The 288,358-nt window shown below is 40.9% G+C and overlaps 6 protein-coding genes and 3 non-coding genes across 15 annotated transcripts; 2 read left to right on the forward strand and 7 right to left on the reverse strand.

The window, feature by feature from the left end:
- Positions 1 to 16,096: 16,096 nt before the first annotated feature.
- PSMG1 (proteasome assembly chaperone 1) lies at positions 16,097 to 28,469 on the reverse strand. 2 transcript variants are annotated; one of them, XM_043474439.1, is made up of 7 exons: positions 28,288 to 28,469; positions 26,923 to 27,029; positions 25,730 to 25,881; positions 23,469 to 23,531; positions 20,827 to 21,025; positions 19,634 to 19,770; positions 16,097 to 16,303 (listed from the first exon to the last, which is right to left on the reverse strand). In XM_043474439.1, exons 1-7 carry the CDS (start codon positions 28,419 to 28,421, stop codon positions 16,229 to 16,231), a joined length of 867 nt encoding a protein of 288 aa, XP_043330374.1. In that variant the 5' UTR covers positions 28,422 to 28,469; the 3' UTR covers positions 16,097 to 16,228. The 2 variants fall into 2 exon arrangements, with proteins under 2 accessions (XP_043330374.1, XP_043330375.1); XM_043474440.1 differs by lacking the exon at positions 28,288 to 28,469 and adding an exon at positions 27,745 to 28,254.
- Positions 28,470 to 28,951: 482 nt separating this feature from the next.
- BRWD1 (bromodomain and WD repeat domain containing 1) lies at positions 28,952 to 152,611 on the reverse strand. The gene is made up of 42 exons (XM_043474437.1): positions 152,418 to 152,611; positions 152,248 to 152,306; positions 152,082 to 152,111; positions 151,864 to 151,923; positions 133,546 to 133,696; positions 131,396 to 131,494; positions 130,900 to 131,060; positions 129,610 to 129,831; positions 124,447 to 124,547; positions 117,120 to 117,190; positions 115,255 to 115,355; positions 114,406 to 114,446; positions 113,298 to 113,396; positions 110,138 to 110,288; positions 109,777 to 109,911; positions 105,506 to 105,634; positions 105,106 to 105,331; positions 101,354 to 101,539; positions 96,474 to 96,657; positions 93,237 to 93,330; positions 88,581 to 88,712; positions 83,629 to 83,723; positions 80,832 to 81,021; positions 79,082 to 79,207; positions 78,880 to 78,987; positions 76,405 to 76,529; positions 75,671 to 75,753; positions 74,172 to 74,283; positions 73,146 to 73,207; positions 68,964 to 69,119; positions 68,623 to 68,743; positions 66,626 to 66,751; positions 64,133 to 64,205; positions 63,041 to 63,082; positions 61,152 to 61,298; positions 60,051 to 60,203; positions 54,000 to 54,166; positions 49,595 to 49,821; positions 47,407 to 47,574; positions 43,563 to 44,456; positions 41,672 to 42,595; positions 28,952 to 32,171 (listed from the first exon to the last, which is right to left on the reverse strand). Exons 1-42 carry the CDS (start codon positions 152,464 to 152,466, stop codon positions 31,780 to 31,782), a joined length of 6,972 nt encoding a protein of 2,323 aa, XP_043330372.1. The 5' UTR covers positions 152,467 to 152,611; the 3' UTR covers positions 28,952 to 31,779.
- LOC122445670 lies at positions 88,935 to 89,068 on the forward strand. Its single transcript, XR_006270626.1, has one exon. It is a non-coding gene; the product is annotated as a small nucleolar RNA SNORA41 (small nucleolar RNA).
- Positions 152,612 to 185,517: 32,906 nt separating the features above from the next.
- On the reverse strand, positions 185,518 to 192,121 carry HMGN1 (high mobility group nucleosome binding domain 1). Of its 2 annotated transcripts, none has more exons than XM_043474443.1 (7): positions 192,008 to 192,121; positions 191,713 to 191,836; positions 191,350 to 191,382; positions 191,235 to 191,264; positions 191,102 to 191,152; positions 188,010 to 188,138; positions 185,518 to 186,372 (listed from the first exon to the last, which is right to left on the reverse strand). In XM_043474443.1, the coding sequence occupies exons 2-7, from the start codon at positions 191,725 to 191,727 to the stop codon at positions 186,325 to 186,327; spliced, it is 306 nt and encodes a 101-aa protein (XP_043330378.1). In that variant the 5' UTR covers positions 191,728 to 191,836; positions 192,008 to 192,121; the 3' UTR covers positions 185,518 to 186,324. The 2 variants fall into 2 exon arrangements, with proteins under 2 accessions (XP_043330378.1, XP_043330377.1); XM_043474442.1 differs by having other exon boundaries at positions 191,713 to 191,833; positions 192,008 to 192,116.
- An 8,100-nt stretch (positions 192,122 to 200,221) lies between these two features.
- On the reverse strand, positions 200,222 to 211,511 carry LOC122445163 (histone-lysine N-methyltransferase SETMAR-like). The gene is made up of 5 exons (XM_043474128.1): positions 211,370 to 211,511; positions 210,373 to 210,727; positions 210,146 to 210,329; positions 209,859 to 209,891; positions 200,222 to 201,336 (listed from the first exon to the last, which is right to left on the reverse strand). The coding sequence occupies exons 1-5, from the start codon at positions 211,509 to 211,511 to the stop codon at positions 200,320 to 200,322; spliced, it is 1,731 nt and encodes a 576-aa protein (XP_043330063.1). The 3' UTR covers positions 200,222 to 200,319.
- Positions 211,512 to 218,375: 6,864 nt separating this feature from the next.
- Positions 218,376 to 244,099, forward strand: LOC122445349 (guided entry of tail-anchored proteins factor 1). Of its 4 annotated transcripts, none has more exons than XM_043474449.1 (5): positions 218,376 to 218,562; positions 226,155 to 226,320; positions 227,296 to 227,391; positions 230,418 to 230,532; positions 232,545 to 233,449. In XM_043474449.1, exons 1-5 carry the CDS (start codon positions 218,461 to 218,463, stop codon positions 232,579 to 232,581), a joined length of 516 nt encoding a protein of 171 aa, XP_043330384.1. In that variant the 5' UTR covers positions 218,376 to 218,460; the 3' UTR covers positions 232,582 to 233,449. The 4 variants fall into 4 exon arrangements, with proteins under 4 accessions (XP_043330384.1, XP_043330386.1, XP_043330385.1 ...); XM_043474450.1 differs by having other exon boundaries at positions 218,377 to 218,562; positions 227,324 to 227,391; positions 230,405 to 230,532; XM_043474448.1 differs by having other exon boundaries at positions 218,380 to 218,562; positions 227,324 to 227,391.
- Positions 244,100 to 246,345: 2,246 nt separating this feature from the next.
- LCA5L (lebercilin LCA5 like) lies at positions 246,346 to 280,951 on the reverse strand. 2 transcript variants are annotated; one of them, XM_043474445.1, is made up of 8 exons: positions 280,871 to 280,951; positions 267,481 to 267,809; positions 261,082 to 261,596; positions 258,035 to 258,172; positions 254,412 to 254,496; positions 251,045 to 251,151; positions 250,761 to 250,878; positions 246,346 to 247,099 (listed from the first exon to the last, which is right to left on the reverse strand). In XM_043474445.1, the coding sequence occupies exons 2-8, from the start codon at positions 267,797 to 267,799 to the stop codon at positions 246,369 to 246,371; spliced, it is 2,013 nt and encodes a 670-aa protein (XP_043330380.1). In that variant the 5' UTR covers positions 267,800 to 267,809; positions 280,871 to 280,951; the 3' UTR covers positions 246,346 to 246,368. The 2 variants fall into 2 exon arrangements, with proteins under 2 accessions (XP_043330380.1, XP_043330379.1); XM_043474444.1 differs by lacking the exon at positions 246,346 to 247,099 and having other exon boundaries at positions 249,926 to 251,151; positions 280,684 to 280,886.
- On the reverse strand, positions 264,244 to 264,313 carry LOC122445679. The gene has a single exon (XR_006270634.1). It is a non-coding gene; the product is annotated as a small nucleolar RNA U2-30 (small nucleolar RNA).
- On the reverse strand, positions 264,443 to 264,522 carry LOC122445681. The gene has a single exon (XR_006270636.1). It is a non-coding gene; the product is annotated as a small nucleolar RNA U2-19 (small nucleolar RNA).
- Positions 280,952 to 288,358: the final 7,407 nt, after the last annotated feature.

The following is a 288,358-nucleotide window of genomic DNA, read 5'->3' on the forward strand; positions in this document are numbered from 1 at the left end:
TGCAAAACCTCACACACTCAGCACTTTGATATCCCAGCCTCCTTCTCCATCTGCTGTTCTGCTGGTGGCCAAGGCTGTTGAAAGGGCAGGGAGCTGGGGTCCTGAAAACTCCAACCGGGCTCCCCAAGAAAAGCTGGGGAGGGTGTGTTTGCTCTGCCTCCTCCTTCAACCCCAGCACCTGCACCACCTTCCAAGACTGGCCTGGGGCAGAAGGTGCTTCCTGGGAATCAGAGTAACTACAATAAATAGATCTCTAACTTATTTCCATTGTCATCAAAGAAAATACTATATTTAATGCAGTTTAGTTGCTAAGTCGTGTCTTACTCTTTGTGACCCCTGTGGACTGTAGCCCACAAGAATCCTCTGTCCATGGTATTTCCCAGGCATGACTGCTGGAGTGGGTTGCCATTTCCTTCTCCAGGGGATCTTCCTGACCCAGTTATCGAACCTGCGTCTCCTGCTTGACCAGCTTTACCACAAAGTCATCTGGGAAGCCCATGATAGTAATCATTTATTTTGTAAACATACCCTGTACATTTGAAAACAAAGAGTATTCTGCTGTTGTTAGATGAAGGGTTCTACAGGTGTCAATTAGGTCAAGTTTTTTGAGAGTGCTGTTCACGTTTTCTATTCTTGCTGATTTTACGCCTACTTGTTCTATTACTGAAAGAAGAGTATTAAAATTTTCAACTTTAATTATTGGTATTTCTATTTCTCATTTCAATTCTGTCAGTTTTTACTTTATGTATTTTGGAGCTCTCTTTTAGGTACAAATAGATTAATAATATTTCATTTATTTCTGCTATATGATACTTCCATCATTACGATATAGTCCTCTTTGTCTCTAGTAATATATGTTTTCTTAAAGACTCTTTTATCTGGCATTAATAAAAATCACTCATCTTCCTTATGATTATTGTTTACACGTTTGCATGAGATATATTTTGTCATCCTCTTACTTCAACCTTTTGGTGTCTTTGAACTTAAAGTGATCTCTTGCAGACAACATCTCTCTCTTTTTCCCAGTCTGACAATTTCTGTCTTTTGCCTGGAATTTTTGGTTCATCCCCATGGTTATGTCTGCCTTTTGCTATTTTTTTTTTTCCCTATTGGTCTCATCTTTCTCTCTCTTCTTTATTTATTTATTTGTCTGTGCTAGGTTTTGGTTGCAGCTCGTGGGATCTTTGATCTTTGTTTCAGCATGCAGGTTCTTTAGTTTCGGCATGTGGGCTCCAGTTCTCCAACCAGGGATCAAACCTGGGTTCCCTGCATTGGGAGCATAGAGCCTCAGCCACTGGACCACTGGGGAAGTCTTCTCTCTCTTTTTAATGCCTGTTACTGTTGCACTATTAAGTTAAACAAATATGTTTTAGTATTTCGTTTTAATTCTTATACTGACTTTTTAGCTGTATTTCTTTGCATTGTTTTGTATTTTATGTAAGCTTTACAGTATACATTTTTGATTATCACAATCTATTTCAAGTTAATACTGACTTACTTCAAATACAATACATATAGAAATTTTACATTTTTGTAGCTTTATTCCTTTTGTGCTGTTTCTGTGCTATTGAGTGTATATATATATATCTCTTTTTATATGTTAAAGTCCAACAAAGTGGAATTAGAGTTTTTGCTTTAGATATTTCTTCTTTTAAAGTGAGAGGGAAAAAAGAAAATCTTTACATATACATATATTCTCCACATTTCCATTTTGAGTATTCTGTCCTTCTCATATCTATGTTACTATCCAGGTTCCCATCTGATATTTCTCTTTAGCAGTTCTTTTAGCACAGGCCTGCTAGCAACAAATTCTCTCAGTTTCAATTTTAAAGTGATTCTCTCTCTCTTAATCTAAAAATGACTTTATTTTTTGTCTTCAGTCTTGGAAGATAGTTTTGTTGGTTAGAGCTTTTTATTTTCTTTTAGCACTTTGAAAACGTCATTAAATGGAATAGGAAACCACCGAAAAGAATAGGAAGCCACTGTTCTTTCACAGAAAATGCAGTAAATCCACAAAGTATGTTAGGCTGTCAGTGTCTTTTAGATTTTATTATTTCTATGAAAAGTTAACAATAAATCATATTGTTCCTCGTGTATGATGTAAATTTTTCTTTTCCTCTCTTAAAGATTACTTTTTTACTTCTGGCTTTTGGCAGTTTGATCATGAAGTGTTTTCTTTTTGTTCTTTGGGTCAAATCATTTCTATCATTCTATCAAATTCAGGGATTCTTTCTTCTCACATTTCAAATAAATTCATGCCATGAATTTTTCATTTCAGTTTAGGGGCTTCCCAGGTGGCACTAGCGGTAAAGAACCTGTATGCCAATACAGAAGATACAAGAGATGAGGGTTCAATCCTTAGGTCAGGAAGATTCCTTGGAAGTGGGCATGGCAACGCACTCCGGTATTCTTGCCTGGAGAATCCCATGGACAGAGGAACCTGGCAGGCTACAGTCCATAGGGTCACAAAGAGTCAGACTCGACCAAAGCAACTTACCACAGCACACAGTGAATTTTTAAGTTCTAGAACTTCCATTTTCTTCTTTTTTCTATTTCTCTGTTGAGATTCCTCATTTGTTTATTCATTGTTAGCACAGTTTACTTGAATATATTGAATATATTTTTTAATAGCTTCCTTGAACACTTTTTCTGCTAGATGTACTGTCCGAGCTGACTCCGAGTCAGTTTTGATTAAATTATTTCCCTCCTTCCTTTTGTCCCTGGGGATGCAAACAATTTTACTGTTTCTAAGCACGTCTAGTGCATCTTTATTTAAGACCAGACATCATAGGCAATATGTTGCAGCAATTCTGGATTCTGTTTCACTCTTCTGAGGGCTCTTGGTTTTAGTTGACAAGCAACTTGCCTGGATTCAACCTACAAGTCTATCTCACTTTCAGTGGACAGCCACTGATATCTCTGCTCATTTCTCTTTCTGAAGGGAGGAGGGCTCTGATTCTTAGAGGTTCCCCTTTCACCTGCATACTTTTGTAGCCAGGCAATGGTTTAGTCAGAGATTATGCTCAGACACCTCAAGCCAGTAAGTCACCCACTCTCTGATACCTAAGCTGTGTGTGGACTGAGGGATGTTCTCAAAAGTGCGGTAAATCCACACATCTCTCAGGCTTCCAATTTTTGCCAGATCCCCTGAGTTTCCTGAGTGCCTGTGTAGTTGAGCAGTCAACCAGGGATCCGTAGAAAGATTTCTATCTGCTCTTCCTTGGCTCTCTCACTCCCAAATCTCACCCTTAAGTTTCTAGCTGCTCTGTCAACTTCCTGAATCAAACCTGCCAAACCTAGCTGACAAAAGTTGTGTTTTCACCACCCAAGTTGGGTGAGATGGGAAAGCCTCCAGAAAAGAAGGCCACAGACTTACCATTCTTACCCAGTGCTATAGCAATGTTCATGGGTAAATTCTGCTTAACTTATTGCCTATCTTTAATCATTTTCCAGTGACCTGAAATGATTGTCTTTAATAATCTTGCCAGTTTTGTACTTATTTTTTTTTTGTACTTATTTTCTACAGAGGAAAGTCACTTGATTTTCTTTCACCATCATTACCAGAAATAGCCCCGAGATTTTATCCTAAATGGAACAGGAAGTTACTAAAAGGACTCAAGCTACAAAATGATAGAAATCAGTTTTGTATTCTCTAGTGCACATTCTGACTGTTGTATGGGAAATTCACTGGTGGAAGCGAGTTCCAATTAGGATGTATTTAGGAACAAGTCACAAGAAACACAACACATTCAGCTAAAACAATGAAAGTAATTTTGTTGTTATTGTTCAATCGCTAAGTTATGTCTAACTCTTTGCGACCCCATGGGCTGTAGCAAGTCAGCTTTCCTGTCCCTCACCATATCCTGGAGTTTGCTCAAATTCATGTCCATTGAGTCGGTGATGCCATCCAACCATCTCATCCTCTCACCTCCTCCTCCTGCCCTTCATCTTTCCCAACATCAGGGTCTGTTCCAGTGAGTCATCTCTTCGCATCAGGTGGCCACAGTATTGAAAGCTTCAGCATCAGTCCTTTCAATGAATATTCAGGGTTGATTTTTCTTTAGGATAGACTTGGTTGGTCTCCTTGCAGTCCAAGGGACTCTCAAGAGTCTTCTCCAGCACCACAGTTCAGAAGCATCAGTTGTTCAACACTCAGTCTTCTTTATGGTCCAACTCTCACAACCGTACATGACTAAAGGAAAAACCATAGCTTTGACTATACAGAACTTTGTTGGCAACAGAGTGATTTGTTGGCACATAACTAGAAGTAGGACAATGCAGTTGGAGCCAGATATTCATGATGTCTTTAGAATGGTAGTTCTGTTTCTCTGCGATGCCCCCCTGGTCTGTCTCAAGCAGTCACGGCAGTGAGGTATGTGTCAGGAGCCTCCAGGGTCATGTTTCTCCATTTATATCCAAGAAGAAGAATCTTCTCTTTCCTCAGTCATTGAGCCAGAGCACTGGGCTTTTCTCTGGCTGGGTCCATATGCTCACTGCTGGACTAATGACCGTGACCAAAGAATTCAATGTGCAAATGGCTCTGACTGATCAGGATGGATCCCACCCAGACCACGTACCTGGGAATTTCTGGACCTCAGTAGAAAGGTGGGGGGGGGGGGTTAGGTGTAGGCTGAGGAGGCTCCAGGGCACCAGAGGGGAGAAGCCCTGATCCTGTCCTCCATCACCAGTGTGTTCGTCGGTGTGTACCAGCGCTGTCGTTGTTGTTCAGTCACTGTTGTTCCAACTGTTGTTTAGTCACAGTCACACAAACGGTGTCCGACTGTTTGCGACCCCGTGGACTATAGAGCCCGCCAGGCTCCTCTGTCCATGAGATTATCTTGGCAGGAATGCTGGAGTGGGTTGCCATTTCCTTCTCCAGGGGCTCTTCCTGACCCAGAGATCAAACCCCCATTACAAAATCCTGCATTACAGGCAGATTCTTTACCACTGAACCACCAAGGAAGCCCCATTAGTCAGCGCGGGCTGCTGCTGCTGCTGCTGCTAAGTCGCTTCAGTTGTGTCTGACTCTGTGCGACCCCATAGACGGCAGCCCACCAGGCTCCGCCGTCCCTGGGATTCTCCAGGCAAGGACACTGGAGTGGGTTGCCATTTCCTTCTCCAATGCAGGAAAGTGAAAAGTGAAAGTGAAGTCGCTCAGTCGTGTCCGACTCTTTGCGACCCCATGGACTGCAGCCTACCAGGCTCCTCTGTCCATGGGGTTTTCCAGGCAAGAGTACTGGAGTGGGGTGCCATTGCCTTCTCCAAGTCAGCTTGGGCAGTTATAACACAATACCACAGACTGGGAGACTTAATAAAAAGTTTATTTTCTCACACCTCTGGAGACCGGAAGTCCAAGATCAAGGCATCAGCAGGGTGGGTTTCTGTGTGATGAGTCTCCTCAGCTTGTAGATGGCCACCTTCTCCCTATGTTTGTACACAGCATTTCTCTGTGCACATGTGGAAAGAAAGAGAGACCTCTAGTGTCTCTTCTTCTTCTCCCAAGGATACCAGTCTTTGTGGGTTAGAGCCCACTTCTATGACCTTATTTAACCTTAATTATCTTCAAACACTCAATCTTCAAATACAGTCACATTGAGGGTTAGGGCTTCAATGTACGAATTCAGGGTTGGTGGTGGGGGGACACAATTCAGTTGATAACATCAGGCAAGGAGCAAGGCTTTGGACCACCACTGCTCTCCTCTGTTCTGGCCAGTATCACTGCAGAAGATTCCACATGCCGTGGAGCAACTAAGCTGAGTGCAGCAACTACTGAAGCCATGGGGTCATAAAGAAGGGACACGATAGGGCTTGCATCCGCTCTCTCTGTGCCATACAAGGATTCAAGGAGCAGATAGCCATCTTCAAGCCAGAAAAAGAGTCTTACCAGAAACCGAGTCAACCAGCAAAATGACCTCAGACTTCCCAGACTCTAGAACTTTAAGAAATAAACGTGTGGGTTTTGCTACCATGTGACCCAGCAATATCACTTCTAGGCATACACCATGAGGAAACCAAAACTGAAAAAGACTCATGTTCCCCAATATTCATTGCAGCACTATTTACAACATCTATGACATGGAAGCAACCTAGATGTTCATCAACAGATGAATGGATAAAGAAGCTGTGATACATATATACAATGGAATACTACTCAGCCATACAAATGCATTGGAGTCAATTCATTAGATGAACCCAGAGCCCAGTATACAGAGTGAAGTCAGTCAGAAAGAGAAAAGCAAATATCATATATTACCGCATATATATGGGATTTAGAGAGATGGTACTGATGAGCCTATCTGCAGGGCAGCATTGGAGACACAGACATAGAGAACAGATGTGTGGACAAGGAGGGGTGAGGGGGAGGAGGGAGAGGGTGAGATGAATGGAGAGAGCAGCATGGATGCATATACAGTAACCTATGTAGGTAGATAGCCAATGGAAATTTGCTGAAATTAGGGAACTCAGCCTGGGGCTCTGTAAGAACCTAGAGTGGGAAAAGGTGGGAGGTGGGAGGGAGGCTCAAGAGGGAGGGGACATATGTACACCTGTGGCCAATTCATGCTGATGTATGGCAGAAATCAAACCAACATTGTAAAGCAATCATCCTTCAATTAAAAATAAATAAATTTTTAAAAAAAGAAATAAAATAGTGGTTTTTAAACCACTCGGTCTGTGGTAATTTGTTGTGCAGTCTGAGCTAAGACACTCCTCAACACTCCTCCTGCTTTCCCACACAAACCCAGTCCTCAGGGGACAGAAGTGTGTCCCCCCTGACAGCCGTCCGCCTCTCAGGAGCTTCTCTGGCTGGAGACCTCTAAACCCCATGGAGCCCATGCTCATTACTCGTGTTACTAATCCACAAACACGGAGTCATGAGTGCTGAGCCACTCCCCTAGGGGAGACATGGGCACACACACTGTAGATAGGCATCTCACACGAATCACAGCCTTTCATCCTTAAAACAACCCATCCAGGCAGATCCGACTTTCTTTATCTTACAAAAGAGAAAACAAACAAGGTTCAGAAGCTTAAAGTGAGTTGCCTGACACAACAGAGCTCAGAGAATAGGAGTCAAACTGTGGCATTCTGAGTTCTCAAATGTGAAGGTGTGAGTCGCTCAGTCGTGTCCGAGTCTTTGCAACCCCACGGACTGTAGCCTGCCAGGCTCCTGTGTCCATGGGATCTCCAGGCAAGAATACTGGAGTGGGTTGCTATTTCCTTCTCCAGAATAAATAATGTGGAGGACCATAAAAAATGTGGAAAATTCTTAAAGAGATGTGAATACCAGACCATCTTACCTGCCTCCTGAAAAATCTGTATGCAGGTCAAGAAGCATTAGTTAGAACCAGACACAGAACCACAGACTGGTTCCAAATTGGGCAAGGAGTATGTCAAGGCTGTATATTGTCACCCTACTTATTTAACTTATATGCAGAGTACATCATGAGAAATGCTGGACTGGATGAAGCACAAGCTGGAATCAAGATTGCCGGGAGAAATATTAGTAACCTCAGATATGCAGATGACACCACCCTTATGGCAGAAAGTGAAGAGGAACTAAAGAGCCACTTGATGAAAGTGAAAGAGGAGAGTGAAAATGTTGGCTTAAAACTTAACATTCAAAAATGAAGATCATGGCATCCGGTCCCATCACTTCATGGCAAATAGATGGGGAACCAATGGCAACAGTGACAGACTTTATTTTCTTTTTTTTTTTTTTTTTTTAGACTTTATTTTCTTGAGCTCCATTTCTTGAGTCAGATGGTGACTGCAGCCATGAAATTAAAAGATGATTGCTCCTTGGAAGAAAAGCTATGACCAACATAGACAGCATATTAAAAAGCAGAGACATTACTTTGCCCAAAAAAGGTCCATCTAGTCAAAGCTATGGTTTTTCCAGTAGTCAGCTATGGATGTGAGAACTGAACCATAAGGAAGGCTGAACACTCAAGAATTGATGCGTTTGAACTGTGGTGTTGGAGACTCTTGAGAGTCCTTTGGACTGCAAGGAGTTCAAACCAGCCCATCCTAAAGGAAATCAATCCTGAATATTCATTGGAAGGACTGATGCTGAAGCTGAAACTCCAACACTTTGGCCACCTGATGTGAAGAACTGACTCATTGGAAAAGACCCGAATGCTGGGAAAGACTGAATCAGGCAGCGGCGAAGGAGACGACAGAGGACAAGATGGTTGGATGGCATCACTGACTCAATGGACATGAGTTTAAGCAAGCTCTGGGAGAAGGTGAAGGACAGGGAAGCCTGGCGTGCTGCAGTCCACGGGGTCACAAAGAGTCGGACATGACTGAGGGACTGAACAACAAGAAGTCATATAAATAGATAAATATTTTTTAAAAAACATCTAAGCTGGGACTTCCTTGGTGGCTCAGTGGCACCTCCCAAAGGTGGAGGCATCCTGGGACCCCTTCCACCTCTCCATGGACAAGCCCAGAAGCCAGCCTGGCTGGGCAGCCCTGAAGGCAGGCTTGGTCTTGGCTGGCCGGCTGGCACACAGCACTAGCGGTCAGGTCTACGGCCTGGCCTAGTGGGTGATGCTGTCTGGATCAGGAGTCAAGGCAGCAGGTGGATGAGCTCTGCGACAGTCCCCTTAGCACTTCAGCAGCGCCTGGCTGGGCCCCACCAGGCTTGTTGGAGGAGCCAAGTGCCCAGCAGACAGACTTCCAAATCCCGCGTTGCCGTCCGCAGCCCAGTTCAGCTGCCAGGTCTCTGGCTGGCCATGTAGCTTGTAGTTTGCCCTTCACAAAACACCTGCAGACATCCTCAGCCTGACTGTCTCTGAGCCACGGCCTGCATGGCCTCTAACTCCCTTTCCTCCAGGACTTGAGTCTCAGACCCTTGCTCTGTCGGCCCAGCCGCCAGCCTGTGGTTTCCAAACCTGCCCAGCAGGAAACGGGTGCCTGCAGAGGCTGCCGAGTTCAGATCTAGGAGGAGCATCAGGGGAACCGGGTCCGGAGCTAAGAGGCACAGCGCATGAGAGCCTGTGATGGAAACCCTGGGGCAGAGCTGAGAGAGACGAGACTCCACAGCCTGGCCGCATGTCACCCTGGCCTGGCCAAAGGCTGCCACTCCGTGTCCAGGTGCCCCAGCTGTGGCCAAGATGGAGCCGTTGAGGCCAGGAACCGGTTCTTCTGGAATGTTTCCCTCCCAACAAGGCTGAATCCACTCTCCAGTGGGTGCACTTTTCCCTGTCTGCTGGTGGTTCCAGCCGTGAGGCCCAGAACCTCATATCCCCAGCCCTGGGCAGGGCAGGATGGGCAAAACTAAATCTGCTCCTTAGCAGAGTGAAGTTCTCAACGCATCTGTATCATAAAACAGGCTCTCCCTAGGCCTGCTTCAAGGATATGAAATCGGGGAGGGATGAATTACAAGTTTGACTAACATATGCTCTTTTTCAGTCGCTAAGTCCTATCTGACTCTTTGTAACTCTATGGACCACAGTGCACCAGGGTCCCCTGTCCTCCACCATCTCCCAGAGCTTGCTCAAACTCATGTCCATTGAGTTGAAAATGACATCTAACCATCTCATCCTCTGTTGGCCCCTTCTGCCCTCAATCTTTCCCAGCATCAGAGTCTTTTCCAATGAGTCAGCTCCTTCGGGTGGTCAAAATATCAGAGCTTCCCCTTCAGCATCAGTTATTCCAATGAATATTCAGAGTTGATCTCCCTTAGGATGGACTGGTTGGATCTCCTTGCCGTCCAAGGGACTCTCGAGAGTCTTCTCCAGCACCACACTTAAAAAAAGCATCAATTCTTCAGGGCTTAGCCTTCTTTATGTAGACACTACTATCTATAAAATAGACAACCAACAAGACCTTACTGTATAGCACAGGGAACTAGCTCAATGTCTTATAATAACATATATTAGAAAAGAATCTGGAAAAGAAAGGATATACATATACATATAATTGAATCACTTTGCTGCATACCTGAAACTAACACGACAGTTGTAAATCACCTATATTTCAATTTTTAAAATAAAGAAAACAAAGCAGTGACTTCCCTGGTGGTCCAGTGGTTAAGAATCCACCTTCCAATGCAGGGGCCTGGGTTTGATCACTGGTGGAGGAACTAAGGTCCCGTGTGCTGTAGGCTGTGTCCAAAAATTTTTTAAAAAGGAGACACACATAAAACAAAAGAAGGGGACATGAAATGACAAATGTGACCGTGTCTAGGCAGCGCCACGCACGCTATGAGGATTTAAGGAGCCTTTGTCCCTGCTCCTCTGGTTAATCACAGTAGCTTCTTTTTAGGGTGGAATTCAGGTGAAAGGGGAGTGAATGCATTTCCAATGGCCCTGAGGATGGAGAAAGGAGAGGGAGGTTTTAGTTCATTTTGTTTGTCCTTTTCCTAAATAAGCAAGTCTGACGTTCCTGGCTGGAAGTTATCTTTTCCTGAAAGAAACAACACTGACTGAGTAATATTCCATGGGGTAAACCACTACAATATTGTAAAGTAATTAGCCTCAAACTAATAAAAATAAATGGAAAAAAAAATTACACATATCAAAAGAAACAACACTGATCTGGCTTCTTCGGAACCCATCCGTTCCCTCCCTCTCTCTCGGCTCTGCTGGTGTGAAAGCCGGGAGGACTCAGATCAACCAGCAGAGATGTGTTAACAGTAGTCAGCCAGCTTTGCCTTTCATCTCCCTTCCTTTGCTCTTCTGAGGCGCTAATGAAGAGCGACATTGCCATGGGGTTTCATGAATTATAAAATGTCACTTGCAGATTATGCTGAGACAAGGCTTCTATTTGTGGTCATACTGGAGATTATTTAAGCAGCGTTAGATTGTGCTTTATTAAATACATCACCAGATAGGGGCTAGAGATGGTTTTCATGTTCCAAAATCATTGTGGCGGCTGTATTTAATGGGAGGGGGTGGACCACAGACTGGACCACCAGCAACGAGATAGACTGACATCAGATGATTATTTCAAAGAACTCCACAGACGTGGGTGACGTGTGTATGTGTGTGTGTGTGTGTGTGTGTGTGTGTGTGTGTGTGTATGTGTCTGCACATGTGTACTCGTCATGTCTGACTCTTTCCAATTCCACGGACTGTAGCCCGCCAGGCTCCCCTTTCCATGGGATTTCCCAGGCAAGACTACTGGAGTGGGTTGATATTTCCTTCTGCAGGGGATCTTCCTGACCCGGGGATTGAACCTGAGTCTCCTGCATCTCTTGCATTAGCAGGCAGATTCTTTTTTTTTTTTTTTTTTAATTTATTTTTTTTTTTAGCAGGCAGATTCTTTACCACTGAGCCAACTGAAGTGTGCAGAATGAGTTCCTCCTCTCATCGGAGGCTCTTGGCCAAGCTGAATTCAGTCTGAGTTTTTCTTGAACTCTGATTTATCTGGAGAGTCCCAAGGGGAATCCAAGCTGCATCATACATCCTGCTTCCCTAAAAAAACAGGAATACCAGGCTGCTCTAGAAGCAGTCAGTACCCCTCTCTATTTTCATCTTCTCACACTTTCTTCTCTCTGCCCCCTTCAAGGCCCCAATGAAGGTCACGAGACTTGACTACAACACTGAGAGAAGTCTCCGTTGCGTTGGAAAAGAGAAATCAGAAGAAGTCATCTGTGTACATTACACTGTTTACTTTCCTCCAGAAACCACCGCCATACACATTCATGATCCACTGGCATGAATAAAATCACAAATCCTAAACCTTGAAATAATTACTGATCTGTTGTGTGCATGCTAAGTTGCTTTGGTCATGTCTGACTCTTTGGACCCTATAGACTCTAGCCCACCAGGCTCTTCTGTCCATGGGGATTCTCCAGGCAAGAATACTGGAGTGGGCTGCCATGCCCTCCTCCAGGGGATCCTCCTGACCCAGGGATCGAACCTGCATCCCTTATGTCTCTTGCATTGGCGGGTGGGTTCTTTACCACTAATGCCAACTGAGAAGCCCCACTGATCAGTTACTCTTTAATCTCTGTGCAAAGTGAGGGAATTCAACCAACCACCACACTGAGAAATCCAACCTCATTTTCCTTGATGTATCAGCAGCATGAAAGTCAAATAAACAATCCTTCCTGCTGCAAGCACCTTCTTGGAAGGCTTGCAGGAAACCATGGTCTCCCAGCTCCATTCTACTTTATTGGGGGCCCTTCTGGGTCTCCTAGGGTTTCCCTGACCGGTGACATTGCCAGGCCCCAGGGCTTGTCCCTTGGCCCCTTGTACTCATTGCCTGGTGATCTCATCCCACCCCAAAGCACTAAAATGGTCCCTTTGCAGCCAACTCCCATCTTTAGCCGCCAGCCAGGACCTGTCTTCCAAGCCCCAGGCTGTGTGTCCAACTCAACATCTCCACCTGAGCATCTAGTTGACACCTCAGACTGACACCCAGAGCCACCTGGACTTCTCTCCTTAACCTACAGGCTCTCTGCCTTGCCTGACATCCCTGTTTTTTTAACTGTTCACACACAGACCTGCAGTGCATCCTGGCTTCTAGAGCCAAGCTTTTAGCAAATACTACTGGTCAGATTGCTCAGTGGCTGCTGGGGCAGTGTAGATACGAGGAGTGAATTCTACTGGGAGAGAAGTGTCACATTTCTGCACTTGTTAAGAGCAGAGATGCTAATTCAAGGCTGTTTGTGGGGCAAATGATCTTGGAAAATGGAGATTGGGTCTCCTGGAGCAAAGCGCAGATCTGTTTCTTGTCCAAAGAAGTAACATTTCCTGCAGAGAAAAAGCAGGGCTTCCCCAGTGGCTCAGAGGGTAAAGAATATGCCTGCAATGTAGGAGATACAGGAGACGTGGGTTCCATCCCTGGGTTGGGAAGATCCCCTGGAGGAGGAAATGGCAACCCACTCCAATATTCTTGCCTGAAAAATCCCATGGACCGAGAAGCCTGGTGGGCTACAGCCCAAAGGGTTGCAAAGAGTTGAACACAACTGAGCGACAAAGCATGCACACAGAGAAATGGTAGGCTTGCTTATCATTCATCATGGAAGTCCCAGGTTCCTTAAACACAAGTCTTCATCTCTGACGCAGACCCACTGTGAGCAAGTATCTACCTGGATAGTTCTGCCTCACCCTATTGAGACTTGGGGGACGGAGGGCAGGTGAAACTGACACAAACATGAAGCACAGGCTCCTTGTTACGCTGCAATGAAGTCCTTTGTCTCTAGCCTGGAGTCTCATGTCTATACCAGGCCTAGATTGTGGCAGACTTACCTGTAAGTTTGCAAGTCAGCAAAATTACTGACCCTTCACGGTTCTTGACACTGTGATGTTTCACAGAGTGGACTATGATTAGATATATAGAAACAACACAATGTTTTTAACGGTGTTGTATTTCAGGCCATCATCTTTCTACTAACCAGAAAGCTACAAAGCTGCTAACAAAGGTCATTTCTTTGAGAGTATGCAAGGAAGCAATGAAAAAGAACGTTTTAGGACAGGATGGAGAATAAGGTGGGAGAAGCTCTGCCAGAGAAGAGAAACAGCCTTGTCATGGAACACTTCCCTTGAGTAGGGGGCGGACGCCAGGACTGGTATAACCAGTGCCTACTATCTGTGTTGGGTTTCCCGGTGGCGCTAGTGGTAAAGAACCCACCTGCCAATGCAGGCAACATAAGACACAGGTTTGATCCCCTGGAGGAGAGCACGGCAACCCACTCCAGTACTCTTGCCTGGGGAATCCCATGGACAGAGGAGCCTAGCAAGCTGCAGCCCACAGGGTCACACAGAGTAGGACACAACTGAAGTGACTTAGCTCGCATGCATTATCTGTGTTTTAGTCTTTGCGTTTTCAAATAGAAGCCTTTCTTGCATATGGACTGCCCCTGTCTCACCCTCGTGCACCAGGTGTGTTGAGAACAGACAACTTGTCTTTTTCGTTTGTTGGTGTCTGTAGAGGGTGCATCTTGACCTGATCTAGGTCACAAGATTCTGGACTTTGAGCCCGATACAGTACCTAGATGAAACAATGGGTGTCCAAGGGCTGGGATGCATGTATGTTGCACATGGGAGAGGCATGAGTAACTGCGATCAGAGGGCAGACCCAGGCACATCGATTCTATTGACGGCCCCGGTTTCACATACTCCCCTGCCCCTGCCCCTATACCTGTTGGTGGCCCCCCGCCCCACATACTCTCTCTGGATGCGACCATGGGGATTACAGCAAACTTGATACAATGACTTGAAAAAGCCCTTGCTAGTTTGTCCCCTCTCTTGCTCCTCTGTAATCAGTGAGAAATGCTGAGGCAGGTCTCAGCACATATCCTGGCTCCTATTGAGTCAATTCCTAGGCAGGTTGATAAGAAGTTCGGGGTCCCCGAGGAGGAGAAAGGGGTCTGGAATTCTCAAGGAGGAGATAGGGGTCTGGAATTCTCAAGGAGGAAAGGACAAATTTTTTTTTCTACATTCCTTAGGAAGGATTACATAACAATAATGTATCCCACTTGAGGACATGTTTCTTCTTCCTAAAAACCTTCTGACTAATTGTTATCTTAAAATGTATATTATGGGAGTCGGTCTAGTAAGATCTTTACAACCTTGAGACATTCTTTTGATTTATTGTAATAACCAATTAAAAAGTATATAATTCCCTTGCCAAGACTAGGGATTGGGGCACTCTCCATCCCCCTTCTGATGTCTGTATCAGCTTTTTCTGTCCCTTTTTGTACTTTAATAAAACTTTGCTCCACAAAAGCTCTTGAGTGATCAAGACCAGTCCCTGGTCCCAAGGCTAAATCTTCTTCAGAGATCACGAATCGGACATCATTCACTGTAAGCCATCACTGTGCTGGGGGAACAGGAGTGATGGGTGGAAGAAAGCTGAACCACACCAACCGAGGCCGTCGCAGGATCAGCCAGGCCCCGGCAACTCATGTCACACACCCGACTGTGGATGTGGGAGCCGAGAGACCAGCTGGTCGGGGACACCTGCCCAACCTGCAGACTCAAGATTGACAGAGAATGCATTAGGTCTCCAAGTTCAAGTGTGGGTATTAGGTAGTAGTATTATGGCTAGTATACAGGTTAAGTTACAATTTTGTTCTCAACTGCATGGCACTTCTGCTTAAAATTCAATAATCTAGCTTTTTATGTCTTCATTCTTAGTATTGATGGGGCTCTTTCAATTTACAGAAAGTCTTTCAAAGTCTGTCTTCATATTGGAAGAAATTGTTGTCATTAATTACTGTCTCTGGTCTGGTCCCTTCTCCAGGAACAGGCTGTCTTGCATCATCTTCTGCTACCTTTCCATTCCTGTCCTTCTGCATCTAAGGACACCACCTCAGCTTAATTCCCAACATAACAACTTTGTTTGTATTAAATACTGTAATATACATGCAATAAATAGTACATGTGCTTACGTGACATACTGCATACCACTGCCTCACAATCCCGATTTTAATTCTAAGGGTAAATTTTGGTTTCTTTCCACATCTCTTACACAGTTCTTAAATTTTCCTTTCAGCTAGCTTCTTTAGCTCATACATTCTCAATCTCTCAGAAAAATCCAAAGTCCCTGAATTTAAAAACAGCCTGACAGGCATGGTTCTGTCAACTTCACCATTTTAAAATTTATCTTTGTGGATGCAGGTTACAGTTTAACGAGTGGTTCTGCGCAGCAGTGCGGCTCCTTGGAGCTCATCACCTCCTCACATTCTAATGAGAACACTCCCGCAATGGAGCTGGGGACATCAGAACAATAGCAACACTGCAAACAGCCCAGAAAATCTGGGGAAGGAAGTTACCATTAAGAGATTACTGAAAGTCATGAAAATACAAATTTTCTGGTTTCATTTTGAGCAAGTATATAACTTTGATTTTTATCCATAAAACAAAAAAACTGAAGAACTCACAATATAGAACCTTTTCGCATATTAAGACTCATCAATACCAGATCAGCAGCTTTCAGATATCACATAGAATTTTTGCACCGAAGTATATATTTTGCCATATTAGTAACACTTGTTAACTGTAGCTTTTTAAGAATTTAACTATCTTACCTTAACATAGTCAAATAAGACAAAACCCCCACCTTATGGATAAAGAGAACCATCTGGCTTATTTCAGGTGTGACTAGAACCACCATAAACAAGGAACAGAAACTATAATGAATTTAAAATAAGTTTATTCTGTTAACACCCTCATAATACCCCCGTGGAAAAAAGTAATTACAAAACAGGGTACGCTGCTGCCCTTAAAGGAATGGATGGGTGATACACTGTACAAAACGATCTTGGGAATCACGTGTAAATGTTACTCTGAATCTCATTTGTTGTCATCAATTTCTTCAGTATCTCTGTGCTCTGGGGAATATTCTGGAAGGAGAGAAGAAGTTGTTATCATGGTGAGAATGTAGTCAGAACAAGGCACACGTGCCCAGCCCTACTACTGACACAGAAGCAGAGAGGACACCGAAAGGACAGGCCCCGCCTCTCACCTCCGCACCTGATGGACGGGACCTCTGAGTTGGTCCTCTTCAACCCTGCCCGAAGCTCTCTGCCAGGACCCCAGGCCTCCAGAGGAGTCTCGAGCCCGTGGACGACACTCTCCTCGGTCACCTCCCCCACACGTGCTCACTCGTCCCTGCACCCCGACCGAGGGTCCTCCCAGTCTCCTCAAACGCACCTGAGCCCGCCCGCTTCACGCCACCCTGCCTCCCTGGGCATGTCCCCTCCGCCGGGACCCGCCCGCCCCTTGGGTCCCGCTGAAAGGCCCTTCCCATGGAGCCTCTCCTCGGCTGACCTCACCCCCCGCCCACCCTGGCTGGCAGCTGGCACTGGGCACCTGTGCCCCCTCCAGGCCGTGGGCACCCGGCACCATGGCATCCACTGCAGGGACGTAAGGGAATTCCATCTTGTTCCCAACTTGAACTCCATCCTGTTGACCAAATAGCACTTCAAGAAGAACAGAAGCTCTGACCTAAGCCAGGACGACTGTGCTCAGTCACTAAGAGGACAGTGCTCTTCAAAAAGCCCTTTCACCCTCCCACAAGTCATGTTCACAGCAAGAAATGAAAAAGTAAAAAGAAGTTAACTATATTTCCCCTACAAAGGATGTCACCTGAAAGCTGACTTAAAACTCTACATGACAAACGGTTTCCAAGACTCAGAACAAGTACAGAATATTCTGGGTCACTGGTGCCCTGAGCACTGACTACGCCATCAACAGAGCCCTTTCACGGAAGCATCCGGACAGCTCTGCTTCCCGCCCTTCACCACTCTCACCGTGGAGCTGACGGCTGCCAGGCAATTTGCCATAAAAGATGAAATAACTGGCTGACAGTCTGGACTCTGCCGCCGCCGAAGGACTCTCATTTCTTTGTCACTAAGTCTCAGCCCTCACAATGGTATGCACGGTGACAAGGAGACCTGGTGTCTTAAAACAGGGGACTGTGACAACTACGGACACCAACATGATAGAAAACATGGTGACAAAACCCAGGGGACCATATGCAAAACAGACAGCCAACAGGACTTTGCTGTTTGGTTCAGGAGACTCAATCAGGGGCTCTGTATCAACCTGGGGGGGGGGGATGGGGAGGGAGGTGGGAGGGAGGTTCAAAAGGAGGGGATGTATGTACACCTATGGCTGATCCATGTTGAGGTTGGACAGAAAACAAAATTCTGTAAAGCAATTATCCTTCAATAAACAAATAAAATTAAAAAAAACAAACAAACAAAACAAAAAAAAAACCCAGGGGAAGTGTGAAACACGGGAGCATGAAGCCAGATTGCGTGCTATACAGAAAAGAGCACATCCACGCAAAGGCTTCGGTGATCTTCAGGCGCAGAGTCAGGTTCACGTTTCCCACAGAATTTAGAACGTCCACCAACGGACATGTGAGAAGGAGCCAAGAACAGACAGTGCAGAACAGGCTTCACAAGATAACAGCAGGCTCAGGCCAGACATCCACATCCCAGGCCTGGAAACTGATACTTCTCTTAATAAAGGGAGAAACTCTGGTGAAAAAGACGAGGTGTGATGCTGAAAAAGGAGACAAATCAACAAGCCTGTACGTCTATATATACACACACACACGTATGCTCACATGGACGTGCAACCTAGAAGACTAGTGCTTAAGTACAACCCACAGAACCCGTTCTTTGCACAGCACTGCCAGGATGTAGATACATTTTAAATGTATTCAAATATTTTGTGCTTCACAATAAAGTCTAAGTTTGTTATTCATTTCTCTTGTTTCACTATGTCCTTTTTAATGTCCCTCTTTTATTTTTTCATTATTTTATCTCTCAAGACAAAACTGCCCCTCAGATAATTAGGTAGGTGGTGACAACGTCTGCAGTGAGCGAGCTTGTGGCCGTGACGTCTGTGGTGAAGATGCTTGGGGGGCAGCACCCAGAGTGAAGACAGCGGCCACGGCCCCTGCTCTTGAAGAGGTGGGAAAAGTCGATCAGGTAATCACAGACGCAGGCAATGCCACTAGTTACCACATCCTCAGAAAGGGATGCTAAATACAAAATAGCTTGTCTGAGACGTTATCCATGACTCCAGCTAAGCTGAAAGATAGACTTGAATTATACCAAGTTAGGACTTCACTCTTGCTAATTCAGTAAATGCCCGAGAGCCTTTGACATGTCAGACTCATGATGAACTGGGGGCTACCACAAGAGAAAACACTCCCGTGTAGGTGACAGTCTAATTTATGAAACCTATGAAATCAGCTGACGCCACCAGAAATTACAAGGAAAGGTGCCCTACTACTAATGGCCATCCTAGAATAAAACAAGGCTTCCAACCTGGAACAACGCTGTTATAATCTTGTCCCCTTAAGGAAGAAGTTCTTCAACCAGGAGTCCATACTGTCAGCGAATCTCTTAGGGAGAAGAGCGGAGTCCCTGGACTACCTGAAATTACTGGCAAAACCTTTCTGTACATGCTCTGATACGTATTTTTCTGGGAAAAGAGCCCACAGGTACATCCAAACTGAGAACAGGGGACAGATTTAGCCTATCTAGTCCCATGCAAAATTAAGTCAATAAACGCTATGATAATTTGACCCTTACTATGCTCAAAAATGCCTTCTCAAAAATTATACTTTCTAGGAACTTCCCTGGTGGCACAGTGGATAAAAATCCACCTGTTAACGCATGGGACATGGGCTCAATCCCTGGTCGGGGAAGACCCAACATGCCACGGAGCAAGGAAGCCTGTGCCCCACAACTATGGAGCCTGCACTCTAGAGCCCATGCTCCACGACAAGAGAAGCCTCCGCAGTGAGAAGCCTGAGCACTGGAACAAACAGCAGGTTCAACTCGCCGCAAGCAGACAAAGCCCATGAACGGCAACAAAAACCCAGCGCAGCTGAAAATTAATGTAAAAAAAAAATTACACCTTCCAAATTAATGAGTTACAGAAACTTCTTGAAGAGTGAAACCATCTTCCCTCATAGACATCTGGGATTTAGAGCACTGGCCTATCCTGACAAACGTGAACAAAATATTGTCCCAGTTTCAGAAGTGTATCTATAAGAACATGTGACAATCACGTGGAAACTGCCAGACCAGCAGCTTTCTCTTTACTTGGGGTGAAAAGGACCTCTATTTATTACTTAGGTTTCACATTCAATACCACACATTTATGTTCGCTACTGAGTTCATTATTAAGTCAATAAGATAAAGCCTTACCTTAACCAAACACTTTAAGCTTCTAGAAGAAAGTACAGGCTTAAAAGCTTCGACTGTGATCAGGTCTAACTTCATCACATCAGTGTAACACAAGTACAGAACTGCAGGGATTCTCCATACTTGACAGTAACTCAGAACTGTGAACAGACAAGAACAAAATCACTTAGGTTTTCTGTTATACAATTTTAAAGTGCAACACCTCTACCTCAAAAAGGCTGCTTTTAAAAATAGTCATCTCTGTTGCCTCTTTTAATCATTTACAGCCATTCTGAATCAATTATAATGCATATTTTCTTTCAAAGACAATTTACTTCCCTAAGTTATCTTTTGCTTTACAAATAAGATACAAGATTATAATTTTGTTGACTGCACTGAAGTAAATTAAATGCAAATAATAAATATATAATGCATAGTATAAAACATTTAGCCATTTGTTCTAGTAAACTTAACATTTAAAGTTTAAAAAAAACTTTTATTTATGAACAAATATGTGAATTATATACTATAACATATTAACCACTAAAAAGTGAGAATCAAAATTTGATATGTTAGGGTATAATTGGTAATATGAATAAAAAATAAACTATTAAAGTAACTACCAAAATTCAATATCTGAAGCTTCTATTCTGACAATTAAAACACACTTTGCCAACTTTTCATGCACAAACAAATGACATCTAATACTGGCTTGCATGATAAGTCATCAATGCTAGAAAGAAATGGCAGCTCTGAGTTAAGAGCTAAGAACTCTGACCTGCTCTCATACAATGAATGTGTGTCTACAAAGTTTAAACAGTCAAACCAAATATAACATGCATGCGTGCTCAGCTGCTCAGTCACGTCTGACTCTTTGTGACCCCAGGTACTGCAATGCAGTCTGCCAGGCTCCTCTGTCCATGGGGACTCTAAAGGCAAGAATACTGGAGTGGGCTGCCATGCCCTCCTCCAGAAGATCTTCCCCACCCAGGGATCAAACCCACTTCTGCATTAGCAGGCAGGTTCTTTACTGCTGAGCCACCAGGAAAGCTACAAAATATAACATACCAGCAACTACGGATACTGAGGACTAACACCAACACACTGGTACTGATCACCATTAACAAACACCTCAAAAAGATCTCTACTTGTCCCAGTAACAACTATGAAAAAAGCAGTAACAAGATAGAAGTGAATGTCATGCACAGCAATACTACCTGCTGCAGGAAGGTCGTGGACAATATTTGGTTGCTCCAGCAGTGAACAGGAGGGCGGCTCTTTGAAATTCTGAGTTTTTAGAGCTTTCAGGAAAGGAGTATGAAGGCTGCTGGTAGATTCTGAAGTTTTATAGTCAGTAACATGGCGACATGTGAGAACAGTGACTTGCATATTCTTCCTTGGACAAGAGCCAAAAACCTAACACAAAATTGATTTCAAATTAAAATAGATACAGAACAGAAACATCCCTCAAGCTATTTACCTAACACCATTCATATAACAGTGTATACATATGCTCTGAAGGGCTGGACGTGTCAATGGAAAACAGAGCCCCCGCTCTGCTGTCCCCTCACTGGGGTGGGACTGATCTTAATTCTGTCACTTTCTAGCCAGGTGACCTTCTCCAAGCCACTTCCCCCACCTGCGAACTAAGGACAGAGGGAGGTATGATCTGAAGTCAGAGAAGTCAGGAACAAAGGAGGCAGAGCAGCTGCTCTAACAGCCGGGGACGCCATCACAGGTAAGGGAGCCACTCAACTACAAGCACCTGTTCACTTACACCCTCCCCCGTCCACCGCCGATGCCTGTAGGTGATTCTTTTTGTTTTGTTCCACTGTTTGTTCAGTTTCTAAGAGCACTACTTGCCATCAGTGTTGAGAACAGTGTTACACTGACTGGAAGCGGCACCCATTCTTTACTGGAGAAAGTGACATAATTAAGATCCTACCTCTAAGAACGCTCCATTTAGACTAGTGTTGTATTACCAACAGGAAGTGGTCCTCTCCTTAAGGCATGGAGTGATGGGTTTAAGAGCACTGCACTGAGGATGCTTCTAAGAACATCACCTGCAAGTTGCACTCGTAACAGTATTACATCAGTGAAAATGATTCTGAAATTGACTTTTAACTGTATTTCCTTTATAAATCAAGTTTCAACTGCTCAAGGCCTCAATGTCCACCTAAGTTGGTATTTCATGGATTTCTAAGGACTCTTCCAGCTTTTAAAATCTTTGGTGACATAAGAAAAAGGAAGAAGCTATCTTCAAGGGGGAAAAAAAGAGTGGATTTTAGATCTCTGCACCTCTTCTGAAAATATTTTATGAAGAAAGAAAATGGCTATTTCAAATAGCAAGAGGACAGAAGATTTTAGATCATGTACTGTAAATGATCTGTAAGACTATTTTAATTATAGCATAGCTTTATAAATAAACACAGAACTTAACATCATATACATTTATAAGCAATGTTCCATTTAAGAGATATAACATCATTCACAAGGCCTGATTTATCATCCTCCCTGAATACTTATGTTTTGGAATACTTTGTTTTGGAAATGCATAACTTTACACTTTCTCAAGTCTGAGAGAGGAAAGTTATTCCACAGTACAAAACATCATACATAAATTAATAATACAAATTAATACAGCTGTTTTCTATTCTTCTGAGATCTATTTGAAGTTATGGAGTCTCTCCCTACAAAATACACATAGGGACATAAAGTAAAATCACATATACAGCCATCAGAACATTCATAGACCTTATCAGAGAATTCCTCCTTTAATCAAAACTACCACCAAAAATTATAAAGTGTATTTTAAGTATGCCAATCTGGTTTAAAACAGGTGTGCACGAAACTTATTTCTAATGAACTTAATTATATCTATATTTAACTGACATTAAATATATATAAAAAATAAATTAATTAAATATATATAAATACATATCTATATTTAGCCTAACATTTAAACTGAAACACTTATAAGATGTATTGAAAAGGTTTATTTCATTAAAAAATAATGCACAACTAAGAAAATTATGATCATTCCCTAAAATTGTTCAGTTCAGTTCAGCCGCTCAATCGTGTCTGACTCTTTGCGACCCCATGAACTGCAGCATGCCAGACCTCCCTGTTCATCACCAACTCCCAGAGTTTATTCAAACCCACATCCATTGAGTCGGTGACACCATCCAACCATCTCATCCTCTGTCAGCCCCTTCTCCTCCCACCTTCAATCTTTACCAGCATCAGGATCTTTTCCAATGAGTCAGTTTTTCGCATCAGGTAGCCAAAGTATTGGAGTTTCAGCTTCAGCATCAGTCCTTCCAATGAATATTCAGGACTGACTTCCTTTAGGATGGACTGGTTGGATCTCCTAGTTAAATTCTTCACTGGAAAATTTTTTACTGGGCACATACAATTGCTCTATTCTCCCACAAAATGAAGACTCAATCGATCCATCCTAATGCTGAGAACCATGGCTGCAGCTCTGGTGTGAGTGGCGGCTTGGCGCCAGCCCCGTGAACCCAGGTTGTGAGCCCAGCTCACAGGGGCTTCCCACCTTGCGGGCCCAGTTTCCAGGCAGCCTGGGCACCATGGCCGGTTCTCACCCGTGGCGGTGCCCTGCTCTGCCTCTGCTCTGTGGGCAACTTGTTTGCAAATGTGTTACATTTTCATGACCCAGGATCTTCAGCACACGCTGGTTACATGTGCCCATGTTCTTTTATTCTTTATGTTCTAAAACTCCTATAATATGTCTAAGGGAAAAAGCAAAAACTTGCCCTACATCAACATCTGACTACGCAGGCTTTCGTGTAAAGACAATGAACCCCGCTACGGCAGCAACCCCAGATGAAACTCTCACCTTTTCCAGCCACTGATACTGCTGATCTTCGGCCACGTAGCAACTGCACTGGCAGAGCATGACCTGAAATCAAATTCCGTGTTTCCTGTCAGGTCAAGCAAACGTTACACACACCCCACGCTGTCATCACTTATGTATCATGTGAATCCCAACACAACCCCTGGATAACATTTGGTTTGCTTAATCTGCTACCGGCTTATTCGTTTTTCTTTAAAGTTTAAAATTTTAAGAACCAAGCCACGACTGGCAAGTAGTGTCAGAAGACAGTGCACAGTGACACCACCGCGAGGGCTGGCATAGGAGATTCTGAAGACGCTGTCAGTAAACACTACCAGCGTCCTCTTTACAAAACAGGGCTTAACGCCAGGCCTGCTGCCCTTCTCGGGGTCACACACTGTGAAGACCAAACTCAAAAAAAAAAAAACCCAAAACACAGAAACATCAAGTGCTACGAGAGTCAAGGGCAACAGTCCAGCCACATCTCAGGCCAGCCGTACCCAAGGACGGGGTTGATGTCTGGAAGGTGGTGGTAGTCTAGAAGCCACGTGCTCAAACTGAAAACCTGCCACACAGAGGCATCAGAGGGTAAGATCATCAGTGCTCGTGGAACGACAGCATCCATAAAGATCAACCATGTCCAAATATTGGCAGAAACAGTCACACCTGATGATGCAAGCGGGAAAACATGAAGCACAGGGCCCTTGCCAGCAGCCCAGCGGTTAGGACCCCGCACTTCGACTGCAGGAGCCGCGGGTTCAATCCCTGGCTGGGGAACTGAGATCCCACAGGTAGCATGGCACAGCCAAAAAAAAAAAATTAAGCACAAGAGGAAAAAAAGGGTCCCAGGGTTAGGGAGAAGAACAAGACTAGATATGTAATTAGTTACACACACAGGGTCTGAATAGTCAAGACACCCAACAAACCAATGGTAAAACTAAACACAGTAACCGAAAGTTCTCCTGCTTGACCTCTAAGACACTTTCTACAGCGAAAATTTTCCACTAAGGACCAGAAGAAGAACGTGCTTAATTCCCTTACTATTTATTCCCCATAAATACTGGATGCTTACAAAAATCCTTATGTAAATTTTAATAATGTTGGATTACATGTTACAGAAACAAACTGTAAATATTACAAAATCAAATTTTATCATTTTCAAGGCTAACATTACATTATTACAGAGTTACTGACATCTTCCACTGTCTGAGCCCCTGCCCCTGGCCTCCGTTCAAGCGTCCAGCAGCAGTGGAAGAGCACTCTGTCAACAAGCAGGTGCAGACAGGCATCACTTGCAGGGCTGCCTCACCAGCCTAACGTGTGTCCCCAACCGTGCTGCTTTCTCTGAATGGTCCCAAGGACAGAAGATGTGCTCAGTTGCTCAGTCGTGTCCGACTCTCCGTGACCCTACAGGCTGTAGCCCACCAGGCTCCTCTGTCCATGGGATTACCCAGACAAGAAGACTGGAGTGGGTAGCCATTTCCTCTTCCAGGGCCTCTTCTTGACCCAGGGATCCAACCTACGTCTCCTGCCTTGTTTCCTATGGAGCCACCTGGGAAGCCCAGGACCCAACAACAGGACTAGGATAAATGAGATCCAATGGAATCACTAGGCGTCAGCTGCAGAGCATGTTTTACAGCTTAACAAATCAGGATGAATTAGGAATTCCCTAGGGGTCCAGCAGTTAAGACTTCACACTTCCACACCAGGTTCCATCCCCAGTCAGGGGGAACCAAGATCCCTCAGGCCATGCAGCAGCACAGCAAAAAAAAAAACAAAAAACAAAAATCAGGATGAATCAGGTAAGAATGAAAGCTCAATGTCAACAGAATTGCATTCAGAGTGCATAAAGCACTCATCGGCTCAGTGTTAACTGAGTGTCCAGTCTACAGGAATGGGTTTAGAGCTGAATGCCAGGTGGGTTTAGGGCAACAAAGCAGAACCCCTGCTTCCACAGCATGTACGCATTTTCCCACATTTAGATCTGCCAGCTTAAATCATTTTCTGAATGAGGGCAAGGTTTAAGTATCTAATGTTATGGTTTGTTTCTAAAAAAGTTACTTCAGAATTTCTTCAGAAGTTTACCAACACAACGTATTTGCCACATTGATACTATATAAGCAGAAAAATGATTACTACCACTGCCAACAGGCAGAATCCCTCAGCCCAAAAGTAGATATAAAGGAACGTGGAATTCAAATGAACACTACATAAGTGATGCCTAAATAACTCCCACTTATACACACAAGCCAGGCCCCACGTACTGAGGGATTCGATTTCAGGTGATAAAACACACAAAAAGCCTCTGCGGGGGACAGGTGCGCGGTGTCCGTTGTCCTACACCATTCATTCCAGAGTTTAGCACAACCAACTTCTTCCCAGGCTCCCGAATTCATGACAAATGACGACAAAAACGCTGTGAAAAACAACGCACATCAGTTAGTGTTCGGCTCCACAAGTTGTGTTTTCTATTCAATAAAAAACAAATTCAGTATCTATGGCTGATTCGTATTGTTGTTTGGCAGAAACCAATGCAACACCGTAAAGCAATTATCCTCCAATTTAAAATAAACGAATTTTAAAAAATTGTAAAAAGTAAATAAACTCAACTTGAGAATCCTAATGCTAAAACAGCCATTGAGAGCATCAACTTTACACACATCATCATTGTACAGAAAAAGAAACTGAGGCCTCAAGAAGTTAGAGGCCATGCCCTGAGTTTAGATGATACTGGAGCCAGGAATCAGGAAGACAGGTTTACTGACAGATCCCGCCAAACTCTCACACTATAACAGCCTTCTGGAAAATTTTAGGCCAGGAGAACTGTAAATAAGTGAGTCAGCAATTATTTACCATATACTGTTTACCATGTACAGTGGCACTAGGGGTACCTTACAGGGCAAGGAATCTTCACTGGAGTTCCCCCAGGCTCTCCTCTGAGCCTGTGAACTCCCTAAAATGATACAGGTTTGTGTACTTGTGTGTACATTCATTGTTCCAGCTGAACTCTGCACTGTTCCGACTTTAATCTATCAAATGAATTTATATATATATAAAAACCTTATACTGCTTAGTTCTCCTCATGGTTTTAAAGGAGTCAGTTAACTCACAAGCATACAAGGACCCACTGTGACAAGGGGCCGTGTGCACACGCCACCTCTGCCCCTGCTGAGTTGGGCCACAGCAGGTCCAGAAGCCCAAGAAAACCTGGGTACTAGAAACGGTGTTTCCTTGACTTCGTAAGTTCCTAAAGCCAAGGATATTGTCCCTAAATCTTATTTTTCAAGTTTCTCAAAAAGCGCCACATAAGCAGGGACAGATTTCATTCAGACACAGTTATTCTGCTATGACTTCTTCTAAAAAAGTAATATACCTCTGAAATCTGTTATGATGGGAAGAAGCAACTTCAGCTTCTGTCCTTTCAACAAAGCATGTAATCTAATGCACTTCCACTTACCTACTGCATTATTTCCTACCGCAATTATAAACTTGGAGCAAGGATGTTTTTCCAGCAGAGAAACTTCCAAAGTTGTTTTTGTCTGTCTTCGAAAGAGCCGCACCTCCCTAATAAGAGAAACAGAAAAATGAAAGAAAAGCCATTTAAATGTTGTTGTTCAGTCACTCAGTTGTGTCTGACTCTTTGTGACCCTATGAACTGCAGCACTCCACTCTTTCCTGTCCTCCACACAATTTAAATGCAATTAGTATCATACTGTGACAAAAAGGTTCCCACAGGTATGATTCTGTATTAAGCAGAACGCAAACTTTAATTCTATAAAGAACATAATTAGCATTTTAAGGAAGCAACGGATTCAGGCAACAATAATTCATAGGTAAAACCGTTTGTTGCCCAGTTCATGGAGAACTGTACAAGAGAGATCAGGCTGTCCAGTTGATCCACAGATCAATCTATCTTAGCAACCAAAACAGGGGATCCCTTTACTGGAAATGCAGGTGACAGACACACACCTGAATAAAGGACACCAAGAGGAAGCAATCAGGCCAATCCAGAGGGTGGGACATCCTACAGGACACTCGGTCTCTCAAAGGGGGTGAGAAAGTTGGGGGGCCGGGGCGGGGGGAGGGGGGGCTGCTCTAAATACATGGAAGTTCAAGAGATAAAACCTATGAATCTTAAGGTGTGTGCCTTGCCAGGGTTCTGACTTCCTCAAACGCACTGTAAAATGGGTCTGAGACAACTGGATAAATCTGACCATGGACTGGCTATATTACACAACATCCAAAAAGTATTATCAATTGTTAATATGTAAGAAAATACCTGTATCGTTTGATACGCGTTCTGAAAGCTGTAGAAGTGAAAGGCCACGGAGACTGGGACCCACCAAAGGGTGGAGAGAGAGAAAATGTAGCAAAATCTTCCTAACTGTTGAATTTATGTGACTGGAGGGGCTTAACGCGCCATTTTACTGTTTTCTCTAATGTCTGTGTTTGGAAATAACACTTTTTAAAAAAAAAAAAAAGGACATATCCATCTGCTGCTGACACACGATGCTAACCAAAAAGTGAGGCGGAGAATACAGTTTTAAAGAGTTGTCTTATATCCATGAACCAAACGCACGACAAACTTGGGGGAGGAAAACAGCCCCGCACCGTTGGAAAATGGATCACGCCGGCAGGAAACCACCAGCACCAATGCTGAAGGAAGCCTTGAAAGACGGCAGGAGCCGACGTCCCACCGAGCCGTCAGCAGGCCCGCGGGCCGCCTCCAACCAGCAGCCCAGCAAGGCCGGAGGCCTGGGGGAGGGCGGAGCAGCCGCAAGCTCAGGGCCGGCGCGTCCGCTCCGATGCCCCAGGACCTCACCTCTTCCGCGCCAGCTGCCGCCGGACCTCCCTATCCTCGGGAGTCTCCCTCCTCCCCTCCTCTTCCTCCTCCTCGTCCTCCGTCCCGGCTCGGCACGGCGTCCGCACCACCTCTCCGAAGAACGTAGCCGCCATGCCGTCCCTCACGCTCTCCCAGCCTAACTGCGGTTCCACTGAACCGCGCACGCGCCCCGCGCACGCGCCCGAGAGCACAGCCACGCCCCCTGCACCACCCCCGCGCACGCGCCCAGAGTCCTTGCGGCGGTGCAAACCCAGAGCCTTTTTCTTTCGCAGCCCGAGCCGGGTGGGGCCGCGGAAAAATCAGGTGACTGCGGGCTAGAGAGGGGAGAGGCGAGAGACGAGAGGCGAGCCGGGAGGGTGGGGCCTCCCGTCCCCGCAGGTAACGAACCGGGCCGACCTGGGGCTCGACCGCCCGCGGCCCAATCCGTACAGCTCCGGGCAGAGGCCAGCCCAGTTACCCTTCCTTCCTTAACTCCGTTTCCGTTTTCTTCTCCGTTAGGAGTGACAGGGTGAGCTTTGGTTTATTAAGCACCCGGCTTCAAACCGCGACCGCCCCAGGTAGGTGCCGGCCCGGCCCGGCGCGTCCTCGGGACAGTGGACAGAGGGCGGATGGACGGGCAGGAAAAAAATACAGTGCTTCGCGGTGTTGTAAAAATGAGCCTTTACTCTGGCAATAGGAATTCACATTTCAAAAGCTGATGATCTGAAAGATTTCATGAGAATGCAAAAATAGTTGCTTCTTTTTAAAAACTTGGCCATCTCTGGTACAAAATTTCGTTTTAAATAGCCTTTCATTAATAAGAAACGTTATGTAATTATTTTTGAATTGGTTCTTTTCTAACAGAGCACTAATCCATGCAGGAGAGAAAAGTGACACTATACCATAGCTTAAGTGAAAATATACAATATTGCAACGGAAAAAAAATCCCTTTACCTACATTCAGTTGTGCTGAAACTAGAGGGCATTTGCTTACATCCTGGAACCCTATCAATAAATAAGTCACAAAGTTAAGTTCTAATATGGGGTCGGGGGAGCCTCTTGAGATTAGAAAAAATCGCAAATCTGTTGCTAGAAACATCTTGCTTTTAGATGTGGAGAAACTGTCAACAAAAGCATTAACATAAAATCAGTTCTTTAGCAATTTTACACATTACTGCAAAATAATATATTGGGTTTTGAAGCAAAATATGAACATTAAAGTATAAACAATAAGACTAGCTATCTAGTTCGCGCTTAGGAAACTCTGGCTATTGTTAGCACGCTAGAATAGACAAGATTACCAGTGTAATATTTTAAAATTGCATTAACACTCCTGGGCTACAGTTTGGGCACAACTTTGTCTTAGTCCTTTTGTTGAATAAAATAACATCACTTTTACCAGTAAGATCTTCAATATGATTTCAGTTACATTATGAAGAAGTCACTTGTGGAAAGCTGATTAAAAATCATAAATAGGGTAATGATAGTACATTTAGTCATGATTAAAATTCTGCATACATTTCAGAGAGATTTTTACAAGAATATTCAATTTTAAACAAATGCTTATTTCATGCAGTTACAATAAATTTAGGCCAAGCACTTAAAAAAAGGCAAGTATATGTTCAAATCAAATACTCAACCAGAAAAGGGATTCTATTATGAAAGAAGGCTAATGGTACAATCTCAAGTGCTAACAGAAATTAACACCACCACAGAAAATTATAACTTCAAAATGAAATCTTCACGACACTAAAACGGTCAAAAAACTGCATAAAATACTCTTAACTGAGATTTTTAACATTTTCATTTTACGGCATTTGTTGAGGACATAGCATATCCCAATAAGAAATTTCTGTGAAATTAAGTGCAAATATGGGACTGGAAATAGGTTTCAACATTTCATTAAAGATCAAAAATAAAACCCCATGCACCTAAAAATATTCGCAGTTTATTAGGAATTCTTCCCTTTCTCACCTGTACTAGTAACAAGTTACTGGTATCAGTATTTCAGATGAAAATATACTACAAACAGAGCAAATACAGACTCTGGCTTTTACTAAGAAAAAGAAAGTGACAACAAAAAGCCTTTTTTTAAAGCAGACATGCAACCACAAGTAGATTTCTCAATAAGACACTTAAGTTGATCTGTGTAACAAAAGAAATGCATTACATTGTCTTTTAATGAAAAAGGAACAGAAACCCTTAGATTGCTGTATTTTACTTGTTTAGATTTACACATGCAAATCATATATTAATATTCACAGATACTTTTAAATGGGAAAACAACTTGCTTGTAACAGTTCATTTTTCCAATAGCATGTTACTATGTTAAAAAGATTTGACAGTGCGATCATTTAATCTGGTGATTTTAATATCAACAAATACCTACTCACAAACCTCATTGCAGATAAATTCTTTATATTATCAAGACCAGATTTTCTAATCCTAATGAAGGATTGATATAGCCCAGACATGCTGCCTTTAAGTCTGTTGTGATGAGACTCTAATAAATTTGCTCAAAATATTCATAAAGTTCTAACTTTTAAGGTGCTATAAAGAAACATAAGATGTGACAGTATCATCTAAAAATATGAGTTTCGATCTTTAAACTTTTTACTTTCTAACTCATTAAGACTAAGACCTGCCTCATAGTGAGACACATTTTTGGCATTTCTATAAATGCTGCTACATGAAAGTAAAAATGAGAAAAAGTTGTGATAGTCACATTCATAGCTTTCATATAAAAATATATATTCCCTGAATTCATCATATCAAGTGGTCATTCTGTATGAATTGCAGTATTATAAACAAAATAAGAACATCAATGGACTTTTTCTATTTCCAACACTACTTCAGAACTCATTTATTAACATTCCCATCATGGAATCCCCAGGCCCTTCTAATTTATGACTTTTGGGGTTGTGAATTATAGGGCGTGGATCTTAGTGAAGTATTTGCTTCACTCAAATGTCAAATAGGCTCAGTGGCACTCCCTCTTGAAATGTGCCTGTTTTTTCCCTTATTTCAGTAATGACACCACAGTCATGGTGGCCTGAAATGTTATACTCTTAACATAGAACCCTGAAAATTAGCATCAGGTTGAGATTTTGAAATGTTTTCAGTCCTTGAAGTTTTTGCTACCGACCCTGTACACTTCCCGTTTTCTTCTTCTACAGAATCAAGAGATTTCTTCAAGGCCCTTCCTTTCAGAAAAGGAATAATCTCATGACAGGGCCATTTGTCTTTCCACCTCTCCAACTACAGGCTCCACAATCTATTTCCTCCTCAGAATTCTCTTGTCATGTGCATCTGTACAAGGGCTGACTAGGAGGAAGCCCTCCTCCCCCTTTGCCCCACTGGGTTATGGCTTTTAGAAAATCCCTCAGAAGGTGCCAACAAGGGGTTAACAAGGTTAGAGCTAGGAGCGGAATGCAACTGCCAGTCTACTTGTGGCCCCTGGTTTTCAATTCCACTTCTACATTTTCATGGTCACTACTGTGCTTTTTCTTTCCAGGATCTGAACCGCCTTAAAAGGGGCATTTTTCTATTAATATCTTCTAGCTCCTTTTCACTTTCAGAATTTATGGTTGTATCATCCTCTTTATAAACATTGAGTAATTTTTTCTTAGCCGCAGCAGAAGCATTTCGATGGGGCAGTTTTCTGCTGCTCTTCCTAATCCACACATTTTCTGGTCCTGAAATGGTTTCCTTTAGATTACTCATTATCTTTATTTTATTTGCAGCAACAGTAGCACATCTGCGGGGAACTTTCCCAGGTACCATTTTTGCTCTCAGAGTCTCACTAGGCATTGGCACTGCGTCCTTCTGATTATGCACACATGTTCTCATTTTTGTATTGGGTTCTCTGTCTCTAGGAACAGATTCTGAAAAATGAAAGTTCATGTAAATGCAAAAATCTTGTACCACAAGATTTTACTACTACTTACATTCCTCAATACATTCCTCAACAGTGTTACAAATACTCAAATTGCTAAATGAAAAACCAATGATCATCAATGACACTACACGTTTTCGACGTTGATATAACCTTCCGCTTCCTTGTCTCCAAATGAAAGTCTTGGACAGAAGTTACAGCCCATTGCACACTTCACTGTCTCTAAGGATAACTGTCCCTTAAAGCAGCAGACTTGTAAGAATAAGGTTAAGTACCCTCAGGATCATAAAGTGAAGTCACTCAGTCGTGTCCGACTCTGCGACCCCATGGACTACAGCCTGCCAGTCTCCTCCATCATAAAGCAACTCACTAAAAGCACTTTTTAAAAATCTTAATTTTTACAGTAGAGCTTTGTAGGTTTTAAATTTTTGGTGTCATTTCTAATACTCTATGTTGAATTACTTTAAAATATTCAACAGGATTTCTGAAATAATTTTCCTAGAACCTAAACAAGAAGGAAATGCCATCATGACTATGACGACACAGCATCAGCCCTACTTCAAGATCCTTAAGGTTTTAGTTCCAACACTGATATTTCCTTTAATCAAAAAAAGTTAACATGGTTCACTAGTAGATAAAAAGGAACTGTATATTGGTTTTATACAACCGAAATGTGGTTTTAATCCTAGATTTGTCTTTTTCAATTTCAGGATTTTATATAACTGAAATGATTAAATCCTAGTTTCACTGCTATTCAGATAGTTTCTGAGCTGGTGTATGTGGGGCACAGACAGGATCAGGCTGAAGCTTCTAAAAGAAACGAACTCTACACACACAAGCAGTCGCTGTAAGGAACTAAGGAAGTAGCGCAGGCCGCTGTCAGAACTTGTTCTAGAAACGGACCCTTCCTAAGGGGCAAGGAGAACCTCTTTCAAGTGTTATTGTAGCTGAGAGCCAGAAACTAGGATAGGATCCAGCAGCGAAAAGGCAGGACGGAAAGCACTCTGCAGAGGCTAGTCCTTCCCTCGGCCTGAGCCAGCCAAGGCCGTTTCGATGGAGCACAGTGGGGCCGGGCAGAGGCCCCACGTGGTGCTTACTCAGATGGGCGCAAATCATTTTCATTTTGCCAACATCTGAAAGCCAGATATTCAAATTTCAAATACAAACTTAACTAGCACTGTTCTTGGGCACTAGTATTTCTTGATAAAAATGCACCTGAAGTTCATTAGCCCCTGAATGTCAGGCCTTATCTGTTGGCACTCTAGTCTTGCTGCCATTAAGAGCCAAACTATAAGACTGTCTTCACGGGGCACAAGTCTTGCTGGGGGTGAGCGTGTAGGACGCTGCCTCAGGTTTCCAGACATTCAGCATTTGCTAAGGACAGTCTGCAGCCACTGAAATAACCATACATCATCTGGGACTCACTTCCTTTTCACTGCTAAGGATAGAATATAAGGGTTTTCCCAGTCGTTAGGACAGTTACTCTGTAGCAGTGAAACTACAAACTACCAGCCTTCTTCGTTTTTCCTTTTGTGAAGGGAGACATTTACCTGTGATCAAGGGCAAATGAGTACAGGTGAAAATGACTTCTGTGGGTTGACAAGTTGGTTAGCAACAGAGAGTGATGAGCAAAGCCTTAAAACCTCAAAATTAACTCTTCAGAGTTCACCTTAAATCTGTGACACGCATTTCAAAGATGTGCTTGTGTTTTCTCCAAGACCCACTAAAGATTTTCCCATAGTTGGCTAGGAACTACTTCGCTAAAAGTAATTCTCCACAAATGCTTCCGTCCTTTTTACCAAAATCACATTATTCACTTGTTTTTTTCCAGTGAAAATTCCATTTCTAAAGACATGTTTTGCTCAGTGTAAGTCACAAAGCATTGCAAAAATGGCATTTTAGCAGGCTGAGCTGCTCAGCGGGGGCCCCCCATCAAGCCCCCCAACCTTGCCTTATTTGGGCTCTGGAGTCGCTGCACAGGAAGTTGGGGAGTGAACGGAGGAGAGGCTTAAAAGTGGTGTTATTATCATTTCAAAAAATATTTTCTTAGGAATTTTAAAATTATAAACTACTGTCTGCAAACCACTCCTAGATTCAGAGTGAATCTTCAGCACATTAAATCAGTGTTAAGCAAATGCTAGAATATAAATATGCAACAACAGATTAATAGTTTTTAAAAATACATGGTAAAATTAAGGTGAAATTTGTACTTTACAGTAAAATGAGGATATGCTATTATCAGTCAACAAACTGCATCCATTTGCATGTTGGAAAAATATTAAAAATATACAATTGGTTCATTCCCAACATATCCAGTGGATTTGTATATATAAAATCCTACTACACTAAATTTCTGTGAGACAAAATGATTGAACTTGCAACTAACTCCTTTTCAGTGTTGTGATGAAAGTACTTATACTGACACCTTAGAAACCTAGTAAGTACCAACTCTTAAGACATTTGTAATCCAAAGTAAGGGGAAAGATTCTACAGAAGAAATGGTAACTAGTCTTTTTAAAATGCTCTAAGGAAACATGAACTATTAGAGCAGAGAGGATACAGGATTAAGTTATATCGTATAAGGTATCTCCAACTTGATTAAGCTGAATCTCTAAAGGTTTAAACCATAAAATGGGAATGTCATCAAGCTAAAAACAATCTGAGGAACACAGAATGACAGTGTGGGGAATTTTTAAAACTGTAACACATGTCAGTCAGTGTCAATTTTATTACCGAGAACTTGGTAAATTATCAAGTGCTTTATTCTGAGAAAACTAGTTTTTAGAAATATATATACAGACTGATTCAGGGTTAGAAGTTCAATATATATATATTAGGGTATAAGGTTACAATTTTTTGGAGGATACTGCTCTAAGGATCATTTATGAGAGTGCCATTTAATGCTGACTAACCAGCACAACCCCACAAGTCCGCCTATCCCAGGTGGTCTTGGGTCAGCCATGGGTGTTGGAATGGTCATTGAGTGCTTGAGGCATTGTTGCTCTTCATTAAATGACTCCTTATTTGGGTATAATAAAAACTTCATTAGTACAGTGACAATTTACATCTTTAGTAGGGCTCGGTCATAGTTTACTGAGATGACCACTTTAAAATATAACTCACAGATCACTATGTATTCTAATACGGTCTGTAGTGAATAGAAATCTGGATGTAGACATTCTAGTTTTGAATCAAAGCAACAATCTCTAGTTTCTGAAGGATTATTCATATTCCAATTATGATACTTCATAATACAAAACTGTATTCCTAAATCTGAAGTAAACTTCACATCATTGCTATAGAAGCATAAACAATTGTATTCTTATCAGCATTTAAACAGAGAATTAGAAACAAATTTGAGAATGGAAAAATATAAGAAAATGTCTGAGTCAAAGTAAAAATAATATACTGGTCTATTTCATACACTTTAAGTACAGACAACTACTGGTCACTATGATCACAGGTAAATCAAACTCCTGTAAAGGGAAAACATTTTAGTTGCAAATCATAACCTCTCTCCAGCAAGCCTCTTATCAGAGCAGACTTTGAGATGGCCTTTCTTTTCTTCATTGTCTGACTTTCACTGATAGGCAATGACCAAAACTCTGGAAGCAAATAGCATTTACTGATATTCCCCACAGTATAAGTCTCCAAATATCCCATAACCTCAAAGTCTCACTAGAGATGGGCTGTAGAAGAGGGTTTTCTGTAACTCGCAGGGTTTAATATTTTTCTCAGAGGAGCTGGTAACACTGAGAAGTCAATGACTATAAGTATGGCAATGTCAGGTCAAGAGACTGTTAAATAATTCTGTAACCTAGGGTTGTTCTCCAGTAGTTTGGTCACTTCTGTGGTTGAATAAATGGCCTTCAATCTTCAGTTCACTCAATGATGGGTACACAGAACCTTGATGTGTTTTGCATCTACAGCTAATCTAGCTCCCTATAATTTTATCTCTACAATTAATTGATAACAATCATTTTTAATGCTTTTCACAAGAGTTGTGATGGATACTGCAACTTTTTCTAAAAATCTAATTTAAAAAAATATGAAGTATGAATTCAGGGATCCTAATCTGCTTAACAAATCTGTTAGGAGATGGATCATTTCAGAATAATGCAGGCAGGATAAGATGATATCAGAAGTAAATACTGGGTTTTTCAATCTGCTTTATTAGTTTCCAAATGAAAAGCAATGGAGCCACCGACAGCTGGAAGGCAGCCCCCTTTCAAGCACGATTGACTCCCGCCAGGCTCTGACTCACACCAAATGTGGGAGTCCTGCTTTCTGCCTGCAGGAGAAGAGATCACAGATGGACACAGGGTGGAGAGCTGCTTAAATCCAGAGGTGAAAGAGTTACAAGGAGAACTGGATGGTGCAGCCCTCACAGAATCAACCAGCTAGAAGGCTTGTAGTAGTTTTAAAAAAAAAGCCTTGTAATTATAATGACTATTAAATTTATTATATTTTACTACTTCAGTTAGTTGAATAAAAAACTGGTTCCTAGTTGACAATGCAGATTCTAACGTGGTAATGAGCTCATTTAAAAAGTTAAAAGTACAGATCTCATATGAAGGTAGAAAACTAAAGATTTGCCTTTTTGACAAGCTCCAGTTAAATGGTTAGAATTTTACAGGTGAACCAAATATGTCCATACACTCCTAGAACTAAGTATGGATCAAAACTTAGAAAATAAACTTTAACCTATTAAAAACTGAAGATTTCTTTAACATGTAATCACTAATAGAAAAAGGTTAACAATTTCTAAATAATTTTCCTTGTGGAACCAAGGGTAGGCTGGCTGCTGCAGTCCACATAGTCTGTGCCATCTCATTTCAATTGTCAGACTGCCTCTTTACAGTCTGAACTTCCACTGAAGATTTTAATAAATGATAAAACTTACCTTAAAATTAACTTAAAAAACTAAAGTATGACCAGACAATATGCTGTGGCACTGATAACTCAATTCAGTGAGCCCATCAGTCTTGACAAACAGTCTGAAGTTACTTACATGCTGCCAGAGACAGAGCCTGCAGTCTGCAGGACTCCAACGCTGAGCACCCCCACCCGCCTCCCTCCATCAAATCCCCACACACAATCCTTGAACAGACACCAAGTAAGAGCCTTGATTTTTTTTTAACCAAATTAGCAATGTATTAGAAACCAGTCTGGCTTATGAGTGATCGGTGAAAATTTCTCTTAAACTTGAGAACTCCCGTGTATCCTTAGGCAACATCTATAATTTTTAGAAAGTTATAAGATTCTCCTTAAACTGGGAGAAAAGACAACACAGCCCTCATCAATATACTTTTTACATTTCAATCCTTTCCATTAAATTCACAATTTGATACTACTACTATAAGTAGTATTTACTAATGTAGTTGGACTAGATTTTTCCACAATGCTTCATTTTCTCCCTGGCTTTGACAAACATATTTGGTCTGGTCTGTATGTTCCCAAATACTAGAATAAGAGACAAGTCTTATTCTGTTAGGTTGCAATTTTCTTAGGGTTTCTGCTTTATTATTCCCTGATAACCCACAGCAGAAGTTGAGAGATATAACTTAAATAATTAACACACAAAAAGTTCTTCTACAATGAAGGTGCTTTGTTACACTCCATCATACTAGAATAATTGAACTGTAATTTCCATACAATGTATGAACTAAAGGATTTGGTGACAACTACAAGATACCTGATAAAGTAAGTATACTGACTTAATACCAATGAGAAGAATGCAGATGGCATTTCAGCTATAAAAAGGCAAGGCAAAAAGACCTTTTCTAGCCATTTAAATATTACTCAAAAAACAAATACAATTGAGTAGAAAGGAAAACCAAAAATACTGTATGTACCTTTAACAATGTTCTTGCAATCTGATATACAAAATCTCTCATTTTTTTTTCCAGGTAACACAAATTAAATTTGTACTGACAGAAGAGATTAATAAAGTCCTTCCATTTCAGTTCTTAATACCATACAGTGAACTTAATAAATTCTGTGTTCTGATTATTCTAAAGAAAAAAGGCTAGAAGAGGGACAAGGGAACATAGTTATGGACCCAACGTTACTCTAAATAAGAATTTTACTTAAGAGGTCATCAGCCAGTGGAGTATGAAGGATTTAGTGATGTATTTTATTCTTACTTTTGGACAGTAGTACCTTCAGGTGGTAAGTTTATTGGTTTATGTCTCCTTTTCCATTTACCTAAAACATAAGTTCTTTCACCCCATTTCTTATTATAAAACTAATTTTCCTTTTAGGTACAACTCTTAACTATTCTTGGAAGAAACTTTTATGTTGTAACATAGAAGTTGGGAGTAAATAAATGTTTTATCATTCTTTTGAGGATTATTAAACTGACAAAGGATCTAATCCCCTAAAATTAAAAAAAAAGGGAGGGCAAGGGAGAATGATTACCCTAGGAATTATCTGAAAATGGGATAAATGTTTCCTTTTATTCAGAAGTTACTATACATTGTCAATATACCCTTTTTAAATAAGGAGGAAATGGGTGGGGGAAGCTTTTTAAACTTCACCTATTTTTATGTTTGAAATCTTTTTGTCTTAATATGCTTGGTAAAATTAGGAATCAAAACTCCAATCTAAATAACCTCAAACCTTTTTTTAACCCATAAATGAATAAAATCACAGGACTCTGGACATACACAACCACAGTAGTCTTTTCTTCTTCATATACATCATTCAGTTACTTCAAGTGCAATGGAAAGCTCTAGCACTTACTTCTGGATCAGTTCACATTCCACTTGTAACCTTTTGTCTTTTTTCACAGGAAAAATACAAACTGATCCCAAACTTATTAAAGTACATCTGTGCATTAAATCCCTGCTCATTTTGCATAAAGAGAAATAGAAAAAAAAAGTCAAACATGTTCTAGTGCTCAATGTAAACATTTTGAACTATTAATTATTTATTAATTTTCCTTAAGGGTACTTAGAAGTGTGTGTCACATATTCAAAGTTAACCTTAGGAATAGCACCGTGACCAAAAAAATCCATAAAAATGATTCTCTCTATAATCCCTTAGTTTTACTCCAGAACTTGAGAAGCTACCATTGTCAACCATGTTTTCAAAGTCACCAGGCCAATTCTTACTTGTTGTGTTTTTTGTTTTTGTTTTTTTTTCTTCAGATGAAACCAAAATACTGCTTCTACACACAAGGGTCTAACCATTTTGGACAAAAGGAAAAATTAGCAACTGGTTGACCAGCCAATCAATTCAGTCCAAAAGTTAAGAACAGTTCTACTGATGAAGCCTAAATGGTTTAAGTATCATTTTACCAAAAGAACTGATGTATTTATGAGTATATTCCATATGAGTTTATGGATTTTTTTGGTACCTTTTTGCAGATGATGGTAAACATGGAGTTATAACCCTGAGAATAGATATAAAACAGAGAAGTTTAAGAAGAGTTAAAATAAATTAATGGATATGACATCTATCACCAGTTCTCAAAATTAAGGAAGTAAAAAGCATTCCATTAATTTTTTTCAGGTCACTAGTCAAGGACAATTATCCTGACTCAATCTGTCAACAATATAGTTAACACGAACTTTGAGAAGGAAAGCATCATAGTTTTGAAGTGGTGATAGCTCTCTCAACAACCAGAGAGGCAGGCAGACCACCTATCTCACTTGGTAATATCCAAGAATATCCTTCCCCTTACACCAGAGCAGAAAGAGAAAGAACCCTCTACCATGTCAACTGGAATAGAGAACCAAGAAATACCAACACTTGAGAACATTCTAACACTGATATCAGCCTGATGCTTTCCCATGTCTGCCACCTTAAGGATACACAGGAGAAAAGGGTTAATTTTGTCTGAAACCAAACACAGTTAGGGCCAATAAATAACAAAGGGTGGGGGTACTGTAACACACCCTTTAGCTACAAAATATGTAAACCACTTGAGTCAAGTCCATCTTCAGGCACAAACAAGCTAGGAATGGCCACCTACACTGTTTGGAGTAGCACAGCCTATCAAGTAAAAATATTTGGCTCGAAAATAAGTGTACTATGGTATTTGATGATGTGGCAAAAGTCACGCTGTAAGTGAATTTCAAAATTATTTTCCCACAACAGTTTCTTAGATTTATACTAGAGGTCACTAATAAAGATACTTAGTTGCACCAGCAAAGAATGCTTGGGATTGCACATGGCAGCAGTAGAGTAAAAGAGATGGAGAATAACAGCTAACTATTTTCCTATATAAATGACATTTGCAATTGCACTCTTATCAAAACTCAACTCTACAATTTAAGAGATGGGGGAAAACTACATATAATTTAAATACTCTTTTAGCCCTGTACACTCTATTAAAGAACACACTTTATCTAAATCTAAGGCACACAAACTCTATTTCACAGAGTAAGACTATGGAAGACCAAGATTTTGGTTAAATTCCATAAATGGAAAACAGGAGATCTTGGAAAGACAAATTATATAATATTTTGTTAGTGCACAATTTAAAAGAAAATGCTAGCTATGGTCTGGCCTTAGAGATTTAAAATATACAATCAAACATTAAAAAAAATAATAATTTACCAGCACTTTATGAATTCAAGTTTATAAAATAAAGTGGATGATATTTTCCTTAAAAATAAAGAGAAAAAGACGACCCACCAGGACTTGGAAAGAAAAACTGGAAACCATTTCAATGAAAATGATAAAATCTGGTAAAATGCAAACTACTCAAGTAGCCAGGGAAAGAAAAAAGTGGCAGGTACCTTGCCTACTAATCGTGGTTACCACCCACTCCCCAATTGTTATGTCAGTATGAACATAATATTTATGAAGAATCTGTAAACAAAGGTCATGTGAAATTTATACTACAATAGGACTGGAATTAGAAACTACCATCTCTTGAAGAATTCTGAAAATAACTGTATGACACTTGCTACCATAAAAGTAATGCTTATTGGTTCTGATAACCAGAATGTATAGTGTTTAACATATTTCAAACTTTTGCTATGTGTAGTTAAATACTGTCAAAAGTAGATTAGATCTGCCCCCAAAATGAAGCATATTTTGGCACCTGTGCTGAATGCTGCTACAAAGGCAAGCAAGTGCAAATAAAAATAACAGTCATGATTTAGTCACATTCATAACTTTTCATAGAAAAATATAAATATATTCCCTGAATTGTAGGACAAAAAATAATTTCAACAGCCAGCTTTCACTATAAATTCCAGTCCATTCCCTCTTTAAGTGAACTGGTTTTCCCTCAAGGTCATAAGGTGCAATCATCAAAATCTAACACATTTTCTAAGCTCCTATCATCATCCCCATCATGGTATCTCACGGTCCTTCTACCCTGATTTCTCGTCTTTATTTTTGAACGTCGAAGAACTCTTTTAGATTTTGCATAGTCCACATCCTCCCAGTCATTATCATCCACATTTAACCTAGGACGTTTGCTCTGTCTTGGTCGTCTCATGGTTTTAGATACATTAGCTGTAAAAGTTTTACCTTTTCTAACTACTTTTGCTTTCCCTTTCGTTTTCCTCTTTTTGGTTTTTGAATCATCCGTACAGTCAGCATCTGATTCAGTGGCAGATCCCAAATCTGAGTCAGATCTGGGGCTAGTATCTGGTCCACACTTTGAACTCCCTGTTGTTTCAGAAGCTTTCACATTTTCCAATTCAGTTTGCAGTCTCTTCCTTTTTACTTCTGTCTCGGCAGCTTCCTGCGAATCCCGCACCACTTTCGTCTTACTGAAAGGAGCCTTCCCATAGGTCCGGAGCCTCCTGCCGTTCCACCTACGTAGCCCATAGTTCAGTTCCTCTTCAAAGTTATTCTCTGCAGTAGCTTTGTGCACCAAAGTTGACTCAGAAGAACATTTTCTACCTATCTCACCCCCTGGAATATGGCTTTTTGAATCTTCCTCCAAAGACCCAATCAAGGCATTCTTTGTTTTAGAAGGTGCAACACTGGTTTTGAGACTCCTGGTACGCCTGTTCTTGTGTCCTGAATCCAACACACCTTCAGAGTCTGAGTCTTCATTTAAAGACTGACTGATACTTTTTGTACTACCTTCTGAGTCGGCTTCAGGTGGCTGCCCTTCACAGCCACTCTGTTCGTTTGGCACTTCACAATTTACATCCCCCTCAGAATCGCTGTCTATCTTCTGAGCTGTGGCACATGCAATATGGAGGGGCTTTTTCCTCGCATTTTTGCTCCCAGTGGACACATGGTCTACATGGCCATCTTCTGCGTCACTCATCAGCTTGATCCGGCTGGCAGCAGTGGTGGCACACCTCCGAGGCACTCTCAGAAGGCCTGGTCTGGCTCTGGATGCTTTCTTAACCACCTTCGAATTGCTGTCTGAGTCACTGGAACAGACCCTTTTCCTGGCAGCTTTCCTGCTCTGTCCATGATTTTGTGATGCAGAATCTAAAAATCAAGCATACTCTTTTAATCTTTACTAGAAGAGTAAGTCTAAAGGAATTAAATGTTCAACATTTTAAACAACTTAAGTCCGGGATTCCTTCTAACTTCAAAGGAGGATGGCAGTGAATGGGTTTGGCTTTTACTACTTTCGAACAGTGACTTTTTCAGCCTCAGCACCATTCACAAGTGTAACATACGCCCATCAGTAACACCCCATGCCTTTCTATCTATATACACAAGACACTCAACACTACAATATTTTATTTACCTGAATACAAACTAAAGTCTCTTCACCATTGCACTAAGGTATGCAAACTAACCACTCAGCCTCCCTGAAACTTAACAAGTTCCATCACACACTACGTTTAATCTTAGCTTTATATGGCTCCTGATCTAGTATTTTTCTCCATTTACCAAGACAATCTCAATTCAGCAATTTAGCTTAACTCTCCATACTCCAGAGTTATTATCAATAAAATGGACTTAATAATAATAGTACTTATCTCATAAAAGATATGAAGATTAAACTGGTTCATAAATAAATGTAAAGCTTTTAGAAAAAAATCCTGATGACAAATAGCTTTCTGGGAACTGTTCTGTGAGCTGCTATTATTATTACTACCTACCACATTCCTTTCAATCACCCTTTTCTTTCCTTTTCTCAAACTATTATCACTAACAGCTTATAAATGCTGGCCTCTGCTTTTCTTGAACCCATAGCTGATACAATATCCCCATTATCAATATAAGAAGTGAAATCTCTATTAAAAATAGCTATGGCTAAGGCTGCCTGTCACATGAGCAACACTAAATGTACTCAACAACCAGTAACAGTACACAGAGAGAGAAAAAATGAATGGAGAATGCATGACATGGAAAGAAAGCAGGTGGCAAAGAAAAATTTCATGGGGAAAAAAAATGCTATAATAAAAAAGATAGCAGTGAACCAAGGTTAAATGTTTTGAATTACCTTTTATAAAACTATTTGGTTTTTCTTTTGCTTTCTTGTCATCATCTGAATCCAAATCAGTTTCAGATACATGATCTGAAAAACACTGGGATCTGGCAACAGGTTCACATTTCGCATTCCCTGAACTCGGGTTCATTTCCATCTTATGACATCTGTCTTGTCCATCTTCTTGGTCAGACTCAGAGTCCTCTGAATCACTGAAGATCTTTGCTTTTTTAAGGAAAGGAGCATTCTTGCGACCTGTGCTGTATTTCCTACTGCTGTATTTTCTTGTTTCAGAACTTGCTTTCTCCTCTTCCTCTGAGATGCCTTCTGCCTTAAGTTTTGGCAAAGATGTTGATGGGCCAGCAGTTCTGTTATGTCCATTATCTGAATCATGACTTTTAGAGTCTTCCTCAGAAGACGCTATTTTAAGGAATTTTGTTTTAGAAGTTGCTGGAATTTGGGACTTGTAACCATTAGCATGCCAATTTTTCCGGGCTACCCGTAAATCACTTTCTGACTCTGAATCTCCATTTTCAGTATTCTGGGCAGCAAGAGAGTTGGACAATGGTGACAGTTGATCTTTTTGCTCCTCTTCTTCAAGTTCTGACTTCAAGCTCTGGTCATCCTCAGAATTATGTAATAATTTTTTTCTAGCTACAGCAGAAGCATTGCGGTGGGGTAGCTTACGGCCAGAACAGACACTTTCAGAGGTAGAATTCTCCTCTACGTCACTCATTAACTTGATTTTATTGGCAGCCACAGCAGCACACTTTCGTAGCACTTTCCGGTTATTTCCAGCTCTCGCTTTTACACTTTCACCAGTCGCCAAAGAATTGTTATCTGAGTCACTTAAATAGACTCTCTTTCTAGTGGCTTTTCTGCCACATCCATTTTCTAAAGAAACTGGACCTAAAAATAAAGTAACAGTTAGATTAGAAAGGGCTTCCTTATTCCAACGTTTTTAAACAACTTCATTATTTTAGTACTAATGTTCCTTATTCTTTTAATGTCAAAACAGATTACACCTTTCTAAATTTAAAAAGTTTAAAGGGTAGAACATAACAGAGAATCCAGAAATAACCCAAGCACAGATGGTCAATTAATTTATGACAAAGGAGCCAAGAATATAAAATGGAAAAGGACAATCTTGTCAATAAATAGTGTTGGGAAACTAGACAGTCACATGCAAAAGAATGAATAAGACTACTATCTTATACTGTAAGATATACTGTATTTTATATCTTATAATACACAAAATTAACTCAAAGTGGATTAAAGAATATAAGACCTGAAACCACAAAACTAGAAGAAAATATAGGCAGAAAGATCCTTGACATTGGTCTTGGCAATGATTTTTTAGATCTGACTTCAAAAGCAAAAGAAATGAAAACAAAAATAAACAAGCAGGACTACATCAAACAGCTTCTGCACAGTAAAGGAAATCATCAACAAAATGAAATGGCAACCCACTGAAAAGGAGAAAATATTTGCAAAAACATCTATCTGATCGGGGGTTAATATCCAGAATACATAGAGAACTCATTCAACTCAAACCCCACCCCCCCAAAAAAAAATCAATTTAACAATGGGCAGAGAATCTGAATAGGCACTTTTCCATAGAAGACATACAGATGGCCAACAGGCACATGAAAAGACACTCAACATCACTGATCATCAGGAAAATTCAAGTCAAAACCAGAATGAGGTACCACCTCACATCTGTTTGAACAGCTATTATCAGAAAGATAAAAAATAACAAGTGTTGGTGAGGATTTGTGCCAGGAGCCAACACACGAGATCCTACCCATGACCAGATCATGAGGGAGAAAACCTGACAGGCAAGGCGGATCAGGTTTTCAGGGATTCCGAAAAGCTGCCCCCGGCAATCACCTTAAAGATGATATCTGTCTTTCTGATGCTTGCTTCAATAGACTACTCCCTAATTTCTGTGACACAGGCAGAAGGCCTTCCCTGATCTCTTTCCAAATAAGACATCAATTTAGAACTTTAATCAATAAGTTTCCCGGGTGGTGGTATTTTATGAAATTATCCAGGGTGAAAGGAGTGTTTTAATTTAAACTCCTTTGCTGATATTTTAGTTTGTTTGGCAAATGCGTTTATGCCCTTGGTACTAATATGCATGACTGCTTATAATACCCTAATCATAAAACAGCATAAAGAACCTGATCATATAAAGACCCTAACAGACATAGAGCCCTTCGGGGAGTAAGGAAGCCCTATTAGAAAACACAAGAAAAATTATTCTAAAAGTGGTTATTGGGTTAACATTTGCTTGCTGTGTTTTTGCTCTTAATGTGCTAAGGTTGTGCATTGGAAGCCACTGTTAATATAGTTATAGATCTAGAAAAATAAGAGCTTAGCCCTAGTGTGGTTAACAATGAGACGGTTGTTAATTATTAGCCAGGAGTGCTAGGCAAGGGCTGCCTCACTGAAGCCGCAGAGTCTGTGTGGGATAAACCTCTTAGATAAATTCAAGTGACAACTTCTGCAAAAGAACTGACTTTTGTGTTAACAAGGTTATACTTCTACTATGTTGTGACATGCTGTACTGTTGCCCTAAGAGATTGCAACTTTTCTGTTAAAATCACCACAGAAACAGAAAATAGGTTTACATTCACCTGACTTGCATAAAACGTTAATAGGCCCCAAGGCCAGAAGACAATGTACAAGACCCTCATAAACAGAAGAAGTATGCAGAAAACACCCTGGTTTCGTGAAGGACAAGCTGATGTAATGTTAAACTATCTTCCCCTCAGAAATGTACTAACTTAGGGTATAAAAGATACGGTAAAAAATAAAGCATTGCCAGACCCTGCTGCAAACACCCCCGTCTGATCACTCTCTCTCTCTCTCTCTCTCGCCAACGCCGTTCATCCTGAGGGTACCCCTGGATCCTGCCGGGGCTGGACCCCAGCAGATTTGAAAGAAAAGAAAACCCTTGTGCACTGTTGTTGGGAAAACTGGTGTAGCCACTATAGAAAACAGTATGGTTGGTCCTCAAAAAAATTACATGATCCAACAATTCCAATTCTGGCTATTTATGCAAAGAAAACAAAAACATGAATTTGAAAAGATACATGCAACCCTCATGCTCACTGCAGCATTATTTACAACAGCCAAGATACAGACACAGCCTAAGTGTTGTTTCCATAGGGATGGATGGATAAAGAAGATAACAAACACACATCTACACAAACAGGAATACTGTTCAGACACAAAAAAGAATGGATTCTTGCCATTTGCGACAACATGGACAGACCTTGAGGGCACTATGCAAAGTGAAATAAGTCAGACAGAAAAACAAATACCCTATGTTAAAGTGGAATCTATACTTCTATGTGGAATCTACAAAAACAAAACAAAACATCCTCCACCAGAAAACAGACTGATGGTTGCCAGGGGGAGGGTGGATAGGGAGTGGGTAAAATGGGTGAATGGAGTCTAAAGGTACAAACTTCCAGTTATAAAATAAATAAATCATGGAGACACAATGTACAACATGGCAAGCAGAGTTAATATGGCACTGCATATTTGAAAGTTGCTAAGACTGTGTCTTAAAAAGTCTTCATCACAAGAAAAAAGAACATTTTCTGACTATGCATGGTGACACATGGTAACTAAACTTACTGTGGTAATCATTCTGTCAAGTACACAAATGTCAAGTCAATTACACAGTACACCTGAAATTAATATACTTTATGTCAATTATGTCTCAAGGGAAAAAAGCATAAAGGACATGTAATCGTGTGCAGATGCGTCAGGTGAGTAAAGCATTCACTGTTTACTTGGCTCTGGGCCCCCCGACACACGCGTCCCCGCACGCTGAGCCGCCTCTCACCAGCGTTTCTCTGCGCGGCTCTGGTCCTGGTCCCCCTGAGGCCGCAGCTCCTGGCCGGCCCACCGCGGGAGGGCGGGTCTCGAGCTCTCGGACTCTCTTTGCTTTCCTCAGAACTATTTGAAGCTGAAGATGATGAAGAGGTACCTAAAGAATCTTCCATTTCACTTTCTAAGAAAAATGAAGCAGTAACAGTTCATTACATATACACTCCTATCTTTACACAGGAAGCAGTTATTTTGTAAAAACAGACTAAAGGCAGATTCTTAAAATACTTAGAAGCGAGTATATTTTTTAAAATGGTTTCAAAGAATAGCTGATAATACTAAAAGGTACATAATCAGCATTGGAAATCAAGTTTGTTCTCTTATTTCTGAAAGTAACATATTAATACTGATTTAGATTCAGAAAATAAGAGTTTATATACTGATATTTTATAAACAAGCTTTCATTAAAATTTTAACAAGCCCCACGATAGTGGGGCTTCTTCCTGCTTCTGTTTTGAAGTATTTCCTATAGAAAAGACAGTCACTTCAAGTCCAATATTTCAGCAGGCTTTCCAGGTGTCTCTCCAGCAGTTGTTCCTAACAGCATCTTTGTACCACACATGCTTCCAAACTCAAGAAAGAGCATTTCAACATGTGACACACATATATATACACACACACACACATACACACAAAGGTAGAAAAGGTGTGAGATGAGTAAGATAGGAAACCAAATTTCCTGTTCCTTCAGCCAGGCATGTCTATCACAAAACAAATATTCCACCAAAATGAGTGGGGACATATTGTTAAAGGACAAAATCGTGCTCCATAATACAACCCAATTCTATGTCAAAGAACAAAGTGGCTGATAGAGGAATGTGTATGTGCCATCTCCTGCATTCCACGTCCCATCATTCTGACTGTGTTTCCAGATTCTTCTCCTTCCCCATGTATCACTGTCAAACTGATTCATCCTCCTGAGACAGAATTCATCATGTGATTCCCTCAAAACAAGGGACCCTATTAAGTAATCCAAACTTCTCTGTAAGGCTTGCCATTCTCTAAACTGAGGCTGCATTCTACCTGCCTGATCTTACTGTTTTAAATCACAACAGTAAAGCAACCTAGATGCCCATCAGCAGATGAATGGATAAGGAAGCTGTTGTACATATACACCATGGAATATTACTCAGCCGTTAAAAAGAATTCATTTGAATCAGTTCTAATGAGATGGATGAAACTGGAGCCCATTATACAGAGTGAAGTAAGCCAGAAAGATAAAGAACATTACAGCATACTAACACATATATATGGAATCTAGAAAGATGGTAACGATAACCCTATATGCAAAACAGAAAAGAGACACAGAAGTACAGAACAGACTTTTGAACTCTGTGGGAGAAGGTGAGGGTGGGATGTTGTGAAAGAACAGCATGTATATTATCTATGGTGAAACAGATCACCAGCCCAGGTGGGATGCATGAGACAAGTGCTCGGGCCTGGTGCACTGGGAAGACCCAGAGGAATCGGGTGGAGAGGGAGGTGGGAGGGGGGATCGGGATGGGGAATACGTGTAACTCTATGGCTGATTCATATCAATGTATGACAAAACCCACTGAAATGTTGTGAAGTAATTAGCCTCTAACTAATAAAAAAAAAAAAAAAAATCACAACAGTAATCACTATACTATCATGACAAGTCACCAAAATCACTCAGAACAAACTCAAGGATGTACATAACACAACATCATTCACAGGATGTTCACAGTCTGTGTCAGCTTCAGTTAAACTGAAGTTTAGTAATAACTTCAGTTATTACCAAATGGTAATAAAATAAACAGTATTTTTTATTTTCCATGTCATCAAGCCTTAAACTTACATGATTTAAAGAAATTTTTCCATGTCAAATTTTGCACACAAAGTATGATATTCATACCACATTATTTAAAACCTGAAGGATTCAAATTTGCTTAAAATGTGGCTGCACCATTTGCAAAGAACAGCATTTATCAAATATAATTAATTATTCCATGTGTTACTTATGTCTCTTCTGTTAAATTTTACGTTCCTTGAATATCAAGACCATGTCTTACTTCTTTATTCTTTCCTCAAAATCCATAGTAACTAGCAGTGTTATAAACTGTCATAACTATTATAAAGCAGTGTTACAAAATGTTGTGAACACACAACATTCCATTTCTCACCAGATAATGTAGAACCATTTGTCAGAGTGACAGGTCTATTTCTTCTCCTTCTTTCTGATGATGCTGCTGAATCTGAAGAGTCACCAGAAGAAACACCTGAAGAGACACTAGCAGTTGTCTTGCGGCTTGTGGAATAAGCTGTCCTACTTGAGGTAGGCTGGATAGGAGAACCTATGAACTCAGAAATTACTTTTGTCTGAGATTTTAAACGCTTCTGCTTGGTATTTCTGGTCAAAGATAGGAAAAATAAAACAACACTGAGCAAAACAGAGGATGTCTAAATAACAGTGTATTATTAAAGAAAAACTTTATGATCAAGACACTGAAATATTCATTATTAACATCTTACTCTAGCTTGGGTTACTATTCTTTCACTTTAAATTTGACATTGTTTTATTCCAAATTTGAGTAATAAACAGATGATCTAAGTAACAGTATTATAGAAAATCATACTGAATACCTTAGATTCTTTGGATTAAATGCTAAGAAGAGCCAACATTTATGTTAATACAGGCATTCATTTATATGATATATTTTTTAAAGTTGTATGTGTAATGAAATTTGTGATTTTTTATTTATTTATTATTTTTGGCCACATAACTGCCTGTGGGATCTCAGTGTCCTGACTAGTGATTGAACCCAGACCATGGCCGTGAAAGCCTGGAGTCCTAACCACTTGGCCACCAGGGAATTCCCTATATTAAGAATGAGATTCTCAATATGACAATATTCCCTCTAGGCTCATTTTTATATATTCCTAAAGACAGTATAGACTTCCCTGTATTTCAAACGGTAAAGAATCTGCCTACGATGCAGGAGACCAGGGTTTGATCCCTGGGTTGGGAAGTTCCTCTGGAGAAGGGAATGGCTACCCACTCCAGTACTCTTGCCTGGAGAATTCCATGACAGAGAAGCCTGGCAGGCTACAGTCCATGGGGTCACAAAGAGTTGGAGACGACTGAGTGACTCACACACACACAAAGACAGTATAAAATCAGGAGAAATCAACAAAACCTGAACAGAAAGAACAGAGAGGCAAAAGACAGATCAAGCTAGCTTTTTTCTGAGACTAATATGTTTACATCTAAGTGCCAATTCACCGTATTGATTCCTGAGCCATGTATTATGGTGAAAAAAAGATGGAAGTTTAAGACAATCTGAGTTTAAATTACAGATCTGACTAATATTCATGTTTTTTAAAGATAATCCTTTAAAACAAAAGATTTGGTTTTGTTTTCCCTTAAAACAAAAACATAAAGGTGCTTTTCCTTTTAGGAGTATCTAAGGCATCTGAGCTTAAAGATAACCACACTCAACTATACTGCAATTTTTTGAAGGAAAAAAAAACAGTAATTCTTTTAAGCAGTAACTTTATCATAATTAAGAAAATTCAAGTTTTCAAATGTAAATAGACCGTTTTTAAAGGCAAGCAGTTTTCTAGTTTCCATGTGTTAAATGCAATCTGTCAGTTACAAATGGGAGAAGGACAGATGGCTGCAAAATGTATTATCTTGATTTCCTTCCTTTATTAAAAAAACGAAAGGATTTAAAAAGAAAACTCAAGTTTATTATGTCAAAAATTTAACTTCCATTAATATCAAACATGGGCTTCCCCAGAGGCTCAGTGGTAAAGAATCTACCTACCAACGCAGGATGCATGGGGTTAGATTCCTAGGTCGGAAAGATCCCCTGGAGAAGGAAATGGCAACCCATTCCAGCATTTTTGCCTGGGAAATCCCAGGGACAGAAGAGCCTGGCAGGCTACAATCCATGGGGTCGCAAAGAGTCAGACATGACTGAATGACTAAACAACAACATCAACTAGAGAGTAATATAAGAAGAAATAATTACATGCTTACTGCTGCTGCTGCTGCTGCTAAGTCGCTTGAGTCGTGTCTGACTCTGTGCGACCCCACAGATGGCAGCCCACCAGGCTCCGCCGTCCCTGGGATTCTCCAGGCAAGAACACTGGAGTGGGTTGCCATTTCCTTCTCCAGTGCATGAAAGTGAAACGTGAAAGTGAAGTCGCTCAGTCGTGTCCGACTCTTCGCGACCCCATGGACTGCAGCCAACCAGGCTGCTCCGTCCATGGGATTCTCCAGGCAAGAGTACTGGAGTGGGGTGCCATTGCCTTCTCCGAATTACATGCTTATACCTATCATAAACTTGACTTTTAACAGTAGACAAGGTGTAGTAGCTCAAAATGAACACATTCTCTTTGTATCCTATCCTTTATGAATAAAAAATGAAGGAAGCCTCAGAAACCATTGGGAGACAATTACACACACCAGCATATGTATAATGGGAGCCCCAAAGGGCTTCCCTTGTGGTTCAGTTGGTAAAGAATCCACCTGCAATGCAGGAGGACCTGGGTTTGATCCCTGGGTTGGGAAGATTCCCTGGAGAAGGGAAAGACAACCCACCCCAGTATTCTGGTCTGGAGAATTCCATGGACTGTAAAGTCCATGAGGTCACCAAAAGTCGGAGACGACTGAGCAACTTTCACAGGAGACAAAAGGAGCAGAACAAAAATATTTGAAAACATAATGGCTGAAAATCACCCAAATCTGATGAAAACAGTACATATCCATAAAGTTGCACAAATTTCAAGAAGGATAAATTCAAATCCACACTTACAGTCAGCTGCAAGATGAAGACAAAAAAAAAAATCTTGAAAGCAGCAGGAGAAAAACTGCCTGTGTACAATGGAAGGAACCTCAATAAGATTAATAGCTGACTTCTCATCAGAAACACTGGAGGTCAGCAGGCAGAAAGATGACATAGTCAAACTGCTAAAAAAGAAACACCGCCAACTGAGAATTCTATATACAGCAAAACTAGTCTTGATAAAAGTGAAATTAAGACATTCCCAGATGAACAAAGATTAAGGGAATTCACAGCTAACATGTCTGCCTTATAAGAAATAGTAAAGGACTTCATAGACTTCCCTGGTGGTCTGGTGGTTAAGAATCTGCCTGCCAATGCAGGGGACATGGGTTCAATTCCTAGTCCCAGGGAAGATCCCAACATGCCTCAGAGCAACTAAGTCAATGTACCACAACTATGGAGCCCACATGCTGCCCACACACTGCAACTGCCGAAGCCCACATGTTCGAGGGCCTATGCTGCACAACAAGAAGCCACAGCTGTGAGAGGTATGCACCTCACACAGCCCCGTCAGCTGTGAGAAGCTCGTGCACCACAAGAGAGTAGCCACCCCTTGCTGCAACTAGAGGAAGCCACATGCAACAGTGAAGACAGAGCACAGCTCAAAAAATAAATAGGGAACCCCTGCTGGTCCAGTGGCTAGACTCCATGCTCCCAATGCAGGGGGCCAGTTTGATCCCTGGTCAGAGAACTAGATCCCAAGTACCTCAATTAGAACCCAAACTAGCACAGCCAAATAAAGAAACATAAATAAGTAATTTTTTAAAGAAACATTAAAGGATTTTAGGTTGAAAAGAAATAAAACCAGAGGGTAACTCAAATCCACAAAAAGAAATAAATGACCACTGGGAAAGGTAATTACATAGGTAAATATATTGGGTTGACCAAAAAGTTTGTTCTGGTTTATCCATTAAGATGTTACAGAAAATCCTGAATGCGTCTTTTGGCCAACCCAATCTAATAGTATAAATAATTTGTTTCTTCTTTTCTTAACTGATTTGAAAGGCAACTGTATAAAACATATAAAAGTATAAACTGTATGAGAGTTAAGGGCACAAATAAGAAGGGGAAAAGAGCTAAACTGAAACAAAATTCTTAAATCTGTGAGAATTAAATAGTATTAACCTGAAATAGATTGTTTTCAATTTAGATGCATGATGTAATCCCCAAAACAACCATGAGGAAATCCATCAAGGTAACAGTGCACATTCTAAATGTACATGAAAACAACTAAACACTGAAAAACTCAATCTCCACATTTCAACACTTTAAACATCTATAAATGTGATATTAATGCAAGCTACAGTCATAAATGACAGAATAATTTACTATAAAAAAAGAGTAACTCCTGCATTTTATATTTCTTCTCTACAAGTAATCTCCAGTGAAAACATATACATTACATCAAACTGGCACTTTACCTTACACAATCAAATGCTCAGTAGCCATATCTAGTAATCATTTTACTCTCTGCATTAAAAAAAAATTCTTATGCGAAACATAAATAATATTTTGAATAACCCTTAGTAAGACTTAATTGATGTTTCATTAAATGCTTACAAATTTATGTCATTAAAAATCACCACAATAGCTCTATATGCAGAGAATGCCTTCAACCTATGAAAAGTGACTATTCCTTTCTGTTCTCTAAAATGATTAAGCATTTCTAACATAACAGAAATCAAGTATCACAACCTGATTTAAAAACTGCATACAGAGACTACAATAACCAATTCACCTGATATTTTTGTTAGCCTGATTGACACGGTTACAATTTTGTCGTCTCTTAAACCTCTGGCTTCTTCGAAGTTTTTCACTGAATTTTTGACCAATTTTAAAATCAGAGGAGATTTTCTTCATTTTTTCTTCAAATAAGGCAGACAATCTCAATGTCATACTGTAAATCTGCAAGGACATGAAAGCAAAACTGAACTATAAAATCTTATATTTTTACAAATAAATTTGTAATAATCACTGAGGTACTTGTAATCTTGTAATCTATTATATCACTGTTCTAGATAATGGCTGGTCCTTATTTTATCTATTTCCCATCCCTTCCCTTCAAGGACACTGAAGTACCAAATACACACCTCTCTGATAAAAAGGAAGTAATTTTAAATCAATTAACCCTCTACAATCTTGGGTTTAGATCTGTATGTTTTCAGTGGTTTTCAGTTGATTTTTCCCACATCTACATGTACAAACCTCCAAAATGCCTCCTTCTCCTAAAGTTGTATAGGAAATTGATTGGTTTTATGGTTGCTATTTAGGCAGCAAAAGGGCAGTGTCTCCTTGGGACAAGGGAACAAAAGCACTTCCACACCAGTCTCTACTTGAAATCTGAATGCCTCTTATGCCACTTAAGATCTAAATTATTGTTAGAAAAAGAGATGGCTTGCATCCAGAAGAAGACATTATGCCCTATAACCTTAATTATGTAAGAAAGATTATGTTATAATAACTTTTATAATTAAAAACATCAAATTTTTAAAAGGACAGCAATGCTACTATAAATAACTTTTGGCATAGCTATGTATTTACAGGAAGTACTATGCATTCATCCACAATCATTCCTGAAAATAAAATGTAAAAATATTTAACAAAGTTAAATATCAATCACTCTGGTGCATGGTGGAGGAAAGTGAAGAGACTAACACTGGAGAACCTTTAAAAAGTATGTAAAATATGTGACTTTCTCATATTTATATATATACACACACGTATATAGGTATCCCCCACTTTTAAGAAAGGTTTACTTTCTGCCACTTCATTTTTATAAAAGACCTACTTTATTAGTATCTCTTTTCACTAACTCAAAGAAATCCAAAGATTTTCCCTTTTATGAAAAAAGGTGAAAAGAGAGTCCAGCATCTGTTTGCAACAAGCCATTACAGAGGCACAGCGAACCGCAAACAGCAAGAGCAGCGCCACCAAGCTTCTTCCCCAGCAGCTACTCTCGCCATCTCAGCAATGTGTCACCACAGTTGTGATTTTAGTTTTTAAAGTGACATCCCAAACCAGAGAGAAACATTTATTGTGGTTGCTGAGGCTGCACTGACACATCATCACCCACAGTCCATTGACAACATTAGGGTTCATTCTTGGTGCTGAATATTCTATGGGCTTTGACAAATTTTCCCTTTCAACAGCCTTCTAGTCAGCGAAGTTTTGGCAGGGAGATCAGCTGATACCCCTTTATGGGGGAATCCCTTACTTATGATTCTCTTTTTCTCTCTTGTTGTCTTTAAAATTCTCTATGCTTGACTTTTACCATTTCAACTATGCTATGTCTTGGTATGCATCTATCTGTTTGTGATTCATTTTGTTTAGGCAGGTCGCCATAGTTCTGAACTGTGTCTGAGAGCATCTGAGTTTTATCTTGGTGTATTCTGTGCATCTGTCATTAAGATGTGTCCTAAGGTAACTGGTTCTTCACCTCACACCATTTCACCTAAAAAAAGATTTCAAAGGAATGTTCTACCTTCAAATACAGGAGGAAACCTATACACACAGACACACACATACATATATATACACACACACTCAATGAGTATATGTGAAATCTGTAATCCCTCTTATCTTTGAAATGATGTTTAACAGTTATTTCTAGTATTTTGTATACATATTCAATTTACTCTTTTTCTTCAAACCTGAACTCTAGCATAAGTCACCAATTTTAATAAAAGTGATTCTGTTCCTTAATTGTATTAAGTTTGAAACCCCTGAGAATCTTGAATTATCAATATATATGAAAATTTTATGAAAATATATATGAGATTTTTCATATATATGAAAAATCATCTAACAAGTGCTAAAATTATCAGTTCAACATGAATATGGGCATGTCTCAAAAACACCCAATTATCACTATGCACAGTGGTAAATCGTAAAAGACTGGTCAGCAATGTACAAGGATACCTGGTTTCAGCACCACACTGTACTTTATAAATTTCACCAGAGCAATTAGAAAAGAAATAAAAATAACTCAGGTTGGAAAGGTAGAAGTAAAACTATATCTATTTGCAGATGAAGTGATCCTATGTAAAGAAAAAATCCAAGATTCTACAAGAAAGCTATCAGTGCTAATAAATTAATCCAACAAAATTACAAGGTATGAGAACACCACACAAGAATCTGCCACCAACAATGAACAAGCACAAAAGGAAATTAAGAAAGCAACTGCATTTCAAATAGCATCTAAAACAATAAAATATCTGGGAATACATTTCACCAAGGAGTGGAAAGTCTCCACTGAAAATTACAAAACCTTGCTGGAAGAAATTAGACCTAAATAAATGGAAAGGCACCTGGCATTAAGAGACAGAAAGACTTAGTGATGTCAAGACACCAATACAGTCCAAAGCCATCTACACACTGAATGCAATCCCTATCAAAAATTCAACTTTTTTTAAACAGAAATGGAAAAAGTCAATCCTCACATTAATAATGAATTGCACCCCTGCATTGCCAAAATGATCCTAAAACAGATCAAAGCAAGAAGACCAAAATTTCCTTTGTTCCAAAACATACTACTAAAGGTACAGTAAGCAAAACATTTTAGTACTGACATACCAGACAGACAGAGATAAGAGACAGACAGAGACTCATATGTACAAACCAATGACCAGAACTGAGCTCAGATACAAACCAATCTAACTATCTACTAGCAAATTGATTTTCAAAAAGGGTACTAGGCCATTTAATAGGGAAAGAACAGTCTCTTCAACTGATTGTGCTGTAATACCCAGATTTCTACACACAGAATAAACTGGACCTCTGTCTCACTCCATACACAAACAGTAACTCAAAATGGATCAATAGCTTAAATATAAGAACTAAACCATAAGAACACATGAGGTCAATCTTTATGATGCTCAACTTGGCAATGGATTTATTTTTTTAACTCTTTTGACCACTATTTCCAAACACTTGCCTCTATAAATTATTCCTTAATATACATGTATTCTCCAAGTATTCTTTTCCACAGTTAATTCTGTCTATAAAAAATAATTAAAATTGGAATTAATGAGTCAAATGGCACTTATTTTTCAAATTGCTCCATAACAGTGTCACATACTTATAGGCTCTGTGACCCTAAGCAGCAATGCGTTCTTAAATATGAAACCAAAAGCACAGAAACCAAAGGGGGAAAAAAAAGTTGATTAATTAATAATTTTAATTTTATCAAAATTAAAAACTTCTGTGCATCAAAGGACATTATCAACAAATAAAAAGACAACCTACAGAATGAGAGAAAATAACTGGAAAACACTTATCTGATAAGGACTTAATATCCAAAATATATTTTAAAATTCTTACAACAACAAAAAGACAAAATTCAAATTAAAAACTGGGAAAAGCTCTTGTAATATATATTTTTCCAAAGAAGATAAACAAGTAGTCAATACGCACATGAAAAGATCATCAACATCATTAGCGTAGTGACTATATTTTGTTTTTTGTATTCTTGATGCTCTGGCATTTGAAGTCTTGATCCTGGAGAGACTGCCCCTCCCAGGGATAACTGATAGCAAATGACTCTTTCACAGGTACACCTCTGATACAGAAATCAATCAATCCAGAGCTCACATACCTAACCATCTTCTTTATCAAATTCTCATACACCAAGCAAATAATATTCCCGCTACCCAAATCACCCCAGATTTGGGTAACAGTCAGATATCTAGAGACCACACCTACAAACCAAAGCTCCAATTATTGGTACCAGCCAGTACTAGACTGTTTGCTCCATTCTGTCTTGCCTTCCTGTGAAAATCCCAACGTAGGCTCTGTATCATGCTCTTCCCATCCCTTCCCTCTGCCAACTCTGCCTACTGATCAACTTTGATCCATCCCCATGTGGCCTGAATGTTGTATCACACTTCTGGTCCTAGGGATCTGTAAGCATAAACTTCTTTCTTCATGACAATTCATATCTGCATGTCTTCTCATATCTGATAAATATAAATTCCAGGTACAATTTTTAATAAGTCATAACAAATACAAATCAAAACTACAATGAGATAATACTTCACACTCACTATGATGTCTATAATTTTTTTTACAAACAGAAAATAACAAATTTTGGCAAGTATGCGGAGAAACTGGAATCCTTGGACATTGCCAATGGGAATGCAAAATGGTCTAGTCATTATGGAATATAGTTTGGTGGCTGCTGAAAAACACAGAATTACCCTATGAACCAGAAATTCCACTCTCAGATATATACGTAAGAAAATTGAGGACAAGAACTCTTACAGATTCTTGCATTCCCATATTCACTGCAGCATCAGTTACAACCACCAAAAAGTAGAAAACAATTCAAGTGTCCATCCACAGATTAATGAGCCAAATGTCATACACCCATATGGTGGCATATTATTCACCCCACAAAATGGAACAAAGTTCCAAAACAGGCAACAACATGGATGAACCTTTAAGATAATATGCTAAGTGAAATAAGCCAGACACCAAAGACAAATTCTGTATGTTCAATTTGTATGAAATATCTAGAATAGGCAAATTGACAGAGATACAAAATGAATGAGAAGCTATCAAGGGCTGAGGAAGGAAAGAATGTGGAATTGGTTGCTTACTGGTTATAGAGTTTCTGTTTGGGGTTATGAAAGAGTTTTGAAAATAACAGTGATGGCTGCTCAACACTATGAATGTAATTTATGTCACTGAATTGTATACTTAAAAGTGGTTAAAATGATAAATTTAATGTTATGTATACGTAACCACAATTTTGAAAATTTGGTCACATAATACACCAAAACCCATTAATTGTGCACTTTAAATGGGTAAGCTATATGATGAATCCTCAAACACGTATTTTAAACAAAACGGAAAAAAAGACATGAATGAAATTTATTTTCTCTCTGGAAGGAAGTCTCACAAATGGTGAATATTGATGAAAACACAAACTGAGAAAAATGTTAAGACTTGCATGTCAAATTGATCCAATAAGCAACCTGGATATTGAATGTGAAGGTTCTTAAATTAAGATAAGAATTAACAATATGGGTGGAGTCTGATAAGTAATGAAGGGGAAGTGAAATTAAGATAAAACAATTAATTAGCAGTAACAGTCACCGATGGCAGAGAAAATGCTATAGCATCAAGCAAGTATTTTAATTTTAAAATCTTACTCTCAAAGCATTGCTGTTTTTTTCTAATGATCCAGCACACTGACTGTAAGGGTTTATGAATACTCACTGAGAATATATATACAACTTTGTGTACTTATTATGCTTCAACAGATTTTGAAAAACTATCCAACATGTAACATTTTAACAAAAATTTAGGAGTGTCCACAATGCTGTTCCTAACTAATCAGATGGCTCACATGTTTCTTCTTCGGATCCAAATTATTAGCATGCATTAGTAGTCCCATCCCCATCTCAGATTTTCCCTTTCTTACTTGCAATATTTGTCCAACCTCTATAACTAAGTTCCCGAAGTTCCCAATCCACTTTTCAAGATTCCTGTATGTAAGAGAACAGACTTTTCTCACTATACATCCAACACAAATCTGTTCATTTTTCACAGGTCTCCTCACTGGTACCAATCTTCTGTTTATAAAACCTTAGGAAAGACAAACACTGTCGCCAGGAAACAATGCTTCCACAACAGATACTTGGGCTGTGGTGAAAGCTCTATTCTTAAGAGCAGTCTTATTATACTCACTGTTCTTTCATGTTTCCACCTCTACCAAACAATAGAAAATCATCATCTACACAGATCACACATACTTTTTTTTTTTTTAATAAACCACTCTTAAAATTACCTTTGATCTTTTGTTTGGTGTATATGCTTTTGCATTGCTAAATATCAAACGGATGTCTTTGCAAAATTCCAAAGGGCTGTCATAGTTTCCTGCTTCTAAAGTTTCCCTTACTGTTCCAAAATCCATTGGAGTATCTATAATGTCCCGGTAATCCTAGATTTTAAAAACAATAATTAGTTCAAAAATTCAATTCCTGTTTTCAGAAATGCAAAAGTGCATCAAATCTCTAAAACATTCAAAATGACAGAAGAGAAAAAGGTTATAAGGATCTTAAAAATCATTAATAATTTTAAAAAAGACATTCAAACAGACAAGAAATGGAACAAAATTATATAGTTGGAATCAGGATATGAAATTGTTTTTATTTCCTTCTGTATACTCTACTATATAATTTCTAAGCTTCCTACAGCAAATTTGTGCTTTCTATCTTTTAAAAAGGTCATTTTTTATTTCCCTGTTACAAAGTGGAGAGTGACACTTTTTAAAAAAAAATCTTTATTTGGCTAAGTCAGGTCTTAGTTGCAGCATGCTGGACCTAGTTCCCTGACCAGGGATTGAACCCTGGCCCCCTGCACTGGGAACAGGGAGTATTAGCCACTGCACCACCAGGGAGGTCCCAAAGAGAGACACTTTTAACCAATTCCTAGTTTTCCCAGGGTTAGGCCTACTAACCCTCCGATAATGACGGGTAACATTGGTAACTAAGTCTTACCCAAGGTACAAGGTACAATTTCTTAAATTCTATTAATTCAAGAAACTGTAAAACAACTCTTCCACTGCTGTCTTAGTGGTAAGAGACAAAGTTAACATTAAGCCTAGACATCTCACTTTTTGGTTGCTGGGTTGCAAGAAGCGGGGGTGGGGGGCAGGCGGGCGGCTACGGTTGTTTTTCTTTTTTTTTGTGACTATGCCTTGAGGCTTGTGAGATCTCTCTAAGTATCCCAACCAGGGACTAACCTGGGCCACAGCAGTGAAAGCCTGGAATCCTAAGCATTAGGCCACCAGGTAATTCTAGACATCTTACTTTTTCATTTAAACACCCCTACCCTAATCTCCACACCAATAAGAAAAGCACCAAACATTCAAATAATGACAACTTACTGGATATTCAACCAAATCAACAGGTTGTCTAAATGGTTCAGAATCTTCACATTGAAAAATTAAGTTCACTAGTTCTTTACACTGTTTCTTCCAGTTGTTTTCAACATAATTGGTTGTTTTGATGCTCCTTTTTTTCCAATCATGAACCTAAAAATACATTTACAATATTAAAAGTTTTCTCAGCCTTGGAAAAGCTGCACTGTGGTATGGTATGGTACAGTAATGGTAAAAATCTAACTGAACTGTTGTCTTCTGTACTATGTCAAATATGTCATTATATGATTTTCTATCTACTTGTGAAAAAGTCCACGTAAAAAAACAAACCAATAATGTCATATCTGTTACTCCAAAAGCACATTTTCATTCTACCACTTATCTCCTAAGTTTAAGAAATGTTTTCACAGAATATGAAGTACCCACACTGGATAGCATAGTAGGCAGAATAATATCTACACCTTGGTCCCAAAAACCTGCGACTGTGGCCAAAGGGACTCCACAGATATGATTAAAGGAGTGGATTTTGAGATAGGGAAGTGGACCTGGATTATCAGGGTGGGCCCAATGTAATCACAAGAATCCTCATACAAGGGAGGCAGAATGGTCAGAGGCATACTGGGAGATGCTATGCTGCTGAGTTGGAAGATGAAAGAAGGGGGCGATGAGACTCCAGAAGCTGGAAAATGCAAGGAAATTACTTCTACCCCAGTTCCAGAAAGGAACACAGCTATGCTGATACCCTGACTTCAGTCCAGTGAGACCCACGCCAAACTTCTAATCTATAGAACTACAAGCTATTTTTATTGCTTAAGCCACTGAATTTGTAATTTGCTACAGCAATCATAACAAACACTAAACAGATAACTAAATCCTTAAGTCTGTTTAAAAGTGAAATTATATGAAAATGACTATTCAAGTCTTAACTTTTCAATGTTATTTGAGGCAACATATTATGAAAATTGATGTGACAGAAAGCTTAAATTTAAGCAGCATTCGAATGAAATTTAAAATAAGCTAACATTATTAAGCATTTTCAATTAATAACCTTCACTTTTAATTAACATGTTACATTAGAACTTTTTAAGAACTGCTGATGACACAATTTTAACTCATCCAAAACTTTCTCACTTTATTCTCCCCTACCCCTCCAACAAATTCTCATGTTTTTAAAAGGTCCAGTCACCAAATCCTAGTTTTTCCACTGAAGTTCTCATCTTTTTCCCTTCCCCTCTGTTCCTAGCCAGCACTACGTTTTTGTTTTTTTTTCAAATGGCCACATGGCAGAGTGGCTTGTGGCATCTTGGTTCTCTAACCACAGATTGAATCTGAGCCCTCAGCAGTGAAAGCAAGAGTCCTAACCACTGGACAACCAGGGAATTCCCAGCCAAAACTATTCTTGACTAGGTTTCCCAACTTTTACTTAAGATTCTTGCAATGAACTCCTAACTTTAATATATTTAGTACCTATTCTCTTATCCTTCAGAATCTACCATTTTGGCTATGAAAAGTAACTCTACTAAAAATTTAAATGAAATCCTTGGTTTTTAATATCATAATCTGCTCCCAACATAAAGGCTAGATACAACCACTTGGCTTGCTCCAAAATTCAACCCCTACACTATCCAGGCCAGTGTTCTCAGTACCCACTGACATGCCATACTTTCCTACTTTCTTAAACCCTATACTATTTGAATTTCCTCTTCTTACTCTCTCTCATTCTGAGAACACAGAGCAAATCCCAACTCTTCCACTAACCTTACCTAGCCATCCACCTTCCAGTGATTTCTCCCATTTCTCTTATAATATTCAATATACCTTTTCAAAGACAACACCTAAAATCTTACATTGATATTAAATCAGACAACTAAGGTTAATCACACAGATTAACTTACTCTCCTTCTTCCAGAAGATGTTTTAGGAAGATCACTATCATCCTAGGAATAAAAATCAGAGCACTTTAAGTGGTAAGATTGTCATTAGGCATGCAATAATCTTAACATAAAGCCTATCAAAAACTTTTTAAATCCTACAAGGGTTGTAACTTGATAACAGAACCTCAAAAGACAGACTATCACATGATCTTCATGGCACTTGAAGAAACCGACCCTTATTCTTAATAATCCTTTACATTCCCTAATATAAATATGCACTAATTCCAAAATATAGCTATAACAAGTTGCTCTGTGCACATTCACAGAAAACATGCACAGGACAAAACTTAGAAACAACAGTCTCCCACAGATGCTTACATTATGTAAACTACACGTTTTATCGCCTAAATCACATATTAGCATACTCATTTATATTCCAATATTAAATTAGCATGAAAATCAGTGAACCACGATAATAGTTTGTGTGGAAACTGACACCACAGAGTATCCTTCCTCCAACTACATACAACAACCTGATTTTGTATGAAGTGAAATTACACAATACCATGGATATCTGCTTTGTACTTACACTTCAACACCCATCTTGAGTGAAGGACTTTAGGGTACTTAAAACATAGTAATGTTTACTGATTTTTAATTACAATTAAATCCAACTCTCAGATACTGACTTTTTTTTTGGCCGCACTATGTGGTTTGCAGGATCTGAACCCGACCAGGGACTGAACCCAGGCCACGGCAGTAAAAGCGCACAGTCCAACCACTGGACTGCCAGGAAATTTGCTCAAATACTGATTTTACCAAAAATATTTCCAAGGTAGTTCTTATACCACATCTTTCTCTACCTAAACTTTGGAAAGAGAACATGTTCCAAACCTAAATTACTTCTCTAGACTTTACTTGTTTATTTAGTATCAATTATTGTCTATTACCTCATTGACCATCTAGATAATTTTAAACTGTAGTTTTATCAAGTGCCCTATTTTCATAGTTCACTGAACTGATACAGGTAACCAACGTTTTCTACTTCATTCTTCATTCGAAGTCATCATTTGAAATAAACAAAAGCCATTATAAAATTCACAAACTTCATACCAAATCCTCGGCATTTTGCTCATCATTTTCGGAACTGTTAGAAAGTTCTGAGATATTTATACAGTCTTGATTCCTAAAAGACAATTTTTTACTTTAATAGTATGCAAATGTAGTTCTTGTTTCTGAATATTTAAGCTACCTTAAGATATAGCTCCCCAACTATGCAAACAGCTCCCCATCTATGCACACACAATTAAAAGCAGCAGAATATCAGGTTTTCACTCTATCCTCTGTGGAAACAATTAATCGTACTAGAATACTGAAAGTAATTTTTTTCAATTAAGTATGTTATGCAGGTCAGGAAGCAATAGTTAGAACTGGACATGGAACAACAGACTGGTTCCAAATAGGAAAAGGAGTACATCAAGGCTGTATATTGTCACCCTGCTTATTTAACTTATATGCAGAATACATCATGAGAAATGCTGGGCTGGAAGAAGCACAAGCTGGAATCAAGATTGCCGGGAGAAATATCAGTAACCTCAAATATGCAGATGACACCACCCTTATGGCAGAAAGTGAAGAGAACTAAAAAGCCTCTTAATGAAAGTGAAAGAGGAGAGTGAAAAAGCTGGCTTAAAGCTCAACATTCAGAAAACTAAGATCATGGCATCTGCTCCCATCACTTCATGGGAAATAGATGGGGAAAGAGTGGAAACAGTGGCTGACTTTATTTTTCTGGGCTCCAAAATCACTGCAGATGGTGACTGCAGTCATGAAATTAAAAGACGCTTACTCCTTGGAAGGAAAGTTATGACCAACCTAGAGACAGCATATTAAAAAGCAGAGACATTACTTTGCCAACAAAGGTCCATCTGGTCAAGGCTATGATTTTTCCAGTGGTCATGTATGGATGTGAGAGTTGGACTGTGAAGAAAGCTGAGCACCAAAAAATTGATGCTTTTGAAGTGTGGTGTTGGAGAAGACTCTTGAGAGTCCCCTTTGGACTGCAAGGAGATCCAACTAGACCATCCTAAAGGAGATCAGTCCTGGGTGTTCATTGGAAGGACTGATGCAGAAGCTGAAACTCCAGTACTTTGGCCACCTGATGAGAAGAGTTGACTCATTGGAAAACACCCCGATGCTGGGAGGGATTGGGGGCAGGAGGAGAAGGGGACGACAGAGGATGAGATGGTTGGATGGCATCACCGACCCAATGGACATGAGTTTGAGTAATCTCCGGGAGTTGGCAATGGAGAGGGAGGCTTGGCATGCTGCCATCTATGGGGTCACAAAGAGTTGGACACGACTGAGCGACTGAACTGAAGAACTGAAGTATGTATGGAAATTAAGCTGGTAATCCAGAAGTACTGTAAGTATGGTCTCAACTACATGAATACACAGATGAGTTTTTCTAAGTTATCACCACTGGTAATATTTGTACAGTAAGTATCAGGAAAATGGCTGATTTGAGATAAAAGAGAATAGAAAAAAAAAAAAAGGAAGTAGAAACTGAAGCAAATTACATCTTGACCTCACTGTAAACACAGCAGAAGAAAGAATGTTAAACAGGGCTATCTAGACATGACGGGGATGAAAATGGGCATGAGAATTTGGGGGAAAAGGCAACAAGCTTGAGTCCTCCAGACAATGGACAGATTCCACCCAGGAGGGTGAAAAAGACTGGAATTATTTATTCACCAGTTTGGAGCCAGATGTTTAAAATAATGCCAGAATTTAAAAATTATCTTCTCTAATACATAATTCTTTCAAAGAATTTTTATAACTGTGGGGGAAAGGCATATAAGATCATACAGCAAAATCATGTAACATTTTAAAGGAAAGAGGCTGAGTAATGTGTCCAAAGTCATCCAGAAAGTTGACTAGAAAGGATTATGTTGGGACTAGGATCTCAATTTGCAGGTCAGTTTTAATCCTACTATTTGAAACTGATTTCCAAATGCCAGAAAGTGTGGACTATTCATACATACACACTTTCACAGGATACAATCTAAAACAGATTAAAACTCAATCTAATCATGAGAAAATATCAGAGGACCCAAATTAAACTACATGCTACTAAATAAGGGTACAACATTCATTAAAAAATGATGAGGTAATTAAAGAAAGAAAAGACTAGATTAAAGGAGACTATGAAAACCAAAGAGCGAATGCAGTGGGAATTCTGGATTGGATCCTGCACCAGAAAAAGACACTGATGTAAAAACTGATGAAATCTATATAAATTCTGTACTTCAGTCAATAGTATTGTACCAAGGATAGTTTCTTAACACTTCATAAGGACACCACAGCTGTGTAAGATGTCAACCTAAGGGGAAAACAGGGCAACTCTCTGTAGTATAAAATTATTTCAAAATTTTAAAGAAACAAAAAATTTGAGTGTTCAACTTCTTATTCCTTTAACTAACTTATAACCACAGGAAGAGAAATTTAAAGAAATGTCCTTTAACATAACACATTAAAATGCAACAGATTAAAAACACAATATGCAAAGTAACGTTTCCACAACATCTATAACATGAGGTCACTTACTTGATAAATTTTAAAAGCTGGTCTGTTATCTTCTTAGCTGATCTTGCAATTACACTCTCAGGTTCATTAAATGTTCTGGCATTGTGTTCTATATATCTGACTTCCCAAACTAACGCAGATAGCCTCCTTCAAAGTAAACAACAAGGAAGTTAGGGTTTAAAAAAGAAAATACAGAAACCAAGTTTAAAAATCCTGCATGTTAAGCCCGTATGATACAGTAAAATAATGCTGTCAACTTCATCACAGTCATAGCAGTTGTATTAGAAGCTGAACTGCAGAGAATACATTTAAGGACTGAAAATCTTAACAGATCACTTAATCACATCCAGAAAACCAAAAAGGCAACTCTTCCTTTTCACACTGCCTTTAGGCATGTTTGAAGCTATACACTCAATGAATGAAATGTGTTAAATACCATCAATCCTAATAAACTCAATCTGACTACAGACTGACAAAGTAGTTTCTGACTAAACCCATGTTTGCAACACTGCAGGGGTAAATTAACACCAACAATATGAACAAGAAGTCAGTATTTTGTGAAGATAATTTCTCAAAGTTGCTGAATCATACAGAATAAAATACCATCACCTACTTAAAAAAAAAAATCATTGAGATTGGGAAATTTTATGGTTTTTCAGCACTATAAAAGCCAGAGACAAAAAGTTGATTCCAGGAAATTAATTTTCAAAGGTCAAAGTCCAATTATTAACTCAGTTCAGCTGCTCAGTCGTGTCTGACTCTGTGACCCCATGGACTGTAGCACGCCAGGCTTCCCTATCCATCACCAACTCCTGAAGCTTGCTCAAACTCATGTCCATCGAGTTTTATGGTGATGCCATAAAACCATCTCATCCTCTGTCGTCCCCTTCGCCTCCTGTCTTCAATCTTTTCCCAGCATCAGGGTCTTTTCCAAGGAATCAGTTCTTCACATCAGGTGTCCAAAGGATTAGAGTTTCAGCTTCAACATCAGTCCTTCCAGTGAATATTCAGGACTGATTTCCTTGAGGATTGACCGGTTTGATCTCCTTGCATTCCAAGGAACTCTCAAGAGTCTTCTCTAACAGCACAGTTCAAAAGCATCAATTCTTCGATACTTAGCTTTCTTTATGGTCCAACTCTCACATCCATACATGATTACTTTCCAGTAATTACTTTCCATACTTTTGACTGATATGGTTTGTCAGCAAAGTAATGTCTCTGCTTTTCAATATGCTGTCTAGGTTGGTCATAGCTTTTCTTCCAAGGAGCAAGCGTCCTTTAATTTCATGGCTGAAGTCACTATCTGCGGTGATTTTGGAGCCCAAGAAAAATTATTAACTAAATTTTATATTTAAATGGAGCAGCTTTTGAAAGATAGAGACCAATACAGTATACAAACGCATATATATGGAATTTAAAAAGATGGTAACGATAACCCTATATGTAAAACAGAAAGAGACACAGATGTATAGAACAGACTTTGGGGCTCTGTGGGAGAAGGCGAGGGTGGGATGTTCTGAGAGAACAGCATTGAAACAAGTATATAATCAAGGGTGAAACAGATCACCAGCCCAGGCTGGATGCATGAGACAAGTGCTCGGGCCTGGTGCACTGCGAAGACCCAGAGGGATCGGATGGGGAGGGAGGCGGGAGGGGGGATCGGGATGGGGAACACATGTAAATCCATGGCTGATTCATATCAATGTATGGCAAAAACCACTACAGTATTATAAAGTAATTAGCCTCCAACTAACAAAAATAAATGAAAAAAAAAAGAAAAACAGAATACTAAAGACTAAAGAATGAAATGTGTCACTTTCCTTGCCCAGGTTCTATCCATACCTACCCACAGGCATCTAACCCTGTCTTACACACAGGACCAAGAAATGACTATAATGAAAGAAGAGAATGAAATGGAAAATAATGTGAATCAGCCCCCACTCCAGAACTGTCAACCACTACTACCTCTTTTCACTCTAACTGGTACAGCCCAAATTATCTTTAAAGTTTCTACTCACCTGTAAAATCGATTCACAAGTCTCATTCGAATGGTGTACAGATCAGTTGGGTAAGCCACTACAGTACAGTACTTCGGGTATGTACACAAATCAACCGGACCTGCAAAAGCTGCTGCGATATCTGTAACGGCAGAAGGAAGAAACTTCATCTAAGTTCACGACCTCTACGGGACATTTCTCAACAAATCATTCATAAAACAGAGCTACCATCAACACTGCAGGCTTACCACAAAAGTAACAAATGGAAATTGTAATAAAAGAACATGATCACATTACTGTTTTAAAATACCTCTGTGGAAAAGAAATCATGAAAATCAAACTTTTCCCCATAAAAAACTTACCAAGATTCAAAAGTTGATCTATACCACTAATAATTCGTTCACATTCTTCATCTCTTGATTTCTGACCCCATTCACCATCTTGGGGTTTGTAGAGCAATTTCTCTAGCTCATCTGAAGTGACAGAAATACTAGCGCCTAATTCTTCAGGTGGATCAACTATGATTTCAGCAAAAAAAAAAACAAAAGAAAAAAAAAAATCAAACGAGAAACCAAATATACACTATATTTTAAATTCAGCTGCCCAAGTTCATAAACAGGATACTAACCAAAGGAAAAAGAAGCTAATTTGTAGCGGACAAACCTGGCCGACTCCACTTAAATCAAATGATTAAAGTTAACATTCCCAGTAATAGGACAAACTATTATCAGATGCCTCCTATAGGATGTACTGGGAAAGCCACAACATCACTTCTCTGACACGACTGCCAAACATGCAAACTCCAGAATTAATCATGGGGGACATCAGACAAACCCAAACTGAGGGAGATTCTACAAAGTGGCCAGTGCTCTTCAAAGGTATCATGGGTGTGAAAGATAATGAGAAAATTCAGGGACCACAGACTAAAGGAAATGGAGAAGACATGGCAATGAAACCCAGTTCAGTTCAGTCGCTCAGTCATGTCCGACTCGTTGTGACTCCATGAACTGCAGCACACCAGGCCTCCCTGTCCATCACCAACTCCCGGAGTCCACCCAAACCCATGTCCATTGAGTCGGTGATGCCATCCAACCATCTCATCCCCTGTCATTCCCTTCTCCTCCTGCCCTCAATCTTTCCCAGCATCAGGGTCTTTTCAAATGAGTCAGCTCTTTGCATCAGGTGGCCAAAGTACTGGAGTTTCTGCTTCAACATCAGTCCTTCCAAAGAACACCCAGGACTGATCTCCTTTAGGATGGACTGGTTGGATCTCCTTGCAGTCCAAGGGACTCTCAAGAGTCTTCTCCAACACCACACTTCAAAAGCATCAATTCTTCAGTGCTCAGCATTCTTTATAGTCCAACTATCACATCCATACATGACCACTGGAAAAATCATAGCCTTGACTAGATGGACCTTTGTTGACAAAGTAATATCTCTGCTTTTTAATATGCTGTCTCTAGGTTGGTCATAACTTTCCTTCCAAGGAGTAAATGTCTTTTAATTTCATGACTGCAGTCACCATCTGCAGTGATTTTGGAGCCCAAAAATATAAAGTCAGACACTGTTTCCACTGTTTCCCCATCTATCTGCCATGAAGTGATGGCACCAGATGCCATGATCTTGGTTTTCTGAATGTTGAGCTTGAAGCCAACTTTTTCATTCTCCTCTTTCACTGTCATCAGGAGGCTCTTTAGTTCTTCACTTTCTGCCGTAAAGGTGGCATCATCTGCATATCTGAGGTTATTGATATTTCTCCCAGCAATCTTGATTCCAGCTTGTGCTTCTTCCAGCCCAGCGTTTTTCATGATGTACACTGCATGTAAGTTAAATAAGCAGGGTGACAATATACAACCTTGACGTACTCCTTTTCCTATTTGGAACCAGTCTGTTGTTCCATGTCCAGTTCTAACTTGCTTCCTGACCTGCATACAGATTTCTCAGGAGGCAGGTCAGGTGGTCTGTTATTCCCATCTCTTTAAGAATTTTCCACAGTTTAAAAAAAAAAAAGAATTTTCCACAGTTTATTGTGATCCACACAGTCAAAGGCTTTGGCATAGTCAATAAAGCAGAAATAGATCTTTTTCTGGAACTCTCTTGCTTTTAAGATAATCCAGCGGATGTTGGCAATTTGATCTCTGGTTCCTCTGCCTTTTCTAAAACCAGCTTGAACATCTGGAAGTTCACAGTTCATGTATTGCTGAAGCCTGGCTTGGAGAATTTTAAGCATTACTTTACTAGCACGTGAGATGAGTGCAATTGTGTGGTAGTTTGAGCATTCTTTGGCATTGCCTTTCTTTGCGATTGGAATGAAAACTGACCTTTTCCAGTCCTGTGGCCACTGCTGAGTTTTCCATATTTGCTGGCATATTGAGTGCAGCACTTTCACAGCGTCATCTTTCAGGATTTGAAATAGCTCAACTGGAATTCCATCACTTCCACTAGCTTTGTTTGTAGTGATGCTTCCTAAGGCCCACTTGACTTCACATTCCAGGATGTCTGGCTCTAGGTGAGTGATCTCAGCGTCGTGATTATCTGGGTCGTGAAGATCTTTTTTGTACAGTTCTTCTGTGTATTCTTGCCACCTCATCTTAATAATCTTCTGCTTCTGTTAGGTCCCTACCATTTCTGTCCTTTATTGAGCCCATCTTTGCATGAAATGTTCCCTTCGTATCTCCAATCTTGAAGAGATCTCTAGTCTTTCCCATTCTGTTGTTTATCCAAGCTATAAAAAAACATTAGGACTATGGCAAAAACCTGGAAAAGGCTGGGAGGATTATAATTGTTATTAAGGGTATTTCCTGATTTTGATGACTGCATTGCACTACGGAAGATGCTAACATTTGAGAAAGCTGGGCGTTCAGAAATTCTTTGTACTTTCCATTGTCAATTTTTACTGTACTTTTTAAACATTTCATTTTGAAATAATTTCAAGCTCAAGAATACTACAAAACATTGTTTTAAAAGAGCATGCGCATTTTAAAAAAGAACAAGAGGCAATGTAAATATTCAGAGAATAGTTTCTTAAAAATTATTTAAAAAGGAGAAAAATGTCAGCAAGTCTGGAAGACAAATGTATCACTCTAACAATCTGATATGTAAAACAATATTTTATTATTACTTAATGCACATTTCCAAGACTGATAATGCAAATGAGCATTTCTTCATACACCTCCAAATTTATCTTTCTGCCTATTCATGATGTTTGACAACTCTTCCAAGGACTTCATGGCCTCATAAACATGTAAAATCTTTCTATGTGAGTGCTTTCACTAATTTGGCATTGTTTAGACAGAAGCATCTACAACTGGCTGTTAAAAACACGGGCTGATGCCAGACAGCTTAGAATCCTAATCCTATCCTTTTCAGAGCTGTGCAACTCAGAACCAGCTACTGGAGACTCTCCTGAGTCTGCATTCCTTCACCTGTGAAATTAATAACAGAGCATCACCTCAGAGAAAGATTAAATGAAATGATACACATGAAGTCCTTAGCAACAAAGTAAGACCTCAAAAAGTGTTGATTTTCACTTATCTATATATGCATTATACAATGCAAAATTTCATTTCACATTTCTAAGTATTATTTATTAAGATACTAAGCTCAAAAGAAGATTTAATGACAAAGTCACTGGTGACTGTCAAGAATGGTAGTTGTTTTTTCAAATATTTCTGGAAAAACTCATTTCCAAAGTAAAGCAAGACAACAGTTGATGGAGATATGTCAGTGAATAACACATGAAGGAAAAGGGCTTGACCCCTAAGGTGGACATAGGAACACCACACAGAGCAAAAGTTTCATGTGTCAATAAGTGGAGGTAGAAGGAAAAAAGTTTTTGCATGTTTTTATGTTCAATCCACACTAATATAAAAGAAAAGCCTGACAGAGGAGAGATGGAGACAAGAGATACAGGGCACTCCTTCAAAAAGTTTAACAGGAGTGAAGTTAATTCAGTAGCTAAAATGTTGAAGAAAATGTAATGAGAGCTGTTTTAAAGGTACAAGACACAAATTTAAACTTGAATGGAGATGGGAAAGTTTCATTGTTGAAGGCAATGAACTCAGTGTCAATACCGGGTCTGAGAGAAGCTCAAAGCAGGGGACAGCAGGCACTGCAGAAGAGGCTGCTGCTGGAACAGACACTTACCTCTAACAGGAAAGGAACAGACAAACCCTAGTAAGACCGGCAAGCTGACATAACGCAAGAGACAGACAGAAGTCAAATTAGACTTTTCTTTGAAGAAACAAACAGGGTACTAAAATAAGGATGAGGAAAAGGAAATGGAGGGTTCATGAACGAGGTCAAGAAGAGATAAATACATAGTTACATGAGAAATGATAGCTGGTGACTAAGATATAGTCAGAAACAGGCTGGAAACAGGATAAGAATTAAGGAGCCAGATACACATAATTCTGTTCACTTATTTTACTGAAGCTCAGTTACCATAATAATTTTAATGTTTCTCAAAGACCACAAATGCACTCTATGTACATGAATAAGATTAAATACTGAAAACATATTTTCATCATTTAAAAACTACATACCATTGTCAGGTATTGGTTCCATATCCCATGGGCTAAGTTTTTCAATTTCAGTATTGTCCCACCTGTTAAGACCGAAAAGGTTTGGTTAGCCTTCCACAAAGGCAATTTCTGGCTAGTAACTAGGTATCCACTATTAGAGTAAACAAAAAGATAGAAAATGCAAAAATTAACCTCACTGTAGCAATGAAAGTTTAAGTATTAACAGTGAGAGTTTTTCAGGATACATGATAAAGCATGCATGCATGCTAAATTGCTTCAGTCATGTCCGACTCTGTGCGACCCTATGGACGGCAGCCCACCAGGCTCCTCCGTCCACAGAATTCTCCAGGCAAGAATACTGGAGTGGGTTGCTATTTCCTTCTTCATATAAAGAAGTATAAAAATGTATGGCACGTTCAAAAACAGAACCAAAAATCTTGTGTGGCCTGTACCCAGGGTAAGTGAAGAAAGACTGTGTGAAAGCCTTGAATGCCATGCTTCAGAATGTGGACTTTGTTTCCACAGCCAATGGAAAGACAGCAAAGACTTTTTCTGAACAAGGCAAATGGAGTAATATGTGCTCCTGAACAATGAAATGATCCTGCAACACCAGGCTGAGGAAATGCCGTGCTCAGTCACTCAATCATGTCTGACTCTTTGCAACCCCATGGACTGTAGTCTGCCAGGCTCCTCTATCCACGGGGATTCTCTAGGCAACAATACTGGAGTGGATTGCCATGACCTTCTCCAGGGGATCTTCCCAACCTAGGGATCAAACCCACATCTCCTATGTCTCCTGCATTGGCAGGTAGATATTTTACACTGAGTCAGAGCTACACAAAAGGCCCCTGGGAAGCAAGGGGAACCTATACCAACGAAGGGACTAGCAACAGAGGCATGCTAGAAAGACTCTACAAGTGTGAGACTGACATAATAACAAATTAGATGGTGTTATTTTTATTAACCTGAAACACATTAGTGATCTATATTACAACCTGTCACAGTGAACAAATGTTGGCAGAGGACCATTTTCATTGACATACAAACCTCACAATGTAACACTGGAAATGACTATCAGGGTACTGTGGCTGATATGGCTCTTGACGTAGCACCGTTCCAAACCACCAAGCATCGTCAATGATAGAACGGAACCTGTCACCTATAAGAGACAACCAAATCTGATATATCAATTTGCTAATAACATTAACAATTTAAATTTATACAACTCCTATGACACAGATAAATCAAATAATATCTTATCTTAAAATTAGTCATTCTTCTTGTAGAGAATCAAAGTTAAAATTCTTTTTTAAATGGGCACCTTATTGAAACAGAATGAGAGCTTATAATTTACACATTATGGGGGTTGAAAAACAGGAATAGCTAAGAAACTATCAAGTTCTTTGGGACTTGGCTGTACAATGTTAACTTCCATATATTCCAGTTGTCTGGTTTTTGTTTTCTTTTTGGTGGCTAGATGTTCTTCTTCAAGAAAACTTTCATCTCCTCAGTCCCCAAAATAACCCTGATTACCTGAGTGGACATTAACATTAAACTAGTATACCAAGAGAAGTCATATTCTCTGAAAAGATTTCATTCCAAATAGGGACTCAGGGAATTTATCTAAAATTTACCTATTTGTATTGCCTGTAGAAAAAGGTAACAGAAATTAGAAAAATTAATGAGGTCTTAGCATCATTTATGAATGTGTACATGAGCTGACACAGTGGAGGTAGAACAGAGTACTTCACTAAAACTGATAAATGGAGAATGAGCTGTTCTAGGTGCCTGCAGTCAGCTTAATACATGAGCTCCCCAGACAGCACTGCATGCTCAACAGCAACACATGCGGAACTGGGAAACAGCTATGACAGGCGCCGGCCTCATGACAGCCGTCAATTATATCCTGAGGAAATTAACGACCACACAAGCCTAAGCAAGCCAGCCCACTGGCCTGCTCTAAACAGTCACCACAAAAACAACATTCAAACCACATTCAAATGCCCACATTAAAAATTAGTGCCTACATTTAGGTGATTTTATTTTTTCTGTCCACCTATATAATTCATGGTTATAAAATGTCAATTTTATACAAATTTTTAATTTATTAAAGGAATAGTTTTCTCAAGTCATTCTATTTACGTCTAGGTTGATATAGTATCAAAGGCAAGATATTCTGATAGACCAGAACACTATCAGTGTAACATCTGCATCATTTTTCAACCTTCTGATTGTTTTATATCAGAGGTAATTTTATGGATTATACCAGTGTCACATAGTAGATGGAGATAATGCAGTGTAGACCAGTCTGAAAGGAAATAAAAGATGTACTCTAGCCTATAATCAAGGAGTAAGAAATCATTCTTCCGAAATGTCACATATCATACTAAGCCCTAAGCAAAATATACTTAGCAGTCACTTATATTTCTTTCCAGAATTTACATGTTTCCATCCTCCATAATAAGCAGCACCACAACCAAAAAATTCAGATCAATGAGAGATTAATTTCTCAGGGTATTCATAAAATCCAATAAGAACAGACTTACAAGACTGCCAATTCCTCTGTCTTGCTTCATCATAAAACTGACGCAATACAAGAAAGTCAATAACATCTGGCATATCATGGTATCTAAACAAAAATAAAAGATCGTTAAATTTCCTTCATAGCAGGTTATAGTCCAGAACAACAATGTCCAAAGAAACTACAATGGGGCCCATATATGTAGTTTTTAATTTTCGACTAGCCTTATTAAAGTAAAAAGAAACCAGTGAAATTAATTTTAAGTGTATTTTATTTAACCCAATATAGCCTAAATATTGTTTTACCAAATAATTAATACAAAATAATGAAATATTTTACATTATCCAAGCCTTCAAAATCCAGTGTGTAAACTTACATCACACTCAATTCAAATTAGCAACAGTTCAAGTTCCTGGCAGCCACATCTGGCTGACAGCTACCACACTGGACGGCACAGGTTTAGAAAATTATTCTAACGTTTTCTGAAAAACAAATGTAGATGCCATCTCCACTACAGGCCAGAATTCTCTACACATTTAAGTGGCATGGAAAATGTTAATTGACACAATCCTGCCTAACTGTCACTGCAGACCCAGGATTTTTACTTATGTGGGTCTCCTCTATCTGACCTGCAGCTCACACCTGTGCTGTCCACAGTGCTCTACTATTTACCCTGCAGCTGAATGGAAAGGACATACTAACCAGGCAGGAGGGAAAATCTAAATTTAAGTAACTCCATTTAAAAAATACAACATGTACCTAATAGAGAAAGATTTGTCCATAAGTTTTCCAGTTGCAGGATCTATAAATGCTAGTTTGAGGCAACAAAGTGTAGGGGGTCCAACCTCATATCGTATTCCAACTATTTTGACCAATTCTTGATCCTGTAACAGATATTTTAAAAAGGATATATGGTTAAAATAAAGCAATTCCTCAAGATGATTAATTCTCCCCATATTCCCAAATTAAGTCAACTCACAATTCAGGATTTCAAACCAGAGGAGGGATTTAATTTACCACTAATTACAGTCATTTTTTGCTAAATATTCACATCTTTTTGAAGGTGTATTTAAACATTTTCTAATGTAAGCAATATACTAAAATTAGGAAAAAACACAACAAAAGGAGGAGGACACAAATCACCCATCAGCTCAGTATCTAAAGACAACCACTGTATACAATTGGAACTTCCTTCTGACATTCTTCTCTTTCTAGAGATACATTTTCATTTACATAATTTTGTATTATGCAAATAAAAATATATAAGCATTTGGCTTACTATTCTTCAAAAATTTGATATTAAATTTCAACCTGATACATTGCCATAAATACTTGTTTATATGAAAATCTACTGTGTGTTGTGACCTACTCCAGGCAGTTGGGGTAAGTAAGGCAACAGGAGAGGTTCCTATTGTCAGAGAGCATCCTACTCATTAATGAGACTTCTCCCAATATCTGCTTCCTTAACGCTAACAGTAGGAGATCATTCATCCACTTATTCACTGCACAAAACGTTATAGTTATAATATGCCAAAATGCTGAAAGTGCAGTTGATTCTCATTATCTGCAGCATTCTTATTATTCTACAGGGCCACCTAAAACAGGACATCAGTGAGTTCACAGTAAATACTGAACCACTGCTTCTGAAGGAAAAACAAGCTCAGGTTGCTACAAGTCACAACATTTCAGTCACCTAATTAATATAGTATCTTGTGTAATATGAATCTCGGTGTTAAAAAACCTCCTTTAATATATGTGCTGAGTCATTAACACTGGACTCAAAGCCAACAGCACACTATGACTCATGTCTCAGTGAAGCTAATCTAACACAGACCTTCTACATAAGGTACATCATCACTTTCTTGTTTTTAGTAACACAAGACAGTACTTGAGCACTATGTTTGGGGACCATTTTAAACAGCAAGTCACCAACAAAAAAGCACAAAAATGTGAAAAAATTTAATGTGGCAATGAATAAAATGAAAAGAACACTTATTTACAACATGAGAGCTCAAAAGCAGCTCATCTTGTTCAACCCCAGCTAAGAAAAACGTTAAGAGGGCAAATCAAATTTTTGCCAAGCTATGCATGTCTCCAAAATGACTAGAAAGTATGTTGAATATTGATTCTGGTGTTACAAATGGTATACAGTGAATAGGCAAGCTGCAAAGAAAAATTCATGAAAAATGAGAATCAACTGTCCTCAGGTACACAGTAGTAAGTAAAAGAGACATACATCTCAATGTATCTAAAGCTAATTGCACAGAAGCAGTTTTTTCACCTTCCACAGTTAATCAAAGTATTCAAAAATATGAAGCATAAAAAATAAAAATTACCTATAAAACTATTCTACATTTAATCACCACTGACATTTGTATTTATTTTGGTTGACCCCATGCCTTTAAAATTTTTTTGTAACTAAAACTGTAATTTCACATCCCCTTTTTCCTCATACTGGTACATTATGAAAATGCAACATTCATTTAACAAATACTTTACAACTTTCAGTTACATGGTGGGCTCTACATAGTAACCAAATATAGAAACATATCATGATTTGGTTCATTGGGTATTGTGGGATATTTGGATTTTTTACTAATTTTTGGTTTTTATAAACAGTGATATGGAATTACCTTGCTCATAAATTTGTATGCACTTTTGGTTGTTTCCTAAATTACCAAAAGTAAAATCACTATTTTAAAGATGTAAATATTTTCAGTTTTAATTCTAATTACCAAGATATCCTCTAGGGAGCCTGGACTTGTTTCTTGCACCTTTATCACCAAGTTGAATAACTATTAATAAACCAAAACCTTTGCTGCTACTTGTTAGAACATGGTATTTTTCTTTAAATGTTAAAAATATGTATACAAAGTACAGGGAAGCTAAAGTTTTTCCTGTACTTTATGTGTGTCATTGAAACTTTTTTACGAATTTTTTTGTTTGCTTTTTGGAGACTTGCACGTCTTTTCAAAATCTGTCCTGGGTACAAGCATTTTAAAATTAATGGTAATATAGTCAAGATGCCTTCTAGCAGTATACAGAGTGTCCACCAATAAGCATGTCTTCTGACTAGACCTTAATGCTTAGCAGGTTAACAGCAAAAATGTTAAGGTGGAAATTAATGGAAAGATAGTAATATGGCATGCCTCCAGAGTGTCTCTTAAATGGATTTATAAATAACTACATATGAACGTGCTAAATGTTTAAGATTTCATAATGCCATCATCTTACCCTAAGATCCATTTTTCTCCATGGCTCCTTGTTAGGGTTCAGTTCATAAATGTTATTTCTTCTGACAGCCTCAATATAAGCTTCATGACCCTGTCGAAAATATATTACCTACAAAAGGGAAATAGACATTTAAAAATAAAAACCTAAGAGTAATATTAATTTTATGATCCATATTCATATTTTTAAACTCTTTAACTCTCACCTCATCACCCATTTGAGGAACAAAAGGAGATTTTCGAAGTGTGGTGTCAGTTATCCAAACTGGAGGATGAAATTCATATAAATGTTCCACGTCTGCAAGCTCTGTCTGAGTCATCCTCCGCAAATTCTGCCAAGGGGAAGAGTACAAAGTTTCATAGGCTAGAAAGTGGCAGCATGCACTGTTTAATTGAAAACAAAATACTTTGGCTGTTTTATAAGCATGTCACCTAATGATTACTTTCTAATAGCATATATATTTGGTTCATACACACACAGGAACATTATCAGTTGTATAAGCATTGTAAATCTACTGAGCACTTTCTCCTGAATTTCTAACAGATTCTTCATAGCACTCACCTTACATCCTATGAAGTGGGGCTTATTTCCAAGTAAACCCTCTTCAACAACCCTCTTTAACACACATGCTTTGCCAAGACTCCACAGTGAATTTTACCACAGACTAATTATCTCAGGCAGTCTCCTCTAGATTTGAGGTTTTGAGACTGCTAATTTTACATGAGTTCACTTACATGTGGAATTTAAAAGATAACACTAATGCACTTTTATAAAACAGAAACAGATTCACAGGCAGATAACAGACTTGTGGCTCTCAAGGGGAAGGGAGGTGGGAGAGGGATTGGCTGGGAGTCTGGGGCTGGTAGAGGCAAGCTATTACATACAGGATGGATAAACAACAGGTCTACTGTATAGCACAGAGGACTATATTCAATATGCTGTGATAAACCATAATGGAAGAAAAATTTTTTAAAAAAGAGACTGGTAATTTTAAACCAGAACCACAAATTCTGATACTCCTCCTTTCCTCTTTAGCAGGTGGAGCCCAAGTCTCCTCCACTGGAGTATGGGCTCCAACTCCTTTTAACAAAGAGAAAAAAGCATAAGTAACAATGGGCAACTTCTAAGCCTAGGTCATAAAAGGTTTAGCCCTTGTTTAATTTTCGTTCCATTTGCTCTGGGGACAATCTGCTACCAAGTTAAGAAGACACTCAAGCAGCTCTATGGAGCGACCCATGTGGTGAGGAACTGAGGCCACCAGCCAACTACTCCATGAACAAGCTTCAAAGATCCACCTCTGGTCAAGACTTCACAACACTGTGACCCACGCCAATATGATGACTGCACCCTCATGAGTCAAAAATCAGCTAATCAGTTTCCAAATTCCTGATTCATTAAAACATGAAATAATACATGTTTGTTGATCTGTTATACAGCAAAAGATAACTAAATACAAAGACACAGCATCTTTAAATATTCAACTGGAGCACATGCACTGTATGTGTAACGAGGTACGGGGATGTTACAATTAGGAAAACAGTACTAAGACAGAACACGTCAAACGACAACGGGAAACGTGACATAGCAGACAAAACAAGAAGGCCCTTAAAATGCCTGGAAGCATACTTCTGGTGTTGAAATTGACAGGAGAAGTAAAAGTTATGGTGGGGTTCTGAGCAAAACAGATCTTTCCCTCTGAAGTTACAGATTCAAAAAGGTGTTAAGTACCAAGTTCAATTAAGAGCAGATTAGATAGTTTTAATAATAAAGAAGCTTTTCCAAAAGTAAGTTTGTTTGTATTTTACATTTGACTCCTGATGATACATTATGAGTCAAAATAATAATAATAATAATGAAGGCTCCAAACTCCCAAAGATATCCAATTTCTAAACATGGACATAATATAAACTATGAAAGTGTAGATAGATGTTATTTTTAAGGATATACTTTCGTACCTCTTTTTTAGGCTTATTTTCTTTCTTTCTCTTTCGTCTCCTTTTTGGAGGAGATAAATTCTCAGCAGACATTTCATCCTCTGAACTGCTGCAAAATCGAGTAATTCGTCGACGAGATGATGTTCGTAAAGGAGGCTGCAGGTGGATGCCTGCATCAGCTGTCCAATCAGAATACCTAGAGGAAGAGTCACTGGAAAAGGAAAAGTTGTAAGTTGTATGGAACCAGAATCTAAGCCTGAATAGCAAATTAATCCTACAATCTTAAGAGAGATGGAGACAACAAGGAGGAAAGAAAAGAGCCTTGGAAGATTCAACTACCCTATCAATGAATACCGATGTGACCAAAGATCATGCAAAGACAACAACGTTCACTGACACTGGAAATTAGAAAAGGATTTAAGCCTGAGTAAATGTTTTTAAGTATAATTTGGATGAGACTTTACAGAAGACAACATCAAGAGCCAACTAATAATTCCCCCTTCCAAAAATGAAATGTAGTTATGAAAACAGTAGAGACCCCACAGAAAAGCAGCACTTTCCCTAAACTGCAGGAAGCTCAGAAATGTACTAGAAAAGTTAACTGGAATGACAGACCCGTCAGTGAGTATATTGAGAAGCACAAGGAAAGCAGAGCCATACCAAACAGAAAGCTCTAAGTGGGCACAGATTCTTGCCAAGAAGGGGATTCTCCCTGATAGGAGAAAAGATCCCAGAGAGGGACAAGTCTTTGCCTACTCTGGAGCAAAAGCAGAGTCAAATAGGGAACTTAATCTTGAAAACTACCCCCTACCACACTGCCAGCTTTAGCAAACACAGAAGAGGACAAAGACCCTCTATTGGGGCCATCGTAACCCAACCACATACCTCCCAGGCTCCATAAAACCCATATCCAAAAGCTATTCACTACAAATGTTATTTCTGCATTATCTTTTACACTATAAAAAGAGCTGTTTTAAAAATCTTAAGAGCATGTGCTTTATATAATAAAATTCACGATAAGTTGAATTCAAACATAATGAATACAGAGACAGAAAGGCAAGGGTGGTGGTTGCCAGGGCAGGTGGGGTGGAGTAATGAATTGCTGTTCAGTGGATGTATGTCTCAGTATTGCAAGGCGAAATGAGCTCTGGAGACTGGATGCACAACACTGTAAATGTACTTAACACTACTGAACTGTACAGTTAAAAACACTTACAATGATCAATTTCATGTTCTGTATATTTCCAACTAAAATTACATAAAAAAGACCAAGCACTAAAGAACTGATGCCTTCAAACTGTGGTGCTAGAGAAGACTCTTCTAGAGAAGACTCTGTCCAAGAGTCCCTTGGACTGCAAGGAGATCAAACCAATCAATCCTAAAGGAAATCAACCCTGAATACTGACTGGAAGAACTAATGCTGAAGCTGAAGTTCCAATACATTAGCAACCTAATGTGAAGAGCCCACTCACTGGAGAAGCCCCTGATGCTGGTAAAGATTGAAGGCAGCAAGAGAAGGGGGTGACAGAGGATGAGATGGTTGGATGGCATCACCGACTCGATGGACATGGGTTTGAGCAAACTCCAGGATGTCCTTCACCATCGAAGGACAGGGAAGCCTGGGATGCTGCAGTCCATGTGGTCACAAAAAGTTGGACACGACTGAGAGACTACAACAAACAAAACTAGACAAGTGTCCTAGAAATCACTCCAGCTCCTAAGCCTAATGGAATAAAAGAAGACAAGAAAAGAAGCCAGGAGTACGATAATAGTAGTCTGTAAAGCAAAGTATCAATGGAAACAAAAATACTCTGAGTTGTATTTAGGAGAGACAATCTTCTAGACATGGTGACAGAAATAATTACGAAGAGAGAATGACGTTTGGGTTTCTGGTTTGAGCATCGGCCAAGAAAGTTGACATTTTATCAAGATGAGGAACAGATACTAACACCTTCATTTCCATGAATTTGGATACCAAAACTAAACAAAAGCTAGTATGTATGATAAAATAATGTTTATATTTTAAGGCAGGGCAAGGAAAATTCAACATAAAATTCTCTATGTGCATCCATTTGGGCCTTCCTCCCTAATGAGCAGTGGGCGTCAGCATTGTATGTTAGCCAGAGTCGCTCACAGACAGGAGTGCCTGCTCAATAGTAGAGATTCTTTTTTCTCCTTTATTCTGACGTTAGCAATTTAACTTCTTAAAAGAATAACCTGCTTTCCCAGCTCTGGAGGGGTCACACGTACTTAGTGCTCACTTTGTACAAGCTGACCTAGACTACGTATCCTTGGCGAGATTTACGTAAAACAGCAGAATGTCATCCCAATGGACCATCTTTTATCTTGAAATTGCACGTGACTGTGCCTTCAGCTTCCAACAGGCCCAACAGTTCTCAGAGCTTCCTGTGAATCTGCCTCCTGGTTATAATCCTTAGTTTGGCTTGATTGGTTAATATTCCCTTTTTCTTCTTGATTAATTAACTGAATTTCCATCAACATATGCAATAACTAATAATAAATTTAACAGTGATTTTACCATACAGACTTTGGATATTCCTCTTTATGAACATAGCCCAAGGCTAAATTGCTATTTTGAGTACACATATTTACACTTTGGCTCACACGTTTTATAGTCAAACAAAATACCCAAAATATTCTCTATAGAAATAGCTGTTAATCCAGGTTTTTTCTCCTTTTAAATGTATTAAAAACCCGGTAGATGGAAGCTCTTACATCTTGAATGTCACTCAAGTATGATTCCATTCAAGGTTATGACTAAAACGCTTAAAAGTTTAAAACAAGTAAAAACAGGTACCTTGAACTTTCACTGTCACTTTCACTTCTTCTATCACTTTTCCATTCTTCTTCTTCAGAAGAACAAGAACCTTCACTCTGATCACAAGAAGTCTCCTGATTTGCGGAAGGAGAAAAATGAAAATCTTGATCTCCAACTTTAAATAACACAACTCAAGAGAAACCACACAGTCCTTCTAACCAGGTAATAAAATATAATTAGGTAAACTTAAAACAAAAAGCAAGTGTCTTTACTACATCCCTTTTCTTATCAAGGAATTAGGCAAGAGAAAATATCTGTGAGACTTAACACTACTACTATTAACAAATAAAAAACTGATATAAGAGACCATTCTCTGAGCAAAGTTAATAAGATAATGTAAACATTCTCAGTGTTTCGGACTCAAGTCAGTGTTAAGACGTGGGCAGTAGCATCTCGTACACTCTCAGTTCTCTAATGACATATGATGTTGAGCACCTTTTAGAATGCTTATGTGCTATCTGTATATCTTCTTTAACAAAGTGCCCGTTGGATCTTTTGTCGATTCTTAAATTTGATTAGCTTTTTCTTGAATTTTAAGAATTCAAGTCCTTTATCCGATACGAGTTTTATAAACATCTTCTCCCAGTCTGTGGCTTGTCTTTTCATTCTCCTAACAGTATTTTTCAGGCTTTTCTATTGTCAGGTTTTTCTTTCATGGATCACGGCATTGGAATTGTATCTAAAATTCATCACACCCAAGGTCATCTAGATTTTTATATCTTTTAGAAATTTTATGATTTTCTATTACATTTACATTATGATAATTTGGAGTTAATTTTTGTGAAACTGTGTCTAGATTTTTTTTTTCTTTTGCATGTGGCTATCCAGTTGTTTCATACCACTTGTTGAAAAGACTATGCCTTGTTCATTGAGTGGTCTTTGCTCCTCTGTCAAACGCTAATTGAGCCTATCTGTACTGGTCTATTTCTGGGTTTGTTATTCTGTTCCACTGATCTATTTGTCTATTCTTTCACCAGTACCATGCTGTCTTAAAAACTGTAGATTATTTATACTAAATCTTAAAGTCAGGTAGTAGCTATCAATCCTGTCCTTTTGTTGCTCTTCAGTATTGTTAGTTATTCTAGGTGTTTTTTTTTCCCCTCCAAACAAACCTCAGAATCTCTTTGCCAATATCCACAATATTAACTTGCTGGGACTTTGACTGGGACTGTGTTCATCTATAGATGAAGGTGGGAAGAAATAATATCTTAACAAAGATGTGGAGCACAGGAACTTTCATTCCCTGGTGATCAGAATATAAAATGTAACACAGCCACTCTGGGTAAGAGATTGGCAATTTCTTACAGAGCTAAAAAGAAACTGATCAGAGAGGAAAATTAAACTCACATTACTAAAAAGGGGTCAATGTGAAAAGGCCACATACTTTTTGATCCAACTATTTAACATTTTAGAAAAGTCAAAACTATGGAAATGGTAAAAAGATCAATGGTGCCCATGCTCAAGAAGACAAAGAAAGTGATGATTAAGTACAACAGAACGGGGTTGAAGACAATGGAACTATTCTGTATCTTATGGTAGATACCAAACATTATGCATCTGTCACACCCCATACAGCACAGTGATCCCTAATGTAAACTACAGAATTTAGTTAATGATAATGTATAAAACTGGTTCATCAGTTGCAGCAAGTGTACTATACTAAATCAAGATGTCATTAACAGGAAAGAGAAACCATATATGGGACCTATGTAATTTTTTTTAAACCTGAAACTACTCTAACATATAAAGTCTTTAAAGGAAGAAAGGGGAACAAACGACTAATTTCCACAACCCTAAAAGCTGCAGTCTACTTTAACTGCTGGTCTTTGCTGCTAAGTTTTTTTTGTTTTGTTTTGTTTTCAGCTGTACTGGGTCTTCGTTGCAGGGGGTGCAAGCAGGCTTTCTCTAGTTGTGGCGAGCAGAGGCTACTCTCCAGTCGCAGCGCACAGGCTTTTCATTGTGGTGGCTTCTCCTGTTGCAGACCACGGGCTCTAGGCACTCTTGTTTCAGCAGTTATAGCTCATAGGCTTAGCTGCCCCAAGGCATGTGGGATCTTAGTTCCCAGACCAGGGATCAAACCTGTGTCTCTTGCAATAGGTAGGCATATTCTTAATCACTGGACTACCAGGGAAGTCCCCCGAAGCAGGTACTTTTAAACTGAGACACAACCTTTTCCTGTAACAGCCATTAAGTGCATCATAACAGATAATGAAAATGCCAAGGAGAAACAAAACTAAAAGAAAATATCAACTTTGCTCACTTCATTTGAAAATGCAAAGTAAACATATTCTAAAAAAAAATGTTTCTCAAAATGGGAGCCCAATGCCATTCAAGGAGTACAGATTCCTAGGCCTACCAATCTAGATCAACTGAACAGAAGTCTGCTTTTTATGTTCAAAATAGACTTCTAAAAAAGTCACAGTAATAATAAACTATTAAAATCTACTACCCGGAAACCACACATTCTGTGAAAAAATTTTACATGTTTTGTCTCAGTTAACTCTCAAAACACTTCTGTAGATAAAGGCAGGGTTAAGACAAAGCCAATGAAACTTAAGTTTCAGAGGTTTTCAATTTAACTTGTCTATCAAGGCCTTGTGTCTACTTGTAACTTTTTCTAAAGGATGTCCCTAAATTAAACAAGATTCAAACCCCCAAAATTCTGGATCTATCCTGCCTATGAGTTTTATACTGTCAAGTCACTACCTGCCCACTAACTAAATAACAACTATGGACAAGGATGTGAAGAAACTGGAAACTTCATACACCACTGACTGGGAATATAAAATTCAGCCACTTTGGAAAACAGTCTAGCAACTCCTCAAAAGGTTAACTACAAAGTTACAATATGACCCAGCAAATTGACTACTAGATATAAACCAAAATGTAAACTTATGTCCTAACAAAACCCTGTACATAAATGTTAATAAGCAGCAATATTCACCACAGTCAAAAAGTAGAAACAGAACTTCCCTGGAGGTCCAGTGGTTAAGTATCTGCAGAGGATACCAGTTCAATCCCTGGTGCAGGACGATTCCACATGCCATGGGTCATCTAAGCCATGCACCTGGAGCCTGTGCTGCACAACAAGAGAAGCCACCGCAACGAGAATCCCACACACCACACGAAGAGTAGGCCCTGCTCTCCCCAACAAGGGAAATCCTGTGCATAGCAGCAAAGAACCAGTGCAGCCAAAACTTTTTTTTCTTTTAAGTAGAAATAATACAAATGCCCACTAGCTGATGAGTGGGTAAACAAATGGCAGTCTATTCCTATAATAGAATATAGGGCAATGAAAAAGAATGAAGTCCTGCTTATACATGGAATCAGCCCTGAAAGCATTAAGTGAAAAAAGTCAGTCACAAGATCATTCTGTATGTGTCTATTAAATGAAATGTCCAGAAAGCAAAAATTAACAGGAATAGAAAGATTAGTGGCTGCCAGGGGCTTGGAAGGAGTACAAGCCCATCCATGGAAGTACTTGCAAATGGGTATAAGGTTTCTTCTTAGGTGATTAAAATATTTTGAAATTAAACAGTGGTGGTGACAGCACAATTTTGTTTTTGTTTTTCTCGTTTATTTTTATTAGTTGGAGGCTAATTACAATATTGTAGTGGCTTTTGCCATACATTGACATGAATCAGCCATGGATTTACATGTGTTCCCCATCCTGATCCCCCCTCCCACCTCTCTCCCCATCCCATCGCTCTGGGTCTTCCCAGTGCACCAGCCCTGAGCACTTGTCTCACACATCCAACCTGGGCTGGTGATCTGCTTCACCCTTGATAGTATACTTGTTTCAATGCTATTCTCTCAGAACATCCCACCCTTGCCTTCTCCCACAGAGTCCAAAAGTCTGTTCTGTACATCTGTGTCTCTTTTTCTGTTTTGCATATAGGGTTATCATTACCATCTTTTTAAATTCCACATATATGCATTAGTATACTGTATTGGTGTTTATCTTTCTGGCTTACGTCACTCGGTATAATGGGCTCCAGTTTCATCCATCTCATTAGAACTGATTCAAATGAATTCTTTTTAATGGCTGAGTAATATTCCATTGTGTATATGTACCACAGCTTCCTTATCCATTCGTCTGCTGATGGGCATCTAGGTTGCTTCCATGTCCTGGCTATTATAAACAGTGCTGTGATGAACACTAGGGTGCACGTGTCTCTTTCAGATCTGGTTTCCTCAGTGTGTATGCCCAGGAGTGGGATTGCTGGGTCATATGGCAGTTCTATTTCCAGTTTTTTAAGAAATCTCCACACTGTTTTCCATAGTGGCTATACTAGTTTGCATTCCCACCAACAGTGTAAGAGGGTTCCCTTTTCTCCACACCCTCTCCAGCATTTATTGCTTGTAGACTTTTGGATAGCAGCCATCCTGACTGGTGTGTAACGGTACCTCATTGTGGTTTTGATTTGCATTTCTCTGATAATGAGTGATGATGAACATCTTTTCATGTGTTTGTTAGCCATCTGTATGTCTTCTTTGGAGAAATGTCTGTTTAGTTCTTTAGCCCATTTCACAATTTTGTTAATATTCTAAAACCACTGGACACTGTACATGGTATGGTACAAATGCTGTTCAAAATTGTTAAGAGAAATTCAAAATGTGAAATTTCATCTTAATCTCTAGAGAATACTATTGTTGTTAGTTTATTTTTTGTTGTTGTTGTTAGTTTAGTCGCTAAGTCATGTCAGACTTTTTGCTGCACCATGAACTGTAGCCATTTCCCAGACAACAATACTGCAGTCCAGGGGATCTGCCTGACCCAGGGATCAAACCCACAAAAAAAAATAATAATGATAAAAATAAAAAATAGAATACTGTTATTTTTACATAATTTCAAGGTAGATTCAAAGTAAAGAATTAAGACAAATTATTATTCAAGATAATTTTATATGTTTTAAAGTTATGAAACTCACATGTCTTATGGAGCTTGAAGATTCATTTCCAGAAGATAACTCAAGCCGTCCAAGATTTCTTCTACCATAATTTGGATATTTACGCCTACATGTCCTCTGTCTAGACTGTGACATCAAAGTCACCGAATCAGACTGAAATACAAATGTGCAGATGAGAATAAACACTTAAATAAGTACAACCGTCAATGAAATATTTATCATTCTATCAAGTCCCTAAAGGATTTAAGACAAAAATAATAATAGTAAATTCAAAAAATAAAATATTCTTGAATGGGTATTTTTGCCACGTATTGTTAATCAAGATTGGTTGTTTTCTGCTTTTTTTTTTTCTTTTTAACTTTTAAGATATTTAGATTCCACAGCTACTGGTCTGCAGCTGTTCTTAAAGGCAGCAGCTGTGGCATTCCACTGTGGGGAAGAAACTGCCACACAACTCAGCACCTCTTTCTCAGCACAACAGAAAGTGGGCATGTGTGTGACAAACACAAGGCGAAAAAAAAAAAGGAAAAAAAAAAAGATATTAGAAGACATGGCTAAATTTAATAAGCACATTAGATCAGCATCTTCCAAACTGTATCATATTAATTGGTTTACCATAAGATAATAACTATAATCCAAAAAAAAGAAATCACTTTAAAGTATTTATCTTAGAAGTGAAAGTATATATTCCTATATTATGATGCAGTAACCAATCTTAAGAAATGTATCACTGTGTGAATACACAGAGAGAAATATCTGAAATGATCCTTAAGTAACAATACAACTTATTTTCAGGTTTTAACTTTTTGGATGATTTGTTGTCAGTACTTTTCAGCTGTGCTTAAATTTTTTTTATGTGTGCGTGCTTGAATTTTTAAAAATACTTTTTAATTAACAAAATAACTGAATAATCTTTTAAAATCAGCCAAGTAAAATAGCTAGACTGAAAGGGCAGCATTGGGGGGTGAAGGGGGGAGGAGCATGCTATTTCTCACACACCAAAATCATGTATTCATGTATGTGAAAGCACTCCGTGAAAGTATATATTCCCAGAACTGATATACAAAATCAATTTTCATGTTAGTGCCATCTTTTTATAACCATGAGGGTGTTTTATCAACATATCCTGGCTGATTTTAAAACAACTCCTTTCCTTAATCTGCCAGTACTTTTTTTTGTTAAAGCAACAATTCCTATTAATGAATTTCATGACTAAGAATATGTGAATCAGAGGGACCAAAAAACTACCAATAAGAACAAGAAAATCTGTCCAAATACAATTTTTTAAAAAAGTTTGAGGGCACTATATACCTAATGAGTCTATGAAGATTTACAAGACCAATACACACAAAAAAGTTATCAGCAATGTAAAAGAACCCTAGATTTTCACTCTGGAAGAGGAAGTCAAAAGATTTAGCAGATAAACAAAAAACTGACAGACTGAATTCTTGAGTTAAGCTAACAAAAATTGCAACCCAGAGTCTCCTACATATAGGTAAGCAAGCTTTGGCTGTTAGCCCAAAGGACTACAATCTAGACTATAAGTAAACTACAGACCAACAGTAACCCCAAGGAATTAAAAGTCCATCCTTGTCTGGGTTAAGGTGATTCAAGCTTGAAAGAGGCCCAAGCAGCCTACGAGAAGCAAATTATACGTGGAGTAAAAACATTCCGAGACTTCAAATCATCTCTAACCTCTAACATTCAATGAAAAACCACAGGGAACAGGATTTCCCTGGTGGTCCAGCAGTTAACAAAGCCCCTGCCAATGCAGGGGACAGAGGTTCAATCCTTGGTCCAGGAAGATTCTACATACTGCAGGGCAACTAAGGCTGTGCACCACAACTATTTGAAGTGCACACTAGAGCCTGTGCTCTGCAACAAGGGAAACCACCACAATGAGAAGCTTGCACACCACAGCTAGAGAGTAGCTCCCACTCACCACAACTAGGGAGAGCCCATGGGCAGCAATGAAGACCCAGAACAGTCATAAATAAATAAATAAAACACAGGCAACAAAGAAAATGTAACTGTAAAAAAAAGAAAAAAAAAATCAATACTGAATGGAAACGTATCAACAGGGGAATAAGATACTGAAATAATCAAATGGATTTTTTAAATAACTAGGGCTAATTTTCAAGGAAATAAATAATGAGAACTTCAGAAAATGGAAAATTCTGAACCAAAAAAAATACAATAAAACTAAAAACACAAATTTAATAGCAGATTACACACAGCTGCAGAGAACTAACTAAATGGAATATATTCAGTCAGAAAAAAATTCAGAACAGCAAGAAACAGCCTAGAAACAAAAGAGATAGAAAATAAGAGACAGAAAAGTAAAGGATAAAAACATACTATGCAAACACTAGCCAAAAGCACAGCTACCTTCATACAAAAGAATCTGAAGACTAAAGCACTACTACAGATAAATTCGTAATGATAAAAGGTTCAATTCAGTAGGAAGAAGGAAAATTCTAAATATGTACACATATACACACCACATGACATAGCTTCAAACTACATAAAAAACAAGCAGAATCAAAGATATCTACAAACACAGTGATATTTTAACATACATCTCATCTTATAATGATATTTTAACACACATCTCACCTTCCTTATAGAAGAGTTCAATCATTTTGAAACCACATGTGGCATTAACTACTACAGCTGAATATACACATATTATAAGCTCCAATAATTTTGCTCCAGTACATATACTCAAAAGAAATACAAACACGGATACCAAGAAATATGTACAAAATGTTCAAAGCAGTATTCCTAAGTTATTATTCATAATATGAAAACAATCCAAATGTCCTTTAAGAACAAATTAAACAGCAACATGCTCATTGTGTGAATACTATCCAATAATGAAAACAACTGAACTGCAACTACTCACAGCAAAGATAAATCTCGCAAGGTCAAATGCAAGCCAGATACAAAATATTACATATACATACTGTATGATTCCATTTAGATCAGTGTTTATCCTTTTTAACTTTGTAACTGTTTCTTGAATAAATTTTTGATGTAACTTAATTAGATTGTAAAATATCAAATTACATACCCACATTAGAAACTTATGAATATATGTGCTGTGCTATGGTTGGTCACTCAGTCATGTCTGACTCTTTGCAACCCCATGGACTGTAGCCTGCCAGGCTCCTCAGTCCATGGGGATTCTCCAGGCAAGAATACTGGAGTGGGTTGACTTGACCTCCTCCAAGGGAGCTTCTCAACCTAGGGATCAAACTCAGGTATCACGCATTGCAGGTGGATTCTTTACCATCTGGGCCAGCAAGGAAGCCCAAGAATACTGGAATGTGTAGCCTATTCCTTCTCCAGGGGCTCTTCCTGACCTCGGAATTGAACTGGGGTCTCCCGGATTACAGGCAGATTCTTTACTGTCTGAGCCAGCAGGGAAACCCAAGAATACTGGAGTGGGTAGCTTATCCCTTCTCCAGGGGATCGTCCCGACCTAGGAATCGCACCGGGGTCTCCTGGATTACAGACAGATTCTTTAACAGCTGAGCTACCAGGGAAGCCCTCTATGAATATATAACAGCACTGTAATCAGATTTTTTTCACTATTTCATAACTTATTTTTTCAGCAGAAACAATTGAAAAAATTGATTTCTTAAAAATTGTAGTTAAATTTAACTTTGAAGATTTTTCAAGAGGAAATACCCTAACTAAAGCTGAAGATATACTCATTCAGATAGTCAACATTTTCTTCTTTTCAGTACTTTACATAGTAACAACTTGAATTACTTTTAAATTAATAAGATAGAGACGGTTTTTATTTAATTCTTAAAGCCCAAGTCACAAACAAAGGCACTGTTTATGTGGCATCAAGACAGTGAATGTGGCAGCCAGGCACACACAGGCCATTTCTCATGATACGGCCACAAGACTAAATGATCAACTGAGAGAGAATACCCTGCAAACACAACCATTGTTCCCCACAGTTTTGTAGCACTTATCTTGCATATATTTTGTGTAAATTCCATTAACTTGCTAATGCTTCATATATGATAGTTATGAAAATCTAAAATGAGCAATTAAACACTAAGGAATAAGATTTTTCTCAAGTGGGTTTGGGCTTTGCATGATCACATACCTAAGATTTTTTAGATATCTAAGATTTTTAATAAATGCATGATTTAAAAAACATCAGAAACAGACAAAGCTAACCAGCATCTTTAGAAGTCAATAGTTGATTACCTTCAGGAGAAAGGAGAAGTGATTGAGAATGGAAACAAAATGCTTTTGATGGGCTCATAATGTTCTAGTGATTATTAAGAGCATAACCATTTTTTCTTTTTTCTTCTTAGGCCATGCCATGAGGCATGCAGGATCTCAGTACCCCGACCAAGGATTGAACCCAAGCCTCCCAGGCCGTCCATATTGGGAATGGGGAGTTTTAACCACTTAACCACCAGGGAAGTCCTGACAATAATTTTCTAGAATCCTTTAGCACTCTCAGGCATTAGGCTACTTCCTGCAAGTTTCAAGTCACTTTTCCTAACAGCTGTACAACTTTATGTCTACCATTTAAAATCCCAAATAGAAGACAAATATTACTAATATTCGCATTGATAAAAAAGAAAACTATAAATTTCAGTTCAATTTCTAATTTGTTTATTCCTAAGAAAATGGAATTTAGGTTACCTTTTGTGAGAACTGGAGAGTCTTCCTCTTTCTTCCAATTATATAAAGATTTCTTTCTTGTTCACCTTTCTCTATTCTGAAGTCTTCCAACTTCCTACAAATTTAAGTACCCAGTTATATTAGTTACAGATAAATAAAGGATATATAGAGAAAAAAAAGCACAATTCTGGGAATCATAAGTTACTTTTTTAATTATTAAGAAAATTCCTAAAGTTATAATAAAACTTAAGTCAAACAGTAGTTTGCAAGGAACTTAATATAAACAATATCTTACAGGCAACTAGGAGGTCCTATTTTTCATATCTAACACAGAAATATTCATTCATTTATGTTCTGCTTGGCCCTATGAGGACCAATCTGAACAGGATCTCTCACATTAGCTACTCAAAATATACCTATGATTTTTCAAAATTGCAATTCTAGTCTCTAAAGAAAAAATAAGAGCAGAATCCTTCTCCAAACTTAACACTTCTCATTTTATAATTTCTAGAAACCAGAACAGCAATGTTACTGGTTCTTCTAATCACCTATATTTCACTCACATGACACAAAAGAAAATTTATAATGCTGCTGTGACAAATTACAGAGCAAGGGGTCTTTGGCAATGAAGATCATTTTCCTTCTTCACCACTAGAGAGTTCAAGTAACTAAATGTCTTTTTTCTCAAATATGTTGTTGAAAACATGGCTTTATGCTTTGTGTGCTCACTTTAAAATTCCACGAGAAAGTTTCAAAACTGACTTTGTACCCATGCTCTAAGATATAAGTAAACACTGAAATGAGTATAAGCATAAATGATATAAAGACAAAGACTGATTTCCAAGGAAATCACTTTTTTCTCAAAATACATCAGCAGCCCACACTCATATGACAGCCAAACATTATCCACAGGGGAGTTCTAAATCAGACTCCCCTTCACAAGTAATCAATTTCACCAGCAGTATATGTATTTAAGGAACTACCATGAGGTTTTTCACTTGTAGCCAAATCAAACTCCTACCCTATACCTGGACACCTCCCTTTGTTTTGACAGTGAACCACTACACACAATTTATTTTCAATCAATAATAAAGCAAAGGAAGATTCTAGATCTTCAAAAGCACCACGCTCAACTGTATGTGATTCCACACCTATGTGAGGTGGTCAGTTAAGAAAAGTAACATTATGAAAGATCACAATACATATATGTGATTCACTCATTCATTTAGAATGAACATAATTTCTATTTATTGGATTTAGACAAACTATATACCTGAACGTTAGCCCCAAACAGAACCATGCCATGCCATGCTAGGTCACTTCAGTCGTGTCCGACTCTTTGTGACCCCGTGGACTGTAGCCCGCCAGGCTCCTCTGTCCATGGGATTCTCTAGCCAAGAATACTGGAGCTGCCATGCCCTCCTCCAGGGGATCTTTCCAATCCAGGGAATTCTGAGACTTCCCTGGTGGCACAATGGATACGAATCTGCCTGCCAGTGCAGGGGACACCAGGATTCAACCCCTGGTCCAGGAGGATTCCACATGCCTTGGAGCAAATAAGCTCATGCACCAAAACTATGGAGACTGTGCCCTAGAGCCTGTGCTCTGCAACAAGAGGAGCCACTGCAATGAGAAGCCTGCACACCACAATAAGAAGCCCCAACTTGCCACAGCTAGAGAATGCCTGCACCCAGCAAGGAAGATACAGCATCACCAAAAATAAATAAAAGTATTTAGAAAAAACAAAAGAAATGCTTGTTTAAGGAACTATTCTTTAGGACTTTCATTTCTGATAACTGTTTGCTTCCCTTGATTTTGACAACAAAAAGTATAGCAAAATGACACTTTCAGTTTCAATGATCATGCAACTCAAGACAAATTTTAAGGCTTAATTATAGCATACTACATACATGGTGGTGATTTTCTGTATTTCTTATCCCAATTTCAGATTTTGCTTTTCACCAGTTTACTGTATACTTATAAACATTCTTAAATTCACTGTATAAAATATAAGTATCATAAAATACTAATCCCTGACTCTTCTGGCTAAACGAAAACTTACACAAAATTATCTTCAAGGTATTAGTTATTATGAGACACAAACATGACAGAATGCTGAAAGGTTTTAGATATCAACAAAAATAGTATCTGCTGCCTCCATTGTGGTAACTTGAAAATCAGTATAGTACAATTCAGTACAAGGAAAATCCTACCATCCACAGCATACTTAGGAGATATCATTTTTCCCTAAAAGAGAATAGGGTTACTTAAGAGGAAAGACTGATCCTAGATCTAGGTAAAGAAATTTACAAAATCAATCTGTAACCCTGTCATGCCTGACATCAAAGACGATATGCAAGGCTACTACATCATTTCAAAAGGACTCCAGGGCCAACTTGCAGAAGCTCCTCCTGGCCAGAGATGGAAAAACTTAAATATCAATAAGGACATTAGAAATAGCTATATCACAACAGTGTGATTAATACAGTGAAAAACACAAACACATATGAACTGGCCACTCTAGGACATAAAGGAATAAATTTTTATTTTGAAGGTAAATAAAGCAAAATCAGCAAGCAGTATCCTGCTTTTTATACAAACTTTACTACTAGATGATCAAATAATAGAAGTGGGTAAATTTTTGTTTAGAAGTATCCAAGATAATAAAGAACTCAGCTGAAATATCACTCTTTTATAATCTCTAAAGAATTAATGCATCTAGGGTAGTCAGCATCAATACCTGCTACCACAAAAAAAAAAGGAAATTATGTGCCTTCTGATGGAATTTTACCACTTACGAAATAATCTCACATAAAACTAAAAATAAGACATTTGGAATAACTAGAAATTTAAACACTGGCTATTTGGTTCTATTGAGGAATTGTTTTTTTTTTTTTTAAAGATATGACAATGGCACTATGGTTTTATTTTAAGATAAGTAATTATCTTTAGAAATTACATACTGATAAACTTTTGGACAAAATGGAAGTCTGAAACATCCTTCAAAATAATACTGAAGGAAGAAAAGGCAGGTGTTTATGTAGATGAAACAAGATGAGTTATGAAAAAACTTACCACAGTAAAAAGTTAGAGAACACTTATGACATTTTCCTACCACAATTAAAATATATCCCAATCCATTACTAAAATATATGTATATGATTATTTATACCATTAAAAATTTAACTATGTGTAAATAACCATATAGATATATTTTCATAGATATAAACAATTATTAATAGATATCCTAAAACAAACCTAAATATGCCTAGTGGTACCTCTGGGACAACCACTCTTCGCTTCCAGGCCTGCAGGTCACGCTCCGTAGCCATCTGACTGCGCGGAGCATTCTGGTGCATCTGACGGACACCTTCCACTTGTCCACTACGACGCAGACCAATATTTGGAGGAGACTGGATGTCTAAGCTTAGTCTTCTAAAACCTAGGAAAAAGTTGTAAAGAATGACTGCAAAACAAACTTCAATCTAATGTGCATATACATTCCTAACATGATACGAACCAAAATAAAAGATCTACTGAAAAAACTTTGGAAAAAAGAACTTTTAATGTGACTGAGATTAAAATGTAGAACACAAAACATGACTATTAACATCATTTTCCATTTTTACTAGACTTTCTGAATTTTATGTTACAAGCATTTTCTATAATAATGTTATACTTGCAGTCCTAAAAACCTTGCCTTCCTCAAAAGTGCAAGCTAAAATATCATCTTTCTCGAAAAATCAGCAATGCAAATAGATGTCTCAAACTGTGGTGGCTTGATAATAAGAGATCTAATAACAAACATTATTTATGACCTAAAGAGATAATCTAAGCCACTCGGGCAGGCAGCCTGCCAGAGACCATTATTAAAAATTCACAAAAATGTGAAGTGGGGAAATGCCGGCAGCACCTGAAGTGGAGCTCGGGTAACAGAGCAATGCGGACAACACGGAGCCCTGAGCCTGCGCAGAGCTGGGATGGCTCACAGGAGGCCGCAGGGTAACCTCCAGGAGCTGCAAGTCACGAAGGATGGAGACCACCCTGAGGGGTTGTGGGGGGAAGCCCAGGCAAGTACTTGTTTCCTTAAAATACAGGGTGAGCACAGGGAACTCTCCTCAATGCTCTGTGGTGACCTAGATGGAAAGAAATTCCAAAGAAGAGGGGATATATCTATATGTATAGCTATTCACTTTGCTGCACAGAAGAAATTAACACAATGTTGTAAAGCAACTATACTCAAATTTAAAAATATTTTTTTTAAAGAAAGTAAAAAAAAAAAAAGAAGAGTGAAGAGGACCCTGCTACTAACTGGGGGCTATATACTTTTTGGCCACCTCATGTGAAGAGTTGACTCATTTGAAAAGACCCTGATGCTGGGAAAGATTTAAGGCAGGAGGAGAAGGGGACAACAGAGGATGAGATGGTTGGATGGCATCACTGACTCCATGGAGATGAGTTTGAGTAAACTCCAGGAGTTGGTGACGGACAGGCAAGCCTGGCGTGCTGTGGTTCATGGGGTCGCGAAGAGTCAGACATGACTGAGCGACTAAACTGAACTGAACTGAAGGAGGCTATTCAATTTTACTTCAAATACGCCAGCTCTCCGTGCCCAGGATAAAATTCAAATATGAGTGAATGCAACTTCTGCACTCTTCTACATACAACATTCTGTTTACTGATCAAATGTGAACCAGTTTGTACTGCACAACACACTATACTTCATCTATTAAAAATTGTTAAGTGAGCCTTCTATTAATCCAAAATTTATATTGAAACATACTGATGTTTAAGAAACAATTTTTGCATTTAGAACTAAAAATAAATTCTAAATTTAACTGCCCAAGTCACAGCATTATTCTCCAATTTGAAGAAAACATATGCACAGGTAACTTATCTCAGGTTACTTTTCATACTTGCTGTTGAAAGTATGAAAAGTAACATGAGTGACCATAAACAGATTAATTACAAAGAACTGTTATTCCACATAGTGGAATACTATGAAGCTATACAAAGGAATGAAGAAGAGTTCTATGAATGGATAGAAGTGATTTATAGAACATACTGTAAAGGAAAAAAGCAAGGTGTGAAAAGAATTCATACATATCTTGTATCACTTGCTCTGATGCACTGAGATAAACACAGCAGCAACTATGTGTGTGTGTGTGTGTTAGTTGTGTAGTCGTGTCCGACTCTTTGCAACCCCATAGACTGTAGCCCACCAGGACCCTCTGTCTGTGGGATTCTCCAGGCAAGAACACTGGAGTGGGCTGCCATTTCCTTCTCCAAAAGAAACTACAGAAAGTAAAAAAGTGAAGTCGCTCAGTCATGTCCAACTCTTTGCAACCCCATGGACTGTCGCTTACCAGGCTTCTCCATCCATGGAATTTTCCAGGCAGGAGTACTGGAGCGGGTTGCCATTTCCTTCTCCAGTATTCTTGCCTAAAATATTGAACCTGAATCCAATTATAAGATAATTAGACACATTCAGGGAATTGAGGGAAAATCTGTGAAATAACAGGCCTGCACTCTCGTAAGTACCAACGCCATGAGGGAACTATTCTAAATTAGGAGGGATAATAACTAAACACAACAACTAAGGCTTGATTAAATCCTAAAATTTTAAAAAGCCCTGAAGGACAATTTTGGAACAAGTGATGAAATATGAAGACTGTACATTAAGTAGCAGTATTTTATAGTTTGTACACTGTATAGTATTATAGTTTGTTGACCTACGATCACTGTATTATGAACGTATAAAAATGTTTCTGGTTCTTGGAAGATACAGAATCATGTCTGAAGGGATAAAGTTCACAGTATCTCCAACTTGCTCTAAAATATATGAAAAAGAATACCAGAGACAGAAATTATTTCAAGTGTATATGAGAACCATACAAGACTCTTAATATCATTTGTTTGAGATTAGCAAATTCTCAAAAGTACCCACAAATCCATCAAGAGATTGAGTGAATAAAATCAGATATAGGCATACAACAGAGTACACAACAGTCAAAACTAATCCAATGCAATAACTGATCAATCTTAAAAATACAGCATTCTAATGGCAGAAAGTGAAGAGGAACTAAAGAGCCTCTTGACGAGGGTGAAAGAGGAGAGTGGAGAAGCTGGCTTAAAACTCAACATTCAAAAAACTAAGATCATGGCATCCAGTCCCATCACTTCATGGCAAATAGATGGGAAAATAATGGAAGCAGTGACAGATTTTGTTTACTTGGGCTCCAAAATCATTGCAGATGGTGACTGCAGCCATGAAATTAAAAAACGCTTCCTCCCTGGAAGAAAAGCCTGACAAACCAATACAGCATATTAAAAAGCAGAGACCAGTTTGCTAACAGAGATCTGCCTAGTCAAAGCTATATGGTTTTTCCAGTAGTCAGGTATGACTGTGAGAGCTGGATCACAGAGGCGGAGCGCCAAAGAATTGATGCTTTCAAATTGTGGTCCTAGAGAAGACTCTGGGAGAAGTCCCTTGGACAGCAATGAGATCAAACCAGTCAATCCTAAAGAAAATCAACCTTGAATATTCATTGGAAGGGCTGTTCCTAAAGCTGAAGTCCCAATACTTTGGAACATGATGCAAAGAGCCAACTCACTGGAAAAGACCCAACTCACTGGAAAAGACCCCGATGCTGGGAAAGATTGAGGGCAGGTGGAAAAGGCAACAACAGAGGATGAGATGGTTGGATGGCATCACCAACTCAATGGACATGAATCTGAGCAAACTCCAGGAGACAGAGGAGGATAGAGAAGCCTGGAGTGCTGCAGTCCCTGGGGTCACAAAGAATCAGACACAAAGTTCCCTTTATAAACCTTTTTATGAAGTTTAAAAACAAATGCTTTTTATTAATACATTTAAGAATGTCAAGTCTATTTTTAGAATTCAAAGGAAGGATCAACAGAATTATCATCTTGGGAGAGGGAAATAGGGCAGGACCACATAAAAAGATGTGTATTATTATCATGATTAAAAAAAAAAAAAGAAAATGAAGAGCATCTGTGAACCAATAAGACTATGTCAATAACAAAATTTGAGAGTTTTGTTGCTGTTGTTAAGTATTTACTTATTTACGTGGCTATACCTGGTCTTAGCTGTAGCATGCAGGATTTAGTTCCCTGACCAGGGATTGAACCCAGGCCCCCTGCACCAACAGCATGGAGTCTCAGTCACTCAACTACCAGGGGTTCCAAGAACAAAGTTTTGACAGACACAATTCTGTGCTGCTAGAAACCAAAACAACTAAATATATAAAAGAAGTAAAACTTAAAGTATAACGCACTGATTTTAAAGAGAATTAATGAAACTTCCAGACCTAACAGTCACTTCAAATAAAAATCTAAAGCTCTCCGAGTTTTCTGGAGCCCAGCGGTTGCAACTCTCTGCTTTTACTGCCGAGGACCTGGGTTTGATTCCTGGCCAGGAAACTAGACCCCATCAGTCATGTGGCAAAACAAAAAATAATAATAAAAAATCTAGTCTAGTTATGAGGCAGATTAGATGAAAGAGAGCAAGAGTGAAAGGGCAGAAAGAGCTGAAGAAACTGATCAGAACAGAGCACAGAGCAATAAAGAGATAGGAAATTTTATAGCATTTTATGGACTCAAAAAGCTCTAATCTTCCACAGGGTTTTAACTTTCCCAGAGTTCAGCTGCATAACAATCACCATCTCTTCTAGATTATTTCCATTATTATAATTATTACCACATTCCAGTATTAAGTACTCTGCCCTGAAATTTACTGCAAGCTTTCTAATTCTATAAGAAACATTAGGGCTCTACTCAATTAACTTTTTAAAAGATTATATAAAAAGGAAGCCTAATGTTTCCTTTAGAAAACAGTTTGTTCTCTCTTTTTAACTCAAAACAATATAATTTTGTAAATACTCTTATTTTAGAGCAAAAAGACTTCAACAGCCTTTCAAAGTACCTGAAATTCAAACGTTCATTTGTTAGTCCATCAACCTTATACCTCATAAAGCTATCCTCCAGACTTCTGCTCAAAGTTGTAAATGTATACTGCTTAAAGTTTTTCACACTGCATGCAAGGGACAATGACTTCATTTATTCTTCAATTTCAATCTAGCCATGTTAAGGCAAAATACCTCTGCTGTATTTCTTACCTCTTCGGGGTGTTTCTTCCCCATTTGAAAGTCCACTTGGAATAGCCTCCTGACCTGCTCCCATTCTCTGATCTTGCTGCTGCTGCAACTGTCTTATCATTCCATCCAGGACACTGCGCTCTGGGCTTCGTTCACCATTATCATTGGTTTGCAGGCTTATAATTTGTTCTATTACCTCTCCATCACCTGCAAATTCAATGAATGAATATCAAATCATAATATATACAAAGATGGAAAAAAAACCTTTCAACAAGTTACAATTAAAATGACATTAGCAACTGTCAGAAGACTTGTTTTCCAAAAATAATCATTAAAGAGAGCCTTTATTTTCACAACTAATTAAGTGAGAGAAAAGATTCAAAACCAACTTTACAGTACTAAGTTCCACAAAAACCTCAACAGAGCTTCTGAAATCCGTCGAAGTAAGTAGAGGAAAACACATTTCAGCGAAAATCTTGTTTTTCTGTTTCAGATCAATGCCTCTTATTTATACAATTATTTCATTAAATCTTATTTCCCAAGGTCTCTGACTGTAATAGATCAACAAAGAATCAACTGGACTTCATTGTATACCTCTGAGTTTTCTATACAACTCAGTCTCTGATGTAGAGAAAAGCAATGGCATTTCCTTAGTCTTAAGAAATAAAAAAGAGTGAGTAACACCTTTTTGGCCTTCAGCAAATGACCACTCCGAACTGCAGCTGTAATTCTTCAGGTACAAAATCAGATTTTTTTAAGTGTCTTTGCTTCTTTATTTTTCAAATAATACATTTTCAGAGATATTTAATACAGTCATAGTTAGTGTTAATGGAGAAGAAGTGCTGGATGGTTTTGGGGTCTTGAAACGTACTTAAGACAGTAACATTTTCATACAAAAACAATTCTTTACTTTTCCTCCCACCATAAAATACACCTTCTTTGAACACAGAACATAGACCTTCCAACCACACAAGCTTATAAGCAGAATTCTAACAAATTGAGATTAATAGGGTATTAGGCAAAAAGAATGCAAAGATATACTTGTATACTTGCATCCATAGTAACACATGAGAAACTGAAAAATGTCATACTATTTCAGGGAAAAAAAGAATACTTCTATCCTACTACATGAGTTAGATTCCCTTGTGTCTCAGGTAACATCTCCATTTTACTACGGAAATCAATGAAGAACCTAAAAGAGCTAAATAAAAATTACTGAAGCTTTTTTGATGACTGTCAAAAAAAAAAAAAAAAATGAGCTAAGAAAAGCAGAAGTGGAGCCCTAATCTAAAAGGATAAAAAGACTTTCATTAGAACCAGGAGTAACATAACATTCCTAAGATCACAACATGGAACCAAAGGGAAAAGAAGAGAAAAGGAGACTTCTAATCCTCTCCCCTCTCCCCCAAAACCCATGTTACACTTCTCTCCTGGCCCTGAACTTAGATGTAAGCTTGGCGAACACCATCAAGAATGATACTGGTTTCTATCTGGCATAATGCAACCACCATTCAAATATTTAAGAAGGCTTCAATGCTACAGTATTCTTTCACTACAAAATACTACAGCACTGGAAAGAATACAAGAAAGAAGGGCTTTCAAATACTGGATAACTGGGCCCCCTGAGAAGACAAGAGTCCAGTCTTTGGACTGCTCCAGGTAACAGCCTGGAGGCAATTTCCAAGCTGCAGACCAAGGAGAGGGAACCCAAACACCATCCAGAAATCACACTGAGTGGAGAGACAGAGGTCAGGGTCTGGGAGCAAGCGGGAAGACTAAAGTATGCAGACTGGTTAGAAGAACTGAAAAGATACGCCATGATAACACTAATTTTAAAAAGCTGGATTATTTACATTAATATGAAACAAATAGTCTTCAAAACAAGAAATACTCTCCCAAGAATAAACAGGGACATTTCATAATGATGAAAGAATTAATTCACCAAGAGCACAATCTGAAATGTGTATTTACATAATAACAGAATTTTAAAACAATAAAGCAAAAACTGATTGAATCGAAGGAAAAAAATTAGACAAATCCACAGGATAGTTGGATATTTCAGCACTCCTTAAAATAGCCACAAAATGGGAAAAAGCCAAGTGTTCTCCAGCTACTAGTGAATGGATAAATAATGTATATCCACACAATGGTACATGATCACTAAACATGGGGAAAAAAAAAAAGACTGATACCTGCAACAACAGGAATGAATCTCAAAAGCACCATGCTAAGTTAAAGAAGCCAGACACCACAGACTACATATTGTATGATTTCATTCATATAAAATTCCTTTAAAAGGAAAAATTAAAGTGACAACAACAGTCATTAAAAGGGGCCAGGAGAAGGGAGAGGAATAATTCTACAGAGGCTCAGGAGAATTTCTGGGGGCACTGGAAATGCTCTGTTATTTGCATTGTGGTGGTGGCTTACATGACTGTCTTAACATTTCTTAATTCATTTGAATTACACACTTAAAAGTGGTGAATTTTGTTGTACATAAAGTATTTAATCAAACTAATAAAAAGAATTTGGAAGAGTAAACATATGGTGATTGTAAATCTTTAACCTTCAAGTTTCAGCAAATCAATCCTCATCCAAACAAAAGTATCTTTTTTTATTTTTAATTGGAGGATAACTGCTTTATAATGTTGTGTTGTTTTCTGCCATACATCAATATGAATCAAGTCACAGGTATACACGTCCCCTCCCTCTTGTACCCCCTACCACTTCATTGCACACACGTATCTTTTTTTCTTTGCTCAGTACAAGAATACCAGAGAAAAATGCTACACTGCTATGAACAAAAACAAAACAAAGCAAAACACCTCTGCCCTTGGCTAAGACAGGCGAAGGACAAGATCGAACTGGAACCTCCTCTGCCAGAAAGTTAGTGTTCAAGGAAATGATGGGGACTTGGGAAAGGACACAAAACTCAGCCTAAAGGGTTTCCACAGCCAAATCCAAGGATAACATGAGCAACTAAGTAATGACAGTACTGGATTTTAACACACTATATAACAACCCAGAAATCCAGACCAAAACTTAATAAATGGGAGAATAGTAGATGGTCAGCTAATGATAAAATGAAGAAGCAATGATAAAAGAGTTGGAAAACCATTTCGCAACCTTCAGAACAACAACTGATTCAGACAAGAATTACCAATGGATCTTCAAACTTCCAGGTAAAGTTAGAAAAGGAATAGGTTATTTACTCAAGTTACTAAATAATTACAAAGAGGAAAAAACCTTCAGAGTGGAGCACTTTGGCAGATACCCAGTGTTCAAAGTCAACATCATCAATAACTGGATGAAACACAGCCATAGGCATCCTGACATGATACTCCAAAAAGACTACATCATTTATGTTGTGCTCTTAAAAAATGCACAACCTGAACTTCCCAAATTAAAATCTACACTGGGGAGGGAAAAAAAGCTGTAACAGGCATTATTAGAGTAACAAAATTTGATTACAGGCTAGCTATATAATAGCATAAATGTTAAATGTTCTATTTTTGATAACTGTTCATGATTATATAAGAAAACATATTTGTTCTTAAAAAATACATACTGAAGTATTTAGGGGTAAATGGACATGAGGCCCAGAACTTAAGTCTCAAGTGGGTCACAACAATGATATCTATCTAGAGATAGAATAATAAAACAAACATTGCAAAATATTAAGGACTGGTAAATCTGAAAGTACAGGAGTTCTCTGTATTATTACTCACATTTTTCAAATTTAAAAAAAAATTTTTTAAAGGTTTAGCACTTACTTGTTGCCACATAGCCTAGTTGTGGAACCAAATGTTCATCTGCAGAATTTTCTCGGCCAGGCACTAATCGCTGATACTTAGTTGGATGAGGGTTTCCATCTACATCTACCAAGAATGGTGGAGGCATAAGGTGAGGGGCCTGCTGAGTCTGCTCATCTAAGACGTAATTGTTAGAATCCCTAATCAGTGGTCGATAGTCAGTATGGAAGAACATCTGGTCAGGAATCTAGAAATGGAAAGTTTACAGACTGAAATTTTGAGGATTAAACATGTTAAAGAACATAAATATTAACCAGTTAATTTTATTAGAAAGGATAAAAAATCAAAACAATACATCTAACCTATTTTTAAAACATCGTTCTTAACTATTTACATGCTCTATGAAAGTATGTACAATGACCTTTTCATATGGCTTGCTGCATCCAAAACCAAATATCAGAAGGTGACCGTGAGAATCTGTACAGGCAAAATGCTGTCCATCCTGTGAAAACTTACAATCAAAGACAGCTCCATGTCCTTGTCCTTCAATCTAGGAAACAAAGATGGAAAATTTTATGACCATTTCTATGTAACATCTTAACTTCTGAAAAAAATATTTAAAAACGAATTTTTCATTAAGCACATCAATATTTTCAAAAAGTAAAATTCACTTTAGATATCACTGGTCTAGAACAAACCTTGAAAGATCTTCTAAGAATTAGTTCTCAAAATGATCAAATGAAGGATCATCAGTTCAGTTCAGTCCAGTCACTCAGTCATGTCCGACTCTTTGCAACCCCATGAATCGCAGCACGCCAGGCCTCCCTGTCCATCACCAACTCCCGGAGTTTACTCAAACTCATGTCCATCTTGTCAGTGATGCCATCCAGCCATCCCATCTTCTGTCGTCCCCTTCTCCTCCTGCCCCCAATCCCTCCCAGCATCAGGGTCTTTTCCAATGAGTCAACTCTTCTCATCAGGTGGCCAAAGTACTGGAGTTTCAGCTTCAGCATCAGTCCTTCCAATGAACAACCAGGACTGATCTCCTTTTAGGACAGACTGGTTGGATCTCCTTGCAGTCCAAGGGACTCTCAAGAGTCTTCTCCAACACCACACTTCAAAAGCATCAATTTTTCGGCACTCAGCTTTCTTTACCGTCCAACTCTCACATCCATAGATGACCAATGGAAAAGCCATAGCCTTGTCTAGATGGACCTTTGTTGGCAAAGTAATGTCTCTGCTTTTTAATATGCTGTCTAGGTTGGTCATAACTTTCCTTCCAAGGAGTAAGTGTCTTTTAATTTCATGGCTGCAATCACCATCTGCAGTGACTTTGGAGCCCCAAAAAATAAAGTCTGACACTGTTTCCACTGTTTCCCCATCTATTTGCCATGACCAACCCAAAGTGAAGGCCTTCTTTATGTCTTACAGGAGAATGAAACTTCCATAAACTTTTTAGTACATAACAAAAATCTATTGATTAATAACTTACATGGGAAATGATTAAAAATGAATAAAGTTTGTTACTCATGAATTAAAATCAATACTTTTATGGAGTTTAAGCTTTTCACCTAGATGACTAACCACCATGCAAAATTGGTAATGCTGCAAAAGTCTCAAGGGTGCATATGTAAATTCTTACACCTGCAACTACCTTACTTCAGACTGCCACAAATTTCTAAGTGTGTCGTGAAGGTTGGGCTTCCCTCATAACTCAAGTTGGTAAAGAATCCGCCTGCAATGCACGAGACCCTGGTTCGATTCCTGGGTCAGGAAGATACCCTGTAAAAGGGAAAGGCTACCCACTCCAGTATTCTGGCCTGGAGAATTCCATGGACTGTACAGTCCATGCGGTGGCAGAGTGAGACATGACTGAACAACTTTCACTTTCATGAATGTTGCCTTAAATAGGTAACTTCTAAACTGCTTTATTCTTGTTATTTTAACTCTATATTCGATTAGTTTAGTATTAACAATTTATAGTTAAATGAGATGTTTCAATAACTCATTAGTATAGAGCTACACATACTTGTTGTCACAGCCTATAAATAATAATTAAAATCTAGGACAAGTTAACCTAAATCAGTACTGGAAAAAGGAATCATCCACCCAAACAAAACAGAAGTATCTATTTTCATTGCCAGAACAAATTCTCATACATACCTAAATACCCACTTGAAAAACAATTCACTTCTGCTATACCACACATGAAAGAGTGCCTTTAACAAAATGGGGGGGAAAATTAAGATATCAGGATACTTAGGGACCTGCTGAATAAGATAATGCCCCCTTGACCTGAGACTCTCAGTCCAAGTAAAGCAAAGGCAGGTGGGGAGGCAAAAGCCCTGGGCTGGTCAGGCAAAACTGGTGGCAGCTACTTTGCTACCACACATGTGCAACTAACCTCACCAAAAGCTCTGCTAAGGGTACCTACTGAGAAGGAAGTTTCCCAAATGGGCAAACCTACCTAGGCAGAGCAAGACACACGCCGCTTTTTATCTGCTGTCTGAAGAGTCCTACACAATCATTCCTGATAAAACAAAAATAGGCTGCTGCTGTTGTTGTTGCTGGCGGCGGCAGCCGCAAAAAAAAAAAACAAAAAACCTGCAACTGTGTCCGGGGAACACTTCAATGTCACACTACGTTTACTACTTTTTTAATGAAATACTGTCTCATTAGTAGCTTAAAACCCAAGAATTAGGAGACTCTCAGGTCATCAGTAAAGGTAAGAATTATTCAGCCTACAAGGCCAATTTTTGGCGTCTGACTAGAAATAAAATCATCATTGTCCATTTGAGACTTAACAGGTTACTCTTAGTCCTAGTGGTTATTTTAGATTATATTCTGTTTAAAGCCTGAATTAATGTAGTCTTCTGTTTAAACAGATTAAATTTAGGATGTTCCTATTGAGTTTTAAAGGACAATTAAGAAGATGGATGTACATATGAGTTTTAAGGCCACAGAAAAACTAAAGAAGGCTTCTTTCTTTTCCAAGGATTCTGAACAGAGATGCAACATTCAGAGATGCCTAACAATGTACTTTATGCTATTTGAGTTGTTTTAGTGCATTTAATGTTAGTAAATAAAACACTTTAGAGAGTTAAACTGTCCAATGTAAGCATATTAAAATTAAAATTTTAAAGGTAAAAAAAAAAAAAGAGCAAAAACATGGAACACATGGACGAAGATGGTTTTCAATCAAAAGGTCTAAGAATCACTCATCTGTAGGATGCTACTGTACTGCCTCAAAAATTAATTAGCCTTTGAACTGGGTCTCAATATACATAAAGAGTAATTTTAGAAAACCTATCAATGTGTGCGTCTCAAAAGTCTTAACCATGTATAAGTCCTTTTATACATTCCCCTCAGAATTTATCCCAAGGAAATAATCAGGGATCGACATACACAGCCATATATATTCAAACTGTTGCTGCTGTGCAAGTTTTAGAAACTACTGAAATACTCAACAATAGCAAATTAACTACATAAGTAATTTTCTTCTAAGAAAGGCTGAATTTACCATCAAACATACATTTACAAATTCTTAAAAAATATTTAAAGGCTTGAAAAGCATTCTTTACATAAAATGAGAAGGGATTACAAAACTGTATGTGAAAAGAGTAAAAACAAAAAACTATGTGTAAGAACGCCAACTAATAATTCTGTAAAGAATGATGCCATCAGAAAATCTCCAATGGATATTGATATCTGTGAAAGTTTAATGAGGAAACAGACATTTACACAGTCTCTGGAAAAAAAATCAGCTTAAAAATTACAAAGAAAAGAAACATTTAAAAAATTAGTGCAAAAACTTGGCAGATGTCACCTTAACCAAATACTTCTAATTATCACATTAATAGTGGAACATATAAACATCATTAGCCTCCTAATATAATGCATGGAGGGCACATTATCATTTTTTTTATCAAAAAATATACAACAGTATTACATCATGAGGAAATACCAGAAAAAACAAATATCCTATAATATTACTTGTCTGTAAAAAGGCAAGATATGCAGGGTGAAGGATTACTGATTTTACAGAAGTGGAAATACATAACTACTTAATATGATGCATGATCCTGAATTAGTCCAAGGGGTAAAACATAACTATAAAGGCATTTTTAGGACAACTGACAAATTTTGAATGTAAACTGGATTAGGTAATGCTACCTTATCAATGTTAAATTTGCTGATTTTTGGTAACCATATTGCAGCTATGAATAAGAAATTCTAAAAATATGCAATAAGGTCATAATCTGGCTTTCAAATATTTGTGTGCAAAAAGAAAAAAACTGAGGAAACAAAAAATGATGTTTGACTCCTGAGAGGACTTTACTGAATATTATTTTTTATTAGCAGGTATTTTAATAAATTTAAATAGTGAAAAAGTGTGAATTACCATACATAATTTTGCCAATTTAAACACAGGAACACATTCACAGATACAAAGCTAAATAAATAAATTTTGAAAATCCTTCCCTCGTGTGAATTAGTTATAGAGAGTTCACTTACATATGTACGTTTGTATGTATGACTATCAGATATTTATCAGCCTTAAATAAAGTAGCACCCTGATCTCTAGAAATACAAACTGCCAAAAACATGCAGATTGGTTTCGGCTACATGTCCTTATCCAAACATTTGAAACAAGTGCAAACAGGCATGGAGACACATACTCCCCCCACTTACCATATTGAAATAATGTTTCATCTTGGTGCCTTTTGTGATATCCCATATGAATATGCTGCCATCATGTCCTGCAGATAACATAATTCTGGAATCAAAGGGATGTGTCTCCAAAACAAATACTTCATCAGCATGTCCCTTTATTCAACAAAGTCATATAGTTAAGGAGGGTCTGCAAGTTATAAGTTTAAAATTAAAAGCCCATGCTGTCACAGTATCTAAGGGCTTTTGAAAATGCATTAATTACAGTGATTTATACATTAGTATATATACAAATTTCTATTCATTTGATAATATAAATGAAACAGGTTTTTTAAGTTAAAAAAAAAAATCTTTATTTGTTGTATGTTATAAAACTACCTACCAACAGGTTATGAAGCAGCTGTCCAGTATAAGAATTCCACACTTTGAGGACATGATCATTCACAGCTGTGACAACAATGCTATCATTCTGATTCCAAGCTATCATTGTTACTTTGGGTTTCATAAACCTTTCCTCTTCCAAAGATAAATCTCTAAGAAAAAAAAATACAACATGTGCAGTGCTATATGCGTAGGAGGCTACACAATCCCTCATCAATACAAAAATAGTAAATAATCTAGCTCACGTCCACACTTTAGCCACATCACAAGAGTTTATCACGTCTGACCCACAAGAGGTTATCTACTAACAGATGAGGGCAAGATCCCAAGGGGAAAGGGATGATCCAGGAACAGTTCAGAGGCTGAATATAGGCAGATTCCAGAACACGACCATTATTCATAAAAGCAAAGCTTTTCTCTACACCTAGGATTCCTTTTCTCTTGACTGCAAGGCTTATCGGTAATATTTTCAACTACGTGGAAGACAGGAAGAAGGTAATTCACCTTCATGCCCCCAATGTCTAGAAAAGTGCCTGACAGACTTTCAGTGTGCTGAACTATCTCTTTACACTTCCTACAGACTGTTCCTACGGCTCCCTTGGCAAGAAGGGTCTTATATACACATGTCTGCAATGTTTTGCTGCCTTCATGAAAGCAATATGCACATTCTGTGTAAAATACAGCAGTCAGTAGTATGGAGGGGTGGGGGGAGAACCTAGCTGCTTCTGAAGTCATACAGCACATTCTAAGAAAGTATAAACATAAAATAAACATGTATTTTAAAGAAAACAGCTACAAGAAGGAGTGCTATGTGACAGCTACCTGTGTAAGCACAATGGAACACAAAAGACTAAATAATTCTAACTAGACTGGTCAGAGGAAGTGTAACACAAGAGACAAAATGGAATACAAGCTAGGATTTCCACGCTTCACCTGAATTTACTAACAGACATGTTGCATTTCATCAAATTGATCAGTCAAGATCAGAACACTAGAACAAATATATCCATCAATTTATACACATAGAAAACACTGCTTTTCAAGATTCGAAAAGAGGTAAAACTTTAAATGAGAAAAGAATATTTCTACCAAGAGGGGAAATACAGGAAAAGTTCTCTCCATGAAGAGAGTATAGCAATAAGAAAACTAAACAGTTCTCAGTCTCATTTAAAAAAATTCTGAACCTCCTTGGTGACCCAGTGATAAGGAATCCTGTCAACGCAGGACGTGGGTTCAATCTGAGTTCAGGAGGAGTCCACATGCCATCAGGCAAGGCCCAAGGCAGCCAAATAAAGTATTTTAAAAATTTTATTCAAGTTTTTACAATAATGTTCCTATTTTGCCTAATGAAGTAGCTGTTCATACATGAATACAGTTTCAAATTTTCTTCACTGTTATTCATTCATTATTATTCACTTTCACACTAAGATGCTGAATATCCAGATGTAACATTTTTAAGTAACGGTAAAGATTTGTTTGTGAACAGGGATTATCAGATTTCTAGTATGTGTTCTTTCCATTCTTTACCACAGGTCATTCCACAAAAATATTAATATCAAATTTACTTTGAAATCCAATACAACTGTTTGAGTCACAGTGGAGAATGAGTTAATTTCTCCTACTATTACTAAAAATAAAGCAGATATGAAGATTTCTAAACAACAGAATGTGTAACATTTTCCAGAAAAAATGCTAAAAACAGTGATATGCCTACTCTACACCAAGTAGACTAGGCTTCCCTCGCAGCTCACTCATTAAAGAATCTGCCTGCAATGCAAGAGACCCAGATTCAACTCCTCGGTCAGGAAGATCCCCTGGAGGAGGAAATGGCAACCCACTCCAGTATTCTTGCCTGGGAAACCCCGTGGACAGAGGGGCCTGGCGAGCTAGTCCACGGGCGGCGGGGCCTGGCGGGCTAGTCCATGGGGTCGCAACAGTCAGACATGACTTAGCAACTGAACCACCACTACCACACCAAGTTCTGCGACAAATGTGCATAGGATTTTCAATTGCCAATAGTTCTTACAAGCAGGTAGTTTCATCTCCCAGATGATGAAACAGATTGTGATGGTCTCAAAATGATATAGCTATAAAAAGTGTACATGGTACTTGAGCAAAGTTCTGACTCCAAAACTCATATTCTTCCCACCACCTATACAGTCTCCCAGTAGGTACAAATTCAAAAACACAATGTATTTGAAATTTATAATATCTATCTTGGGAAATACTAAAATTATCTCAAAGCTGCTGAAAATGTTTGAGACTCTGGAGTGTTAGATGGGGGTGAGGGGCCACAGTTAAGACAAATTTGCCTTCAATACCATTTTACAAACCAAAATTTTACCATGTAAAATAAAAATATCACTCCCAATGGAGATCAATTTTTAAAAACCGAAACAATAAAATGTATTTGCTTACTTTTTTTTTAAACCAGATATAGTTTTTTCCCATTTATTTTTATTAGCTGGAGGCTAGTTACTTTACAATATTGTAGTGGTTTTTGTCATACATTGACATGAATCAGCCATGGATTTACAAACCAGATATGGCTTTTTAAAATGTAACTTTTTAAAGATTCAAGTCAGTGTGTGGCAAAACCACTACAATACTGTAAAGTAATTAGCCTCCAATTAAAATAAATAAATTTAAAAAATAATAAAATAAATAAAAAATTCTAGATCTTTACGTAAGTAAAAGAAAAATAAAAAAAGTAAGAATTCCAAAAATCGTATCTTCATTTTTGTTTTCCCGGCTTATAGGATCTTAGCTCCCTGATCAGGGATTGAACCAATGGTCCCTACAGTGGAAACCTGGAGTCTTAAACAGTGGACTGCCAGGGAGGTCCCATCCTATCTTCAGAAAAATAGAATTTTCTGAAAATCTCCATGTTTGACATACTTATTTATATATTTAAAACAGTAGGTGGTTTTAAATGCAACACTTCAGAAGAAGTCAATGCTTTGAACAATGGAATAAATACAGTGTTCTTTCCTACATAAATCTTAAGATTTTAACAGGTTTAAGTATGTGTCAGACATGCAGGAGAGCCATTCACTTAAATCGGAGGTGGCTCTAGTTCCTGAACAAAGCGAAAAACCAACCAGAGAGACAGACCAAGTATTCAGTATGCACCCACTTAGAAACAAACCATCTCAACTTACCCTGAGATTCTAGTGGCCATATCTAGTAAGATGCTTCTCCATTCTAACTGTTCAAATCTCCAAATTCGTGCTGTTCCATCTCTGCTACCACTTAAGAACCTTAAAATAAAAGAAACAGATCTACTTACATACATGCTACCAAAGGCTACAGTTAAAACCACAAGCAAAAAAATTTTTAATGTAGCTATCTTGACTGCAGGTAAATCTACAGGTGTTAATTCAAAAAGACGGGGATTTACGGCCTATCTAAAAGGAGAAAATCTGGTTTGCTCTGATTTGCCTGGCCCTATTGTAAAGCACATTTCAAACCCAATCATTACCTTGTCAAGTAGTTTTGAAAAGATATGTGATAAGTACTAGGGAGCAGGGAAGGACAACTAAAGATGAATGGAAGAATTAGTAAGAGCAAAAGTGCCATTATAAGCATTTAAATTCTAAACTCAATTTCATGCTAGTCACTATGTATAAATAAATCCATCACTTAGTTAAGTGTTAAAAAGAAGAGGTAAAAGGTACCTGAAAAGACAGTGGGGACCACAAAAAAGGATATAATTTAAGGGATAATTTTGTTGCAGATTACATCACAGTAATTGATTAGAAAAGATTTAACTATTAAAATGGGCATCCCTGGTGGCTCAGCTGGTAAAGAATTCACCTGCAATGCGGGAGACCTGGGTTCAATCCCTGGGTTGAGAAGATCCCCTGGAGAAGGGAACGGCTACCCACTACACTATTGTGGTCTGGAGAATTCCATAGACTGTAGAGCCCATGGGGTTGCAAAGAGTTAGACACAACTGAGCGGCTTTCACTTTCACACAACTACTCAAATATAAGAAATTTCATTATCCTTATACCTAATTCTCCTGTAAATCAAACAGCCAGTAGTGAGCTAAAGAACTACTTTGGATATAGGAGGCTGCAGAAACTACAGTTCTAAAAACTTCATTGCTTCCTCCCTGTCAGACACTTTTTCTTCAATTACTACAGTTACTAACAAGGGCCTGCCATATGATATATAACTGCAAAGTGACATATAAGCTACACTAATAGGAAGCATAACACATTTACCCAAAAACACACTCATGAATACAAACTCACACTTACTTACCGATCACCACTGTTACAAAATTGGATGCTATCAACTTTATCCTAAAGAGAGGAGAAAACCAAACACAAAAGAAATCATCTACATAGTTTGTAAACAAAGAAAGAGCCCACCCAGTTCTACAGTTAGAAGCACATTTGGTTTAAAGCAAGAGATCTGCACTCTTGCTGCTTAACCCTGCCATTCAAACATATATTGTATGTTTAAGAGCAAAGAGCCTAACTACAAATCAAACCAGACTAAGATACAGCTTTTATCTCAAAGACAGACACATAGGGTTTAAAAAGAAAAAACAGCCTGCTTCTAAAATTAAACCTGTATTTACAATTAATTATATCTACAAAATTAATATGGATAGAAAGTGATAAAAAAAAGTTTAAGTAGCTGAAAACAAGTCGCATTCACTTGATTATGTGCAAAACAAACAAACAAAAATTTCTTTGAAAGTGATTCTGTTTTTTATCAAATAACTTCACAGAACTTCCTTAAGGAGAAAAAGATGACCTGACGGCTGACCAGTACTCCAGAACACTGAGAGTTATCTATCTTATAGTGCACGTTAATAAAACAGCATTCTAATTCCATGAGCTTGGTTAAGATAAACGGGCCCAGTTCAAACCTAATCCACTCCAATCAACTGTCACAATCAAATGGACCTGAAGCAGAAATAACCTCTGTAAAGCATTAGCACAGTAAGATACTGACAGGTGCTGAGCCTGTCGGTATCATCTTTCATCTTTAAATGCAATTCCTCCTCCATTTAAGTTAAAAGTAAAGTCAATAATGGTTATTGAGACTATATACCAACAAGAATATTAAAAATTTACTTAATTTTAAAGCATGAAGACTTACAGTGTGACTTTCAAGTTCTGCGATTTTTTCAGGTGCTTCAAAACCCAAAAAATACATTCTGATTACATGATCAGTACTACCTGTGGCTAGAAACATACCACCTGAAACAAAAATTTTAAGTTTTAAAATCCAGTTTGTAACAAATGCCTTAACCAAACTTCTATTTTAAGTAAGCTCTCTATGCCAAAAGTAAATTCATCTCAATAGATCCATCTCATTATATAAAGAACTTTTAAAAATTAACATAATATATTGTGATGTTATGATTTTTAGAAGAAATTTGTATTTGGTCTTCATCCCTGTTTCTGGCTGAACTCCTAAAACCCTTAGAATTTCCTAAGTGAAATGATACTGCTGTCTTGATTTTCATATAACAAACCCATTTCAATCACACCAGACTTTATGTTAATGAGGTAACTTTTGAAAAGTATATGAAGAGGAACCAGCCATGTGATAGAGATTGGGAGAGAGGGCTGGGAGAGAGCTGAATCCATCCTTATGGCCAATGAGTTACCCAACTGTGCCTGTGTGATGAAGCCTCATAAGAAACCCAAAGGGCAAGACTCAGAGAGTTCCAGGTGGATGAACAGGAGGAGATCAGAGAAGAATAGCAGGACTGGAGAGTCCTCCTTCCCAGAGACTTTATCCTAAACATCTCCTCCATCTAGCTATTCCTGAATTATGTTCTTTCATAATAAACCAAAAATCCACTGAGTGAAAGGACTTCTGTCAGCTGCTTCAGCAAATTAACTAAATCCAAGGAAGAAGTTGTGGGAACCTCTGAGCTACAGCCCGTCAGCAGAAGCAAGGTGACAACCGGGTCTGAGGCTGGAGGTGGTCTGGGAATCTTGTAGGACTGAGCCCTTATTCTGTGCAGTCTCACACTATTTCCTAGGCAGGCAGTGTCAGAATGGGGTTGAATTGTAGGACGCCAAGCTAGTATCAGAGAACTGTTTGGTGGTATTATAGCAGGGGGTGGGGGTGGGGGGGTGTACACATCAGATGACACTTAATTTTAAAAAGTTAATTCAATCTGGAAATGTTTATTATCTCCCTCTGTCATACTGGTTGTGACAAGGACTAAGACGCTGCCACTCCAAAAATGCATGAAAACAGGCTCTGCTCTCTAAATCCCTTTACAGTCCTAGGGGATCCTGGTGACTTAGATGGTAAAGAATCTGCCTGCAATGTGGGAGACCTGGGTTCAATCCCCGGGTCAGGTTCCATCCCTGGGTCAGGAAGGTCTTCTGGAGAAGGAAATGGCAACCCACTCCAGTACTCTTGCTTGGAAAATCCAGTGGACAGAACAGCCTGGTGGGCTACAGTCCACGGGATCACAGAGAGTCAGACATGACTAAGTGACTAACACTTACACACCTAAACATAGCTATGGTATATGAAGTTCACTTGTTCACATTTTCAGACTTCTATGGGGGAAAATCTTTGACCTCTCCCCAAAACAAAGGTTACCACACAAGTCAACTGTACAAAAAAAGAAAAAGAGGAATAATTTCACAAGATGTGTGTAAAACAAACCTAAACTCCCCAAAACCAGCAATTCAAAGAAAATCACAATCTTGGCTTATCATACACACGGGGCACATGGCAGAGGAACTGCTCATTTGGACACTTTAAGCGTCCTTTTTGACAGTTCTCCTATATCCCTGGCTCTGATTACTATGAAAAATCCAAGAAAGTCAGAATGGAGAAGATAAGAAAAAGGCTAATTAACATCACAGGTTAAATCTAATGAAATGAACATAAGTCATTCACCATCTATCTGATAAAGGCCATTAGCCATAATGTGGTTGGTTGCTCAAAAAAACTAAAACAAAACTAAGAAAAAAACACTAAAGGTATCTTACCAACACTAAATGAAGAACACAGCATTTGAACACCTGGTCTAGGCTTTTCAGTGAACTTCAGGGGACGTGGACTAGAAAAGAAGAACATGTTGTTTTAAAATACACATTAACATGTTTAACATACTGGAAGTTTCCATAAGCCTCTTATCCTTATTTCATCAGAGGGCAGACAGAATGAAAACCACAATCACAGAAAATCAACCAAACTATCACATGGACCACAGCCTTGTCTGATTCAATGAAACTATTAGCCATGCCATGTAGGGCCACCCAAGATGGACAGGTCATGGTGAAGAGTTCTAACAAAATGTGGTCCACTGGAGAAGGGAATGGCAAACCACTTCTGAATTCTTGCTTTGAGAATGCCAAGAAGAGTATGAAAAGGCAAAAACATGTGACACTGAAAAATGAACTCCCCAGGCCAGTAGGTGCCCAATATGCTGCTGGAGAAGAGCGGAGAAATAACTACAAAAAGAATGAAGACACAGTCAAAGCGGAAACAACGCGCAGTTGTGGATGTGACTGGTATTGACATAAAGGTCCAATGCTGTGAAGAACCATATTGCATAGGAACCTGGAATGTTAGGTCCGTTAATCAAGGTAAGCTACAAGTGGTCAAACAGGAGATGGCAAGAGTGAACATCAACATTTTAGGAAATCAGTGAACTAAAATGGATTGGAATGGGTGAATTTAATTCAGATGACCATTTTATGTACTACTTTGGGCAAGAATCCCTTAGAAGAAATGGAGTAGCCCTCACAGTCAACAAAGAGTCTGAAATGCAGTACTTGATTGCAATCTCAAAAATGACAGAATGATCTGTTTCCAAGGCAAACCATTCAATATCACAGTAATCCAAGTCTAAGCCCCAATCACTAACGCTGAAGAAGCTGAAGTTGAATGATTCTATGACGACCTACAAGATCTTCTAAAACTAACACCAAAGGAAGTCGTTTTCATCATAGGGGACTGGAATGCAAAAGTAGAAGTCAAGAGATACCTGCAGTAACAGGCAAATTTGGCCTTGGAGTACAAAATGAAGCAGGGCAAAGGTTAACAGAGTTTTGCCAAGAGAACGCACTGGTCACAGCAAACACCCTCTTCCAACAACACAAGAGATGACTCTACACATGGATATCACCAGATGGTCAATACCGAAATTAGACTGATTATATTCTTTGCAGCCAAAGGTGGAGAAGCTCTATCGCTTCTCAGCCTTCTGGCTAAGAGATCAAGTGCAAAGATGAAGAAACCCTATCCAGTCAGCAAAAATAAGACTGGGAGCTGACAGTGGCTCAGATCATGAACTCCTTATCACAAAATTCAGACTGAAATTGAAGAACAGAAAATCACTAGACCATTCAGGTATGACCTAAATCAAATGCCTTATAACTATACAGTGTGATAAGTGACAAACAGATTCAAGGGATTAGATCTGATAGAGCACCAAGAACAATGCACAGAGGTTCGTGACATTGTACAGGAGGCAGGGAACAAGAAAAAGAAATGCAAAAAAAGGTAAAATGGTTGTCCGAGGAGGCTTTACAAATAGCTGAGGAAAGAAGAGAAGCTAAAGGCAAAGGAGAAAAGGAAAGATATACCCATTTGAATGCAAGGTTCCAAAGAACAGCAAGGAGAGATTAAAAAAACTGTCCTCAGTGATCAATGCAAAGAAATAGAGGAAAACAACAGAATAGGAAAGACTAGAGATCTCTTAAAGAAAATCAGAGATACCAAGGGAACATTTCATGCAAAGATGGACACAATAAAGGACAGAAATGGTATGGACCTAACAAAAGCAGAAGATATTAAGAAGAAGTGACAAGAATACACAGAAGAACTGTACAAAAAAATCTTAATGATCCCAATAACCACAACAGTGTGATCACTCACCTAGAGCCAGACAACATGGAGTCCAAAGTCAAGTGGGCCTTAGGAAGCATCACTACGAACAAAGCTAGCGAAGGTGATGGAATTCCAGCTGAGCTACTTCAAGTCCTAAAAGATGACACTGTGAAAAGTGCTGCACTCAATAAGCCAGCAAATTGAGAAAACTCAGCAGTGGCCACAGGACTGGTAAAGGTCAGTTTTCATTCCAATCCCAAAGAAGTGCAATGCCAAAGAATGCTCAAACTACCACACAATTGCACTCATCTCACACACTAGGCAAAGTAAAGCTCAAAATTCTCCAAACGCGGCTTCAACAGTAAGTGAACAAAGAACTTCCAGATGTTCAAACGGGACTTAGAAAAGGCAGAGGAACCAGCAATCAAATTGCCAGCATCCACTGGATCACAGGAAAAGCAAGAGAGTTCCAGAAAAACATCTACTTTTGCTTTATTGACTATGCGAAAGCCTTTGACTGTGTGGATCACAACCGACTCTGGAAAATTCTTAAAGAGATGGGAATACCAGACCACCTTTCCTGCCTCCTGAGAAATCTGTATGTAGGTCAAGAAACAACAGCTAGAACTGGGCATGAAACAATGGACTGGTTCCAAACTGGGGAAGGAGTACATCAAGGCTGTATATTGTCACCCTGCTTATTTAACTTCCAAGGAGAGGACAGACATCACACGAAATGCCGGGCTGGATGAAGCACAAGCTGGAATCAAGACTGCCGGGAGAAAGATCAATAATCAGATATGCAGAGGACGCCACCCTTATGGCAGAAAAGTGAAGAAGAACTAAAGAGCCCCTTGATGCAAGTAAAAGAGGAGAGTAAAAAAGTTGGCTTAAAACTCAACATTCAGAAAATGAAGATCATGGCATCCAGTTCCATCACTTCATGGCAAATAGATAGGGAAACAATGGAAACAATGACAGACTTTATTTCCTTGGGCTCCAAAATCACTGCAGATGGTGACTGCAGCCATGAAATTAAAAGACATTTGCTCCTTGGAAGAAAAGCTCTGACCAACCTAGACAGCATATTAAAAAGCAGAGACATTACTTTGCCAACAAAGGTCCATCTAGTCAAGGCTATGGTTTTTCCAGTAGTCATGTATGGATGTGAGAGTCGGACCACAAAGAAAGCTGAGCGCCAAAGAATTGATGCTTTTGAACTGTGGTGTTGGAGAAGACTCTTTGAGAGTCCCTTGGACTGCAAGGAGATCAAACCAGTTAACCCTAAAGGAAATCAGTCCCGAATATTCATTGGAAGGTCTGATGCTGAAGCTGAAACTCCAATACGTTGGCCACCTGATGCAAAGAACTGACTCATTGGGAAAGACCCTGATGCTAGGAAAGACTGAAGACAGGAGAAGGGGATGACAGAGGATGAGACTTTTGGATGGCATCACCGTCTCGATGGACATGAGTCTGAGCAAGCTCTGGGAGTTGGTGATGAACAGGGAAGCATGGCATGCTACAGTCCATGGGGTCATCAAGAGTCAGACACGACTCTTGATGAGTGAGTGAACTGAACTGAACCTACTGGCTTTAGGCTGAAATCGAAGCTGTGATTCAAAAATCTCCCCAAAAACAAAAGCCCAGAACCAGACAGCTTCACAGCTGACTTCTATCAAACATTCAGAGTAGAGCTAATGCCGATCCTTCTGAAACTCTTTCAAATAACTGCAGAGGATGGAACACTTTCAAACTCATTGTATGAGTCCACCATCATCATGATACCAAAACCAGACAAAGACATCACAAAAAAAGAAAATTACAAGCCAGTATCACTGATGAACATCAACACAAAAATCCTCAACAAAATTCTAGCAAACAGAATTCAACAACACATTAAAAAGATCATACACCATGATCAAGTCAGGGTTATCCCAGAAATGCAAAGATTCTTCAATAAACACAAATCAATCAATGTGATAAACCATATTAACAAACTGAAAGATCAAAACCATATGATAATCTCAACAGATGCAGAGAAACCTCTTGACAACATTCAAAAGCTTATTTTGCCCATTTATGGGCATAGAACGAACCTACCTCATCATAATAAAGGCTATATACAACAAACCCACAGCAAACATTATTCTCAATGATGAAAAACTGAAAGCATTCCCTCTAAGATCAGGAACAAGACAAGGGTGTCCACTTTCACCACTATTATCCAACACAGATTTGGAGGTCTTAGCTACGGCAATCACAGAAGAAAAAGAAATAAAAGGAATCCAGGTTGGAAAAGCAGCAGCAAAACTCACACTGTTTGAAGATGACATCATACTATAAATATAAAATCCTGAAGATGCTATTATGAAATTACTACAGCTAATAAGTGAATTTAGTAATGTTGCAGGATACAAAATCAATACCCAGAAATCACTGACATTCCTATATGCTAACAATGAAAAACAAGAAAGAGAAATTAAGGAATCAATCCCATTTACCATTACAACAAAAAGAATAAAATACCTAGGAATAAACTTACCTAAGGAGTCAAAAGGCCTGTATACAGAAAGCTATGAGACTGATAAAAGAAATCAAAGATGACATTAGCACATGGAGAGATATTCCATGCTCCTAGGCTGAAAGAATCAGTATTGTGAAAATGACTGTACTATCAAATGCAATATAAAGATTCAGTGCAATCCCTATCACGTTACCAAAGGCATTAGTCACAGAATTAGGACAAAAAATTTTACAATTCATATGAAAACACAAAAGACCCCAAAGAGCCAAAGCAATCTTGAGAAAGAACAATGGAGCTGGAGATATCAACCTTCCTGACTTCAGACTATACTACAAAGCTACAGTCATCTGGACTGTATGATAAAAAACAGAAAGATAGGCCAATGAACAAGACAGAAAGCCCAGAGATCAACCCACGCACCTATGGGCACCTTTTGACAAAGGAAGCAAGAATATACAGTGGGGCAAAGATAGTCTCTTCAATAAGTGGTGCTGGGAGAAATGGAGAATGAAGAATTGAAGAATGAAATTAAAACACTTCCTAACACCACACACAAAGATAAACTCAAAATGAATTAAAGACCTAAATGTAACATCAGAAACTATAAAACTCTTAGAGGAAAACATAGGCAGAACACTGTATGACATAAATCACAGCAAGATCCTCTGTGACTCACCTCCTACAGTAATGGAAATAAAAACAAAAATAAGTAAGTGGGACCTAATTAAACTTAAAAGCTTCTGCACAGCAAAGAAAACTATTAACAAGGTGAAGAAGACAACCCTCAAAATGGGAGAAAATAATAGCAAATGAAACAACTGACAGGATTAATTTCCAAAATACATAAGCAGCTCATTCAACTCAATATCAGATAAACAAACAACCCGATCAAAAAGTGGGGAAAAGACCTACACAAACGTTTCGCCAAAGACATATAGATGGCTAATAACACATGAAAAGATGCTCAACATCACTCTAAAGTATTAGAGAAATCTAGATCAAACTACAATGAGATATCACCTCATACCAGTCAGAATGGCCATCATCGAAAAACCCATAAACAATAAACGCTGGAGAGGGTGTGGAGCAAAGGGAACCCTCTAACACTGCTGGTGGGTATGTCAACTGATACAGCCACGATGGAAGACAGTATGGAGATTCCTTAAAAAAAAAAAAAAAAAAAAAAAACTAGGAATAAAACTACCATATGACCCAGAAATTCCACTATTAGGCATATAGCCTGAGGAAACCAAAATTGAAAAAGACACATGTACCCCAATGTTCACTCCAGCACTATTTATAATAGCTAGGTCATGGAAGTTGCAACATGGATTGTCCATCAACAGATGAATGGATAAAGCAGCTGTGGTACAGTGGAATATTACTCAGCCATGAAAAAAAAACGCATCTGAGTGAGTTCTAACAAGGTAGATGAACCTAGATCCTATTATACAAAAGTGAAGTTAAGTAAGAAAGAGAAAAACAAGTATCGAATATTAATGCATGTAATATGGAATCTAAAAAGATGGTGCTGAAGAACCTATATGCAGGGCAGCAAGGGAGACACAGAGACCAAGAGCAGACTTACTGACACGGGCTGGGGAGGGGGAAGAAGAGGGTGGGATGAACGGAGAGAGCAGCACTGAAACATACGCGCTACCACATGTAAAACAGACAGTTATGGGGATTTGCTGCATGACTCGGGGAGCTCAAACCAGGGCTCTGTAAAACTGAGAGGGCTGAGAAGGGATGGGAGGTAGAAGGGAGGTTCAAGAGGGAGGGGACATACATGTATCTATGGCTGGCTGATTCATGCTGATGTATGGCAGGAAGTTAAAATAATGTTTTAAAGCAATTATTCTTCAATTAAGAATAAATTTTTTAAAAAGATAACAGCTTTAATCTAGCATACATAAACGTTGCCATCTTACTTCTATAGTACCTCATCGTATACCAAATATTTCCACAAACGCTGTTATAGGTGGGTGGATGTGAGAGGACTATCTAACCCCCAAACTTACACGGATCCTAGTACACAGAAAGAGCAAGCCCACTAACCACTGTTCTGTAACTGAGGTGATTAAAGCTCAGAGAGTGTAAGAGAACCCATTATCAAGGCCACAGAACAGGCTCTAAAACCACCAGATGATAGCAGGCTCCAACAGAAAAAGAAAGCAAGCTGCATATCTAACATTAAATTTTTAGCAGCCACATCTTAAGTAAAAAGATAAAATTAGTTTTAATCCATTTAACCCAATATATCCAAAATACCACAACAATGTTAATAAAATTTTAATGAGAACTTTAATTGCTTTCATAGTATATCCTTTAACTCTTCCATAGCATACTGGACACTTATAATAGATCTCAATTTGAAAAGTTTTCATCAAAAATACTCGATCTGTACTGAGATTTCATGAAACTTCTAGTTGAAAAATTAATTCACATACTCAAGTTGTTTAAAATATGCTTAAAAGTTCTATAATTACTGAATCATATCTGTTAGAAATTTAATAATTCGATTTCCTCAATTGCACCAGCCACAACCAAAGTGTTCAACAGAGATGTGTGGCTAGTGGGGTACCATGATGGGCAGTGTAGGGCCATAATCCAGGTCTGATTCTTAAATAATTCCTGCCTAAATTTCTGCCTATGCATATAATTATGTATATTTCTAACATTTTTCAAAATATTTCACATACTATCACTTTTTCAAAAACATGTGACCACTAAGAGAGAATGGCTCTGCCCCTTTAACATACCCAAATATCTAAATGGTACAGTGTAAACAGCAGTCAATATGGTATATGTACTGTATGTATCAAAAATTAAGTTCAAAAGTAAAAAGGCAAATCACAATACATAATTTCTCTTTATAATCAGATTTCATTTTTAGACTAAACTGTAACATCATGAAAAAAGAAAAAACTTACTAAATAATTACAGCCACTTACCTGAATTTCAAGGATTCTAAATCCCACTGCCAAAAACAAACAGTCCCATCAGCACCAGTGGAAACCATGTATCTTTGCGAGCCTTTCGCCATGGGGCTGAACTAAAAAGGAATAAAAACATTTACACATCAGTTTCCTGAGCTGCCACTAACATTACAGTTTAAGTTTTTCAAAGGTAATTTCAATTGACACTTTGAGTAACATGCAAGAAATCCAAAATACAGGTGACACTACAGTGAGAACTCATAACCAATTAAAAAAAAGGAAAGTCAATCTCTAATTTATAATGTGATCTCAATAAAAGATTATTTTGGAAATGAATAAGAACGGTCAGAAAAACTTTTGTGAAGAGAAAGTAAAGATCTAGTCCTGTTGCTGTAAGACCTAACACAAAGCCTCAATAATTAAAACTCTGGGGCACAGTATGTACATTATGACAGAAAGACCAACGGAAAACTGTGAAGTCTGAACTGGACCCTAATGCACAGGACATACAACAAAGGAGCCATCTCAGTCAGGTGGGGAAACGATGGACCATAAATGCATAAATGGTAAAGAGACAACTATGCAACAATCTGGGGAAAAATGGATCCATTCTTCAGACTGTAACGCAGGATAAATTCCAAGTGATCAACATTTTAAATATTTAACAAAACCATAAAAGTAATATAACAAAAGAATTACATTGTAACTTCAGAATAGGGTTAACACTTGTGTTTAACAAAGTTTCAACTGTGCTACACAAACAAGCTACAGAAAGGAAGACCCATTTGGTCCACAGACATCCAAGGCAGCTTATAAGATAAGAAAGGGAATTATAAGGAAAACAAGAAAAACACACTCAGCAAAGGAGTAAGATGAACAAAACTACAAAAGTGAGAGGGAATGTGGTATGTGACAGTAACAGAAAGATCTACACTAATACTGAAGTTAACTCCAAACACATAAGCTCTTATTACTGTCAGTTTAATTCTATATATAATCTAAAACCCTAAGAAATTATATTTGTTGCAGGTAGTCAATGTTTATTTCCATTTACCCATACACATTTTTTTTTAATTTTTCATTCCTTCTTATTACTCCAAGCCTGGGATCACATTCCTTCTCTGCCTGAAGAATACTATTTCAAATTCCCCTTAGTGCTGTCCCATCACTAAGAAACTCTGAATCTATCTGAAAAAGTGTTTATCACACTTCAGTGGATTTTCAGTAGGTTCAGTCATTTCCTATCAGCACTCTCAGAAAAGCACTCCTTTGTCTATGAACCTCCACTGCTTCTACTGAGAAGCTGGCCATCAGTCTTGCTCCTTCGGTATTTTCTGCTCTGATTAAGATTTCTCTTTGTCTTTGGTTTTAAAACTTTTATTGTGGGACTTCCCTGGTAGTCCAGTGGCTAAGACTCTGCATTCCCAACACAGGGAGCTCCAGGTTTGATCCCTGGTCAGGGAACTAGATCCCGCATGCTACAATTTAGACCCAGACCAGTTAAATAAACATTAAAAAAAAAAAAAAACTTTTATTGTGATGTTCCATAGTTGTAGTTTTCTGTGTATTTACTCTGTTCAGGAACCTTAGTGTTTCTTCAATCTGTGGCTTTATTTCTTTAGTGTATTTTGCAAACTTCTCAGCTATTATCACTACAAACACAGCTTTTGCTTCATTTTCTCCTTCAGGAATTTCAGTTACACATATGGTACATATATATATGTATACACATGTGGAATCTTTTCAGCATTTCCTCTCTATTAACCTCTTTTGGTACATTCTAAACTCTTCACTCGGTGCTTCCATTTGTTTCTTTTCTCTGGCCTCACTGCCAACTCATTAATTCTCTCTTTGATTTTCTTAGGAGAATCTAGTCTGCTGTTAAAACCATCTACTGAACTACTAAATTCAGTCGTATGCTTCAGTTCTCAAACTTCCTTTTTACTAATTCTAGTACTCTGATGAAATTTCATCAATAGCTGATTTTACTATGCATGGATATTTCCAAGATATATCCTCCCCAACCCTACAAGTCTGTCAAAATGTCTGCCAAGCTTCTCAGTCACCTATCAAACTGCTAAATGCCTTCAAATTCAAGCTTCCTCCCTCTGGGCTTTCCATATCTTGGCTACATAATTTCTATGTAGTACTTTGTGAAATGGAATGGGAATGGAAACAATGACAGTCTTTATTTTCTTGGGCTCCAAAATCACTGCAGATGGAGACTGCAGCCATGAAATTAAAGACGCTTGCTCCTTGGAAGAAAAGCTATGACCAACCTAGCATATTAAAAAGCAGAGACATTAACTTTGCCAACAAAGGTCCATCTAGTCAAAGCTATGGTTTTTCCAGAAGTAATATATGGATGTGCGAGTTGGACCACAAAGAAAGCTGAGCACTGAAGAACTGATGCTTTTGAACTGTGGTATTGAAGAAGACCCTTGAGAGTCCCTTGGACTGCAAGGAGATCAAACCTGAAGGAAATCAGTCCTGAATATTCACTGGAAGGACTGATGCTAAAGCTGAAACTCCAATACTTTGGCCATCTGAGGTGAAGAACTGACTCCTTAGCAACGACTCTGATGCTGGTAAAGATTGAAGGCAGGAGGAAAAGGGGACGACAGAGGATGAGATGGTTGGATGGGATCACCGACTCGACGAACACGAGTCTGAGCCAACTCCGGGAATTGGAGATGGACAGAGAAGCCTGGCATGCTGCAGTCCACGAGGTCGCAAGGAGTCAGACATGACTGAGCGACTGACCTGATTAGTACTCTGGATACTTTTTCACCTTCATCCAACTTTTCTATTAATAGCTTCCAGCTATGCATTATGTCTCTTACTCCCCAAGAATGTTACTTGATACTCTTAGACAAAAGGTTCTAACTCTAATCCAGTTAGTCTAATACTAACACTATTGAGAATGTAAATTATAAGTGATATTGTATACTGCTACCCATGAGAAAGGTTATGTACTGAAATACTAACAGTGATTATTCTAAATGGTAAGATTATGGAAGTTTTCAATATTATTTGCTATTAACTACTGTCTTAATTTTTTTGGCAAACAATATTACTTATCGTTTTTTAATAAAAAAAAGAAAGCCACTACTACAATTAGGATGGTTTATACATGCCAGTAACAACAGGGCAAAGAACATGAAAAAGATTAATATATCATGCACTTGTGTTTGAACTTCAGAGTAACCACTAGCAAGCACAGATAAGCCTTCTGATGTATAAAAACTTACTACCACACAAGTAAATTTTCTGATATATTTGGTAGGTGATAAATACAGGTGGGCCCCTATTATCAGAACAATGGGGCTTTCATTGAAGACCAGAGCTTCACTCTCACAATGAACAATCCCATAATGGTTTTTTAAGACAGATACGCTCACCAACTACTTACTATAAATGTTCTTACTTGCTGTGATATTGTCTATAAGTTCATAACAAACTTTAAAATTTTAAAACCTGTGGAACATAGTGGTGATTTGAATTAATTTTTAACCTATAAAGTCCTCTAGAGAACAATATACTCATTGTCAAAAAACAAATACGCAAACCAAAGATTTTCCTCCAATATTCAAAGTAAAACACAATCCCAATTTTAGTTGTCATGCTTAAAAAACAAGTTTGCAGCCTCTGTTCTTTAAAAATATTGACCACAGGAGTTAAGAAAAGTCACTTTTATCACAGAACTTCACACCAAATCTATTTATAGGCCACTCAACATATAGCCTGGGTAAATTCACATATGAAAATGAAACCAGGGGAGGGGGTAAAATTAAAAAAAAAAAAAGAAAGAAAATGAAACCACTTTCCTTGTTTTAATCAAACTCAAATCAGAGGCACCAACATGCCTTAAAAGGCCTTATAAATCATTACCTAATTACTAACAAAACGTAATTTCTAAAAAGTGACTGAATGTTACCATTCTTGTAACTAATGGATCTAAGGCAACTACACATACAGAGAGACCACCTGGAAAAGCATATGCATCAAGGTAACCAAGTATCTTTTAATTTCAATCAATGATCCTCACCTACCTCCAACATTCTGAATCAAACAAAATCTTAAGCAGTGGGGCCTAGCAATCTGTGTTTTAAACAAAGCCTCCAAGTGACTCTCATACACATTAAATAAAACTACTACTCCGGACCCAACAACCAACTTACAAGAAACACAAAGAAAGATGTTAATCTACACAAGGATGCAAATGGTACCCAAACTGTGGAAACTCTATAAACCCAATTTCCTCAACAAAGAAACTACAAAAAAATTGGACAAGATGGTGCAACTTGTTGTAAAATTCTTTTAATGTATAGCAACCAATTGTAAGGTATTGACTTTGGTTCCTAATTCACACAAATTACATAAAATAATGCTGTTTATGAAAGAGTTGTGTGTGACTCTTTGCGACCCCACAGACGATATAGTCCATGGAATTCTCCAGGCCAGAATACGACAGTAGGTAGCCTTTCCCTTCTCCAGGGATCTTACCAACCCAGGGATTGAACCCAGGTCTCCCACAATGCATGCAGATTCTTTACCAGCTGAGCCACCAGGGAAGCCTATTTATGAAACTTTCTGAAATTTGAACATCAACAAACAAGTGTGATGATAATGTTTTTGGTTGTGTTTTTAATAAAACACAGTAGATATACTGAAGCATTTACAGATGAAATGATATGAAATCCAGCATTTGCTTTAGGTACAAGGTGAAACAGATGAAGAAGAACTGGCCAGGGCTGATGGACACATAAAGGATCATCGTACTATTTTGTCTACCATCTATACAGTTCAAAATTAATGTCCACAATAAACAAAAAATATAGTTCAGCTAATTTAATCAACTTATCAAAATCCACAAATTTTAAAGGAGAAAAATTATTAACCTGTCACCATGAGTATATAATTGCCACTCACTCAGTTCAACTGTAAACCTAAGGGAAACACTAAGTCATTCCAGTAAAGCTCTTAACTACACTAGGTATCTATTACATCACCCTTCCAAGACTCATGGAACTCTGATTGATTGTATTTTCCTGATTACTAAATTTAAAATAGATCATGTAATTACTAAGCATCTTACTATTTCTCATCTCCAAAGATAATGACCATTTAAAGGAAAAGGAGACAGTACACCGATGTGCACACTGAAGGGGGTTTTACCTGTAAAGATGTAATGGACCCCGTGTGGCCTTGGAGCACAGCAACCGGAGCACAGGTTCTCAGGCACCACACTCTAATTATTTTATCACAGCTCCCTGCAGCAATCATTGTATTCTCATAGTTCACTGCCATATCTGAAATTTCTGCAGAATGACCTCTTAATGTGGACAATAGGCGGCCATTGTGTGTTGACCAAATCTTCACCAAACAGTCATCTGAACCCTAAGAAAAAATACACCCCAAGATAAAATGTTAATACAATAAGTCTTATATTTCATTAAAAAAAAAAAACATTCACTTGTCACACAAATTAAATGTCTGTATCTCCTCCTCTCTTTCCAACTACAGAATACTCTGAAAAAAAAAGAATACTCTTCAAATTATGAATCTGATGGCCAAGAACACTTACAATGTTTTTTTCCTTCAAATCAAATAATAAAAAAGATACATTCTTGAAGTTTTCATTTCTATGGCTTAGACCTATTATAAATACTATTTTCTCCAAATTCTCTGCCATATAGTAAGTCCAACCAAAAGTCCAAGGCTCACCCATTTCAGTTAACAAAGATAAATGTTTGTTTCATTCACATTAAGTTAAATAACTTGGTAAGTATTAGTTAGGACACAAGTTGCGTAAGTGGCAATTTCAAAAACAAAAAACAATGGGACTAAAGCCCTCATTTTAAATAACTAAGCAATAGGGTCTCAAATTTATAGTACCATCCAGTATCCATCCATCCAGAAAATATCTGAATATCAACTGTGAATCTCAACAATGGAAAAATGAAATCTAAACTTCTTATCCATCCTAACTTTCCCTTAAAACACTGAAATGTTAAGTTAAACTCCAAAAATTTACATGTAGCTTTATAATAATTATAAAATAATCTTTCGGTGTTAATCAATTTCCCCAGATCACGAGTAATCAATGTGAATAAGAATCACCTGTAGACATTTGGATTTTGAGGGGAGAGGGTCTTTCTGATTAAGGTAGGGGGATTTTTTGGATTGTTTTTGTTTAATACACACGAGAACCTAATTCAGTAGGTCTAGAATGAGCTGGAGGTAATCCACAAACACCATACAAGGCCTGATTATTTGCTTCAGAATCACAGGGGATACTTAATAAAAATGCAAATAAAAATGCAAAAATGCACGGACCCCACACCAGACCAAGTCAAAATTTCTGAGAAAGGGAAAAGACAGGTTGAATTAAGCTTTCCTAGATAATCGTGAGGCACACTAAAGTGCTCCAGATGATACCAAATTGACTTTAAAATGGTAACTCACTGTAAAGATTCTATGTCCTGTCCTATCAAATGCTACACAGTAAACAGCAGACAGATGTCCAAGAATCCTCCTGTGCATTTTTATGTGCTGATACATAGCTCCTGGAAATGCTGTGCTAAAAGTGGAACACCCTGTGAGTTGTTTTCCTCGATGGATCTCCACTAGGAAATAAAAACACGAAAATGATTAAGGGGAAGCCAGTATGTGAGAAGCTAAGAAAAACTCCAAAACAATTTCTAGAGGGCCACAAAAATTAACACTTGAGAAATCCTAACGATGAAGTTTCTTCCCAATTCTGTTCTACCATAAGCACTAGTACAGATTTATTAAATAAGATTGTTTTTCATTACCTTTTGTTACTCTTAGTAATAATTTTAGGAAAGAAATTATCTGAAACATTACCAGCACCTTCTTTAAAGTTTTAATACAGCAGTTACAAAGTTGGTCAAGAAATTAAAAAATTATCTTGGGCAACTGAAAAGTCAACCTCACTTACCAAGATTTGGTGGGGAACCATAATTCACCGGCATTTCAGGAGGTCTTCCTCTATGAAGAGCAGCAAAGGCAGAGCCCTTCCAAACTGTGTGCCTGCAGTCTTTAAAATGAATTTTAGATACACATAAAATCTTGAAAGTTAACCCCAAGAAAGATTTTATAGAATACTTACGTATATTGTAATAAACTGTTTATTAAAAGGTTTACCAACTAATATACTTTAACAGAAAAGCCCTAGAGGTTTATTAGACTATTTCTGAAAGAAAAAAAAAAAATTTAAGACATCTCAGATACAACAACAACAACTAACATTTGTGTAGCACTTTACAATTTACAAAGTGCTTTCCACATACATCATCTCATTGAATCCTCACAACAACCCTGTGAGGTAGGTGTTATCGCCAATTTACAAGTGAGGTAACTGAGGCTCAAAGGTTCCAGGACCTTTAAAGAGATCCGCTGCAAATGACTTGTCAAGATGGACCATAAAACCAGATCTTTTGATTCCAAGTCCTACTCAATGCCAAATGGATTTTTATTTTTCATCACAGAATTACACCATACAATCATTAGTGATAAATGTCTTAATCGCAACTGATCCAATTTTCCCAAAATGGATGTTTTTGTAAGGAAAATTTTATTTTTTTTCACTTATATGAAAATCCTTGACTTAATTATTTAAATGCTACTGAGTTTAAAATTAATGCTGGCCAATATTACCATGACTTTAATCTCCTTAGTATTGACAAATGGCTTTCCTCTTGTTTTAGGATCAGAGACAATCCTTTACACAAGAGCACATGTAGGACCTGTGAGTCTGAACACTTAATTGTGAAGTCCTATCCCTCTTAGCAAATATACAAAGAAAACTGTCTAACCCCCTCTAGAGGAGATAGCAGAGCACAGAGTATGCTGTGCTAGAAACTAGCTTCTGCACAACTGAAGGAGGAAGGGAAGAAAGGCATTATATAAACCTCCACTGAGCCTCGGGTGCCCCAAACTAACAGGCATATCATGTTTTACAGGAATGAATTCATTACCACTATCATTATCAGTTACAAGGCATCCTCTCGTGTCACTAGTACAAACAAACAGAGAAATATAGTCCCTACCCTAGGACAGCTTGCTGAAGAGCTTCTTCTACAGTCTGCCAGTTCTAAAGCAGTGCTCGTCACAAAACAACATTGAGCTTGACACAAGTAAAGAAAACAGAAGAAAACAGGCTACCCAAGCAACTACTATATAACCACCTAAAACAGAATAATTACAAGGTGAGTAGAACACAGAAAAAGGAGGAATATGAACAGTTTCCTGATTCGAGCCACAGTGTGGCGTGACTAGGCAGAGCACTGAGAAACAACTAACGCTGACAAACCAGTCTGGCATGGAACCAAGAGGAAGGGTTGTTCTTTCTCAGTCAAACTTTACACTGGTGGGGCATCTAAGAGGCAGCATCACAACAGCAACAGATCTTAAAAATCATCGTGAGGGATGAACGTGACGGATACTCAGGATCAGAAGAGCCAACATTCTTGCCCATTAGCAGTTAAGCCACGTTGTATACATAGATCGTATCACATACATATACTCAGTCTAAGTGATTTATACCAAGCTAACAGAAAAACAGCAATTCCAAACATTTTGCTACCACACAATTTTGCAAAAAATTAAACTGGTGGAAAAAGAACCATGCAATTGTACATTTTTGGTGCTCATTTTCAAAATGCTACCAAATTTAGAAAATCACTTCCCCTTATAACAAAGGGCTTGCAGAATCTAAATATCAAATGAAATACTCTAGCATTTAAAGAGTTTATTAGACACATACAATTACATTCAATGAAGTTATAAGTGAGCTACAAAATGGAAAATTAAGAACTCACATTGATAAAACCTCAAACACATCTCAGAATAAATTCAAGCTTTTGAGCTTAACATCTATACCTTTATCATTTTTTAAAATGCAGAAGGACCCATTAAACACTGACGTAATAGAATTCAATGCCTAGGCTAAATGCAGAGAATTTTATAGTCCACAGCATGGTTTTTAGTTACATATCACCTTTCTTCCACAATGCTTACATTACTTCACAATTATAGTAATTATTAAGCTAGTAATACAAAGCAGAACACTTCTTCAAATTAAGGTACCTTTTGCTGTACGTAGCAAAGACTGCCTTCCTGCCCCAAGTAAAGAAGTGACTCTTGAAATGCTGGGTGGGATCTCTTTATCCAGCATGGGACCGATGCGTTGGCAGATTTGCAACAGATGGTCAGGAGCCACATGCTTATTGGATAAGACCTGATTGGAGAGCAAGTTTTGAAAACAACATTTTTTACAAGAGTTTCAAAAAAAACAAATACTTAGGGACAAGTTTGACAAAACATGTGAGAAACATATACAAAGAAAACCACAAAATGCTGCTGTGAGAAATTAAAAAACAAAATAAGCAGTAAATTAATCTACAGATTCAAAGCCATCCCAACCGAAATCCCAGTAGGCTTTTTTTCGTTGTTAGAAATTGAAAATTTTATTCTAAAATGTATATGCAAACAGCTTAGAAAAGCCAAAGCAGCTTTGAAAAAGAGCAAAGTTGAGGACTAACCACCTGATTTCAGGACCTGTTATATAAGAACAACTGATTTTTAGCAAAGGTGCAGAAAAGAAAAGATAAATCTTTTCAAACTTGGTGTCAAAACAAGGGAATATCCATTTGTCAAACTAATTATAATAATAATGAAAGTGTTAGTTGCTTAGTCATGTCCAACTCTTTGCAACCCATAGTTTGTAGCCACCAGGCTCCACTGTTCATGGAATTCTCCAAGCAAGAATACTGGAGTGGGTAGCCATTCCCTTCTCCAGGGGATCTTCCCAAACCAGGGATCAAACCTGGGTCTTCGCATTGGAGGCAGATTCTTTACCATCTGAGCCACCAGGTAATTAACTTTAATATGTACATAACACCATAAACAAAAATTATCTCAAGACATATCATAGATCTAAATGTATCATCTAAAACTGTAAAATCTATAAAAGAAAACTTTATAGAGAAAAATCTTTATGACCTGACATTAAGCAAAGATTTCGAAAATGACACCAAAATGAAAATCCACAGAAGAACAGATAGATAAAGTATACTTCACCAAAACAACTTCTGGTTTTTCAACAGGTATTGTTAAGAGGATGAAAAGACAACCACAGGCTGAAAGAAAATATTTGCAAAGTATGTATCTGATAAAGGACTCATATCCAGAATACATAAAGAACTATCAAGACAAGAAATTTTTAAAAACCTAATTTTTAAGAATGGTTTGACTATATACCTCACCAAAGAAGATATACAGATGGCAAACAAACACATGAAAAGATGCTCAACATCACTGGTAATAGATGAAATACAAATTAAAACCATAATGAGACATCACATCTACTAAAAAAGCTAAAATTTTAAAAACTGACCAGACCAAGATCACAAGAATGTAGAGAAACTGCTGGTGGAAAGGGAAAATAATACAATCACTTTGGAAAACAGTAGGGTAGTGTCTTTAATATGACACATACATAACCATTTTATCCAGCTATAATACTCGTAGATGTTTACACAAGAAAAAAGGAAGCATATGTTCACATGAAGGTTTGCACATGAATGTTCTTGAACAGCTTTCTTCTCAAGAGCCCCAAGTGAACACAATTCAAATGTCCATTAACAGGTGAATGACTAGACACATTACTGTGTCTGTACAATGGGATACTACTCAGCAATAAGGACATTTAGTAACACAAATTAATGGATCAATCTCAAAATAACTGTGCAAAGAATCCAGAAAAAGAGCACAGGCTGTATAATTTCATTTATATAAAACTCCAGAAAATGCAAATTAACTTATAGTTACAGAAAGCAGGTCACAGGTTACTGGGGGTTGGGAGAGAAGCAGAAGCAATTATGAAGAGGAAACCTTTAAGTGTAAGAGGTATGTTCACTATCTTCACTGTGGTGATGGGTTCATGGGTGTAACACATCTAAATCTATCACTCAAACATTTTATATGCAGTTTACTCTGTCAATTATATCTAAAAAAAAAAAAAAAATACCTAATGTTACCTGATATGATTTGGCATAAATTTTAACACTTCATCCCAAGGGCTCCTCAATCATGTTGCTACCAGCATTGAGGAAGTTCTGACAAAACATCACTGTCAGGATTGTCCCCACATTCAAGACACACAGTATCTCTGCTCCCTTCCATTAATGCCAAAAATATTCCCCACGCCATTTTGACACCAACAATGCTCCACATTATTTCCAAACTCCTTGAGAAACACCACTCCAAAAAAAAATTGAAACCAAGTTCTATTAATAAATCTCTTTTGGCTCTGAATCATGAATTCAAACGTAAAATAAACTTGGATTCAAAATAAAGTTTTTGGTTCATAAACCCTGGTGACATCTTCAATTTTCCAACCTGATTTAACGTTTCCCACCATAATAGATATTCCAAGGCAAAACTCAAAAGATATTATCAGAGCTCAGATAGACCTCAAAAAAGCATTCGATACACTTAGCCCTCTGCTGCGAAGTGTCAGCACGTAAAAGTTCAAGAACTATTGCAGATATTAGCTCATCGTAAGAGTGGAAAGGAAGACAGAAAAAACTAGAAGGTAATTCCAACAGGATCAAGAAAATCAAAGATCTAAGACCTTGTCAGTAAAGAAAACCTGAAAACAAAAACCCTATTAAAGCAATTGTACTGAGTGACCTGAACAACATAAGGATTAAATATCCTATGGGTTAAATATTTAAGATAAAATGACTGCGGGCAATGGCAACATGACCTCGATAAGGTGGAAAATCACACCTCTCTAACAGTTCTCTTTAAGGTTTCCACTATTTAGGTGGATGTGTGTGTTAGTCTCTCAGTCCCGTCCAGCTACTTGTGACCCCGTGGTCTGTAGACCACCAGCCTCCTCTGTCCATGGGATTCTCCAGGCAAGAATACTGGAGTGGGTTGCCATTTCCTTCTCCAGGGGATCTTCCCGACCTAAGAATCAAACCCAGTCTTCTGCATCGCGAGCAGATTCTTTATCTTCTGAGCCACCAGGGTAGCCCATTTAGGTGCCAGAGAACTCTTAACTATATACACAACCAACTCTATCTGAGTTGAATGGAGACTTGTTTTTGAAGATCAGCTATAAAAGCTATGGATAAAAAAAAAAATTCTCCGGAGAGAAAAGGTATGGATAGAAAATTTTAAACAGATTGTTTCCCAGTGGTAGAATCTTATCTTCTCTCAAGTGATATGGAAAGAGAGCTTTACAAACATGCAGTAAAAGACTGCCTGTGTTGAAGAAGCAATAAAACTGATCATTAAAATAATAGGCAAGTGGATCTAGATAAACTCCTTATAGGAGTATGGACTCCATATGGCAGCTATTAATTCTCATGAAGAGAATTACAGATTCTCTGCATTTTTTCTGAGGATTCTGATGTAAGAATTCTAACGTAGAATTCTCTGCATTTTTTCTGAGGATTCTAACGTAGAATTCTAAATTCTAACGCAACCAAATCAAAATAATAATAATAATCAGAGATCTGGCGTGGGGGGGACATCCTATTCTCATACAAAATAAGATGTATCTGAAAAATAATATGGTCCAATATGGACCAAAAAAAAAAAAACAAACAGTCCTGAATTTTAAAAAATATATTGATAAAAATTAATATAATAAGTAATAAATAGGTAATTTTCCTTTAATATTTTCAAGTCCTAGACAGGAGCATGGGTAACAGTTTCTAACAAGAGCTTCAATCAGTAAATCAGTTATACAAGGTTCTCAGAAGTCAGGCCAGAAACCAAGTCCCTCCAATGGTCAAACAGCCAATCCCTCTACCATCTTGTTCATTGTAGCCATATTCAGCTTCAGGAAGTTTATCAGCCACAACCCTAGAATCACTGTGTCATTATCACCAAGTTCTGGTCATAGTGATCATGAGCCTCTTCAAGCCCTGGGTAGCAGTTACAGAGAGTGGGAGTAGAGTCTAGATAACCTAATTGGAAAATTATGGGGGAAAATAGCTTGTTCTGTAAAGTTTGGGATGCTGTAATCTAACCAGGACCTAAAATGAATATTCAATATCTTAAAGATGTACCTGTCTGACCATTACCTTTCCCTCAAAGTATCTTAAGCTACATCCAAAAATTCTGCAATGGAAAATGTATGAGTCAACTACCGTAACTCCTGTAACAATGAAAATTACAGTACAACAATGAAACACAAGTGACAGGAAGCCCTGCCTTTTACACAAAATACAAAATTTGGTGTCTTCCTTGCTTAAGAAATTCTCCTCAGCTTCTGATGACAGACCTTATTCTTTATTTAAAAAGTGCAAGTTTAGTATCAATGGCAGATTATTACCACAGAAGTTAAGAGGAAAAAAGAGCTTAACAGTATAGACAAAAGGACCTACGCAGAGAAATGTTCTAGTGCTGGCGTGAGATCTTCATGTAAAAGCACTTCAGTGTGTTTTAACTACAGAAAGTTAACTAGCTCCAGCTTCTCAGAGCAGTGACTGCTTGCTTACCCAACAGCCATCACCTCCCCACTTCAGCATTACCTCACTTTTCCAGAGTCTTTCATAACCAAGAGACCACATGATCTAGTTCTGGCCAATGAAACTGAGAAGAAATCTCCTGAGGCAAGGGAACATTCCTGGAAAAATTCTCCTCCCTATAAAATAGTCACAGGAAGAAAGAATTCTTCCCTCCCAGCATTTCTAGGGTATGATGAAAAGAACTGCAAAAAACCATCCAGCAACGTAAAAACTGAGAGTCTGAGGTAAAAAGACCAAAATGGCAAGGCTGCCGAAGAAGAAAGGCAAAGACTGACTCTAGTGACACCATTAGACCCCTACATCAATTCTATTTATAGACATGTAAGAAACCATCGTAGATCTTTATTGTTACTTAAGCCACTGCTTCTCAGCAAATATATTTGATAAGTCTATCGTGCCACATGCAATCTCACCAATCCTAACAGCATGTTTACCAATCCGAGTATCTGTAACAAAGTAATCCGCCAACCATCTCAATCAAGCCAGGCTTGCCTAGAAAATGCTATTAATGCTGACTGCTATGTTAAACAAGAGATACAGCCTTAGCTAACATTTTTATGCAATCTATTAATATCATTTTCATCCTCCCTTAGCAAAACAATGACCCCTCTTTCTAGACCATTTAAGCTTTTCCAAATTACAAACTACTCAGGAGAAAAAAAATCTAACATTTTTGATACTGTCTGCTTGTTTGGGATTGAACCCTGGCCCTGAGAGTGAAAGTCCTAACCAGTGGACTGCCAGGGAATTCCCATAAGATACCTGATTTTCTTGATTAAGAGAGTTCTTTTGCTGTTTCTAGACCTATCATCAGATCATCTGACAAGAGTAAAATACAGAAAGCAAAATTCTCAGGGACTTTATCCATAAATCAACTGACTTCTGAAGCTTCTTGAAATTTGTGTGCATTAGTCTTGTCTGACTCTGTGCGACCCCATGAACCGTAGCCTGCCAGGCTCCTTTGTCCATGGGATTCTCCAGGCAAGAATACTGGAGTGAGTAGTCATGCCCTCCTCCAGGAGATCTTCCCAACCCAGGGATTGAACTAGCGTCTCTTAAGTCTCCTGCATTAGCAGGTGGGTTCTTTAACACTAGTGCCAGCACCATCTGGGAAGCCGCATTTTGAGATTTCTGCTGTATCAAATCAAGATAACAGAATTTTCTAAGCTGAGTATGACCAAAACATGGACTTATTAAAGTTTGAATCCTATATGGAACTTAATAAAGAGATAAATATCCACCCCCCCAAAAAAAAACTTAATTTTTAAAAATGTTTAACAAGATGTTATCACTGGGTTGGCCAAAAAGTTCGTTCGTTTTCACAGTTACAACGGCTTTCGTAGCACTTAGTTGTCTTAACTTCATTCGAAGTTATTTTGTTAGATTGTCTTGTGACAACTGTCATATCAGCATACATTAAAAAAAAAAAAACTTATTGAAATTGGTGAATTTTTGTGTAGCAATCTTAAAATTGAAGCTAGGGGGAAAAAGCAACATTTTGGGCATATTATGCTTTATTATTTCAAGAAAAGTAAAAACCCAACACAAAAGACTTGTGCAGTGTATGGAGAAGGTGCTGTGACTGATCCCAAACATGTCAAAAGTGGTTTGTGAAGTTTTGTGCTGGAGGTTTCTCACTGGATGATGCTCCATGGTCAGGCAGACCAGATAAAGTTGATAACAATCAAAGCGAGACATTGAGAATAGTTATACGATGAGGCAGTCAGCCAACATACTCAAAATATCCAAATCAAGACTTCCCCGGTAGCACAGTGGATAAGAATCTGCCTGCCAATGCAGGGGACATGGCTTTGATCCCTGGTCCAGAAGATTTCACATGCTGCGGAACAAGTAAGCCCATGTGCCACAATTTCTGAGCCTGCGCTCTAGAGCCTCAATGACTGAGCCTGAGTGCCACAACTACTGAAGCCCGAGCACTAGATCCTGTGCTCTGCAACAAGAAAAGCCACCGCAATAAAAAGCCTGCATACCACAGTGAAGAACAGCCCCCACTCACCACAACTAGAGAAAATCCTCGAGTTAGCAATGAAAACCCAGTACAACCAAAATTAAATAAATAAAAAATTTAAATATCCAAATCAAGTGCTGAAAATCATTTACACCCACCTGGTCATGTTCATTGCTTTGATATTTGGGTGCCACATAAGCTAAGCAAAGAAAACTTTCTTGACTGCATTTCTGCATGTGAATCTCTACTTAAACATAATGAAAACAGTTGTTTTTTAAAGCAAATTGTGACAAGTGATGAAAAGTGACTATTTTGCAATCATGAGAAATGGAAGAGATTATGGAGTAAGCAAAATGAACCACCACCAACCATATCAAAGGCTGTTCTTCATCCAAAGAAAGTGATGCTGTGTACATGGTGAGACTGGAAGGGAGTCCTCTATTACGAGCTCCTTCCAGAAAACCTAATGATTAGTTCTGATTAGACCAACTGAAAGCAGTATTCATCGAAAAGCGTCTGGAATTAGACAACAAAAAAATGCATAATCTTCCATCACAATAACACAAGACCCATGTTTCTTTGATGACCAGACAAAAACTGTTACGGCTTGGCTAGGAAGCTCTGATTTATCTGCTATATTCAGACACTGCACCTTTGGATGGTCTTTTCAAAATTCTCTTATATGAAAAAAAATTCAATTCCCTGGAAGACTGTAAAAGGCCACTGGAATAGTTCTTTGTTCAAAAAGATTAAAAAAAAAAAATCGAGGAAGATGGAATTATGAAGTTGCCTGAAAAAAGGCAGAAGGTAGTGGCACAAAATGATGAACATGCTCAGTAAAGTTCTCGGTTAAAATGAAAAGCCGTCTCTTATTTTCACTTAAAAAACAAAGGAAATTTTTAGCCAACCCAATAAAAGAGAAGAGACCGGCATACTTTTTTTTTTTTGGCCACACAGCTTGTGGAATCTTAGTTTTCCAACCAGAGATCCAACCTGTGACCCTTGCAGTGGAAGCGCAGAGTCCTAATCACTGGATGACCAGGGAATTCCCAATACAGGTGCACTTTTAAACACATGAATTTTACAAAAGCTACAGCCTACAGAAGATATGAAATAATAAAAGTTCTTGGTCAAATAATTCCAGTCACATGTACATAGTAAAGACCATAGATTTCAACACTAAGGCAAAACATCTCCTAGTCAGTCTGAGCTCATTATTTCACCCAGAAGTCTGTACCTGTTTCAAATGATCAAAAGAAATGTACCTATTTCAAAGGATCAAAAGAAATAAAACTTATTCTTTTAGCTACATCTTTAAAACAAATTCATAAAATACAATACAAACATAAATCAAGAGTTTACAGAGTCATATAAAAGAAATGTAGCTGATGGAGATTCAAAGGTTCAGCTGCTAAGCCCAGAAATGTATCAAATAATAGGTAAATGCAATTAAACCCTCACAACAGAAATAGTAATTCCCAAATAAAAAGCCAGAAAGGACCCATGGCTTCACAGCTATTGGTTAAGTTACAGTTCAGAGCCAATTCACTAGTACGTAATGATCACCTTCATGAAAACAGTACAGAATGTCACAGGAACAAAAAAAGATCATGGAGGAAAGTCAGAAAGAACTTAGAAAATAATGATGACTGCATTCTCTACAAAGAGAGATGACTCAGATGGTACTCGTTAACTGACTGACAAACTGGAAAAGGCTAGACTCAAATATATTAACCAAATGCTAAAATATACTCTACATAAAGACATTAAAAAAGAAATTATAAATGGCATAGGAAAAAATTTAAATGAATAGATATACAATATTGCCTTTATAATTTTATTGTACAGCAAGGCCTTAAGGACAACCATAAAGGCAAAATAAAGATTAAGAGATGCAAAACATTAAAAATCTTGAACCATCCAAAAAAAGAAAAACCCCCAAAGAAAACTAAAAAGCAGCCTGCAAACAGGAATTCAGAACAAGTGACAGACTAAAGAATAACCTATATATATATGGAGAATACTTACAAAACAGTAAGATAGTAGTAGAAAATCAGATAAAAGATATAAAAAGGCAATTCAAAAAAGATGATTATCAACAGCCAATAAACTCACTTCCTTTAAAAAAAATCCTAGACATTTAACTACTGGGTCAGAGGTTATGCAGGTTTTTAAGGCTGACGGTGACCACACTTTCTTCTGATCTTCACGTAGCTGGCTCCTTTTCATCCTTCAGGTCAAATGTTATCCCATCATAAAAAGCTTTCCCTCACCATTCCTTAAATATCAGGTATCTCCTTTCACCCTCCTTTCCCAATCCCCATCACCAGCCTGAATTTGTATTACAGTAACTGGTATGCTGCTTCTGGTCAGCTACACCCCAAGGGGCCAGCTCCATGAACATAGAAGCCTTGTCCATCTCCTCCAGACTGGTACCCGGAACTGTGAACATGGCAGATACTTATTTATTGCATAAATGCACCACGCATTACTGAATGGTCAACACACAAAGCGCAGCATACAGCCCAGATAAACATAACCTCATCCAAGTTACTTGTCTCTTCCAAGTTCATTTCAAACAGGAAACCATGATACATATAAGGTAATAGGGTTGCTGAGAAAACTGAGAGAGAAAATACAAAGGTTAAAGCTTTTCTGTGCAATACTTGGCAAAAAATGCCTCAAACCTTAACCATGAATACTATTTGATCCATCAAATTAACAGAGATTAAAAAGGTTATGTGGGTATGAAATCAGTGTATTACTGCATACAGTAGTCGAAAGTTTAAAAAGGAAGAAACCTAAGGAGAACAAATCAAATATTATAAAAATGTAAACCATTTTGTGAAGTGAAAGTCACTCAGTCTTGTCTGACTTTGTGATCCCATGGACTATACAGTTCACGGAATTCTTCAGGCCAGAATACTGGAGTGGTTGCCATTCCCTTCTCCAGGGGACCTTCCCAACTGAGGGATCGAACCCAGGTCTCCTGCATTGCAGGTGGACCCTTTATCAGCTGAGCCACCAGGGAAGTCAGTAAACCATTTTACTCAATGATTAAATTTCTAGAAATTTATTACAAGGGACAATTATGTACACAGACAAATAAATATAGACATATAGATCTCATTTTGATATTCACAGAATCACTAATAGAAAAACCTAGAAACCAACCAAATGTCCAAGAAGCAAACAGTTAGGTAAAATTTTCCAGAGAAATGGCAAGGAATTAATTTTTTTACCCCAGTTTTGTTAGATTATATGCATAAAGAAAAATAAACACTTCTCATTTTAGTGATTTTTTGCATTTTCTCTTTGCTTTTGCATTTTCTGAATATTCTACAATGAACGTAAGCAAGCTTTAACATTAGGCCTATTTTGAGCCACAGTTCACCCAGAAAAGCTAATGAACTGATTACATGCCAGTTTTTAAATACCTATAGAAAGGTCACTATCAATATCTTCAAATATTTACATAAAAATAAGGACAAATTTTAAGGCTTTAAATTGAGGCCCTACCACAAGATCTTTCTCAGGCAAAGGTCTCTCCATCTAAAACCCGGCCGGCCTCACGTAAACCAATGATAATTTAACTAACTGATACCAGAAAAAAGGGGGTCAGGGACTCTCCAGATCCACAGGAAATACAGTTAACAGTTCTACCTCTACATCTAACTAGTTATGGGAAAGCTAGACAAAGAACTCACTAGGACTTCAGATTCCACATTAACAAAAATAACAAGAGGTAATAATGTATATTTACAATGTACATGTCTAAGTATTTAAAAGTTTTGACTAATTCATTACATTAATAACAGCTAATACTTTACATAGTGATTATTATCTGACACTGTAGTAAGAACTTTGTATACACTAGCTTACTACAACGTCCCAACTAATTCTCACCTTAAAAATGAGAACAACCTGGACTTCCCTGGTGGTCCAAAGGTTAAGAATCCGCCTACCAATGCAGTGGACATGGGTTCGATCCCCGGTCTGGAAATGAATATTCCACATGCTTCCAAACAATGAAGCCTGTGCTCGACAACCACTGAGCCTGTGTGCCTAGAACTCATGTCCTGCAACAAGAGAAGCCACCTCAATCAGAAGCTCAAGCACCACACTAAAGCCCTCACTCAGCAAGACCCAGTGCAACCAAAAATAATTTTTTTTAAAGCGAGAACGAGCTGGATTATCTTTAAAATAACTTTTATCAATACCTACCCTTCACAGAGCTAAGGAAACAAATCTAAATTAACTACACCCCAGAAACTGATAAGCCCTTCTGTGAACAGAAAACAAGACTTCAGCTGTTTTCATCCCTTGCAGACAGGCAGGAAGAACTGACACAGATGAGAAAAAGAAAAAATCTGCCAAACCTTTAAACAAGCACCTGCAGACTCGAACAAGTGATGAGAATGCTAAGGAGCTTCCTCAGAGTAAGTGGCACCCACTCCCATTCCCTTCCATAGGCCTTCACCAACTACACAGGGCCAAAAACTGGACACAGAGCAGCTGGGAGAGAAACCTCCTAAGGTAAGGACAGTTCAAGGTAGAAAGCCAATGGCTGGACTGGAGAGCAAAGAGAATTCTTCATCAAACAAAAAGTTGGCAGCTGAACTATAAAATAGTACACGATCTCACAAAGTCTGGAAAGCTGGCAACTGGGCCATAAAGTATGACCTCCCAAGAATCTCATTATGGCCCCCAAATTTCAAAATTGGCTGAAAAAGAAAGTCTTAATCCCACCCTCAAAACATGTGAGCCAGTTATTAAATGAATGCAATTAAAGTCACACAAAAGGTCAGAGATGATCGGATACAAATTAGATTGACCCAACCCCACACTAATAATTTGGGGGCTGCCGGAGGAGGGGGTGGTGAGAGGCACATCTTTTTTTTTTTTTTTTTTTTTGACCACATCTGAAAGCATGTGGGATCTTAGTTCCCCAACCAGGAATCAAACTCCTGCCCCATGCAATGGAAACACAGACTCTTAAACACTGGACCACCAGGAAAGTCCCAGTACCTTCTTTACGGAGACTAACTAAACTACTCTTTTAATGTAAAAAGGCCCAGTATACTTCAAAAGATGATGAAAAACACAGCAAAACAAAACATGAGACCCAGGGTCAAGAGAGGGAGTGGCCAACAGAAGCAGACCTAGAACTGGCTGATATTGGAAAATGTTCAGCCATTATCTCCTCAAAATACTTACTCTGCCCGATGCTTCCATCCTTTCTACATGGGACTTTTAAGCTATTCATTGAACTACTTGATATCCTACAGGTTTAAGAAGCTCAGAGAACCTTCAAGTGCCCAAAAAACCCAACTAGGCACATGTGGTAGGCAGTTTCTGACACGGACTCCAATATTTCCACCTTCTGGTACTCACAGACTTTGTGAGTCCCCTCCCCATGAGTAGCTTATTTCTAACCAACAGAGCACTAACTGGGTAACATATCCATTACTAGGTTACAAAAGAGTGTGACTTCTGTCTTGCCTTCAGGCTACCGCCTTGTCAGCTTTCATCTTCTGACAATCCAAGTTGCTAGGCTGGAGAGATCAAGTTAGTATGGAGCTGAGGGCAGCCAAGAGCCAACCAGGAATGGAGTCAAGGCTCTCAGCCCAGCAGTCCACTCCAGGGACTGTAGCCAGCCAAAAACCATGTGAATGTGGAAGCAGCTCCTTCCACAGTCAAGCTTTCAGTGGAAACGCCAGCTCTGGCCAACACTTTGAGTGCAACCTTGAGAGACTGAGACAGAGGATTCAGCTCAGTTGTGTCTGGACTTCTGACAAACTGTGAGACAGTAAATCTGTGGGAATTCTCTGGTGGTCCAGTGGTTAAGACTCAGTGCTTCCAATGCAGGGGGCATGGGTTCCTTCCCTGGTCGGGCAAATAAGATCCCATATTCTGTGTGGCATGGCCAAATAGAAATTAATTAATTAATTAACTTGTGCTGTTTTAATTCAGTAAGTTTCAGATAATTTGTTATATAGTGATAATGACTATGGTATATCACATAAACCTTTTGAAAATTAAAGACAAAATTAAAATCTTGAAAAACAGCCAGAGAGGAAAACATTATATTGGGACTTCCCTGGTGGTCCAGTGATTAAGAATTCACCTTACAATGGAGGGGACACAGGCTCAAATGCCTCAAAGCAACTAGGCCCAGCTGTCACTACTAAGGCTCAACACAGCCAAATTAATTAATTAAACACACACACATCTTAAAAGAAGAAACAGTAAGACTGCTGGCTTTTCAATACTAATGTGCTGAAAAGAAAAAAAAAAAAAAAAAAAAAACAGAACCAACCAACCAGAATTTCACAGCTTTTAAAAAAAAATGTATTTAATAAAATCAAAACAAGTTTTCAAACCAAAAAGGAAAACTAAAATCATTGTCAACAAACTTTCATTAAAAGAAATCTCAAAATAAGTTGTGGAGAACAAGGAAAAAAGTAGCACAGCCAAGACTAAGTGGCTCAGACAGCAACACCACTACCAGGATTCGGGACCAAGCTAGAGAGACTGCCATTCTCCATCCTACTTTGTGGTCATCCGTAAGGGTAAAAACCAGGCATCCTTAGCCCATGTATTAGAGCTCACACAGACTGTGTTTTGTTATTTCACAAGACACTACAAATATAAATTAGGTGAAGGGGAAGTCTACACATTATGACTTAACTGTCCCATCAATGTTATTACTCCTAAATACTACTGATTACTACTGTGTGCCCAGCACAGCAAAATAATTTTTTCAGTATGTTTACAACACTTTTTATTGTTATACAGATTAAAGAACTGAGGAAGAGATCAAATAATCTGCCTGAGATTACATGTGTCAAAACTATGGTTTTTCCAGTAGTCACGTATGGATGTGAGAGTTGGACCACAAAGAAAGCTGAGCACTGAAGAATTAATGCTTTCAAATTGTGGTGCTGAAGAAGACTCTAATTTAGAGTCCCTCAGACTGCAAGGAGATCAAGCCAGTCAATCCTAAAGGAAATCAACCCTGAACATTTATTGGAAGGACTGGTGCTGAAGCTGAAGCTCCAATACTTTGGCCACTGATGCAAAGAGCTTACTGATTGGAAAAGATCACGATGCTGGCAAAGATTGAGGGCAAGAGGAAAAGCAGGCAACAGAGGATGAGATGGTTGGATAGCATCACTCACTCAGTGGACAAGAACTTGAGCAAACTCCAGAAGACACTGGAGCACAGGGAAGCCTGGCATGTTGCAGTTCATGGGGTCTCAAAGAGTCAGACACGACTTAGCAAATGAACAAGAAAATGTAGTAGCAACTAGAAAGGCAGGATTACAGCCCAAATTTCTAACTTAACACTGTCCTATTGCTAGACTGCAGCTTCTTATCACACTGCTATGATCATTAAGTGTTCCCAAGTGGTATCAATGAAATGCCTACAGAAGGACAGATCTCTACAGTCAAGTACAAAGAAAATGCAGAATCCATATGGAGAGAAAAAAAAAGGCTGCACTCAGGATAAAGTGTCTCTAGAAACCACAATGAACAACAAAAATGGTAATGTGACTAGTTGCAATACAGATTTGGAATACATAGTTGTATCATTTTAGTTATTCATTTTTTGGCTGTTTGGCACAGCATACAGGATCTCAATTCCCTGACCAGGGATGGAACCCCTGACCCCTACAGTGGAAGCACAGAGTCTTAACCACTGCCAGGGAAGTCCTGGGAGTTTTGTTTCAAATGAGTAAATAAATAGCCTTGCTATTAAAAAAAGAAAAAAAGGTTCAACTTTAGACTCTATCAATAGAGTCTATCTGGCGGAGCACCCGAATCTCACATCTTGGGTTAGAATTTTCTATCATAACCTGAGTCCTCAATCCAGTAAGAAGCTCAAGATGGTTATACCACTCTCCCCTTAATTTGGAGAGTGAATTCGTAAACTGAGGAAGGTTGACAAATAAGTAGAAGTGAAGAAAAGAAGCAGAGAAATATTTGTACAAGTCACAGTTATTCTGATATACTAACAAATGTTGCACTATTTTTAATGTTTGAAAGAGTAAAAAATAATCTACTTGATAAACTTAAAATGTATTTACAACACATAAAATTCTTAGAAAGATTATGCTTAGATCTAAATGTGCCATATAGAGGCTTCTACAGATTAAATCCATCATTGTAAATATAGTGTGGAAACCCCTAAGGAAATTTAAGTAAGTGGTGTTAATACTTTTTAAGTCGTGTTAAATATTTTAAGATTAAACTCCCATGACAAATCAAACACTAATCAAAATGTAGAAATAAATATACTGGTTTCTACATATTACTAGATTTATTAGATTTGTAAGTGAACTTAAAGGTTTAAGAAAAATAACTACTTACAATTCTAATAAACCAAATACTGATTTCAATACAAATAACTCTGAAGTGTTCTCCTTACACAAAAGGTCTATTCAAACATGATCAAACAAATAAAAAAAGTTAATGACAATAACCCCCCTCATGACAGTCTACAATTTAAGAATCTTGATTTTTTCTCTGCTTAAGGAAGAGACTGGCCTACAAAAAATGATCTATCATGTCACTCAATTACAAAGTACATCAAATCTCTCTCCCCTTTTCAAATATACCCCTCCTTTACAAACCTTTCCAATTCTCATGCCTAATTCTATACTTCTATTTCATTCTTCCCCTTTCTTTACCACCTATAAATCATAAAAATTACATAAAAATTCACAGGCTCAACTGCTAATGCAGAGTTGGTATTGAGAGATAACTAGTTTCAATTTTCCTAAGAAAATACCAAAAGTATTCTTGCTTCCAAAGCACAGGCTGGACTAATAGCATAGTCACAAGCCTAAGATAAACTGCAGCTGTGCAGATAGCGATACTGGAATCACTTGAAAGGCTTTAAAATAATAGTGATCTTCAGTCCCACCACAAAGACACTGATTTAAGTGGTCTGGGGCATAGCCTGGGCAGATTTTATAAAGCTTTCCAGATGGTTCTGATTCAAGAATCAGAACTACTGAGAAAAAGGAATTAACAACATACAGAAACAAACAACATTATAAGGAATCAGACAAAACCAAAATGTGAATATTCTACAGAATAACTCAAGTCTCTTCAGTAAATCTACAGCACAGGGGGAAAAAAAAAAACTATACAAGATAGAAAGATTTAAGATTATTTCAGTGTGATGCATGAACCCTGTATGAAGCCCAATTCAAGGCAAATATTGAAAAATATAGCAAACTGGTAATGAATTTATGATATGGAGACCCGTTACACTGTTCTCATTTGTGTATATTTGAATGTGTCCCTGCTAAGTCGCTTCAATCATGTCTGACTCTTTCCCAACCATAAGGACCATAGCCTGCCAGGCTCCTCTGTCTGTGGGCTTCTCCAGGCAAGAATACTGGAGCGGGCGGACATGCGCTCCTCCAGGGGATCTTCCTGACCCAGGGTTCAAACCCACATTGGCAGGAGGGCTCTTCACCACTAGTGCCACCTGGAATACTTCTTAAAAAATATTTTTAAAAAGAAAAAGTGTTTGGAGAACTAGAAGCTACTCACATACCCTTGACAAAAGAATAATTCTCTACACAGAAAGCTCACTGTCTACCACTTAGTGCTGGGAAAGGAGGCAGAGGGAAGGTAAAGGAGGCAGAGGATCCTCACAAGACGAATCATCCAGGCAATGAGAAAACGTATGTCACAGCCACATCACAGGGATACATCACAGAGCAAGATTCCGAATAATTTAAAGCAGAATTTTATTTTTTTGGCCACACTGTGCGGTATATGAAGGATCTCAGTTGAAGCACAGAGTTTTAACCACTGGACCACCAGGGAAGTCCTTAAGGCAGAATTTTAAGTTTTAAGCAGTACTAACAGGAAAAGCCAAAAAATATATAAATCTATTTTTAATGTAACTTTCCCAGTAGTTATAGCATCATGATTATTTCAAAATGTAACAATTTTATCCTCAGTAACATAGCTGCACGTCTTATCAATAATGCTTTGATGGGGAGAGGCGGTGGGAGAGGGTTGGATTAGAAGTTTGGGGTTAGCAGATGCAAACTGGTACATATACAATGGATAAAAAAGGTTCTACTGTATAGCACAGGGAACTATCTATATTCTGCAATAAGCCATAATGGAAAAGAGAATGAAAAGGAATGTATATATGTGTGTAACCGAGTCACTTTGCCGTACAGCAGTAATTAACACATTGTAATTCAACTATACTTCAATAAAAAAGATTTTCAAAAAGAATGCTTTCCTAAAAAAAAAAAATTATGCTTTTCTGCTTCATGGACACAGTTTGCACCTAGTAACAGGAGTAAAACATCCTTTAAATATTCCGTTAACGTTCAAAATGTCAAACTCAAGATTACCATTAAAAACTCTGCCATGATGAAGAATTTATACAACTCCCTTTCTTGAAAATAAGAGTTCGCTTCAAAAAACTCTAGGAAGGGAAATAGTAAAACTGGCAATTAAAACAGAATCTTTCGTTACATTCACCCAGCTTTAAGTGTCAACACTTAACTGTTCAGTATCTACTAAGCATAAAGACTCACAAACAAATACGGTGAATAGACTTGTGGTTGCCAAAGAGGAGGTGGGAGTGGGGGAAGGACAGACCAGGAATTTGGAATTCACAGGCGCAAACTGTTATATCTAGCATGGATAAACAAGGTACTTCTGTACAGCACAGGGAACTATAGTTAATATCCTGTGACAAACCATAATGGAAAAGAATATGAAAAAGAATGTAAGCATGTGTAACAATCACTTTGCTGTACAGCAGAAATTATCACAACACTGTAAATTATGTTCTAAATTAACCAGACTTCAACAAAGGTTTAAAAAAAACTTGTCATATATAGATAACAAATCCTTCCATTTCTGTTCTTTTATATAATTTAAGAATGGTGATGTTATTCTATATTAACACCTACTTGCAGTTGTTAGAACTGTGATAAAAGATCACTCAGCTCTTTTTCTCTCAGCTGTTTTGCATGTACAAGACGCTGAATATGCAACTAAAGAAAATCCTTTGTCCTAATACACAAGTCGGAAAAAACTTTTCCTGAAAAATGTTTTATTTCACTAAGGACTAACAAGTGGCTCAAACCAAATCACATACTGTGAGAGGAACTAAAAAAGATGACAAAGTACAACGAAAAGAGAACTGTAATCCATGTTATTGGTGCTCCAGCAAGACAAACTGCATCGTTAGGGCCTACATTCAGTTACGTACAGCAAAGAGCAGTATTAAAAATTCATCAAAGTAAGTTTCCTAAGGCACTCAACAAGTGTAGCACAGTTTAGCGCGGCAAAAGTACTGGAGGAGTGACAGAGTCTCACAGCAGCAAGATTTTTATTACTCTGCTGAGGGAAAAGAAAAGAAAAATGTTCCGAGAAAGGAACATCTCTCCACCTTTCAGACACGGGTGCTTCTATTCCTAGGAACAAGTGGTTGGAGGATCTGGGAGGGGCAAATGGAGGAAGACCAATCAGAGGTCGAGTTACAAGTCGGGATCCGAAGAAACACAGATGAGAGCAGCTCGCTGACTGGCTGGCGCGCCCCCGCTCTCACCAGACGCACGGCACCTGGGGACCCACCCGGCCACAAACCGCGGCACAGGGTCGCCCCCACCTACCCCCGCCGCCCCCGGGGCCGTTTCCTGCCCAAACAAACCAGCCACCCCAAAACAAAACAAAACCTACGGGGGGAAGTCCCGCCGTCCCCGTGGCTCCCCGGCCGCCTGCCCGCCCCCTCCGAGCGCCGCTCTATCACTTCGCCCCTCCAGCAGGAGCCCCGAAAAGGGGGCGGGGGAGGGGGGCGGGCGCTGGGAAACATCGGGAAGGAAATGTCAAAAGTCTCACCAATTCCTCGTAGCTCCTGTTGTGCTCGTTGCCCTCCCAGTCCAACCTCTTCGGCAGCAACTGCAAAGACCCGAGATGCACACGACTGACCACCGCGCGGGGCTGGAGGGGTGTGGGGGTGGGGGGGGCGGGGGGCGGCAGGGCAGGGGCGGGGGCGCCAGGGAGCCGATCGAGCGGCACCCGGGCATGGCCAGCGGGGGACGCCGTCAAGCACAGACCTGGTACTGCTCCAGCTCCTGCACCAACACCTGCAGCCGAAGAGACACGCAGTTAGGGGGGCGGGGGCCGCACCCCGGTCTACCCGGCGCCCTCCTCCCGCGACCCCGGGCGGCGGCGGGGCCGGAGCTCCTGGAGCGCGGCCACCGCCCGCGGGCCCGCACTCACCTGGGCGGCTCTCCGACATGGGCCGGCCGATAGGTACCGGGCGATGAGGAAATACAGCTCTGCGGGGAAACGGGGAGACCGGTCAGGAGACGGGGAGACCGTGGCGGCGGGGAAGGGGCCGGGGCCCGGGCGGGGGCGCCGGGGGAGGGCGCGGGCGTCGCGCGTCTTACCCGACTCGATGAGAGGCACCGGGCGTCGGGCGGGCGAAGGCTCCGCCATAGCCGGGCGGGGGCCGGGGCGGGAGCTGGCGAGTAAAGCGTGTAGGCCGCGCCGAGGCCTGACCGGGCCGGCGTCCCTCTAGCTCAGGCGCGCCGCCGCAGCTGCCGCCGCCATGCCGTGCGCGCCGCCAGCGCTGACGCCTCCGCGAAGTAGTGCCCCGCGGGAGAAAAAGTAGTTCCTCCGTGGGAGCCACCTGCGACACGGGACGAACGACGTTTGGGCCCCGCCCGGAAGAGTGAGCCTCGCCTCCTTCTCTGGCTCAGGGGACGCAGAGAGGAGGCTGTATGCGCCAGGAGTCGGGCCCCGGGGATGCGGCGGGTGGGGGAGGGGAGCGCGCGTGGCTTGGATCCCTGCGCGCGGTGAAGCGGCAGCCGGCCATTGTGAGGCGGCGGCCGGGCTGCGCGGCTGGGCTGGCGCCGGGGGCGGAGGTCGGGCGGGGGCAGCGGCGGGGGCTAGGGTGGGGGTGGGGACAGGTTCCCGCTTTTCCAGCCAGAACCGAGCCGCGAGACGCGGGGCCTCAGGGGCCCAGGAGGCGTGGCGGAGTCTCCGGCTTCGGGCTGTCAGAAGAACATCACAGACGGTCAACTGGGGCCAGTGCGTTTGCCCCCCACGAAAGAACGCTGACTTTGAGGACGCGAAACCCTTAAAACTGAAAATCGTGCCAGCTGCAAAGAGTAGAACACCGGCCCGAGAAGCTTTGCCCGGAGACGGGAGGAGGAATGCGGGGAAGGGGGGCGGCCTCGGAACTAACCCTCTGCGGTTCGGAGGGTACTGCAAACGTTACGGAGACTCCACGTTGCTAGAGTGCAGTAGGAAGAAGAATCGTGAGACCCAGCCGCAGGTCTGGGGAAACCCAGAAGGGTGAAAGAAAACGCACTACATCGCAGAGGATGTCGACCTGGCTAGTTGAGGAAGGCAGTCCAGGCCGGCGATGACTTAGCCGGATAGGAAGCGGGGTGGGAGGAAGCGAGCCAAAGATACGCAGCGGCCCACTCCCTAAGACGACACCTGGGGGAGGGGGGAGCCATGCGTCCTTAGGATACTCTTGGAAGGCAGTAGTAGGATTTGAGCCTGGGGCAGCGGACGGGGATCCGGAAAATTCCCTTCGGGCTGTGCTAGGCTGCGGATTCATTCACTCCGCCTCGCCAAGGCCCTGTTGTGAGCCCTAAAGAACAGCAGGAAGCAAAACACTGCCCTCAAGGAGTTGTTTATTCTGCAGTCCCTAAGTCGTGTCCGACTCTGCGACCCTTATGGACTGCAGCAAACCAGACTCCCCTGTCCTTTGCTGTTTCCTCGAGTTTGCTCAGATTCATGTCCATTGAGTCCGTGATGCTATCTAACCATCAAAGAGTGGACACTGAAAATTCCAGTTCCTACGGAGTAGAGTGGCTTTCACAGCATGGAGAAGTTAGGGTAGTGGTTTAGAGCAGAGCCTGGAATGGACTAACCCTGGTCTTTGCCGGGCTGTTCAGTGTGTGACTTTTAAGTAAACCACAACCTCTGAGGCCAGTTTTCTTCACAAATAAACTGCAGGTATTTGTCCCTACTTTATAAGGTTGTGAGAATATAATGGGTTAACCTGTGTTCTTAGCATGTAACAGGCACCATATACATGCCAGCTTTTATTCCTACCACGTGGCAAAAGTTTTTATACATGTTTGTGAGGGAATAGTCCAAACGTGTTTGAGCAAGTGAGTCTTGTATCTGTTGGTTCAGCAAACACTATCAAGTGATGGGGATAAAGATGAAGGAATAACCACAGCTTTGCCATCCCAGATTTCAGTGTCTGTTAGGAGAAAGGCTGCAAGAATGACTGAGATTTAGGGCCGGGATAGAAGGGAGGTTAACCCACCTGTGGGAGGGGGAGAAAAGTCAAAGTGTTAGTCACTCGATTGTGTCCAACTCTTTGTGACCCCATGGACTATAACTCACTAGGCTCCTCTGCCCTTGGAATTCTTCAGGTAAGAATACTGGGGTGGGTTGCCATTCCCTTCTCCACAGGATCCTCCCCACCCAGGGATTGATCCCAGGTCTCCTGCATTGTACCCAGATTCTTTACCCTCTGAGCCACCAGGACGGGGAGATTTTAGAAGTCTTAAGTGTGGGAAGGGCCAAGATGTGAATAACATTCCAAGTTTAGGAACTCAAGTTTAGTAAGACTGCTTGAGGTGAGTTTGGAGGTGGAATGGGACTCATTAAATCAAAGTTAAAATTAGAGGAGGAGGAGTTGAAACTGGGAGCAAGTGAAGGGTTCGAATGGAGAAAGGATTCTTTTTCATCTAGGATAGATTTGAGAGTGTTAACACAGGAAACCACTTAGACCCCTAAAATAGGAAACAGTCATTATAAGGATAGAGAGAAAGAGATGGCTTCAGAAATACCTAAGAGGTTCAGTCATAAGATGAGGTTGAAGTGGAATGAGAAGAGACTTCATAAAAATCTCAAGTTTGAGGCTTAGTAGGGTCAAGGTTGTGCCACCAACTGAGGTAGGGCACACAGGCGGTAGCTAAATTGTTAAGATGGATAACTACTCCGAACAGTGTGATTATTTGAACTTACAGTGCATATATCCCTGTAGGACAGTATGCTCTGATGCTCCAAGATAACCAAAGTTAGCAAATAACAAAAACATGAAGAATCACCTTTCAGAGATGGCCAGGCAGTTGCATATTTTATTTTGTAGCAGTCTCATAAAAGTAAAAGATAGCCCCAAAAACATGTTACAAGAATTTATATCCCAAACACTGGTCACTGTCCAAAACTGCAGTTCTGGTGTGGGCAACTTGGTAACCGTCATAAGAGGTCAGAAGAGATGGCAGGAGTTTGCCTTTGCACAAGCCCTACTGGTTCCTTTACAGCTCACTCTGAAGTCTGTGACAAACACCATTCCTAGATTTTGAAGGAGAAATGCAAGACTGCTGACAGGAGGCAGAATATCTTCCCGCCTCCAGCTCTCAAGTGACAGAGACCCAGATTTGACTCCCACTTATGCCAGCGAAGTGGAGGAAAGGGGGAAATACTATCCATCAGCAACTCCATAGTAGGGACTTGCTGGAAATGGTCTCCAAACAAGGCATGAATCATGTCTGTCTCTCACACAACTGAATCCACACCATTCCAAATGTACACACTAAGGTTTGCTTTGGAGGTTAATGGAGAGACCTGAATGTCAAAGTAGTCGAAGGAAAGCAGTTATTGAAGAAGTGCTTGGTAAGCAAGGGTTGGAAGATCTCAATGGCTGGTGACATCAGCTGTAATGCTGTCACCCACTTCCACTAAAAGGAAACTACTACATTTTAGTCCTTGGATGTTTTAGTCCTCCTGAATAAGCATCACTGATCTTCACAAAGGTCAGGTGCTACTGGTACTCTCACTTCACAGTGACCTCAGCTGAGAAAACTGAGGCCCAGAGACATTGAGGAGGGCCCAAGGGCACATAGCTGCAAGCCTGGTGGGACAGTACTACCTTAAGACAAAGCACAGGCCCCTGCAAGATGCTTTCTACCCTGGCTGCATTGCATGAAGGAGGAAGCCAGGGCCAGAGAGCTTGGACAAAAGCACACAGCTAGTAGGTAAGAGCTGAAACTTGAACATGCATGATACGTGCCTGATCTCACCACAGTCAAGTCTGAGCCAGACTCTGTTATTCTTGTTTTAAGGATGAGGAAACTGAGGCTTAGAAAGTTTAAGAGTTTGCCTCAAGGGGCTTCCCTAGTGATCCAGTAGAAGACCCCGGGCCACCAATGCAGGGGGTGTGGGTTTGATCCCTAGTTGGGGGATGGGGGTACTAAGATCCTATATGCCATGTGGTGTGGGCAAAAGATTAAAAGAACTTTAAAAAGAACTAATTTGTCTTAAAAAATAAAATGTGATGGGGCCTTCCAAGTCACCGCTTAGGAGCCACAAAGGCATGAAGTGTGAAAAGCACATCTGGAATATGGTGAGCAAAGCAGCCTGTTTCCAACACCTCCCATAGGAGAGTGGTCCAAAATGAGGGTCAGAGTAGATTGCAGGCACTTTTAAAAGAGTAAAAAGGTCAGTCTGTGAGCAGTGGAGATTATGCAAAGAAAATTATTTACATTCTAATTCTAATTTCAGTGTGTTAATGCAAATATCTGTGGTTAACTGAATTTAGTTTCAGCTTGTTGTTGTTTTAGTCGCTCTGTTGTGTCTGACTTTTTGCGATCCCGTGGACTGTAGCCCGCCAGGCTCTTCTCTCTATCCATGAGATTTCCCAGGCAAGAATACTGGAGTGGGTTGGCATTTCCTTCTCCAGGGGATCTTTCTGACCCAGGGATTGAACTGTCATCTCCAACACTGGCAGGCAGATTCTTTACCACTGAGCCACCTGGGAAGCCTTTCATTTCAACTAGCGGGAACCAATACTGCAGGAACCGTGTCAGCATAGTTCTGAGGGATGTTAAAGAGAGTAGAGGACACTGGACCTGTGGAAGAACAATACCACAAAACTGCATCAGTACATGGAAGTGAATTCAGGTGCACCCAAAACCCGGCATCATTTCATTCATTCAACAAAAGTCAAATTTCCCTAAGGCAGGCCACATAGGGTAAACACTGACTCCTGGGTTTCTGTAAGATAACTTCCCCAGAGGTAGGAGAGTTAACATGTTGATAGATTTCCAGGGAACTTTGAAAGAAAAAAAAAAGTAACTTTGGGATCAGGCCCTAGTCATTAGCAGACCTTGCATCTAATTCCCAAGGCCCCTCCTCCACCTCGGGGCAGTGTCGCCTTTCTCTCAGGACCTCTTCCCTCTTAGTCTAGCCCAACCAGCTGTGCCCTGAATGCAGCCAGTCCCTGCCTCCCTCAGCAGATTGTTTCCACATATATCTCTTCCCTTTCAGTTCTGCCTCTCCCTCGTCGTTGGCTTCTGTCCCTCATGTTCCCACACTGCAGGCACTGGCCCGTGTCCGTCTCCAAGACATACCAGTTCTTCCTTTGAAGTGTCTCTCAGGGCACTGCAGAAAACTGTGAGGTTGGGCATGACCTTGGGAACATGGGAGCCAGCATCAGAATGTCCCTGTGATTGAACACGGCTTAGAGTTGAGCAGCCTCTCAGTGGCTCAGCATTTGTTTTTGATTTTTTAATCATCTTTATGATGGGGGTGCCAGCTAATTGATCACACGTGTTGAATATTTCTGTCTCCTGGGCGCTGTGCTAAACCATTGACTGTACAATTTACACTCACGTGATAATTGACACTACTTATGACTGCTGCCTGATGCCTGCAGAGCTCTTTGAGCAATGCCTCTCTCTCAATGAGATGCTATCGCATAAAAATGAGTATTCTCTGCTCCATTCCCTCGATCACCGAAGAGGCTCTTCCTTGACTCCCCACCCAGTTTCCCGAAGCACAACTCTGCGTATTCTCTATTCAAGCCTTTCTTGATCCCTATCACCTAAAGTTAAACTCCTGGCAGGTTCTGAAAGCTGGGTGGGCTGCCTGGCACTCTACCCTCTCCCTCCCCGCCCCACCCCACCCCCTGCATCCCCAGGCGAGCTGACTGCACTAACAGTAAAGGGCTGTCTTGCCCTCCGGCTTCATCCAGTAGGAGGCCCCCGAGGGAGGTAGGAGAGGTGGGTTTCTATTTTCCCAGCTACCTTCCTGCCAGGCCATAGGTTGGTGGCAGCTGCTGTTCCTCAATTGGAGGCCGCCGTTCTTGAGGAATAGCCCTGTGTCCACACAGCAACTGTCTTGGGGTTTTGATACCCCTGGCCCTTTAGGACCTGGGTTTGTCTTCCCAGTAAGACAGAAGTCCCTAAAGGTGCTTCACCATCCTTTGTGCTAAGTCGCTTCAGTCATGTCTGACTCTGCAACCCCATGGACTATAGCCTGCTAGGCTCCTCTACCCATGGGATTCTCTAGGCAAGAATACTGGCATGGATTGCCATGTCCTCCTCCAGGGGATCTTCCCAACCCAGGGATCAAACCCTTGTCTCATGCCTCCTGCATTGGCAGGCAGGTTCTTTACCACTAGCGACACCTGGGAAGTCCCTTTATTTTTACTGCCCACACTCTTATAAGTAATCATTGTTGTTCAGTCACTAGGTCATGTCCGACTCTTTGTGACCCTGTGGACTGCAGCATGGCAGGCTCCTCTGTCCTCCACTATCTCCCAGAATTTGCTCAAACTCCTATCCGTTGAGTCAGTGATGCCATTCAACCATCTCATTCTTTTGTCGTTCCCTCTCCTGCCCTCAATCTTTCCCAGCATCAGGGTCTTTTCCAGTGAGTCAGTTCTTTGCATCAGGTGACCAAAGTATTGGAGCTTCAGCTGCAGCATCAGTCCTTCCAATTAATGTTCAGGCTTGATTTCCTTTAGGATTGACTGGTTAATAACATCACTACTGCTCCTCCCTTATCCCAATGTGTTATGCGTTCTGTATTCTTCCAGAACTCTGATAGGTGCTTGTTCTTTCTGCCATGACTGCTCCCCTCAACTGTATCCCCTGGGGCTGTCCAGAGCACCCCCTGTCCAGCTCTCTGTACCCTCTGCTCCCAGATTTCTTACTTGTCTGTACACATCTGACCTCTAGCCTGGAAGTATCCACCTAGATCCCTAAACTCCTTCCTTCACAAAACATTTCTTAAGTCATTCTGGTTCTAGTTAATCTCTTTTCAGAAATCTTAGAATCACCTGTCTTTTCTACCTCACGTGCTCATCAGTAAGCCCTGATGAGCCAACCTTCAGGGTAGATCTCTAATCTGAGCACATCTTGCCCAAATGAGCACAGCAATCTCCTAAATGTCTTCCTCCTTCTGTCTTTGTCCTGTTAACTGCCCATTCTCAGCAGGCCACTGATGGATCCTTAAAACCGGTCAGGAAAAAAAAAAAAAAACCGGTCAGATGTGTCCTTCTCTAAAAATGCTTCAGTGGTTCCCATCTGACTCACAGGAAAAGGCCAAGGCCCAAGAGGCCCAGAGGAGCTGATCTCCCTGGTCCTTCTCTGACCTCTTGACCCACTGTGCTCCCTTCCTTTCACTCTGCTCTGACCACACTGGCCACCTTGTCATGCCAGGCATGCTGCTGCCCCAGGGCCTTTGAACCTGCTGTTCCTTCTGCCAAGAACTCTTTTCCCCTAGAAAAACCTCGTGGCTCCCTTCCTACCCTCCTTTAAGTTTTGGCTCTAGTGTGCGTGCTAGGTCGCTTCAGTCATTCACGACTCTGCGACCCTATGGACTGTAGCCCGCCAGGCTCCTCTACAGGCAAGAATACTGGAGTGAGTTGCCGTGCCCTCCTCCAGGGGGTCTTCCCTACCTAGGGATCAAACCCACATCTCTTACATCTCCTGCATTGGCAAACGAGTGCCTCCTGTTAGTTTGGCTTTAAATCTATTGATTAAGTCGTGGCTCAGATGTTACCTTTTCAATGAGACCTTCCCTGACTGCCCTACAAAAAAAAAAAGTAAAATCTACCCTCACTCTGCATGCCGATTTCCCTTTCTTTCCTCCCTGCATTCTTTTTTTTTTCCTTAGTACTTTTGACCTTCTAACCTACTGTGAAATTTGCTCATCTCTCTTGTTCATTGCCTGTCTCTTCTCACTCTGAGGGCAGGTAGAGATATATGCCATCTTGCCCTCTGAAATCTCTCTAGAGTTACAACAAAGCCTAACACACAGTAAGCACACAATAAATAGCTGTTGATGTTTAATGAAAAATTCCTTGAGCAGACAGTTCCTAAAATATGAGATAGTTATGCTCTCAACAGTCACTCATAAAGCTTCTGGATGGTGTGGTAGTTAGACCTGGCGACAGCCCACGACAACCTGTTAAGCCCTTAACAGACCTGGAGACCTGGCCCCCCGCCTGGCCAGTGCTGCCACAAAGAAGGCCAGCAGAAGTCAAGCCTGGAAGGCTGGGCGTGCCCTGTCCCTCTCCAGAACTACTCCCCACAGTGAGCCCACAGGAGAAGGACCTCCTGGCTTCTCTCAAAGGCAGGAGGGAAGCCTTTTTGAGAGACCAAGGTGAGTGGAAAGAACATTTGAGAGCAGGAACAGAGGCTGCTTTAGGGAGAGGATCAGAGCGCTCCATGGGTGGAAGTTCCGTCCTGCCTTTCTCATGGGCCTCAGCCTCCTCCCTGGCCACACAGTGCGCTGTACCCACCGTACCCACCGGAGACCAGCTGGCTTCACCCCAACTGGTCCGCAGCCTCTGGCCTGAGCCCTAACAGCAGAAAGCCCACCACAGGACCCTCCCCAGCCCCTTCCCCAAGCAGGCCCCACCTTCTGGGGTTTCCTCCAGGTTTCACTCCCGCAAAGAGGAGGAAAGGAAACTGGCCTCAGCGCCTGCCCAAGACGTGAGCCACCAGAGCTGCCCTGAGGGAGGGGAGGGAGGGGAAGCCCTGCAGGCTCAAGAGGAGGTTTGTACAGAGGAAAGGACAAAGGGTGGAGTCTAGGGAAGCAGGGAGAGCTCCACGGTCCCTGGGTCACCTGGCTGGGGAACCCTCCCCTCCCAACTAGGGTTGTTGGTCGTTGTTCAGTCGCTGAGTGGAGTCGACTCTTTGCGACCGCATGGACTGCAGCCTTCCAGGCTCCTCCATCCTCCACTGTCTCCTGTTTTGTGTTAGTCGCTCAGTCGTGTCCGACTCTATGCGACCCCATCGACTGCAGCCCACTAGGCTGCATGGGATTCTCCAGGCAAGAACACTGGAGTGGATTGCCATGCCCTCCTCCAGGGGATCTTCCTGACCCAGGGATTGAACCCCTACTATCTCCTGGAGTTTGCTCAGATTCATGTCCTTTGAGTTGATGATGCCATTTAACCATCTCATCTTCATCTGCCCCCTTCTCCTTTTGCCTTCAATCTTTTCCAGCATCAGAGTCTTTCCCCAAGAGTTGGCTCTTTGCATGCGATGACCAAAGTATTAGAACTTCAGCCTCAACAGGAGTCCTTCCAATGAATATTCAGTGTTGATTTTCTTTAGAATTGACTGGTTTGATCTCCTTGCAGGCAATGGCATGTGTAAACTAGGTGCCTCAGGCAAGACTGCATATTTTCTGTGATGATGTTTGACACCTAATTGCAGTGATAACTTCCCTGTTTACAACCTGAAGAAAGTTTCCTGGTCCCTCTTTTTCACTTATGATTAAGTCTGGCCTAGAGAAGGATCCAGAAGCCCAGAGTCTAACACAAAATAATCTTAATTTTTAAAAATTACCTGGAGAGGGAAATGGCAACCTACTCCAGTATTCTTGCCTGGAGTATTCCATGGACAGAGGAGCCTGGGGGGTGGGCTACAGTCCATGGGGTTGCAAACAGTCAGACTCGACTGAGCACACATGCAGAGAATGCACATATATAATTAATAAGAATCTGCTGTATAGCGCAGGGAACTCTACTCAATACTCTATAATGGCCTATGTGGGAAAAGAATCTTTAAAAAAGTGGATATATGTATGTACATAACTGGTTCACTTTGCCATACACCTAAAATTAACACAACATTGTAAATCAACTGCACTCCAATAAAAATTTTTAAAAAGAAAATAATTAAAGCCACCAAATGTTTAAGATACGAATGTTGGTAGTGAGATGAGGGGAATTCCCAGGTGGAGTTAGTGGTAAAGAACCCGTCTACCAATGTAGGAGACCTAAGAGACACAGGTTCGATCCCTAGGTCAGGAAGATCCCCTGAAGGAGGTCATGGCGACCCACCCCAGTATTCTTGCCTAGAGAATCCCATGGAGAGAGGAGCCTCGTGGGCTGCACTCCATAGGGTCACAAAGAGTCAGACACAACTGAAGTGACTTAGCACACATGCACTGAGATGAGGTGAAGATAATGTTTGAGTTAAGAATCCAGAATCTCAAATCTTGTCCTTCAGCCACTTCCTTCCTCAAAGTCTCCAGGGAAAGTCTGTGCGTGGTGGACACTGCTGCAGGGATTGCTTTATGAACCCTGAGCCCACCACCTGGCAATCTAGGTTAGATGGCACATAGAATTATTTGTTCAGGCCAAGCAGTCTCAGGAGACTAAGACAAAGCAGCCCCAAAGGGCCCGAGTAGGCACGGTAGTTCCGCATAGTTGGAGTCTGCAGGTTCACCGCACCTGGAGAGGCCCATCCCCCCAATACTAGGACTATGGGCATGGCTCCTGCCCCCCCACCCCCACCCCAGGCAGATCCTTCTAGCTACTTGGGACGGAAGACTTGATCAACCCACTCCCCATAGGACCCAGCCTGACCTCTGGAAGAACTGGGCTTTGCAGGGGGTTAGACAGGGCTTCCCTGGTGGCTCAGGGGTCAAGAATCTGCCTGCCAATGCAAGGGATGAAGTTTCCATCCCTGGGTCGGGAAGATCCCCTGGAGAAGGAAATGGCAACCCACTGCAGTATTCTTGCCTGGAGAATTCCAGGGACAGAGGAGCCTGGAGGGTTACAGTCCAAAGAGTCAGACATGACTGAGCATCACACACACACACATACACAAGGCTTTTAAGAGGGCAGATACCAGCACACTGACCAGCCAATGGATTTGTGCAAAAGGAGATAACAAAACAAAATTAATGCAGTCATAAGTAGTGCTAGAATTATCACAAAGTGGGTATGTTCATTATAATCTTGTGAGTAGATTCGCTCTCCATAACAGCAACTAGAAAATATAATTTTCCTACAATGAACCTATTAGACAAACTTTGCCAAAAATCTAACTCACCAAGGTTACACATTCCACAGAATTTAATTACACATTGCACAGAATTTAGTTATAAAGCTCTTACTGGGTTCAATCCCTGTGTTTGGAAGATCCCCTGGAGATGGGAATGGCTACCCACTCCAGTATTCTGGCCTGGAGAATTCCATGGACTGTATAGTCCATGGGGTTGCAAAGAGTCAGACACGACTGAATAACTTTCACTTTACAGAGAGCAGAACGTGACAGAACATCTTGCTCTTTACAGTAAATGATTAACTCAATTTCATGACAAGATCTACTATAAAATATATGTTTTCCTTGTACCAAAACTTGGTCCCACATGGCTAATGCTTTGGAATAATTAAGATATAAGTTCTTCAGCTTTCTCTTTTTTCTTTATAAAAGAGAGTAATGGCCAGCCCAGTACTTTGAATTTTCTACAATCTTAAAACTTTTCAAGGATTCTAGCTGCATGATTGTCTCATGAAGATGATGGGGATGGATTGACCTGTAGGTATAAAGTTTCCCCAGCGGCCAAGAACACAGATCTAAAGTTTGCCAGTTACACAAAGCAGGAGACACACAACCTGCCTGCTTGCTCCCAGCCAAGCATAGCTTTCCAGACTTTCTGTGTTCCCCAAGAGAACCCACAACTAGCAAAGATTCCGGCAGGTGGATGAAGCTCGTTTTTTTTTTTTTTTTTTGGTCATGCTCCTGTTTTTTTTTAAACTTCTGGATCCACTTTCCCACCTGACACTTCTTGAGGCTTAAACGTCCTGCCACCGAGGACAAAACACCCCAGTATTTTTCTGAGTGCATTCCGTGCATTTTAACACACCATTGGTGTGCACCTTAACACACCCTTTAACCCAAGGGATGTGTGTCACAGCCTAAAATAAATAGACCGTCAACAACTGCATCATTTTAAAAGTAAACCAAAACACACATGAAGCAGATACTTTGTCTGATCTCCCAGCTTCATTCCACTGAACTTTACCCCATTGCCAGTTCCTGGGGCCCAGGGTGTTGGGAGGCTGGGTAAGAGGGACTGCAGAATAACAGGGAAGTCAGGGACAGGGGGAAGGGGCAGGATCAGGAATGGGAAGGATACGAATGAAGCCAAACGGTGGTTTCCCCAGTACCCACTGGGGGAGCGGGGTGTATGCACACCCTATGACCCAGCAGTCTCACTTCTCAGATTATACACAGCAGAGATGTATGTTTGTGTTCATCAGAAGACACATGCAAATAAGTTTTTGGCAGAACTTATTATCGCCCCCAGCCGGAAACATCCAAATGCCCATCAGCTGTGGAATTGATAAGAAACTGACATTTATTCAAAATACTGGGGGATTTCCCTGGTGGTCCAGTGGTTAGGACTCCACCCTTCCACTCTAGGGGGCATTGATTCGATCCCTGGTTGGGGAGCTAAGCTGCCATATGCCACGAGGTGTAGCCAACAACAACAAAAACAACACACAAACAAAATACAGGTAAACTATTCAGATGTGAGTTTACCAGTATTTTGTGACTTTCCTGGTAGCTCAGCTGGTAGAGAATCCGCCTGCAATGCAGGAGGCACCAGTTTGATTCTTGAGTCAGGAAGATCCCCTGGAGAAGGGATAGACTACCCACTCCAGTATTCTTGGGCTTCCCTGGTGACTTAGACAGTAAAGAATCCACCCGCAATGCGGGAGACCTGGGTTCGATCCCTGGGTTGGGAAGATCTCCCAGAGGAGGGCGTTCAACTCACTCCTGTTCTTGCCTGGAGAATCCAATGGAGAAGAGGAGCCTGGCAGGCTGCAGTCCACGGGGTTGCAGAGAGTCGGACACGATTGAGTGACTAAGCACACACATACAGATGTGAAAATAGGTGTTCAACATAAATGACTTATAAGGATTAAGTGAAAGAAATCAGACACAAAAGAGTACATCCTATATAATTCTGTTGATGTGCAGTTCCAAGCCAGGCAAAACGAGTCTGTGGCATTAGAAGTTAGGATAGCTGTTGCCTTTGGGGGTGGGGTATGTGAGTGACAGAGGAACACAAGGACATTTCTGTGTGCTTGATTTCTTTTTCTTTTTTTCTTAATATATATATTTTATTCAAGTATAGTTGACTTAGTGCTCTGTTTCTTAATCTATTATGTATTATTCACTTGGTGAAAATTCATTCATCCATAGGCTTATGACTTCTCCACTTTTCTAAACATATGTTACCCTTGATTAACAGCTTACATTAGAAGAAAAGAAACAAGAAAAAAATTCCATGGTGCCTGTGGCAGTCGGATTAATGACACTCTACAATATCCACATCCTAATCCCCAGAATTTGTGGATACATTGGGATGGCCAAAAATCTCGTTCAGGTTTTCTGTAACATTTTATGGAAAAATTCGACTGAACTTTTGGGCCAACGCAATATTATGTTACATGGCAAAAGGGACTTTGCAGATGTGATGTGGTTAAGGATGTCGTGACTCAGAACCTAACCTAGATTATCCAGGAGGGTCGGTGCCATCACAAGGGTCCCTGTACAAAAAAAGCAAGAATCGGAGTCCAAGAGGAGGGAAACCAGAGGTTAGAGATGGGCTTTGAAGTTGGAAGCAGGAGTCACAAGCCAGGGAATGGGGGCAGCCTCTAGAAGCTAGGAAAGCCCAGGAGACTTGTTCCCCCGCAGCCCTGAGCCTCCTTAGGGAGCACAGCCACCCCCAATACCTTGGTTCTGACCCACTAAAACTCATTTTGATGTCTGCCCTCCACAGCTGTAAAATAATAAGTAAATAATAACCTACTAAGTTTGTGGTCATTTGTTACAACAGGAGCAACTCCCTTTTTGGCTGTGTTGGGTCTTTGTTGCTACACCTGCGTTTTCTCTAGTTGCACTGAGAGAGCTCATTGAAGTGGCTTCTTGTGTTTCGGAGTGAGGGCTCTAGGGTGCTCAGGCTTATTTGCTCCTTGGCATGTGGGATCTTAGTTCCCTGGCCAGGGATCAACCTGCACTGCAAGGCAGGTTTTTAACCACTGGGCTGACAGAGAAGTCCCAGAAGCAACTTTTAAGATCCTAATAATCAACACCAGTAATATTAACAATGTGCCAATTTACATGCAACTAGTTATCATTCAAAAATTCCAGACTCTAGAAAAGATACCTCTCTCCTTCCTCTCAATTTAATCAGATAATTCTGAAAAGTAGGTTCAGATGTGACTCCAAGCTATTTAAAGATGATTGATCAAATTACTTACATTTGGTCACTTACTTTTTCTTTTCTTTTTTTTAAAGTTTGGGCTTCTTAGCCTCCAACTAATAAAAAAAATAAAATAAAATAAAAAATAAAAAAAAATAAAGTTTGGGCTTCTGTCAATAGTCAGGATTCCATCAAAGAAAGCAAACCACTGGTTATATAACAAGCATCTCTTGCTGTTGTTCAGTCATTCAGTTGTATCCAACTCTCTGCCTCCCCAGGCTTCCCTGTCCCTCACCATCTCCCGGAGTTTGCTCAAGCTCATGCCCACTGAATCGATGATGCCATCCAACCATCTCATCCTCTGTCACCCCCTTCTTCTCCTGCCCTCAACCCTTCCCAGCATCAGGATCTTTTCCAGTGAGTTGGCACTTCTCCTCAGGTGGCCAAAGTATTGGAGCTTCAGCTTCAGCATCAGTCCTTTCAATGAATATTCAGGGTTGATTTCCTTTAGGGTTTTTATTTTTTTTTTATTTAAAAAAAATTTTTATTTATTTATTTTTTTATTTCATTTAGGGTTGATTGGTCTGATCTCCTTTCTGTCCAAGGGAACTCTTAAGAGTCTTCTCCAGCACCACAATTCGAAAGCATCAATCTTTTGGTGCTCAGCCTTCGTTATGGTCCAACTCTCACATCTGTACATGACTACTGGAAAAACCGTAGCTTTGACTATTGGGATCTTTGTGGGCAAAGTGATGTCTCTGTTTTTTAACACATTGTTAAGGTTTGTCATAGCTTTTTCCCCAGTGAGCAAAGTGTTTTATTTTCATGGCTGCAGTCACCATCCGCAGTGATATTGGAGCCAAAAAAAGAAAAGCTTCTGCAATTGCAGAAGCTGGTTAATCACTCTCTGTGAAACTATCGTCTTTCTTACTTAAGTTGGCGTCTAGTGTCCACAGGGCAGGCAGTCAAGAAGACAAAAAAAAAAGGACATAAAGGGTGTGAAAGGAGGATAAACAAACCCACAGAGACAGACAGAAGGCTGTGTCAGGTCAGAGCTAGCCTCCAACTGCACATCCTCCAACTCCAACAGGATGTGTGTCCTGTTAGAGAAGGTAAAGCACACTTTGTCACACCTGGAGAATCCAGAGGGAAAAAGGAGGAGCTTGGGAGAGGCTGGGCCAGCAGGTAACCTGTGCATGTGAACGTCAACAGCGCCTTGGTACCCTGCACAGGTCTGCTGGGCCTAAGACTCCACCAGGCTCTGGCTCCACCCCTCCCTTCCCACGTGAATGCAAAATGTCTTTTATAGCCCCGCAAGGAACTAAAGAGCCTCTTGATGAAGGTGAAAGAGGATAATGAAAAAGCAGGCATGAAACTCAACATTCAAAAAACTAAGATCATGGTATCTGGTCCCATAACTTTATTGCAAATAGAAGGGGGAAAAGTAGAAGCAGTGACAGATTTTATTTTCTTGGGCTCCAAAATCACTGCCGATGGTGACTGCAGCCATGAGTTTAAAAGACATTTGCTCCTTGAAAGAAAAGCTATGACAAACCTAGACAGTGTATTAAAAAGCAGAGACATCACTTTGCCCACAAGGGTCCCAATAGTCAAAGCTATGGTTTTTCCAGTAGTCATGTACAGATGTGAGAGCTGGACCATAAAGGAGGCTGAGCACCAAACAATTAATGTTTTTGAATTGTGGTGCTGGAGAAGACTCTGAGAGTCCCTTGGACAGCAAGGAGATCAAACCAGTCAATCTTAAAGGAAATCAACCCTGAATATTCACTGGAAGGACTAATGCTGACACTGAAATTGCAATACTTTGGCCACCTGATGTGAAGAGCCAACTTATTGGAAAAGATGATGATGCTGGGAAAGACTGAAGGCAAAAGAAGGGGATCAACAGAGGGTGAGATAGTTGGATGGCAAGCTCCGGGAGATGGTGAAGGACAGAGAAGCCTGGCACGCTGCTGTCCGTGGGGTCTCCAAGAGTTGAACATGATTGAGCAACTGAAAAACAACAACCCATCCGAGTGACACACACACAGAGGAGAATTCTGGGAGTGCAGTGTTGCTCCTTGAGTTGGCCCATTAAAAACTACCATATGGCTGTACTCTTAAAGCCAGCATCCTTGCAGAAAATTCCTTCACTTCATCTGAAAAGTGGGAGCTGTTGTAATTTCACACAGACTTTCATAAGACTTAAAAGAAAGACTATATATTCTAGGTACTCTGCCTAGAATATGACACTCAGATTTCTGTTGAATGAGTTCATTGATCCTATTGTGAACTTTGATGCTCAAAGAATGTGCTTTCGGTCTAAATGGGTTACTCATAAAGATAATTAGCCCCTTGAAATTGTAAAACAGAATTATTACATGCAAATTTAAGATGAATGATAACATCATAAAACTTTCATCCATTTCTTTACGACAAAAGCCCAAAATCATAAACAACGGTTCTGCGGTCAGACAGTGTAGATTTGACCCTGGACTCCCCCTTGTACTTGTCACGTTAGCAAGTTAGGTGAACAAGATGACTGTGGTGTGAGTAACAGGGGATAGTGGTAGTTCTAACCTCTTGGAACTGTTGTGATATTAACTTAGAAAGTGAGTGCCTGCTTAAAATAGTACCTCACACATACAAGTGTAAAAGAAACTCTTCCTGCCCCACCCCCACTGAATAATAAAAGACTATTTTTGTGGGATTGAAAGCAAAATGATCTGAAACCATTATCTGATCTAGTATTTTGTGTTTTTTTAATTTTATTGGGGTATAGTTAATTTCTAATGTATTAATTTCAGCTGTACAGCAAAGTGATTCAGTTATGCATATATATATTCATCCTTTTGTAGATTCTTTTCTCACATAGGTTATCACAGAATATTGAGTAAAGTTCCCTGTGTTTTTTTTTTCTTTTTAGAAATTGAAGTATAATTCACTTACAATATTTTATTATTTTCAGCTGTACAGCATAGTGCTTTGATATTCTTATGCATTACAAAATGATCACCATGATAAGTCTAGTTTTCATTTGTCACCATACTAAGATTTTACAATATGATCGAGTATATTCTCTATGTCATACATTTGTTATACATTTATTCTGTAACTGGAAGTTTGTACCTCTTAATCTCTCTCACCTATTTCACTCATCCCCCAGCCCCCTAGTCTCTGGCAACCAACTGTTTGTTCTCTGTGAGTCTGTTTTGTTATGTGTGGTTTTTTTTTTTTTGAGTTCCATAATAAACATTTGCTCATTGTCATCATCACTTTTTCTAGTGTGTAGAAAACAGCCTGGAAGCTCCTAAATACTGCCCTCCCTGATGGAATGTCGGTAGTTTTGTTTTATTCTTTGTGGGTTTTTTTTTTTTTTTTTGGTCTTCAAAATCATCTACAATACATGTACAGGTTATGTTTGAAACAATCCCCCATCTCCACATAAAAACCTTTGCCTTTTTTTGTCCCACCCTCTCCTCCCACCCCTTGCCTTTCTTTCACAAGCCCTTTCCTTTGACTCCATTTACACACTCTTCTCTACATTCTACCTTCTGCTCTTCCACATAGGAAAAAATCCATAAAATTAGATCCTTTCTGTGTTCCCAAGATCAACCATGTATCTCACCCTCTCCATGTAGTTTTCTATCATTATCCCATCTGTTAGAATTCTCTTGCTCCTCCTTAGGTGAAGAGTGACAATTTCTGTCTTAATTCCTAACTATTAAGTAAATATTAAATGTATCTTGTGAATAGTTGTACTGTAAAATTCAAATATGATTAGCATGGAGAGAACATTTTCTTCCAGCCAGTAGGAGAGGCACACCCTGCCAAAATCAACTCTACCTTGTTAACTGTTAATTCAAAGAGCAAGTGTTTCTCCATGACTACCCTGTAATCTAAATATAGATTGCTTCAGCAAAAGTATCTGCATTTTAAAAATATTTATTTCAAGATTCCAAATAAATGCAATGCCAAGTTTAACAACATAAAAGCATAACTGTTTTATTAACCAAGTAATGCTCTTTTACTGTTGTTTTGCATTTTTCCCCTCAAATTTTTATCTTGACAATCACAAGCCTATAGAAATGTTGAGAGAATGGTACCAAAAATATATCCTTCGTGTAGTTCATCAGTTGTTAACTTTTTGCCATATTTGCTTATATTTGTTTAACCTGATTTTGTTTAACCTGACCCACGTGAAACAAGTTATACACATCATGACTTTTCATCTCAAATAATTTCTTATGTATCTACTAAGAATAAGGACATTATGCCACATGATCACAGTACAGGATGATACCCAAGTAAATAAACAAGAATCTTTCAAGGTTATCTACTATGCAGTGTATAGTCAAATTTCTCCAATTGTCTAAAATTGTCAAATACAAATTTTTTTTTTTTGGATGCAAGAACTAGTCAAGTTTCAGATACTGTATTTGGTTTTATTTCTTTGGTCTCTAGAATTGTTCCTTCCCCAACCTTCTCCTTTGTGTATTTTTTTACTGAAGAAAAGTTGGGAGACCTGGGTTCAATTCCTGCATCGGGAAGGTCCCCTGGAGAAGGGAACGGCTACCCACTCCAGTATTCTGGCCTGGAGAATTACATGGGCAGAGGAGCATGGCAGCCTATTGCCCATTGTTGCAAAGAATCAGACACGACTGAGGTTGACTTTCACTTTCATAGCTGATTTAAATATCATGTTAGTTTCAGGTGGACAACACAGCGACTCAGTTTTATATATACACACATGTATTGTATATTCCTTTTCAGATTCTTTCCATTTTTTCCATTATAGATTGTATTACAAGATATTGAGGGCTTCCCAGATGGCACAGTGGGAAAGAATCCGCCTGTCATGCAGGGGACACAAGAGACACAGGTTTGATCCCTGGGTCAGGAAGATCCCCTGGAGGAGGAAATGGCAACCCACTCCAGTGTTCTTGCCTGGGAAATCACATGTACAGAGGAGCCTGGCTGGCTACAGTTCATGGGATAAAAGAGGGTAGGAAATGAGTGATATTAAATATAGTTCCTTGTGCTAAACAGTAGGTCCTCGTTGGTTATCTGTTGTCCCTCACTTTTTTTTAAGACATTGATTTTTTTACAACAGTCCAGGCCGTTTGTCTTCGAAATTGTTTCGTTTCACTTTCTGAATTTGTCCTACTATTCCTCATGATTAGATTCTGGCCAAACATTTTGGACAAGGCTATCTCATAGATGATACCATTTATAGTAATTCTTGTTTGTTTTTTGGCCATGCCGCTCAGCATTTGGAGTCTTAGTTCCCCAACCCCTGCCACCCGCAGTGGAAGTGCATAGTCTTAACTGCTGGACTTCGGGGGAAGTCCTGTCATTTGGTTTTCAGTGCTTCATATTAGAGAGGCACTATATCAGTTTGGATGATATGGGGTAATGCCAAATTTGATGACTTGTTTTTTTCACATAAATCATGCAATAATTAATTTGCTTGAGATTAAATGTAATTTAAGCTCAGTCATGTCTGACTCTTTGCGACCCCAGGGACCGTAGAATCCATGGAGTTCTCCAGGCCAGAATACTGGAGTGGGTAGCTGTTCCCTTCTTCAGGGGATCTTCCCAACTCAGGGATCGAACCCAGGACTCCCACACTGCAGGCAGATTCTTTACCAGCTGAGCTACCAGGGAAGCCCATTAACATAAATCATGCAATGATTAATTTTAGATTAAATGTAATTTAATTATTAAATTATTTTGCTTGTCTCAAGCAATACTTTGAAAATCTTTGTTTTAGTAGATCCACACTGTTTTTCATTTTTTCAACTGTTACACTCTTTCATAGGGTGGTATATTCAACACTTCACAAGATCTGGGATATCTACTAATATAGACTGAATGTTTGTGTCCCCCCTGCCCAGCATTCCTATGTTGAAACTCTACCCCCATGTGATAGCCATAGGCGGTGTGGCCTTTGAGGGTCACAGAGGCCTAAAAGGCCTTTGAGGGCTTTTAGGTTACGAGGGTGGAGCCCTTATGAGTGAGAATAGTGTCCTTATGAGTGGGAATAATGTCCTTATACAAGAGACCCCAGAGAGCTCCCTTGCTTCTTCTGCCACCTGAGAAGACAACTAAGAGATAGCTGTCTATGGACCAGGAATTGGACTCTCACCAGACACCGAAACTGCTAGCACTTTATTCTGGATTTTCAGCCTCCAGAACTCTGCTAAATAATTTTGTTGTGTAAGCCAGCCAGTCTGTGGCCTTTTGTTATAGCAGCCCAAATGAACTAAGACAACTGGCCCAAATTTTTAACATCTGCAAATCATGTATCTGATAAGGGATTACTATGCAGAATATGTAGAGAACTCCTAAAACCTAACATCAAATAACCTTATGATCAGTCCTAGGGTATTTTTTTTCTTCCTGCCTCTGGGCTATCCAAATAGCTTATTAGATAATGTTATGACATTTGTTTCAGTCCCCTGTGAGATTGTTTCTCTTTTCCTTATGTTTTACCAGATCTATCCCTGCCCCATATTTTAGCTTTCCAGTTTGATTCATGTAAAATAATTTATGTATTAAGTGATTAATCTAGCCCAATATTAAAAGGAACTCCCTAGAACACATCGTCCAACTAAAGAGCTTTTCAGTTGGATATTTAGAACATGTTAGGACTCCCTTGGCAGATCAATGATTAGGACTCTACTTTCACTGACTTGACCTGGGTTCCATCCCTGGTCAGGAAACTAAGATCCTGCAAGTCATGTGGTACAGCCAAAAAAAAAGATTAAAAACTAAACAACAACAAAAAGATCAATGTTGTCGAAGTTACCCTCCCAATTTTATTCCATGTGTGGCCCCCAGAGGAACCTGTTGGCCTAAACTGTAAGTTTATCTGTGACTGCTTTAGTTTTTAGTTCTAAATAGTTTTACCAGGTACATAGGATTCCTTCCATAGCATACTGTTCAGCTTCCTTGGTCTCAAGCTTTGTAAAAATGCGATCATATCATCTATAGTTGTATCAGCTGGGATCTCTCTAGAAAACAAGCGTCATGGATCAAAGGAAAAGATTGTACTGAAGGAGCTACAAGTTGTGGCCTAAGCTGAGGGAACCAAGAAAGAACATGGTGCACAGTGCAGCCAAAAAAAAAAAAAAAGGATAGAGAATGGGCAGATGGAAGCAAATCAATGAAAACCTGTCTATACTTGGTGGAGATTTTTCTCTCACTCCATCCAGTATTGCTTCTTAGGTTCAGCCTTGCTGTGTGTGATGATGGTTCATTCATTTTTAGGAACTGTTTAATATGCTGTTGGATGGATATACCACCACTTATTAACCCATTCTCTTGTGGATGAACGTCTGGGCTGTTTCTGGAGTTTTATGACTATGGACAATGCAGGCGGCCATGAAGATTACTGGGATGAGGGGGTGGGTGAGGGGTTGCCTACAACCAAGAGTCTCATCAGAGTTGGGAAGAATCCTGGGCTTTTCATAACCGTTTCTGGAGCAGATGTGACCCAGTCACCTCACCTCACTCCAGAGGGGATTCATCAAGATGACGGTTTTTGTTTTTCATTGTGTTAAAATACACACAACACAGAATTACCACCTTAACCATATTTAGTGTACGGCTCAATGGCATTAAGTACATTCACAGGGCTGTTGTTCATAAAAGGAGTAAAGTTGAACAGCTACCCGGCATGATCTTTATGCCAAGATTTCTCCCACTAATTTTACATACATATTATGTTCACTTTTTCACATTTCTTGATTTATTTGTAAGAAAGGTACATTTAGTGGAATGTGGTTGGGTGGAATGGGTGGAATTTAGTTGAAAAGAGAATACAAGTTTGGGGGGGTTATTTATTTATTTATATTTATTTTTGGTTGCAATGGGTCTTTGTTGCAATGTGAAGGCTGCTCTCCAGTTGCCATGTACGGGTTTCTCATTGTGGTGGCTTCTCTTGTTGCAGAGCAAGGGCTCTAAAGCACAGGCTCGGTAGTCATGGCACACAGGCTTAGTTACCTCGACATGTGGGATCTTCCTGGACCAGGGATCCAACCCGTATCCCCTGCATTGGCAGGTGGATTCTTCATCACTGCACCAGGGAATCCTATATATTCGGTGATAACTGAATCACTTTGTTGTACACCTGAAACTAACACAACATAGTAAATCAACTATGCTTCGATTAAAAAACAGGAATGAACAATCCACACATGGAATAGCATGGATGAATGTCAGAAACATTCCTCTGAGTGAAAGCAGCCTGTTATAAGAGTACATGTCACAGGGTCGCATTTCCATGAAGTCCTAGAATTCTTCAGTTGCTAAGTCATGTCTGACTTGGACTGCAGCAAGCCAGGCTTCCCCATCCTTCACTATCTCCCAGAGTTTGCTCAAACTCATGTCCATTGAGTCAGTGATGCCATCCAACAATCTCATCCTCTGTTTTCCCCTTCTTCTCCTGTCCTCAATCTTTCCCAGCATCAGGGTGTTTTCCAATGAGTTGACAGTTTGCATCAGGTGACCAAAGTATTGGAACTTCAACTTCAGCATCAGTCCTTCCAATGAACATCCAGAGTTGATTTCCTTTAGGATGGACTGGTTTGATCTCCTTGTTGTCCACGGGACTCTCAAGAGTCTTCTCCAACACCACAACTCAAAAGCATTGGGCTAATCTATGGTAGATAAGGTAAGGCTGGGGTGGGAAAAGGGTGGAACAGGAAAACCCATGAGGGGACATCTGGGTGATGATGATTTTCTGTATCTTCATAGGAGTTTGGGTTACACAGGTGGTTCTCATCAACAGTACACCTGAGAGTTGTACGTTTCAGCAGATGAAAATCTAACCTCAAAAGAAAAAAATAGAACCATAAGCAAATGTTGAATTCTAATTAAATAATATGCCTGCTGAAGTATTAGGGGAAGTGTGCTCTTGTCTGCAACTGACTGTGAAATCAATGAAAAACACAAGATGAAATTTTGGATGGAGGGAGGAATGGGTACATGGACAGAAAGTGTGTTATGTCCATATCCAACTCTTTGAGACTCCATGGACTGTAGCCTGTCAAGTTCCTCTGTTCATGGAATTCTCCAATCAAGAATACTGGAGTGGGTTGTCATTTCCTCCTCCAGGGGATTTTGCCAACCCAGAGATTGAACCCGGTCTCCTGCTTTGCAGGCAGATTCTTTACCATCTGAGCCACCAGGGAAGCCCCATGGCAGAAAGACATGGAATAAAGCAATTGTAGTCAAAACATCTATGTTACGTGGGTGTTCTCTAAAAAATTGTCAACTTTTTCATATATCTGAAACCATTAATATCAAAATAAAGTGTTAGGACAAAAACTGTACCACAAATTGTGGCAACAACTAAACTTTTATTGGAAGGTTCAGATTGAGCCAGACAAAACTGGATTCAAATCCTAGCCACACAACTTTCTAGCTAGTTGCTTAATCTGTGTCTACTGCAGTTTTCTCACATATTATGTGGTCATGATTCTTCTTTTGAGGGTTTTGTGAGAATGAAATCAGATAATATACTTAAAGTATATTAAAGACATAGCAAGTAAACAATGAATGGGCACTTTTATATTCCTCTTGACTATAACATAAGAGTTCAAGGAAGATGACCCGCAGTGTGGACTAGAAAAATCTGGGGAGGCTTCTTAGGAGGTGAGATTTTCAAAGAAGAGTAGAATTTAGATGGAGCAAATCAATGGCTTTCCTCGTGGGAGAAAAAGCTTGAGGAAAGGCCTAGAAATAGGAATGAGTTCAAGAGGGCAAATCTGGTGAGGGGAGAAGACCCTCTTTTTTTTTTCAAAATAAAATTAAAACATCTGCATATACAAATCTCCAGATAAAGAATGACTTCTTGAGCAATTTACTACGTGTTCATGAACACTTTTGGGCTTCCCTTGTGGCTCAGCTGATAAAGAATTCACCTGAAATGAGTGAGACCTGTATTTGATCCCTGGGTTGGGAAGATACCCTGGAGAAGGGAAAGGCTACCCATTCCAGTATTCTGGCCTGGAGAATTCCATGGACACAGTCCATAGGGTTGCAAAGAGTCGGACACGACTGAGTGACTTTCACTTCACTTCATGAACACTTTTAGGGGCACGGTTTTTAAATCCTGAAGTGAAGACAGTTTTCAATTCCATTGTTTGAGAGTAGAATTTTACTGTCTACTGCTTTACAACAGTAAACAAAATTTGATTCCTTTTACCCTCTTTACCAAAGGATGAGCTGGTAAACAGGACTTGATAGGAACTGAAGCTGTCAACGAGAGTCCTTTATCTACAGGGGCAAAGTCTCCTCCAGGCCAACCTCATCCTAAAGGTGTGGACTAAGGAAACACCCTCTAAGGACTTCCCTGATGGTCCAGTGGCTAAGACTCCACGCTCCTAATGCAGGGGGCCTGGGTTCAATCCCTGGTCAGGGAACTAGATTCCTCATGCTGCAACTAAGAAACAAATAAATATTAAAGAAAGGCCCTCCAAGGTGCAAACCATCTCCCCTGTCCACCTCCTGTGCTATCTCGCTTCCATTCTTGTCCTGTGAGGTAGGCAGAACAATGGCTCTCCTACACACGTGTCTAAACCCTGGAACCTGTCACTTTGTTACCTTACATGGCAAATAGATTTTGCAGATGAGATTAAATGAAGAATTTGAGACAGGGAGATTCTTCTGGATTATGCAGGTGGGCCCAATGTCCTTATAAGTGAAAGTGAGGCAGGAGGGTCACAGGCAGAGAAAGAGATGTGACAACAGAAGCAGTGGACAGAGTGATGCAATTGCCAGAGGGGGTGGTACACAAGCCAAGGAACGCAGGCAGCCTCCAGAAACTGGAAAAGACAAGGAGACAGTCTTCCCTCAAAAGAAATGCCGTCCTGCTGGCACCTTGATGTTTAGCCTGTTGAGATACATTGCAGACTTCTGAACTCCAGGACTGTGAGATGATTAACCTGTTGTTGTAAGCTACCAGTGTTGTGGCAGCTTGTTCCAGCAGCCAGAGTTAGTTTTTAAAAGTAAAAACTGGAGCACATTGATCATAAAGCTTTGCCATCACACTTAGACTAAGACCCAAACTCTTTCTGTGATCTGGTTTCTACGTACCTATTTCTCCTCAGCCCCTATTGCTCTTCCTAACAATGATGAAGCCTGCCTTTACTTCCTTGGCTAAACCCAGCTTGTGTTGACCTCAGGGCCTTTGCACTTGCTGTTTAGGGAAGGGTGAAGGATGGAAGGGTGAAGGACAGAGGGTGTGCCCAGGACTGTTAAGAGATGGGCATAGATTCGAGTGACTTTCTTCTTGAATGCTCCAATTTGTCTTTTATAGTAATTTATGGACATTCCCTGGTGGCTCAGATGTTAAAGAATCTGCTTGCAATGTAGGAGACTTGGGTTCAACCTCTGGGTCAGGAAGATCTCCTGGAGAAGAAAATGGCTAGCCACTCCAGCTTTCTTGCCTGGGAAATTCCATGGACAGAAGAGCCTGGCAGGCTACAGTCCATAGGTTGCAAAGAATCCAATATGACTGAGTGACTGACACTATGGATACTTGAAGATGTCTTTTCAAAACCTTTCATTTGAAAGAAACTGTGACAGAGCAGAAGCTGGAGATGTCTGGATTGAAATGCAGAGAGCACACTGCTGTTTAATGACAAACTGTCACGAGGTATACTGTTCCTCCTTCCTGCCAAGGCTGTCTCACCATCGGACTGCAAGATCTTTCAGAAATGTCTTTCAGCGTATTAGTAAATTGGTGATGATGCTGGAATCCATAGCTGCCTATTAGCTGCCACTCAGTGGCAGATATTTTACCGAGAGATGTGAGCAAACCAAGTGTCCATAAATGGATTTTTAAAATATGTTATATACCTAAATGGAATCGTTCAGTCGTGCCCGACTCTGTGACCCTGGACTGCAGCCCACCAGGTCCCTCTGTCCATGAGATTTTCCAGGCAAGGATACTGGAGTGGGTTGCCATTTCCTTCTCCAGGGAAATGGAATATTATTCAGCCTTAAAAAGGCAATTCTGACATATGCCAGAACATGGATGAACTCTGAAGATATTATGTTAAGTGAAAAAAGCCCATCACAAAATGACAAACACTGCATGAATCCACTTACACAAGGGACTTAGTCAATCCATAGAGACAGTGTTTAATGGATATAGAGTGTTTAATGGGTACAGAGTTTTAATGAGGGAGATAAAAGTTCTCAAGATGGATGGTGGTGGTGGCTGTGTAACAATGAATGCACTTAATGCCAGAAAATGGTACACTTAAAAATGACTGAAATACCTATGTCTGATTTATGTTAATATTTGACATAAAACAGCAAAATTCTATAAAGCATATTATCCTGCAAATAATTTTTTAAAAAATTTAAAAAGTGATTGAAACAGTAAATGTTATTAAGTTATGCATATTTTACAATTTAAAATATGACTTTTTAAAATTTGTATTTCTTTTGTGAATTGTTTTTAAATATTGATGTTATTTCTATTGATATTTTTCTTTTTCATAGTGACCAAAGAAATTCTTTCTATGCTTTGGATTTTAATCCTTTGTTTTATATATATATATACATATATATATATATATATATATAATATTTTCTCTCAATCTAACATTTCTCAGATATTTGTTTTAAAAAAATCATATAAAAGCCTGAAATATTATAAGATCAAATATTTAACATTTTCCTTTATGGCTTCATATTTATTGCTTTACAGAGAAAAGCAGGCCTTCTTCATTTCGTAATTATAAAACTATTTTATACTTTCATAGCTTTTCTAAATTTAGATTTTAAATCTATCGGAATTTGTGTGTGTGTGTGTGTGTGTGTGTGTGTGTGTGTGTGGTTCAAGGTAGAGAATCTAATTTACTAGTTTATTGTACTATAAATTAACCTAATTTATAGTTTCCTAAAGGAATGGCCAACTGAACTGAAAATCTTTTCTGAATGATCTCTTCCTGACTGATTTGAAATGCTACCTTTATCATGTATTAAATCTGCTTTGGTCTATTCTGTTTCATTGACTTTTTCTCTTATTTCTTTTCCAAAATCATATTGCTTTTGTTACTGTAGTTTTATAGGAGCTTGTGATATCTGGTAGAGCAAGGCTTCTCTTATTTATATTTATTATCAAAAAAATTCTTCGCTAGTCTCACAATTTTATCTTTTAGATGAACTTTAGAATCAGCTTTCCAATTCCTAATGGAAAATCTACCAATATTCTGATTGGAATTGCATCACATTTTTAGATAGAAAGAAATGCCACCCTTAAAATATTGATCCTTTGTAGGAACATTGTGTTTCCCATTTATTCAGATCTTTTACATTATTCAGTCAAGTCTTTTGTTTTTCTTCATAGAGAAAAATGCCCATTTTTAATGCTGGCCAAAACCCATTTTGAATTCCAAAGTTCAGAAGAGCAGTGTGCTCTTTGTCAATGTCAAGTATCCAGGCTTTGTTTATCTGGATATCTAAAGAAAAGTACTTTATTCATATTAGCTCAGGTAAATTAGTTGAATGGTGTAGTGGTAAAGAATCCACCTGCCAATGCAGGAAACCCAAGGGACCCAAGTCTCCATCCCTAGGTTGGGAAGATCCCCTGGAGTAGGAAATGGCAACTGGTATTCTTGCCTGGAGAATTCCATGAACAGAGGAACCTTGCAGGCTACAGTCCATGGGGTCACAAAGAGTCAGACATGACTAAGCAACTGAGCATACACACATCTCACTCAATATTTAGTTCACTTTGGCTTCGGAGATAAAAAAGAAATGAACCAAGGGGACTTCCAGATGGTCCAGGGAACTCAGGTTTGATCCCCGTGGGGGAAGTAAGATCCCACACGCCGAGAAGCAACTAAGCCCATGGGCCACAACTTCAGAGTCCAGGAGCCACAATGGAAGATCCCACGTGATGCAACAAAGATCCTCATGCTGCAACTAAGACCCAAAGCAACCAAATAAATAAGAAGTGAAGCAGAAAGTGAGAAATCATGCTACAACAGCTAAGACTATCTTTAAATACATTTCTTGTGAAAGCCCAAATCAGCATTGGTGGAAATTTTAATCTTGCATATTTTGATAAACAGCCATCACCTTATACAGACACATTCAAGCATGCAAGACTTTCAGCTTTTCCTTTTTATAAAGCATGTATAACAGATTAGTATATTAGTATATTCAAAATTATTCATACATTACTTGAATGTATCATTTGCTTTCATACATTTTTCAGCTTGAATTTTCTCTGGGTAACAAAGTGCTTTCCATAAAAACACAAACAAAAAGCCCCCAAAAAACTGCTTTCCGAGATAAAAAGTAATATTAGCAGAATTTGCAGTTAGGATTACACCTGCAATGCAACAGTAGCCTTTACAGTAAGTTAAAGATGTAAGGGAATACTACTGGACTTAACCAATGCTGCATTCTAGTGAGTAAGCACAGTCAGATCTGATGAGCCGGCGTTCTCATTTATAGCACTCAACTTAAAGTTGGTTCAATCAAATGTATTGTCTAAGGTTTTACACCCAAAATATATATCGGTGTAAAGGGGAATAAATCTAACAAGAATCGAGGTACTGTAAGCTCTGAGAATCACTGAGGAATAACAACATCAGATATTTTATTGGGCAGGCTTCTCTGGTGGCTCAGCAGTGAAGAAGCGGACCACCAAAGCAGGAGACATGGGATCTATCCCTGGGTCAGGAAGACACCCTAGAGAAGGAAATGGCAACTCACTCCAGTATTTTTGCCCGAAAAATCCCATGGACAGAGGAACCTGGTGGGAAACAGTCCATGGGGTGGGAAGGAGTAGGACACGACTTCGCGACTGACTAAACAAGCATTTTATTGCGTGCTCTGTGCCAGCACTGCTTTAACTCCTTGGACCTTCTGAAAAAGGCATTAATATCACTCCAGTTAAGTCCTATTACCAGTCCTTCTCCCCTTCCCTGTTGGGGTCACAGGCTTCTGCAACCAAGGTAGTGAAGCTGCTATAACCACCCTTGACTCAGACCTGCGTTTGAACCATGTTGTCCAGACTATCTCTTGGACCCCGGCACTGTGGTTTCCCTTCTCCCTAGCAACTTTCTTACCAATCATGTTCCATTTCTACGCCCTCCAAAAATTTCCAAACACCTTCTTACTTAAAAAAAAACAAAACAAAAATCAAAGTGGAATCAGCATCTGATGATGTTACAGGTGGGACTAACCACACCAGATTTTTTTTTTCTTTTTTAAATATCAGCTTCTTGTTAAATTGAATCTGCATGAAACCCTGACCAAACATGTAAAACTTCAAAGATAAATGAACAATTTTTACCGCCTATGTAAATATCTGCTTCCTGTACATTCTGTTCACTTTGTTTCCTATTTATAGGTATTTTTAAAATATCCATCTTTATTTGCTTCACAATAATAAGGATGGACTAGACTGGTCATGGTTGGATGGCTTTGGGGACTGGTTGACTGGAACACAGGGGTTTAGTATACTGTACTTCTTCTGAGTGTGAGTAAAATCATCCCTAATTAAAAAAACTGTAGTGGCCAAATTATGGCACAGCCATACAGGGAACTATTAAGCCAATATTAAAACATTTTACAAATAAAGAAAAACCCAGAGCTTCCCTGGTGGCTCGGTGGCAAAGAATCTGCCTGCCAATTCAAGAGATACGGGTTCAGTCCTGATCTGAGAATTTCCGTGTGCCTCGGAGCAACTAAGCCCACAGGCCACAACTACTGAGCCTGCGTTTTGCAGCCTGGGAGCTGCACCTACTGAAGCCCAGGCACCCTAGAGCCTGTGCTCCACAACAAGAGAAGTCACCACAATGAGAGGCCTGAGCACCAGAGTAGCCCCTGCTCACCACAGCTAGAGAAAAGCCCGAGCAGCAACAAAGACCCAGTATAGCCAAAAATAAATTAAAAAAATTTTAAAAGAAAACCCCAAACATATATGAAGAAAATTCAAAATGTTGAAAACAATTATTTTTAGCTTCCAGGATTAAATGATTTGTATTTTTCAGTTTTTTAATGTAATCCTAAACATTTATGATCTGAAAACCAATTTGTTACTTTCTGAGCTGCTTCCCATCATCTATTTAAGATTCTTTATTACCTATTTAAGGTTAATGTTTTGAAACTCTCAGCTGCCTTGCAATTAAGTGATGGAACAACTCTGGATTGTAATAGGCAGATACATACTTAGAATTTATCTGTAGAGGTTAATAGAACTCACCCATATTTCAGTTTCACAATGCTTGTTTTAATGGGGAAAATGTCTAAACGTCTGACAAATTACATTCTTGAAATAAAATACTACACAGTGCTTACAAATGCTATGGAAGAATACTCATTAACCGAGGGGAAAAGTTCACAGTATGGGAGAGACTACAAAACTGGATGCAGAGGGAATTCCCTGGTGGCCCAGTGGTCAGGGCTCTCTGTTTTCACTGCCAGGGCCCAGGTTCCATTCCTGGTTGGGGAAATAAGATCTGTAAGCCATGTGGCTCAGCCAAAAGCAAAAAATAAAAATGGAAAAAAGGACTTCCCTGGTAGTACTGTGGATAAGAATCACTTGACCAATGCACGGGAGAGCAGTTTGATATTCGGTCCGGGAAGGTCCCACAGGCCTCAGAGCAACTAAGGAGGTGAGCCACAACTACCAAGCCCATGCCCCTAGAGCCTGTGCTCCTCAACAAGAGAAGCCACCATAATGAAAAGCCAAAGCGCCACAGCTAGAGTATCCCTTGCTCTCTGTAACTAGAGAAATCCCTGCTCACAGCAATGAAGACCTAGCACAACCGAAAAAAGAAAAAAACCAGAATGTATGACACCAATTTTGTAAATTCATATAGGCACAGAAAAGGATCTGAGAAAAACACATCTTTAAATAGTTGCCTAGAGAGTGAATTATAATTTCAGGTGTTTTTAGCTTGTCTGTTTCCTGCGATTTTCCCCCCAGTGAGCATGGATTGCCCCTGTACTCAAACTAGACGCACATACATACGTATTTCTCCTCCCTGCACCTGCCAAATCCCATAATTCCTGTCCCCAACCTCACAGGCTTTTGCATGTTTCCCAACGCCCCTACAACTCTTTTCTGGGGCCTCTTGTGATCATCATGCATCTCTGCATCACGCACCAGGCTTCGTGCTTTAAATCCTCTAATTGGACTCATTTGAAGGTCAAATCCAACCTCAGACAAGCCCAAATACAGAGCTCTTGCTGACTTCCCTAGCTAACAAATGAGGCTAAGATTTGTCAGTGAAGTCAGTCACTCAGTCGTGTCCGACTGTTTGTGACCCCATGGACTATACAGTCCATGGAATTCTCCAGGCCGATACTGGAGTGGGTAGCCATTCCCTTCCCCAGTTGGGATCTTCCCAACCCAGGGATCGAACCCAGGTCTCCCACACTGCAGGTGGATTCTTTACTAGCTGAGCCACCAGGGAAGCCCTGGTTCCATTTGTCATCATTATTAGTAAACAGTTCTCTTCCTTGTCCTTCTAGGACTGCTGAACTATGTCCACTCAAGCATTCCTATCACTCGGTTCTCGTTGTTCAGAACTAGTTGTTCAGTGTTAGGAGATGAAACTTTTCCCAAGTACTGATCCCAGAAAAGATGCCTCAAAGTGGTCTTCTTTTTCCTAATCTATTTTTTAATTGAAGGACAGTTGCTTTACAGAATTGGTTTCTGTCAAACATCAACATGAATCAGCCATAGGTATACATACCTAAGACACAGTTTTTTTAAAGTAATAGTTTTGACAGCTGAGGGGAACACCCACTTAAAGAGTTATCATTTAAAAAAAAATTATAAAAGGGCAATGCTTAAAGGCCAAGGATTTAGAAGTACTTCATTCCAATTTTCTACAGGAAAGTCAATTTCTTTTAGGTATCAACCTATAAGTCAAAAAACCTTAACTATCATACTATTTTTTAGAAAATTAATGTCTCTTTAAACATACAATTATAGCAATGAGTTCAGAATAAGAAAATACTTGTGACTGTAAACATGTATCACATTCTTAGGGGTGGGATGGTTGGGTAGTACAATAAACATTGCCAGATGGATTACAGGGTTGAAACTATTTTCCCATTGGTTTTTTAGATACCCCTTAACCTGTGAGAAAATAGCTGCTAGAAATTCTGGTACCCAAAAACTGCATGAAGTAGCCATTCACACAGCAAAATGTTTCAGCTCCTTTAAATTTGCATATGCACACTCTGACTTATTCTATCGAAACTTACAAACTGTCTGAAAAAGGGAATGGCTTATCCACTCCAGTATTTTTGCCTATAACACTCCATGGACAGAGGAACCTGTCGGGCTACAGTCCATGGGGTCCCAGAATCAGACGTGACTGAACAACCAACAGTTTTATTGGTGTCAGGATCAAGAATCTTCCCATTCTCCAAGGGTTGTCAAAGCCCTCTTTTGGGTACCAGATCAACCCAAATCAACGTCCTCTGCATTTTTTTCTGTAGTTTCACTTTTTAAGATGCCACATTTTGCCACTTCCTGTGAACTCTGATCTTATGGGCCATTCAAATGGCACACGGCCTTCACAGAGTCCTATGGCCCTGTAGGACTCGTTTCTAAAGCACTCTTGCATCCTACTCATCAAATCCACATGTGACATAACATCAAGTGTAGAGAGCTTTAAACTCTCTTCCATGGCTTCTCCCTCTTCAGTGCTGACCCTTGCAAAGTGCTATCTTTGGCCCCACTTCTGCAGTTACCAAATCAGCCCAGGTGTCCAGTATTATCTCTGAAGACTATTTAGATAGGAAAACAGGACAATACACATGAAAACAAGTCTTGAAAATATGCAAACACATACATAGTTCTAGCTTACTCAGTATTTAAAGCTTACTTTTTAAGAAAAGTAATCATGTATTTATTTTGCTTCAGAGGACAAGTGGCTCATTTCCCAATAGGCCAATTTAGTCACAAAAATGTCTGCAAGGTACACTGTAGAAGTATTATAGAAAAAAGGAAGCATTTCAGTCTTCCAAAATTTTAGTAAGATTGTAAGAACAAATGTGACAATTCTTTAAAATCTAGGGAACTCCCTTGAAGTCCAAGGGTCCAGACATTTCAGGCTTTCACTGCTGAGGGGGAATGAAGATCCTCTAAGTCACTGAGCCAAAAATAAATATATATATAAAATTTAAACCAGAACTTAATACATGCATTTCAAGGAATTCTTTTATAACTGAGATTTTATTGGTTGTTTTGAGGATCACTACACAGACATTTCAATTTGTACACAATTCTTCACATACGTACCAGAAATCTAAAATATCATGTAGTTGTGATTCTTAACAGTTATTCCAGTGACTTTCCAGCTTAAAATTTGGAGCAACTTTCCTTAACAGGATATCAAGTACCAATATCTTCAAATATTGATATGTTGTTACATCATAAGTCCCACTGATTCACAATTTAATATCATATACACTACATACCCAAACTGTCAATCGTTCACAGCACATTAACCAAGTTACTAGGAAAACTGGACTACCACGACCAAAGATGTTATAGTATAGTGCACAAAATTCTGACCAGGAGAGCCAAGATCAAAAAGTGGTTTGCTGTAGGAAATAATTCTACCAAAACAAAATGGGAAGAGAAGTAATTTAAAGTGTTCAAGACATTAAATGCACAACTGACTCCAAACTGCCATTTAGTATGCTTTTGTATTATAGGATATAAAAGCTACCCCCCATCTATGGAATGTTAAGCTGACACCCAAGACAATCAAAGCCTCCTATATCCAATATCCCACTATTTTCTGGTTGTACCAAAAAATAAACAACCAGCAAATGATTTCACCTCTTAAAAAAAAGCATTTACACTTAAAAAATGGGATGAGGTGGGATTCCCTCCTTTTTAAAAATGTTTCTAGAGCTACTAAAAAACTTGCATTTACAAAATAGTTGATAAAAATATTCCTCTGGATTGTACAAGAAGGGAAACAGGGACCACTGACAGGACTGAGTGTGTGGTTATTAATCAGACTTGGCTTCTTTCTCTTCTGCTTCATCAGAGGCTGGGCTCTGCAATCAAATGAAAAAAAGTGATCAAACATTTGACTCCTGCGTCATTGCTATGAAGTCACCAATATTTAGCATTTATTATAATGTAAGCTTTCCTCACTCTACTGTTAAATCTTAAAAATACATTCAATCCTCAATATTTGTAGATTCTGTACCGGTGAATTCACCAACTCACTAAAAGTTATTTGTAAACCCAAATCAATACTGATGGCATTTCCATGGTCTTGTGCAAATACACAGCAGTAAAAACCATGAGTCACCTGACAAGCAGTCTCAGCTAACCCTTCTTGTTTCAGCTCTAACACTGTAAGCAAGCATCTATTTCACAGTCTATTTAGTGCCACATGTATCATTTTTTTTTGTCCTCATGGTGGAGAAAATGTTGACCAGACAAGTCTAGTGTTATCCAAGACCATGTGCAACAAGGTTGTGGTGTGCTATGTGGAGAAAACCGACAACGGACAGCTTCACTGAAGCACAAGTTACAGTGCTGCTTCTCTTGGCCCTGCGTTCTGTATGACTTCTCAAAAACACGTATTAAGCAGGAATACAAATAAGGCTGGGGGCTTCCCTGGTGGTTCAATGGTAAAGAAGCCACCTGGCAAGGCAGAAGATGCAGGAGACTCAGGTTTGATCCCGGGTCAGGAAGATCCCCTGGAGAAGGACATGGCAACCCACTCCAGTATTCTTGCCTGGAGAATCCCATGGACAGAGGAGCCTGGGAGGGTACAGTCCATGGGGTCGCAAAGAGATGGACATGACTGAAGTGACTAAGCACACACACACTTAAGGTTATGGTTTGATCTGTTGATGGAAATGTTGCAATGAGTGTATTTTGAGAATCTAACCCTGTATTTCCACTACATGCAACTATCCAGTACTTGGAGCAACCTTATAGAATACAACCATCACAGATAATGAGAATCAACTATAGTTTGATAAAAGGGATTAGAAGGTGACATTCTCCCCTTATAAATGTATTAGTTATTTACCACAACCTTGAAACCCACTTATTTTTATAGGTAAAATCTTTTTTTCAGAGCTTAAAAGCATAGATTGAGGACATCAACCCTTTTAATTGATCGAAGTTACTACCTAAATCTAGACAAGTGGCTACTTTAAAGTAAGACTTCATTATGTAAAAAGGAGAAAAATGTGAAAAATAAGGGAATGGATTAAAAAATTTTTAAAACGAACATCCAGAATATTAGAAACTAACAAAGGGGATGTATGTATATCTATGGTTGATTCATGTTGAGGTTTGACAGAAAACAAAATTCTGTAAAGCAATTATCCTTCAATTAAAAAATAAATTTATATAAAAAAACAAACTAACAAGATTATTAACAGATCTATACACGGCAATTTGGATAAAAAAAAGACTAGAATGTTTAAACAAAATCCCTATGTTATATAAAGAAATATCATTTAGTAAATGAAATCTTAGTGTACGATTTCTTATTTACAGTAAAAAAAAAACAACCCATTTACAGGTAAAATTTAAAATATGATCTAAATTCATAAAAAATATTCTGCCCACTTGGAGCAGAATACAAACTTTGTTCAATATTATAAAGACTGTTTTATCTGCTGCATTATCCACTGTTCAGAGTCAAAATTAATCACACACTCCTGACCTCCTCGTTTTTAGTCTCTCCATTTTCTGCAGGCAAGTCTTCTTTAGTCTCTTGGTTGGCCACTTCCGCCTGTTTTCCCTTTGCTCCTCTTTTCCCTTTTGTTTGCACTTTTTTGTCTGAAGATTTATCCTGTGATAAGAGTAAGAGTATATTTAAGTATCAACTCTGCACTTGCCGACATTTTCTGACTTGCTGGAAATTGTCCCCACCATAGCTGCAATGTTAGTGCTGCTGCTTGTCAGTCTGAGTTACAGGACACACTTCAAGGTCAGCCCCCAAGAAACAGGACCACATAACATGCTGAGGTCCTAACAGCACCTGCATACCAAGCCTCACCAGACTCAAGACAATTACATCTAAAGCTTCAGCAACTCCCCTTCTCCACTATTCTCTGAAGTTCCACAGGAGAGAACAGAGGAACTGAGGAATGGTTGGAGGGCTCTCTCCCTGCCCCTGTAACCCTACCCACCCCCAAACTTTTAAGTGGGAACAACAATCAAATTGTCAAATAACCACTGTCCCGAGGATTCACCTGAGAAAAGCACCATATTGTAAGGTCAGATTGACTATCCTGCTACAGTTAGTCCCTTGATATATATCAACAGCTAAAAAGATCAACTTTGAGTTTATCATTTCATTTAGGTGTATGAAGTATCTGAAAACACACAGGTATATGATGATAAAAGACCTTCAAAGGTTATGCCAGTTTAAAATAATATACAACAGTATTTCTGGATACCATCCACCAATGGGGAAAGAGAAATCTAACAAATATTTATTTCCTGTTAAGTAGAGAACGTAGTTAACAGCCAAATTAAGTAAAGTCACCAGTGAGTTGCATAATACTGACCAATACTTGCATTAAACAGCCACAAATATACAAAAGACCTGACAACTTTAATGCTAAGGGGGCGGGGGATCAGTGGAATGGATTCTGTGCCAATAATGGCATTCCATACATGACAGCAAGTCAACCACTAGCAACTGAGTATCTTTAGAATAAACAATAGATTATCTAAAAGCATATTTGGGGCAACACTGCTACATACAGACACACCATGAAGTATCACAATACTTTCTGCATTTAAAAATAATTGTTTAACAATCTGATTGCTTTAAATTTCTCATTAAAATCATAACCGGTCAGAGAAACATAAAAATATAAAACCTTAAATGGATTAACAACCTAGACTGAAATATCAGTTTTAACTACTAACAGCTGGAAAACCAGATGAAACAAAATAAGTCTACATGTCTTTAGCATGGTAATCAATATACCAAAGCTTTACTTTCTGTTTAAGGCTTTAAAGTGGATCAATTACAAAGACAATACTACTTTATTAAAATTAAAGAGAAAAAAAAACTCTCTTTTGCCATCACTTTTCCTTTAGCAAACTGAGCAGGCAGGTTTGTTTCTCAAGGAACACATAAAAACTTACCTGTTGGCCTCTGAAAGGGAAGAAAAATGTTAATTAAATCCAATGGCCCCAAACACAACTGAAAGTAAAATTTGACTTTTTTCCTTTTGGCCGCACTGCATCGTGTGGAATTTCACTTCCCTGACCAGGGATCGATCTTGGGTCCCCTGCATTGAGAACTCAAGAGGCATACCAAATTCACCACCGGGGAAATCCCTGAACTGTTTTCATTAAAAAAACAAAACAAAACCCAAACTTTTAGGACAGATCAAAACAGAGACAGGTGAATAAAAAAGATGTAAGAGAAAACAGGCATAGCATTTTAGCCAATTGGTTTATTGAAATAATAAATAATAAAAGACGAGTAGTAATAGCATACTTTACATGCAGATATTTTCCAACAAGATACACTATTTTCCCTGCATTCATGAAGTTTCTCTTTACTGAGTTTTCGTATGGAATTCTTCATTTTCAGGTCTGAGAAATTCCAAGTGGGCCTACTACACCTATACCTTCTTTAAATCCACTTTAAAAAGATCACAAAACAGAACTTTCTATTGGAAAAACTCTGAAATTTTTATACTCAGCTCTGTAGAATGTTTAAATAAAGACATGGGAAAATTTTTCGGTATTATTCAGTATTTAGCTTTCACCTATACTCTTAGGAAAGGGGAGATGACAATGAAGATTGAGGGGAGAGGAGGCTTCTAAAAGCAAACTTTGACCTAAGTTTTGAGTTAACAGAAGTTAATCACACCATGAATTTCCCCTGTAGAACAAATAAGAGCTTTAGAGGGTGGTATCAATGCTAGATCCAAAGAGTCACAAATGATGTACACATATTTTGCTGTTCCAACTTAGGTTTTCAAAATACAAATCTCCAACTACCCAAACACTCGCCATGTGAATAAAGCAATCAGGAATCTATTCCAGAGCAACACTATTTACGATCATCTGAAAGAATGTCAGGATAAAATAATTTAGAGAACTTTCACATAAACTATACAAAATAATCTTAGAAGAGGAATGTTCTCAGAGAACATAATTTTTTATCTCCCCCTGCACGTAAGGTATGACCCCTTACCTTGCCTTGCGAACCTCACAGGCAAAAACTTACACAGTCCCCATCTCCTGGCCTCAGTCCTAGCTTTTCTGATACTCAGAAAAGGAAGGCCAAGCATGCAACAGAAAACCACCAACAGGGAACCATTAACTATAACATACACAACACAAAGAATGGATTTCCGTGGTGAGTGAAAGTTATTCTTCAGTATTTTCAGTCGTCTTAAATTTCCCAAATTCTGGAGCAGCACTAATGTGATATTATATTCCCGTAAGCCAGGATGACGACCACATTCACTGAATTTTACTCATACTAAAAAAGGCAGTTGGTGACGGACATGGAAGTCTGGCATGCTGCAGTCCATGGGGTCGCAGAATCGGACGCCAGTGAGCCACTGAACTGACAAAAGGCACTGTTTACTGAAATTATTACAACATAAAACTCGTGGTAAATAAAATAACCCTCCGACAACTTTTCAGGAGACTGTGACACTAAACTGTGGTTGATTTGCCGAGTCTCAAAGTTAAGACCTGCGGGGCCAGCAGTGACCGTTAGAGACCTCCAACAATTCAAAGACACCATGATCTCTAAAGGCTGAGTCTGAAACCTACCTTTCCCGCCGCCTTTTTTGGCTTCGTTTCCACTTTTGCAGGAGCCGGTTTCTGAAAAACAAAGGTAACACTGAGCTTCTTCCCTAGGTTCGAACCCGCGGAAAAGAAAGGTTAGGGGGCTCGCTTTACTTACTGCTGACAACCTCGCCGATCTCCTCTTGGGCTTTGGGAGAAAAAAGAAAAATGAGCAAGGAATGCACGGTGCGGAGGAAACCTAGCCCACCCCCGGGAGCGGAGCGGGGTCTTACCTCCTCCTTCGCCGCCCCCTCGGCGGAGCTGACCTGCGGGAGAAAGGAGAGGGCGAGTGGGCACAGCCCGTGAACAAAAGTGCCCGCGCGCCCCGGGCTCGTCCGCGCGCAAGAACAATGCCCGTCCGCGTGACGTCAGCGGCTTCCCGCCGCCGTGTTCGAATCTCGCATCCGGCTCCTCGGGCTGCCGAACGTTCTAGAACGCAGCACCGAGGCCGCCGTGCGCCAGCCCTCCCGCCCGCCGCAAGTCCGGCCGCCTCCCCGGCCCAGCGCTGCAGAGGAAGCGGCGGACCTGGGCCTCGCGGGGCTCTGGGGACGGCCGCGCGGCGGAGTGGGCGTGTGCGGGACGCGGCCACTGCTCACCTTCCTCTTGGGCATCGTGGCGGCGGGGCGGGCGAGAGCCGGGTGCCTGAGGGCCGCGGCGCGCCGAGAGCCTTCGCGAAGCTGAGTAGCCTGACCGCTGCTGCTCCTCCCGCCGCCCGAGCTGCTGGGACCCGCGGCGGGGGTGGTGGGAGAACCGGATGGAACCGGATTGGGAGCCCGCCCCCTCCTCCCCCCGCGTCCCCCGGCCCCGGGCTCCCCCTCCCCTCCGGCCGGGCCGCCCCCCGCCCTAGCCCCCGCCCATTGGCTGCGGGGTCCACCGCTCCGCGGCCCGCACCCCGAATAGGTGAGGCCGGCCGTCACTCGACCACTGCGCCCCGCCCCCGCTCTCGGCGCCCCCACCCGTCCGCCGTCTCGCGGGGCCCCAGACCCAGGCGAGGGGGCGGGGCCCCACAGGCCGCTCTCGCCTCACGGTAGTTTGTTTGAAGCCGAGCCGCAAAGTGCGGTCTGCGTGCTGATTGGCGGACGCCCGCCACGTGGTCTCCTGGTGCGCCCACCCACAACCCTCCGGGTTACCTGGTCGCCAGCCAGCGCCAGGGAAACCCCGAGGATAGAGTCCCTTCTCTGTAGGGGCAGTTGGGTTGGAAGGTTTATAGTTCACAGAATGGGAAGGGAGAGACAACGGGTTTAACTACGAACCAATTTTCCCCACCTCAGTCGGTAAGAAAAGCTATCTAACTAGATTTACAGTCTTGCTGGCCTGCGGGGAGCAGGTCTTAATGCGCAGGCGCGGGATAGAAGGTCGTGGGAAGGAAAAGTCCGCGCGGGGCGCCACTGCGCAGGCGCGGATCTTTGCGACGGCGCTGGATTCGCAACCGGATTCCCCTGGTCTGGTCTTTTCGTATAGCTTTTTTAAAAAGTCGTCCGTTCCTTGAGGGGCTGGGGGTGCTGGCGGTTCGTCTCAGGAGCTCAGTGGGCGCCTGAGTCCCGACACCCACCAAGCCGAGGACGCGTGGACCCACTCTCAGATCCCTTGGCCGGCCGATCCTCTCCTGTACTGAAGTGAAAGGGCAAGAACGCCCACCCAGTTCTTGCTTGTTTTTTAACCACTTCCTGACCCAACTACCTTTCTGAGGTGGAAAAAAGAACTTAACGCTGGGAGTCTGAGCTGGGAACCAGTGAGAGCACGTTACCCAGTTTCTTTACTGAATAAGAAAATTTTGCTTGTAAGGACCACTTGAGTTACTGCAGAAGAAGTTTTTAATCAGAACATTGTTAATTGAAATTCATGGAGAGGAAGAAACAGACTGAAAACAGACCGAAAGGCCACCACTGGAGAGCTCCAGATAAACCATGACACTTTCACATAGTGGAAGAATGAGCTACTGCGAAAGAATGAGGCTGTTCTTTGTAGAAGTGAATTTTCGAAACCACTAGTCAGACTCCAACTCCTGATCAATAACCACTGCCTTCCCATCTCATTCAAGAAAGTCTTGGACTGCCCTTGCGGTCCAGTGATTAAGACTCTGGGATTCCACTGCAGGGCGTGTGGGTTTGATTCTTGGTCCGGAAACTAAGGGGTTTCCCAAATGGTGCAGGGGTAAAGAATCATGCCTGCCACTTCAGGAGGTGGAGATTCCTTCCCTGAGTGGGGAAGAGGAAATGGTAACCCACTCCAGTATTCTTGCGTGGAGAATCCCATGGACAGAGGAGCCTGGTGAGCTATAGTCTATAGGGTCCCAAAGAGTTGGACGCCACCGAGCACACATGCCTGCACTGGGAACTAACATTCCCAGATGCCTCCTGGCTTGGCCAAAAAAAAAGGCTTTTAAGTTCTTAGAGTGGCTTATATGGTCCTCTGCCCGTGGGCCCACTTCAAAAGGTTTTTCCCCTTGGTTCTCATTCCCAGCCTCAAGTAGTCTGGGCGTCACTGCTTCAGGCCTTGTCACCTGCTGTTCACTCTGCCTGGAACGCTTCCTGCGCTTCCTCAGACCAGTGCCATCTCTTCCTCACCTCCTGTGGGTCTTGCCGCAAATGTCACCATCTCATTGAGACCATTCCTGACCTGTCAGTTTAGGATTGCACCTCCCAATCTCCAGTTCTTGCCACATCTGTTGACTGACTATGCTGAGTATAAAATTATATGTTCGTTGTATATTTCAGCAAAATGCCCAGAGAGGTGGTGCGATTGGTTGCCTGTGAGAACAGTTGGGGGAGTAGGGAAAAATGAAAATTTACCTTTTTCTTCTTTTGGACAAGAACCCTAATTTTTTCTTCTTGAGATCTACTCTGGCAGTCCTGTCCCTCTTTAATGTAATCTCCCCCTTTTCAGTTCCTTCCACGTCACTTTGCAGTATTTGTTTTATGACTGATCACATTCTATAATTGCTTTATGTGTTTAGTTATTTGCTGCCTGTCTCCCTCACAAGAGTGGGAGTTCCATAAGGGTAGGAACCCTGTTAATCGTCACAGCACTTCATCCCCAGAACCTTAGATATTCAATTAATAATTCTTTCAGAATTGAAATATATTTGATTTACAATGTTGTGTTCATTTCAGGGGTATAGAATAGTGATTCAATTATACACACACACACATATGTAATCTTTTTAATATTCTTTTCCCTCACAGATTGTTTACCCACCCCCCACCACCCGCTCCTATCTATATACATTAAAAAATAATAGCATTGGGATTTCTGGTGGTCCAGTGGCTAACACTCCTGTTCCCAGTGCATCGGGCCCCAATTCAGTTCCGTGTCAGGGAACTAGATCCTACGTGCTGCAGCTAAGACCTGGTGCACACAAATAAATATTTATTCTAAAGAATAGCATCAGAGAGCCTCCCAGTTTGTGGCACAAACATGTGCTGAACCCCTACCCTCTGCCAGTGGTTGTGATAATCCCTAGGTTAGAGGGACTTAATTCCAAGAATGTGGGTGGTACTTCAGTGGAGAGAAAAGTATTAATGCACAAATTGGCCTGAATTACTAAGTGGAAGAGGAAGCCACTAAAAGGGACAGAACATCCCAAGGCATAGGTTCTTAGCAGAATGAGACAGCAGTGCAGAACCCTTAGAGTGGCATGGATGGACACACTGACAGTAGGAAGGGAAGATTAGTGAAAAGAGGCAGAAAAGAGAAGGGCATCCTGGAGAGGGCACTGGTTGCTAGGCTAAGTGATCTGGTTGTTAGAGTGGGAGACATTGCAAGGTTTGTTTTTTCTTTTTTCCCCCTGCTGTCCATTTGTGGGATTTTAGTTCCCTGACCACGGACTGAACCTGGGCCCTTAGCAGTGAGAGCTCAGGATTCCTAACCACGGGACCACTAGGGAATCCCACAAGGTCTTACGGGAATGACATGCTGAGAGCTCAGCCTCATGAAGGTCTTTCTCCTGTGAGAACTGACGATGCACCGGGCCAGAGGTGACAGACGGGTGGCCCGCAGGTGTTTGCTTTACTTGTGATGTTTTCTTAAAGTTGCCAAGACAAGGATGTGAAGCAACTGGAACACAGTAGGAAAACCCTTAGTATTTTTTTAAAAAAGTAAACAGATACTCTGTGACTCAGTAACTCCACTCCAAAAACATACCAAAAAAAAAAAAAAAGCTTACATCTGTTCACAAGAAGACATGAAATAGAATATTCATAACTGAACTATTTTATAAACCCAACTGGCAGCAACTTGGATGCCCACCAACAAGAGAATGGATAAGTGGGAAAGTATGAGCAATGAGAAATGGCTGTCTGCAACTCCACCCAAGATGAGGCCAAGCACAATACTGAGAGGCAAGCCAGACACAGTACTGTGTGATCCTGTTCATACAGTACAGAAAGGCAGGCAAAACAAATCCAGTGTGTCTAAGTCAGGACAGTAATTGAGGTGGGTGGGTGCTAGTGACTGGGAGAGAGCAATGGAGGGCTTCAGGGAGCTGGCCATCTTCTATTTAAAAAAAGGTTTTTTAGTATTTTTGTATCTTGGCTCAACTTAGTTTTTTAATTTTTGGCCAAGTGGCATGTGGGATATTAGTTCCATGACCAGGAATTGAACCCGGGTCCCATGCAGTGGAGGCTTGGAGTCTTAACCACTGGACAATCAGGGAAGTCCCATGTTGTATTTATTTATTTTTTTAATGCTACACATTTATTTAAAACGTCAAAAGTTTAAAAAGACTAAACATACTGGCAAGGATATGGAAGAACTGGAAGTCCCAAACTCTTCTGGTAAGAATATAACAGGAAACAACCATTTAAGATTACAGTATGTGTTGATGTGCTCAGTTGTGGCCGACTCTTTGCGACCCTATGGACTGTAGCCTGCCAGGTTCCTCTGTCCATGGAATTTTCCAGGCAAGAATACTGGAGTGGGTTGCCATTTCCTTCTCCACAGTCTTGTATTTCTTGACCTGTATGTTACTTGTACTGTTGTGTTTGTTTTGTGAATATTCATTGAGCTGTGCATGTGTATTTCTGGAGAGACGTCAGCAGTGAAGCCTGTAAAACTTTTTTTTTGGTAACATTCCAAAATCTGGTAATTTCACCTACTAATAGGGCTCTTCAACTTCTCCTGCTCTCCTCTGTGTGTGATTCCTCAGTGCACTTGACCTTCTGACTTGGAAGGAGGCTTCCTTTTTGTAGTGTGTCAGGGTCCCAGCCCTGGTGATTTTCCTCACCTCTGTCTTCTACCAAGCCTCTGAAGGCATTCTAGTTTGACCTGCCTGTATGTAAGCATACGTAATTATAGATGCCACTTGTTATATTTGTTTATTTTTGGAAGAAATAATTATGTGGCTCAAAATTCCGTAAGAGCAAAATGCTTCCCAGAGAAGTCTCCATTCTGCTTCTCTTCCCCCAGAGGTCTGGCTGTCTCGAGGAGGAGCCAGTGCTGCTGCTTGTGGATCCTTCCAGAAGGCTTTATTTAAATATAAGTGTATATATACTATACACTTCTTATTTTTCAGTTTGGCACCTTGTGTTTTTCAGTTAATGGAGTTTGTTTCCTATGAGTACTTGTTAAGATTCCTCCTTTTTCTTGCTGCATTGAAGTGCACCGTATAGATGTACCAAATGTTTATTATTTTTTTTTGGCCATGCCACACGGCATATGGGATCTTAGTTCCCCAACCAGGGATAACCCTTGCCCCCTGCATTGGAAGCTCAGAGACTTAACCAGTGGATAGCCAGGGAAATCCTTGTACCAAAGATTGTAAAACCAAATTCTGCATTGACTGAACTTTACAAATTGTGCCCAGTGTTTTGTTCCCACAAAGGATGTTGCAATGAATAAACATGTATATACACATCATGTGCATACTGTATAAAACAAATGTGCTTTCAAGCTCCAGTAAGCCCCTGGCTGAAATGATTGCTATTATAAAGTCCACTTATGCCTTTACAAACTTAAGGTTGAAATGTTTAACACTTAGCGGTTTTAGGTAACTATAAAGCTAGAACTAAGTTTTGAGTCTCCCCAAATCTCTACAAAACCAGTAAAATTTAAACCAGTAACATTAACAAGAATGAGTTTTGCTAAAAGCAAATTGCTGCATGCATATGGTATTTGGCCCGTATGATCTCTGCAGAGATTGTTCTGGCACCTTGTGTGTGTAATTGACAAGCCATCCTTCATTTGGCCTTCTGTGGTATGACTTGGGTTTCATGTGATATACACTATTTACGAATTAAAATCGTTTCTACAGTTTTATTATTACCCATAAACTGTGGAAAGCTGGTCGCACTTGATGCCAAATATAAACACACACCCCAAACAGGCACAAAAATAGGTAATGCTTGGTCAAAAGTGGGAATCTATGCTGGGTGATGCAGAATGTCAGATGATCACGTGAACACACAAATGTCTTAAAATTCCCCAAGAACCCACAGGACTTTTGTATACATTCACAAAAGTATTCTCACCACCACGCTACCCAGGGTCCACGTGACCCACTTTGGAAAATCATGCATTGATTCAGGCTGGTCAGGACGTGCTTGCAGGAATTTTAGAATTACAAGTGTAATGTAGGGCAGAAATGGTGGTGACAGAGAAGGTTCTGAGGGGAACTGAGAAAGAATGGATAAGAGGCAACAGTTTGCCTACCCCTTTCCAGGTGCTGTCCTCAACCTAGGGATAGAGTGACCTCGAGATAGACAGGCACAAGAGGTAAGTGCCTGTCCTCCTGGGGCTTCTGCTCCAGTGGGAATACCAATAAGGAAAGTAACGAGATTCTTTCCCATGGTGAAGGAAGCAATGTCCTAATATAGAATGTGCTGGAGGCATGCAGAAGGGGGCTGCTGGACATGGGATCGTTCGGGAAGGTCCCAAGGGAGTGAAGGGAAGGTTGAGATGACCTGTACTCTGGGGCATCTGAGGGAGAAGCCTCTGGACAGAGGAAAACAGCTCCCACAAAGATCCTGAGGCAGGACCGAGCTTGGTGTCCAGGAAGGAGGCAAATGTGTTGTGCTTAGGGAAGGCAGCAGCCAGGGTGTGAGAGCAGTGATGGAGCTCTGAGAGGGTCTGAAGTCATCGATCTGGACTCCCAAGTGGAGGCTGGGCTGAGAGGCTGGGATGTGAAGTCTGATTGCTGGGAGGAGGCACAGGAGACCAGGAGAGGTGTTTTTTTTTTTTTTTTTTTTTTTTTTTTTTGAGATTATTGTTTTTATTTTTATTTATTTTTTATTTTTTTCAATTATTTTTATTAGTTGGAGGCTAATTACTTTGCAATATTGTAGTGGTCTTTGTCATACATTGACTTGAATTAGCCATGGATTTACATGTATTCCCCATCCCGATCCCCCCTCCCACCCCAGGAGAGGTTTTAAAGTTGTCTAGGAGAGACTTCTCTGGTGGTTCAGTGTTTAAGACTCCAGCACCCAACTCAAGAGGCACTGAGTTAGATCCCTGGTCAGGGAACCAGATCCCACAGCCTGCAACTAAAAATCCCGCCTGCCACAACTGAGACCTGGTGCAGCCACATAAGTATTTTAAAATGTTAAAGTTATCTAGACAACGCATGACTAGGATGCTGGCTGTGGGGGTGGAAATGAGTGGAGGGAGGGTCTGGGACATATTTTGCTGGGGGTAGCTGACAGGACTCTTCAGTGGATTGGGTGGGTGAGAGACGAGAGTTTTGGTTAGGAGTTACACAAACCCAGATCAACACGAACAATAAGCAAATAGATTAAATAAGCAAAACCATAACAGTGTTCCAGACTGGGGGATTCAGTGACTTACTGTATTATCACAGTCACAGATTCCTCCCTGCCGTCTGTCATGCTCTTGACTCCTCCCTCCTGAGCCGGCTTCCCCTGTGGTCCAAAAGTGCAGCTCCAGATGTTACATGCAGATTTACAGCATCCAGGAAAAGCATGTCTCTTTTATCCTAAGCCATGACTAGTTGCCTTTATTACTGGTTGGAACTTTCACATGGAAGGGAGATGGCATATCCTTAGAGAAAATCAAGCCAATCCTGGATTTGGGCATAGGGCCGAGAATGGGAGTGGATGCCTGAACAAAAGAAGGGTCCTGTGAGGAAGGACAAAGAGGGGAACAGGCTGATCATCACCTGTGTCTAGTAGGCTGATTGGTTAGAGAGCCACTCGCCAGGCTAGGGACCTAGGGAGCTTTTGGGGAAGCAGGAGGGCTTGGTGTTGCCACACTGAGTGTAAAGGGCTTGGGAAACATCCAGAGTCTGGCAGGCAGTTGGATCTACAGGTTTGGAGCTCTGGGGAAGGACAGAGCTGAAAGAGGTGATGTGCTCTGGGGGCTGAAACCAAGCAGATGTGAATAGTCAACCAGGGATTGGAAAGTGTCACCACACTGAGAACTAAGTATGTCACCAACTGTTCCTGATGGAACCATTTCAGCAAGTGGTAGGGAGGAACCAGACTCAAGTTAGAGAGTAGAAAGGAAGGTAAGAAGCAGAGTGAGTTCCAAACCCTAGTGTGCTGGGCTGTGCTGTACTGCATCCCAAGAAGCCCAGTCTCTGGGCCAGTTTGTTCATGTGGTGAAGACTGAATATAAACAAGGGCATCTGTGAGCCAGCGTGCAAAAGAAGGTGAGAGGGGAGACGATGGTCAGAGACTTAAATGCCTCTGTTCACTACTATGCTGGATATCCAAGCTGCAGAAGGATGAGATGTAAGGGATGCAGAGAACAAAGATATGGGCCCTGATACAAGAGCTCTTGAGGACCACTCTGTTTAATAAGTTGGCCGGAAATGCTGCAACACAAAGAGCCCAAGGATGAACAACAGATATAGATCTTATCATGCAGTGCTTGTTTCTAGCCTGCGTGCATACTTTATGGATACACGACTGTATTTATGGATACATGACTGTATAAATACTTGTTACAAGATCACTGGCATTATTATTGTTATAAGCTTTCCTTTCCAGCAGTCCAATGTACTTACTGTTATTTTAAAAAGAGCATTAAGCCAGGAGGAACCTGGTCACATTATTCTTTCCTGCTCCCAGTGAAGTATGCCTTTCCAAATATGGAAAGGAAGTGTTTTAATATGATGGGGCTGCTGTAACAAAAATGCCATAGACTGGGTGGCTTACAAACAACAAATTGTTTATTTAGTGCAAAAGTAATTGCACTTTTGGAACATGTATTTTAAATTATTATAAATAGGCTCAAACACATCTTTATTAGTCAAAATAGGAACCATTACAATCAACACATTTTTGCCAACGAGAAGTAAGTTCGTTTATTCCAGTAGCGTAAAAACCTGTGCTTCGGGATTTGACAAACTCTTGGAAAGCATTTTCTGCATCCTGCTGGTTGTGGAAGTGTTTACCCTGCAAAAAGTTGTCAAGATGCTTGAAAAAGTGGTAGTCTGTTGGTAAGAGGTCAGGTGAATATGGCGGATGAGGCAAAACTTCATAGCCTAATTCATTAAACTTCTGAAGGGCTGGTTGTGCAACATGTGGTCGGGCGTTGTCATGGAGAAGAACTGGGCCCTTTCTGTTGACCAATGCTGGCTGTAGGTGTTGTAGTTTTTGGTGCATCTCGTTGATTTGTTGAGCATACTTCTCAGATGTAATGGTTTCGCCAGGATTCAGAAAGCTATAGTGGATAAGACCGGCAGCAGACCACCAAACAGTGACCATGATCTTTTTTGGGTACAAGTTCAGAGTTTTCCCTCGATCCAACCTCTGCGCTGGTTGTTGCCGGTTATCAGATAAAATCCACTTTTCGTGGCATGTCACAATCCGATCGAGAAATGGTTCGTTGTTGTTGCGTAGAATAAGAGAAGATGACACTTCAAAACGACGATTTTTTTGATTTTCGGTCAGCTCATGAGGCACCCACTTATTGAGCTTCTTCACCTTTCCAATTTGCTTCAAATGCCGAACGACTGTAGAATGGTTGACCTTGAGTTCTTCGGCAATTTTTCGTGTAGTTTTAAGAGGATCGGCATCAATGATTTCTCTTAATTGATCGTTGTCAACTTCTGATGGCCGTGCACTACGCTCGTCATCTTCAAGGCTCTCATCTCCTTGGCGAAACTTCTTAAACCACCACTGCACCGTACGTTCCTTAGCAGTTCCTGGGCCAAATGCGTTGTTGATGTTGCGAGTTGTCTCTGCTGCTTTACGACCCATTTTGAACTCGAATAAGAAAATTGCTCGAATTTGCTTTTTCTCTAACATCATTTCCATAGCCTAAAATCAACATAAACAGCAAATAGTAAGTCATTAGGAAAAAAACATAAATCAAGAAATGCCCATTAAAGTGATGTATAACAAAACCACATTTAAGAATATATTCCAATATCAAACGGAAAATTTGAACAATGCAAAAACCACAATAACTTTTGCACCAATCAATACAACAGTATTTTTGGATACCATTCACCAATGGGGAAGGAGAAATGTAACAAATATTTATTTCCTTTAAGTAGAGAAGGTAGTTTACAGCCAAATTAAGTCACTAATGAGTTTTACAATACTGACCAATACCTGCATTAAACAGCTACAAAAGCAGATCTCACAACTTCAGTGCTAAGATGGGGAAAAAAATTAGTGGAATAGATTCTGTGCCAATAGTGGCATTTCATACATGACAGCATGACAACCACTAGCAATTCAGTATCTTTAGAATAAATAATAAATTACCTAATAACAAACAGATTTGGGACAACACTGCTACACACACTGATACCATGAAGTGTCACAATTGTTTCTGTATTTAAAAACATTCTTAACAATCTTATTTCTTTTCGATTTCTCACTAATTTTATAATCACTATCATAGTAACATACAAATGTGAAACCTTAAAACTGAACATATCCTGTACTGAAATAATACTACTTTTAACTAATAGCTAGAAAGCAAGAGGAAACAAAATAAATCTACATGTCTGCATCATGGTATTAAAGATACCAAAAGCTTTACCTTCTGTTTAAGCCTTCAAAATGGATCAATTACAAAGACAACTAAAGGGAAAAAAGCTCCTTCCTTTCCCCATCATTTTTCCTTTGGGAAAACTAAACCAACAGGTTTGTTTCTCAAGGAACATGCAAAAACTTACCTGCTGGCCTCTCCATGGGAGGAAGAAAAACATTATTTACATCTGATGTCCAAAGCCGAACTGGAAGTAAAATCTTTTCTTCCCCCTACCCTCTTTTTGCGGCTCAGATCAGCATGTGGGATCTTAGTTCCTTAACCAGGGAAGGAATTGGGCTCCCTGCATTGGGAACTTGGGAGTCTTAACCACTGGACCACAGGGAAGTTCCTGAACTCTTTTTATTAACAACAACAAAAAGAAACTTTTAGGGGAGATCAAAATAAAACCAGATAAATAAGATGTAACATAAAATAGGCATACTATTTCAGCCAACTGGTTTACTGAAAAAGCAAATAAAGATACATAATAATAGTAAACTTTTCATGCAGATATTTTGCAACAAGATCCACTATTTTTTCCCCACCTTCATGAAATTTCCCTTTACTGAATTTTCGTACAGAATTCTTCCAATTTTTCTGGTCTGAGAAATTCTAAGCTGACATACTATGCCTATACCTTCCCTGAATCCTTTTATAAAGATCACAAAACAGAACCTTCTATTGGAAAAGCACTAAAATTCTTACACTCCACTCTGTGTGTATTTGGTTGCTAAGTTGTGTCCAATTCTGTGACCCCATGGACTGTGGCATGCCAGGCCTCCCTGTCCCTCACCATATCCTGGAGTTTGCCCAAGTTCATGTCCATTGAATTAGTAATGCCATCCAACCGTCTCATCCTATGTCATCCCCTTCTCCTTCTATCTTTCTCAGCATCAGGGTCTTTCCCAGAGAGTAGGCTATTCACATCTGGTGGTGAAAGTATTGGAGCTTCAGTCTTTACAATGAGTATTCAGGGTTGATTTCCTTTAGGATGGACCGGTTTGATCTTCTTGCTATCCAAGGAACTCTCAAGATTCTTCTCCAGCACTAGAGTTCAAAAGCATCATTTCTTTGATGCTCTGCCTTTTTTATGGTCCAACTATCACATCCATACATGACTACTGGTTTGACTATACAAACTTTTGTCAGTCAAGCAATGTTTTTGCTTTTTAATACACTGTCTAGGTTTGTCATAGCTTTCCTGCCAAGAAACAATCATCTTCTAATTTCATGGCTGAAGTTACCATACACAGTGATTTCAGAGCCCAAGAAGAGGAAATCTGTCACTGTTTGCACCTTTCCCCCTTCTATTTGCCATGAAGTGATGGGACCAGATGCCATGAACTTAGATTTTTAATATTGAGTTTAAAGCTGGCTTTTTCACTCTCCTCTTTTCACCCTCATCAAGAGGCTCTTTAGTTCCTCTTCACTTTCTATCATTAGAGTGGTGTCATCTGTGTATCTGAGGTTGTTGATATTTCTCCCAACAATCTTGATCCCAGCTTGTAACTCATCGCCCAGCATTTCCCATGATGTTCTCTGCGTATAAATTAAAAAAGCAGGGTGACAATAAACAGCCTTGTCATACTCCTTTCTCAGTCTTGAACCAGTCAGTTGTTTCATAAAAGATTCTAACTGTTGCTTCTTGACCTGCATGAAGATTTCTCAGGAGACAGGAAGATGGTCTGGTATTCCTATCTCTTGAAAGAGTTTTCCACAGTTTGTTATGATACACAGTCAAGGGCTTTATGGTAGTCAATGACACAGAAATAGATGTTTTTCTGGAATAACCTTGATTTCTCTATGATCCAGTGAATCCTGGCAATTTGATCTCTGGTTCCTCCACCTTTTCTAAACCCAGCTTGAATATCTGGAAGTTTCAGTTTATGTACTGCTGAAGCCTAGCTTAAAGGCTTTTGAGCATAACCTTACTAGCACGGGAAATGAGTGCAACTGGCCAGTAGTTTGAACATTTTTTACTCATGCCCTTCTTGGGAATTGGGATGAATTGACCTTTTCCAGTCCTGTGGCAACTGCTTGGTTTTCCAAATTTGCTAATATATTGAGTGTAGAACTTAAATAGCATCACCATTTAGGATTTTAAATAGCTCTGCTGGAATTCCATCATCTCCACTAGCTTTACTTGAAGCAGTGCTTCCTAAGGCCCACTTGACTTTACACTCCAGAATGTCTGGCTCTGAGTGAGTGACCACACTATCGTGGTTATCCGCGTCATTAAGATCTTTTTTGTACAGTTTTTCTGTGTATTCTTGACGTCTCTTCTTGATCTCTTCTGTGTCTATTAGGTCTTTACCATTTCTGTCCTTTATTGTGCCCTTCTCTGCATGAAATGTTTCTTTGATATCTCTAATTTTCTTGAAGAGACTTCTAGTTTTTCCCTTTCTGCTGTTTTCCTATATTTCTTTGCATTGTTCATTGAAGAAGGTCTTCATGTTGCTCTGGAACTCTGGATTCAGCTGGGTAAACCTTTCCCTTTCTCCCTTGCTTTTCACTTCTCTTCCTTCCTTCATAAGTCAGTGACTTGTTGTGGAGAAGGAGCTTGCATAACTCAATGAAGCTATGAGCCATGCCTCACAGGGCCACCCAAGAAGGACAGGTCATAGTGAATTCTGACAAAACATGATCTACTGGAGAAAAGAATGGTAAACCACTCCAGTATTCTGGCCACGAGAACTCCATGAACTATGTAAAAATGAAAAAAAGATATGACAATGAAAGATGAGCCCCCCATGTTGGAAGGTGTCCAATATACTACTGGGGAAGAGCAGAGGACAATTACTAATAGCTCCAGAAATAATGAAGAGGCTCAGCTAAAGCAGAAACAATACTCAGTTTCGGACATATCTGGTGAAGAAAGTAAAACCCAATGCTATAAAGAACAGTACTGCATTGGAACATGGAATGTTAAGTCCATGAATCAAGGTAAATTGGACGTGGTCAAGCAGATGGCAAGAGAAAACATCATCTTAGGAATCAGTGAACTAAAATGGATGGGAACGGGCAAATTTAATTCAGGTGACCATTATATCTACTACTGTGGCTAAGAATCCCTTAGAAGAAATGGAGTAGCCCTCACAGTCAACAGAAGAATCAGAAATGCAGTATTTGTGTGCAGCCTCAAAAATGACAGAATGATCTCAGTTCCTTTCCAAGAAAAACCATTCAACATCACAGTAATCCAAGTCTACGCCCCAACCACAAATGCTGAAGAAGCTGAAGTTGACCGGTTCTATGAAGACCTACAAAACCTTCTAGAACTAACACCAAAAAATATCCTTTTCATCACTGGATTGAAATGCAAAGCTAAGGAAGTTAACAGACACCCAGAGTAACAGGTAAGTTTGACCTTGGAGTACAAAATGAAGTAGGGCAAAGGCTAATAGGGTTTGTCAAGAGAATACACAGGTCATAGCAAACACCCTTTTCCAACAACACAAGAGATGACTCTACACATGGACATCACCAGATGGTTAATATTGAAATCAATTGATTATATTTTTTGCAGTGAAGGATGGAGCCCCTCTATACAGTCAGCAAAAACAAGACCTGGAGTTAACTATGGCTCAGATCACGAGTTCCTTATTCCAAAATTCAGCCTTAAATAGAAGAAAGTAGGGAAAACCAGTAGGCCTTTCAGGTAGGACCTAAATCAAATCCCTATGATTATACAGTGGAGATGATGAACAGATTCAAGGAATAGACTCTGGTAGACAGAGTGCCTGAGGAACTTTGGACAAGTCTGTAAGAGTGTACAGGAGGTGGTGACCAAAACCATCCCAAAGAGAGAAAAACAATAGAATGGGAAAGACTGGAGATCTCTTCAAGAAATTAGTTATCAAAGAAACATTTCATGCAAGGATGGACATGATAAAGGACAGAAACAGTAAGGATCTAAGAAGCAGAAGAAATTAAAAAGAGGTGGTAAGAATACACAGAAAAACTATGCACAAAGGTCTTAATAATCCAGATAACCACAATGTTGTGGTCACTCACCTAGAGCCAGACATGCTGGAGTGTGAAGTCAAGTCGGGGTTAGGGAGGCTTACTGCAAAGAAAAGTAGAGGAAGTGACGGAACTGCAGCTGAGCTATTTCAAATCCTAAAAGATGATGCTGTTAAAGTGCTGCACCCAGTATGCCATCAAATTTGGAAAACTCAGCAATGGCCACAGGGCTGGAAAAGGTCAGTTTTCATTCCAATCCCAAAGAAGGGCAATGCCAAAGAATGTTCAAACTACTGCACAACTGTGCTCATTTCATATTCTAGTAAGGCAATGATCAAAATCCTTCAAAGTAGGCTTCAGCAGTATGTGAACTGAGAACTTCCAGATGCACGAGGTGGGTTCCAAAAGGCAGAGGAACCAGAGATCAAATTGCCAACATCTGCTGGATCACAGAAAAACAAGGGAATTCCAGAAAAACAACTACTTCTGCTTCAATGACTATGCTAAAGCCTTTAACTATGTGGATCACAACAAACTGTGGAAAATTCTTAAAAGAAATGGACAGACCAACATAGTTGTCTCCTGAGAAATCTGTATGCAGGTCAAGCAGCAACAGTTAGAACCAGACATGGACCAATCCACTGGTTCAAAATTGGGAAAGGAGTATGTCAAAACTGTATATTGTCACCCTGCTTATTTAACTTCTATGCAGAGTATATCATGTGAAATCCTGGGCTGGATGAATCACAAGCTGGAATCAAGATTGCCAGGAGAAATATCAACAACCTCAGATACGCAGATGATACCACTCTAATGGCAGAAAGTGAAGAGAAACTAGAGAGTCTCTTGATGAGGACTAAAGAGAAGCGTGAAGAAGCTGGATTAAAATTCAAAAGACTAAGATCATGGCATCTGGTGCCATTTCTTCATGGCAACTAGAAGGAGAAAAAAGTGGAAACAGTGACAGATTTTATTTTCTTGGGCTCCAAAATCATTGTGGACAGTGAGTGCAGTCATGAAACTAAGACACTTGCACCTTGGAAGAAAAGCTATTACAAACCTATACAGAGTATTAAAAAACAGAGACATCACTTTGCTGACAAGGTCCCAAGAGTCAAAGCTATGGTTTTTCCAGTAGTCATGTGCAGATGTCACAGTTAGACCTTAAAGGTGGCTGAGTGCCTAATCCTTTCAAATTGTGGTCCTGGAGAAGACTCTTGGAGAGTCACTTGGACAGCTTCAAACCAGTCAATTCTAAAGGAAATCAACCCTGAATATTCATTGGAAGGACTGATGCTGAAGGGGAAGCTCCAAAATTTTGGCTACGTCAGGTGAAACGGCAGCTCACTGGAAAAGACCTCGATGTTGGGAAAGATCAAGGGCGAAGGAGAAGGGGGAAACAGAGGATGAGATGGTTGGTTAGCATCACCAACTCGATGGACTTAAGTTTGAGCATTTCCAGGAGATAGTGAAGGACGGGGAAGCCTGGTATGCTACAGTCCACGGGGCCACAAAAAGCAACATGACTTACCAATAATACACATTACTGTACATAAAATAATTTTAGAAGATTGTTGGTCATGTTCTCAAAGAACACACCTCTTGATCTCCCCCTGCACGTAAGGTATGACCCCCTATCTTGCCCTAGGAACCTTACTTGCAAAAAGTTACACATTGCCCATTTCCTGGCCTCAGCCCTAGCTTTGCTGATATTGTCATATGAGGAAGTACAAGCATGTAACCAACAGATATACTAACCAAAATACACACAATGGAAAGAATGGATTTCCCTGGTAAGCAAAGGTTATTCTTCAGTATTTTCAGCTGTCTTAAATTTCCCAAATTCTGCAGTAGCATTAATCTGATACATTATATTAATATTACCAAAAGCCAGGTAAATGACTGTGCCAAATTGCTTCAGTCATGTCTGACTCTTTGCGACCTTATGGACTGTAGCCCACCAGGCTCCTCTGTCTATGGGGTTCTCCAGGAAAGAATACTGGAGTGGGTTGCCATTCCCTTTCCCAGGGGATCTTCCTGACCCAGGGATAGAACACACATCTCCTGAGGCTCCTGCACTGCAGGGGGATTTTTTTACCCCTGAGCCACTAGGGAAGCCACAGGACAATGACTATATCTACTGTATTTTACCCAGACCAGAAACAACGTTGTTTAGTGAACCTATTATAACACAAACTTAAAAAGTGGTGAATAAGATAAAACTCCTACTTTTCAAGAGGCTATGACACCAAACTCTGGTTGATTTTGAGATACTCACAGTCAAGATGTCAGTGGCCAGCAGTATGCATTAGCAGCACTGGAACATTTCGAAGACACCATGGTCTTCAAAGGTGAGTTTGAAACCTACCTTTCCTGCTGCCCATTTGGCTTCATTTCCATTTTTGAAGGAGTAGATTTGTAAAAGGTAAAGTTATTAGGTTGGTGCAAAAGTAACTGTGGTTTTGCATTGTTGAACTTGGCTGTTTGATATAGGGATACGTTAAAAATTTAATGAGGTTACATGAATATTCATTATACATGAATATAATGTGCATTTATCGCTTTTCAAACTTTTGTTATGATTTATTACTTGCTATTTATCTTATACTACAAAAGTGATGTTAAGAGAAAAAGCAAATTAGAGTGACTTTTTTATTCAAGTTCAAAATGGATTGCACACACATTTGGCCCAGGTACTAAGGAAAGTACAGTGCAGTAGTGGTTCAGGAAGTTTCGAAAAGGAGACAAGGGACTTGAAGATGAGGAGTGTAGTGGCTGGCCATCAGAAGTTGACAGCTACCAACTGAGAGCATCATCAAAGGTGATCCTCTTACAACTACACAAAAAGTTGCCCAAGAATTCAGCATCAACCATTCTACCGTCATTTGGCATTTGAAGCAAATTAGAAAGGTGAAAGAGCTCGATGAGTGCGTGCCTCACGAACAGACTTCAGATCAAAAGAATCGTGATTTGAAGTGCTGTCTAAATGCAACAACAATGAACCATATCTCAACCCAACTGTGACGAGCCACAAAAACTGGATTATTATCCAACAACCAGCAGTGACCAGTTCAGTGGTTGGATCAAGAGGAATCCCTGAACTTGTACCAAAAAAAATGTCATGGTCATTGTTTGGTGGTCTGCTGCGGGTCTGATCCACTACAGCTTTCTGAATCCAAGTGCAAGCATTACATCTGAGAAGTATGCTCAGCAAATCAATGAGATGCACCAAAAAATGCAGAGCCTGCAGCCAGCACTGGTCAACAAAAAGGGCCCAATTATTCTCCATGACAATGCCAGACCACAGGTGGCACAACCATGCTTCAGAAGTTTTATGCATTGGGCTACAAAGTTTTGCCTAATTTGCTGCCATATTTACCTACCCTCTTGCCAGCCACTTCTTCGTTTCTTGACAACTATTTGCACAAAAGCTGCTTCCACAACCAGAATGACTAAGAAAATGTTTTCCAAGAGTTCATGGAATCCCAAATCAGGGTTTTATACACTAAAGGAATAAACAGACATTTCTCATTGGCAACAACGTGTTGATTGTGATGGTTCCTACTTTGATTAGTAAACATGTTTGAGCCTAGTTATAATGATTTAAAATTCACCTTCTGAAACCACAGTTACTGTTTGCCAATACCTAACAACACTCAATTTCTTCCCTGGGTTGAACCCCAAGAAAAAGAGAGGTTAGGGGCCTTGCTTTACCTACAGCTGATAGCTTCGCCAATCTCCTCTTGAGCTCTGGAAGGATATAAAACGAGCAAGGAATGCGTGGTATGGTGCAAACCGAGACCACCCCCGGGAACTGAGCGGGATGGCGCCTTACCTCCTCCTTTACTGACCCCTCCGCGGAGATGACCTGCAGGAGGAAAAAGACAACCGGTGGGCGTAGCTCGCGAACAATACTGCCCTGACGCCCAGCGGCCACGGGCGTGTGACATCAGCGGCCTTCACCGCACCTTTCGGATCGCCCACCCAAGCTCCTCCGGCCGCCCGCTCACCGCAGGTCCGGCCGCCTCCCCAGCCCACCGGCTGCAGAGGAAGCGGCGGGCCGGGGCTCTGAGGACGGCCGCGCGGCGGAGTCGGCTTGTGCGGGACGCGGCCACTGCTCACCTTCCTCTTGGGCATCGTGGCGGCGGGGCGGGCGAGAGCCGGGTGCCTGAGGGCCGCGGCGCGCCGAGAGCCTTCGCGAAGCTGAGTAGCTTGACCGCTGCTGCTCCTCCCGCCGCCCGAGCTGCTGGGACCCGCGGCGGGGGTGGTGGGAGAATCGGATGGAACCGGATTGGGAGCCCGCCCCCTCCTCCCCCCGCGTCCCCCGGCCGCGGGCTCCCCCTCCCCGCCGGTCGGGCAGCCCCTCGCCCTCGCCCCCGCCTAGCTGCTGCGGGGTCCACCGCTCTGCGGCTAGCACCCCGAATAAGCGAGGCCGGCCGTCACTGGACCACTGCGCCTCGCCCCCGCTCTCGGCGCCCCCACCCGCCCGCCGTCTCGCGGGGCCCCAGACCCAGGCGAGGGGGCGGGGCCCCACAGGCCGCTCTCGCCTCACGGTAGTTTGTTTGAGGCCGAGCCGCAAAGTGCGGTCTGCGTGCTGATTGGCGGACGCCCGCCACGTGGTCTCCGGGTGCGCCCACCCACAACCCTCCGTGCTACCCGGTCGCCAGCCAGCGCCAGGGAAACCCCGAGGATAGAGTCCCTTCTCTGTAGGGTCGGAAGGTTTATAGTTCACAGAATGGGAAGGGAGAGACAACGGGTTTAACTACGAACCAGTTTCTCGCCTCTCAGTTGCTCAGTCGGTCAGGCGTGTTCGACTCTTTGTGACGTCTTGGACAGCAGCACTCAAGAAAAGGTATGACTCAATGGATATGAGTTTGAACAAACTCCCGGAGATGTGGACAGGGAAGCCTGGCGTGCTGCAGTCCATGGGATCGTAAAGAGTCGGACACGACTGAGCGACTGAAGAACAAAAGGTCTCCAGGGTCGGTGGTCTGCGGGAAGCGGGTCTTAGTGCGCAGGCGCAGGATGCGGGGGTCTTGGGAAGGAAAGTTGGTGCGGGGCGCCACCGCGCAGGCGCGGGTCCTGGGCGGGATTCCCTGCTAGGTTTCTGGGATGGGGTCTTTCTGCGTAGCTTCTTTAAGTCATTCATTGAGGGGCCGAGAGTCCTGGCAGTTCGTCTCAGGAGTTTAGTGGGCGTCTGAGTCGCCACCCGCCCCTCCCCACACACACCAGGCCCAGGACGCAGACCCTCTCTCAGACCCCACCTGGACCACCCATCCACTCCTGTGCAGAAGGGAAAGCACATCCACCCAGCTCCTGCCTGTTTTTTTTAGACCTCTTGCTGACCCAAGCACCTTTCTGAGGTGGAAAAGAGCTTCAGGCTGGAGGTCAGAGCTGGAATTCCGTAACTGGGGGAGATCACGTTACCCAGTTTCTTTTTTTGCTGTTGTTCACTCGCTGAGTCGTGGCCAATTCTCTGGGACCCCATGGACTGCAGCATGGCCAGCCAGGCTTCCCTGCCCTACGAGTTTGGTCAAACGCATGTCCATTGAGTTGATGATGCCATACAACGCTCTCATCTTCTGTCACCCCGTTCTACCCTCAGTCTTTCCCAGCGTCAGCGTTTTTTCCAGTAAGTTGGCTCTTTTCAGCAGGTGGCCAAAGTATTGGTGCTTCAGCATCAGTCCTTCCAATGAATATCCAGGGTTGATTTCCTTTTGGATTGACTGGTTTGATCTCCTTGCTGTCCAAGGGACTCTGAAGAGTCTTCTCCAGCACCACAGCTTGAAAGCATCAATTCTTCGGTGCTCAGCCTTCTTCATGGTCCAACTCTCACATCTGTACATGACTACTGGAAAGCCCATAGCTTTGTCTATATGGATCCTTGTTGGCAAAGTGATGCCTCTGCTTTTTAATATGCTGTCTAGGTTTGTCATAGCTTTTCTTCCAAGAAGCCAGGGTATTTTAATTTCATGGCTGCAGTCACCATCTATAGATTCTTTGCTGAATAAGAAAATTTTGTTTAAAAGTACTGCTTGAGAACACAAGAGAACACACTGGAAATATAGGAAACACCTTCTTCCAACAACACAAACCTTTCTACGCATGGTCATCACCAGATGGTTAATACCAAAATCAAGTTGATTATATTCTTTGCAGTCAAGGACGGAGAAGCTCTATACAGTCAGCAAACACAAGACCTGGAGCTGACTGTGGCTCAGATCATGAGCTCTTTATTGCAAATTTTAGACTTAAATGGAAGAAAATAGGGAAGAAACCAGTAGGCTATTCAGGTATGACCTAAATCAAATCCCTTATGATTATACAGGGAGGTGATGAATAGAGTCAAGGGATTAGACCTGGTAGACAGAATGTCTGAAGAACATGGACAGATTTTTTTGTAACATTGTATAGGAGGTGGTGATCAAAACCATCCAAAAGGAAAAAATATGCAGGAAAGTAAAGAGGTTGAGAAGGCTTAGGAAATAGCTGAGAGAAGAGACGTGAAAGACAAGGAAGAAAGGGAAAGATACACCTAACTGAATGCAGAATTCCAGAAAATAACAAGGAGAGATAAGAAAGCCTTCTTTAGTGAACAATGCAAAGAAATAGAGGAAAACAATAGAATGGGAGAGATAAGATCTCTTCAAGAAAATTGAAAATATTAAGGGAACATTTCATGCAAAGATGGGCACAATAAAGGACCAAAGGTCTTTTTGTTAAGGACCTAATGAAAGCAGAATGGTTTAAGAAGAGTTGGCAAGGATTCACAGAACTGTACAAAAAAGTCATAATGTCCTGGATAACCATGATGATGTGGCCACTCACCCAGAGCCAGACATCCTGGAGTGCGAAGTCAAGTGGGGCTTAGGAAGCATTACTGGGAACAAAGCTAGAGGAAGTGATAGAATTCCAGCTGAGCTGTTTCAGATCCTAAAAGGTGATGCTGTGAAAGTGCTCCACTCAATATGCCACAAATTTAGAAAACTCGGCAATGGCCAAGGACTGAAAAAGTTCAGTTTTCATTCCAACCCCAAAGAAGGGCAATCCCAAAGAATTTTCACACTACCATATAATTGGGCTCCTTCCCCATTAACAAGGAGTGCAGGAGTACTTTAAATACAAAAAATGATCAAATAAATAAGCTGTGGGCTCTTAAAAAAAAAAAATGTATAATGTCAGACCATGCACCAGATCTTGTGCTGGAGGGAAGATGTTACAAAGGACGTTATTTGGTTAACTGACAAAACTGGAACACAGATGGCAGATTAGATAAAATATTGGATCAATGTTTACTTCACCGTAGTTGATAAATGTACTATGATTATATAAGGGAATGTTCTTAGTGGTATATTGAAAGATATAAAGTAAATGATGAAACATAGGGTAAAATGTTAAAGTAGGTGAATATAAAAAAAGGGTACTGGGTTTTTTGGACACCATTTATATATATTTTTATGTTTGAAATTATTTTGTTACTTATTTTGCTGCATTGGGTCTTAGTTGTGGCATGAGGCACCCATCTTCCTTTACAATGCAGGGGCTCTCTAATTGTGGCTTAGTTGCTCTGAAGCATGAGGGATCTTAATTCCCTCACCAGAGATGGAACTGGAGTCCCCTGCATGCTTAGGCAGATTCCTAACCACGGGACCACCAGGGAAGTCCCTGCTATTATTTTAAAATAGTTTTTTTATAAGAAAAAGCTCATAACAGTTTTATTTAGAGATGCATTTCTGGACATATTAAAAGCCTATGAAAATTTGAGGTCTAAATGAGATTTATTGCGCTAACAACAGTAAGAAGATTAATTTTTACCTTATTGAATTTTGCATATTTGGAACAGCTTAGCATAACACAGAGAATGGTTCTAGCAATATTTTTCTTAAATAGAGGTGAAATTCACATGACTTGAATTAATGATTTTAAAGAATACAGTCCTACTCAGCCATAACAAAATATTGAAATAATGCCATTTGCAGTAACATAGATGGGCCTAGAGATAGTCACATTGAGTGAGGTAAGTCAGACAGAGAGATACAAATATCATATGATATTGCTTATATGTGGAATCTAAAAAAGAGTACAAACGAACTTATTTACAAAACAGAAAGAGTTACAAATGTAGAAAGTAAACTTACAGTTACTGGGGGTAAGAGGGGAAGGGATAAATCAGAAGATTGGGATGGACATATACACATTAGTATTAACATTTATAAAATATCTAACTAATAAGACCTTTATAATACAGGGAACTCTACTTAACCCACTTAATGGCCTATGTGATAAAAGAATTAAAAATTTAGGTATCAGTAGAAATGGTTCTTGACACAAATTGGAAAAAAAAGTATACAGTCCATTGTCATTCAGTACATTCATGATGTTGTTCAACCACTATCTAGCAATAACCTCTCTGCCTTTAAAGATATTTAACATTTTCACTTTAAAATTTGCACAAATGCTTTTTAAAAACTAAGAGTCAACAGTTAAGAAAAAACAGCAAAACAGCTCAAATTACAATCTGCTATACTTTCCTTTCTAGTTAGCTCCTTATACACACATGTGCAGGCACATGCATACACACACACAAGAATGCTTGAATATTCAACTATCATAGAATGCAGTTTTCCAACAGATCCTAATACTTCATTCATCGTTAGCCATCCTGGACCTAGGACTGGCTGCCAATATACAGATAAGTCGAAGCCTCTAACAGCCACTGAGCAAGATGATGACTATAAGATTTGTGTAAGCGAGGAACCTGCCTGCACTTCATTTGTGCCAGTCAATTACTGAAACAAGCACTACAGATTTTACTTAACTTACTCTGAATATCAATGTACCCTTAGCTCCCAGTGGAAAGTGTGGGTCATTTCCTTGGTTCAACCTTGTATGTGATCATCATCATTATTGACATTTAGTACAACCAAGTGGGCAAAGCTATGAGGAGGCAAATTCAGTTCCTACTAAACTGTTTCTTCTCTTTATCCCCTCTGTTTTCCCTGATTTGGGAATCGTTGAAGCTATCTCATTTTCGCCTTGCAGTTCAGTGTTGCCTTCTGGGTGTGCCTGTCTTGAGAAGACTCCACATGTGGGCCACCCTCAGTCACTGACCCTAAATCACTCAGTTCTGGGCATGTCTCTGGTTCCTGCTGAAGTTCCTCTAAGTATCTGACCAAGATTTGGTCTCTATTAGAAAACTTATTTCTCCACTTGTTTTCGGTCAAAATCTTGGCTTTCTCTACCCACCGAAGCCAAATAAAAAATGCAGAGAGAGAGAGTTTGGAGGAAATAGAAAGGTGCCTTTATCCTCAGCTGGGGGAGAGGGGAACACAGTAGGCTTATGCCTCAAGAACTGTGCCCCCCCACTTCCCTGAGGAGTCTTGATGTCGTTCAGTCACTAAGCCGTGTCCAACTCTTTGTGGCCCCATGGACTGCAGCATGACTGAGTTTCCCTGTCCTTCACTATCTCTTGAAGCCTGCTCAAACTCATGACATTGAGTCAGTGATGCCATCCAACCATCTCATCCTCTGTCGTCCCCTTCGCCTCCTGCCCTCCATCTTTCCCAGCATCTGGGTCTTCCAATGAGTCATCTCTTCCCATCAGGTGACCAAAGTGTTGGAGCTTTAGCTTCAGTATCACGTCCTTTCAATGAATATTCAGGGCTGATTTCCTCTCTGTATGAGGAGTCTAGGGACTGATATAAGATGAAGGCTCGAAGCCAGGGGTCGGTGATAAGGAGCAAAAGTATTAGGACCTCATATTCTTCCTTTTGCAATGTTTCAAAAACAGTCATTGGCTGGCCTCTGGTAGCCTCTGACAGTCTGGTATCCCGGTAGTTGGATCCATTGTCTTTTGGTTATTGTACTGTGGCCTTCTTTCTGATTTGTAAAAAGAGTAAAGGGGTGGTCTGTGAAGAGAGTGCTGCAAAGGTGAGCACCAGCTACAGGATGTAATTAGCACAGGTCAAAGGATAATAGGTACAAAATGGCTTAGGGGGCAGAAAAGCACACTTAGTTACAGATAGGCAGAGTCAGGGGGCAGAAAAGCAAGCTTAGTTACAGACTACCGATTAGGAACAGTTAAAGTAAAAACTAGGAATGTTCAGGTCTGCTCACTGTTCTCAAGAAAGGGAAAGAAAAACTCATTCCTCTTTTTTCCTTTTCACTGCAACAGTCTCTGTAGTGGTTTAACATTGACATAAAAGCCACTGATATAGGGCTCCATAAACCTATTCTATGAAGTGGTATGAAGAGAAATTGTATTGTGTCAGAGTTTCCATTTTTTTTTTTTTTTTTTGAGGGTCCAGTTTTGAAAAAGAAATGGTTTGATGAAAGCCCCCAGTGGTGTTAATATCTTCTTCCAGTCTTGCTCTGGACTGAAATCCATTTGTGACATTATCACAATCTTTATTTTTAAGGGATGGCTGCTTTTTTTTTTTTAAACTTGACAGGCTAGTGTGATGCTTGGATACTGTTATCAGCCTTCAACTGTTGGTGCTTTTTTGTTGTTCAGTCGCTCAGTCATGTCTCTTTTCGACCCTATGGACTGCAGCACACCTCGCTTCCCTGCCCTTCATCTCCTGGAGCTTGCTCAAACTCATGTCCATTGAGTTGGTGATGCCATCCAAACATCTCATCCTCTATCGTCCCCTTCTCCTCCTGCCATCCATCTTTCCCAGCATCAGGGCCTTGTCCAACAAGTCAGTCTTTGAATCAGGTGGCAAAGTATTGGAGCTTCAGCTTCAGCATCAATCCTTAGAATGAATATTCAGGGTTGATTTCCTTTAGGATTGACTGGTTTGATCTCCCTGCTGTCCAAGCGGACTTTTAAGAGTTTTCTCCAGTTTGAAAGCATCAGTTCTTCACCAGTCAGACTTCTTTATGGTCAGACTCTCATGTCATCCATCCTGTATGGTCATCCATGACTACTGAAAAAAACCATAGTTTTGACTATAGGGATCTTTGTCTGCAAAGTGATGTTTCTGCTTTTTGAGAGCTGCCCAAGTAGAGCAATAGGAGAGAGCTGAGTTACTTGAATTAGGTTGCCTTTGAAGACCAGGTACTGCTGGTCTTCTCTCACCACTGTTGTACTATCCTAGACTGGACACACTCCAGGTTTTTTTTTTAAACCAAATCGTGAGGAGCTGGCAATACTCTCCTCTTCCTCCTGAAAGGCAGAGACTGGCTGCCGGGAAATGGACGCAGGAGGACCTGCCATCACTTTTCACAAGGTGTGTTGCTGCATCCAATTCTTCTAAACCTTTAGTGGGTAGAGGTAGCCAGGGTGCAGCCTTGGATGGTCTGGCTTTAGGGTAAGGCTATGGAGGAGAAGCAGGCTCCAAGCCTAAGGTAAGCGTAGCATCACCTTTCCATGAAAATTATTCACTCTTATCTCTATTGAACAGTTACATCTCACATGTCTTTTATTTTATTTTCATTTATTTTTATTAGTTGGAGGCTAATTACTTTACAGTCTTGTAGTGGTTTTTGCCATATATTTACTCACATGTCTTTTTTAACCAGAAATTTGTAGAACCACAGCTCGATTCATTTTGATTGGAAATTAGTTCTCAGACTCCAGCCAGGCAGAAGAGATGGCTAATCATCTTTTGCTTTATCTACTACACATAAATGGGATTAGAATCCTTTTACTGCAAAAGCGTCATCTTCACCTACATGTGCGTTTGTGCTCAGGACCGCTTCAGTCCTGTCTGACTCTGCGACCCCATGAATTGTAACCCTCCAGGCTCCTCTGTTCACGGGATTCTCCAGGCAAGAATACTGGAGTGGGTTGCCATGCGAGGATGGAACCCTGCGTCTCTTGTCTCCTGTATTGTCAGGCGGGTTCTTTACCACCAGCGCCAACGGCTGGGAAGCCCTTTATTACAGGTTGAATGTAACCAGGGCCTTTTACGTTAATACTTATTTTTCAGGTATACAGTTTTGTAAATTACTTAGATTTATTACAGTGTTTAGTTTTGAAATGTAAAGACTACTCTACTTGCAAAACGTTTTTGTTTTTACGTTTCCTTGCTACTGTAATGACAGTCACTATTTACAGAAGGGTGTCTTTAAAAATAGTTACTTAGGAATAAAAAAAATACAGTAACTTAGGAATAAAGCTGAGTCAATTTAAAGAAAGTATTAATTACACAATAACACAAGTGGTTTGCTGATAAAACAAAACTAAAGACATGGTGGAGGCCGAACTTGGAAAATAGGTTCCGCAGGGATGAACGAGCCGGAGCTAGAAGGCTACGGAAGCCGGGAACGTTAAGAAATTGGAAGAAAAGATGGCCCCGCCTCCCGAAGCGCGGCGCACTGCGCAGGCGCGGCGGCGCCCCTCTGGGGCGCAGTACTCACTGCGCACGCGCGGCCGTCGGCGTGGTCCCCATGGAGCTGCTTTAGCAGACCCGGCGACGCCGCTAGCTTCCGAGATGAGCGCTGCAGAGGCCGACCGCTGGGCGTGGCTGCTGGTGCTCAGCTTCGTGTTTGGGTGCAATGTGCTCAGGATCCTCCTCCCGTCCTTCTCCTTCTTCGTAAGTGGCTCCCTGGCCCTCCAGGGACCGGTGGGGTCGCAGCTTCGGTCCTCGGCCAGCCTGCGGTGGACTTAGGTGCCTCCAGCTGGCCGCCTGAGGGCCGGATTCAGCCTGCTGAGGCGTCTCGGTTGGGCTGTTCTGTGTTCTAAGATGTTTTTGAGTGTGCTAGCATTTGGGTACAAAGCCTTACCCCTAAATCTGGATTTCTGGATTCTCGGTGAGAAAAACAAACCATCATAACCTGCCCACACTTGGCCACGTTTTCACGTGGCAGCAGCCCTAAGCCTGGAGTGCTCAGTGCCTTTCTGCCCGCCTCCCCCCTCATTTCCGTTATCCTCTGGCCCCTGGGGGCAGAGAGCAGCCTTCGGGTGCTGAGGGCCAGTGCCCGCAGCTCGGCAGCCGGCAGCCGGGGCTCCGGGAGGTCCCGCCTTGTCGTGTGCTGTGTCTATTGTTCCGGGTCCCAGGGGACGGGTCTCAGGGTGCAGGGGCCCCCATTCTTGGGACGGGAGGGGTTGGAGACAGCACAGACAGAGAATCTCAGTGCTCTTCGTGTTGTTTCCCGTACCCATAGAAGCCACGGCCACCTGGGAGCCCATTGCGGGACGTTTTGCCCATCATGAGTACAGTTCCTCGGGTTCAGTCGCCAGGACTGCAGTCGCTGTCATCCTATCTTCCTCTACCTCCCAGGGGAGGTGTCTGGCCCAGAGTCTAGTAGTTGTACTAAGTCATCCAGCTGGTGGCTGATGGCTGTAGAGTTGATCTTTGGTTTGTGATTCTCCAAGGTCTGCCCTTCTGGATCATGAATATGGATGGGGTTGGGTGGCACATTTGATGGGAGGTGTGTGTGGGAAACGTAGGGAACTGTTCCCCGGGGAAGGGCGCCCTCTGTATGCCCACAGTGGGACTGAGGAACTGTCTGACTCACACCCAGACTTCAAAGGTGGGGTGCACCCCACTGTAGCAGCATCCTGGGAACTCAGTTCTGCTCTTCTCTCCTGATATAAATCTGCGGCGGTGATGGTTGGGTATTTAAAGCTAGACAAGATTTCTACTTCTTTTTCTTTTACTCTACCCGGGAAAAGACCCTGATGCTGGGAAAGATTGAGGGCTGGAGGAGAAGGGGGCGACAGAGGATGAGATGGTTGGATGGCATCACTGATTCGATGGACATGAGTGTGAGCAAGCTCCAAGAGATAGTGAAGGACAGGGAAGCCTGGCGTGCTGCAGTCCATGGGGTCGCAAAGAGTCGGACACGACTGAGCGACTGAACAACTGGTATCCACTGAGTGCCTGTTTTATGTAAAACTCTATTCTAGGACCTTACCACCCAAATTGCCCTGTGTGTGTGCTAAGTCGCTTCAGTCGTGTCTGTCTTTTTGTGACCCCATGGACTGTAGCCCACCAAGCTCCTCTGTCCTTGGGATTCTCCAGGCAAGAATACCGGAGTGGTGGTGGTCATTTCCTCCTCCAGGGGATCTTCCTGACCCAGGGAACGAACCTGCATCTCTTCTGTCTCTTGCTTTGGCAGGTGGGTTCTTTACCACTAGCACCACCTTGCCCTGAGGCATGGGGATTTCTGTCTTAATCCCATCCCCTGTTCAGAATTTTTCCTGATGCTGTCTTGTCTTTAAGATGATGTCCCAAGTACTTAGCATTGCATAAAATACCCTTGAAGAACAGGCCCTTGTCCACGTTTCTTTCATTTGATTTTTTAAAAATTTGTGGTAAAATATGCATAGCATGAGATTGAGCACTAACTATTTTTAGGTTAGGTTAGTGTTCACATCAGGTGCAGCTGTCACCACCGTCCATCTCCAGAACACCTGCGGCTTCCTAAACAGAGACTCTCTCCCCACTGACCAGGGGGAGTTAGCCCCTTGCCGCTTCCCCCAGTGCCTGGCAACCACCAGTCTACTTTCTGTCTCTGAGTTTGACTCTTCTGGGCACCTCGTATAAGTGAAATCATATTTTTCTGTCTTACATTTCATGTCCTTTGCTGTCTGGTTTATTTCTTCACTCAGCATAATGTCTTTAGGGTTCATCCCTGTTGTAGCCTGTGTTAGGATTTCCTTCTTTTTTAAGGCCAAATAATATTCTGTTGTATGTGGAGTAGGAAATAGCAACCCACTCCAGTATCCCTTCATGGAAGATTCCATGGACAGAGAAGCCTGGAAGGCTATAGTCCATGGGGTCACAAAGAGTTGGACACGACAGAGCGACTGAGCATGCACTTACGTATATACTACATTTTATTTGTTACTCATATTTTGATGGACATTTGGGTTGTTTCCACCTTTTGGCTGTTGTGAGTAATGCTATTGGAACGTTGGTGTGTAAGTGTTTATTTGAATCTGCTTTCACTTCTCTTGGATAAATATCCAGAAGTAGAATTGCTGGATCATACAGTAATTCTATTTTTATTTTTTTTTGAGAAACTGCCATACTGTTTTCCACAGCAGCTACATCATTTAAATTCTCATCATTTCAATTTCTCCACATTCTCCATCACTTGTTATTTTTTTCTTTTTGGATAATAGCCATCCTAATGGATGCTGAGTGGCTTATCTTCACTTTCCTAATGATAAGTGGTGATGAATACCATCTTATGTGTTTATTGGCCATCAGTATATGGAAAATGTCTATTGTGATCTGTGGCCTTTTTTTTGGCCATGCCACATGGCTTGTGGGATTTTGGTTCCCTGACTAGGGGTTGAACCTGGACCCTCAGCCCTCTCAGTGAGAGCTAGTGAGTGGAGTGCTAACTGCCAGACCATCATCAGAATTCCTTGTGGGCCATTTTTTAATGGGGTTTCAGGAGCTGTCCCTAGGAGAAGGGTGCCCTCTGCAGGAGCGCCTCCAGAGTAAGGGGCTATGTTTTCAGAGTTGAGTTAGGAGGTGGCTCAGACAGGGTTTCCCTCCTAGTTTAGTCAGTAAAGAATCTGCCTGCGGTGCAGGAGACCCGGGTTCAATCCCTGGGTCAGGAAGATCCCCTGGAGAAGGAAATGGCTACTAACTCCAGTATTCTTGCCTGGGAAATCCCATGGACAGAGGAGCCTGGTGGGCTGCAGTCCATAGGGTTGTTAAGAGTTGGACATGACTGAGCGACTAACCCTTCACTTCTTCCCTCAGACAGTAAAGAATCTGCCAGCAAAGCAGGAGACTTGGGTTTGATCCCTGGGTGAGGAAGATCCCCTGGAGAAAGAAATGGCTACCCACTCCAGTATTCTTGCCTGGAGAATTCCATGGACAGAGGAGCCTGGCAAGCTACAGTCCATGGGGTCACAAAGAATTGGACACAACTGAGAGACTAACATTTTCACTAGAAGTTCTTTACATAGTCTGGATATTAACTCCTTATTAAATATATGACTTGCAGGTTTTTCTCCCATTTTGTGTGTTACCTGGCACACCTATAGAATCACCTAGATTCTCCCAGCGTACCCCATCTCTTTCCACCTTGTGTTGGCTGCTGCTGCATAGTCGCTTCAGTTGTGTTTGACCTTGTGTAACCCTGTGGGCTGTAGCCTGCTAGGCTCCTCTGTCCGTGGGATTCTCCAGGCAAGAATACTGGAGTGGGTTGTCATGCTCTCCTCCAGGGGATCTTCCCCACCCAGGGATCAAACCTCATATTAGAATCACACACAAAACTAATCTCAGTTGTTCAAAGAGGCTGTTGGTTTTGTATTCCTCAGTGAATTGTTCCTGGGCTTCCCAGGTGGCTCAGTGGTAAGGAATCCACCTGCAATGCAGGAGATGCAAGTTTTTTTAAAAAATTAATTTATTTTTTAATTGAAGGATAATTGCTTTACAGAATTCTGCTCTTTGCTGTCAAACCTCAACATGAATCAGCCATAGGTGTACATATATCCCCTCCCTTTTGAACCTCCCTCCCCTCTCCCTCCCCATCCCACCCCTCTAGGTTGATACAGAGCCCCTGTGTGAGTTTCCTGAGCCATACAGCAAATTCCCGTTGGCTATCTATTTTACATATGGTAATGTAAGTTTCCATGTTACTCTTTCCATACATCTCACCCTCTCCTCCCCTCCCCTCATGTCCATAAGTCTGTTCTCTATGTCTGTTTCTCCATTGCTGCCCTGCAAATAAATTCTTCAGTACCATTTTTCTAGATTTTGTATATATGCATTAGTATACGATGTTTATCTTTCTCTTTCTGACTTACTTCACTCCATATAATAGGCTCTAGGTTCATCCACCTCATCAGAACTGACTCAAATGCGTTCCTTTTTATGGCCGAGTAATATTCCATTGTGTATATGTACCACACCTTCTTTATCCGTTCATCTGTCAGTGGACATCTAGGTTACTTCCATGTTCTAGCTATTGTAAATAGTGATTCAGTGAACAATGGGATGCGTGTGTCTTTTTCAATTTTGGTTTCCTCAGGGTATATGCCTAGGAGTGGGATTGCTGGGTCATATGGTGGTTTTATTCCTAGTTTCTTAAGGAATCTCCATATTGTCTTCCATAGTGGCTGTATCAATTTACATTCCCACCAACAGTGCAAGAGCACTCCCTTTTCTCCACATCCTCTCCAGCATTTATTGTTTGTAGACTTTTTGATGATGGCCATTCTGACCCATGTGAGGTGATATCTCATTGTAGTTTTGGTTTGCATTTCTCTAATAATGAGCAATGTTGAGCATCTTTTCACGTGTTTATTAGCCATCTGTATGTCTTCTTTGGAGAAATGTCTGTTTAGGTCTTTTTCCCACTTTTTGATTGGGTTGTTTGTCTTTCAGGAGATGCAAGTTTGATCCCTAAGTCAGGAAGTTCCGCTAGAGATGGAAATTGCAACCCACCCCAGTGTTCTTGCCTGGGAAATCCCATAGACAGAGGATCCTGGCGGCTACAGTCCATGGGGTTGAAAAAGAGTAGGACACAACTTAGCGAGTAAACAAACACAAAAATAACAGCTGTAAATAAGACCTGTCATCATCTCCAGCTCCTTCCCCAAGCTTATACCAAACCTAAGCCCTGCAGCTACCACATTCTCATAAGAAATTATTGCTGCAGTCTGCACATGCATGAGGCTTGGCCTTATCAGGTGGCTGTTTGTCATTCAGGTGAAAGATCCTGGGTTTGTCCTTGGACCCAGGTCATATCCTTTTGCTGCATCCTGCTGCTGTATAGCCTCTCTAATCCCAAGCCAGTTGTTGTTGTCATTCAGTCGCTAAGTTGCGTCTGACTCTTTTCAGCCCCACGAACTGCAGCACACCAGGCTTCTCTGTCCTTCACCATCTCCTGGAGTTTGCTCAAACTCTTGTCCATTGAGTCGATGATGCCATCCAGCCATCTCATCCTGTGTTGCTTCCTTCTCCTGCCCTCAATCTCATCAGTCTTTTCCAGTGAGTTGGCTCTTTGCATCAGGTGGCGAAAGTATTTCTGCTTTTTAATGTGCTGTCTAGGTTTGTCATAGCTTTTCTTCCAAGCAGCAAACGTCTTAATTTCATGGCTGCAGTCACCATCTGCAGTGATTTTGGGGCCCACGAAAATGAAATCTGTCACTGCTTCCTCTTTTCCCCCTTCTGTTTGCCCTGAAGTGGTGAATCAGTAGGGTAACCACCACAACAATCAAAGAATATCCCTGTGACTTCTGAAAGTCCTTTTCCCCACCCAGCAGTTTTCTTGATTTACAAAGTTTAAGCAGCATCTATGAACTCCTTCCTCTTACCATGATTCTGTGGTTTTTAGAGCTACTTCGGCACATTCCTGTGTTCTTCTCTAGGGGGGGTCTGGCCGGAGTGTATGTTCTTTGGTTAGAGTGGAGGGCAGAGGTCGGTCCAGCGCAGAGGACCAGACGACTAGAGTGGAGGCTGCGCAGTGGTAAACACGGTGTGCTGCGGCAGGCGCCCTCTGCCGACCGAAGGGCCTCATTACTCCGGTGCCGGAAAGGGGCCCGGTGGGGCGCTGAGGGGAGGGGCGCGTCTGCGGGCCTGGACCTGGAGAGTCACCCCACTGTGTGCCGGGCAGCGGGCATCGGGGCTAGATGTACAGACTCAATTATTGTGCACCTGCTATGTTCCAGCACACTGAAATATGTTAATATATTTTAAAAAATGGAAACAAACACAGATGTGCAGAAAAGTTCAATAGAACTGGATTTGTTTCCCGAGCCATTTGAAAGTAAGTTGTCAACCTGAACACCCTCTTTCTCTTTCCGCGATACTTTTGTGTATAAACAGCGGCCTTGTCCAGAGCCCAAACGTTAGGTAGGATCCTCCTGTCCCGTTGAGGGTTCTCTGTCCTGATGAGGTCCTTCCGAGCAGAAGGACCCTAGTCAGCACTGTGTGTAGCACATATTTGTCACGCCCCTCTTCTGGAAGGAGCCTTGGTCCCACCCTGACTTGTGCGGCTGACATTCCCGGGGATCGCAGGGCATTGGTGTTGCACGGTGGCGTTCTGTGGATGTCTCCGTCCGATGTTGGCGGGTTTGTCACATGAAGGATGCTGTGTTTCATTACATCTCATCAGGTGCTGTGGGCATGGATTTGGGGATGTACATGCGTCACTCGGGGCCAATCCCGAGGGATTCTCAGTCCCCTAGGAGGTCGCCCGTGGACCTCTGTGCGCCGGTGTGAGAGTGGTCCCCTCTCTCTCCCCTCACTCTCCCGGGACCCTCACTCGTCCTGGTGGGTTTGGCACCACCTGGCAGCCACTGCCATCTGGAGTCCGGGCCGCTGGCGTTCCCGGCAGGTTTGTGTGTGTGTGTTGGGGCGTGGTGCCTGGGAAGGGCGTCAGGGGTGGTGAGAGTGGGTCCCCTCCACTATCTGGGAGCTAGGAACACCTTGGGGAGGGCGCCTGGGCCAGCTGCTTCCCCTGGGGGTCCTGGCTGTGCAGGTGTATCCTTTGCAAACGTTTATGTCTGTTATTTCTTCTGTGTATCTGGAAAGTCACGTGTCTCCAATTTTAATCTACCCCTGCAGGACTCATTCTAGTTCTCTACGGATTTGTATTTCTCACTCCCTTTTCTAACAGTGAGGACACTGCTACCATTATCCTCAGTAGGTTTACTTGACTAGCTCAGTGCTTTGTAAATGATCCTCGGTCTCCAGCACCATCCCATCCCTCCCTGGGGCTCTGACACCATGATAGGCTGGGTTGCTTCTTCCTGTCACGTATGCCCCCCTCACCTGCTCATGCCAGGCAGCTCCTCTGTAGGAGTGCTGTCTTCACCAGCCGCCACTTCATCCCTGACACCCAGCATCCACCTCTGCCCTAATTGAGGACAGAATTGAATTCTTAAGGGCAGGAAGAGGATGCGGAATCCTTGCCGCCTGAGTGCAGCTCTGAGGGTGGAATCAGTGTTCACTCTATAATCACAGTTTTACAGTAAAATTGAAGGCTATGTACACTTGTGTTGTAGCAGTGAAAGGAAAGGCATAGTTGTCTGGAGACTTGCTTGCAAGGAGTCTTTATCTGTGCGGTAATTGTGGGCAGCATGCCCAGTACTTGCAGCAGAGCCAGGCTGTGGCGGTAAAGGGCAGCTCGCCCAGGGGCAGGAGGCAGCAAGCCCATAGGATGGAGGAGGAGGCGGGTGACAAGGCCCTGACCCCGCTGTTTCCTCTCCCAGATGTCCCGGGTGCTGCAGAAGGATGCAGAGCAGGAGTCCCAGATGCGAGCCGAGATCCAGGGCATGAAGCAGGAGCTCTCCACCGTCAACATGATGGATGAGTTCGCCAGATATGCCAGGCTGGAGAGGAGGATCAACAAGATGACGGATAAACTCAAAACTCATGGTACTGTGCTCAGCTGTAGCCTGGAAAGCTTTGTAAGAACTGATTCACAGAGAAGCCTTTATATGAAGATGCATAGCATACACTCTTTGAGTTTCAATGTTCTGATCCTGATGCAGAGTTTTAAGTTGTCTGGAAGAGACCCGACAATAATTCTTATTTTCTTCTTAGTTTGCTGGTGAACCTTTGCTTTCTAAACACAGAAACCTGGGAATTCCCTGGTGGTCCAGTGGTTAGGACTCTGCGCTTTCACTGCCAGGGGCCCACGTTCCATCCTTGGTCCGGAAACTAAGATCACGCAAGCCTCACGGTGTGGTCAAAAAATTTTCTTTAAAAACTCAAAAAACCAAACAAAAAAACCTACACAGAAAGCTCTAACATCCTGTTAGATTTTCTTCATTCTCTGTAGGCTGATATTCCCAAATTCACTTTTCTGAGAGAAGCCCAGGAAAATCTTATAGTGAATTTTCAAGGGCTTTTGTGAACACTCGCTAAGAATTGCCTAGGAGTCTCCTTATCTGAGTGTTGACTTCAGGGTGGGGATCAGGTCTTACTCAGCCACTGTTCCTAACTCTCTCATGGGATGGAGAGGAGGTCAGCCTGCGTGCCAAGAGTGTGCGTGGCTTGTAAAACACGCCGAGGGGGCCTCCCCAGGCCTGAGACAAATTAGACTATGGATTAGTGTCCTGTGTGGGCTGGGAAGTCTGGAAAGAAAGTATGGTTCTGTTGGTTAAGTGCGTTGTAAAATGAATCTCTGATTTAGATGAATAGTTTTAAGAGTTTTTAAAATTAAAGCTTCATATCTTATAATCTGTGATTCTATTTTAAATAATGGTATAGTGGATGATTTTTAAATTCCATTTTATATTTTCTAAGCGTGTTGAGCAAATGTTGCAATACATAGTTAGAAAATATTTAATGAGAGGAAAAAACATTTCTGTGTTCTTGAATATTTTCTTCATTTTTTTTTTTTTTTAGGACTGATATCATTTGTTTTTCCTTTCAGTGAAAGCACGGACAGCTCAGTTGGCCAAGATAAAATGGGTTGTGAGTGTTGCCTTCTACATATTGCAAGTAAGTGTCCTCTTGTGTCAGCTGGGGTCTTTGAAGTCCTCCAAAACCATGTGACCCAGAATCCAGGCCTGGGAATTCAGGCTTTCCCACTTTCGTCTGCTGGCTGGTCCTGCTAGTGTGTGACTCTGAACACTGAATTTTTGTTAGACTTAAAAAAAAAACCCTTTCTGCCTCTTAGTCTCTTTTAGCTTTTCTCTTTGTTGTTCAGTCACTAAGTTGTGTCTGACTCTTTGCAACCCCATGGACTGCAGCATGCCAGGCTTCCCTGTCCTTTACTATTTTACAGAGTTTGCTCAAACTCATGTCCATTGAGTCAGTGATGCCATCCAACCGTCTTATCCTCTTCCGTCCTCCTCCTGCCTTCAGTCTCTCTCAGCGTCAGGGTCTTTTCCAGTGAGTCAGCTCTTCACATCAGGTGACCCAAGTACTAGAGTTTCAGCTTCAGCATCAGTCCTTCCGGTGAATTTTCAGGGTTGTTTTCCTTTAAGGTTGACTGGTGGTTTGATCTCCTTGCTGTCCAAGGGACTCTCAAGAATCTTCTCCAGCACTACAGTTGGAAAACATCAATTCTTCAGCGCTCCACCTTCTTTATGGTCCAACTTTCATATCTGTACCTGACTACTGGAAAACCATAACTTTAATTATACAGACCTTTGTCAGCAAAGTGATGCCTCTGCTTTTTAATATGCTGTCTAGGTTTGTCATAGCTTTTCTTTCCAGGAGCAAGCATCTTTTAATTTCGTGGCTGCAGTCACCGTCCGCAGTGATTCTGGAGCCCAAGAAAATAAAGTCTGCCACTGTTTCCACTTTTCCTGCATGTATTTGCCATGAAGTGATGGGACAAGATGCCATGATCTTAGTTTTTTGAATTCTGAGTTTCAAGCTAGCATTTTCACTCTCTTTCACCCTCATCAAGAAGCTCCTTAGTTCCTCTTTGCTTTCTGCCATTAGAGTGGTGTCATCTATATATCTGAGGTTGTTGATAATTCTCCTGGCTACCCCCTCCAGTGTTCTTGCCCAGAGAATTCCATGGACAGAGGAACCTGGAGGGCTACAGTTCATGGGATCTGTAGTCAGACGTGACTGAGCTTTTCTCTTTAAGAGTTGTTAAACATTGGAATTTTTTTAGCACATGAGCTTCTCTGGAGTTCTTTCATGTTGCAGTGTTGGGGGATCAAGTCAGAGAGCTTATTATTTTTTCATCTTCCTATTTGCTTTTATTTATTTTTTTATTGGCAGATAATTACTTTACAATGTTGTGGTGGTCTCTGCCATACATCAATGCAAATCAGTCATAACTATATAAATCTTATCTTCTTCCTTTTGAGCCTCCATTCCGCCCCTGTAGGTCATCACAGAGTGCCACACTGGGCTCCTTGGGCTACATAGCAGCTCCTCACTAGCTGTCTGTTTTACACATGATAGTGTTTCTGTGTCAGTGCTGCTCTCTCTTTCCACCCTCTTCTTCCCCTGCTGTGTCCACCAGTCCTTTCTCTGTGTCTGAATCTTTATTTCTTCTCTGTAATAGGTTCATCAGTACTATTTTTCTAGATTCCACATACATGCGTTAATATTTGATATTTATTTTTCTCTTTCTGACTTACTTTGTATAACAGGCTCTAGGTTCATCCACCTCACTACAACTGACTCAAATTCGTTCCTTTTTATGGCTGAATAATATTTCATTGTGTATATGTACCACCGCTTCTTTATTCCATTCATCTGTCGATCGACATCTAGGTTGCTTCCATGTCCTGGCTATTTTAAGTAGTACTGCAGTGAACACTGGCGTGTGTGTGTGTCTTTCTGAATTGTGGTTTCTCTGGGTATATGCCCAGCAGTGGGATTGCTGAGTCATACGGTAGTTTTATTCCTAGTCTCCAAACTGTTCTCCATAGTGGCTGTACCAATTTACATTTGCACCAGCAGCGCAGTAGGGTTCCGTTTTCTCTACATCCTCTCCAGCATTTGTTGTCTGTTGCTACTGTTGTTTAGTCGCCAAGTCATGTTTAGTGCGAAGTCTTTTGCGACCCCACGGACTGGAGCCCACCGGACGCCTCTGTCCATGGAATTTTCCAGGCAAGAAGAACACTGGCATGGGTAGCCACTTCCTTCTCCAGGGGAATCTTCTGACTGAGGGATCAAATTTGCGCTTCCTGCATTGACTGGCAGATTCTTTACCGTCTGAGCCACCCAGGGAAGCCCTTTATTGTTTGCAGTTGATAGCTTACTTAGACAATATATTTTCTAAGGTGGTCAGTGATGTGGTGGTTGCTTGTCACCCGTGCAGATGACGAGTAGCTGTCTGTTCCAGTCAGGGGACACCATATTCTCACCCACGTCCAGCACCATTGCTTCCCAACTTTCTCACCTGGTGGATTTTTCCTTGTTTCATTTCTTACCCCGGCTCCTCTCCCTCCACCCTGAGGTTATGGATGGGCTGCACAAGAGGCTGGAAGCTGCTTTAAGTGATCTCCGAGTGTCGGTGCTGGGAGCCCTGTCTCCACAGTCCCCGTGGTCTGGGGCGTGTGAGGACTCTGATCCTCGGGCAGTGGCACTTTGCTACAAGAAAGGTTTCACAGGGGCAGGAGTTACAAGAGCCACCCTCTTAGGTCTGGTCACCTGGGTGGCATTTTCAAGACCGTGGAGAGGACGGAAGACAGCTGATCGAACGCTGCTGGGAAAGGAGGAGCTGTTGAACTTCACAGAGGGCTGACTGCTGCGCTTGGGTTGGGGATGGGAGGACTAGCTAGTTTTCTCAAGGGTCCGAGAGACATCACTTTTGTCATAAACGAGGTGTATTTAGCATAAGCTGGCCACTTCAAGGAGTTGCTAAATGGGAAGAGGACACGTACACTGTGGGAGACCTTGGATAATGTATCCGCTAATTTAATCGTGTGTGTGGATGGTGAGGACTGGATTGGCCGGGTGTGAGGTCACTGATTGGAAGGGTTTCCTTAGTTTGTCTTCCTGTTTCCTTGCCTTCCGTGGTGGTGGGTCGTGTGACGGGCAGGGTGTCTCCGCAGGCCGCCCTGATGGTCTCGCTCATCTGGAAGTATTACTCTGTCCCTGTGGCTGTGGTGCCAAGCAAGTGGATAACTCCCCTGGACCGCCTGGTAGCGTTTCCTACGAGGGTCGCAGGTGAGAGGGTTCTGGCAAGCGTGGTCCGGGAGTGTGGCGAGGGGCGAGGCGGGGGCGTGGCGGGGGAGCATGCGGGGGTGTGGCGGGAGCGTGGTGGGGGGCGTGGCTGAGGCTGATGTGGGGCGTGTGCAGTCAGATGACCTCACCCTGCGCCTGAGATGAGCAGTGCTGCGTCCGCCCCCCCACCACGAGGCTTGCAGCGAAGAAGCCAACACCAGGAGAATTTACTTAGCTAGTCCAGCATGACTGAACTGTGGATTAGCAGAGCTGTAATTCAACCCAAACCTGCCTCTGCAGTCCAAGGCCAATACCATGGTCTGATACCCATTTATTGAAACACCACTTCTAATTCCCAGATTCAGTGGCTCCTTTTGAGTTCACACTATGCTTAGTCCCTCAGCATTTCCTGCTGTTGGCCATTCTTTCAGTTTAGAAAGAATTTTTTTCGGATGTTGAAATCAGCCCATGTCATGGGAATCCCCTGGCAGTCCAGTGCTTCCACTGCTTGGGGCTCGGGTTCAATCCCTGGCTGGGAAACTAAGATCCTACATGCCACGTGGCATGGCCAAAAAAAGAAAAATTAGTGCATGTGTTTGTAGAATGAATAGAAATATCAGAAAAAAAATTTTTAAAAGACTCATTAGCTATGAATATCCCTTAAATACATTGTGGTGTATTTTTTCCAGTCTTCTTTCCTATATATTTTTATACAATAAAGGTTATCTGGCACATACAATTTTTTACCCTTCCTATTATTTAAGCCTTTTCCCACATGGGGCTTCCCTAGTGGCTCAGACAGTAAAGAATCTGCCTGCAATGTGGGAGACCTGGGTTTGATCCCTGGGTTGGGAAGATCCCCTGGAGAAGGGAATGGCCACCCATTCCAATATTCTGGCCTGGAGAATTCCATGGACTGTATAGTCCATGGGGTCACAAAGGGTTGGACACAACTGAGTGACTTTCACTTCCCACATGATTAAATTTCTTCACATTAGGAGACTGAAATGCTGCTGGTTATGCTGAGAGGGCAGTTTACTAAATTTCTTTTTTTTTTTTTACTGCTATGTTTATTCAATGAAAAGAAGTACATATAAAAGTGTACACAGCTGAGCATTCAGCTACACACGTAGAAGGACGATGGGCTTACAACCTATCTATAGAATTTGGTCATTTGATGTGCTTTTCCTTACTGTTTCTCCTTCAGTCTTATTTCTTTTTTTTTTTTTCCCATTTATTTTTATTAGTTGGAGGCTAATTACTTTACAATATTGTAGTGGTTTTTGCCATACATTGACATGAATCAGCCATGGTACTAAATTTATGAAGGAACTTTGAGTAGCTGTTCTTCATTTAGGTATGTTATAATTTATTAATTTCCCTGCTAAAGGACATTTGTTTGAGTCCTGATTGTTGCCGTGGAGTGGCCGCTGTAGGACACGTGCTGCTCGGCCAGTCTCTGGTTGTGATTTCTGGTCACACTGGAGGTGAATTACTGCATCAGCTTAGCCAACCCCCTTCCTTCCCCTCCTCTTCCCCATTTCTGGATTCAACCAGGAGGGCATGGCCGGTGATTCTCAGTGGTCCTGAGCCAAGGAGCTAAGAGGCCACCCTTCCAGGCACCTTGTGGCCTGCCGTCCTGTCTCAGCCGTCAGTGGGGCAGGGAAGGCCCGGGTAAACATTGCTCCGTGTTTGTAATGCTTTTGTGAGAAGGGAAAGACAAGTGGTCTGAGAGGGTGGTCCTATAGTCAGTTAATACCATAAATAATGATGCACAGCTCTCAGGCAGGAGAGAGAAATGCAAATCATTGTTTTTTGTTCTGAATAATTCCTGCAGGTCCGTGAATCGGTAGAAAGCATGATCAGTTTGAACCCATAGAACACAAACTTAGACCTAGCCCAGCATGACTCAGAGAGGACTGGCTTGCTCCATTTCCCAGAAGTCAAAGGCAGCAGGGGCAGGAAATGTGGGCGGCACTCCTGCATGCTCTCATGTTGAATTTCTTTGTTTTTAGGTGGTGTTGGAATTACCTGTTGGATTTTAGTCTGTAACAAGGTCGTGGCTATTGTGCTTCACCCTTTTAGCTGAAAACGAAGATGAATTCAACTACAGCACTTTCAAAAACGAATTTTCACTTGGGAGGTTACAAGTCTGATTTATACTTTATTTTTTTCTTTAAAGAAACACAAAGCCACAGATTAGTTGTTGTTGAACAGGTTTGTTCTTGGACTTCATGTTGAGATTCTTAGAAGAATCACAATTTTCTATACTTGTCATGGGCCGTGAAGGTCAGTCTCACACGTGTGCACTGGCCACCGTGGCACCAGATTTGTGACAAGAAGTGTGTGACGTTGTGGGCTACACAACGTGGGTTACTTGTGATCTGCATGCGTGACATGTTTTAAAGGTCATCTTGCCAACTGGAAAGTCAGACTTTTCTAATAACGTAAGTGCTTTAAAGAGTTGGAGCTATTTTTAATCCCGATTACCAAGTAGCTTAATTTTAATACCACTACTAGAATTTGAAAATTTGTGTTTTAGTTTCATGCAGTAGTACCGGGAGAGTAACACTGACAGTGCTCTTTTCTTCCTTTGTTTCAAATGTCATTTGTTGGGCAAACTTTCAGATATTGTCTACTTATTTGAAGCGAATGTTTCATTGCTGTGTCTTATAAATGTATTCATGAACCCATAATGCATTGTTTTATGCTTAAACTGTGTGTTTTATAAAGTATTTCCAATGAAGGGTATTTTTTAAAGCATATAATTTTTATGCTCTGTAGAATGGAACAAAGTTAAAAAACAAACTAGGACCCCTGATTAAATTCCTTTGAATGACTGCATGTTTGCCCCATCAAGTACAGTTCTGCTAAGTATTTTTTAAAACACTTTTTTCTAATTAAAATTTTTGCAAGCGCGTGTGTGACTTCGTTCCTTAGGGCCACTTTTTGCTACGACTGATCTGTGTTAGGAGCTTGCACCGATCACTAAGTGGGACTCAGCCCTGTAAAGCCAAATTCTAGCGTGAGTTTTTGTTTTGTTTTTAAGTTATTTATTTATTTGAATTGAAGTATGATCGCTTTACGATGTGTTAGTTTCTGTTGTACAACAGCGTGAGTCAGCCATCTGTAGACACGTATCCCCTCCTCCTCGGGCCTCCCTCTAGGCTCTGAGCTGAGCGCCCTGTGCTGTCCGGCAGCGCCCACTGGCTGTTTTACACGTGGTGGTGTGTGTACGTCATTGCTACTCTCTGTCTGTCCTGCTCTCTCCTTCCTGCTGTGTCCACAGGCCCATTCTCTACACATGTGTCTCTGCTGCTGCCCTGTGGGTAGTTTCATCGGTACCCTTTTTCTGGATTCTGTATATATGTGTTAATATGTGATACTTGTTTTTCTCCTGACTTCACGCTGTATGACAGACTTTAGGTCCATCCACAGCACTGCAAATGACCCAGTTTTTTCCTCTTTATGGCTGAATACTCCATTATATATATGTACCACATCTTCCCTATCGCTTCCTGTCTTCTAGGTTGCTTTCATGTAGCACGAGTTTTAAAAAATCATGTGAGTATCCTTGTACTCCCTGATGCTGTGATGAGTAAGCTCATTATTATTTCTGCTGATCATGCTATGAAGAGACCAAGCACTGTGTTGCTTCAGCTGGGCATCACCAGAGCGGGTTTCAGGTTCCTCTCAGACTCACTCAGCCCCAGGCTGCCCCAGCTCTGGGAGACGATGCAGAATGGGTAAGACAGCCGTGCTTACGGCCAACACCAGTGGCCACTGTCCGGTCACCTCACAGGGTGTGTTTCAGCCGCAGGGATGAGCGCTGACCTCGTCCTCATCAGTGGAGGCGATTACAGCAGCACACGGAAGCTGTGGGGTCTCGGGCCCCTTGGAAGCCACATGCCCAGTGTGATTTTATGAGCTGCAGGCGTAAATGGCAGGTGACACAGTCCACAGTCGGGTGGCCAGGTACCCACCCCAAGCCCATCCTGGGATCACTAACCCATGAACGTCTCCTGGGCTAGACCCTCATTTCTCTGCTAAGGATATAGTCTTTCTGCACGCATTTTGACAAATTTCACTGAGGCTAGAAGAAAAGGTTTATAAATCACAGCTGTTCCCTTTTTCCACATACATTAATAGTTTGTGAAGATTAAATAGGGGGTATTTAAATGTCTGTATGTTTCACATCCTTGTGGTTTTTGAAAAGTGGTGGGTTTTTTTTTTAATATTAATGGTAAATGTGGGACTGAATTCAAAAGATACAAAAAGATGTGATAAAAGCACATCTTCTAAGCTTCTGCTGTCAGGTCACTCAGTTTTCCAGAGTTGTCATTGCTACCAGTTTCTTCCAGTGATATTTCATACCTTTATGAAAATTGATACATGTGCTTTTAAAATAACTTTTTAAAAGTAACACCTAAAAAACTCTCCACAAAAAGTTTTATTTATTTTTTTAAAATCCTAGCTGTAAAGTACAGAAAAGGAACTAGCAAGCGAAGTCTCCCAAGATTCCACAGAACTGGGACAGTGGTGTCACTGTTTGAGCTTTTCCTTTCTAAAATTTTGTGGATAGCTTTAGGTTTTGTGCTCCTATTAAAAATTACTGGATATGGTTTATAGCTTCACATGAAAATAGACATCTGTCTGATTTAAAATACATCTAAAGTGGGACTGCCCTGGCGATCCAGTGGTTAGGATTCTGTGCTTTCACTGACAGGCCAGGGTTTGTTTGTTCCCTGGTGGGCGAACAAAGATCCCACAAGCTGCAGAATGCAGCCAAAAAAAAAAAATTCTAAAGTTCTCTTCATACCAGTTTGGTTTGCTCTAGATTTATGATAAATCAAGCAGGGAAATCTTTTTAGATACAAATCCATACAAATCATTTTTGTATGTGGAAAGTGAAAGGTGAGAATGAAAAAGTTGGCTTAAAGCTCAACATTCAGAAAACTAAGATCATGGCATCTGGTCCCATCACTTCATGGGAAATAGACGGGGAGACAGTGGAAACAGTGTCAGACTTTTATTTTTTTGGGCTCCAAAATCGCTGCAGATGGTGACTGCAGCCATGAAATTAAAAGAGCTTACTCCTTGGAAGGAAAGTTATGACCAACCTAGATAGCATATTAAAAAGCAGAGACATTACTTTGCCAACAAAGGTCTGTCTGGTCAAGGCTATGGTTTTTCCAGTAGTCATGTATGGATGTGAGAGTTGGACTGTGAAGAAAGCTGAGTGCCGAAGAATTGATGCTTTTGAAGTGTGGTGGTGGAGAAGACTCTTGAGAGTCTCTTGGACTGCAAGGAGATCCAACCAGTCCATCCTAAAGGACATCAGTCCTGGGTGTTCAGTGGAAGGACTGATGCTGAAGCTAAAACTCCAGTATTTTGACCACCTCATGCGAAGAGTTGACTCATTGGAAAAGACCCTGGTGCTGGGAGGGATTGGGGGTAGGAGGAGAAGGGGACGACAGAGGATGAGATGGCTAGATGGCATCACTGACTTGATGGGCATGGGTTTGGGTAGACTCTGGGAGTTGGTGATGGACAGGGAGGCCTGGCGTGCTGTGATTCATGGGTTCACAAAGAGTTGGACATGACTGAGCGACTGAACTGAACTGAACTGAATACAGTCTGTTACTGGCACAGATGGGTGGAATGCTACCTCAGCTAGTTTACTCTTCCTTAACATGGCCAGACTGTTTGGCCTCCCATGATTTTTCTTATACACAGGTCTGTGGGGGCAGTGTGTGTGTGTGTGTGTGGTGTGTGTGTGTGTGGTGTGTATCTGTGTGTGTGCACATGCAAGTGTGTGTGATGCCTCTTCTGTCCAATCTATATTTTGTGTGCTAAGTTACTTCAGTTGTGTCCGACTCTTTTGGAACCCTATGGTCTTGTAACCTTGTCAAAAATCAGTGGACTATAAATACATGGATTTGTTTTTTGGACTCAGTTCCGTGCCATCCATCTACATATCATTCTCTTACCAGTTCCATGGTGTTTTGATTATTGTTGCTTGGTAGTAAGTTTTGAAATTAGGGAGTGTGAAGCCTTCGGCTGTTCTAGGTCCCTTGTGATTTCAACTGAATTTTAGAATTAGCTTTTCAGCTTCTTCAATGACATTAGCTGGGATTCTGTTGCCACCTTGACATTATCTTTCAGTCCTTGTACACAGGGTGTCTTTCCAGTTATTTGGATCTTTAGTTTCTTTCAACAATGTTCTCTAGTTTTCAAATGATAGACATTGCATATCTTTTGTTAAATTTATGCATTAGTATTTTATTCTTTTAGTGCCATTATAAATGGAATTGTTTTAAAATTTCATTTCAGATTTTTTGTTTCAGGTATATAGAAATAGATTTTTGCACATTGATCTTGTTTTATGCAACCTTCAGCACTCCTATAGCAATTCCAATAGTTTTTTAGTGGATTCTTCAGAATTTTCCATGTATAGACTGTGTCACCTGTGAATAGGGAGAGTTTTACTTCTTCTTTTCTAGTTATTGCCTTTTATTTTTGCCTAATTGCTGTGACAGGGATGTCCAGTGTAGTGCTGAGAAGTGATGAGTGTGGGTTCACTGCCTTTTCCCTCGTCTGGTTTGGTGTCAAGTCTCATAAGAATGAGCTGGAGAGTGCGCCTCCTTTTTCTGTATTCTGAACTAGCCTGCCTAGGGCCTGGATTGTTTATTCTCTGAACATATGAACTTGCTGGTAAAACCTTGTCTGAGTTTTCTCTTGTTTTTATTGGAAGATTTTTAACTACTGATTTCAATGTCTATAGTGATTCTAGGGTTAAATATTTCTTCTTGAGTCATATTAGGCATTTTAGGGTAGGGACTTAGAAATTTCTTGTCAACTTTCGAATATATTGGGATAAAAATTTTTACAAATACTCTACTGGCAATGGTAAACACCTTTTAAAGTTGTTGGATGTAGTTTCTCTGTATGTCCACTAGGTCAGAATTACTAGTTGTCTTATTCAAATCTTTATCTTTACTGCTGCTTTTTAATTTGCTGAGCTGTCCATTACTGAGAAAGATATGTGAAAGTCTGCTATTGTAATGTAGACTTATAGTTATGTCGACTTTTGCTTTATGTTTTTATGTTATTATTGTTTTATGTTACATATGCTTTATGTTTTTAAGTTATTATTAACTGTATGTATGTTTAGGACTCATATGTTGTCCTGGTGAATTGAACTCTTTATTGTGTCTTGATAACCCGTGTTATCTCAAGTAATAATTTTTGCCTTCATGTCTTTTTTTTTTTTTTAACACCAACTTTCATTTGGATGGTATTTGCCTGGCAGACCTTTTTTCACTCTGACTTAATTTTAAGATCTTTTTGACTTGTACCATTTTTAAAGTCTTTATTGAATTCATTATAATATTGCTTCTGTCTTGTTTTGGTTTTCTGGCTGCAAGACCTGTGGACTCTTACCTTCCTGACAAATGAAATATTTTCTGCCATATCAGTAAGCAATGGATGTCATAGTCTTCAGCAATTACAGCCCGCAGGTAAGTGGGTGAGCCCCGAGGGGACTCAGAGGAAAAGAACGCCTGCCATCGGCGCAGCCATCAGAACTACAGCCTCTCCGTATGCTGAGCCCTGAGGAAGCTCAGGATGTGAGAAATGCTGACCCCAGAGAGCTGAGGTGTACACCAAAGGAATGATTTCAGTGAGCCCAGATTCTTGCCATACACAGAAAAGCACTAAATTCCTTAACTTAGGATATCTGGTTTTCTTTAATTTACAAAAAACTTGTTATGTTCAGACTACCTGCCCTTTGTTGCAAAGCTTCTATGTAACCTGGCTCCTCCCCCACATCCTCCAAGCAGTCCTTTCTGAACGTGCTACCTCCTAAGCTCAAGTCCTAGAAATTTTCACTGCATAAAATGTAACTCTCAACTTTTAGGTCACATGTATTTTTTTCAGTTGACATCATGGACCGGGGATCTAACTTGAACCCCGTGCATTGGAAGTTGAAGTCTTACCCACTGGACCACCAGGGAAGCCCCACCCTTTGACTTTCTGTATCTCAGTGGCTTAGATATGTGTACAAAGAGCACATGGCTGTATTTAAAAAATCCAATCCATATTGCCTTTTAATTGGAACATATAACCCATTTATACTTATTGAAATTACTGATATATTTGGATTTGTCATATATTTTGTGTTTTTATTTTTTTTTTTATTCATTGCACGTTTTCCTGTTTTCTTTTTCCTCCTTATTTGCTGTTTCAGGAGAACTTATTCTTTCCTAGCCCTGTGTTTCTTTGTATCTCCTCTAGTACACACACAGTACACTTCCTGTCCCCAAATGCAAGTGGGTTTTACCCCTGAGAAATGGAATATTTCCTGTCATATCAGTAAACAAGGCTGTCACAATTATCAGCAATTGCAGCCTTCCAGTGTAAGCCAGTGAACCCTGTGGGAAGTCACGAAGAATACCTGCCATCTAGGAGCCATCAGACTGCAGCCACTCCCTACTCTGAACCCTGAGGAAACTCAGGATGTGAAAACAAAAGGTTCTGGCCCCAGGTAGGTGAGGTGCATATCAAGGGAATGATTGCAGTGAGCCCAGACTCTTGCATCTTCCCATTCTTAGAAAAGTGCTCAATTCCTTAACTTGGGATTTCTGGTTTTCTTTAAATCAACTTTTGATGTTCAAACTTTGTGCATGCTCAGTCACTTCAGTCATGTCTCGTTGAGACCCTATAGATTATAGCCCGCTAGGCTTCTCTGTCTATGGGATTATCCAGGCAAGAATACTGGAGTGGGTTGCCATACCCTCCTACAGGAGATCTTCCTGACCTAGGGATCAAACCTGCATCTCCTGCACTGCTGGCCGATTCTTTACTGCTGAGCCATTGGGGAAGCCTGGTGTTCAGACTGCCTGTCCTTTGTTGCAAAACTTCTATATAACCTGGCTTCTCCCCTTGCCTCCTTGGAGCAATTCTCTCAGGGCTACTTGAGGTGCTGCCTCCTGGGTTTAAAGTCTTAAAAATTCTCAATGAATAAAACATAACTCTCAACTTAGGCTGTGAATATTTTTTAAGTTCACACCGCATAACAAGCAACTCTGGGACACCAGCTTGATGTCCAACAAGTTAACTCAGTTCTGACAAACTTTACCTGGAGATGGTGTCAGGTGCCACAGGTGGTCTCAGCACCATAACACTGCCCCTTCCCCTTCCCCCACTTCAGATGCCAATCCCAAGTTCAGGTTGTCACCAGTGCCTCTGACCGATCAGTTAAATATCAGAGGTTCCCACAGCCCTCTCCTCAGCAACTGCAATTTGATTAATTTGCTAGAGCTGCTCACAGAACTCAGGAAAACCACGTACTCAACTGTTTTGCTGTTCAGTTGCTAAGTCATGTCCGACTCTTTGTGACCCCATGGATTGCAGTACACCAGGCTTCCCTGTCCTTCACCACCTCCCAGAGTGTGCTCAAACTCACGTCCAGTGAGTCGGTGATGCCATCCAACCATCTCATCCTCTGTCGTCCCCTTCTCCTCCCACCTATCTTTGCAGGGACTTTTCCAGTGAGTTGGCTCTTGGCATCAAGTGGCCAAAGTGTTGGAGCTTCAGCTTCAGCTTCAGTCCTTTCAATTAATATTCAGGGTTGATTTCCTTTAGGATTGACTGGTTGGATCTCCTTGCAGTCCAAGGGACTCTCAAGAGTCTTCTCCAGCACCACAGTTTGAAAGCATCAATTTTTCAGCACTCTTGCCTTCTTTATGGTCCAGCTCTTACATCCGTACATGACTACTGGAAAATCTGTAGCTTTGACTGTACAGACCTTTGTCTGCAAAATGATGTACATTTACTAGTTTATTACCAGTTTGATTATAAAGGATGGGATAAAGAACCCCAATGAACATCAAGAGGAATGAATTCATAGGGCAGGGGCTTCGTGCCTTCTCCGGGCATGCCAGTCTCCCCAAATCTTCATGGGGTCACCAACCCAGAAGCTCCCCAGCCCTGTACTGTTGGGATTTTATGGAGGCTTCATCATGTAGGCATGATTGTCATTAACTCCACTTCAGCCCCTCTCCACTCAAGACAGTGGAACGCATGGCTGACAAGGTCCAAGCTTCCAGCCATGGCTCGGTCTTCTTGGTGAACAGCCCCCACCCAGGAGCCATTCAGGAGCCACCCAGAGTCAATTCATAGAACAAAAAACCCTCCCATCACCCAGGAAATGGCAAGGGCTTTTCAAGCTCAGTGCCAGGAGCTGGAGTCAAGGACCAAACACCAGAACAAAAGATGCCCCTGGTGGTCTCATTATTGGAATCGCCAGGGTTTCAGGAGCCTTGTGCCAGAACCAGGGGCAGAGACCATTACATGTTCTCTGTTTAATCTCACGGTTACCTTTTGTTTTTCACATCTGTCTCTCCCACATGTTTTAAACTCACTTGACTTTTGCTTTAGTGCTTACACTAGAAAATTTATCAGTGCTTCAAGTGACTGCTGACTCCTCATCAGCAGTGTAAGGCTCACAACACTTTAACTCCAGTCCTTTCCTCCCAGTGTGTATGCTATGCTTGTCATAAACTTATGTGATAGATACAGGATACTTCAGCTGTATCTTACTTTTTTGCAAGTCCATGAGGGATCAATTATATAAAACTAAATTCCTTAACTTGTTCATCCTACTGTATAGCACAGGGAACTCTGCTCAATGTTATGTGGCAGCCTGGATGGGAGGGGATTTTGGGGGAGAGTGGATACATGTATATGTATGGCTGAGTCCCTTTGTTGCCCACCTGAAACTGTCACAACATGGTTAACTGGCTCTTTCCCAATACAAAATAAAAAGTTAAATAAAAAACAGTAATGTCAGGGCTTCCCTGGAGGCTTGGAAGTAAAGAATCCATCTGCAAATGCAAGAGACACGGTTCTGGGAAGAGCCCACATTCTCCGGAGCAACTAAACCTGTGCCATAACTACTGAGCCTGTGCTCTGGACCCCAGGAACCACAACTGCTGGGCCCAGATGCCATGGAACCTGTGCTCAGCAGCAAAAGAAGCCACTGAAGTGAGAAACCCATGAGCTGCAGTTGGAGAGTAGTCCCCACTTGGTGCAATTAGAGAAAGGCCAGCTCAGCAGTGAAGACCCAGCACAAATGAAAATAAATACAAAATTTTTAAAAGCAGTAAGTCACTTAAAATTACACATTTACTACTCTCTTGCATACGAGACCTTTTAAACGTCTCAAGTGACTTTTCTCCTGCCTGAAGTTTATATGTTAGGACAGGGTTCACAAAACACTATTTGCAAAATCAGGCAGCAGCTGGACTTGGCCTATAGGCTGAGTGTGTTTACTGGAATGCAGCCATGCCCTGAGATGTCTGGGCTTACTGAAATAATTCCTTTGATATACATGTTTATTATCCAGGGCCTGTATCCTGTTTTTCTCCATCCCGAATTTCCCTCGGCCATCAGGGGCAGCTGCAGTGGCTGATGGTTTTCTGGCCCCAGCATCCTTTGTTTACAGAAATGGCAGATGACATTCTTTGTCCACAGTGGTTATAACACTAACATGTTAATAACTTGCAGAGCTGATCCTAGTATCTATTGTTCCTGTTGGTTCTCTTAGCACTTTGTTTTCTCATGTCTTTCTCTTACCACTCTTGGGAATTTCTTGAGGCCTGGATCAAAGCTAGCTTCTTCCAGAGAGGGTTTGCATCTCTACTGCCCTGGGGGTACCACTTGTCTCGATCACTTTAAACTTTAGATTACAAATACCGGGTAACCATATAGTTAAGGCTATGGTCTTTCTATTAGTCATGTATGGATGTGAGAGTTGAACAATAAAGAAGGCAGAGTGCTGAAGAATTGATGCTTTTGAACTGTGGTGCTGGAGAAGACTCTTGAGAGTCCCTTGGACTGCAAGGAGATCAAACCAGTCAATCTTAAAGGAAATCAACCCTGAATACTCTTAGGAAGGGCTGATGCTGAAACTGACGCTGCAGTACTTTGGCCACCTGGTGGGAAGAGCTGACTCATTGGAAAAGACCCTAATGCTGGGAAAGATTGAAGGCAGGAGGAGAAGAGGGCAACAGGCAATGAGATGGTTAGATGGCATCACCGATTCACTGGACATGAACTTAGGCAAACTCTGGGAGATGGTGAGGGACAGAGAAGCCTGCAGGCTGCAGTCCATGGGGTTGCAAAGGTTAGGACACGACTTGGTGACTGAACAACAACCACCCAATTCAGGCTGTCCTGAGGATGAATGCTGATTACGGTTACAGAGTTTCAGAGTTTAAGACAGTTTGGGAGCTCATGGAGGCTGGATGTCCCCTTATGTGGGAGGGAACTCCTCTGAGGCTCCTCCTTGGGCTGGTTTTGTCCTCTGGGTTTTATCCTGGAGGCTTTTTGAATACTTATCAAATGCCCCGTGAACTAGAAATGTCCCTGCCATATCCATTAACAGAGGACGCTGCAGCCACGGTGTTTCAGCCTCCCCAAGATGAGCGCTAGAGGAACAGGATGCCCGCCATCTAGTGGTCAACTGCTGCAGCTGCCCTGACAGTGCACCCTGAGGAGACTCAGCATGCGAAAAAACACAGGATCCTGGCCTCAGAACAAGTGTGCATCAAAGGAATGATTTCAGTGAGCCCAGACTCTCATATGTAGGTGCACTAAATTCCTTAACTTGAGATGCCTGGTTTTCTTGAACAGTCATCTTTTGATGTTCTGACTACCTGGTCTTTGTTGTGAAAACTCCTATATATCCTGGCTTTCCACCTTGCTTGCCTCTTCAGAGCAGTCCCTCAGAGTGACCTGGGATGATGCGTCCCAGGCTGAGGTCCTCAGTTTTGTCTGTGGAATAAAGCATAACTCTCAACTCTTACTTTGTGCTTTTTTTTTTTCAGTCGACAACCTGTTAGGCGGAAGCTGACTTCAGAGCCCTCCTTCCTGCCTCCCTGGTGCCCACTTTCCTGAGTGTTTACCCGCTCAACAACTGATCAAGAAACATGTTTATATAGTTACTATGGCATTTTTAGCCTTTTTACAGCAGGAGAGCCAGAGGACCTTGTATACCAGACTACATGAAATGGCTCTCTTGTTTTTATTTTGAAACCTTTTTTCCTCTTGTTTACAAAATTGTGTTCATTATAGAAAATCACAGTTAAAAAAAAGCCAAGAATAAATTTAAAAATTGGTCACAATCTCATTCCTCAGAATTAAAAATTTAGCATTTTACTTTATTACTCTAACTTCCTACACCTATAATTTTTAAAATAAGATGAACTGAAAATAACCATCTTAGTTTATATTAGATTATATTTTAAAATATTCCCTACAGAGGTTCTTTTAGATTGCTCTGATTTAATGTTATGATTTGTGCTTCTATTGTAGGTAGGCATAAGAAAAGGTTCCCCTGAAATTCTCCATCTGCTATAAAGCAGGAGTAGGTGTTGGAATATTGTAATATTACTCTGTACACCATTTCATTCAATCCTGCATATTCATTAGAAGAACTGATGCTGAAGCTGAAACTTGAATACTTTGGCCACCTGATTCAAAGAGCTGACTCATTGGAAAAGACCCTGATGCTGGGAAAGATTGAGGGCAGGAGGATAACGGAATGACAGAGGATGAGATGGTTGGATGGCATTATCAACTCAATGGACCTGAGTTTGAGCAAACTCTGGGAGATGGTGAACGACAGGGAAGCCTGGTGTGCTGCAGGCCATGGGGTTATAGAGAGTTGGATACGACTTAGCACATGAACACCACCACCACAACCATTTCTAAGAATCCTTTTAGTACATTTCTCCAGAATGTAGAGCTGAGCAGTTGTATAATGTCATGTGCATTAGTGTGTCTCCCCCTCTAGAAGCCTCTGAGAATCCTAACTCTCCTCCCTCCCTCTCTCCCCTTATCTTTTTTTTTTATTCCCCTCTATGATTTTCATAAAGATCAAAGCTTATGCCAATTCTAGTATTTATCTCATCTTTGGTTTTAAATATAGTTCTTTTCCAACCATGACTTCTGTTTCCTTTGGAAAATTTATTTGGCTATTCCCAGTTTTCAAAAGGGTGTTGCTAGTAATAAAACTCATATTTTATGGTGAGACTTTAAACATAAACATTTCCTCTGCCCAATTGGGCCTTCTCTCTCCCCTTTGGTGTCTGTTGTGCGGTCTACATTAACCAGACCTCCTTAGGAGATAACATTCCTTCTTAATCTCAGGAAGGATCGCCACTGCTCAGGAAGATAACCTCCCTTCTTGATGTTACAAGGTCATGGTGATTCACTGTTTGTACGTGCAGATCTGGATTGTGTAAACTATCAACAGTAGATAACCCTTTGATAGATAACCCTTTGTCTCAAAAACTTACATAACTTACATAACTGCACAAAACTTACATAACTGCACTTTGACCTTTAGTGGGTGGAACAGTCCTAGAGCTTTCTGAAAGGTTGTCTACAGGTTTTAATCCTCATCTTGGCTTGAATGAAGTTTAACATTTCTTAGATCGACTACAGTCTTAGATTAACAATATTAAACACCAACCCATAAACATATTTGGAAATAATATGGTCTAATTATAAAAAAGTTACCCTTGTACATACATTACTTTGCCAACAAAGGTCTGTCTAGTCAAGGTCATGGTTTTTCCAGTAGTCATGTATGGATGTGAGAGTTGGACTATAAAGAAAGCTGAGTGCCGAAGAATTGATGCTTTTGAACTGTGGTGTTGGAGAAGACTCTTGAGAGTCCCTTGGACTGCAAGGAGATCCAACCAGTCCATCCTAAAGGAAATCAGTCCTGACTATTCATTGGAAGGACTGATGTTGAAGCTGAAACTCCAATCCTTTGGACACCTGATGCAAAGAACTGACTCATTGGAAACGACCCTGATGCTGGGAAAGATTGAAGGCGGGAGGTGAAGGAGACGACAGAGGATGAGATGGTTGGATGGCATCACCGACTCAATGGACATGAGTTTGAGTAAACTTGGAGTTGGTGATGGACAGGGAGGCTGGCGTGCTGCAGTCCATGGGGTCACAAAGAGTCGGACACGACTGAGTGACTGAAATGAACTGAACTGAGCTGATATATAAATGAAGGTAAGTTAATTGATTAACATTGGGAGTACAGTCTCCTCTGTACAGTCCTAATATAAAATAGAAGTATAATGAATATATTCATTAGGACTGAGCAGCTAACCCAGTGGACTCTAATTATAACAATATACTGTTTTTAAACAAGATTGATAGAAAAAGGGTCAAGTTACAGATATTCAACACATATAAATAAAAAATATGGACTCTTGGGTGTACTTGAGGAAAGTGTTAACAACCAGGGCAGGATATTGGATACCCAGTTTACCTGAATAAGAGATGCTCAAAAATAATTTTCATAAAACCAAACTTGGTAATCAATGTGCTTTTCTGTCTTTTCTTTAAAAAAAAAAAGAGACTTCTTATATTCTCTTTCAGAGCTGCTTCCATGTTTTTAAGTTACAATGTAGTCTGATTCCTGATAAGGTTCTGACAGGTATGAAATATGTATGTTTTGGGTTGACTAACTTAGACTTATTAGCTGTGGAGCCGCATAGAATATTGAAATAATATAATGAATCAGTCTTCCAAAAGATAGTGGACATGTTTCAGTTGTGGGAAAAAAAGATGTAATTTTGTAATTGAAATGTTGTCATTGGCTAATAATATACAATGAACTTTTAAAATCAGATTAGCAATAAAACAAAATGTTAATTTTTAAAAATCAGTTTACGTATTGAAAACACACACATTAAAATTATAAGACTAAAGGCACATAAATCCAGAGTGGGTTAGGATACTGATTGTATTTAAATAATTATCTTTCTCTTTCCTTCTGTGGGTGAAGATGACTTAATAGAATTTACTACGGTTACTCTAGAATCTCCAAAAGCATTGCTGGCGGATGCCTGGCTAGCGGGTAGATGGTGCATCTTCGTAGTCTGCAAAGTCTCCTCAGGCTCTTTCATAACAGTAGTACTTGTTTGGTTGTTTTTTAAGACATAGCCTGACCCAAAGAGTTCCTCCATTAGATGGCTTTTCTTCTCCCTGAAAGTTGTGTCTTTTGCGTTTGTTCTGGAAGATTTAGCGAAGGAGGGTTCGTAGGCGATGGCAGGATGCTCCGGCTTCATTTCTTCCGAGTGACTGTGGTGCTTGCCTGTGCTATGAGTGTGTCTCATGCTGCCAGCATTGGCCAGCCCGCCTGAGGCAGGAAGCCCGTGATGCAGGTTTTCGATTGCTTCTGTGAATGAATAATGCTTTCTTTGTCTGAAGGGTATTTTGATATTTGGAGCAGCATTTTTATCTGGCATATCACCCATGTCGCTGATTTCTGGACTTCCTTTAAACTTGTCTTTTTCTGTATCATCTTCCTGACCACCTTCCCCTTCGGGATGGATTACTTGAATTCTTTTTGGTGGTAGTTCCTGTTCTTCTTTCACTAAAGTGGCCTTCTTTTCTTGATTTTCTGTTCTCTCTCTCTGTTGTCCAGTATTCTTCAGAGATGGTTGTGCTTCCAAATTTTGCTCTTCCTTGGATAAGTCTGTAGTAGAAAAATAGTCAATTTATTGATTTTTAAAATTAATAGATTTCTGTTTCAAGATGGCATGTTGAGCACACTTATTTACACCTCCTGACAAGCACATTAAAATGACAAAAAGGAAAGAAAAGTAATGCATACAACCCTAGAATCCAGGGAAAGGTGCTATTAGCAAGTCTGATATGTTATACTTTTGTAGAACATACCAGATAAGTGAAAATTATGAAACCAAAAGAAAACGATGTTCATAAACTTTGCCAATATATTATTAACAGATGTTCAACATCACCAGCTAGGTTGTGCCAATTAAAAAACAATGAGAGTATTTTTCACCCATCCAATTGGCAAGTAAGTTTCAGAACTGGTGAGAATATGGGGAAATGGAAACTTTTGTTCCCCATTTGTGGGTGTAAGCTGGTAGGTAGTTTGGATGGTGATTTGGAAGTCTCTATCAAAATGTTAGGTGAGCATGCCCTTAGACCCAACAACTTCCCTTCTAGAACCAAACCCTACCAAAATATACAAAAGTGTGTCTAAGGATGTTCACTGTCGCCTGATTTAGTAAAAGTGAAACATCCGGAACATCCCTGAAAGGAGTCCTGGTTGAATCAATTAGAGCAAGTGCATGCATGCTAAGTCGCTTCAGTCGTGTCTAACTCTTTAGGACCCTATGAACTGTAGCCCCCCCCCCAGGCTCCTCCATCCATGGGATTTTCCAGGGAAGAATGCTGAAGTGGGTTGCCATTTCCTACTCCGGGGGATGCTCCCGACCCAGGAACCGAGCCCCGTCTCTTATGTTTCCTGTGTTGACGTTGGCAGACAGGTTCTTTACCATTAGTGCCACCTGGGAAGCCCCCAAGAATGCGTGTGGCTGTGCAATCTGGGCAGTAATTACAGAGAATGAGAAGGTAGCATGTGCTGACAGAAGAGACAACTGCAGAACACTGTTGGGTGTAGAGATGCTCTTTCCTCTGCTGCCTCTTCCCCAGGCACCCAGGAAGCCACGTGTGCAGCCCTCTGCTCGTCCCAGGACCAGACCCGCGTGGGTTCTGAGGAAGCAGCATCACTCCCTGCCAGCCACTCAGCGAGGCTATCATTTGTGAGGGGGAATGGGGACACAGTTGGGTATGCAGAGAGTTGAAATGTTTTCTCATGTGAATAGATTCTTGAATAAAATAATTTACCTACACTCTAGGAAAATGAAAAAAAAATACTAGGAGGAGAAAGTAGTATGTTTCAAGAATTAATGGTGAGCCTAGAAGTCAGTCAAACATATAATTACTTCTAAATAACTGTTAATATTATGCCCTATAACACTTGATGAGAATGTTAACATTTGAGACCATGGGGGTCACGTGCTTGTTTTCCACTGCCTCCCCTGCCCCCACCTGGCCCCCCTGGCCCCAGAAGTGGGTATGCTCCCTCCTCTGCTCCAGCTGGTTCCAGCTCCAGGGGACCTTTCTGGAGGCCACAGCCCTTATATGACCCCTCCTCTGGCCCTGGCATCCCAGGGACATTCTGTGCCGGGAGTAGGTCATGTCCTTACTGGTCTCTCCTCCTGAGCTGTCTGGACTCAACCTCATCCTTCCCTCCACCCCAGCCCCTCCCTACCACCTCCTTAGTCTGGACCCACTTTTTCATACCCATTGCCCTCCCTCACTGCAGATCTCCCCAAGGCCACAGGATCCCTAGGGTGCATTTTCCCCCAGTGTTTGGAGCAGTCCCAGACACACAGTATATGCTCAGAAAATATTTGTCAAGCAAATGAAGAAACTTTCTAGGACAATATGTGTGTATGTTAGTTGTTCAGTGGTGTCTGACTCTTTGTGACCCCATGGACTGTAGCCCACCAGGCTCCTCTGTCCATGGGATTCTCCAGGCAAGAATACTGGAGTGGGTTACCATTTCCTTCTCCAGGGGATCTTCCTCACCCAGAGACTGAACTCAGGTCTCCTGCATTACAGGCAGATACTTTATCTTCTGAGCCATTACCAAAATGAACTAAAAAACAGGTGGAAAATGTAAACAGAATCAGTATTTACTGCATTGGAGCAGTGGCTTTCCAGGGGTTTCAGCCCGACCCGGGGGTTGTTTAAACTTCATTCTAAGGCCATTTGGGGACTTCCCTGGTGGTCCAGTGGCTAAGCCTCTGCACTCCCAATGCAGGGGGCCTGGGTTTGATTCCTGGTCAGGAAACTAGATCCTACATGCTGCAACTAAGACCCGGCACAGCCAAATAAATAAACATTACAAAAAGAAAATGAAACTTTCTTGGTGGCTCAGAATCTGCTTGCAAAGCAGGAGACCAAGGTTCAATCCCTGGGTCAGAAAGATCCCCTAGAGAAGGAAATGGCAACCCACTCCAGTATTCTTGCCTGGAGAATCCTATGGACAGAGGAGCCTGGTAGGCTACAATCCACTGGGGTCACAAAGAGTTGGACATATTGCAACCAAGACCTGGCATGCCAAATAAATAAACATTACAAAAAGAAAATAAAGCCACTTGGACCCCACAGCTAAGATGTGGCCTCTCCAGGCCCACTGCCCGAGGCCCTGAGGGCCCCCTGAGGGCTCTTCCCCATGGCTGCTCTTTCCTGGGGGTTGTGCTTGCCCAGCTGGGTGGAGGGTCACCCAGATGCCCCTATATCAATAATTTAACATGGAAACAATGGGGGAGTGTCTTCAACATTCTGAGGGAAGATGATCTTCAGCCTAGAGTTTTCTTTCCAGTCCATTACTAACCAAGTCTAGGGCAGAACCATGACATCCCCAGGGAAAAGTGCATGGATTTGCCTTACGTGCACCTGTTTCTCAAGAAGCCAGTAGAGGTTGTGCTCCCAGTCCAGGGTGGCATTCATTACAGGAGGACACAGGGGAGTAACAGAGACCTGGTGGAGAAGGGGGCAGGAACCAGCAGGAAGGGTGAAGGGAGCCCCCGAACCACAGAGGCAAAGGGCACCAGGCCCGAGGCCAAGGGCTTCGGCCTTAAGGGCTGGCATCACCGAGACTCTGCCAGCTAACCCCCCAGCTTCTAGCGTCCTTGGTCCATCCTGGCCGGCCGCGGCCTGGGGGCGGTGTCCCTCCCCCTGTGGTGTCTGCAGCCTGGGTGGGCCGAGAATGCTCCAGGGCCCAGTGTACGGGGCCTCTTCCTGCACCAGCAGAGCAGCCCTGCCACGTGTCTGGCTCTTACGGGTCCCCATCCCCCAGGACTGTGAGTGACTTTGACCCTGGCCAGGCCCTGTGCCCTCAGGGAAGCTGCAGCCAGTCTGTGTCCGGCCTGCCTGCTCTGGAATCTTCTTCAGGGGCGGTGCTTCCCTTAATTCAGCTGGGTTTGGGTTTGAGACTCAGTTTTTCAAAACTGAATATGTTGTTTAGGATACACACTGGTTTGGGAGCTGTGGCAGAAAATGGAACATCGAGGTTGCTTTTGGTGGTGGTGATGGGGCAGGGCAAGAGCGTTATGGTTATGAAGGGCCCACAGGGTGTCCCAGGGGATGCTTATGTTCTGTTTCTTAAACAAGGTAGTGGCTACACAGGTGTTTATTTTATAACAGTTCTCTCAACTGAACACATCTGTTTTATGTATACTTTTAAACACACACACAGTACTTACAACTTAAAAAAACACAGTGTAAACGAGACTTTTACCAGTTGTTAAAATTACCTTCATATTTTCTCTTGGAATCCTCTTGGTTTGGTAGTTTGCTGATACAGGGAGTAATTGCATGGATTATTTCAATAGATTTTTCTTTATGACCATTGTTTCCTGTTGTCTTTTTGCTCTATAATTTAGAAAAGTGGCAAAAAATGTTTTTTGGTGGTAGAGATAATTTTAAATTGTGTTTTATTTAATGAATACAGCTACTTTTTGTATACAACAAGTGTGTAGAGCCTATGTTTGCAAAAGTATGTTTAATTAGACACTTCAAGAATTCAAATTTGCTGTACCTTAGTTGTCCAAGATGGAATATCTTCCGATTTTTGGGTTTCCTGGTGTCGCATACTTGTAAATGGAAAACTTTTCCTGTCTGCTTGTACTGACTTTGTTGAAGAAACTACAGAACAGTTACATTCATTATATGTAAGAAGCATAACTTGCATTTGGAAGCAATGTTGATTTTAAATAGAAAATAACAACTGAAGTTGGTAATGTAATAATAAAACAAAGTATACTAGACATTTTCTAAAGATGTTCAGTAAATATCAAACATTTGCCAGTTTCACTTTCTCCTCCACCACGTCAGCGCTTTTGTCCTGTTTTGGGCTGCAGAGGTCCTGGGTATCACAGTGGTACCCAGACAAGCAGGCGTGAGGATGGGTGGGCATTGCTCTGGGAGGACACAGCGGCCCCTGCTGGCAGGAGGGGTTCAGAAGCATAGTTCTGCAGTTTTGAGAGGGGCGCCACCGTGTCTCCTGCGTCAGAGCTCTTGGTTATCAATGGTTAGATCGCCCACGCTAAAGTTCACGACTTCTAAATCTGGTAGCCACTTTCCTTGGAGGTTTTATCCTATTTAAATAACCCCATGTTTGATTATCATCTCTGCTGTCTGTTATTCTGGATTATAAACCAAAAGCAAAGAGATTGTTGCCTTGAACAGTAAATACATAGTTACTTCTAGCAAAATAAGAGGTGTTTCTGTTGTTCCTCTTCTTAGCAGAATCTTGCTGGCCAGTCTTGTCTGTCCGGGGTGGGGTGGGGAGGGGAGTGAGTAAGTACATCCTGTCTTGAAGGAAAAGGTACTACTGATCCCCTGGAAAAAGGAATGGCAACCCACTGCAGTATTCTTGCCTGGGAAATCTCATGGACAGAGGAGCCTGGCATGCTACATACAGTCCATGGGGTCACAAAGGGTCAGACATGACTGAACGACTAAACACAAACACAACACAGCAATAGAAAGGTACAAACTAATGATAATAGCAGAACACAGATGAGTCTCAAACACACTCTGCTGAACAAGAGAAGACAGATGCAAGAGAGGACCTGCTGTATAACCCACTTGTGAATCTGTAGAGCAGGCAAACTGAGCATCTCTGACTGAGGGGAGGTCAGAGGTGGCTTTGGGCTGGGGCTGGAGGGTCCCTCACCTGAGTGCCAGGGACAAGGGCACCTCCTGAGGAGATGGCCATATTCTGCATCTAGACAGAGGTGGTGGTTACATGGGTATAAGCACGTGTCAAAACCCATTGGACTGCACACTTAAAATGGGTGCACTGCATTGAGGTGTATGCATACCCAGTTGTGTCTGACTCTTAGCGACCCCATGAACTGTAGCCTGCCAGGCTCCTCTGTCCATGGGATTTCCCAGGCAAGAATACTGGAGTGGGTTTGCCATTTCCTTCTCCAGGGGATCTTCTTGACCCAGGGAAAGATCGAACCTGCCTCTCCTTTGTCTCTTGCATTGGCAGGTGGATTTACCACTGAGCAACCCAGGAAACCCACTGTATTGAGGTAAGAGTGTTAGTTGCTCAGTCGCGTCTGACTCTTTGCAACCCAAGGGCTGTACTTGCCAGGCTCCTCTGTCCATGACATTCTCCAGGCAAGAATACTGGAGTGGCATTATTAGAGAAATGCAAATCAAAACCACAATGAGGTACCATTACACGCCAGTCAGGATGGCTGCTATCCAAAAGTCTACAAGCAATAAATGCTGGAGAGGGTGTGGAGAAAAGGGAACCCTCTTACACTGTTGGTGGGAATGCAAACTAGTACAGCCGCTATGGAAAACAGTGTGGAGATTTCTTAAAAAACTGGAAATAGAACTGCCATATGACCCAGCAATCCCACTTCTGGGCATACACACTGAGGAAACCAGATCTGAAAGAGACACGTGCACCCCAATGTTCATTGCAGCACTGTTTATAATAGCCAGGACACGGAAGCAACCTAGATCCCATCAGCAGATGAATGGATAAGGAAGCTGTGGTACATATACACCATGGAATATTACTCAGGCCGTTAAAAGAATTCATTTGAATCAGTCCTAATGAGATGGATGAAACTGGAGCCCCCTTAGACAGAGTGAAGTAAGCCAGAAAGATAAAGAACATTACAGCATACTAACACATATATATGGAATTTAGAAAGATGGTAACGATAACCCTATATGCAAAACAGAAAAAGAGACACAGAAATACAGAACAGACTTTTGAACTCTGTGGGAGAAGGTGAGGGTGGGATGTTTCAAAAGAACAGCATGTATACTATCTATGGTGAAACAGATCACCAGCCCAGGTGGGATGCATGAGACAAGTGCTCGGGCCTGGTGCACTGGGAAGACCCAGAGGAATCGGGTGGGGAGGGAGATGGCAGAGGGGATCGGGATGGGGAATATGTGTAAATCTATGGCTGATTCATATCAATGTATGACAAAAAAATAAATAAATAAATAAAAATAAAAAAAATGAAAAAAAGAATACTGGAGTGGGTTGCCATTCCCAACCCAGAGATCAAACTCTGGTCTCCTGCATTGCAGGCAGATTTTTTACCATCTGAGCCAAAGGTACCTAAATAAAGTTAACCTTAAAAATCTACACAGGGTCTTCCCTGGTGGTCCAGTGAGTGGTTAGGACTTGGTGCTTCTATTGCAGGGCGTGTGGGTTCCATTTCTGGTCTGGGAACTAGGATCTCGCATGCCATGAGGCTCTGCCAAAAAAAAAAAAAAAATACCCAAACAAAAAACAAAACAAAACAAAAACTCCACACACTGGATGACAGATCTACCTAGAAAGTTCAGTATTTGGTGGACATTTTGCATCAAACTGAAAGTTATCCTCTCATTCACCCAAGTGAGGACAAAAAGGACTGAGCCGATGATGGGGAGAAGGAATGCATTTCTGTTTTCTTCTAGCTGTTTCAACCATGTGGCAGTTTCATTATTCTATATTATGTTTCAATGCCTAATAAAATGATTTTTTAAAAAATAGACTTTTGGACTCTGTGGGAGAAGGTGAGGGTGGGATGATTTGAGAGAATAGCATTGAAACATGTATATTACCATATGTGAAATAGATCGCCAGTCCAGGTTCGATGCATTAGACAGGGTGCTCAGGGCTGGTGCACTGGGACGACCCTGAGGGATGGGATGAGGGGGAGGTGGGAGGGGGGTTCAGGATAGGGGACACATGTACACCCATGGCTGATTCATGTGAATGTATGGCAAAAACCACTACAATATTATAAAGTAATTAGCTTCCAATTAAAATAAATAAATTAATTTAAAAAATGTCCATTATCTTGATGATATTAGTTAGGAAAATTTGGCTACATACTTTAAAACAGATTTCAAGCAAAAATAATTGAAACACACTTTACCTTTTGGATAATCTTCTTTGTCATGTAAATTTCTGAGTATCCGGTTAGTATAGATGTTTCTAATTTCGAGCTCTCGATCCTTCTCCTATAAAGAACCACAATACCAATATTTCTATAAGTGTTTACTTTTATCAACCTTCATTTCCTGTAAAAAACTATTTAATGTGAGGAGCTTGGTAAGCTCCAGCAGAAACAAAAACTGGCCATATCATCGTATATTATTCCCAACATAAAAAATATTTTAAAAAAATATTTATTTATTTTGGCCATGCTGGGTCTTAGTTGTGGCATGTGGGATCTTGTTCCCTGACTGGGGATTGAACCTGGTCCCTTGCTTTGGGGAGTCTTAGCTACTGGACCACCAGGGAAGTCCCCAAAAAGCACTAGCTTCTAAACAGAGTGATAAACCATTGTGACTCAGACAATATTTTGAAGAGTTTGCAGGCCAAATTCTTTCACAGTATTTTTTTCTGTTCCCTGGGTCTGTGCCAACAAGTTTACTGTTCTTTGTGGTCCAATGCAGTGGCCACTAGCCATGTTGTTCCTTGGATTAAGTAGAATTAAAAATACTCAGTTCTGAGAGTCACAACTGTATTGTGGATGCTCAGTCCTGCATGTGGGTGGTGACCACAGGGTTGGACAGTGAGAGAGAATACTGTCCTCATCACAGAAACTTCTGCTGCACAGCCAGTGTAGGGTGGGTGGGACCTGGAACAAAAACACTGCTCTTTAGCTTGAGATTTCAGTGCTGACTTCTTAAGTCTTGGCAAAACAGAAGGTTTGACATCCTGGTTTGCTGAGAAAAATTGAAGTATGGTTGATGTATAATATATAAGTTACAGGTGTAGCATAGTGGTCACTAGTTTTAAAGGTTACACTCCTTATTGTAAAATATTGGCTATATTCCCCATATTGTACTGTATTTCCCTGTAGCTTAGTTTATATCTAATAGTTTGAACCTCTTACTTTCCTACCCCTATAGTACCCCTCTACCTCTCCCTTCCCATTGTTAACCACAAGTTTGTTCTCTATACTCATGAGTCTGCTTCTTTTGTATTATATTCTCTAGGTTGTTGTATTTTTTAGACTCCACATTTAAGTGATATCATACAGTATTTGTCTTTTTCTGTTTGACTTATTTCACTTGATATAATACCTTCCCAGTTAGGCCATACTTTAAAAGTCAGTTTTGTAAGAAGCAAGTGAGACTTTAAAATGAATTTATGTGTATATAAAATAGATAAGCAACAAGGATTTACTGTATAACTCAGGCAATAATATTTAAGATCTTATAATAACCTACAATGGAAAATAACCTGAAAAAATATAACTGAACCACTTTCTACCTGAAACTAACATAATATTGTAAATCAACTATGCTTCAAAAAAACAAATAAAATGAATTTATGGGCCACTAAAATTATTTGAAATATTTTAATAAGTTAATTCTTTAATCCAAAAATTTATTTTAGGTTCCACTAAAGTGTTGAGGCTGAAACTCCAATACTTTGGCCACCTGATACAAAGAGCTGACTCATTGGAAAAGACCCTGATGCTGGGAAAGATTGAGGGCAGGAGGAGAAGGGGATGACAGAGGATGAGATGGTTGGACGGCATCATCGACTCGATGGACATGGGTTTGGGTGGACTCCGGGAGTTGGTGATGGACAGGGAGGCCTGGCATGCTGCGGTTCATGGGGTTGCAAAGAGTTAGACATGACTGAGTGACTGAACTGAAATGAAAGTGTTAACAAGGTACAATAATATTACTTCATGTGATGAGATAAAAAATGATAACAGAAGTCTTGTAAATAGAGTTTTAATTTTTCTAATTATAGTGCATATTCATCAGGCTGTTAACTCATTCTAATAATTTCTGTTCCTAGGGGAAAAACTTAATTTGAGAAAGCTATTCTTTAAGTAATTTAAAGATATATTAGGCAGTGGCCACAGGACTGGAAAAGGTCAGTTTTCATTCCAGTTCCCGATAAGGGCAATGCCAAAGAATGTAAAAATTATGGTACATCTGCACTTATTTCACAAGCTAGCAAGGTGATGCTCAAGATCCTTCAAGCCAGGCTTCAACAGTACATGAACCAAGAATTTCCAGATGTACAAGCTGGATTTAGGAAAGGTAGAAGAACCAGAGATCAACTGGTTGCCAACATCTGTTGGATCATAAAAAAGCAAGGGAATTCCAGAAAAACATCTACTTCTGCTTCATTGACTATGCTAAAGCATTTGACTGTGTGGATCACAACAAACTGTGGGAAATTCTTAAAGAGATGGGAATACCAGACCACCTTACCTGTCTCCTGTGAAACCTATATGCAGGTCAGGAAGAAACAGTTAGAACCAGATATGGAACAATAGACTGGCTCAAAATTGGGAAAGGAGTATGTCAAGGCTGCATATTGTCCCCTGCTTATTTAATTTATATTCAGAGTATGTAATGTGAAATGCCAAACTGGACGGAGCTCAAAGCTGGAATCAAGGTTGCTGGGAGAAATATCAATAACCTCAGATATGCAGATGATACCACCCTTATGGCAGAAAGCAAAGAGGAACTAAAGAGCCTCTTGATTAAAGTGAAAGACGAGAGTGAAAAAGCTGGCTTAAAACTCAACATTCAAAAAACTAAGATCATGGCATCTGATTCCATCAGTTCATGGAAAATAGACAGGGAAACAATGGAAACAGTGACAGACTTTATTCTCTTGGGCTCCAAAATCAATGCAGATGGTGACTGCAGCCGTGAAATTAAAAGATGCTTGCTTCTCGGAAGAAAAGCTATGAGAAACCTAGACAGTGTATTAAAAAGCAGAGACATCACTTTGTGGACAAAGGCTGATGTTGAAGCTGAAACTCCAATACTTTGGCCACCTGATGCGAAGAACTGACTCATTTGAAAAGACCCTGATGCTGGGAAAGATAGAAGACAGGAGGAGAAGGGGACAACAGAGGATGAGATGGTTGGATGGCATCACTGACTCAGTGGACATGAGTTTGAGCAAACTCCAGGAGTTGGTAATGGACAGGGAGGCCTGGTGTGCTGCAGTCCATGGGATTGCAGAGTCAGACATGACTGAGCAACTGAACTGAATTGTCCATATAGTCAAAGCTATGGTTTTTCTGGTAGTCATGTACAGATGTGAGAGTTGTATCATAAAGAAGCCTGAGCACAAAAGAACTGATGCTTTCTTTCGAATTGTCGTGTTGGAGAAAACTCTTGAGAATCCCTTGGAGTGCAAGGAGATCAAGCCAGTCAATCATAAAGGAAATCACTTCTGAATATTCACTGAAAGGACTGATGCTGAAGCTGAGACTCCAATACTTTGGCCACCTGATGGGAAGAGTTGACTTATTGGAAGAGACCCTGATGCTAGAAAAGATGAAGGCAAGAAGAGAATGGGGCAACAGAGGATGAGATTGTGGGTTGGCATCATCGACCCAATGGACATGAGTTTGAGCAAATTCCGGGAGATAGTGAAGGACAAGGAAGCCTCGTGTGCTGCAGTTCATGGGGTTACAAAGAGTCGGACATGACTGAATAACAACAGCTCTGATATTTTTGGAAGCTGAATTTCACAAGTTTTGGTACATTTTGCTTTTAAAAAAAGTACCTTAAGTTTTTGTTGAAGATGTTTTACTTCCATCTGCAGAGTCTTTGTGGCAGCCTGAGCTGCTAAGGTCTTCCGGTTCTCAAAGGTCAGCTGCCGAGTAAAGGCTTTATGGTTCAGCCTCAATTGTTTCTCCAAGCTCTGAAAACAGTACATATTTCAGCTCTTTGTGACCAGTGTAATATTATACAAAACTTCTACTGTAGTGAAACTAATTACATTTATGAAAAGGTCAAGATTTTAATAAAATTTTAGTAGGGAGAACACATATTAGAACTAAAAATTATCATACACACAGAGAGAGGCACAAAGCCCAAAAATCTCAGATCCCAACTCTAGAGAATAAATATCATGTTTACAGTCTGATATTTTTTACACTCTGGAATTTGATTTAAGAAAAATTTTTTTTTGGAACAGAGCCTGAAAATCAGTAAGTATAATCAGTGTTATACTTTCAAACTAAACCTAAGCAATTGTGTTGAAATGAAGTATTACACTAACTTGGCATAGTGCACTCTGTGAAAATCTTTCAAGCATCTCTTGCTGAAAGGTTTACCAGCATCAGTGCAGATCATGATTCAGGGACTGTGATTCTCAGATAACTGAGACTGGAAATTATGCTGGGGCCTCACAGGGCCACACCCGTGTGAGTGGGTTATATGTGAGACAGTGAAATGACTGACTTATTATAGCACAATAACCTTCTATAAAAATGCAGGATTTACTATTGCATATTCACCTTTCTGGAATGAGACCTGTTTTACTGGAGAACTGTTTGAGCAGGACTTTAATAGGAGGTTGGCCTAAAGACCTTTTCTTTCCTTTTTTACCATAAAGTTTCCCTTTATGGATTCCCTCATTATAACATTAACACTTTCTCATTAAAGTGTAAAATATGGTAAACTAATGGGATTGAAATGAAATAATCTTTAAAATCACACTTTCTAAAATATTAACATTAAAAAAATACCTACATGTTTTGTCTCAGAAATGTTTTTCCCCCACCAAATGCCCTAAAATCAAATGAAATCTCCTAAAGGACCAAGTGCTCCTGATAAGAAAATAGCTAAGTAGTTCTTGAATTCTTTTTGGTTTTGGTTGTAGTATAGAGACATGAGCTACTTAAACATATGTGTAAAAATATGTATATGAGATACAAATACATGTACTTTCACATGACAGATAGATGCTAAGATGGATTCAATGCTACCTGAAATGCCAAACATTAGAACCTTGGGACACTATTTACATCAGTAAAAAAGGAGGTTCCTCATTATGTCCTGTAGCTCACGTATCCATTTTATGTGAGAAAATTCTCTTTGAAAATAGAGGAGGGTTTTTTACCAAAAAAGAAAGAAATAACTGAGAAATGGCTGAAATGAACTTAATGTCTTATTATTTCAAGTAAATACTTGTCTACTTTATGAACGATGTCTATTTCATATAAAATACTTGTCTCTCACCATTAAGGAATTTGAAAGAGTAAGTTAAGTCCATTTGTGTCCATTCCATTTTGTGTTCATAGAGACCAAAACCACCTAATGTAAAATAGGCAGAATTCTCAGTGTAATCAGTGTTCTCCCAAATCACCCCTTTTAATTCCAAGCTTTTGACCACCATGCACCCTTCAGGAATACCAACCTATGCATTCCTTCAGTGATTTACATTCCTTTTCCCTATCTGTCTTCAGGAATATTACCTAGAAAAATTTTCTGTTTCCAGGACATGGGTCTTTGTGGTAATGACTGGACAGATGGATGAGGTAGAGAACAAGGAAGAGGGTGAGGAGATGCACTTACAGTTTAGGGAAGTGATCTTTTCAGAAGCAGTTTGGAGCAGAGGCTCACTTTCTAAGAAAGGTTTCCCACAACACAGGACAACACACCACCCTTCAGCATGTGAACAGACTCCCCTAACCCTGGTTGCCAGACTGCCTTAGAGAATTGTCATTTCCAGATAAATGAGCCCAACTGTAACCAAGCAGGACGCTACAGGGCTTTTCTGGAACAGGGACCCCTCCCTACCACATACATATCCTCCATCTGCCTCCTGTCTTTAGAAAAAATTTAGCCTCCTACAACTTGCTTGAGTTCCAAGGAGCAAATTTAATCAGAGAAGTGAGAAGATGCAGAAAGAAATGAAAATAGTAAAGTAAGACAATTTGTCTCCCTGGTGGCTCAGATGGTAAAGAAGCTGCCTGAAATGCAGGAGACTCAGGTTTGATCCCTAGGTCAAGAAGATACCTTGGAGAAGGGAATGGCTACACATGCCAGTATTCTTGCCTGGAAAATCCCATAGACAGAGGAGCCTGGCGGGCTATAGTCCACGGGGTAGCAAAGAGTTGGACATGACTGAGTGACTAAACACAGCACAAGACAAAATAATAATAGTTTAGCTATTAAAGTTAAGAACTTTTAGTTCCTCCTCAAGGGCTATAGGCAATATTCTGATCCATGTCCTGTGAGCTGTTTTGCAGATACTGAACCCCCACCAGGTGGAAGAAGTTTAAGTGCATGCTGCCCACAAGCACATAGACCCCAGACTGGTTGGAACTGGAAGGTTGATGATGTTGACTCCTGAATACCTCACCACCAACCAGTCAGAGGAATGTCCATGAACTGATCACATAATACAATCACCCCCAACCTTGTCTTTAAAAATTTTCTCCTGAAAGCCACTGGGGGAGTTCAGGCATTTTGATCACTAACTACCGGGACTCCTTGCTTGGCATTTGCAATAAACGCTGCGCTTTCCTTTAGCACCTCGGCACAGTGTCAGTAGACTGGCTTTGCTGCCCGTGGACGAGTGGACCTGAGTTAGGTTGGGTGACACAGACACAGAAGGAGCCCTGGCTCAGTCCACAACAAGAGGGGCTGTTTCCGTCTCTCCTGAGCGCTTCCCCTTCCCTGGACCCACCCCATCCCCACCGAACACCACTATCTGTGTGCTCAGCCCAGTAGAGCTTCATTCCTCAGGCAAGTATGATGAATGCGCTCCCTCTCCAGATTGATTTTGGAACCTTAACGTTTTTAGGTCTCTGAAGTACAGACCTGTATCTTTTTGTCGTTTGCCTCCATCTTTGCCGTAAGAATGGACAATCTCTGAGTGAGCTCTTCCCTCTCTGCAAGACTCTTGTCTTCAGAAATCTTCTGCAGGGCCTGCAAGGCATCTTTCGTCCTCAGCAGCTCACCGTCCGTCTCTCTCAGTTTCCTTGACACGGCTCTTTCCTTTCCCTGGGATTTCCTGAGGAGCTGTCTTAAATTTTTCACTTCGTTCTGATGTTTGGCCATAATTTGAGGTAGATTATTTTGTGAATTCTCATATTTTCCTATAGCTTTCAAGTGCTTAAGCTGGACTTGTTTCAGAAATTGGTTTTCTATGACTGTGGCCTCTACTTTGTGGTGCAGATCAGCTAACTCATTCTTCAGTTCTTTGATCTTATGAAGCCTCGCTGACAGGATGCGGTGGGCCATGGCATCACGTCGCTGGGCAGCGACACTGATATGAGAGTTGAGAAATGGTAAGTTCCAGCTGCGCTTTTTTCCAACCGAGATTTCCTTCTGGCCTGTGTAAGAAGATAATCCAGTTTGTTACTATAGTCATACGTATGTGCTTAGTTGCTCAGTCACGTGTGACTCTTTGTGATCCTATGGACTGTAGCCCGCCAGGCTCCTCTATTCATGGGGATTCTCCAAGGTAAGAATATTGGAGTGGGTAGCCTATCCCTTCTCCAGGGGCTCTTCCTGACCCAGGAAGCAAACCAGGGTCTCGTGCATTGCAGGTGGATTCTTTACAAGCTGAGTTACCAGGGAAGCCCAATCATATGCATATAGATATGTAAGTATGCAGGTGTCTGTAATACCCACACCCCCCTCCCCCCCTACTCCCACACACATATACACATACACATGCAAGGTAGAAGGGGAAGGAACTAACACTGAATGAATATTCATGCTTTAGGCTAGGTACTTTATGTCTAGCTATCTCATTTAATGCAATCCTTTAAGGTCAGTAGTAGTCCATTTTATAGCTGGAGATTATAAGTCATGTGTCCATGGTTACATAACCACAAAGTGACATAAAAGGAATTGAAATCAGGTCTTCTCTGACTCTAAAACCCATACTTACTTCTATTATAAAAGGTAAACTAAAAACCATAAGAATAAATAGCATTTACCAAGCGTTTTCCATATGTGAAGCATTGAATTAAATGCTTTATGTAATAGATTATCTGATCCAATTCTGCCAACAAAATGTTATGAGGCAACTAGAGGGTAACATTAGAGCTAAGAGTTATATATGAAGGTCTCATAGATTTAAAAAGATTTTTAAAGACCCATTAAATTGCTTAGAGAATTCATATAAGTACTCTATCTCTCAATATATCTAACATAGGCAGTTTTTCCTTTGTTGCTTTTGACTGGGCACTCAATTAACCAGTTAGATGGTTTATGCTCAGGAAACTATTTTGATCAAAAAGCATCTAAATGGTATTACACCAAGCTCATGTAACTGAATTTGCATATGTCAACTGCATGTGCGTAACATTATTGTATTATCATCCCATTTTATTTTTTAAGTTAATTTTCATTGAAGTATAGTTGCTTTGCAATGTTGTGTTAGTTTCTGCTATACAGAAAAGTGAATCAGCTATATGTGTACATACATCCCTTCTCCCTTGGATTTCCTTCTCATTTAGGTCACCACAGAGCACTGAGTAGAATTCCCTTTGTAGCATGTTCTCATTAGTTATCTATTTTATATATGGTATCCGCAGTGTCTATTATCCCATTTTAATGATGATGCTTATCAATGGGCACACAGCTCGTAGGTGGTGAAACAGACCCACGTCCGTGTGCCTTTGCCACTGCCCCACAGGTATGTGCGTTTCTATGATATCCATGTGTGCACCTGTGGATGTACACACGTGTGTGCCTGTATACATATCAGTGTACCTATATTCTGAGAAAGAGCGGTTGGAACTGGATTCTAGAATCTAAAAATGTATGATTCTCATCCTGCAGAGAGAAAGGCTCTTAGTGACCAGTGTCACTGGGGTCCTGGCCCTGAGCTACTGGCCTGAGTGAGGACACATTGTTTGAGACACGGCTCAGTGTGCTTGGTCTGGTGGTGGGAAAGGCAATTCTGCCTGTGATGGAAACCATGAGCCAGCAGAGACAGAGAACACTTTCTGAGGATAAAGCATATGGATCTTGGGTATGACAGACCACACAGATTTCACAGTGACCACACTATCTGTTTCCCAGGTGGTTCAGTAGTAAAGAATCTGCCTGCCAATGCAGGAGATGCAAGAGACATGGGTTTGATCACGAGGTTGGGAAGATCCCCTGGAGGAGGAAATGGCAACTCTCTCCAGCATTTTTGCCTGGAGAATCCTCATGGACAGAGGAACCTGGTGGGCTATAGTCCATATTGGAGCCGCGAAGAGTCAAACACGATTGAGTGACTAGCACTTTCCTTTTTTAAAGCTGAATGGTTAAGCTACTCTTAAGATACCTAGTTGTTAAACCACTAAGCTAAAACACTTAAATTAATTCACCAAAAACATGTATATCTAGGTCCATAGTTAGTAAAAAGGGGACTCTTATTATTCGAGACTAGTCACGCCTTCCCAGTACAAAGAGTGAAATAAGCTCTTTGAACAGACCTTAGCCCAAGCCCCGCTTCACTGGCTCCAACCTCTCCTCTTTGCTCAGCCATTGCCCCAGGTGCACCCTCACTCCCATACTCCTTTTCAAAGCACCTCTGTCTTCCTGTCACACTGCTGCGCCCATCCTCCCTGGCCCCGTTGTGGTCCTGTCTCCCTGTCATCTTCCTCTTTGTGTCACAGTCCCATTTTGTTCCTGCCGTCTGCGCCCTCAGTCTGGTTCAGGTCCGCAACCTGAGCCAGGTCCCTGCTGGTGCTGGCTCTGCCCTCTGCTGGGCCCTCTCTCTCTTCCAGGTCACCTTAAAGGAGGTGGCCCCTTCTTCCAAGGACCAGGGTAGGAAGAGGTTCAAAGGCAGGCCTTTCCCCTTCCTGTTCTCCACAGCTCCAGCATCAGAGTCACAAAGTATACCTCCTCAACCCCACCTTAGGGCTTCCACCCACCTCTGCCCTAAGGCAACAGGGCAAAAGGTGTCCCGAGCAACTGAACACAGTAAAATAACTTTTCTTTTTTGGTATACCATTTCTCCCCCCTTTTTTAAAATTCTGAGCTCAGAGCAAGTGTAGAAACCTTCATAGTTATAAAGGTCCACAGTAAAACCTTTTCATCATTGCTCAGAAATGATCAGTCTTTCATACACCTACATCCATAGCCAGCTCTCACTCACCCACCAATAAGTCCTCAGTTATCTACTGTCACCTTTAAACAAACCCACACACATCTTATTTTAAATTATTTTCTTGCTTCTCAGAACAACAGAGATCATGCATCAGGTAGACTCAGAGTTCTTCTGCGGCTCAGATTTGGCTATTTTCATCATTGATCCACTTCAGTGAGAGTGGATCTCAGAGAAGGTATACCAGTTTTTTGAATGACCTTCGCAAAACGTCTTGGTGGGCTTCCCAGGTGGTACTAGTGGTAAAGAACCTATTTGCCAATGCAGGAGACATAGGGAGTCTCAGGTTTGATCCCTGGGTCAGGAAGATCCCCTGGAGTAGGGCATGACGACCCCCCTCTAGTATTCTTGCCTGGAGAATCCCATGGACAGAGGAGCCTGGCAGGCTACAGTCCATGGGGTCACAAAAAGTCAGACATGACTGAAGCGACTTAGCATGCACCCATGTGCACACATGTTTTGGCGTTGTATCGACAAATCATAGCAAGGAAAGGTATAATTGAAGGAGTTCTGAAAGTATATTTTTTCTACAAAGAAAGAAATAACCACATTTTGAAGATAAAATTATAGAAATATATTGCTTGCTATTTATATTAATCTAAGTATATAAATCTCAGGTATCTAACCAGAGCAAAAATCCTGTCAAACTGAAGTTGTCATTTTATCCTTATAATTTTTCTCTATGAGATGTTTTTCTGCTATAAAATTTGCTTTTCTAAGATGAGAATTGAAAATAATCTCTGAAGCTGTTATCCTTGAGTGAATTCTGGGTCTCTATTGATGGTTCCTGATTCAGTGTTACCAGCCTCTGAGGGTCAGAGGTCTCCTTTTATATATCAGAAAGCTAACAGAAACTGAACCTTCACTCAAGAAGGCACTGCACTGGTTAATCATTATGCCTTATTGGCCAAGGTTAGTTACATCTTTGTGTGCCTACTTAGTTGCTAAATTTTGTCCCACTCTTTGTGACCCTATGGACTGCAGCCTGCCAGGCTCCTCTGTCCATGGAATTCTCCAGACAAGAATCCTGGAGTGGGTTGCCATTTCCTTCTCCAGAGGATCTTCCTGATCCAGAATTGAACCTGCATCTCCTGCATTGGCAGACAGATTCCTTACCACAAAGCCACCAGGGAAGCCCAAGAATTACATTACCCGAACATTGATTCTTTAATTACTTGCTGATTGAATTTTTTTGGCACACATTTACACAACATGGGCTGTGAAGGAACAAAAGAATAAAAGGATACACCAAGAATATTTTTTATCATTCTGTGACAAAGCTTGATGTTACAAGTGTTTGAAGGTCCTTATACACTGGGGTACAGCGCATCTTCAGGGGCATAAAAGTTGGGTTAAAGAAGCATCCAAGATTTACTTAAAATAATTTGAGAGTATTCATACACAAAAGAGTACCCAAGGGAGAGCAAGCCCTCACTAGGATCATGGAATTTAGGTTCTGCGTGTTCAGTCGCTTCAGCAGTGTCCATCTCTTTGTGACCCCATGGACTGTAGCCCTCTAGGCTCCTCTGTCCATGGAATTCTCCAGGCAAGAATACTGGAGTGGGTTGCCATGCCCTCCTCCAGGAGATCTTCCATACCCAAGGATCGAAGTCTCCTGCATTGGCAGGCAGATTCTTTACCACTGCATCACCTGGGAAACCCTCACTTGGATCGTGGAATTTAGGTTCCAGTCCACTGTGAAGTGATAGTTCATTTGGGCTGCTGCCAATTTATGAACAAGTATCTTGCATAAAGGACACAATAAACATTTGTGGAATAAATAAATGAGGAATCAGTTTAAAAAATTTGTATTGTAAGGCTCTTAGAAACAACATGCAGTTTGTTTCTTGTAGAAATAATTTTATAAACACTAACTGCCTTCTTACACAGTTCTGTGAAATCCTAGACTCAATTTAAGATGTAGTATATTGTTTGATGATTTCTTGTCATAAACCCATGGGGGCCAGACTACTTCTGAATTTTGGGGGGTTTATTCTTTGTGATGGGCTTTCCTGGTGGCTCAGCCTTTTCCTGGTAGGGTCTTCTGCTCTGGCCTTGGCAGTGGGTGCAGGACTCCCACCTCTCCAGAGAAAGGGCTGTGAAACCTTTCAAGAACCTGGAGGAAAACTATGGGTCCTTCTCCCTAGAAAGTTCACAAACACAAATAGATGTGCGTGTGCATGCCTGCATGCGCACGCATGCACGCACACACACACACATACTGCAAAGGATTCCCTAAGGCTCCCAGAGTCAAGTCTTAGATGGAGAGTCCCTGCTCTGAAGCTGGGAAGAAGGGCAACTGAAGACTCCAGCTCTTCACAGGGTCCCAGGCAGGCTGGGTGTGAGAGGCAGGCACTGGGTTAATGTGGCCCTGGACGTGCTCCACATTCAACAGGCTCTTAATTGTTTTTTGGCCACTTACTGACACCAGTTCTGATGGTCACAGCCGGAAGAGAGTGGCAGTGGTTTCTACACAGGGGATGTTTATAAGCCCAGCATTGCATGCCTGGGAATAACCATAGTCTAGGCAAGGGGGTAGGAAGTGAGGAGGTCAAGGATGGTGCAGAGCTACTCCCATTTGGGACAGTTAGAAGCTGATGCTGTTGCTACTCTTAAAATCCACAAGGAAATGACATTAACAGCCTTTTGACCAGCCCTTTTCCTAAAGAGCATCTTTGCCAATATGCCTCACCAGACTCGAAGACCATCTTCCTGGGATGCTGAGACAGATAGTTACATTTCATTGGAGATTGAAACCTTGACTCTTCAGCTGAGATGAAAGGCAAGAAGCCTGTGAAATCCAAGTACTGTGGTGCTCTGTAACAAGGCCACCTGTTAACTAAAAACGGAACTAACCTCACTCATGGGTTCCAGGAGGGAAAGCTGGGCAAGAGGGCTTTCTGTCATTTTGTGATTATTCTTAATTTCTCTATTTCCTACTCTTTCTATAAAAAAATTCACTTGTAATACTTATAATTTTATAAGTACTGGTACAATCTGGAAAAACAATAAAACTGAATATGGGCCACTCCAGGTTACCAGTGCGTTAAATAATAATGTCATTATAACCCGAAATTTGGTCTTGGTTGGGAGATGTTGCTTCTTACCTTTAGGTTGGGAGATTTTAGAAACATTATACTTCTTCTTCTCCTTCTTTTGTTTTACTGTAGGCTTCTCTAAGTAGTTGTTCCTAGCTGTGGTTTCTGAGAACTCAGACAGAAAGTCTTCTGAATAATCGCAGTGGGAGTCTGGGCTTCTGCAGGAGCACTGAGATCTGCTGTAATCAACACTCTTGTCAGAAGCATCACTGTTCCTGGGAACACCTGGGCTGCTGCCCTCCCATTTTGAGGAACTCCTGCCATTTTCGATGGCCGTGCCGGGGAAATGTCCACCTAGATTTGCTTCTGTTGGACCAGCCAGTGACATAGTAAACAACCTAATAGAAGAAAAGTATTTTTAGATTTAGAGCTACAGCCCTTAAAACGAACCCACGCTTTATTACGTGTGTGTGTTCAGTCGTGTCCAACTCTTTGTAACACCATGGACTGTATTCTGCCAGGCTCCTCTGTCCATGGGATTCTCCAGGCAAGAGTACTGGAGTGGGTTGCCATTTCCTCCTCCAGGGGACCTTCCCGATCCAGGGACTGGACCAGTGTCTCTTATGTCTCCTGCATTGGCAGGTGGGTTCTTTACCACTTGATCCACCTGGGAAGTCCATGCTTTATTATAGTTAACTAACTATAAATGCACAATTAGGAATGCAAAACAACACATTATTTTTGGAGTGTGTTCCAGAAAAAAATTTCAATTTGGTTTTTATATTTTTTTCTACCTAAAATATAAGACTCCTGAGACTGGACTTTGGGGAGACTGTATTGACAGGAATTTTGTTCACATCAGATAGCAACAACAGGGACAACTTAAAAGTTAGTGAATTACATTCTCATTCTCTAAGGCTGGCTGTTGGGATTTTTAAAAATTGGAATATAAAAAAAATTGGAATATAGTTGATTTACAACCTTGTGTTAATGTCAGGTGTACAACAAAGTGATTCAGTTGTATATATACACATACACGCTAGAACACAGAATGCCTTAAATTCCCAAACCAGTTCTATTTCTGAATCTTTCTGTAAGAACCACTTTGAACTTCCTTAGACTCAGTCTGAACTGTGTTTGGTTTTGGGAAATGATGATTAGGCACTGTCTGGAAGATTTCAAGGCCTTCCTGCTGATTATCAAGAGGGATAAGTGGCACCTCACTGTTGTTTACTGGATGGTGAGGATCACCTAACTGTATTCATTCGTTCACCTGGGAAAACAACCAGGTGGCTCCTCCATGTGTGGTCACTGTTCTTCCCCAGAGAGTGATTGAGAGAAGAGCTACATTTACCCTTCAGAGATTGACTTTGGAAAGCACACAGGTGGTGGGCACCATCTAAGGTGGCCTGTACTGATGCCCACTTCCTGGTGTAATCCCCTGCACTCCAGTGTGACTCAGAGGTGGCTTCTAAGATGAGGTAACTAAAGGACTCTGACTTCCCTCTTAAAAAAATAAACTTATTTATCTATTTATTTTTTAATACTACATTTATTATTTGTAATAAATACATTAATATTATTTGTTTATAATAAATGGGCTTCCCTGGTGGCTCAGACAGTAAAGAATTTGCCTGCAATGTGGGAGACCTGGTTCAATCCCTGGGTCAGGAAGATCCCCTGGAGGAGGGAATGGCAACCCATTCCAGTATTCTTGCCTGGAGAATCCAATGGACAGAGGAGCCTGGTGAGCTACAGTCCATGGGGTTGCAAAGAGTTAGACATGACTGAGTGACTAACACTTTCACTTGCACTTATAATAAATAAATTGTATTTACATTATTTATATATAATAAATAAGTAATTTTATAATATATTAATATTATTAATATAATTTATATTAATGTACATAATATTATATATACACACACACAGGTCTCTGTTACTGCCTGTGGGTTTTCTCTGGTTGCAGCGAGCAGGGTCTACTCTCTAGTTCTGGAGTGCGGGCTTCTCATCATAGTGACTTCTGTTGTTGCAGACCATGCGCTCCAGGGGGCAAGGGTTCAGTAGTTGGGACACATGGTCCCATGGCAAGTGTGATCCTCTTGGACCAGCAATTGAACCCATGTTCCCTGCATTGGCACACGGATTCTTAACCTCTGGACCATGGGGAACATCCAGTGTGCTGTCTTGATATATCCAATTTATGATAGTGTACAGTTCAGATTTTCAGATTTTCGGTAGCATTTACATTTTGAACAAACAGTGTTTACAGTATAACGATGCCCGTTTTACTGCATTTGAAGCATGATTTCTTCTTAAATTTACTGAGACTTGTTTCGTAGACTAGCACTTGATCTATCCTGAAGAGTATTCCATGTTTACTTGAAAAGAATGTGTATTCTGCTGCTTTAGGATCAAATGTTATATATATATATATAGTCTATCTGTTCTAAGGGCCTCCTGAAGCTCTAGTGATTAAGAGTCTACCTACCAGTGCAGGGGACACAGGTTCGATTCCTGGTCTGGAAAGATCCCACATGCTGCAGAAGAACTAAACCCATGCACTACAACTACTGAGCCAGTGCTCTAGAGCCTGCGAGTGCAACTACTAAGCCCATGAGCCTAAAGTCCATGCTTCACAGCAAGAGAAGCCACCCATACACTGCAACCAGAGATTAGCCCCCACTCACTGCAACTAGAGAAAGCAATGAAGACCCAGGACAGCCATAAATAAATAAATAAATAAATCTTTAAAAAACAATTATCCTCAATGGCAAAAAATGGAAAGCATTTCCTCTAAAGTCAGGAACAAAGAAAGGGTGCCCACTCTCACCACTACTATTCAACATAGTTTTGGAAGTTTTGGCCACAGCAATCAGAGAAGAAAAAGAAATAAAAGGAATCCAGATTGGAAAAGAAAAAGTAAAACTCTCACTGTTTGCAGATGACAGGATCCTCTACATAGAAAACCCTAAAGACTCTACCAGAAAATTACTAGAGCTAATCAATGAATATAGTAAAGTTGTAGGATATAAAATTGACACACAGAAATCCCTTGCATTTCTATACACTAACAATGAGAAACAGAAAGAGAAATTAAGGAAACAATACCATTCACCATTGCAACAAAAAGAATAAAATACTTTGGAGTATATCTACCTAAAGAAACAAAAGACCTATATATAGAAAACTATAAAACACTGATGAAAGAAATCAAAGAGGACACAAATAGATGGAGAAATATACTGTGTTCATGGATCAGAAGAATGAATATAGTGAAAACGAGTATACTACCCAAAGCAATCTATAAATTCAATGCAATCCTTATCAAGCTACCAATGGTATTTTTCACAGAACTAGAACAAATAATTTCACAATTTGTATGGAAATACAAAAAAAAAAAAAAAAAAAAAACTCGAATAGCCAAAGCAATCTTGAGAAAGAAGAATGAAACTGGAGGAATCAACCTGCCTGACTTCAGCCTCTACTACAAAGCCACAGTCATCAAGACAGTATGGTACTGGCACAAAGACAGAAATATAGATAAATGGAACAAAATAAAAAGCCCAGAGATAAATTCACACACCTATGGACACCTTATCTTTGACAAAGGAGGCAAGAATATACAATGGAGGAAAGACAATCTCTTTAACAAGTGGTGCTGGGAAAACTGGTCAACCACTTGTAAAAGAATGAAACTAGAACACTTTCTAACACCACACACAAAAATAAACTCAAAATGGATTAAAGATCTAAATGTAAGACCAGAAACTATAAAACTCCTAGAGGAGAACATAGGCAAAACACTCTCTGACATAAATCACAGCAAGATCCTCTATGACCCGCCTCCCAGAATATTGGAAATAAAAGCAAAAATAAACAGATGGGACCTAATGAAACTTAAAAGCTTTTGCACAACAAAGGAAACTATAAGCAAGGTGAAAAGACAGCCCTCAGATTGGGAGAAAATAATAGCAAATGAAGAAACAGACAAAGGATTAATCTCAAAAATATACAAGCAACTCCTGCAGCTCAATTCCAGAAAAATAAATGACCCAATCAAAAAATGGGCCAAAGAACTAAACAGACATTTCTCCAAAGAAGACATACAGATGGCTAACAAACACATGAAAAGATGCTCAACATCACTCATTATCAGAGAAATGCAAATCAAAACCACAATGAGGTACCATTTCATGCCAGTCAGGATGGCTGCTATCCAAAAGTCTACAAGCAATAAATGCTGGAGAGGGTGTGGAGAAAAGGGAACCCTCTTACACTGTTGGTGGGAATGCAAACTAGTACAGCCACTATGGAGAACAGTGTGGAGATTTCTTAAAAAACTGGAAATAGAACTGCCATATGACCCAGCAATCCCACTTCTGGGCATACACACTGAGGAAACCAGATCTGAAAGAGACACGTGCACCCCAATGTTCATCGCAGCACTGTTTATAATAGCCAGGACATGGAAGCAACCTAGATGCCCATCAGCAGATGAATGGATAAGGAAGCTGTGGTACATATACACCATGGAATATTACTCAGCCATTAAAAAGAATTCATTTGAATCAGTTCTAATGAGATGGATGAAACTGGAGCCCATTATACAGAGTGAAGTAAGCCAGAAAGATAAAGAACATTACAGCATACTAACACATATATATGGAATTTAGAAAGATGGTAACGATAACCCTATATGCAAAACAGAAAAAGAGACACAGAAGTACAGAACAGACTTTTGAACTCTGTGGGAGAAGGTGAGGGTGGGATGTTTCTAAAGAATAGCATGTATATTATCTATGGTGAAACAGGTCACCAGCCCAGGTGGGATGCATGAGACAAGTGTTCAAGCCTGGTGCACTGGGAAGACCCAGGGGAATCGGGTGGAGAGGGAAGTGGGAGGGGGGATCGGGATGGGGAATACGTGTAAATCTATTGCTGATTCATGTCAATGTATGACAAAACCCACTGAAAAAAAAAATAAATAAATAAAAAATAAAAAAAAATAAATACATGTGCTAAAAAAAAAAAAATCCAAAAAACTGGAAATAGAACTGCCATATGACCCAGAAATCCCACTGCTGGGCATACACACTGAGGAAGCCAGAATTGAAAGAGACATGTGTACCCCAATGTTCATCGCAGTACTGTTTATAATAGCCAGGACATGGAAGCAACCTAGATGTCCATCAGCAGATGAATGGATAAGAAAGCTGTGGTATATATACACAATGGAATATCACTCAGCCATTAAAAATAATACATTTGAATCAGTTGTAATGAGATGGATGAAACTGGAGCCCATTATACAGAGTGAAGTAAGCCAGAAAGAAAAACACCAATACAGTATACTAACACATATATATGGAAGTTAGAAAGATGGTAGCGATAACCCTATATGCAAGACAGAAAAAGAGACACACATGTATAGAACAGACTTTTGGACTCTGTGGGAGAAGGCGAGGGCAGAATGATCTGAGAGAATAGCATTGAAACATGTATATTATCAATTGTGAAACAGATCACCAGTCCAGGTTTGATGCATGAGACAAGTGCTCAGGGCTGGTGCACTAGGATGACCCAGAGTGATGGGATGAGGAGGGAAGATGGAGGGGGTTTCAGGAAGGGGAACACATGTAAATCCATGGCGGATTCATATCAATGTATGGCAAAAACCACTACAATATTGTAAAGTAATTAGCCTCCAACTAATATAAATAAATAAAAAACAAAAGTCTATCTGTTTTAATGTGTCATTTAAAGCCAGAGTTTCTTTATTGATTTCTGCCTTGATGATCTGTCCACTGATGTTCAGTTCAGTTCAGTTCAGTCACTCAGTCGTGTCTGACTATTTGCTACCCCGTGGACTGCAGCACACCAGGCCTCCCTGTCCATCACCAACTCCTGGAGTTTACTTAAACTCATGTCCATTGACTTGGTGATGCCATCCAACCATCTCATCCTCTGTTAACATCCACTTATGTTGCTGCTGCTGCTGCTGCTAAGTCACTTCAGTCATGTTCGACTCTTTGCGACCCCATAGGCGGCAGCCCAACAGGCTCCTCTGTCCATGGGATTTTCCAGGCAAGAGTACTGGAGTGGGGTGCCATTGCCTTCTCCACCACTGATGTTAGTGTGGTGTTAAAATCCCCTATTGTTATTGTGTTGCTGTCACCTTCTTCCTTTATGTCTGTTATGTATTTACGTGGTTCAATGTTGGGTACATACATAAAGTTTTTAAAACTTCTCTGTAACAACAACAACAAAAAATCATAAACTTAAAAGGCACATCAGAAACTGGGAAGACTACTCTCAACATATGTGACAAAGAGCTAACTTAACTCCTTTATTTATAAAGAACTCATGATAATCCATGAGTAAAATGGGCGAAAGGTATGAGCACATTATATACCAAGCACATTACAGCAACAAAGACAACCAAAAATATATAAAAAGGTTTTTAGGACTTCCCTGGTGATATGGTAGATAAGAATCCACCTGCCAATGCAGGGGACACAGGTTTGATCCATGGTCCAGGAATATTCTACAGGCCACAGAGCAGTTGAGCCTGTGTGCACAGCTATGGAAGCCAGTGCCCCTGCAGCCTGTGCTCCCCAATAAGAGAAGCCACTGCAATGAGAAGTCCATGCACTGCAATGAAGAATAGTCCCCATTCGTTTTTATGCTGGCTTTGAAGATGGAGGAAGGGGTCACAGGCCAAATACAATCTTTTCTAGAAGCTGTAAGAGGCAAGGGAATGGATTCTTCCCTGAAGGCCTGGAAGGAAGGAGCCTTGCTGATATCTTAATTTTTAGCCTCATGAGATTCATTTCAGACTGCCGACCTCCAGAAGAGATTTGTATTGTCACTGGGCTTGTAATATTTGTTAGAACATTGACAGGAAACTAATAGAGATTGTCTTGAAAATAATTATGAATTGAAATGAGACTAAAATAGGCTATTAAAATGTAAAATAAATGTACTATTATACAGTTGAAAGTCAAAGAAGAGGGTGACTTCAAGTGCTTTGGGGAAGTAACTTAATGCTCTCAAAAGCAGCTTTCTATACTTTGTCCAGACTACATCTAGAAAAAAGATCACCAACTCTGAAGAGCTGGTTGGATTGTTTGCTTTGAAAAAACTAGCTAGAGAAACTAGCCTGCTCTCTCATCAAACACTCAGGGTGGAGATTCTAAAAACCAAGAAGGCTGTCTGGTGCAAAGGCATTGGTGGAATGGTGGCATGGCTGGAGGCTGAGAAAGCTGGGTAGGGAGGAGATGATGTGTGTGTGTGTGTTGGGGGGGTGGGTGACAAAAGGTGACAACAAGATCAGGAGCTTATCTACACAGAACAAATAAGATCATTGAGGAAATCAAGTTGCTTTCTGCCTGAGAGAGTTTTACTTACATAGAGAGGGGGAAGGCTCAAAATAACCCCAAGTGTTAGGTTATATATATATATTTACACATTTTATACACACAGGGACAGATATAGAAATACAGATGTGTGTGTGTGTGTATTTTTCCTAACTCTGTTGAGGGCCTAGAAGCAATGACACCCCAGTAACAATGAGCACACCGAGCTCCATTCTTCACTAAATACCATTCTTTACAAAAGGAAATCAACCCTGAATATTCATTGGAAGGACTGATGCGGAAGCTAAAGCTCCAATCCTTTGGCCACCTGATGCAAAGAGCTGACTCATTGGAAAAGATCTTGATGCTGGGAAGGGTGGAGGGCAGGAGAAGGGGGCAACAGAGGATGAGATGGTTGGGTGGCATCACTGACTCAAAAAACATGAGTTTGAGCAAACTTCGGGAGATGGTGAAGGACAAGGAAGCCTGGTGTGCTGCAGTCCACAGGGTCACAAAGAGCTGGATACCTCAGCAACTGAACAACAACTACGAAGTCAAATCAGAGTTCCTTGGAGAAATGGATAATTCCAGGCATGGACCAGGTAAAGTTCAAGATAAAGCTGGTATGTGTTTAAAGGACACAGAAGCCAACTTGAAGTATTCTCTGATCAAATCTAGGACAATTTGAACATCAAAATAAATAAGGATGAAATATGATGACAACCTATTAAATAAGATAGGAACCTATGAGTCCATACTAATACAAATGAATAAATAAGTAAATAGAGAAAGGAAGAGAAAGCTCTTCCTTATGGCATAATGACAGTTAATAAATGTAGAAGGAACAGAGGAAAGAAACAATGACTGATGCCTATCGAAGAGTTAGTTGAAACAGGCAGGATCTGTCATTGAATGGTTTAATGTATGAAGTTTTCTACTTTCAATGATGTCTGAGGTTTAGTCCAGCACAAAAATACATACGTCAAATATATCTATAAACATCAGAAGTTGCAAGCTTTCTTGGATAACATGGAATTGTGCCATGTTCAAGGTTTGGATGGTTATAGACAAGTTATGTAGGCTTTGGGTATATAACAATTTTATGTATTTTATTTATTTTTGACAAAAAGTTCAAATCCATTACCAGACCAGGCCTCCCAAAGAAGCACCTTCAGGGTTAGAAGCTCTACGCCCACCAAGCAGTGGCAAATGCAACTACTGCACTTGTGTGTGCTCACTCTTGCTCAGTCATGTGAGACTCTTTGGCCCCATGGACTATAGCCTGCCAGGCTCTTCTGTCCGTGGAACTCTCCAGGCAAGAATTCCTGGGGATTCCAGGGGATCTTCCTGACCCTGTGTCTCCTGTATTGTAGGCAGGTTCTTTACTGTCCGAGCCACCACGTAAGCCCAACTACTGCATGGGCTACAGAGAAATTCAACACTCTAGGGCTAAATTTACAGATGTGTAAACTTTTAGCTCCTCCTCCCAGCTGCTGCCATATATCTTTTTTTTAAAAATTAATTAATTTATTTATTTTACTTTACAATATTGTATTGGTTTTGCCATACATTGACTTGAATCCTCCATGGGTGTACATGTGTTCCCCATCCTGAACCCCCCTCCCACCTCCTTCCCCATGCTACATATCTTTTTAATTTCCAGCCTTGACCTGACTCTTTTTCAATATAATGTTTATTTTAATAAAATTCCATGAAAATATCCCAAATTTGATCTTACACATTTGGATGTTCATTCATTCACTCTTTCAACACACAGTTGAGTGCTTACCATGTGCCAGGAGCTGTGTGAGGTGTGGAGGGTATAGTGAACAGAGAAATGTGTCTGTTTTTGTGGAGCTAGTATGTCAGTAATAAAATAATCACAATAGCAACTGTTCTATGTGTTTTAAAGCAAAGAGCTACAAGTCTGTGAGGACATATGACAAAAAAACCTGATCCAGACAGTGACCTGGGAAGCATCTCAAGAGCAGTGCCAGCTGACTGAGATACGAGGGGTCAGTAGGAACTGCCTGGGCAGAGAGGAGTGTGGGGTAGGAGGGAAGAACGGTGTGGACAGGGGAGGCAGTACCAGGGCCAGTCGGTGGAGGAGGGGCCCATGTCTGGGGCCCAGTGAGAAACTCCAGTGGAAGCAGATGGGTCTCCAGAGGTCCAAGGGGTGAGCAAGCTGCAGGGTCATCAGAAGTCACATTTATGATATGACTCATTCATCCAAGAGGAACAGGCAGCTAGCAGTAAGAAGAGAGAGAGAGAGAGGCTGGGGAAGGGGGATATGATGAGTGCTGCCTTCTGAAGAGGTGACTCTGGCTGCAGGATGGAGAACAGAAGAGGGAAAGGTCAGAGAGCAGTGGATGCGGAAGGCGGGACTAAGGAAGACAGGAGCTCGGACCGAGGTGCCTGCGATGATCTGAAAGATGCATGGGGGACAATGTCACTAGGGCTTGGAGGCCCAGTGGATGCTGGCAGGAGGGGAAATGTCAAGGAGGAATCCTGGTTTCTGGTGCAGGGGTCCCAGTGGGTAGGTGGGGGAGACCGTCAGGGCTTGTGTGTGCTAAGTTGCAGGGGATCTGAGAGGTATAAGTTGTGTTGCTACCCAGCAGCTGGACCTATGGGTTGAGCTCAGAAGACGCCAAGTGGAGAGATCAGGTTGGGGGGCCAACAGCATAGAGATGGTGGGTGTGGATTTGTGCCTAGCGTTGGAATCTGGGGGCCTGAGGTGAGGACACTGCACTCTGAGGATCTGCAGTGCTAAGGAGCCAGGAGCAGACACTAGCTGAGATGGGAGCAGGAAGTGTGGAGGCTGAGGGCACAGGAGCCGAGGGAAGGCAGCCCTTTACTGTGGGGTCAGACTTAAATGCTGCTGGGAGGCTGAGCAAGACTGAGTGGCCAGGGATGGCTGATTAGCGGTTCTTGTTTTAGTGCAGAGGTGAGAGTGAAGGGCAGACCGGAGTGGGCTGAGGAATGAGAGACGAGGAATGGATACACTGAATATGGCGGTTCTTTACCAAAGTTTGCCTGTTGAGGGGGATGAGAAATTGGGCATGTCAACTACAAACTGGCACTTGCCAAGAGCATTTGGCAGCAACTGAACAACAACAGGTGGCGCTAGTGGTGGAGAATCTGCCTGTCAATGCAGGAGACATAAGAGACGTGAGTTCAGTTCCTAGGTGGGGAAGATCCCCTGGAGGAGGGAATGGCAACCCATTCCAGTATTCTTGCCTGGAGAATCCCATGAACAGAGGAGCCTGGTGGGCTACAGTCCATGGGGTTGCGAAGAGTTGGACACGACTGAAGTGATTTAGCACACATGCACGAACAACAAGAAGAAGGACATTTGCCATCTGCCTGGGCTGCTGCAGCTGCTGACCTTCAACACTCCCTGAAGGGAGTGTAGGGTGGAGGGTGAGGCATTCTGTGCTCCATGGAAACCGGTGGGACAAGTCTTTAGATAGATATTTTTAGGAACTGACTGCACGATCTCAATCTTTGCATCTCCTCATATCTAGAAAAGCACTAAATCCCTTCATGGTGACATCAACTCCCCGTGACAAGCAGAAAACCTTTTGTAAAGTTAGTGCTTGATTGCCTTGACTCCCCCTTCACCAAAATCTTATATATTGATCTTCCCCCACTGCCTCTTTGGGCTTCCCTGGTGGCTCAGATGGTAAAGAATCCACCTGTGATGCAGGAGACCTGGATTCTATCCTTGAGTCAGGAAGCTCCCCTGGAGAAGGGAATGGCTACCCACCCCAGTATTTTTGCCTGGGAAATCTCGACAGAGGAGCCTGATGGGCTGCAATCCACAGGGTCACAAAGAGTTGGACACGACTCGGTGACTAAGTACAGCACTGCCTCTTTAGAGCAGTCTCTCAGAGCTATCTGGGGTGCTGCCTCCCCGGGCTTTAGTCCTCATTTTGCCCCAAATAAAACTTAACTTGCAGCTCTCACGTTGTGCATATTTTTTTTAGTCGACAGTTAATAGCTAGAAAATGAAGAGGAGCGGGGATCAGGGAGTTTGTTTCTCTTTCTTTTGTGATGGGAGGTCTTAAGCATGTTCAAAAGCCAAGGGAAAGAGCCAGCAGAGATGGGAGAGGTGATGACATGGGTGAGAGAATGGGCAGCCAAGAGTAACAGCAAGCAGGACGGGGTGAGACACAACGCGCAGGGGAGCTTGCTGTGGTGGTGGCTGGGGCTGGAGGAGAGTCCCCTCATGTAGCTTTAAGAGGCTCTGGGAAGTGAAAGCACGCGGGATGAGGCGGAGCCGCGGGAGAGTGGAACATCCCACAGACCCTCTGCAAATCGCAGTTGTCCTACTGTTGTTCCTTTCCTCAGCCAGGGTTTCACCGGACGGAAAAAAAAGAAAAGGGAGGCCGGCGTTTGCGATTGGCCAGGGGACAGGTGGGCGGGGCCATCCGCTCCCAGAGAGGAGCGGACAAGTCTTGTCAATCACTGCATCACTCTGTGACTGACAGGACTATCAGCACCCAGGTACTTGCTATCAAAGGGATCAGCACACGAATGCTCTGTGTCCCCATTTCAATTTGCCTCTCTTGGTGCTTCTCTAAAACACCAAACAAGAAAGACTACTCAACAGATAGAGTGTAAATTCCTCCACGACTTCTTTTTCTCACTGGGAAGAAGTCTACAGATTCTTTCATTCTTCCCTAAAGTCAGTTTTAATGTTCTTGCCATAGCTCTATCCAGAGACACTGCCCTAAACCTCAGAAAGCTGAAGGGCATCTTTTGATTTTTAGCTTACGGAGCTTTGTCTACTTGGTTTAAAGGTCACAATTCTCAAAATACATACTGAAAATGTTGTATCGTTATCTATAAACTATAAAAATTCGAATCCTTAAAAAAAAAATAACCCCACCTAACTCACATGAAATAACAGAGAAAGGGAAAATAGCATAAGCTTCTCTCTACTCAATGCAGGGAGACCAATTAGGAGGCTTCTGACATAATCCAGGCCCGGACCGGGGTGGTGACAGTGGGGGTTGGGAGAAATAGTAGGACTGTACATCTATTCTGGGTACATTCTGAAGGATGTGTTGACAGACTGAAGGTGCAGAGGGAGGAAGAAAGGGAGTTCAGGAGGACCCCCAAGGCCCAGACAACTGACAATGGCCTCTAGTAACTAGGATGGGTAAAAGCCGGAGAGGAGCAGGTTTGGGAGAAACGTTCTGGACTTGCTGTGTAGGAGATGGTTAGTCATCTATGGAGATATGTGGACAGAAGACACGAGTCTGTAGCTCAGAGGAGGCTCAGGACAGGAGAAACGCAGTTGGGGTTCATCCGCATTTAGATCGGTTTTGAGCCTATGACACTGGATGAATTCATTAAGAAAGTGAGTGTGGATTAAAAAAAAAAAAGACTCAAGGTCATGTTCCGCAGTGAAAAATCTGGTCTGAAAAAAGTTACCTGTTGGCACAAGTGTGGCAAGGAAATGGTAAAGCGCCACCGGGAAATTGCGGCCAGAGAGCTCCTAGCCTGAGTTCAGCAGGGGAGGGGCAGACACAGACGCTGTCGCAAAGGGTTCAGACTTCCAGGGGATGGAGATTAGGGAAACGTCAGCGCTTAGATTAGGAGAAAACAAAGCAAAGCAAAAGCAAGCAGGTAGATGCATAAATGAAGGCGCCAGATTTAAAAGGGAAATAGTGAAAGCGAGTAACTTGGGGAAGGGGTGAAATTTGCCCCAGCGTGATGGGGCAGGAGGGTGGGGTGGGGTGGGGTGACTGGGGCCGGCCTTCCCCTGCCCGTCAGCCTCTTGGCGGCCAGTCCGCGAGCGGGCGGCCTGCCACTCCCCCGGGACAGCGTGGGCTTGTGAGTGCGCTGTGTGGGCTCAATCACAGTGTCTGAACCAGGAAAGAGGACGCCGAGGGCCGCTCCTCACCAGACCGCGTTTGCAGGAGGAAGCGGCCTGACGACCCGGCTACGTTACCAACTCCAGAGCCAGGCAGCGAAGCCCGAGTTGGGCAGGGGCGGGACTGAGTGATCGGGAGACACCGGAGGGCTCAGAAAGGTTAGCAGCAGGCTCGGCTGGGGCGCGGCGGCGGCTGCGGCGGCGGCTGGGCCGTTACCTGCTCCGCGCTACTCGCGCGGCAGCGCCAACTCCTTGGCAACCCGGCTCTGACGCGTCGCCCTGGAGACCGGCGCGCGGGGCCTCCTGGGACTGGCCGGCCAGCGGGAAAGGGCTAGGGAACCGGCTCGCGAGGCCTGCGCGCACGCGCACTCGAGACCGCGTTTGTGCGGCCTGGGCTGGGATGTGAGTTCTGTCCCACTTGACTGTGGGAGTGAAGTCAGCTGGCTGCGAAGACGTTCGTAAATAAGCCTTCCACCACTCCTCCTCGGCGCCTAGGACCATGCCTGCGTCCTGGCGCGTCCGCGGCGAGGGAGACAGCCTCGCCGCGTCCATGTGGGCGCGGAGTTCCCGCGGATTCTTCCCGCGTGGGTCCCTAAGCGCCCGCGCACGGGGTGTGTTGAATCCAAGTCCGATGTGTATGTCCGCTTCCCAGCCTGGTAGGATCTAGAGCAGAGCGCCAGTGTTAACCTCTATAAAGATGAATTTATCGGTAGCAAAAAATCTGATCCCCAAGCAATGCGTGTTTGGTGTAGGCAAGTTACCATGTAGAGAAAAGTACCAAGGAAAAGTAAAAAAAATTTAGTGATTGATTAGGAGTTTTTAGTGATACAATAAATGTCTTCAAACCTTAATCCACATTTGAGGGTAATCGTATTTCTTTTTAAAAAATATATGCCAGTGTTATTGTCGCAAAGTGACACTTGGAACTTCTCTGGTGGTCCAGTGGTTAAGATTATACTCCCAGTGCAGGGCCCTGGGTTTGATCTCTAGTTGGGGAACTAGAATGAAAGAATGAAAACCACAATCACAGAAAACTAATCAAACTGAAAGAAAGTGAAGAAGAACTAAAGAGCCTTTTGATGAAAGTGAAAGAGGACAGTGAAAAAGTTGGCTTAAAGCTCAACATTCATAAAACTAAGATCATGGCATCGGGTCCCATCACTTAATGGCAAATAGATGGGGAAACAGTGGAAACAGTGGCTGACTTTATTTTTGGGGGGCTCCAAATTCACTGCAGATGGTGATTGCAGCCATGAAATTAAAAGACGCTTACTCCTTGGAAGGAAATTTATAACCAACCTAGATGGCATATTAAAAAGCAGAGACATCACTTTGTCAACAAAGGTCCATCTAGTCAAGGCTATGGTTTTTCCAGTAGTCATGTATGGATGTGAGTTGGACCATAAAGAAAGCTGAGTTCCAAAGAATTGATGCTTTTGAACAGTGGTATTGGAGAAGACTCTTGAGAGTCCCTTGGACTGCAAGGAGATCCAACCAGTCCATCCTAAAGGAGATCAGTCCTCGGTGTTCATTGGAAGGACTGATGTTGAAGCTGAAACTCCAATACTTTGGCCACCTGATGAGAAGAGCTGACTCATTTGAAAAGACCCTGATGCTGGGAAAGATTGAGGGCAGGAGGAGAAGGGGAGGACAGAGGATGAGATGGTTGGATGGCATCACCGACTCAATGGACATGAGTTTGGGTAAATGAGTTGGTTCTGAACAGGGAGGCCTGGCGTGCTGCGGTTCATGGGGTCACAAAGAGTCGGACACGACTGAGCGACTAAAGTGAACTGAACTGAATCAAACTGATCACATGGACCACAGCCTTGTCTAACTCAGTGAAACTATGAGCCATACTGTTCAGGGCCACCTAAGACTGATGGCCATGGTAGAGAGTTCTGACAAACTCTCTACAACATGATCTGCTGGAGAAGGGAATGTCAAACCACTTCAGTATTCTTGCCTTGAGAACCCCATGAACAGTATGAAGAGGCAAAAAGATAGGACACTGAAAGATGAACTCCCCAGGTCGGTAGGTGCCCAATATGCTACTGGAGAACAGTGGAGAAATAACTCTAGAGAGAATGAAGAGATGGAGCCAAAGCAAAAACACCACCCAGTTGTGGATGTAACTGGTGATGGAAGTAAAGTCTGATGCTGTAAAGAACAGTATTGCATAGGAACCTGGAATGTTAGGTCCGTGAATCAAGGTAAATTGAAAGTGGTCAAATAGGAGATGGCAAGAGTAAACATCCACATTTTAGGAATCAGTGCATTAAAATGGACTGGAATGGGCGAATTTAACTCAGATGACCAGTATATCTACTACTGTGGGCAAGAATCCCTTAGAAGAAATGGAGTAGCCCTCCTAGTCAATGAAAGAGTCCAAAATACAGTACTTGGATGCAATCTCAAAATGACAGAATGATCTCTGTTCGTTTCCAAGGCAAACCCATTCAATATCACAGTATTCCAAGTCTATACCCCAACCAGTAATGCTGAAGCAGCTGAAGTTGAACGGTTCTATGAAGACCCCTAAGACCTTCTAGAGCTAACACCCCCAGAACATGTCCTTTTCATTATAGGGGACTGGAATGTAAAAGCAGGAAGTCAAGAGATACCTGGAGTAACAGGCAAATTTGGCCTTGGAGTACAAAACGAAGCAGTGCAAAGGCTAACAGAGTTGTGCCAAGAGAATGCACTGGTCATAGCAAACAGCCTCTTCCAACAACACAAGAGAAGTCTACATGTGGACATCACCAGATATTCAATACCAAAATCAGATTGATTATATTCTTTGCAGCCAAAGATGGAGAAGCTCAATCAGTTCAGTTCAGTTCAGTCACTCAGTTGTGTCCAACTCTTTGTGACCCATGGACTCCAGCACGCCAGGCATCCCTGTCCATTGCCAACTCCTGGAGTTTACCCAAACTCATGTCCATTGAGTTGGTGATGACATCCAACCATCTCATCCTCTGTCCTCCTCTTCTCTTCCCACCTTCAATCTTTCCCAGCATCAGGGTCTTTTCCAATGAGTCAGTTCTTCGCATCAGGTGGCCAAAGTATTGGAGTTTCAGCTTCAACGTCAGTCCTTCCAATGAATATTCTAGACTGATTTCCTTTAGGATGGACTGGTTTGATCTCCTTGCAGTCCAAGGGACTCTCAAGAGTCTTCTCCAATACCACTGTTCAAAAGCATCAATTCTTTGGAACTCAGCTTTCTTTATGGTCCAACTCACATCCATACATGACTACTGGAAAAACCATAGCCTTGCCTAGATTGACCTTTTTTGGCAAAATAATGTCTCTGCTTTTTAATATGTTGTCTAGGTTGGTCATAACTTTTCATTTCATGGCTGCAGTCACAATCAGCAGTGATTTTGGAGCCCCCCAAAATAAATCTGTCACTGTTTCCACTGTTTCCCCATCTATTTGCCACGAAGTGATGGGACTGGATGCTATGATCTTAGTTTTCTGAATGTTGTGCTTTAAGCCAAGTTTGTCACTCTCCTCTTTGACTTTCATCAAGAGGCTCTTTAGTTCTTCTTTGCTTTCTGCCATAAGGGTAGGGTCATCTGCATAGCTGAAGTTATTGCTTTTTCTCCTGGGAATCTTGATTCCAGATTGTGCTTCATCCAACCCAGTGTTTCTCATGATGTACTCTGCATATAAGTTAAGTTAGCAGGGTGACAATGTACAGCCTATACAGTCAGCAAAAATGAGACCGGGAGCTGACTGTGGCACAGATCATGAACTCCTTATTGCAAAATTCAGACTTAAATTGAAGAAAGTAGGGAAACCAACTAGACCATTCAGGTATGACCTAAATCAAATATCTTACGATTATACAGTGGAAGTGACAAACAGATTCAAGAGTTTAGATATGATAGACAGAGTGCCTGAAGAACTATGGACAGAGGTTCGTGATATTGTACATGAGGAAGTGATCAAGACCTTCCCCAAGAAAAAGAAATGCTAAAAGGAAAAACGGTTGTCTTAGGTGGCCTTACACATAACTGAGAAAAGAAGAGAAGTGAAAGGCAGAGGAGAAAAGGGAAGATATACCCATCTGAATGCAGAGTTTCAAAGAATAACAAGGAGAGATGAGAAAGCCTTCCTCAGTGATCAATGCAAAGAAATAGAGGAAGACAATAGAATGGGAAAGACAAGATATCTTCAAGAAAATTGGAGATACTAAGGGAACATTTCATGCAAAGATGGGCACAAAAAGCGCAGAAATGGTATGGACTTAACAGAATCAGAAGATATTAAGAAGAGGTGACAAGAATACACAGAAGAACTATACAAAAAAGATCTTAATGACCCAGATAACCACGATGGTGTGATCATTCACCTAGAGCCAGATCCTGGAATGGGAAGTCAAGTGGACCTTAGGAAGCATCACTATGAAGAAAGCTAGTGGAGGTGATGGAATTCCAGTTGAACTATTTATTTATTTATTTTTTTCAGTTGAACTATTTAAAATCCTGAAAGATGATGCTGTGAAATTGCTGCACTCAATATGCTAGCAAATTTGGAAAACTCAGCAGTGGCCACATGACTGGAAAGGGTCAGTTTTCATGCCAATCCCGAAGAAAGGCAATGCCAAGGAATGTTCAAACTATTGCACAATTGCACGCATTTACATGCTAGCAAATTAATGCTCAAAATTCTCCAAGCCAGGCTTCAACAGTACATGAACTGTGAACTTTCAGATGTTCAAGCTGGATTTAGAAAAAGCAGAGGAACCAGAGATGAAATTACCAACATCCGCTGGATCATTGAAAAAGCAAAAGAGTTCCACAAAATCATCTACTTCTGCTTTATTGATTATGCCAAAGCCATTGACTGTGTGGATCACAACAAGCTGGAAAATTCTTTTTTTTTTTTTTCATTTATTTTTATTAGTTGGAGGCTAATTACTTTACAAATTGTAGTGGTTTTTGTCATACATTGACATGAATCAGCCATGGATTTACATGTATTCCCCATCCTGATACCCCCTCCCACCTCCCTCTCTACCGATCCCTCTGGGTCTTCCCAGTGCACCAGGTTCGAGCACTTGTCTCATGCACCCAGCCTGGGCTGGTGATCTGTTTCACCATAGATAATATACATGTTTCAATGTTGTTCTCTCGAAACATCCCACCCTCGCCTTCTCCCACAGAGTCCAAAAGTCTGTTCTGTACATCTGTGTCTCTTTTTCTGTTTTGCATATAGGGTTATCGTTACATCTTTCTAAATTCCATATATATGTGTTAGTATGCTGTAATGTTCTTTATCTTTCTGGCTTACTTCACTCTGTATAATGGGCTCCAGTTTCATCCATCTCATTAGAACTGATTCAAATGAATTCTTTTTAATGGCTGAGGTATATTTCCATGGTATTGTAGCGCCCCCCCCCCTCACAGCTTCCTATCCAATTCATTCTCGCTGAGGCATCTAGGTTGCTTCCATGTCTTGGCTATTATAAACAGTGCTGTGATTGGGGTGCACGTGTCTCTTTCAGATCTGGTTTCCTCAGTGTGTATGCCCAGAAGTGGGATTGCTGGGTCATATGGCAGTTCTATTTCCAGTTTTTTAAGAAATCTCCACACTGTTTTCCATAGCGGCTGTACTAGTTTGCATTCCCACCAACAGTGTAAGAGGGTTCCCTTTTCTCCACACCCTCTCCAGCATTTATTGCTTGTAGACTTTTGGATAGCAGCCATCCTGACTGGCGTGTAATGGTACCTCATTGTGGTTTTGATTTGCATTTCTCTGATAATGAGTGATGTTGAGCATCTTTTCATGTGTTTGTTAGCCATCTGTATGTATTCTTTGGAGAAATGTCTTTTCAGTTCTTTAGTCCATTTTTTGATTGGGTCATTTATTTTTCTGGAAGTGAGCTGCAGGAGTTGCTTGTATATTTTTGAGATTAATTCTTTGTCTGTTGCTTCGTTGCTATTATTTTCTCCCAATCTGACGGCTGTCTTTTCACCTTACTTATAGTTTCCTTTGTTGTGCAAAAGCTTTTAAGTTTCATTAGGTCCCATTTGTTTAGTTTTGCTTTTATTTCCAATATTCTGGGAGGTGGGTCATAGAGGATCTTGCTGTGATTTATGTCGGAGAGTGTTTTGCCTATGTTCTCCTCTAGGAGTTTTATAGTTTCTGGTCTTACATTTAGATCTTTAATCCATTTTGAGTTTATTTTTGTGTATGGTGTTAGAAAGTGTTCTAGTTTCATTCTTTTACAAGTGGTTGACCAGTTTTCCCAGCACCACTTGTTAAAGAGGTTGTCTTTTTTCCATTGTATATTCTTGCCTCCTTTGTCTAAGATAAGGTGTCCATAGGTACGTGGATTTATCTCTGGGCTTTCTATTCTGTTCCATTGATCTATATTTCTGTCTTTGTGCCAGTACCATACTGTCTTGATGACTGTGGCTTTGTAGTATAGTCTGAAGCCAGGCAGGTTGATTCCTCTAGTTTCATTCTTCTTTCTCAAGATTACTTTTGCTATTTGAAGTTTTTTGTATTTCCATACAAATTGTGAAATTATTTTTTCTAGTTCTGTGAAAAATACTGTTGGTAGCTTGATAGGGATTGCATTGAATCTATAAATTGCTTTGGGTAGTATATCCATTTTGACAATATTGATTCTTCCAATCCATGAACACGGTATATTTCTCCATCTCTTTGTGTCCTCTTTGATTTGTTTCATCAGTGTTTTATAGTTTTCTATGTATTGGTCTTTTGTTTCTTTAGGTAGATATACTCCCAAGTATTTTATTCTTTTTGTTGCAATGGTGAATGGTATTGCTTCTTTAATTTATCTTTCTGTTTTCTCATTGTTAGTGTATAGGAATGCAAGGGATTTCTGTGTGTTAATTTTATATCCTGCAGTTTTACTATATTCACTGATTAGCTCTAGTAATTTTCTGGAAGAGTCTTTAGGGTTTTCTATGTAGAGGATCATGTCATCAGCAAACAGCGAGAGTTTCACTTCTTCTTTTCCTATCTGGATTCCTTTGGAAAATTCTTAAAGAGATGGGAATACCAGACTGCCTGACCTGCCTCCTGAGAAATTTGTATGCGGGTCAAGAAGCAACAGTTATAACTGGATATGGAACAACAGATTGGTTCCAAATTGGGAAAGAAGTCCATCAAGGCTGTATATTGTCACCCTGCTTATTTAACTTGTATGCAGAGTACATCATGGGAATGCCAGGCTGGATGAGGCACAGACTGGAATCAAGATTGCTGGGAGAAATGTCAATAACCTCAGATATGCAGATGAGAAACTAAAGAGCCTCTTGATTAAAGTGAAAGAGGACAGTGTAACGTTGGCTTGAAACTCAACATTCAGAAAATTAAGATCATGGCATCTGGTCCCATCACTTCATGGCAAATAGATGGGGAAAAAATGGAAACAGTGACAGACTTTATTTTTATGCATTCCAGAAGTACTGCAGATGGTGACTGCAGCCGTGAAATGAAAAGACACTTGCTCCTTGGAAGAAAAGCTATGACCAACCTAGACAGCATATTAAAAAGCAGAGACCTTACTTTGCCAACAAAGGTCCCTCTAGTCAAAGCTATGGATTTTCCAGTAGTCATGCATGGATGTGAGAGTTGGACTGTAAAGAAAGCTGAGCACAGAAGAATTGATGCTTTTGAACAGTGGTGTTGGAGAAGACTCTTGAGCGTCCCTTGGACTGCAAGG

Source organism: Cervus canadensis, chromosome 7 (genome assembly GCF_019320065.1).
Source record: "Cervus canadensis isolate Bull #8, Minnesota chromosome 7, ASM1932006v1, whole genome shotgun sequence".
Classification (NCBI taxonomy): domain Eukaryota; kingdom Metazoa; phylum Chordata; class Mammalia; order Artiodactyla; family Cervidae; genus Cervus; species Cervus canadensis.

Excerpts from the sequence above, each read along its gene's own strand:
- LOC122445163 (XM_043474128.1), bottom strand. The coding sequence starts at position 211,511 with ATGGGGTCCCAGAGAATTGGCCACGACTCAGCGAGTGAACAACAGCAA. Across the intron at positions 210,330-210,372 it reads GGCGAGGGGCTGCCCGACCG|GGGGCGGGCTCCCAATCCGG; the intron begins GCGGGGAGGGGG and ends CGGGGGGAGGAG. Across the intron at positions 209,892-210,145 it reads CCACGATGCCCAAGAGGAAG|GTCATCTCCGCGGAGGGGTC; the intron begins GTGAGCAGTGGC and ends TTCCTCCTGCAG.
- LCA5L (XM_043474445.1), bottom strand. The coding sequence starts at position 267,799 with ATGTCACTGGCTGGTCCAACAGAAGCAAATCTAGGTGGACATTTCCCC. Across the intron at positions 254,497-258,034 it reads ATCTTCAACAAAAACTTAAG|GAGAAGGATCGAGAGCTCGA; the intron begins GTACTTTTTTTA and ends GGTTCTTTATAG. Across the intron at positions 250,879-251,044 it reads TTCCATCTTGGACAACTAAG|AGCAAAAAGACAACAGGAAA; the intron begins GTACAGCAAATT and ends TCTAAATTATAG.
- BRWD1 (XM_043474437.1), bottom strand. The coding sequence starts at position 152,466 with ATGGCGGAGCCTTCGCCCGCCCGACGCCCGGTGCCTCTCATCGAGTCG. Across the intron at positions 152,307-152,417 it reads GGTGCCTCTCATCGAGTCGG|AGCTGTATTTCCTCATCGCC; the intron begins GTAAGACGCGCG and ends GTTTCCCCGCAG. Across the intron at positions 76,530-78,879 it reads GGAGAAAAATGGATCTTAGG|GATCAAGAATTGGTCAAAAT; the intron begins GTAAGATGATGG and ends TATCTGTTACAG.
- HMGN1 (XM_043474443.1), bottom strand. Across the intron at positions 191,265-191,349 it reads AGGGGGCGGCGAAGGAGGAG|CCCAAGAGGAGATCGGCGAG; the intron begins GTAAGACCCCGC and ends TTTCTCCCAAAG. Across the intron at positions 191,153-191,234 it reads GATCGGCGAGGTTGTCAGCA|AAACCGGCTCCTGCAAAAGT; the intron begins GTAAGTAAAGCG and ends TTTGTTTTTCAG.
- PSMG1 (XM_043474439.1), bottom strand. The coding sequence starts at position 28,421 with ATGGCGGCTACGTTCTTCGGAGAGGTGGTGCGGACGCCGTGCCGAGCC. Across the intron at positions 21,026-23,468 it reads AGTATCAGTGGCTGGAAAAG|GTTTTTGGCTCTTGTCCAAG; the intron begins GTGAGAGTTTCA and ends ATTTTGTGTTAG. Across the intron at positions 16,304-19,633 it reads GCTTAAAGTGTTTGGTTAAG|AATATTCCCCAGAGCACAGA; the intron begins GTAAGGCTTTAT and ends CTCTCCTTCCAG.
- LOC122445349 (XM_043474448.1), top strand. The coding sequence starts at position 218,461 with ATGAGCGCTGCAGAGGCCGACCGCTGGGCGTGGCTGCTGGTGCTCAGC. Across the intron at positions 226,321-227,323 it reads GGATAAACTCAAAACTCATG|TGAAAGCACGGACAGCTCAG; the intron begins GTACTGTGCTCA and ends TTTTCCTTTCAG. Across the intron at positions 227,392-230,417 it reads TTGCCTTCTACATATTGCAA|GCCGCCCTGATGGTCTCGCT; the intron begins GTAAGTGTCCTC and ends GTGTCTCCGCAG.